At 36.0% G+C, this 288,358-nt stretch overlaps 1 protein-coding gene across 1 annotated transcript; it reads left to right on the top strand.

The window, feature by feature from the left end:
• The first annotated feature begins 63,571 nt into the window (after positions 1-63,571).
• On the top strand, positions 63,572-182,366 carry PARM1 (prostate androgen-regulated mucin-like protein 1). The gene is made up of 4 exons (XM_031943130.1): positions 63,572-63,815; positions 142,096-142,863; positions 168,045-168,123; positions 177,357-182,366. Exons 1-4 carry the CDS (start codon positions 63,773-63,775, stop codon positions 177,439-177,441), a joined length of 975 nt encoding a protein of 324 aa, XP_031798990.1. The 5' UTR covers positions 63,572-63,772; the 3' UTR covers positions 177,442-182,366.
• Positions 182,367-288,358: the final 105,992 nt, after the last annotated feature.

Raw genomic sequence — 288,358 nt, 5'->3', positions numbered from 1 at the left:
AGTAGGAAAGGGATTTTTCCAATGAGTGGATACTCAAAGACTCCTTGCTGTATCTGCTATTCTATAAGAACTAGTCCTGGAAACTAAGAGTCTGACAACTCTAGACAATGAAATATGGCAGATCAGTGGGGAAAACAGCACTTTCAGAAGTTCACAGTCAAGGAGTCTGAGCCACAAACAGGGCATCAGCTGCTAATGAACTTGGCATCAGCCTAGATATTGCAATTTGCTGATAGACTACAAAAAAAAAAGGACATTGTTTGCCTAGGCTTCGGATAACTGAGTGTAACTGCTTGGACATAGGTCATGACAAAAAAAAATCAGAGAAGAAAAAGGTCATGGAAACCAAGGGAGGAGATATTTCAAGGCTATGGCTGAGACTTTCAAATGTTATAGAGAGCACTCAAAGAAAATGAAGGTTGAGTCTGCTAGATCACCACTGAATTTCCCAGTACAAATATCATTGTGGACCTTTTAGACTGAATTGTAAGTACAACTAATGAACTAGAGGGCATGTTTGAAGAGGTTAAAGAAAAGTTAAATGCCAAAAAAAAAAAGGAAATGAGAAGAGCTTGTTCCTTGATATTGTTATATTATAGATTGATATGTTAACTGTCTTTTACCCTCAGCTATAAAAGAATTTTAGGGGTTTGGAAAATTATATAGGCTATATGTGTTTCCCTTAATATATTACATATATATAATATATGTTACTATATGCTATCACATATTAATATACCGTGTATTATATTAAAACATTACATGTTATACTATTCCTTTTATATGTATATATAATGTGTGTATTTTCTCTATATGTATTTATTTGTGTGTATTTATGTAATATGTATGTGTATTTTCTCTCTTTATGTATATATATGTACATATAGATGTACATATACATCTATATGTATATAATATGTGTGTATTTTCTCCCTTGTGACTACTCTTCATTATGGGAGAGCCTTTCTTGGTCTTCCCCTTATCTTCCTTTTCCTTCCTCCCACCACTGCTACTGCTTTCCTTGATAAGTTAGGGCTTGCCTCTCATTATCTCATATATATATATATATATAATATATATATATCAATATATCAATATTGATCAAATATCAATAGATATTTTGCATGTAAGTAGGATATATATCCTATTTACATACAAAATATCTATTGATTTTGAATAATATACAGGTAATCAAGCAAGCAAAGTTAGAGATAGACAGACAGACAGAAAGAAAGAAAGAAAGATAGAGACATGGGAGAAAAAACATACATACCTACATATATACATGCATACATACATATATACATAGGTTATATTGTTTGTTCTACTCAAATGAGAGTTCTCTGAAGTTAAGCACTATGTTTTTTTACCTTTCTTTGTCTCACAGTGCTCAGTATAGTGACTGTGATGTGTTAAATGTTCAATAAATACTTGATGATGATGGAATATAATGTTAACAATCTAGACAGTGGATGATTTGTGAAGCATTCTAAACCTGCAAGACATGATTAGCTACAAAATGTACAACCTACCCAATTGAGAATGTTTTCCTCTGATACTGATTTTTCTGAAGTATCGTTCCGATTCCTTCCAACAAGAGCAATGCTCTCCATGGTCTCAAGATATATAGGGCAAATTTTGAGAATGTGCTTCTTTATACAAATTTGCTCTTTTATATTCCCAAGGGTCATGAATTATGTTTATTTTTAAAATATCTAGTTGGAAAATTTTCAAATTAAGTGGATCTTAAGCACAGCATGGGAACCAAAGAAAATGCACTCCCTCGGGCTTAAGAACAGATCTATGATTTCATCAGTGACCAGGGCAAATGCACTCTGTCCATGGTATAATTGAAAAGCCCAGAGACTATGGAGAAAACCTTGTTTCTGTTAGGCCCAAAAGCAATTTCTATTAAATTTCTACATTCCAACACAGCATCAATGCCTACTTGTGTGAGGTACGTAGTTATTAAATGATTTGAACAAAGTCAAATTAATAAGAGGAAAAGCTCTTTCTAATTCCAGTCCTAGTATCTCTTTATTACCTCATATTGCCTCCAAATGCTCAGGGTTACTATTCATTAAATAAACCTTTTTTGTTCTGGCAGCAGCTCAAAGAAATAAATGAGGATACTGATAGGCTATGTGGTACCTGTGAGACATGAGGAATTGTACACTGAAGGATAAAGCTCTGATTCTTTGGCATGTCAAGGATCCCGAACAAAAAAATCTTAGAAGAGCAAAATTAGTTTGTCTGGTTCCTTTTGCTGAAACAACCAAGCACAGCCACTTCTGCAATGGAAAGTAGCAGCCAGCCAGCAATTGCTCAGGCATTCTCTCTTTGGTGGCTTAAACTGTCCCAAATGACAAACTCTCAGTGAAAAGAAAATTTCATCCTTTTCCATATAGTACACCACAGAATAGTCCAACATTTGTGTAGAAAATAACTTTTGTTATAGATCACAATACATAGTTTTTTTTCCTATAAAGTCATATTCTGATGATTTTTTCTGGAGTTAAAATTGGACTCTTGAAGCCTAGGTTAGAATGCTTATGCTTATCTATCTATCTATCTATCTATATCTACCTGTCTATCCATTTATCTGTGTCTGTAGGTTTATCTACCTATCTCCCATCTCTATCTGTCTTTCTATCTGTCTATCGATCCATTTTTTTCTATCTTTTTTTTTCCTGAGAAAATTGGGGTTAAGTGACTTGCCCAGGGTCACACAACTAAGAAGTGTTAAGTGTCGGAGGTCAGATGTGAAACTCAGGTCCTCCTGACTTCAGGGCTGGTGCTCTATCCACTGTGCCATGTAGCTGCCCCTACCTACCTAAATTTCTATCTATCCATCTGCTATCTGTTTATCTGTCTATTCACTTGTCTACCATCTCTATATATCTGTCTGTGTGTGTATCTATCTATCTACCATCTCTTATCTGTCAATTTATCTATCTATCTATCTATCTATCTATCTACTTACCATCTCTTATCTGTTTATCTACCTGCCTATCTAATGTGTGTCTATCTAGAATATCTATCTATATATCTAACCTATATGTATATCATCTTAGAACAAATCTGGAGAAGTTCAGGATCACCTATCAGCAAAGTCAGCAAGGTGATGAATCTATTTTGTTACATCAGTTCTTGTGAAGACTGTTCTACTAAGTTATAGAAAAGTCACACTCTTTTCTTCCCTGTCTACTAGCTACTTCCCAGTTGCCTAGAAATGTGTCCATGTCTCCACTATCCTCAAAAAACTCTTATTTAATCTATCATTCAGCATTAGTTATCTTCCCATATCTCTCTTCCCTTCCAAAGGAGTTGAATACAATAAAAGCTTTTATTTCTTTATCCCCCATTCTCTTCTTAATTCTGTACATTTTTAGATTCCAACTTCATCATTCAAGCAAACTTGTCACTCCATATGACCTCCTAATTGCCAAATCTATTGCCCTTTTCCCTCAGTCTTCATCCTTCTTGGCTTCTCTACAGACTTTGACAGTGTTATTCATTCACTTTTCTTTGATAAGTTCTTTCTAGGTCTCCATGGCACTGCACTCTCCTGGTTTTCCTATTCTGTCTGACACTGCTCAATGCCCTTTGCTGGCTGGATGAAGATCCAGTTCACCAACCCAGGACTGCACTGGGTTCTGTTCCCTTCTTATTCTATACTATTTCATTTGATGATCTCAACAGATCATCCCATGGAATCTATTATCATCTTTATGTAGATGATTCTCAGATGCATTTATGTAGCCTTGGTCTCCAGTTTCATATCACCTATTGCACATTTCAAAATGAATATCCTACAGATGGCTAAACGACAATACCTCCCCTTTCCTCAAACCCTCCCTTCTCCATATTATTCCCAATCACTCAAGCTCAAAATCTGGGGGTTATGCTAGTCTTCTTACTCTCATCCCCCCCATATTCAATCATTTGCCAAGATCTGTTGGTTCTACCTTTGTAAGATCTCTCAAATATTTTCCTATTTTCTCCTTTGACTCATCACCTCAACCAAGAACTATTGTAATAGCCTGCTAGTGGGTCTTTTTGCCTGAAATCTCTCTTGAATCTATCGTCTATTCAGCCATCAAAGTGATGTTCCTAAATTTCGGGTCTGACATGGAACTACTCATCAATGTTCATCATCAATACTACTCATCTCTACCTCAATCAATAAATTTTTGGCTTTTTCGCTTCCAGGAAGAAACATAAAATCTTCTGTTTTGTTTATAACCCCTTCACAACCTGGCCCTTTTCCCTCTTTCAGATCTTTTTACATCTGATTCCCCTCCACATACTCCACTGATCCACTGAGATCCACTGATACCAGTCTCCTGTGGTTCTTGCACAAGACACTCCATCTTCCAACTCTGGGCATTTTCACTGGCTGTCCCCCATGTCTGAATGCCATCCTTCTTTATCTCTGTCTCTTGACTTCTCTCAAGTCTTAGCTAAAAATTTCACTTTCTGTAAGCAACCCTTCCTGATCTCTCTTCCCTCTGTGTCTTCTCTTTGTTGATTTTTCCAGTTTATTCTTATTTGTATATACATGTTTGCATGTTTGTTTCCCCCATTAGAATGTGAGCTCCTTGAGAACAGAGACTGTCTTTTTCTTTGTACTCCCAGTGTCCAGCACACAGTAAGTACTTAATAAATATTGATTGTTATGGTCATTATTGTTCCTCCTGGAATAAACTGCTGCTTGAACACTAAAGCCTCACCTGTAAAAACCCAAGACATATTTTCAGAAGGAAATGATAGGGTACCTTTAGCCATTTTTTTGTTGTTCAGTTTTTTACCAACTGAGAATATATCATTATAGGGACAGCATCAGGACTATCATTTCATAGTTGCCTGGCAACTCAGCTCTGGTGATTGAATTCAATGACATGAGCTGATAAAGAAGTCAACATGCTTTTTTGTTGGTTTTGAGAGAAGGGAGCTGTCTGACTTGAGAATGAAATTGTCACTGAATGTGTAAAAAACATAAAGAGAGCAACATAGAAATTGGATTGTAAGTTGCTAGAGTTCAGGGGCCAAACCTTGTATTTCCTTTTATTATCTAGAACAGTAATATATCTTTCCTGAAGGAAAGATCTATTGAATGCAAGGTCACCTGTAGCATCAACACATTTTAGTGGCTTTCAACTCGATGGCAGGAGACAGGCATTTCAAAAAAAAATCTTTTTTTTTTTCAAAATTTATTATAGAATTCCTGCCAAAGGAACTCTCTAAAAGCTCATTTGCTATAAAGCATTGTGCTATCCTTTTGAGGACAACTTGACCACTATTTGTTCTGAGTCTTAAGACTTCAACTGACAGAGATAAGAACATCATGTTCTTGAAGTACTTAAGGTAGTGATGTCATCTCCACTTTTGTTCCAGAGCTCTGGGGGGGAGGGGAGGAGGAGACTTAAAAATGGCATTTTTTTCAAAATTTCCACATTCCATCATTAAGTATGCTGCCCATGAAGACTGTTTTTTATAAAATGCTGTCTTGTTGGTTACAAGTGAAATGAGAACAATTCATCTGTTTGTAATTAATGATGAATTTTCTCATATTTGTGAAGTGCTGCATTCACAACCACCCTATTTGTCAGGTATTATAAATATTTCCTCCCCTTTGTAATGAAGAAACTGAAGTTCCTAGTGGTAATTACCCACGGTCACACTAAACATCTTGAATTCAGTTCCTTTGGTTACTGTTCAAGTGCTTAAACCACTACAATAATTATTGTTTCCCATGAAGAACTGATGAAGTTAGTGATGAAAAAAATGCAGATATCTTTCTGTGATTCCCTTGATATATGTGGCATAAAGATTAGCATTTCATTTCAATTGTTCTAGAATGTGAAAAGAAATATTGAGAGATGACAAAACAGTAATTATAGGATCAGTCAAGAAGTATATGTTAAATACCCACTATGATGCTACTAGGTGAGACAACAGATAAAAGTCCTGGTCTTGGAGTGAGGAAGATTTAACTTTAAATTTGGACTCAGACACCTAATAGCTTTGTGACCCTCAGAAACGTCACTTCACTCCCTTGACCTTATTTTCCTCATCTTTAAAATGGGGATAATAGTATCATCAATATTATTGATTAATATATTAATACTTTATTATTAATTTGATAATTCTTGATTGAATTTTACTAATTTTTGATTGACTAGTATCATAAATGATTAATAATTGTTCATGTTAAAAAGACTAATAATATTGTGAATAATCTTCTGTTGAAGTTTTTGGGAGGATAAAATGAACTAGCATATGACTGTGTAAATATTTATTGTTATTATTATTATTTATTGGATTTATGATGATAATAATAATGATGATGATGATATTCCAGGGACTGTGCTATCATTATTCTAGAGCGCCAAGCTCAGGTCCTTTATTTTACAATTGAGGCAAGTGATTTGATGGAAGTCACACAGACAGCTATTAGAAAGGCTGATTCTCCAAATTTTGGTGTGGGCTGCCAAGGCGGGCACCATTTTCAGAGAGCTCTCTGTAGCTCTCTGAAATGTAGCTCTGAAGATGTAGCTCTCCATCCCACCTTCCTTTGGATATCAGTGACTCCATAAATTTTATCCAGCCCCAAAACTTGGGGATTGAGACTATGGAGAAAGACAGAAAGGAAGCCATCCTGATAATGGGTAACTAAAGGCGGGAGAGAAGGGAAAAGAAGACTGCCTGAAAGCCATCCCTCGGGACACTCAGAGTGGAGATAATAATTACTTTTCCTGGCTTGTAAATGCTCTTTTAGATGCCTGTGGCAAAGGAAGGGCAATGGTGCCCCCTAGTGTCAAAAATGAGGGGACCTAAACGCAGCTACAGATTTATTCCCAAGGGGTAAATACAGCTCCAAGGGATGGAGAAAGGACCTTTAGGAAGGGGCTCCGCCCACCCTCTGGTGGGAGGCGAAATAAGCAATTAGGTGGTCGCCCATCCTTCCTGCCCCCCACTCAGTGAACACCAGTGGCTCCTTATTAATTCTAGGATCCAACATCCTTCATAATCCAGACCCAACATTTCAGGTCTTCTTACAACTTACATCATCACTGCCCTAGTTCTCTGTGTGGGTCTCTACCTCCCTCCCTCCCTCTCTTCTCCATCTCTCCCTCTGTTTCCCTCTCTTTTTAACTCCTTCTTTCTGTCTCTGTCTCTGTGTCTCTGTCTCTGTGTCTGTCTGCGTCTCTGTCTCCCTCCCTCTCTTGTCTCCCTCTCTCCCTCTCCCTATGTCTCCCCCTTCTCTCCCTTCTTCCTCCCTCTCTCCCTGCCTCCTTCCCTCCCTCCTCCTTCTCCTTCTCCTTCTCCTTCTCCTCCTTCTCCTTCTCCTTCTCCTTCTCCTTCTCCTTCTCCTTCTCCTTCTCCTTCTCCTTCTCCTTCTCCTCCTCCTCCTCCTCCTCCTCCTCCTCCCTCCTCCTCCTCCTCCTCCTCCTCCCTCCTCCTCCTCCTCCTCCTCCCCTCCTTCTCCTCCTCCTCCTCCTCCTCCTCCTCCTCCTCCTTCTCCTCCTCCTCTCCTCCTCCTCCTCCTCCTTCTCCTTCCCCTTCCCCTTCCCCTTCCCCTTCCCCTTCTTCTTCTTCTTCTTCTTCTTCTTCTTCTTCTTCTTCTTCTTCTTCTTCTTCTTCTTCTTCTTCTTCTTCTTCTTCTTCTTCTTCTTCTTCTTCTTCTTCTTCTTCTTTTTCTCTTCTCCTCTCTCTCTCTCTCTCTCTCTCTCTCTCTCTCTCTCTCTCTCTCCCCTCTCCTCTGCTCTAGTTTGGGCTGCTATAGTTTGATTCCTCTGCAAAGATTATCTCTAGATTTCAGGCATTTTTTCTGGCTCTCCGGCTTCATCTCTGCCTCCTGACTTCCTGGTTTCCTTCAAGTCCCACATAAAATCTGGTCTTCTACAGAAAGACTTTCCTGATTCCTCCTAATTTACTCTGCCATCTTGGCTCTGCCTCCACTTTCTTTCAATTCCGGTGCCTTCCTTCTGGGATATTTCCTATTTAGCTTATGTGTAGCTTGTTTGCACATATTTATTTGCTTGTCATCTCCCCCATTAGGATTGTAAGTTTCTTGAGGGCAGGGACTAGCTTTTGCATTTTTTTATATGCAATGCTTAGAACAGTCCCTAGAATATAGTAGGTACTCAATAAATGCTTTTTGACTTATACCAATTGGAATAGAACAACAAAAGTTGGAAGGGCAGGGACTAGTTTTTGCATTTTGTTATATATATATATATATATATATATATATATATATATATATGCAATGCTTATAATAGTCCCTAGAACATAGTAGGCACTCAATAAATGCTTTTTGACCTACAACAACTGGAATAGTACAACAAAAGTTGAAAGACCTGAATTTAAATCCTACCTCAGCCAGCAAAGAGCTATACATCATTTATTGTCTCTGAATCTCTTCTTCATTTGCAAAACGGAGCTAATTATGGAAAGAAATTCTATACAATGTGTATCGTAGGATCCAACCTGCCAGGAACATTTTATAAAAATTAATCTAAATTTTTCTAACCTAAGTATTTCTAGATAGATTTTGGAAAAATAGAAAGCAATAGAGGTCCCATTATATCTTTGAAAATTGCTAACACAAGCTATTTTGTATTTACAACTTAAGACATTTCTAGATACTCAAAAAAGTTCTTCAGTCAAAATTGAACTAGGATTTACATTTAGATAGTAATTTATTTTTCATCATGTTTGTTTGTCCTATTGATTAGAATAACAGTCACTTAATTTCTGACATATCCTTAAAGAATTGTTGTCATTGAACTATTACAGACTTTAGTTTCTTTTCCAGCCAAAAGTGAATTCAAGAGATAAATTTAATTAACTAAAATAACTTACTTCTTTATCCCAGTCTTACCATTATCCTAATTCCATGAAGGCTTAGGAGTAATGGGGAAAAGGGTCTAGCTCTTAAATACATCATTTAAAGACCACTCACTTCTGTTGAGTTACCTTGTCACCACCCTATATTCTAGAGAGAACAGAGTTCCTGCCAAACTTTCACCCAAGGTGCCTCAAAGAAAGAGATTGAGCCTTTGGTGGAGAGAGGAAGGGTTAGTACCAGGAATAATGTCAGAACTGAGAGGTAAAGAAAGAATGATATAATTGATGGACATAGCCAGATGGGACCAAGGACTTTAGAGTAATTTGTTATTGTTATTGCTATTATGATCATTATGGTCATTGTCTTCATTCTCATTATTTGAATATCTCTCTCCTGTCTAGGCTGGACGATCAAGACTCACTCACATACCCCTCTCCCAAATCAGATGTCATTACTGATCAGTGAGGGAGCTTTGACTTGCTCCATTTCTAAATTCCAACTTAGAAATGGAGCAAGTCAAAGCTTCTGTCTTTAAGCAATCTAGTCCTCCCTCCAGGGATTCACAGTATTGATGTATTGATGTTGGACTTAGTATAAGTACCCACTAAATTGGCTTTAGTCCTGTGAAGTTCAAAATTCTCAGGCTCAAGAGAGCTGCCATCTTCTGCCTCCTGAGGAGCTCAGACTATAGGTAGGCAAGATCATACTTGGATATATTATTTTAAAATCTGGAGCTCAAAAAAGTGAGAAGGAGTGAGGAAGGAGCATGGTGCTCAAAATTCTTCCTCTTAATAATAGCACTCACCTAACAGGGTCCTGAAAGTCAAATAGAATGATATATATAAAGTGCTTTGAAAGTCTTTAAGTGCTTTCTTAATGTTAGTTGTTATTATGTGAAGATTTTATTTCACAGCTTTCTTTTTTACTTCATTCTCAGTTCTAAATAATAGTGTAGACAGGAAGATTATCATCTCAGCAGGAAAAACATCACAGACATCCTCTGTGGTCAATGGCAAAAAAATTCCTGTCCAGGATTTTATCTTTGTTGTTTGATCATTTTTCAGCCATGTCTGACTCTTAATGACGCAATTTGAGATTTTCTTGGCAAAGATACTGGAGCAATTTGCCATTTCCTTCTCCAAATAATTTTATAGCTGAGGAAACTAAGGCAAACAGGGTTAAAGGACTTGCTCAGGATCTGACACCAGATTTGAATTCAGGAAAATTACCTTCTCACTTCAGGTCCAGCACTCCATCCACTGTGCCACCTAATGTTCAGGATTTATCTGATGGAATAAATAATATCCATACAATGATATATCATATCCCACTTTTCTCCTACATGGATTAGATCAATTTGTTTTCAGAATTCAAAGATCTCATTAAAGAAGTTTTGTAGAATTCTGTAATTTGACATTATCAGTATAATATCACCCCATTTCCACTTGAATTCTATGTGAGCCACCCTCCAAATAATCAAAAATATGTCTGGTATGCACAGATGTATTCCTATCATGTGCCCTACTTGACAATAATCATCAAGGGATCATTGAACAAAAGCAAATAAGCTTCTAGGTGTGCACAAATGTGCATGGTCCTACACAAAAGTTAGATGAATAGATAGATGGATGGACATATTCATAAATGGGTTCCTTCATGGGAATGCCCAGATGGGTGATATCATGATGCCCTGAGGTACTGATTTTTTTAAATTGGCCACTTGAGATCATTTGTCCTGGCATTTCACCAATGCCAGGTGACTGGCAAGTTCACCAATGAGAAGGCAAGATGATTGCTTATATAAAAATTATGTAAAACCCTCATTCACTTTAAAATAAGATTACTTGTCTTTCCTTCAAACTAATTCTCCTTCAGGATAGCTGGATGGTGCTGCAGGAGATACAGTATCAGGTATAGAGTCAGTAGAATTCATCTTCCTGAGTTCAAATGTGACTACAGACACATTATTTTTATTATCTTATTATTATTTATTATTATTATTAATGTTATTATTGTTGTGTGACCTTGGGCAAGTTACATAACCCTTGCCTAACTCAATTTACTATTTGTAAAATGAACTGGAGAAGGAAAGGCAAACCACTCCAGTATCTTTGCCAAGAAAACCCCAAATAGGGTCACAGAGTTGGACATTACTGAAAAATAACTAAAAAACAACAAAGCCTCAGTCAAATATGCTCTCTCTTCCCACATGCTCCTCTCTACTGAAAAAAGGTCAAGTATACAATTATGCTGATAAAACTTAATTTCTATAGTATCTCAGTAAATATAATAGCTGGATAGCCCAGATTTATGCCAAGTTCAAATATATAAAACTATTATCCTTACATGTTTTACCATCAAGAGTCTACTTTAGTTTCACTGATCCATTATAAACAGCAACCTAATGCAGTATCATTTTCTCCAATCTCTTACTTAATTCTCTGTGTCAGCTCACTTCTCCCAATCAAAAAAAAAATCTCATTTCTCCAAGACAAAAATGAATGTTCGGTCATACTTCTAAAGTGTAATTGGATTCAGTTGTATTTTTTTTTCCTCAACTCTGGGACTTATAAGCAAAGACCTTCCTGCTCTCTCACTGAATTTTTTTATTCCTCTTTGTCAGTAATATGGCATTAAACAAAATAAGCCTATTACAAATCTCCAAGTCCTCTGCTCAACAGAGAGCATTTCAATTTAACAACCACTTTATTTACAGCCTTCCGAGATAATCCTCAGGACACATCATTGCACAGCTATCATATTTGTCATTGAGTTGTTTCAATCATGTCCAACACTCTGTGACCCCATTTGGGTTTTTTTTATTTTGAAAAAGATATTGGAGTGGTTCATCATTTCCTTATCTAGGTTAATTTACAGATGAGGAAACTGAGGCAAACAGAGTTAAATGACTTGCTCATGCTCATACAGCTAGTGTCTAAGACTGGATTTGAATTCAGGCCTTCCAGACTCCAGACCCAGTGTTTTATTCACTGTACCTTCTAGTTACTCATGCTAAAAGCAATTTTATTTCTAAACAAATATTTTTAAATAAAAAATTCTTTAAGAAAAAAGCAACTCATGTTGCAAAATTTAAAAAAAAAATGTTCAGAAGTTTACATAAAACCTCAGAAGAACCTCCAGAACTAATCTAATTTTTAAGCCTTACCCAGTGATTATCGCAAGTAAACAACTGTTTGAGTAATAAATAGTAGAAATATTTTCAAGGACCATCTGAGAAGGCCCACAGATACTGAATTCTAGGCAGGATGTCTCCATTTCAAAGATTAATCAGGCTATTTCATAAAAGGAAATGACTCTTCAGAGAAAATGTATATTGCTTTTTCATTTTAGTAGTTGAGTGAAAAGCTTAAAAATTGTTCTTGTAACTTTTTATGACTTCTGATCTATTTTTGCATACTAAATGTCATCATTTAACTCTTCACGAAATAGAAGAGTGCCAGAACAATGTCTCCTTTTTACTAACTTTTACCTTATTTCCATCTCTACCTAAAATTCTTTCTTAGATTCATAGGCTACATACAAAATTACATCTATTGCTACTGATCTCCCTCTGGGGATTACTTTTATATAGTTTGTATTTCAGAGGCAGTAAGATATGATGAATAGAGGTTCTAGCTTCAAATACGAGGAGAACTGGACTCAAATCTTGCTTCTGATGATTACTGGACAAATGACCTCAAGCACTAACTCTCTTAATTTCTCAATGTCCCAGGCAATTCTCTGGGGTTCTAAGTTGAAGAGCAAGTACCACTTGCATATCAGGATTGTTTTTTGCCAGTGATATCAGAGATCTAATCCTAAAATAATAGCATTTAACTTACTTTGCACACATTTTGTTTTGTTTCTTGAAATTCGTAGTTGGTTTTTTTGGTTTGGGGTTTTTAGCTTGAGGACCTATGATTTTATGTTGTTGTTTTTTATTTTTAAAGTTTCTTATTTTCAAAACATATGCATAGGTAGTTTTCAACATTCACCACTGCAAAATTTTGTGTTCCAGTTTTTTTCTCCTTCCCTTCCTCCCACCTCCTCCCCTAGATGGCAAGTAATCCAATATATGTTAAACATGTGCAATTCTTCTATATTTAATTCCACAATTATCATGTTGCACAAGAAAAATCAGATTAAAAAGGGAAAAAATGAAAAAGAAAAAGCAAGCAAACAATGACAAAGTTAAATACTATGCTGGAATCCACACTCAATCCCTACAGTTCTATATCTGCTTGCAGATGGCTCTCTCCATCACAAGATTATTGGGTTTATAGCCTCAATTACCTCGCTGTTTAAAAGAGCCACATCCATCAAAATTGATCATCATATAATCTTGTTGCCATGTACAATGATCTCCTGGTTCTTCTCAGTTCACTTAGCATCAGTTCATGTAAGCCTCTTTAGGGCTCTCTGAAATCATCCTGCTGGTCGTTTCTTACAGAACAATAGTATTCCATTACATTAATACCTTAACTTATTCAATTATTTTCCAACTGATGGATATCCACTCAGTTTCCCTTGATATTTAGAAAAAATATCAAGTTCTCATGGATAGACTGAGCAAATATAATAAAAATGACAACACTACTTAATATCATACCAATCAAACTCCCAAGAAATTATTTTACAGATCTAGAAAAAATAGTAACAAAGTTCATTTGGAAGAACAAAAGGTCAAGAATTTCAAGGGAATTAATGAAAGAGTTATTATTTAAAAATAAATTAAATGGACAATATTGTAAGACCAGAAGATTACACAGAAAAGATATAGAAACTCAGAAATACACAAAATATATGTATACTATTGTATAATATCAATATATTTTATCTTTGAATAACACAAGTATATACAATTTCTTCTGCTCTGGTACAAAGGGTCAAAAAATTTTACAGAGATCTCAGAAGTGTCATGTCTTTAACAACTTGGACATGGAAGAATAAATGTTTATTAGATTGGAATGCTTACTGAATCTGTCCATATTCTCTGGAATGTTTTTTCTTCAATGTATTAGCTTCGTTAGGTTCATCTCTTTCCAATAATTTCAAAGAGTTAAATTTTTTGTTAAGTTAATTTCATGCAATTCTCTGCTCAGATATTTTAACAAAATTGACCAGAGGACCAATGATGAAGGATATTTTCCTCCTCTAGGTAAAGATTTGATGATGAATTTTGTATAAACTGCTATAAGTTGCCATTTGGTTTTGCTTAACTTATGTTAATTGTTGATTAACATAAATTGTTAATTGTTGATTAATACAATCAAGAGTTGCTTCTTGGGTAAAGGACAGGTGTTGGCAAAAGTGATTGTGATATCAAAAAATATATACATTTTAATTATGATGAAACATTAAAGTGACTATGATGATATATATATATATATATATATATATATATATATATATATAATTAAGAATTAAGCATAGGAAAACACCTCCAAAAATGGTTTGTTCACCACAGAGGGATGTTCTTGATACCATCCAAATTAATTTATTTTAAACAAAGAAACAAGGCCTGGGATTTTATACACTGGCTCTAAAACAGCTAGAATATGATTTTTTAAAATTCTTTTAGGGCTGATTGTTCAGCAGATTATATTCAAATAGCAATTTCCTTTTCTGAGGTAAAAAAAAAAATTGGTTTCTTAAAAATTAGGCCATAGACAAAATCCAAAGATTCAAGGTTCTAAGTGGTTCAGGTAGGTCTGTGAGCAGCTTCACCAGCAGTTAAAGTAATTACTGTCTCTCTCCAATCAGTCACTAAGTTTTTTTCTATTCATCCTCCACAATACCACTCACATCCTTTGCCTCTTTTCCATTGACATTGCCACCACCCTAGGTCAGACCATTTGATTTACCTGCTTCCAATCTCTCCCCTCTCCCATTCATCCTTCACACCTCTGCCAAAAGAATTCTCTTAAGCTCAAATTTTACAAGATAACTCCCCTGCTAGACAAAAATTAATAAGCAAACAAAAACACTTCCAATAGTTCTCTTTAAGATAAAAAACAAACTCTTTAAATATATATATATATATATATATATATATATACATATATGTGTGTGTGTCCCTTTACAACACAGATATAACCTTTCTTTCTAGCCTATTTCTACATTTTCATACTTCACGTATTCCATATTCCAATGAAACTATATTTATTAACTGATTATTCCTTTACTGAATCCCTTCTCTTCTTTCAAGAGTCATTAATTCATCTTCTGCATTAAACTATTCCTGATCAACCCAATTGAAAACAAGTTTTGTTCTTGAATTTTCGCTCTTGAAAAGGGTACTTTTGTCTGGATTTCTCCTCTGTGCATCTCATTTTCTCCCTTATATCATAGCTATTTTATGTGCACATTATTCAACTGGAAAGTTGGCTATTTACAGGAACAGCTTTGTATTCCCATTGTACAACATAACATGATCCACCACATATCCACTTAATACATTTGTGTAGAGTTAAATTAAAGATTTATGAAATGAGGGCTTGAAAAACAGTCTCTTCTGTGTCAGAATTTAGTACTGTCCATCAAAATTCATTTCAATTCAACAAAAATTGATTCGTAAGATATGGAATAGAAAGAGAATGAAGGGGAATAATATAAAATACTAATATAAGGTAGGTGGGGAACAGATGGTGAAGTTATTTGAATGCCAGGCTGAGAATTTTGTATTTTATCCAAGAAGCAAAAGAGAGTCATAAAATGTTTTAATGGGGGGGGGGGAATGACATCATTCTTTGTTTTAAGAATATCAATTTGACAGATATGAGATGGGGGGGGGGAATAAATGGGAAAGAGGAGAGAATTGAGCCAAGAAAACCAATTAGGAGGTTATTATAATGCTTCAGGTAAATGATGATAGAAACTATGTTAACTAAAAGAAAGGGAACAGACTTAAGACATACAGTGAAGCTGGGATCCATAAAACTTGACAACTAATTGGACTCAGAAGTTAAAGGATAAAGTCGAGTCAAGGATGATTCTAAAGCAGTGAGTTTGGATTACTGGAAGAATAGTAGTTCCATCAATAGAAATTGGGGCATTTGGAGCATGTACTGAAACAAGAACAAGTGTTTTTCTTTGCTTATTAATTTTTCATTAGCAGGGGAGTGAATTGGCAAAAATCTGAACTTAAGAAAATTCTTTTGACAGATTGTGAAGAATGGCTTGGAGAAGGAAGAAAAAGAAAGTAAAGTCAAGTAATTTTTAAGAAAAATAGGAGTTTGATTTTAGACATGTGGAATTTGTGATCTAATAAACACAATCATTGTTTTGCTTCCATCCTCTATGGGAGAAAGTTGTAGAGAAAAAAATTAGAAAAGAAAAAAATAATATAAATAAGATTAAGTCCAGTGATCATATTTGAGAAGTAAAATTTTGAGAGAAATTAAGGAAAAATGGAAAAAGAATCTCCAAGTGCAGATACTACTTTTGGTTGAAAACCAGAAGAGGAGAGCACAGCAGAAGGAAGGAGAGGAGAAGAGAGGGAAAAAGTGAAGGGAGAGCAGAGGGATGATAATAGCACTTGCCTCCAGAGTTGTGCAAATAAAATGAGATTATGTGTGTTACACTTTTCAATCTTAAATTATGAATGTTACCTAATTAGAAATATAAACTATTTCAGTATTAGAAGAATTAAAACTAAAGCGTCCATCTCAATAAATATTTAAACTGAGCTCATGAAGTAGCTAGTACACTTTAATTTGATTGAGATAGGGAGACTAGTCTAAAAAAAACTATATAAAAAAGCAATATCCTACATTATGAGAAGTGAGAATTACTAAAAGATTTCCCCATCAATACAAGAGTAAAGAAGTCTATTTGCCTGACTCTTACTTGATATATTTCTTTTTTTTTTTTAATTAAAGCTTTTTATTTACAAAACATATGCATGGGTAATTTTTCAACATTGACCCTTGCAAATCCTTGTGTTCCAAATTTTCATCTCTTACCCACTATCCCCTCCCTTCGATGGTAGGTAATCCAATATATATTAAATATGTTCAAATGTATGTTAAATCCAATATATGTATACATATTTATACAGTGATCTTGCTGCACATTACTTGATATATTTCTAAAAGTACTAGCAATAACAATGACAAGAGAAAGAAGTTAAAAGTGCAAAAGGAAGCAAAGAAGAGAGAAAAATAAATTGGCAAAAAAAAAAAACTAAAAGATAGAAATAATTATTGTGAAAAGAGTTGTGGAATACAATGCACTATTAATAGAGTTTTCTTTGCACAATTTTAGAATGTTTTATTCATTGATTTTCCTGATTGTTTTTTCTCTTCCTCTTTTTCTTTCAAAAATTTTCTTTGTAATACTGTATAATTCTTTGGAATGGGGAGAAGGAAGGATGCACAGGAAAAATTAGGCAATGTAAAAGACATTTCAGGCAGCTAGGTGGCACAATAGATAGGATACTGAAACTGGAGTCAGAAAGACCAGAGCTCAAATCTGGCCTCAGACGCTTAGCTATGTGAACTTGGGCAAGTTACTTACTCCTGTTTGCCTCAGTTTTCTCATCTGTAAAAATGAGCTGGAGAAGGAAATGGCAAACCATTCCCTTGCCTTTGACAAGAAGGTCCCAAATGGGGTCACAAAGAGTTGGATATGACTGAAACATCTCAAGAAGAACAAATCATCACTATTATTGTGTGTTTTGGTAGGGAGAGAGTTAAAACATTTATCTGAAAAGTTCATGCCCTTAAACATTTATCCCTGATTTAACTAAGTAACTGGTATGAAAATGACTTAGAGGCTTACATTATCTCTTTCTGAGAATTTTAACAATCCATTTCAATCTATTGGTGCATTTTTGCATTTCAAATCTTGAATTTGACTTGATTTTGTAATGAAGTGGAGAGGAGTATAGAAGGAAGTTACTGATGGGTTGTTTTAAATCTGTTCATTCAAAAGATTCTTTTTTAAGCCAAGCAATTTTGTTTCTTTTTTCCCCCTTCAGATTATTGTAGAATGGGAGCTCTTCCTTGAGGAAGCAGTCTAGTAATAGTTTACATTTCATCTCAAGAAATAGGTCAGAATATTATAGAGCTAAAGCATTCTACAATTTAGAGAAGGTAAGAGTGCATGTGTAGACTCTACCACTGCTATGATCACAGAACCAAAGACTTAACTCTTCTTCCTTCACACACACAAAATTATATTGCAGCTTCAAAATCACCTGGGTTTCCTCTTTTCTGAAATATACCACATGTATGTAGAATGGTACTCTGACACATGCCCAGAGTATTTCACTTGACGTGTCCATGTGGAGGACACTAGGAAAAAGAGGGCATTTCTCCAGATGTAAGATGTTAGGGAACTGCTTCCTGGAGAATCATGATATGGAAGGGATGTATCTTGGAGAGAGAAACTATGGAACATACCTAGACAATCTGTAACTAATTCCAGGCAAGTAAACATGTGCTGAAGAGCAGGCTATGGATATATCAGTATGGATAAAGTAATTTTCAATAACGTCTTTATTTTTTTATTTAAAAAACTTTTTATTAAAGCTTTTTGTTTTCAAAATATATGTATGTCATAGTTTTTCAACATTGACCCTTGTGAAACTTTGTATTCCAAATTTCCCCCCATTTCTCCCACCCCTCCCCTAGATGGAAAATAATCCAATATATATTAGACATGTTAAGAAATATATGTTAAATCTAATATAGGCATGCATTTTTATACAATTATCTTGCTGCACAAGAAAAATTAAATCAAAAAGGAAAAAATGAGCAAGAAAACAAAATGCAAGCAAACAACAGAGCGAATGAGAATACTATATTGTGGTCCACACTCTGTTCCCATAATCCTCTCTCTGGGTGTAGATGGCTCTCTTCATCACTGAAGAATTGGAACTAGCCTGAGTCATCTCATTGTTGAAGAGAGCCACATCCATCAGAAATGATTTTCATATACTCTTGCTGTTGTCATGTACAATTATCTCCTAGTTCTGCTCATTTCACTTAGTATCACTTCATGTGAGTCTCTCCAGGTCTCTCTGAAATCATCCTCCTGATCGTTTCTTATACAACAATAATATTCCAAAACATTCATATAGCATAATTTATTCAGCCATTCTCCAACTGATGGGCATCCATTAGTTTTCAGTTTCTTGCCATTACTAAAAGGGCTGCCATAAACATTTTTGCACATACAGGTCCCTTTCCCTTGGGCATAGTCCCAAATTGCTCTCCAGAATGGCTGGATCAGTTCACAACGCCACCATCAATGTATTATTGTACCGGTTTTCCCACATCTCCTCCAACATTCATCATTATGTTTTCCTGTCTTCTTAGCCAATCTAAGAGGTATGTAGTGGTACCTCAGAGTTGTCTTAATTTGCATTTCTCTGATTAATAGTGATTTAGAGCACCTTTTTATATGACTAAAAATTGTTTCAATTTCTTCTTCTGAAAAGTGTCTGTTCACCATTTATCAGTTGGAGAATGGCTTGAATTCTTATAAATTTGAGTCAATTCTCTATATATTTTAGAAATGAGGCCTTTATGAGAACCCTTGAATGTAAAATTTTTTTCCAGTTTATTATTTTCCTTTTAATTTTATCTGCATTGGTTTTGTTTATACAAAAACTTTATAACTTAATATAATCAAAAGTATCTATTTTGTATTCAATAATGAACTTCCATTCTTCTTTGGCCACAAATTCCTTCCTTCTCCACAGATCTGAGAGGTAAACTATCCTTTGTTCCTCTAATTTACTCATAGTGTCACTCTTTCTGTCTAAATCATGAACCCATTTTATGGTGTTAGTTGTGGGTCAATACCTACTTTCTGCCATACCAATTTTTAATTTTCCCAGCAGTTTTTGCCAAATAGTGAATTTGTATCCCAAAAGCTGGGGTCTTTGGGTTTGTCAAACACTAGATTCCTATAGTCATTGACTATTATGTCCTGTGAATCTAATCTATTCCTTTAATTGACTACTCTATTTCTTAACCAGTACCAAATACTTTTGATGGCCACTATTTATAATACAGTTTTAGGTCTGGTACAGCTAGGCCACTTTCATTTGCATTTTTTTTCATTAATTCCTTTAGGATTCTTAACCCTTTATTCTTCCAGATGAACTTTGTTATTATTTTTTCTAGATCTATAAAATAATTTCTTGGGAGTTTGATTGGTATGGCTGTGAATAAGTAAACTAATTTAGGTAGTGTTGTCATTTTTATTATATTCATTCAGCCTACCCATGAGCACTTAATATTTTTCCAATTGATTACATCTAACTTTATTTGTGTGGAAAGTGTTTTGTAGTTGTGTTCATAAAGTTCCTAACTTTGCCTTGGCAGGTTGACTCCCAAATATTTTATATTATCAATAGTTATTTTAAATGGAATTTCTCTTTGTATCTCTTGCTGTTGGACTTTGTTGGTAATATATGAAAATGCTAATGATTTATGTGGATTTATTCTATATCTCACAACTTTGCTAAAGTTGTGAATTGTTTCTGATAGTTTTTTAGCTGATTTTCTAGAGTTCTCTAAGTATACCATCATCTGATATACAAAGAGCGATAATTCGGTTTCCTCATTACCTACTCTAATTCCTTTAATTTCTTTTTCTTCTTTTATTGCTAAAGCTAATATTTCTAATACAATATTGAATTTTAATACTGATAGTAGGCAACTTTGTTTCACCCCTGATCTTTTTGGGAATGGTTCTAGTTTGGTCCCCATTACCCATAATGCTTTCTTTTTCAAAAATGGAACTATTTAAGTAATTTATTTCCTCTTTTATTAATCTGGGCATTCCATATTTTTGTAAGTATTCATCCATTTCACTTAGATTATCAGATTTATTGGAATATAGTTGAGCAAAATAACTCTTAATTATTGCTCTAATTTCCTCTTCATTGATGGAAAGTTTTCCCTTTTCATTTTTAATACTAACAATTTGTTTTTCTTCTTTCCTTTTTCTAATCAAATTAATCTAAGGTTTGTCTATTTTGTTGGTTTTTTCATAAAACCAGCTCTTACTTTTATTAATTCAATACTTTTCTTAATTTCAGTTTTATTAATCTCCCCTTTTATTTTCAGAATTTCAAATTTGGCCTTTAATTGGGGTTTTTTTAATTTGTTCTTTTATAATTTGTGCTTTTTTAGTTGCAAGCCCAATTCATTGATCTTCTCTTTCTCTATTTTATGCAAGTAAGCATCTAGAGATATAAAATTTCCCCTAAGTTTTGCTTTGGCTGTATCCCATAAATTTTAGTATGTTGTCTCATTATTGTCATTCTCTTGGATGAAATTATCAATGTGTCTATGATTTGTTGTTTCACCTATACATTCTTTAGGATTAGATTATTTAGTTTCCAATTAATTTTTGGTCTATTTTCCATAGTCTTTTATTGCATGTAATTTTTCTTGCATCATGATATGAAAAAATGCATTTATGCATTTGATTTTCAGGTTTTGTGCCCTAATGAATCATCAGTTTTTGTATAGGTTCCATGTACTTCCAAGAAAAAAGTATATTCCTTTCTGTCTCCATTCAATTTTCCCCAAAGGTCTATCATATCTAACTTTTCTAGAATTCTATTTATGTCCTTAGCTTCTTTCTTATTTATTTTGTGGTTTGATTTATCTAGTTCTTAGAGAGCAAGGATGAGATCCCTCACTAGTATAGTTTTGCTGTCTAATTTTTCTTTCAGCTCTCTTAACTTCTCCTCTAGGAATAGGGATGTTATACAACTTGGTGCATATATGTTTAGTACCGATATTACTTCATTATCTATGGTACCTTTTAGTAGGACGTAGTTTCCTTCCTTGTACTTTTTAATTAGATCTATTTTTGATTTTGCTTGATCTGAGATCAGGATTAGTATCCCTGCTTTTCTTTTTTTTACCTCAGTTGAAATATCTGCTCCAGCCTTTTACCTTTACTCTGAATGTATTACTCTGCTTTAATTATGTTTCTTGTAAACAGCAAATTGTAGGATTTTGACTTTTAATCCAGACTGTTATCTGCTTCCATTTTATGGGAGAATTCATCCCATTAACATTCATAGTTAAAATAACTAATTCTATATTTCCTAACATCTTATTTTCCCTCAATTATGCTTTTCTTCCTCCCCAATATTTGCATCCCTCAAATCTTATTAATTCAAAGGTCCAGAGAGCTCCTTGGCATTTCAGCTAGCACAAAATCAATGTATGAAAGGTATGGAACTTTTTTCATTATTCCATTGTTCCAGAGTCTGGATTCTATAGCTAAAATATTGATGGCCAAGGAAAAAGGAAAGATCCTGGGGAATGACCTTCAATACTCCAACTAGGAAAAAGCTGAGACACAGACTCATGTCATGACATTTGGACAATGACTTAGTAGGACCAATAGAAACTTAACTGAATTGTAAGCCTAATCTCCCCCTCTCTCTCATTACTACTCTCAGACTCAGATAATATAAGACAGATTATGCCCCTGAGGTGTTGGAGAAAATGTATATTTTTTATTATATCTATGGAGCAAATATATATATTTTACATAATATTAGGTTAAATAAAACTTGAATGCTAGTTATAGGCCCCTAACAAATAGGAGGGACACAACCACTTTGGACTCAATTCCATGACAGTTGAAAAAAAGTCACTTATAAATCCTTTTGAGTACCTTGGAATCCTGAAGAGGATATTCCCAGCCTAGTTTTGAAAGAATGGGCTAATATACCCTCTCTTCGAATTTTAAAGATACTAGTATGATATCTAGTTTGGAATGTGTTATTGATTTATAAAAGAAATTGTGGTAAGAGACAATCTTAGTGCTAGGAAGACTTGATGTTTAAGTCTTACCTCTTATACCTACTGACTGTGTGATCCTGGATTAGTCACTTTTTAAAAAATTATTTTAATAGCATATTATTTTTCTAATTACATGTAAAGATTGTTTCTACTTTCATTTTTGTAAAACTTTGAGTTCCAATTTTTTCTCCCTCCTTCTCTTACTCATCCCTCCCCAACAATGCATTAGTGTGCTAATTTTCCCATATCCCCTCCAACATTTATCATTATCTTTTCCTGTCATCTTAATGAAACTGATATGAGATGGTACCTCAAAATTGTTTTAATTTGCATTTCTCTTTAGCAATTTAGAGAATTTTTTCATATGACTATAGATGGCTTTAATTTCATCTGAAAATTGCCTGTTCATATCTTTTAAACAGTTATCCATTGAGGAATAACTTGTATTCTTATAAATTTGACCCCCATTCTCTATATATTTTAAAAGTTAGGCCTTTATCAGAAATACTGTCTGTAAAAATTGTTTTCCAACATTCTGCTTTCCCTCTAATCTTGGCTACATTGGTTTTGATTGTGCTAAAAATATTAATTTAATGTATTCAAAATTATCTGTTTTCCATTTTATAATGTTCTCTAGTTCCTCTTTGACCATAAATTTCTCTCCCACAAATCTGACAAGTAGATTATCCCTTGCTCTACTAATTTGCTTATAGTATGACACTATGTCTAAATCATAAACCCACTTCAATCTTATCTTGGTATAGGGTGTGAGATACTAGTCAATGACTAGTTCTGCAACACTATTTTCCACTTTTCTAGTTTTATTTGTGCAAAAGCATTTTAATTTAATGTAATCAAAGTTAACTATTTTGAATTTCATAATGTTCCCTATTTCTTGTTTGGTCATAAGTTCCTCTCTTATGCAGAGATCTCATAAGTAAACTATCCCTTGTTCTACTAATTAGCTTATAGTATTACAGGGCAAGTCTCTTGACATTTAAGTGCCACACTTTCTCCCCTAAGAAATTTTTACACTACCTCTGGGATTTATAAAATAAATATACAAATCAAAAATCTACTGATAATAAATCATAATTTCAAAACCCCCACATATGAAGTTGTAACCCGTAGTTTAAGAAGTTTTGTTCTAGGCAATTTCTAAGCCATTAGAGAAGGTAGCAACTTGCATCAGTGGAAGGAATTTCTCCATTTAGGAGGTCCTTTTTCCCAATTAACTTATAAGTGTCTGTTATACAAATACAAAGAGTAATTGACTTCCCACTCCTCTCCCTTGCTATTAGAATTTGAGAGGTTGGAAACAAAAATTGTTCAAAGGAAAATTATCTGGAAAATGCTCAATGATAGAAAGAGAAGAACTCTGTACTTGGCAATTAGCCATTCTGACAGTTTCTGTATAAATGCAACTCACTAAAATTTGCAGGGAGCTATATTGAGAGGGAGAGTACTCTATCAACAATCAGAATATTCATTCTGAGTGTATTTTTAAGATTAAAAAAATACAATACAATACAAATACATACAAAATACATACAAATTGAGTAAGTGTGGAGACATACATAGGGATATAAATTCCTTCCCTCACCCCCACCCTGAAATTAAAAATTGCAGGCAGGAATTTAAGGAATAATTGAGATAATTGAGTTTCACCAAAACTCCTCTCCCTTCCTCTAGAACAGTAAACTAAAATGATAAACAAGGAATCCCTGGGTAACACAAAGAAATCAATCTCTGACAAGGGTCCATTTCTTTCTTAAGGATGAAAATATTACGTTAACCCAGAAACATCATCCCAAATAACTGGAATTTTTAAGAAATCAGGTATGATATCAACCCAGCCGTATATTAGTAACCTGGGGAAACAATGATGCAAGAGTCAGATGAAGTCTACCATATTGCTGTCAAGCAAAGTTCCATAATGCACTTATGTATTAGGAAAGGATAGGAGGATGAAAGAGAGAGGGAGAGAGATAGAAACAGAGATAGAGAGAAAGAGACAGAGAGATAGACAAAGAGAGAATACACTTATCTGAATAATATTTTCTCCTAGGTAGAAAATTCACTTAGGGCAGGGACAAGTTTATTTTTATATTCATTTCTCCAGTGCCTAGGGCAAAGCCTGACAAATGGTTGATTAATTGGCAATGCTATGTTAGAGTCAAGTTTAAGTGTGCCTGACTGTGGCAGCTCAAACCAAGCTTCTAAATTTGAAATCTTGTATTTCTTTTAAGCTACTCAATTCTGCTTTGCTCATAGAGTATAAACTTTCTCTGAGGAGGACACACCATGTTGGATGGTCCTGTGCCCGTGTCTTTTTCTGAGCACTTTCCTTGTGTGTTTTCCATAACATGGTCTTTGGCAAGCACATATTTGGCATTCAGACAATATGACCGATCCAATAAAGGTGCTCTCTCTGCAGTAGAGTTGGAATACTTGGCAATATAGTTCAAAAAAGAACCTAAGTGGCTGGTATATTATCCCATCATGTGATCTTCAGAATCTTCAACTTGTTCTGACATAACAGTAGGTTGTTGAATTGTATTAAATTGAAAATAATCAGCATCCACAAACTTACCTTTAATAGAATCTATGGCCCCAAAGTGGCTTTCAGCCTTCTGCTAAAATTCAGAGCTGACTGGGGACCCACATGTCAATCCTGACCAACTCTCCTTATGCAGAAGACATAGGAAAGCAGAGAGTGAACATGCTCTACAAACAATCAAAATGATGCAACTATAATACAGTAAGGTTAATATTTGCACAACATGAATCTTTTATCAGATTTTGAAGTCAACAAATGGATTAAATGATTTTTATAGATGTTTAGATCTCTTTCATCTACTCTCTTGCATGGTAAAGAATCAAAAACCTCTTCAACTTGATTTTGAGACAACATTTTGTTATACCCCTTTGCCTCTCCATTTGGCATGCATAAACCAACATAGAAAATTCCAAGTATAAAGACTCCCCTCCTCCTCTGGTTGTGAACCCTCAATGGACACCAGCTAGGCAACTTGTATTGTTTAGGCTTAAAAATACAAGAGAGGGAGATCTCTAAAAGAAACTCTTTCCTTGGCATAATATCTCTCACTCTCCTCCACCAGCAGCTTTATCCTCACTAGAACAATATAGTGTGTACTGAATAGATGCCTAATAATCATGGTTATTCAATGAATAAGTGAATGTATGAATGAATAAATGAGATAAGACTTCTGGGGAGTACCTTGTACCTCAAGGTCCTTAGTTCATTCTTGAACTATCTTTCCCAAGAGTAATCCCCAGCTACTTTCAATAATCATGTTAATGGAACAAGCTGAATATCTTGGCATTATTAATCGACTTTTGCTATGCATAAATGTTCAGTTCTCCTTGATGCTTTTCTCCCATGTCTTTTTTTATTAAAGCTTTTTTAATTTTCAAAAGATATCCATAAATTTTTCAACATTAACTCTTGTAAAACCTTATGTTCCAATTTCCCCCACATCCCCTCCCTTAGATAGCAAGTAATACAATATATGTTAAACATGATAAAAACATATATTAAATACAATAGATGCATACATATTAATACAATTATATTGCTGCAGAAGAAAAACCAAATCAAAAAGGAAAAAAAAAGTTTCTTCCATATCTTAAAGGCCATATCTCCTTTCTCCATTTTTTAAAAATCCTTAATTTTATTCAAAGCTCATCTCAGATGCCAATTTCTACATGAGGCTTACTTCCTATTGGTAACTTTTTTTACCTCCCCCCCCAAAAAAACTCAACTTATATTCATTTTTATGTGTCACGTGTTCTGGGCTAATTTTCCCAACCTGCATTTAAACTTAAAGTGATAAGTTGGGTCCCTAGATAGAGTTTATTACTTTTTCTTTTAGGATTCTAGAGAACCTTGAGAGGCTTAAAGATGTTTTTTTGGTAATGATACAGCTCATGAGCTCCCACCACTGTGTTCCTCTCATTGATTTTGGGTTGATATCAATTAGTCATTCAAACAATTAGCTTCTAGAAATAAGTATTTACTAAAATGATGTCATAAGAATACGCTACTACCTCAAAGTATACAGTACACACTCCTTCCCACAAGTATTTAACAGAGCAAGGGAGAACAGGACATTGGAGGCTCTATAGCAAAGTTCCTGGAAATCCCTTTGCTGGGCTCCTCACCATGTTCTTAGTGACAGTTGAAGCTTCAGACTGGGCTTTTTGTAGAGCTCTGAAGCTGGCTTTTTTGTTGTTGTTGTTTGTTTGTTTAATGTCCCTAATAAGTCTTAACTCTCAATGCAGCCACTGCTATGAGTCATAGCTACTCCAGGGGTTCTTTAAGCAAAGGAGATCTCAAAACATTCTGACCTTCCAAGTGGGCAAGACTCAGCCTTTGGTCAAAGAAGGGAGGACACAGAGGCTGTAATCCTACTCTCATCCCCACTATGTGGTGATGATGATGATGATAATGAGAATTAGTATTTATATAGTCCTTTAAAATTTGCAAAGCTTTATACATATGTTGGAGCAGTTTGCTGGGCAGTAAATAGAGTGCCAGGCTTGAAGTCAGGAAGATTCCTGATTAGCTGTGTGACCCTGGGCAAGTCACTTAACCCAATTGCCTCAGTCTCCTCCTCTGTCAAATGAGCTAGAGACAGAAATGGCAAATCACTCCCATATCTTTGTCAAAAAAAAATCCCAAATGGGGTCACTGAGAGTCAGACAGGACTTAAATAACTGAATAACAACTGAAATATGTTGCCCACATTTGAACTTTACAACAACCCTTTGAAGTAAATGCTATTATTATCCCCATTTTACAGATGAGGAAATAGCAGTTAAGTGACTTTGCCCAAGGTCACATAGCTATCAAATGTCTCAGGGAAGAATTTTAGCTTAAATTTTCTTGACTCCAAATCCTTTTTAATTATTGTACAAGCTAGCTGATTCTTAGGCGTATGAGTGGCCCTATTCTCTGCCAGACACTCACATGACAGGTTCCAAATTGATTTCCTGGTTTATAGACCAAAATGTAATAAAGCATAGGTTATTCAGTGTTATAAATTCAAAGAGATGATCTCACTTGATAAAAGAGGATCAGGGCATTTTGATTAACTGGCTCAGCAAAACCCCATCTTTACATAGATATACTTTTAAAATTTCTATTTATATTTGTATATATCGTCTCCCCTAGTAGAATGCAAGCTCCATTGTGTTAGGGGAGAAAACGTTTCATTTTTTGTTTGTATTTGCAAAGCTTAGCACAATTAGGAATTTAATGTGTTGTTATTAATTGACTTGTTGATGGATTATCAAGTGTCTATAAAACCATTGGAATTAAGATCATCTTTGCAGGTTCTTTCTTACTGAGAGAGTGGGAAAGGATAAAAGAGAAGAGATGATAAGTAGATTAAAAGAGAAAAGATAATAGGTAAAAGAAAGGCAATTTTATAAGTGACAATTAAGTATTTGTTTGGAGTTGGGAGGATCAGTATACAAATTAGTGATAACGTTAATACTTGAGCAAGAGAAACCATGTACTGTTTTAACCAATGGAAAAGACTCCCTGTTAAGAATAATTGTGGGATACTGTGCTATAAAAATTGATAAGCTAGTTAATTTTAGAAAAACTTGGAAAATAATGAAGAGTGAAATGTACAAAAACAAGAGAATGATTAATTAATCATCATAATAATATAGTATATTAATATAATAATAAAAAATAAAATTATTAAACAGTAATATTATTCTAAGAACAACTTTAAACAATAAGTTATTTTGACTGGCATAGACACACAGATTAACTACAAAGGACCTATGAAGGAAGATGCTATCTGCGTCTAGAAAAAGAACTGATGAAAAAAATGTACATCATTTTACATATATATGTATGTATATACACACATATATGTCTATTCATGTGTTTGTGTGTGTATATGTGTGCGTGCCTCTTGGTAGCCTTCTCTAAGATGAGGTAAAAATGAGGGAAAAAATTAAAAGTACACAACAGAGAAAGACAGAAGCAACAAAAAGCAAGGTAGCTTTGAAAACAATATGTAGTATTTATTGCATAGTTTTTCAAGGAAAGGAAACAGTATGAAATGGAAATTCATGGTTTTATAGTAATACTTTTTATGTTGTACTGAGTACATGAAAATGTTCTTTTTTGTCTTTTTGCATTCAAGTTCAAAATGAACTGATTTTTTAAAAATAAAAGTGAATAACTTGAAAAAGCACAAAGGAAGGGAACGTTTTCAGGAAGAAAATTCTCTTCATCTCTGTCAGTCGCTTGTGAATACTGTGTATGTGGTCAGTTCTGAACAGACTGTTTTTTCCTTTGTTTTAAGACTGAGCTCAACAACTTTTATGATGAATAAGAAGTCTTAGTTCATTTTATTGCCACTGAGTCAAAGAAAGGAAGGGAAAGGGAAAGGCACTGTTTGTAGGACCTAATCTCTTCATCCAATTACACTTGGATACATAGAATGGATCTGAACTCATAGAATCACAGATGTTTAGGATTAGAAATTGCCTCAGTCATCAGCCATCTAGTCCAACCTATGCAAAAGAAAATTCCACTGCAACATACACAACAAGGGGTTATGCAGTCATAGCATGAACACCTTCAAGGAAAGAGTTCTTACCATCTCTTGAGGCAGTTTCCTTTATTTTGGTTCAGTTCTAATCTTTAGGAAGTTCCCCTTTGATTTCTAGCCTAAATGGGCCTCTTTCCACTCATTGCTCCTGGGTATTCTCTCTGGGGCCAGACAAATCATATCTATTGTATCCTTCCTAGCACTTTCTATACTTGAAGACAGTTTATGTATGTCCTCCCTACTTCTTTTTTTTTTCAGGTGGAATAGCCCGTTGTGCTCATCTTTTTATAACTTTACTTCAGCAATGAGGGAAGCTAGCTCTTTTTCTTAATCATCTTATTTTTATTATACATATTATTATGTATATATACATAATGTATATATACATACATTATTATACATAAAAACAATGTTAACATGCTTTGTTAAAATGTCGAGTTCCAAATTCCCTTCTTCCTTCATTGAGAAGGAAACCAATTTGATATAGGTTTTACATGTGCAGTCATGCAAAATGTATTTTCATATTAGTCATTCTAAGAAAGAAAACAGAACAAAGAAAAAAAGAAAAATAAAGAAATCATTTAAAATTATGCTTCGATCTGCATTCAGATTCTTATCAGTTCTTTTTTTGTAGGTGGATAGCAGTTTTCACCATAAGTCAGAAATTAGTTTTTAGTCTAAATCTAGTTCCCTAATTAGCAAAAGTCATAATTTCACTAGCAATATTCCAGAATCTTATAAATTAATTTGTAAAGGAGTTCAGTTATGTTTGTAATTAAATGTATTTGCTAATGTTCATTCTATTCTTAGGAGATGTAGAGTCTTCAAAATCCTTCCCTCCCTTACTATAGGGAATCTCTATTTCCATGTGATCCTTGGTGGGACATCCAATTTCCTGAATGGTTCAGAGTGGATTTTATACTTCTAATCCAATCCCCACATTTTATAGAACATGAAACAAAGAGTTTAAGCAACTTGCTTGAAGTTACTCAGGTAGCAAGTAGGAAAGACAGGTTTTGCTCTCAGATTCTCTGACTAAATCCAGCCCTCTCTCCACTAAATTGCACAGCCTCTACTCAGAAGCCATGTTGTTATTTTACTTTATAACATATTTACTTCTTCTTTAATGAATTACATAATATTTAAACCTATAAGCATGGGCTTATCAGTATTGTAGTGCAGCTCCTAGGATGGATGGAGCAATAACCCTTACTCCTAGAGCCACCCAGCCTTTGGGAGGGCTGTAGTTCCACAAATAATACTGAATGTTAGATAACAATCTGTTGGTCAGTAATAACAAAGTTTCTGAGACAATCTGAGCCATAGAATTAAATACTAAAACTGTATTTTCTCTCCTCAATTCTGCCTCTGAGTTAAAAAATGATCATATCAGGAATATGAAGCACCTGATCTTTCTTTATTTTTCTTATAAATTTATCTTTGTTCTAGATTCTTTGCTAAATTCTTTTGGAATTTAGCCTGCTTCAATTGGTGTTACAATTATAATAAACTTTGTCCCTTGACTTGGAGATGGATCAGAGCTTGCAATTCTTTTGTCTGGACACCAGTCTGGAACCCCAACTTTTGGGGGTCTCCTTTGAACCCCAACATGATTACCACAGAGAATTGGTGAACAGAGGTGTTTATCAGTATTTTCCAAGACATTACCCAGAGCTACCCAAGTTCCTGTGTTGTTCTTGAATGAACTTCCAGGAAGAAGCAGAAGTGTCCATGCTGGAGAAACCAAAAGGTCCAGACAGCCTCAAAGGGATCCTCTGTTCTTGACTATATGACCAGGAGGTAAGGAAAGGCTATTACATCACCAGATAATGAATACAAGTAGAGAACATGGACCCAAACTAAATGTAGCCGAGAAAGTGGGAAGGCAGATGAGATTGAAGGGTATGATGGGTAAAGTGCTGGGCCTAAAGTCAAGAGATCTTCCTGAGTGCAAATCCGGCCTCAGACATTTCCTGGCTGGGTGACTCTGAGGTGGTCCCTTAACCCTCTTTGCCTCAGTTCTTCATCTATAAAATGTGCTAGAAAAGAAAATGACAAAGCACTGCAGGGTCTTAGCCAATACAGCCCCACTAAGGGTCACGAAGGAGCAGACATGGATGAACAAGATGAGATTGGACACACAAAAAAACAACAGGACTAACAGAGCAAGGAGGAGCTGTTGAGACTGTACACTGAGCTTTCAGAATTTTACTTTCCTACTTGAGTCCCCCTGAGAGAGTAAGCTATTTTTTTTCTTACCAGATCGAGTCTCATTGCTTCCTCATGACCTGTATGAGAAGAGAAAAGGAGAGAAAAGCCAGTCTTTGATCTCTTTTATAGCTCCATGGAGCCTACACAAATTATACCGATTGCTCATTTTTGTTATTTGTTATTTTTATTGGGACAAATCTTGCCTTTTTCACTTGTTATGTTATTTGAACTTGTTCAAACTATATGACCATCAACTTGAATATTCTGGACAAGAATGAAAAGGAATCTTTCTCTGTTTCTCTGTCTCTCTGTCCCTGTCTCTCTCTCTGTCTCTGTCTCTGCTTTTCTCTGTCTCAGTCTTTCTCTGTCTCTGTCTCTCTGGTTCTCTCTGTCTCTGTCTTTCTCTTCTCTGTGTGTGTGTCTCTCTGTGTGTGTTTGTGTGTATCTCTCTCTGTCTCTGTTTTTCTCTGTCTCTCTCTACGTGTCTCTCTGTATGTCTTTCTGTGTGTGTCTGTGTGTATCTCTCTGTCTCTGTCTTTCTGTCTCTCTCTGTATGTCTCTGTGTGTGTCTGTGTGTGTCTGTGTGTATCTCTCTCTGTCTCTTCTCCCTCTCTGTCCCCTCTCCTCTCCCTGTCTTTGTCTGTCTGTCTTTCTGTCTTCCTCCCTCCCTCCATCTCTCTCTCTTTCTTTCTCTCTGTCTCTCTCTGTTTCTCTCTTTCTCTCTCTCTCTCTCTTTCTTTCTCTCTGTGTGTCTCTCTATCTCTATCTCACTCTGTCTCTGTCTTTCTCTCTGTTTCTCTCTCTGTCTGTCTCCCTCCCTCCATCTCCCTCTCTCTGTTTCTTTCTCTCTCTCTCTCTCCCCTTCTCTCCAAATGGTTGGGGAAGTGGGGGGTTGAGGGGGATGGGAACCAAGTTGATAAAAGAATGTGTAGTGTTTTTATAACCTTCAACTGTGCAAGTCCCAATCATACTCCAGGACTTGAGAGAGAGCTATAAAAACAATGAGCTGGAAGTCCAAGCACACTAAGGGGAGGGGAGGAGAGGAAGAAGAGGGAAACTGCTGCTTATGTTGTCTGAAGTTACTTTGGGACCACTCTGTGACTGCTTTGTCTAATCACCTGGACTGTGGTCTGTTTGTTTTTGGAAGGGTTGGGGTGCACAAAAAGAGAGGAGTGGTCCCGCATGTGTCCTTTGGCCGGACGGGCTGATTTTGTCTGGTGTTAAAGGCATCCCTGAATCTTCTTGATCACTCCTCCAAGTTGCTAGAAATGTAATCATATCACATATACATAAATACATATTGAAGTAAATTTAATTTTGAAAACACTTTGAGAACTTCATGACACCACAGTAATAGATTATTTTTGTGTTTGTTTTTGTATATAAATTAGCCTTTTATAAATAATGAACATACAGAAACATTTCTTTTCCAAATGTAAGAGAAGTCGTTCCTAGAAAGCCTAAAGTTTCAGAAGAATGTGATTATAGGGCATATTTAGTAACACTGGGGCACTATAGAGACTGTTTGATGTAGTATAAAGAGATTTAGGTCCAGGATCAGAAAGACTCAGAAGCCCTACCTTTGACACATACTGGCTTATTGATACTGGATAGATTATACAACTTCCCAGTTCCCCTACTCTCTGTAATAGTTGTCTCCAAATTTTTCATGTCTCCAAATTTCATTGACAATTCAGTAAAAAAATAAAATGTAATCAACGAATGAATAGAGCTTGCATTTTAAATATGTCTATAAGTTAGATATGTGCTAAAAGTCTTTATATTATAAAACAAAATATAGAAAAAGATAAGATAAAGATGTTACAATATTTTGAAACTATTTCATTAAAATATATTTTTGCTTTAAGTTATTATTAAGGACAATAATAATTTAAATGAAAATAATGTGATACTCTGTTTTATTATTCTTTAAAATTTTAACTTAACACTATGTAGTGAACAATTTGATTGATTTCAACATGGCTAACATTACTGAAAAAAATTATCTCCCAAAGATACATAGATCCACCCAGAAGAAGAGCACCATTGGCTATATTTAATAAATCATGACACTTACTTTTCCACCACATACAACAATTTATAAAAGTTTTGTTGAAAATCAAATAGTAAATTTCCATCTTCCCTGATACAAATCCATTGTTTTAATTTTTATAAATTAATCAAACAATGTTGCATTTTTATTTTTGTGTTTTGATGAGCTTATTGTTGAGTCATTTCATTCGTGTCTGATTCTTTAGGGTTTTCTTAATAAAGATACTGTAATGGTTTGCCATTTCCTTCTCCAGCTCATTTTGCAGATGAGAAAACCAAAGCAGGTAAAAGGATTTTCCCAGACTCAAGCAGTTAGTAAGTATTTTAAGCCAAATTTGAACTCAATAAAATGAATCTTCCTGATTCCAGGAGCAGTAGTCCACTGAGTCACATAGCTAAAGTAGAATGAGTAAAACGTGCCGTACAGTTGTGTTGGAGCAAAGAGATTTGTGATGTGGCTAATTTTATTTCTCTCCAAATGGCTGATCATGCCTGCCTTGGGCTCATGCTTTGTCCCTCCATCCCCTTTTCCTTGGTCCTGATTTTGGAGACCATATCTCTAAGATAATAACTTACAGAGCAAGTGCCAGCCTGAAACAGATGAGAGGATGTCCAAAATCCTAGGTGAAATCAGAGGTACATTAATAAAATAGTGAGAGTATTGCTTTATTCTTCTTAGAAGAGTAGGATGAACGGAACAAGATGCGATTGGTCCAGGAAGGATTCATGAAGATGTAAGGTAGAGGTTTGTACAGTTTTAGTGGAAAGGGAAATAGAAAATATTCAAGAGGAAGAGAGTCAGTCACATGTTGGGAGGAGATATTTTCTTGATTAAAGCTAAAAATATGAGTCAGGAATTGATGATAAGTGGAAGAAGACATTTAAAGGAAACTCTCCTTGTTTTAGAGTCTAAAACTTATAGAACTGTATTTATGAATACAGAATCCACTGAATTGTCATATATTCATGGTCTATATAGCACAGGAGAGCCAAGAGATTGAAAATAATGTTTCTAACTCAGGATAAGGTTGCTGAAATGTTAAAGTGTTAAGAGTTACTAGGGCACATCATAATTTGTGAAAATTATGCCTAATAATTATGAACATGAAGAGAAAACACAATATAGAGCAAGTGACCATTATCATCATAATAACTGATAAATTATTTTATGAGAATATAGGAAAAACTAGGAGGAGAAATTGTGATTTGGGTTCTTGTTTGTTGAAAACAGAGGCATAATTTTAAATACTGAAAGATTTTTTTTTAAAGTCATAATATCCTCTAATTAAATTTGTGATTACATAAGTAGGCCATGCAATTTTAATGTCATAAGGTTCCCTAATGAAAGAGAATGATCTCTTTCGAGGTCATTCAGTTTTAATAAAAAAGTACTTTACCTCTCCTTGCATTTTCCAGTCTTTTGACTTTGTTCCAGTATTTGCTATTGTCATCTGGAATTATTGGATTCTATAGCTTGGTTGTGATTAATGGGAATTTGAATGTGAGATTCATTTGTATGTGAATTACAAAATGATATCACATCACTTTATATGTGAGCCAAAATTCAATTAATACATTGTGTGTGAGAGAAGGTTTTAGCACACTGCTTTATCATCAGTCTGCACTTGCCTAGTAATAAGCAGATAGCATGTCCTGCTCTGTATCTACAACTGTATTGTGTTGTTTTGTTTTGTTTTTTTAAAAAAGAGCCTTTAACAAAACAGACTGAAGAAAGGATATTTCAGATACAAAACCTGCCAGCACAAAAAAAAGGAGTGTGTTCAGAACAAAAATTTGGTGAAATTGAGTGGCATTGAAACATGGTCTTAATATTAAGGACAAATATTCAGAATGTCTGAACCTACAGTGGAAAATATTATCAAACACATATAGAAATTTTTTTAAGAAGCAAAATTTCATCAGCTTTCATGGTTTGCAAATAATTCAAGAAATAGAACTTTGTGTCTTTAAGCTGTATGGATTAAGGACTACAATCAATACATTTCTCTTAGAGCAGTCATTCAGATAAAAGCTTCAAGTTTATTTTAGGCCGTGAAAGAAAATGGAGGTGAAATGGATAGTGAAGAAATTTTAACTGAAAGCATAAGTTGAATCAATCATTTTAAAAATGAAATTCAGTTCCATAATGTTAAAAGTTATGGGAGAAGTGGATAGTCAGATGAAGACACAACTGCTAAATGTCCTTGTATTATGAAGAAAATAATGGGCAGATAAGTGATGCAGTAGAGTGCTAGCCCTGGAGTCAGGAGAAACTGAGTTCAAACCTAGTTTCAGATATTTAACTAGTTTTTTGCCTTAGTTCTTCATCTATAAAATGAGCTGGAAAAAATGAAAAATCACTTCAATATCTCCACCAAGAAAATTCCAAATGAGGCAACAAATGTTCAGACATTACTGAACAACAATGAAACAAAGCTGATGCATTAATCAACAAAATTTTAATGTGAATAAAAGGTTTATTTTGAAAAAAAAAGTCTTAAATAATTTAAATTTCTAAAAAGAAAAAACAATCTGAATTTAAAGTGTTTAAGGATCAAATAATAATAAAAATTAGGAGGTAATGGAGAAGGGGATAGTGAATTAAAATCAATGCTTTTTTTGTGGTTGTTCAGTAATATCCAGGCAAGATTAAATAACTTGAAAACAGGGTGAAGTGGAGGAAAGGATTAAGAACAGAAGAACCCTAATACTACTATAAGCCCATTGAATCCAAGTTAGGAGTAATAGAGCATATTCTTCCCATCTAAGAATACAAGAGAGAAGATGCCCTGGCTTTAATCCAAAATCCTAAACCAGGAACTGAGGTTACTAATATAAATAAATGGAAGACAGGGTCATACAACTAGTAGATATCTGAGGCTAGATTTGAATTCAAATTTTTCTGAACCTACTCGGAGCTCTATCCATTGCATCACTTCTTGTGTTCTGGAAGTACAACCATCAATCTTCCAGTATAGGGCAGTTTTAAAAGTTTAAAAATGACTGAACCTGCCTTAAAAGGCCAGATTTTTCAAGTTACTTTAGCCCAGCTGTCAAAAAAATATTACTAGGACAACAATATCTCATTTAAGGCATATTTAGATAATTCATTTAGATAATGACCCAAGTAATTTAACTACTTTTGGTTCCTTATTAGAGAATGTGAGCCCACTGATAAGTGGATAAAACTCTGCATATGAATGAAAGTTTAAAAACATAATACAGTTCAATATATGCTGCTAAAATATTTTAAATGGCAATAACAATATTTTTGTCATATTGCCAATATAGACATCTTAAAACACAATATTCAGTCATTTTCATTTTTAAATTTTACTTTCTGTTATTATTCTATTACCTGGCTTATAATGAACTTGTATGAGAAAAATATTTTCTCATCTTTTGCTGCTTAATATTTATATAGTAATAATATTTATAAACAAATATTTTAATATGAATAAAACTTTGCATGTTAATATTGGGTATTATCATATAATTTTAACTTCAAAGAGTGCAGATTCAAATAATACAACTATTTCATAGGATTCATTATTTGCTTTGTAGTGTGCTTTCTAGAGCCCCACGCGGGGGTGCCAAAATATGCCTTCTTAACTAGCTCTCTGGAGCATCTTGGGACCAGCCTGAGTCCTTGGTCTTAGTGGAGGAGTGAAGGAGGCAGGAGATCCATGAGGATGGTCAAAGATGGAGTGTCTTAAACATAAGTTTATAGCAAATGGGATCAAGAGAATTATTAGAAATTTCTATAAGTGATTACACATTAATAAAATTTAAATTAAAGTGATTGGTTGAATAACTATAAAAAATATGAAATACCCCAAATTGTGATTCTAAACAACATATTTTTAAAAGCAAGTTACAAAGGCATTGGGGGCAATTAGGTGGCTCAATGGATAGAGTACCAAGTCTGGAATCAAGAAGCCTCATCTTCCTGAGTTCAAATCAAATCAAATCAGACATTTATGAGCTATATAACCCTATAAACCTCATTTTCTGTAAAATGAGTTGGAGAAGGAAATGGCAAACCACTCCAGTATCTTTGCCAAAAAACAAAATAGGGTCAGGAAGGGTCTGACATGACTAAAATGACCAAACAACAGCAAAATATCCTTTCCAGCTAAAGATGCATGATACTATAAACCAATGAACATAGATGCCAAAATTTTCAATAAAATGTAAGAAAAGAGACAGCAATACTATGTCAAAAAAATTTATTTTGACCAAGTTGGATTAATATAGGAAAATAGGATTAATATTGAGGTTTTTCTTTATAGGAAAATAATTCCTATAATAAATCATAAAATCAACAAAAAAAGTTTATTTCAATTGAGTTAGAATAAAGCCTTTGATAAAATACAGGACTTATTTGTGTTAAAAACTCTAAACAGCATAGCCTTTGAAGGGCCCTTCTTTACTAGGAGCTACATAAAATAGTGGAAAAGGCAAGGACTGGTCCTGGAGTCAGGGAAATCCAAGTTCAAATTTGACCTCAGAAACTTTCCAAGTATATGATCTCACCTCTCTCAATTTCCTCCTCTATAAAATAGGGGAAATGAGAGGACCAATCTCCCAAAGTTATTTTAAGGATCAAATAAGAGGATATCTATAAAATGCTTAGTAAGTATTCCTTTTTACAAGTTGTTGTTCAGTCATATACAATTCTTTGTGACCCTATGGACCCCAGCATACCACTCTTCATTCTCCACCCAAAGTTTGTCCAAGGTAATACAGTATTAGGTGGTGAAATGGAACTAGAATTGGGTTCCTATAAATAGGGAAACACAAGCAGTGGAAGCCAATAGCAAAGGGAAGACTCCCCAACCTCCCAGCCTCCACAGGGTATGGGAGAACATCAGTGGTATTGTTATACATCCTTTGTTTTAAAAGACATTTGAAAGCATCACAGACATCACAGGTTCTGTCCTGAGTTGCACAAGAATTAGATTTAAGTGAAACAGAGCTGTGCAAATTTATCAGTCTCGTTGTCTCTTCCTGTGTCATCAAGTCCAGTGGTGGGACAAAGACGAGATAACTGGTCAGGATGCAGGTTCGATCTTGCCATCTTTGTCTGACTAAGTTCTAAGTACCTGCTTCAGCCACCTTCATGGCCATTGAGACAAATTGTTCTCATCCATCCAACACACCAGGGGAAGTCTTTACATGCTTGGAATAGACATCCCCTTAACTTATCAACAGGTTTCAAACCCATTACTTATCCTCAACCTGCTTCAGTCTGTCTACTAAAAATGATTTACTAGGGTCTCACCACTGTGCATGCTAGAGCTTTTTGAAGCCACAGGTGAGAGTTAGGTAAAAAGTGGACACCAAAGGTGGATGAGCAGCTCTTAAAAGAACTCAGTAGCCCTCACACCAGAGGCACTAGTCTTCCCTGAACACCCCACATACTCAGGCAATAGATCTCTACAAGAGCCAGTTTAAGAACCCTGGTAGAGGAGATGAAATGGGACAGAACTAGATTTTTAAAAGTGAGATTCAGAGAGTGGAAACAGAATCAACATGTTACATATACAATATCCAGTGGGTGGATAAACTATGAAGATGTATGAGAGATTTAACAAATATAACTATAAAACATTGCTTTTCTAAATAAAGAGAAGACCATATCATGTGCAAAGTGGTAAAGTAACTGCTTTCTGAAAATGCCTCTGCTCCCAAAAATCTCTACAAGATAAGAAGACATAAATACCACAAAGTTCCCCCAAAAAGTAAATAAATGAGCAAATAAATAGATAAGCAAAGGAAGGAAGGAAGGAAGGAAGGAAGGAAGGAAGGAAGGAAGGAAGGAAGGAAGGAAGGAAGGAAAGAAAGAAAGAAGGAAGGAAGGAAGGAAGAAGGAAGGAAAAGAGGGAAGAAGGAAGGGAGGCAAAGGGAGGAAAAGATAAATGAATAAATAAGCAAAATAAAACTATAAAATAATGTCAGAGGACATAAATAGTTAGAATTAACCCATCCTCCAAACCGTACAGTATGTGAGATACAGGTAGTGCATGTTAAACAAAAACGGATTCTTGAAAGAGGCAGAGCCAAGATGGAGAGCAAAGGAAGGGACTAGTCCAACCTGTCCTCTAAATCGCTCCAAATTCCTTTAAATAGTGACTTTAAATAAATCTTTGAGTGCCAGAACATCTAAAAAGATAGAGTAGAACATTTTTCAGCCGAAGGCAACTTAGAAGGCCAGGGGAAAAGGAGGGACACCAGTTTGGGAGCCCAGCGTGCAGCCCTGGCCTCAGCCCCAGCCCCATAGCACTAAAGCAGGAATGGTCCAGGGACCTCTGAATCAGCATCGGTACTGAGATCAGTCTTAGTTCACCGACACCAAACAGGGCTTGGCAGGCCAGCAGGAAAGGTCTGTGGCCACAGAGTGGGTGTCCAGTGTGAAATCCCCAGGCCACACCAGCCCAGACCCAGCTCAGCCCAGGCCCCAGCACCAGCAAAGCAGAACTCTGATGCTCTGGCACACTACGGCCACAGTGGAGCCGGGACACTCCTAAGAGCTCCAGGGCAGACAACAGGGCTGTGGTCAGGTCCCCAGAAGAACCTCTAAAAACAGAAGCTTGGGACAGGGTGCCCTCCACTCTAGATACAGAGCCCTTTAACAAAGACTTAAAAGCCAGTAATGGGCTAGGAAAACGAGCAGACTGCAAAAAAGTTTCTGGCCATAGAAAGTTACCATGGTAACAAGAAAGTCAAAACACACATTTGGAAGATTAAAAAAAAAAAGTCAAAACTCCTACATCCAAAGCCTCTTAGAAAAATAAGAATTGGGCTCAGGCCATGGAAGAGCTCAAAAAGAATTTTGAAAATCAGTAAGGGAGATAGAGGAAAAATTAGGTAAAGAATTGAGAGAGGCACAAAAAGAAATACAAAAAGCTAATGAGAAGAATACCTTAAAAAGCAAAATTGGCCAATTGGAAAAGGAGGTACATTGAGGAAAATAATTTCTTTTTTTTAAATATTTTTTTATTGACAGAACCCATGCCAGGGTAATTTTTTACAACATTATCCCTTGCACTCACTTCTGTTCCGACTTTTTCCCTCCCTCCCTTTACCCCCTCCCCAAGATGGCAAGCAGTCCTATACATGTTAAATAGGTCACGGTATATCCTAGATACAATATATGTGTGCAGAACCGAACAGTTCTCTTATTGCACAGGGAGAATTGGATTCAGAAGGTATAAATAACCTGGGAAGAAAAACAAAAATGCAAACAGTTTACATTCATTTCCTAATGTTCTTTCTTTGGGTGTAGCTGCTTCTGTTCATCATTGATCAATTGAAACTGAGTTAGATCTTCTCTTTGTCGAAGAAATCCATCGAGGAAAATAATTTCTTAAAGATTAGAAATGAGCAATTTGGGAACTAAAGATTTTATGAGAAATCAAGATGCAATAAAGTAAAACCAAAAAATGAATAAATAGGAAAATATGTGAAATATCTCATTGGAAAAACAATTGACCTGGAAAATAGATTCAGGAGAAATCATTTGAAAATTATTGGTCTGCCTGAAAGTCATGATCAAAAAAAGAGCTTGGACATCATCTTTCAAGAAATTATCAAAGAAAATTATCCTGATATTTTAGAAGCAGAAGGTAAAATAGAAATTGAAAGAATCTACTGATCCCCCTCCTGAAAGAGATCCCAAAATGAAAACTTTCAGGAATATTATAAACCAAATTCTGGAAGTCCCCGGGCAAGTAGAAAATATTGCAAGCATCCAGAAAGAAACAATTCAAGCATAGTGGAGCCACAGTCAAGATAGCACAAGATTTAGCCGTTTCAACATTAAAGGACTGGAGAGCTTGGAATATGATAGAGTTCAGATTACAACCAAGAATAACCCACTCAGCAAAATGGAATATAATTCTTCAAGAGAAAAGATGTATATTCAGTGAAATACAGTATTTTCAAGCATTCACAATGAAAAGATCAGAGCTTAATGGAAAATATGATTTTTCAAATTCAAGATTCTGGAGAAGCATAAGGATATAATTAAGAAAGTGATATCATAAGGGACTTAATAAGATTTATCTGTTTACATTCCTACATGAGAGGATGATATTTGCAACTAAGAACTTTCTTATTATTATAGCAATTTGAAGGAGTATTATAGAGACAGAGAGCACAAGTACGAATTGAATATGAAGGAATAATAACTTTAAAAAGATTACAAAATTAAGCAGTGAAACAGTACTCTACTAGGAGAAAGGGAAAGGGAGAAGTGGAATGGTGTTAATTATCTGTCATAAAAAGAAGCAGTAAAAAAATTTTATATTGGAGATGAAGAAGGGGAGGAGAGGGTGAATGAATGACCCTTACTCTCATAAGAATTGACTCAAAAAGGAAATAACATACACCCTCAATATGGATATAGAAATCTTTCTTATCCTGAATAAAAATAAGAGGGGAATGAAATACAGAAAAAGAGGAAGAATAATAAAAGAAAGAGCATATTGAGGGAGGAAGTAGTCAGTAGCAAAACACTTTTGAGGATCAACAGGGTGAACAGAGAAAGAAAGTAGAATGAATAGAGGGAAATACAATTAGCAACAGTAATTGTAAAAAAAAAAATTTGAAGTAAGTTTTTCTGATAAGGTCTTTTTTCTCAAAAATAGAGGGAACTTAGTCAAATTGATTAAATAAAAAAAAAGACCCATGACCCAATTGAGAAAAGATATGATCTATGCCCAAAGGGCTATAAATTTAACCTATCAATACCACCAACAGGCATGAATACTAAAAGCGATCTTTTTAAAAGGAAAAGGACCTATATGTACAAAAATATTTGAATTCTCTTCTCAGGACAAAAACTTGGAAAATGAAAGGTTACTCATCAATTAAGAAATGACTGAATAAATTGTGGTGTGTGATTATTGTATAATATTATTGTTCTGTGGGAAATGATGAGCAGGATGCTCTTAGAAAAAGCCTGGAAAGTCTTGCATGAACTCATGCAAAATTTTTTGCACTGTAACTGGGGGAAAATATTAAATAAATATTTAAAAGGCTTTTTTCTGGCTTAGATTTCAGGTTCTAAACATGATGGGTCCTAACTAGCCTACTCTTTTCCCATATCTGCCTGACTCTTCCCTTACTCCACAAGAAAGAGCCCTCTCCAGTCATTCTGATGCATATCTTGCCACTAGACCCATATGGTACTGGTGACTTTGCACAGCTCACTCTCAATGAAGTCCAACTCACTTGTATATCATGACATGACCTCTTCATGATCCTCTTCAAGAATAGAAGAAAAGAATGGATCCAACCACTTTGGAGAGCAGTTTGGAACTATGCCCAAAGGACAATCAAACTGTGCATACCCTTTGATCCAGCAGTGCTTCTATTAAGATCTATTAAGATCCCAAAGAGATCTAAAAGGAGGAAAGGGACCCACATGTGCAAAAATGTTTGTGGCAGCCCTTTTTGTGGTGACAAGGAACTGGAAAATGAGTGGATGACCATCATTTGGAAAATGGCTGAATAAATTGTGGTATATGAATGTTATGGAATATTATTGTTCTATAATAAATGACCAGCAGGATGATTTTAGAGAGACCTGCAGAGACTTACATGAACTGATGCTGAATGAAGGGAGAAGAACCAAGAGAACATCTTACACAGCAACAGTAATATTATACAATGATCAATTCTGATGGATGTGACTCTTCTCAACAATGAGAGGATTCAGGCCAGTTCCAACGATCTTGTGATGATGAGAGCCATCTACATCCAGAAAGAGAGCTGTGGGAACTGAGTGTGGAACACAATATAATATTTACACTTCTTTTGTTGTTATTTGGGTTGAATTTCATTTTCTTTCTCATTTTTCTTTTTTTATCAGATTTTTCTTGTGCAACAAGATAATTGGGTAATTATGTATGCCTATATTCAATATATATATATATATATATATATATATATATATATATATCGCCATGTTTAACATATATTGGATTACTTGTCATTTAGGGGAGGGAGTAGAGGGAAGGGGTAAAAATTGGAAAATAAGGTCTTGCAAGGGTGAATGTTAAAAAATTATCCTTGCACATGTTTTGAAAATAAAAAGCTTCAATAAAAAAGAATTGAAGACAAAAACAATAGCAACAAAAACTCCATAAGGAGCAATAGGTAGATGTATAAAAGGTGGGGAGGGGAAAAAAGGAGGAGTTACAGAAGATATAAGGAGTAGAGTCAATTAGAAGGGGAAAAACATTCTGACTCAGGGAAAGGGGAATAAAGTTCAGTTAGAATCAGTCTTCTACCTACAGAACTTACTCTGGATAAACATCTAGCTCAGACATCCATTCTCTCCAGACCAAGAAGTCAGAGAAAGCTTAATCTCAAGGGAACCTTTGCAACAATAAAAAAAGAAAGGGGGGGATAGACCAAAGACCAAAGAAGGAAACCTGAGATAATCCTCTGGGATTCAAGAAAAAGCAGATAATCCAAAAGTCCTGAGGAGAAAGCCTTAATATCAAACTAGCTCACAAGAAGATAATTGAACAGAAGGACCCATGAGGAAGAAAGAAAAAATGGATAAAACTCCAGTGGATCAAAACACATATATACATATTATATCACTGCAATGTTCGAGCCCAAACCATCCCAATTCATTTTAGCCCTGACAACTTCACTAGGTGAGAATGTGTCTCAATCAATCATCAAGACAAATCAATCTCAATCAATCAATCAAAAGACTTTGAATGAACAGTCCTTTAAGACTCTTTGAAGTGAAATGATAACCAACAAGATATCTGTTCTGATAAACTGTGGAATTTCCTTATGTCTTCTCAGACCCATATAAAAAGCATCCAGATTGATGGAACAGGAAGGTTTTTCAGAAATTAATACATTGCCTGGTAGATAGAAGAAAAAGATACAGGAAAGAGAGGTCTCACTTTCAACCTTAGGTCTCTTCCCTCACCCCCATCTCCTTAATGACTCAGCTTTGATGTTGGATTTCCCATTTTCCCATTAAGGTCCCAGCATCTTATCTTTTGGACAGCAGTAACTCCCATCCAATTATTGGTGTTCTAGAAGTATCCCAGTCAGGTTCCCTGATTTGTTAGCAGCAATTTGCATTTAATTATTCTTTCTGCCTCTGTGGGTTTCAATTTTCTAAGTTTAATTTCTGTAATTTAATTTTCATATCTGTAGAAACCAAATCCCATCCATTTCTCACACTACTTCTAACTGTTCTTTGTAACTGTTCTTATTTGTATTCTCCTTTCTAAAAGCTACATAAGACTAGCTGATTAAATTGATTCTCAACTGATAATTTTCTAGGAAAGTAGACCAGTGAGAGCTTGAGCTAGTACATTAGAAAATCATTCCTGACCTCTCAAGGGTGTTTATTCCCTTTATTGGGGAGAAGTAACCATGCTCTGGGACTTAAATCATCTGTGGAGTAGGAGTTGGGATAAGAATTCTTATAGTTTAAATGAGTTACATAATATATAAAAAAACAAATAAATCAAAATTTGTGATCTTTGGGGGCTCCTTAGAAACAATAGACTCACATAAAGAAAGTCCAGAATGGCTCAAAAATGAATGGGATGGATTGAGTGAAGACCTCTCATAAGACTGTGGCCTCAACTTTTCATAAGAATGTGAACTATAATTAGGGCCACATTATAATATGAAACTTTGCAATAACAAATTGTGTTATAGCCAAAAGCTTATCTTAGATAAATATACATTTTCCTTTCTTTCCCCCTTAACTTTTTGAAAAGAATGTGTCACTGACTAGTGTTCTCAGTCTTTGGATAGAATTTTAGCCTCTGGATAGATTTCCACTTTAGAATGTGAGCCTGGACTCCCCAGTCAATGGAAGGAAAGGGGATGGGGACTTTTTCATTAGGATTTATATAATCCCGTGTTTTGCAACTTTTGCTTTGCACTGCTCTACTGATAATATCTTATCTGTGAGGAGTTGCTCTTTCTTGTGAGATCATAATAAATCCTTCTTTTGCTTTTCTACCTTGAGAGTCTCTGATTTCAATTTGGGTAGAGGTCATCACTGTCTCACCCAAAAAAAGAAGTAATTTTTTTTTAAAAAAAGATAATAGGAAAGAAATTAGATCAGAAATTATAACATGCAGTGCAGAATTTAAAAAGGCAAACAATAAGGTACAAGATCAAAGAATTAAATGTGAAAGGGACAGAGGTACTTCAATCTAATATTCTTGTTTTATAAATGAAAATTTGAGTGATTTATCACAGGTCCAACAACTAATAAATGTCAGAAAGGACACAAGAAATCATGTTCTATGACTTCATATATAATGCATTTTCTCAACTTCGTAATTACAAGCAACTTCGTAATTTAGAGGATATGATGGAAACATCTCCAAATACTAGAAACTCTGAAAGAGAGAAAATGACAGATTCAGAAAACAAAAATACTAGAGTGGAAGAAAATTTTTTAGAAGATAAACAAAAGGCAATAATTTTTTTAAAAAAATGAATTCCATACAAGCCAAAGCAACTGGTTTTTTAAAAGATGCACAGAGAATACTTAAGAATCATAGATCTCCCAGAAGATCATAACCAAATCAAATCTAAATCTAAACGCCATAATGAAGGAAACAGTCTAGAGCTTTTGAATACAGACAATAAGCACTGATTAATCAAACCCACAAATAACAACCAAAGAAAAATCTTCATTGTAAAACTCCAAGGAATACAGCTTCCATAGAATGTTTAATTACCAGATTCCTGACTTCCAAATTACTCTCCTTCCCAATTTATATTGCCATTCATTCAGCATGTCTCACTCCAGTCTTAGAGTTCCCTACATTGGGCCCTCTAAAATTTCCATTCCATGATTAATGACTTTTTCCTCATTTTAGACTTCTTCCTTTCATACTCTACCCAATTTTGATACTCACAGAGACATTGTTTTCTTCAGAAGTCAGAATCCCAGATTATCCTTTCCAACATTGGCTGAACTTTTTTCTGATATCTTCAGTATTAGAAATCCTTGGAGAAGAAATCATAATATTCCTTGATTGTCCCTTGTAACTTCCAGAGTATCCCTTTGTGACCATCACACATCAACCTCTCCTCCATGTCATCCAGATTTATCAGCCAATCCATATCTTCATGGTAGTTAATCTACTTGACTCCAGGTTATTCTCCTTCTTTTTCAAGGAGATCAACAGTCAGCCTACAAAACCAGTCTCTGCACTGACTCCTCTCATTCTAGTATATTTAAAACTATATATTGATGTCCCCTCAAACATACTAACCTCCTATTTCCTCAGTCCTCTTAAATCCCATGAGCTATGATTTCTACTCCATTTCAATTATATATAAAGATGATCACACTCTTGATCTCAAGATTTCACCTAAGTACTTCATTCTCCTGACCAAATACTCCATAATCTCTGTATCAAACTAATTTCTTATCATTCCATCTTTCTCTTTGCTTTACTCTCCTAAACCTATTCTTTTTAAAATTGTTTTTATTGTGAATTCAAACTCCAAAAATAAAAGGAATTCCCATATACATAGACAGGAGGACACAAAAAGGATTCTATATAAAACTCTGGATTTCCATCGAATTCTGGTTACATTTTTAAAAAATACATAATAAATTCCACACATTGGTCTCAAAACTATTCTGCTTGTCTGTACTTCCCTCTGATCCTTTCTTATTTTCTATTCTTTACCTTCATCCTAAGCAATTATATCTCCTCTTCCCAGTGGTCTCCTAAAGCCATCACCCCCTTCTAACTTTTCCAGTTATCCTCTAGTGAACCAGTTCAACTTCTATTCTCAAGTCCCTTTCCCCTTCTCCTATTTTGGAAAATATTTCCACATTTTGGAAAATATCAACCTGCTATCCCTGTTACCATTTAACTCTCTCTTCCACTGCTTATTTGCTACTGAATGTAACTAAATGAAATCAAGTAATCTAAGCAAAAGGGCTCTCACTAGAGCAAGGCATTCTCCTTATTTCTCCAGAATTCTCTATTCTACTCTCTGCAGCATCTATTCCAATCCTTCTTTCCCCTTCTCAAGTCTCCAACACCATCCTTTCCCATTCCCTCTCACCTAAGTAGCTTGCCTCATACTTTATTGAAAAGATAGAAGCCATTATCCATGAGTTCCCTTTTCTGCTTTCTTCACATCTCTTTAATATTTTTCTCCTTTCCCCAATATCTGATGAAGAGATAATTCTTTTCCTCAACAAGACCAGCTCTTGTACTTTTGATGCCAGAGTGACCAACAATCAACCCCTTCTTTCTAATTTTCAATTTTCCCTTATCAGGGGAGGTTCCTTTCTCATTGCCTATAGGATGTTCTTGTGTTGTTTTGCATCCTTAAAAAATAAACCATTATTAGAATCTATCTTCCCCTCAACTTATTTTCCTGTGCCTCTCTTCCCTTTCAAAAACAATCTACACTCCTAATTTCCCATCTCCTTTCATCTACTTAAGTTTTTACAATATGACTTCCCATTTCATCACTCAATTGAAACTGTTCTATTCAATTTTATCAGTGATCTCTTAATTGCCAGATTGGATAACATCTTTTCAATCTTTACTCCTCTTAACCTTTTGACAGCATTTGACTCTGTTATGCATCTTCTTGATTCTCTCTCTCTTTTCTTTCCTCCTCCTCCTCCTTCTCCTCTTCCTCCTCTTCTTCCTCCTATTATTCCTTTTTTCTTCTTCTTCTTCTCCTCCTTTTCCTTGTTCTCCTTCTTTTCCTCCTCCTCTTCCTCTTCCTCCTCCTCCTTCTTTTCTTCCTCTTCCTCCTCCTTCTCCTTCCCTTCCTCTTCCTTCTCTTTCTCCTCCTCCTCCTACTTCTAAAACATCTCTACTACCCATCCCATTCTCTCTACTCACAAGGCACTGCTTTATTTCTGACACTTATCACATGTTTCCCGGACTTTTACAACAGCTTCAATATTAGTACTTCAAGTACTACTTGAAATTTCTCACATTTCACTCCAACTTATCTTCCATTTAGTTGCTAAGGACCTAATACCCAATCTCCCTAAACCTCAGAGGATTGAACTAGATGACTTCCTAGGTTTTTTTCCAGTTCCACACCTATTATTATATGAGCTTAAAGCATAGTTCTAACTATGTCACTCCCTGGACCAATTATTACCTTGAATAAAATGTGAACTTTTTTGTGGTCTCAAAGTCTTGGCCCTAACCTAACTTTGGCCTGATTATATATCAGTCTACAGCCCACAGTTAGGAGTCCACATAGCTTGCTGCTTCTTATCCATGATGCTCCATCTGTCTCATTTCTGGCCTTAGCCTTGACCGTCCCTTACCCCTAGAATGTGCTTCCATATCTTCTCTTTTCAGAACAGCTTCTTTCCTTCAAAGGAAAGGAAATTGTGAAAATTGTCCTTATTCTCATGGTTACAGGGGCCCTCATTCTCTGAACTATATTTTATTTATTTGTTATATACTATATATGAGCATGTTTTCTCCCCTAAGAGCATACCAACCCATTGAAATTTGGTGTATGGCTTTGTATTTCCAGTATCTAGAACAGCACCTGGCACACAGTAGGCACTCAATACATGCTTTCCATTGACCGGCTATGATTATCGTTTTTGGCCATTAATTAAGCACCGGTAGTAAAATCAAGTCTTTTATCTACAGATTTTTCTGGGTTCCTGAGAATGTTAACACATGTTTCTAACTATATCACTGTCCATGTAATGTTGAGTGCATCACTTAAAATCTCTAATTGCCTCATTTTCTTCATGCATACACTCCATGCTACCTAAGTATCAAGCACATCCAGTGGAAGGAAGAAGGTCAGTACACTTACTGATTGACAGATTGATTTAATGTAATACATGGAAAATATACTAGAGTAGAAATCGGAATACAAGGATTTCAAGCTTCATTATACTATAAGCTATCACTTCTTATTTCTGTTGTGCAGTTATATTTCAATCCTGTCCAATTCTTCATGACCAGATTTTGGGATTTTTGGGCAAAGATACTAGAAGGGTTTGCCATTTCCTTCTCCATCTAGTGTTAAAGATGAGGAAACTGAGGCAAACAGGGTTAAGTGACTTGCCCAGGGTCACACAGCTAGTAAGTAAGTACCTGAGGTCAGATTTGAACTCAAGAAGTTGAGTCTTCCTGACTCCAAGTCCAGAGATCTATTCACCTAGCTGCCTCCAAACATTTCTATAGCATATATAAAACCAGATAAATCTGAGGAGGTCAGAAATGAAAAATCATTCTTTCTTCTGAGCTCATCTAAGCTTGATTTTTTTCCCAAAATATCACAAGTTCACTGGACTTACTTCTACCTTTGAGATGTGCTAATCCTACAATAATATGGCAAGACACTTCAGTGTAGAATGATAGCAGTAAAAGAAAGTGACAAGAGACACTATTTTCAAAAATGTTTACACAGAATCAGCCAAGTTTTTCCAAGCAAATGATTTTCAATATGTGGACGGGGAGGGGGGAAGGGTGTGTGGGGGTGTGCACATGTGAGCTGTCAAAATTCTCCTACAAACATTTCTAGCAGCCAATATCCCAGGAGCTTCTGGCTAGTAAGAAAGCTCACAAGAGAGGATGAAGGAAGAAAGGAAGGACAGAAAAACCATGTGAGCATCTTCCTAGATCCACACGTCAACCAGTGCATTACAACTGTAATAAGCAAAATAATTATTCTGATTTTTCAAATTTATCATTATAATCAACACTTGACTTTAAAAAGGTCAAGTTAGTGTGTGAAGATAGTAAGGTCCAAGCCTGTTTACCCAAATTATCCTCTGCTTTGGAAGAATCATGTTACAGTGTAATCACACATCCTGAGAAAGGGCTAGTGGTCCCATCTATCTAAAATGGGATAAATAGTGATAATTATCTTGAGAAATCATATAGCCAAAGAAATTCAGAGGATTGAGCATTTATCTAACTAAAGAAGTATAATTGGCTACCCCACGCCAAAAAATCCCACATTGGGGTACAAATTATCCAATCTGGTCTTCTCCACTTCCTTCTTTTGCCAGCTAATTACCCAATTCTCTGCTTCCCTTTGGCTGTGAAAGCAGATGGTCTCATTTTGATTCACCTCATGTTTTGAATTATTAAGAAGTAAAGTCAGTAGCATTTTGAGACTTTTCTAAAAAAAATCTTTTCTAACTTCAATATATTATGATTTTTATAAAATGGCATATTTAAAAATCAGTGTGTTCATTGTAATGTGTCAACCTCTATTCCTCTCTCTCTACCCCCCCTCTTTCTATCTGTCTGTCTCTCTGTATATCTCTCTGTTTCTGTCTCTATCTCTCAGTCTCTGTCTCTCTCTGTCGCTATCTCTCTCTGTCTCTCTTTCTGTCTCTGTCTCTGTCTCTCTGTGTCTCTCTCTCACTGTCTCTCTGTTTCTCTGTGAATCTGTCTCTGTCTCTGTCTGTCTTTCTCTCACACACATACACTTCATTCAATCTGTTGCTAAGTCCTATTGATTTTATCTTTGTAGCCCTTCTCATATCTTTTTTTTCCTCTCTGGAGCAGCCATCTCCCTAGTACAGGTGCTCATCTCTTCAGACTATTACAATAGTCTTCTGGTTAATCTTCCTGTCTCGTCTCTCTCTGACCCTAACCCATCCTTTACTCATTTATCAAAATGATCTTTTCAAAGTGCAGATCACCACCATGTCACTCTCCCGTCCACTCCATTCAATAAACTCTAATGGCTTCCTGTTACCAGAAGGATCAAGTATAAGATGCCTTCTTAAGCATTTGAATCCCTTCATAACCTTTTTATATAATAAACACTTAAAAATAATAAATTCTTATTGACTGAGGTCTGGTGAAAATGGCCAGAACATTTGAAAAATAACACTTGCTGACAAATCTCCCATCTATATCATTTCCAAATTTAACCATCTTCATTGGCCAAACCTGGAACTTGAAGTAATCTATCCAGATGAATATCCAGAAATGGGTGGTGATTGTAGGATCAGAAATAGAAATACAAGGAACCTACTTCAGAGGTCATCTGGTCTACATTCTTCATTTTACTGTTGAAGAGGCCCATCAGGAATGGGAATTCCGTAAAATCACACAGGTAGAAAGCACCAGAGATAGTATTTAAACCCAAGTTCACATCTCTAAGCATAAATAATACAAATAACATAAGCTGTGGTTTTTCCAACCTTAATTTAATTTTTTTCCCTTTCCCTGTAAAATGAAGGCGAAGAAATTGTACCAGAGCCTCTAATTGATGTGAGTGAACACTTATGTCAGAAAGAAATTAGTGGTTTATTCTCGTTTGGCAGTTTTTCCAGGCAATAAAATATGACTCAAATGAGAGCAAGTTTGAACACACAAAGGTTAAGAAGAATAAACTGGTAGAATTTTTCTACATAAGGTTATGTTTTCATTAGATACCAGTATGGAAACAAGGAACTGATTCTTATTTCAATAGAGCCGTGCTGAAAGTCTTTGCAAGATAATATTCCTAAGGGACCACAATAAAATAAAATCTAAATGTTTGTCATCTAAGCAGATAGATGATGATCATATGACCCTGGACAATTATGACAATCTCAGATGCTCTGAGACATCAGTATAGATCAATTGCCATAGATATGTTAGAAAACTTATCAGTCACTAAGTCATGTCTAACTTATAATTAGGCTATTTCAGAGGCCAGATTGGCTTTGTGCTTTAGTCAATCACTGATGGACTGGCCCAAACATCCATGGACTATTAAGGTTTAGTTAGTAGAGACTCCTTATATTCTTAGCAATATTCACTGAACAATCACCTCCTAATGTGGGCTCCATGTGAGAAATCTCCCTTGTACTTCAAACCCAACATGTTTACTTCACCCCAAAATGTCACGTCTTTATGTCTTTGTTTCCATTTATAGCAGAGAAGCTAGGGAAACAAGGAAATGAAGATGAGAAAGGAGAGAATTCTGGGCATAAGGAAGCAGCAAAGGAATCTTTTTTATTAGAAACTCTCAAAATTCACTTCTCCAAAGCCACACTGGGATTAGTAGGTGAGATCACCAGAGGCAGGCTCCTTCTTCCCTCAGCATTGTGGGGATGTCCTTGTCTTGCTTATAGTCCCAATCCATTGGGTTCTTCCCCTATATTAATTTCCAGTTAATATTTCCCCAATATCAATCAATCAATTAATATCAATTAATTTTTACAAAATAATCTTTGTGAAAGGAAAAGGAAGAAGCATTTCAAAGCTATCAATTATGTTCCAGGCCCTGGGCTACACATTTTTACCAATATGATTTCATTTAATAATCCCTAACTCTTACTATTCCCATTTTATACTTAAGAAAACTGAGGTAGGCAGAAGTTAAGGTATAGCAAAAAGTAAAGTACAACAGCCTCCTAAACTGGCAACACATTCTTCTCAACACTTCTCAACATTGCCCAGGAAGATTGGACTCTTAAAATGGCAGGGCTATGCAGCCAGGGTAGAGGGATGGCCAAATGTGATTTAGTTACAGGGCTCAGGACTACCAATTCACTGAGCTGTTTTCCTTTGTTTTGCAGGTGGGAACCCAGAGGAAAGAATTCCCCTCTAGAATACCAGAGAAGACATTGAACATGCATTCATTTGGGAAATAAATTTTTAGACTTTCTAAATTTTTTAAATGATCTCTCTGCTGCTTCCCATACTTTCTTCTCTCATCTCTACTTCCTTGATTCCCTTAAGTTTTAGATAAAATCTGAAACATTTGCCATAATGTCTTCTCTACCCCATTTTATTCTTGTTTGTACAGGCTGTTCCTATAAATTCCTTGACAGAACTTACAGGTTTAGATTGTAAGCAAGTTGAAGGCAGGGAATGTCTTGGAGCTTAACACAGTGCCTGGCACATAGTAGGCACTTAATAAATGTTGATTGAGTGGGTGAGAAAGGGATGATTTTTCTTTTGTATTCTAGCACTTAATAGGATGTTTGGCACATAGTAGTGCCATTTATGAAACATTCATAAATGTTTATTGATTAATTGAGAGAGGGATTCTTTTTTTTTCTTTCTCTTTTTCCCTAGTACTTAGCACACTACCTGGCAAATAGCAGGTGCTTAATAAATACTACTTGATGGACTAACTCCACTCAAATGTATTTGCGGATAATATTATTGTCCACCTATGTATAATGCTTCATTGCAAGGTAAGGGTCAATCTCAATTATCTCAGAAAACACTTTTTTTTGGTCTTTTCTTCCTTTGGTTTCTCTTTTGGCTAGTACATTTAACATTCTCTCCAGGATGACAGTAAAATCTCAGCCGTCTCTCATATTCCTCGTTGAATGACAGTTAAAATCTCCCTCTAAGATCCCCTTGCCTTTAAAAGATATACTAACATCAGTCTCAGTGGGAAAAGCTGTTGAAGCTAGTGAGCAAAATAAACTGTTCCATTAAATTATAGTGGTACTGAGACATAACTGATAGTGAAGACAGGAGTCAGAAAGAGCTGGATTCCAATGCTGCTCTTGACATATATTAGCTATATAATGTGTCATTTATTCTTTCAGTTTCAGAGGCTGCTTTTTAAGATTCTAAATTGCTACGGAAGTTAGTCATTCAGACAAGCATTAAAGTGCCTATTATGTGCCATTTATTGCACCAAAAGTTGATTCCCATTAAATGAGATAATATCTACAGAGTTCCATCAAAATACATCACCTTTGCTTTTCAGAAAAATGGATTAATTCAATGATTTTTTTTTTCTCCCTGAAATTTTCTGAAGATTTTTCTTCTCTTGGTAAAAACAGTACCTTACAAACTTGTACCTTTAGGGACATATAAACATTTAGTTCCCAGAGGGACATGCCTTACAATGAAACATTTTTTAATTTTTCATATTTATTTAAGCATGATAAAATAAATGGTTCTCTCTAAAGCAAGCAAGACAGTGTTCAATAGCAGCTCGAGAGCTGGACTTGGAACCAGGACGATCTGAGTTCAAATCTCACTTCTGACTGATTTTGGGTGCTCCAGGCAACTCTCTAAAATATATAAGTTGCAGAGAAAATACCAACTTGCATTGATAGAGAGAATTCCATTTATCAGCAAAATCAGAAGTCCAATGTCTCAGCATTCAGACACACTGAGTGCATCTTCTGACAAGTGCATCTTTTAACCCCAGATATTGATAGCTTCAGCAGCTAATGGAAGGTGCTAAGTGCCCTGGGAGCCCATAATGCCCCTGTTTCCTGGATGGCAAAAGTCAGCATGAAGAGCTATTTTTTTTTTAATGTGGAGCAAGGAGAACTGCCTCCAACCAATGCTGCCTCCTTGTTGAATATCCTTTCCATAAGCCCTTGTGGTTGGATATTTTGTAGTCTATGAATATCCCATCCGGTTCCAATCCCAAACCTGAACAAGTGGGATGGTCTAAGTTGGACATGACCCAAAACAGCTGCATTTTCATTTATCTGTTGAAATGGATTGTACTTTATGGAAGCACAAGTCACTTAACCATCCCCTCTTCCTCCATATATTTAAGTTCTGACTTTTTTCTTCAATTCTATACATTCTGCTATTAAAAAATCTTTAAACATGTAATTCTTTTTAAAGTTATCACTACTGCCTTCTAGGTAAAGTTCTGATACTGAAATTATTGGGTGAGAATTGACTCATTTTGTAACATGATTCAGGTAATTTTCAATGCTCTTATGATAAAGAGACCATCTGCATCCAGAGAGAGGACTGGGGAAACTGAATGTGGATCATAACATAGCATTTTCACTCTTTTTGTTGTTGTTTGCTTGCATTTTGTTTTCTTACTCGTTTACTTTCCTTTTTGACCTGATCTTTCTTGTGCAGCAAGATAATTGTACAAATGTTTATATATATTGGATTTAACATATATTTTAACATGTATAACATATATTGGATTATTTGTCATCTAAAGGGGGGGAAGGAGAGGAGAATTTGGAACACAAGGTTTTTGCAAGGGTAAATGTTGAAAAATTATCTATCCATATGTTTTGAAAATAAAAAAAAACTTTAATAATAATAAAAATAGCAATAAAAAAGAGAAGTGAAGGTTTTTTTTGGTTTGAAGGTAAAAGAGAGTTGAATATAATTTATGTTTTTAGTTGTCTAGGGCACTCAGAGGTTAAATGATTTGACCAGAGTCACATAGCTAATATGTTAGAACCAGAACTTGAACTAATATCTTCCTGACAACCAAACTAGCCCTCTCTACACCAGCCATGTGGTTAGAGAATTGGCTTTAGCCTCAGGAAGACCCGGGTTCAAGTTTCCACTGATACATATTGTCCTAGTATCTGATTCTGGTCAAGTCACTAATTTCTCAAGCAATTCTAGAAGTAGCAAAGTAGTTGTTTATCATCTGCATTGGCAGGAGGTAAAGTTTCATAGACTAATGAAATCACACTTCCTTCAGCCCACACCCTCCCTGATTAAAAAAAAAATCTGAGATGATAGTTTTTTTTTATTTTTTTAATCATCATTTAGAGTAAAGGAATAGCTTTCAACTCAGCCTACAGGAAAAGCACTAAGTTCTTTTGGAATAGAAAAGTACAATGAGATCATCATGTTCATAAATATCCCCATATTGTGAAGACAGCACACTTAAACTGTCATTCTGAATCTAAAGATAAGTGGTGTTCTAATTACACTAGGCCAGTAAAAATATCTCTCACCTAATGCAGTTGTGACTGCCTTATGGGCACTTCAACACTGCCCTAAACCTAAAACAGGGGTTCTTAATCTTTTTAGGGTCATGGACCCCATTGAAAGTCTAGTCAAATCAATGGACGACCCCTTCTCAGAATAATGGTTTTAGATACATAAAACAAAAAATAAAGGATTACAAAGGAAACCAAAGATTTTCAAGTAGTTATCTAAATTTTTTTTTTTACAAAAAACAAATTTACAAATTCTTAACCCCCAGATTAAGAACTCCTGATAAGAGATAAAAAGAAAGTATGCTAGCCAATTCTAGGTAACACACAACTGGAAACTGGAAATTGTAAATACTTAATTGATAACAACAAATGAACCACAAATATTGTTTGGGAAACCCCTTGAGTCAAAACCAACCCCAAATCCTATACTTCAATTTAAAAAATTCTCCAAGAAATCAGGTACCAAAGTGCTTTTCAGATCCTTCATGATATAGACAAATCCATTTGAAATTGCCCCATATAAAGCTACATTGCATTAAAGAATTCCATAATTATCCCCTAAATATACAATCCCTAGCTCCATGACAACCAAAGCAGAGATGCTAAAACTCTCATTCACCATACTGATTGGACTAAAAATATAGGGACATGAGAGTCCAAGCATTTAGAGAGGGAAAAAACTTGATTAGCAAATTGAATTTACTGAGGCTTACCAAGAAGAAGCTGGAGGAATTACGACTTATGGATTGCAATGCTTTCCTCTACCAAAAGAAAATAAGAATTTCGTTAAAATAATAGAAGAAGAGCAATAAAATTTGTACAGATAACTTTCTCAGAATGGGAGAATAGCATCATAGAGTTTAGAGCTGGAAAGGACTTTAGAGAGATGGGAAAATAGCCATAAATATAGTAAATGACAAAGTAGATTGTAGATTGAAACCAGGACTTCTTATTCCCAAATTAATGTTTTTTTCTATTATAACACCCATCCTGCCTGAGTAAGGACAACAAAAAGAACTGAGTCCAATTTGATGATCATTCATTATTTACTAGGCATTGTTCAAAGTGCTATAGCTGCAAAGATGAAAAACAATCTTTCAAGGAGCTCATAATTTCATTTGGGAAAATATACATTATATAAACAACTCTGATACAAAATAGAGTAGGATAAAAGAAAAAGAAAGATAAGACATTTAATTACCCTAAGAAAATAAGGGAGAGGAGAAATCACTTTCCAATGGATCCAGTCATGGAAAATTTCATGGTCAACATATTAGCTGAACTTGAACATAAAGGAAACAAAAGATTTCAATTGACACAGAAGTGAAGGAAGCATATTTCAGTTATTAGAAGACAAAATTATAAACACAGAAGAATGAAGGGCAAGATGTGGTGAGATCTGGAACTTAGGAAAATTATTCTGGCAGCTATATTTTGGAGAAAAAAGAGACTGGAAGCAAATTGGAATTCCGGATAACAGGTGATCAGGGCTTGAGCGCAAAGGATGATTCTGTGAATGTAAAAGATACTGGGGAGGTAGAAGAAACTGAGCTTTAGAAGTTAGGGTGAAATGGAGGAAGGAAGATAATTATGAGATATCAAGTTGCCCATCAATAGAAACGGGAAGAGATGCCCCTGCATAGGGTAACTATTAAGTTGAAGAGCAAAAGGATATCCAAATATTTGCCTTATATTGAAAGAAATGATAGTATGACTCTGGAGCCTTTCCATTATGGCATAATCCTGCAGAAATATGTGTGATAACAGTCATTCAGGAATCTGATACCCAACCTCTTTTAGCCTTTTGATAACTTTAATGGGGATTCATCACCAGCAAAATTATAAATGACTGAAGAATCTCATAGCACATACATACTTGCCATATCAATCTTGGCAAAGTCTGGACTCTCGTGAACCATCATTTCATCACCATCCTTTGCTCCTGTAGATAATAATATAAAATGAATACATCATCAGAACAAGAGTCAAAAGATCTGTATTCTTGAGATACAAGGTACTTAACCACTTTTAGCATAGATTTCTTCTTTTGTAAAATAAAATATCTGCTCTACCTAAATTATGAAGTTGCTGTGAGAAACATATAAAATAATGTATTGTAATCTTCTTGAAAGGCATGTAAAATAATTAGAAAGTAAACAAACCAACCAAGTTAGTGTAATCATAAAAGAGGAAAAAAATCTGCTTTATAAGTGAGTTCATCCATTTATATTCAGTTATGATGACTTGTATGACTTCTTCTTTGACCCACTCATTATTAAGATTTCATTGTTGAGCTTCCATTTTGGTCTAAGTCTTTTGTCTATACTCCTGAACTGGTAATTATTTTTATTACATTTTGGTTTATATATAACATATGATTATTTCTGTCTTTTTATATGAGGAAAAACATTGATTCACATTTAGGCAAGCATCCCCATGGGTGGGCACCAGGCAGAGCTAAGAGCGTTTGCTCAAATCTCCCATTACAGTCCTAATACCCAGTGTCAGCCATACATGATTGAGATCAGTCTAATATTTTAAACTCAGTAGCAGAATGAAATGAAATACTAGCTAGCCATCTAACATTTAATAAACAAACAAAAAAGTCTGCTTTACTTTTTTGCATGCAAAAAATATCCAGAAACGATATATTACCCATTTAGTTGGGCACTACTCTGCTATGTCACAATAGGAAATCCAGTCAACAATATATGTCAAGCCTGGGGAGCCCTTAATTACTCCTGCATTGTAAAGCTATCAGGAAGGTTAAGTCAATGATTTATTTGAGCCTTAGTCCCCTGGACTAGATAAATCCTGAGAATGGCTTCATTGCCATTTAGTCTACAAACCAGAGACTTTGTTCCTACAAAACAAGGGAAGGATAAAACAAAGAGAAATAATGATTAATAAAACTAATTAATATTGATTCAAAATTATTTTTAAAATATTGGCCCAAAGACTTGGAGAAACATCCTAAAGGACACATTATCATAAAAATGAATTTATTAATACATATAATCAAGGATGGTTTGACATTATGGAAATAATATAATTAAACACTTAAAATCTTACAAGCCCACATAATTACATCAACAGATGCAAATAAAAATCTTAACAACAATTTATGCTTTAAAAAATTATAAAAATTTAAAACATGCAATGTTGTTTAATGACAAAGTATATTTCCAAATCCATAAGTTTGGATCAAATGAAAAGGGGAAACAAATTTTCCCAATAAATATAGGAGTTGCCTGTTGCTATTTAACATGGGTCTTGAGATGCCAGCAATGGTTTAAAAAATAAAAAATAAAGGTATATTTGTAGTCAAGAGAAGACAAAATTATCTCTATTCTTTGAAGATATCACAGTCAACAGAAAATTGTAAACAATCAGCAAAAAAACTAGACTGAAAAATTTTTCATCAATAGAATAGTAATAGGAAATGGAAGTCTCACTTGAAATATTTACAAAACACATCAATTATCTGGAAGTTCAACTACCAAGGCTCTCAAAAACTACAGTTAAAATTAAAACTCTCCTTAAAAAAATAATGATAGAAATAACTAGGGAGATATTCAATGTTAATGGCTAGAGAGCAACAGTATAACAAAATTATCCCTAAATTAATTTTCAGGTTTAATGCTATACCAATTAAACTACCAAAGAAATACTTAATAGAGTTAGACAAAATAATAAAATTCACGAATGAATAACAGATCCAGAAAGGGACTACTGCTTCCAAATCTCAAATTATATAAATAAGTAGTCCTCAAAACTCAATACTGGTTTATAAAACACAACTACACAAAAACAGATCAGTAAAACAGACTTGACAATGCTAATCTATAATTAATTGAACTTAGCACAATATTCAATAAACTCAAGAATACAAATCACTTAGAAATTAACTTACTAATTGACTAAAACTTTTAAAAATGGAAAAGTCTCATAGAAAACTAGATTCTATATCACAATAAATTAAGACTACTTTAAAAACACAAAACAAAATGTGTCCCCTGGCCAGGGGAGAATTCTCAACTAAAGACTATAAGACAAATAGTTTTGATTATATATATATAACTTCTTTTTCAAGAGTTCCCTTTGAAAATCATAAATTTCCATTTTTTACCAAAAGCTTTCCCCAACTCCTTTTAAATCTAATGTTTCCCTTATCTTAATTATTCCCTATATATTCTATACATAGCCTTCTTTGTATATATTTGTTTACTCATTTTCTCTCCCATTAGATTATAAACTCTTTGAGGGCTCGAACTAGTTTTTGTTTCCTTTTGAATTTCCTGTACTGACATATTGTCTGGCATATATAGTAGGTACATAAAAATGTTTACTAATTGATTGATTAATTGATCGAATGTAAAGGTTTGGAGCATTTGGCCTGTCTTTGTAGCAACTGAGAAGAGGAAAAACAATAGAAATGACACAGAAAAAGGGGTCAAAGAAAAAATTTCTTAGAATTGTCAACCATTCTTTGATAAAGAGATATTATAAAGAGAATTTTATAAAGATCAAGTCTATGGATAGACCTGAGATAGAGAGAAACTAGAGATCTTTTTTCTTGTCCTGTATGAAGAGAAGCTAGAGAAGACAGAGAAAATGTAAGAATAGTCTTTATAAAACTATTATAGCCTTTATTTTTAGAAGAGATTGAAGAGAAGTCTTGTAATGAGATTTTTCTTTGGTAAGCCAAATAAGAAAACACTGTTGGACTATTTCCAGAAGTGAAGCGAATACATCTGCAGCAATAGTAATAGTTTGTATTGACATCTTTCTCATGGCTAAAATATTGCAATTCTTTGTTATTCATTTCATTGTTAATTAAATGCATATTTAATCACAAAGTAATCAGTTTAATTAATTAATTTGTGTCTATTTAATCTTGAGTCAAAATTTTAAAATATATAGATATAGATATAGGAGTTACTATTTACTGAAAAGAAGTTTTCTCCAGATTACTAAATACTTAAAATCTGATGATTTAAATTTGGTCTCTGAGCTTCTTTTATTACTTGTATAAAGAAGTGGAAATTGTATTAATTAATGAACAAATATCAGAGCATGCCCTTGAATTATTATATAACTCAAGATAATAGGATTAAATATGAGAATGAATCAAGTAACAAGCCCAAAGGTGACTGAAAAGTGAAACTGATGGTGCATACAGTTGTTCCTAAGGATCAACCCCTAATCCCCTATCAAAAATAAAATTTTAAAAAGTTTTGCAAGAACAAAAATCAATATATCTAAAGATAAGCATGGAAGTAATAGATTTGGTTTGCATCATATTATTTTTTTATGAAAGTCAGCTAATTAAAATATACAGGTAACTGATAAAAGACTTCTAAAAGCTCATTCTGTATCAGATAAGAGAACAAAGAATATGAAGTTTTCAAAAACTACTAAAAACTATATAAAAGAGGGCTCCAAGTCACTAACAACTTTGAGGACTCAACTCATACCTAGCAAATTGTCAAAGTTAACAAGAAAAAAATAAGATTAGGTATTGGAGGGGCTGCACAGAGAAAGGAACACTAACTGATATATTGTGTAGCGCTCTGAATGGGTGCAATCACTCTGGAAAGCAATTTATGCTAAGAAAACACTCATAAACTTTAACCTAGAGATTTCACAGTGAAGCCATAATATACCCCATGTAATGGAAAAGCATATATTAAGTGCTAAGCTCTGGGAATACTCATAGAAAAAAAAGGAGATAACTCATCCTCTAAGGGAGTTCACATTATAATTAGGGGAAACAACTCAAAGAGCAGAGTTCAGAGTTCAGAGCACCTGGAAAGGTCATGTGGTCCTTAAGATGTAGTAACCGATGACAAGGTCCAGGAGTCCTTTGAACATGACCATGGGAGATCTAATATAAAAAGCCCCAGATGTCCTGCAGTAACAGAAGCAAGAAACAAAGTAGACGTCCTTTGATTGGTGAATCAAACCTAGCACATAAAAATGATGTAAGAGTTAATAAATATGAAAATGCATAGGGAGACGTATGAACTGATGCAAGGTGAAGTAAGCAGAACCAGAAAAACAGGTAAATAGAAAGAGGCAATTAAAAAGCCAGAGTGGAACGTTACGTAATGTTAATAAATAAGTTTGAGTCAAAGAAGAAAAATGAAAATGTACGTTTCTATTTTCATTACAGAGGAGAGACTATGGAGACCATGACTGAAGCCAATGGGCTTAATTGACGATCTGAGTGGTTTTTATTGATTATTTAGGGGTCGTTCACACCTTTTTTCTTTTAGTTTATAAAGGATGACTGAATTGGGGAAGGGCTGGATGTTTTGGGGAATGGAGGTAACATTAAAGGCACAGCTATACTTATTATAAGTCAGAGATCGTGCTGCTCGCTGGAGATACAAATATAAGGGGGAAAGCCCTACTCTTCTCTGGGGACCTCGCATGAATGACAGCGCCCACAAAAAGGAGCTTGAGGGGGGCGGCGAGATGGGGATGTAGGGGGAGCCCTTCAGAAGAGAAGATGCTCGAGTTGAAAAGTCGGAAGAGGGAAAGGAAGAGTAACTAAGCTAGGGCAGCCATAAAAGGAAGCTCCCCGAGCCCCCCCTCACCAGCGGGTGAATGGGGCCAGAGATTCAGAGGGGGATCCTAGGGTGAGGAGGCCACAAGCACTGGAGCAGCCAGGGAAAAGAAATATGGCGGGCAAAGAAGGGCGGCCAGCTTGGGACCCTCCTCAGAATGCAGTTACAAGGAATCAGCCAGGCTCCACGCAGAACTCCATTGCCAAAGCGTCTGCAACCTGCGGGGATGAGTCCGCTGGGGGGTCATCCCTCTCCAGGGCGCTTCCCCACGCCCGGGGCTTTGGGGCGCGAGACTTTCCTTCCCCACGCTCTCCTTCGCGCCCGGGCGGGAGGCCGCCTGGCACGGGGAAGCCCCCGACACGGCGCAGTTGCCTTTTGCTCGGGACGGTGATCCGCTCCCTTCTCCAGAAGGAAGGTCCCTTAAAAGGCAGAGACTGCAGCGCGTCCGGCTGCCCGGCAGGGGGGCGCAGCAGGTGGATGCTGTGCCCCCAGGACACCGCACCTGGCCCGCGGGAACGCCAGGCGGGCGTCCCGAGGCACGCGAATGCGAAAGCCCGGGACGCCCTGAGGGGGCAAGGGCGCCGGGGAGAGGTGCTGCGCGGAAGGCGGGGCCAGGTCTGCGCCTAGCGGCTCACGTGCCCCTGAGGGAGGCCCCCAGGAGCCCCAGCCGGACTCGCTCCCGCGCCGGACTCGCTCCCACGCCGGCCAGCAGGGGCCGCCCTGGCCCGGAGCTCCCGCGCCCGCGCGTCAGCGGGCAGGGCCAGGAGCGGGGATCGCGCTGACTTTGCCATCCGGCTCCAGGCCCGCAGGAGGGACTGCCGAGTGGGAGGGGCCTCGCTGCAGCAGAGCCGCGCTGGGATGGGGCAGAGGCTCGCCGGGCGCCGGAGGGCAGACAGCTGAGCGCGCGCTCCCCGGAGCCGAGCCCGCCGGGCCGGAGAAGGACTCGCAGCAGCCTCTCGCCGGGGCCCTCTCCGCGCGGGCGGGGAGCCGGAACTTCGAGGGGAGCCCGGCCGGAGCCCAGCGGCACCATGGTGTGCCGCGCTCTCTTCGCCCTGCTCGTCCTCGCGACAGGTACTTCGGCCGACTTCTGCCTGGGGGGCGCCCGGGGTCGGGGCTTCCGGGTGGGGAAGAGGACTTCGCCGGGTGGACGCGCTGGCGCGCCTCGGGTCTCGGGGGGCGTGCGCCCAGAAGCGCGGCTCTCCGCGCTCGGACCTGGGAGGGGGGCGGGGGGCCGTCTGTCCCCGCGTCCGGTGCGACGCGGACAGGAGGGATGCCGAGGGGCAGGCTCCCGCCGGGGGGAGAACAGGTGGGCGCGCTGCCGCGCGGCCGGCGTTCGCAGAGCCCGGGTCTGGGGCCCCCCGGAGACTGCGCGCCGGAGCGCCGGCGCGGAGACGGAAAGGGGCTGCCGCCCCGCGGAGTGAAGGGGCCGGGCGCGAGACGCCCCCCCCCCCCAGGCGGCGGCCCCGGCGGGGTGCTGCCGTGATGCGGCGCCCGCGGCCGGGACAGGAGGATCGGGACTGCGGCTGCCGCTCCGAGAGGGGGAGACCTCCCGCACCCTGCCTACCCGCCTCCGAGCTCTGAAATGAGCCCTCCACATCGGCGGGGAGCGGCTTTCCTGAAGCACAGGGAGATAAAAGCTCCCGGAGAGCCGCCCGAGCCGCGCCTCTCCGAGAAACAGCCCACAAGGCCGGTCTCCCACCTTCAGACCGTGAGAAATCTGGACCCAAGACCGTGACCAGAAAGTTAGGGGCTGCGCCGGCGGAGAGGCAGCGCTGAGGCGGGAGCCAGAGGACCAGCTCTGGAGCTGCTGCCCAGCCCCTTAGGGCCCTGAGCGACCTGTGGCGAGCTCCTCCACCGGCCTCTGCCCGAGTTGGAGAGTGCCCGGAGTAAATGATCTCCCAGGTCCCGGCCACGGATGTGATCAATTGTTAACAGTCCAGATAATGTTTAAGCTTCTGGTAGTCTCTTGGACCAGCCTTTTATGATCTACTGAATGCTTTAGGATTTGCAGATATTTCATTTCATCCTTATAACAACTCTGGAAAGGAGGTGCTGAATACCCCTATTTTGCAGATGAGGAAACTGAGGCAGGAAGAGGTTAAAATGACCGTTCAGAGACACACATCTAGTCTGGGGTCTGATTTGGCTTCCTAACTCCGAGCCTTCTATTAAATTGCCAAGTAGATTTTCAGGCACAGTTTTTAAATGGGAGATTTTTCAGAGGTTGCTAAAATAAGAAGGGATCTTAAAGATTGTTAAAATAAGAAGGGATCTTAAAGATTGTTAAAATAAGAAGGGATCTTGAAGATTGTTAAAATAAGAAGGGATCTTAAAGATTGTTAAAATAAGAAGGGATCTTGAAGATTGTTAAAATAAGAAGGGATCTTGAAGATTGTTAAAATAAGAAGGGATCTTGAAGATTGTTAAAATAAGAAGGGATCTTGAAGATGATTGTTAAAATAAGAAGGGATCTTGAAGATTGTTAAAATAAGAAGGGATCTTGAATATTATTAAAATAAGAAGGGATCTTGAAGATGATTGTTAAAATAAGAAGGGATCTTAAAGATTGTTAAAATAAGAAGGGATCTTAAAGATTGTTAAAATAAGAAGGGATCTTAAAGATTGTTAAAATAAGAAGGGATCTTAAAAATTGTTAAAATAAGAAGGGATCTTGAAGATTGTTAAAATAAGAAGGGATCTTAAAGATTGTTAAAATAAGAAGGGATCTTAAAAATTGTTAAAATAAGAAGGGATCTTAAAGATTGTTAAAATAAGAAGGGATCTTGAAGATTGTTAGAGTAAGAAGGGATCTTAGAAAACAGCAGTCCAAAGCTTTCTTTTTACTGAGGAAGAAATTGAGGCTGAGAAATAACTGACTTGCACAAAGTCATAGAACTCTAGTACTGAGCAGATCTGGGGCAGAAAGAATAGTGGTCCCCTAATTCCTATTTCACCGAGGACAAAGATGGTCGTTTGAAGGTGACTTCGGACCATAAAACCCTGTGCCTTTTGCACTCAGCAAAATGCAGTTTTCAATAGATATTTGTTTGTTTTTGTTTTGCTTAGTTGTATCTATAAAACTTTAATTAGGTGGTGTGTGTGTGTGTGTGTGTGTGTACACAGGGCCACTCTGTTATCCATTTGCAACAAAGCAGAAGGAACCAGGCATGGGTTTCTCCGAATATGGGAGAGGTTCCATCCTAAGGAAGTGTTAGTAGCAAAGATAGTGAGAGTCATATGATTCTTTAATTTTTTTATTAGCAACTAGAAAATCATTAACAAAATAAACACATAAAAAGAATCCCAAATCATGAAAGAATATAAGAAATCAATTACATAACTGTATATATGTAATATGTATATAGATATATTTTCAGAATTACAATACCAATGCCTTGCATATTATCTGTTTCCTCTTCCAAACTGCTTTCTGCTCTCTAATGTGCATTTTAAAAATATTTAATGTTTTCTTTGCATAATGATCACTACCCCCAAATTCTTTTCAAGCCAGCTCCCCCCCCCCCATAAAATCTTGCTTTATAGCTATTAAGTATTGTCAAGAAAAACACATTTGTGTCGTATTTATAATGTCTGGAAATATTTCTTAGTCTGTACTTACAGTCCATTACCCTTCCACTAAGAAGTGAAAGACATTTTATCAGCAGAATTCTGAAAATATAATTGGTCGTTCCATTGATGAGTTTTAAAGTCTTTCAAAGTTCTTTTCATTTACAATATTTGGTCCTTGTATAAATGATTCCTCTGGTTTTGCTGACGTTCAAGATCAACTCATGCCTTCTGACTCCCAGGTTCCTCTAAATGAGTTCCTTTTCTTCATTTGTTGTGGTTAAATAGTATTTTATTACATTCATATACAACAATTTGCTCATTTGCCAATTCTTTGCTTCAAGAAAATGTGATTCTGTAAGTACTTTTGTGCATAGGAATACTTCCCTCTGACTTTGATCTCTTTGAATCAAAGGATCACAGATCATACACAATTTTGTCATTTTACAGGACATAACTCCAAATTGCTTTCCAGAATGGCCAGGCCGATATGAAGTTCTACCAAAGGAATATTAATTTAATTGTCTTACCACAGTTCCTCTGACAATGCTAATTTCTTCTTTTGTTAACTTTGCCATATGCTAGACATGAGGCAGAATACCACAAGGAGTTTACTTAGTATTTCTCTAATTATTAGTGATTTGAAGTTTTTTTTTTCATGTAGTTACTGACAACTTGAATTTCTTCCCTCAAGAATTACCTGTTCATTTCCTTGACCATTTATTATATAATTGTATCTATTCCTTATATATGTTAAAAATCAAACCTTTATCAGAAAAATTTTCACATTAACTCTTTCCCTTCCATAACTGCATTGATTTTGTTTATGTAAAAACTTCAGTTTTATACCATGAAAATTGTCCATTTTGTCTCCTTTGATCATGTCTGTCCCTTGTTATATCAAGGACTCTTCCCCTATCCATAAATGAGAAAGGTACCTGTTTGCATTTTCCTCCTTTAAGGAAAGATATGGACTCTTATAATTATGTCATAAATCTATTTGGAGCTTATTATGTATAGTATGAATTATAGTATGTTGATCTAAGCCTAATCTTTCTCAGATTGTTTGCCAACTTTCCCAGCAGTTTCTGTTGAATATTGATTCTTAATCCTAGTCATTTATATCCTTGATTATTATGCTAAAATGTTCAGTTGACTCTGGATCTTGTTAACCTAATCTGTTCCATTCATCAACTTTTCTATTTTTATAGTAATAAATAATAATAATTATAATTATAGCATTAGCCTGTATTGCAAAGCCTTTATATGTCCTATTCCTTTTATAGAAACAATAATGCTGGGAGGTAAATACTATTTTTATCCTCATTTTATCAAAAAGGAAGCTGAGAAAAGAAAAATGAAGCAACTTGCCTAGGATCACATAGCAGAATTCAAAATCAAGTCTTCCTGACTGAAAGTTCAGTACTCTATCCATGGCACCACCCCATATGCTTCAAATTAGTGTCAAGATTGCTACTGTGTGTTATTTATACTTTGAGATCTCTTTCTCTTTACATTTTTTCACTATATCTCTAAGCAGCTCGTCCTTTTATTCTTCCAGATGAATTTTTTTTCATGTTTGTCTGGTTGTAGAAACTAACCCCTTTATTAATTTAGTTGGTATGGTACTGTCTGTAAATTAATTTAAGATTATGCATTTTAGCACAACCCAACCATGCGCAATTCATACCTTTCCAATTATTTTCTTTTATTTTTATAAAGAGTAGCTTATAATTTTATTCGTGTAACACCTGTATGTATTGATAAATGGAATCCCAATGATTCTTAAAATTCTCGTTCTCTTTGCACAGTTCTCAGATGGGAGTTGGTTTCAACTCCCTCTGTTAACCCTGACAAGCCCTTAGGATGTTAGGGATCACACTGGTATCAGGTCTCCTGCATAGCCTCCAGGTGCTAAGTTCACTTTGTGTCCTATTATGTTTTCAGGGCTTTAAGGAGTGTCTAGGTGGCACCTGTAAGGGTGTACTGGTAAATGTTTAACAACTGGCCCTCCAAGGGGGAAGATGTATATTCCATGCACTTCTAAATTAAATCTGAACTATTAACATTTGATCCATTACTTTCTTAAAACTAGACAATTTGTTAAATAAATAAATAAACCAAGCCTTAATCTGTAGCTTTAGCTGATATCCAAGATCTAAATGTTCCATAATGAAAGTTTAACAACAGATCAAAGATTATAAGAACTGGCTCAGCACATCCCTGCCTATATTTCTATAGAATGATTTATCAGGATTGTTTCTGTCCTCCATTCTGTTCTGAAAGACCAAAGCGGGGATCCATCTTTTGCTTTTGAGAGGTAATGTGGTGTAGTAAGAAAAGAATATTGGATCTGGAGTTAGAGATCAAAGTTACAATTCCTGATTCAACATTTATTAGCTATGGGACCTGAACAAGTCACTAAAACTCTTGAAGCCTCAGTTCCCTCATCTCTCAATTGTAAATAATTACACTTACAATCCCTTTTTCACAAGGGTTATTAGGAAATTATACTGTAAATCTTAAAGTGCCATATACAGATTAAATTTTTAATTGTTCTCTCACCTCATTTGTGCAAACATAGGTAAGAGTCTAGTAGAATCAGTGAAAATAACAGTGAGAATCAGTCAGGAAGACTTGATTTTGAATTCTGCTATGTGATCCTAGGCAAGTTGCTTCATTTTTCTTTTCTCAGCTTCCTTTCTGATAAAATGAGGATAAAAATAGTATTTACCTCCCAGCATTATTGTGACTATAAAAGGAATAGGACATATAAAGGCTTTGCAATACAGGCTAATGCTATAATTATAATTATTATTATTTATTACTATAAAAATAGAAAAGTTGATGAATGGAACAGATTAGGTTAACAAGATCCAGAGTCAACTGAACATTTTAGCATAATATTCAAGGACTTTTTTGTTCATTTTTTTTTTTAAGTCTGAGTTTGTGCTTTGGCAGTGGTTATAAGTGTTATTATCTGGAATTGAAGTCTATTGCTCCTGGAAAAAAAAAGTTTAAGTTAATCCAATTATGTCCCAAGATTGTTTTCAACCAAAAGGAATGCCCATTAGAATCAAAAGTATCTTGGGTGATTATTTTTATCAGAAAAATACTGAATCATAAAATGTTTATGCTTACATTGGAGAGAAGGATTTGGAGAGAATTGTAAAGAAATGAAAAGGGAATTATTTTGTCAACATTATTTTTTTTGGTCCCTGAAGTTCTGCCATCTCTCCCCATTCCCCCCCCCCTTTTTTTTGTTTATTTTAAGAAATTTTCAAGAAATCAACTGTTAAAAACAAACCAAAAACAAAAAACCTGAGATTGAATATTTAAATGCTATGAAAAAGGGAAGGGGTAGAATGAGGCTTTTCTTACTGGGAACTAATCCTAACTAATATCTAGAGCATTTCCCCTTCATTTCTTCCTTCTGACATTTTTATACACACTTAAAATAGATGTCTATTTTCAACAATGTCAGAAATGGGCCTTTATATTTCTTTTTCACTTTAAAAAAAGAAACAAAACTTGTGTGGTTTCTACACCAAAAAAAATAAAATAAAATAAAAACCACAAAGTATATTTTGTTTGTAAAAGATGCTTGATAATTGAATTCAACTCTCCATTGGACTGTATAGAGCCAAAAAATATGAGAGTACTTCCATTCTCATTTATTTTTCAATTGTCCTAAGAAATTAGGATTTTTTTTTTTTTTTACAATCCTACTGCAAGTTTTCTCAATCATTTATTATGGAAAAAGATGGTTTACAGAGGTCAGGAAGAGACTTGAGATAAGGAAATCAATTAAAAAACAATAGTCCAGATGAAAGATGATGAGAGTCTGAACTAAGATGATGACTTTAGGAGGGAAAAGATGGGCTTATGTGCTGGAGATATTGGGAGGGTAGAATGGCCTAAACTTAGCAGCTAATTAGTTAATTAGGAAGAAGGAAGAATCAAGGACAATTCTGATGTGGTAAAACTGGGTGAATGGAAGATGTTGGTACTCTAGTACCAAATAAATTACATCTATATCTATGAAGAAAAGGAAGTCTGTTTTTTTCTTTCTATAAACTTTTTTCTTTTTCTCTATAAATTTTTGTTCTTTCTTTTTTTGAAGTCTGATACTTTCCAGAGCATGAAAATGTGAACATCCTACATGTTAGGGTCAGCTCTAAAACTCCATTAATACTCTGGATGATTGATGCCAGAAAACAAGTTTTGAAATCCTGTAAAATTTTGGTTTGCCTTTAATAGGGAGTAAATTCTCTGTCTTCTCCCAGCTTCAGCTTCTCTCTAGATTTGACCTAGTATTTTCACAAGAAAACATTTTCAAAATATTTATACTGCTTTGGCAGGGCTGTGTTAAGCACTTTACAAATATTATTATCCCTTCTGATCCACCCAACAACCTTGAGAGGTAGGTGCAATTACTATCATCCCCATTTTATAATTGAGGAAATTGAGTGTAACAGAGATTAAATGTAAGATAAGAGGTTGGGTCCAGAGTCATAGTTAGTAAGTGTCTGAAGTTAAATTTGAACTCAGGTGTCCCTGACTCTAGCTCAGTGCCCTGTGCCTATTTTTTGGATATAATCAAAGCAGTTTTTTTTCTGAACTGGGCCCTGTCTAAGGACAGTCTCCTGGTATTTGGGTTAGATTCTGTAACAAACAGATTTATTAAGTCAGAGCAGGTGAAAAATAATCAGCAAGGATAGGTAATCAGTTGCTACAACTGATTTAAATATCCTTGCTTAAGTTCCTTATCATGGTCTACTAAACATGAGAAAGAATTTGGAGCTCATCATGGACATTTTATATAAAAGCTCATCCCAGCACACTTTAGACCACTAAGCCAGTTAAATATGGACAATGGTTTCAGTACTTTTTAAAGGAAAAAACTCACCTAACTACCACATAGTCCTTAGTCCTTAGGAGAAAATGTTATCTCTGAACACTTTCATTAACAAAAGAAAAAAACAAATCAAGGAATTGTGCAAACAACTGGGAAAATGGTAAAGTAAACAACAAATAATACAAGAATAGAAATTCTGAAAATCAAAAAAGAGTTAAAATTGAAAGCAACCAACACTCTTTAATACCTCATTTTTTAAAAAAGAAAATTGTTGATCAAAAGGTATCAACTTTATCTAATACTTAGGATTTACATCAAGCAGATGCCTTCTAGACCTCAACTGCCAATTGGTAAAATAAAATAAAAATGTTGAAGAATCGTTTTGATTCACTTTATTACATTCATTTTAATGCTGAGATTTTAAAATTCTTCATCAATGTTAAATAAGAATGATTTATATGAGATAGTTCAATATTCAACTGTCACCACTTAAGAATTGCAGCTGTTCAGCAACCTGAAACCTTTTAACAATGTGAAAGAGTATCATATAAGAAGGACTATTACATTCATTCCTACAGTCTGGGCAGTGGGCAAGGAAGACTTTGAATATAGGAAAGAAGGAAGGAGGGAGGGAAGAAGGGAAAGAAGGAGGGAAGAAAGAAAGGAAAGGAAGGAAGGAGGGAAGGAAAGAAAGGAAGGAGGGAGGGAGGGAAGGAAAGAAAGGAAGGAGGGAGGAAGGGAAGGAAGGAAAGTGGGAGAAAGGCAAGGAAAGAAGGAGGGAAGGAAGGAAAGAAGGAGAAGAAAAAGAATCCCTACACTCCATGAGATTATGTTGTCATGAAATATATGTTTAAAGTAAAACTCATAATTAAATAAATTTAGATCTTCCTCTCAGTTAAGATGCTAAATTAAACACCTAGAGAAATATTTAAAGAGGGCAATAAAAATCCAGTGGAAAGAATGAAGGTTTGGGAGTATGAAAATTTGAGTTGGAATTCTACTCCTGTTTACTACCTATGTAACCTTAGTCAAGTCATTAATCTCTCTGAGCCTCAATTTCCCCTAACTGTAAAATGTGAGAGTTAGACTAAATGATCTCTAAGGTCCCTCCCAATTTGCATTTTCACTAAATACAGCTGATGAATGTATTTTCTCTAAAGGAGCAAATCTGAATCTTTCTGATTCCCACAATGAGATAACTGGAGCCCAAACAGGGTCAGCTGTTGGAGAAAGCACAAAAGACTTCTTTTAAAGTCATCATTTCTTGGCCCTGGGGCAATCGACAGAGCCTCAATTTGTTCATTTGGAAAAGGGAGAAGATAATAACTGATCCAACCAATTCTGCATCTGGAATAGGTTTCCCTCCACTTTGACATTCTTACTTTTTTTCAAGGGCACCTTTACTGGATACCTCCTTTATGCATTCTTCTAGGTGCCTTTCAGGCCCCAAAATCTTTCCCTTCCTGAATCTGCTGTACTACTCTGTACTTTTCTTTTGTAATTTTGCAATTTTCTGCATACCTCTTTTATATCTCCTCCTGGAGTGTCAGTCCCTATGTGGACAAGAACGAAGTCTTTTATCACATATCCCCCACTACAATCATAGAGCCTGAAATGTAGCAGTCTCTTAATAAATGTTGAATTAAATCAATCAGAATAGATAATACATGAAATAATATGTGAAAATACCATATAAACACAAGATATTTGTAAGAATTTTGGCTTGATCTCTAATTTCATTGGTTTGGGAATTTCCAATCTAAAAAAACTCACTCTTTTAGTGCAGGCTAACGTTTATTCTACAACTTAAGATCTTGAAGAGCTTACTAGGGTGCTGAGATTTTTCGTGACTAATTATGTCAATGTGACTTATTAGTATCAGCAATAGAAGCAGCAGGAGTAGTAGTAATGGTGGCAGTGGTGCCAATGAGAGCAGAATACTAAGATGTAATGGGTTTCAGAATGGGTTACTGAAGAAAGTACCTGCATCGATGAAATTTAATTCAATAACAAACACAGTGTTTCCTAGTCCCTGGGAATACATAGACAAAAATGAAACAGTCTTTGCCTTCAAATAGCATATAGTCTTTTGAGAGAAAATAGCTTTTTTATGGAAAGTAAATTCAGAATATATGCACTTGGAACCCAGGCTTCCATTCCCCTATCCCCACCAGTACTATTAGCACAAAGAGTGCAGATTCAATTATGGGTCTTGACTCTTTCAAAGTCATTTTCTGTTTAGCTCTTAACTACAACCCAAAACTCAAAGACATAGCTCCAAAGCCTATGTATAATTGATCATAATTTTCCCCAAATGTAGGTAACAGAATCCCCAACTCTTGCCTAAGCACCAAAACATAGGATTGGGCATAAAGGACAGCTTTTATTTCACCCACCACAAAAATTAGTAAAACACAAAGAAGCATGAAATCATGAACAAATTCAGAAGTATAAATCAATCTAATAGCCTAATAGACCCCCTCCAGAACATTACAGGAAGCATGAGGGTGACTGCTTAAAGGGCATCATTATCATCATCATCATCAAAATAATAACATATGAAAGTGTAATGGGAAGGGAAAGGAGTCAAAGTCCCCAGAAAAAGCTGTTTATTTTTCTTTTTCCTTCATTGCCCTCAGACTACCCACTGCTTATAAGACAGATATTTTTTACATGTTGTTATGTAAATTCTGAATATGAAACAATGCCATTATCTCAGGCTCATGCCTTCAAAATTATAGCTCCATTTCTGATAACAGTGGTCACCTACCATTGTATCCCTGATGCTCTGCTACTAATTCTATCCATTGCCTTTAAAAATAGATTGGGTGACAAGAGAATCCCATTGGGTTGCCCTTTTTTGAATTATCCTGTCACAAGATTTTGGCTATATACTGGATGTTGTGTTCTTTAATAAAAACAGAAATATGAAAAAACAAGAATAACAAGCATATTATTCTTTGCTTTATTTTATACATACAATACTTTATTTTGTACATTTTTCATAAATACTTGTATTGTGTTAGTTGTCTCTTTCAGTAAAATATAAACTCCTTGAGAGTAATAACTGTTCTAGTTTTGGTTTTGGTTTTTGTATCCCTGGCTCTATACTTGACATAATAGAGGGTATTTAATAAATTTTTATCAGTTAATTAATTAAAGTTTCCTATGTATGGACTACATTGTACTATGTATGGTCTCTCTACTGCTATTTGTTAAATATCAGATTCCAAGTTCTTTTTCCTTGAAAAGTTGCAATGATTCTTTCATTTAATTGACTTATTTCTGCATGCTGCTCTAGGTCACACATCAGTCTTTCCAGCCACAAGATTCACACAATTCCTGGCAGTAAGCTATTTTCACATACAAAAGAGAACATGCCCAAAGGACCTACTAACTTATAAATTACATCTCCTCCATCAAATGAATTTTAAGCCTTTGAGTGGGGCAGAGAACGTAGCAAAATTATTTGCAATCCCAAATCAGAGTATGTTGAGTTATCAATATGGTGTGAGGGAAAAGATGCTGAATTTGGAAACAGAGGTTCAAATCCTGGTCTCTCTACTTTCTATTCTGGGAAACATGGAGAAGTCATTTTCCCTTTTGGGGGGTCTCAGTTTCTTTATCTGTATCCTTCTTTTGTTGTCTAGAATTCCTTTTTTTAAAAATTTCCTATATGCTGTTAATTAGCTTTGTATAGTTCTGGGGTGAAAGAAAACATATTTTATAATTTATCATTGGATTTCATGATCATTATTCAGTCAGTGCTATTATTAGGTTTTTGCTAAAATACGTGTGTGGGAACTGAGTGGTCTGCCTCTGTTCATACTTCCCATTTGGCTGGAAGTTAAACTAAAGAATTTAATGAGAAAGTGTGAAGGCTAGCGTCTGTGTTGTGGGTCTACATGTGTGTTGAAGTACCACATGGTTTCCTGGTCCTGTCTAATTATGGATTTATGACTGTGTACAATGTTATATCCTGTGGTGGAGAACTTAGTTATCATCCTTGGATATGTGCTGACAACATGAACATGGCCAATGTCAACATCAACATCTTTGGCTTCTTCCCAGGCTTCTGTCATTCAAAAAACACTCATGTTAACCTTCATCTTGTTTAATAAAGGGCAGGTTTAATTACTGAGTGGCTGCCAACAGGAACCTGGGCTGGAAAATATATAATTAACCAGCATCCTTAAGACAGTAGTGACCATGAGAAAATCTTGGGTTATCAATTTGACTGGAACTAGTTTTCTACAACTTGGACAAACCATTCCTATTAATATCAGAAAAAAAGAAATGGATTAATCCTTTGCAATCAAAAATGTACAGTTTGACACCCATCTGGGGGATTATTAGGTTGGGATGTGTGCAGTGCCATAGGCTGGGCTGCAAAGGACATAGCTAGTGTTCTCCCTCTCGGGAACCACAATGAGGGAAGGGCTAGCTTTTGTGAGACCCCCCTGTTGGGATTGCTGTAGAGAGGTATAAATTATTATCTGTTCTTCTCTAAATCTCTTGGGATTCCATATTCCCTTTCTGACTCCAGGTTTAGCATTCTGTCCATCTATTCCATCCATCCAATATTTGGATGATGGAGTTTTTTTTGCCCAAGTAAGGTATAGTTAAACCTTGTAAGCTAAGTGGGACTGCACAATAGGTCACTGCAATTAAAGATGATGAGATTTCTGTGTAGATATTGATTAGTGTATGAGTGTATTAATCATGTAATAATAAATGTAAAAGTGTAGTAGTGTATGAATAAAGCATTTTGCAAATCCAAAATTCTCCATAGATTGTTGATCAAAGTAATAATCTGGAAGTCCTCTAAGTTATCTCATTAGTGTTTAAAGCATTTTTGAAGGGTTTTCTCTTGGACTTGCATCATCACATCTGAGAATTTTCTACAGACTTTTTGACTATACAAGTTTCTCTGAAATGACGTTGGGTTAAAAGCACTATATACAAATAGTTATTTTTCTAACCATGACAATATGGTTTTTTAAATTTTCAAAACATATGCATGGATAATTTTCAACATTGACCCTTGCAAAACTTTGTGTTCCAAATTTTCCCCACCTTTCTCCCCCATCCCTTCTCCTAGATGACGACAAGTAATCCAATATGTGTTAACTTGTTTTAAAATATGTTAAATCCTATATATCTATACACATTTATACAGTTACCATTCTGCACAAGAACAATCAGATCAAAAAGGGAAAAAATGAGAAAGAAAATAAAATGCAAGCAAACAACAACAAAAGTGAAAATGTTATATTGTGATCCTCTCTCTCTCTCTCTGGGTATAGATGGCTCTCCTCATCATAAAACCATTGGAACTGGTTTGAATCATCTCATTGTTGAAAAGAGCCATATCCATCAGAATTGATCGGCTTATAGGTTATAAGCTTGTTGTTGCAGTGCATAATATGATCTCTTTGGGATAAAAGCCCAGTAAAGACATGTATAGTTTGATAGCCCTTTAAGCATAGTTCCAAATTGCTCTCCAGAATGGTTGGATCAGTTCACCAGTAATGTCTTAGTACCCAAGTTTTCCCACATCCCCTCCAAAATTCGTCATTATCTTTTTCTGATGATAATGTTTTAATAGTACCAGGCTATGATTACTTATCAGTGTGGTCAAAGGGCAGGAGCAGGTGAGAACAAGACCAATTAAGCAAGTAGAGCAGTCTCTCTGGACAGCAGAAATGAGTAGCCCCACCTATCCTAATGGACTGATTTCACATTATTTGCCCTTATATTCCAGTCAAACTGACCTACTTACTGCTCCCTGATATTCCCTGATATTCCATCTTCTTACTTTATGCTTTTGCACTCATTATCTCCTTGACTAAAATATACCATTCATTCCCTACCCCTCCACCTTCCCCTAACACATAACACTTCAATCTCTTGGGATCCATAATTGTCATTAAGGCTCAGCTCAAATGCCACCATCTTCCTCAGGCTAGATGTGAGTACTCCTTCTCTGCTCCACTTCCCCTCCATAATATTATGAATTTACACTGTGTATACTTTGTGTTTATTCATCTATTTGCATGTTATTTCCTCCCTTTAAAATGTAAACTCTTTAAGGAATGGTCCTTTTTTGTCTTCCTCTACCTCGTAACTGACATTGTCACTTAGTAGGGGCTTAATACATGTTTATTGAATAAAATAATATAAAATTATCTTTTCTCATTATAAAATAAAATAATTTTGTAAATAAACTTTGCAAACATTCAAACCTATATAAATGCTAAATATTTTGTTACAAATAATAATATTATTATTCCCTCCCCCCATCTCCATATCACCTTTCTCCTAGATGGGTGTTCATATTTATATTGTTTCAAAAAAATTAAGCTCTGCACATTAACCAAATGCTAGGACAAGGGTCATTGCAAAGGGGTACAAACCCCATGTTGGTGAAAAATGGAGATTATTCTCATCCTATTCTATTATGTTTTACTACATAGATTTCCATGGAGGTAGTAGAACTGTGGTTTTAGGGGTAGGAATGAAGGTTAATCCACTGAGAAACCTAGAGCTAACACCTTAAAGTCCATTGGGTCCAATCTCCTCATTTTACAGATGAGGAAACTGAGGTCCAGAGAAGGTAAATATCTTGATCAAGATCACATAATTAATGTCTGAGGAAGATCTTCTTGAGTCCAAGTCCATCCTTCAATCCACTCCATTATGATGACTGACAATGAACATTTATTTCTTCATCAATATGGACAGTTTTTCTCATTTTAACATCTTCAATCATAGTTTAACCTTTGAAATTCATTGTCAGTATATAGCATTTACTAGCCCAATGAACATGGCTTCCTGCTAACAAACTTTGCATATAAAAATTAATTACAGTCTCCAAACAGCAAGCTCTGGTTCTTTTCTCTCCCTTTACCTCAAGCAATTTTTTTAGAAGCAGAAAAGGTCAGGCAAGAATGGTTCCAATAAGGTTGGTGTACTTTTGAATCAAAATGAACCAAAAAATGAATTAAAATAAGATCTGCTCTCATGGTATGGGAGAGAGGAGGTTTTCCCTTCAACTTTCTCCCATCTTCTAAGTTGTAAAATGTTTCCTGCCAGGCGTGGTAGCCCATACCTATAATCTTAGCTGTCGGAGAGTCTGACATTGACATCTCTAGAGCTTGGGACCTTTGAGCTGCAAAGCACTAAATCAATATGATATCTGGACTAAGTTCAGAGATAAAATGGTGAGCCTCTGGGAGTTTGGGCATATCGAATTCCACCTAATTCCCTAAAGAGAGACTATCTGGCCCAGATCCAAAACAGTAGATCAAACCTCCCTCACCTATCAGAGTACCTGAACTTCCCATCCAGGGAAATTAGAGAAACTGAAGCTTTTCAAAAATATATGAACATATTTTGTTTTTAAAAATAATATTTTCCCAATTACAACCCTCTCTTCCCAGATAATTACTACTTGTGATCCCAGAAAAATTTAAAATTATTAACATTAATGATTTTAAAATCATCTTTTCTTAATATATCCCCTTCTTTTCCCTTGCTCAGAGTTACTTGTGACCCCTAGGGGAAAATTATAAAGAAAAAAGTAGTTTAACAAACCCAGTATGCAAAATTCCATATTCATAGACTTCCACTTCTCCAATGAAAGGAGGGAGATAAATTTTTTCATTTATCTTTTAGAGATAACCAGTCATTTTTATTAAACAGCTTTTCTTTTTTATTTTGTTTTGTTGACTCTTTCCATTTAAACTGCTGTAATCATTCTGCACACTGTTTTCTTGTTTTATTCTGAGTTTGTTGATTCATAAGTTTTCCCATACATCTCCTCCCATATTTTCTTTGCTACTGATAGTAAATATAGCCAATAAGACCATATGTTACAAATCTTGTTTTTCTCAAACTGAAAAAGACTGTCATTCTTGAACCAAGTCATTGACCAAATCTAGGACAAACAGAAACACATTGATTTGGGGTTTTTTTCTTATAAATCATATTATAAATGGACAACAATTAGCAACATGACCATAAGATCTTAAATTTATAATGGAAAGAGACCTTGGGAGCCATCAAATCCAGCTCCTTTATTTTACAGATGAGAAAATCAATTTGCCCTGGATTCTAAAGTGCCCCAGGCTCTCTGATTCCAAAGTCATTGTTCTTTCCACTGTCCCATGATGTTTCTAGACTATTGATCATCAATATGGTGCAGATAAATAACCCACAAAATATATATATACAGTCATGAGAGCAGCAAGGAATCAAGGAATCTTCAAGAATCTTGGGGAATGCGGCACTAGAACTGAGCATTATAGGTAGCTGTGGTTCCAGGATATACGAAGGAAGAGCATGTTGCTTGCATGCCCGCAGTATTAACTCCAGAGCCCAATACACATTAGACATTTGGGGACCATAGTTTTCTATAGGGTTTATGGTACTAGAAAAAGCAATACCAAAGTTGGTTTAGGTGGTATTATAATTTATTGGGAACAAATTTGTTACAATAATGTTATAAATAATATAAATATAAATTTATAAAGATATATATATATATATATATATATATATATATATATATATATATATATAATAATGATCATATACTGAAGTCTAAAGCTATCTCAATTGTCTCAGTGTTATCCTTGGGCTATCAAGTTCTATAAACATTCTGTAAAGGTTTCTGCTGATTTTTTCCATTAATTCTTCCCTGTCATTCCAATCCCTTGGCTGGCCACACATGTGTAATGCTAGGAACTTAGGACCTAGATCTCACATAATGGAGAGATGGGAAGCCTTAGTTCATCCCGGGGAAAACAAGACTATCCTAGCCTTATAATTTTTTAGCCTTAATATATAAGGTAGCTTCAGAATGGAGATATACAGCTCTATTAATATTCTTCCATCTGGAAAAGACACTAAGGCTGGCTCCTACCTGGAATATGTCCATGTACATTAAAGGGACGTTCCTCTCCAATATGGTCACCACATAAAATGGGCAACTCTCAGTCCTAGAGATGTTAGTCCTAGAAATAATGAGAAAATGTTTTTCAAACATGTCTGACTCCTTGTGAAGCCATTTGGGGTTTTCTTGGCAAAGATATTGAAGTAGTTTGCCATTTTCTCCTCCAGTTCATTTTACAGTTGGGGAAACTGAGGTGGATAGAATTAAGTGACTTGCCCAGAGTCTCACAGCTAGTAAATGTCGAAGGTTGCATTTGAACTCAGGAAAATGAGTCTTCCTGGCTCTAAGTGCCACTTAGCTGCCCCAGGGGTATCAAATTCAAATACAAATAAGGCTAGCACATTTTGACTTGGAAAACCGCATGATTAATATCATTTTTGTTCTGCTATATTTTTATTTATTTTGCTAAATATTTTCCAATTACATGTTAATCTAATTCTGGAAGTACTCCTGTGATACCTCCAACATAGAGAATAACTATGACATACACTTTCTCTCTCCTGTAGAGATCCAGAGTCCTCCTCCCTCTGACTCCTGCTTCTTTTCTTTCTCTTTAAGAGAAAAACTTCTCCCAAGTGTTATATCAAGCCACTGTTCACTAAATCAAACCATCTGAAATTTTTTCCCCCTTAACATAAAGAATAATATCTTCTGAAAAGGTGAACTTTCAAGGCAACCAAATTGTAAGTATTGGCTACCTTTGGCTGGTAGCCCAGGATGGACAAGTCACTTGTTCCTCCCTCCCTCATGGGGAGAAAAGGGACCAGGCATCAATCATCTCGTGGTTCCTCTGCCAACTGGGGATTCTGAGCTACACCTGTTTAGTGGGCAGAAGCAAAAGCAAAAACCCCAGGTGGCTGGCTCCCAGCAGTGTAATCTTACCAGTATGCCTGTCAATTCCCGGTAATCTCTGGCCCATTCCCTTACCTCCCACCCTCTAGTGTTGTTATAGGCACCTGCCAAATAATTCCCTGTATTTTGGGGGGATGTTGAGGCTGTCCAAAGCAGAAGGTATCATTCTGATACTGCCCCTTGCACTTCCCATTTGGGGAAGTTAGAGGGCCTCCATCTTTCTTTTAAAAAATTAATATAGTTTGTTTTTTAAATTATCTTTTCCCAATATATTTCTCTCCCCTCTCCTTCCTAGAGAACCATCACTTGTAACCCCCAGGATTTTTTAGTCCTGTATGTCATGTATACATATAGATAGATATAAATAAATATGTATATATGTATATTTGTATGCATTTTTACATCTATATATATTTGAAAATATCTTTTCTCAATATATTTTCTCCTCCTCCTTCCCAGAGCACAATCATTTGTAACCCCCAGAATTTTAAAAAATCATATATATATGTGTGTGTGTGTGTGTGTGTGTGTGTGTGTGTACACATACATATATATCTATAGAGATCCATATCTCTGTAAATTTATATATACATATATGTATACAGCCATGTATATGTATATATTCATATCTCTATAAATTTATATATACACATATATCCAAACACACACACACACACACACACACATATATATATAGATGAAAATCATCTTTTTCCCAATATATTTCTCTCCTCTTTCCTGCCTAGAGAGCTCAGATCTTCAACAAGGTAGAAGAAATTTCTCTCCTCTCACTCTAGTCCATCTTCCGCTTAGCTATTAAATCAATCTACCTAAAGAACATGTCTACTCATGTCACAAACACCCCATTTAATAAACTATAGTGATCCCTATTCTTCCAGGACAAAAAATAAAACCCTTTGTTTGTTTTTCAAAGTTCTTCATAACCTGCTCCCTTTCTGCCTTTCCAATCTTCCTGCCCCTTCTTTTCTTTCGAGTCCCCCTTATTTCAGTGACACTGGCAAATGAGATCCTCCATCTTCTATTTTCACTGGTTGTCCCCATACCTGGAGCTCTCTCCTTCCTCATCTCTAGCTGGTAGCTTCCTTTCAGTCTCAGGCAGAATCTCACCTTTGACAAGAAAGAAGCCTTTACTGGAGACCCTTAATCTTTATGCCTTCCCTCTGCAGATAATTTCTGATTTTCCCATTTGTATCTTGTTTTCATATAGCTGTTTGCATATTGTCTTTCCAGTTAGACTGAGAATTGAATAAAAGACTGGTGTTCTCTCCCTGCCGCCTCCTCCTCCTCCTCCTTTTTCTTTTTCTTCTTCTTCTCCTCTTCCTCCTTTTCTTCTTTTTCTTCTCCTCCTTCTCCTGCTTCTCCTTCTCTTCCTCCTTCTCCTCCTTTCCCTCCTCCTCCTCCTCCCTCTCCTCCTTTTCTTCTCCTTCACTTTCATCCCCAGTTATTAGCACATTTCCTGGCACATTTATTGTTGTTGTTCAGTCATTCCGCTATATCTGACCCTTCATGGACCACAGCACACCCCTGGGGTTTTCTCAGCAGAGACACTGGAGTGGTTTTCCATTCCCCTCTCCAGTGGATTCATGCACATGGAAGTTAAGTGACTCACCCAGGATCACACAGCTAGAAAGTACCTGAGGCCTTCAAGTGCCTTGGACTCAGCCTGTCCCTCTGTCCTTTGAACTGTCTAGCTGCCAAACCTGGCACGTCGCTGGGCCTGTTTGTTGGCTTGTAACTATCGCTGTGGCTTCTTTATTCTCCTTCTCCTTTAAGATCAAAGTCAAGGTAAATCTTGAAATTATTTGCATTACCTGTGGGCTTTCCTAAGTCTTTGCCATACTGACCATGTTACCGGACCTGCTCAGTAACTCTCTGTCACCTGCCTCACTGCCCACTCAAGAGTCAAGGGCAGGGCCCTTGGGCAAGAGTCTAAGTGGTGTTTCAGGATCCTGTGCCAGGACAGAACACCTGCCATTGTCGGGGCTTGCCTGAGCCCTTATGCCTGGCTAGCTCTGGAGATCAGAGAGTCCAAGTGGACCCAGGTCAGTCCACCAAAGTTAGTGAGATCAAGAACTGCTACTGGGGAGAACTCAGGCAACTTTGAGGGATTTTAGCTCATCGTGCTAGGTTTTGTGTTCTTCTTCCTGTCAGTGGTCATCCTCTCCAATGCAGGAAACCCCTTCTGCTGTCCCCAAGAGACCCAGGAGTTCCTAACATCTTATCACCCAGGGTCTAGTATGTTAAGCTCAAAGACAAGAAACAGAGTTAGTACTAAATGCATATATAGAAACAGAAGGGAAAGAAGGAGAGAAAGGAGGGGTGAGACAGGGAGACAGAGAGAGAGAGAAGCAGAGAAAGAGAGACAGAGATGGAGATGGAGAGACAGAGAAGAAAGGAGAAAAGAGAAAGAGACAGAGATAAAGAGAGAACCAGAGAGAGACAGAGATAGAAAGAGAGAGAAAGAAGAGAGGAGAAGAGAGACAGAGATAGAGAGAGAGCCAGAGAAGGAGAGAGAGAGACAGAGAGAGAGACAGAGAAGAGAGAAAGAGATAGACAGGGAGAGAGACAGAAACAGAGAGAGAGCAAAAGAAGAGAGACAGAGATAGAGAGCCAGAGAAAGAGAGACAGGCAGATAGACAGATAGAGACAGAGAAGAGAGAAAAGAGAAAGAGAGAGAAACAAAGAAAGAAAGACGGAGAGACAGAGAAGAAAGGGAGAGACAGAGACAGAGCAAGAGAGACAAGACAGAGAATGAGACAGAAAGAGAGACACAGAGAGAGAGCAAGAGATGAGAAGAGAAGAAAGAGAGAGGGAGGAAGGGAGGCAGGGAGAGGGAGAGAGGAAGGAGGGGAAAAAAGAAGGGAGAAAGGAAGGAAGAAGGATGGAAGGAAAGGGGAGACAAAAGAAAAAAGGAAGGAGAGAGACAGAAGGGAAATAGAAAAAGAAAGGGAGCAAGGGAAAGGGAGAAAGGAGGAGAGGGAAGAGAAGAGAAACAGACAAGAGACGGAAAGAGAGAGAGAGAGAGAGAGAGAGAGAGAGAGAGAGAGAGAGAGAGAGAGAGAGAGAGAGAGAGAGAGAGAGAGAGAGAGGAGTTCCATCAATTGATATTATATAAGTACCTACTATGTGCCAAACACTGTTCTAAGCTCTGGAAGCACAAAAAGGGGCAAAAGATAGGCCCTGCCCTCAAAGAGCTTACAATCTAAAAGAGACAGAATGACAAACAGATATAGAACTAGAGAAAGGGACAGAGACACAGAGGAAACAGAAAATTATGGTTCACAATTTGTAATTCAGAAGTGAAAGAGGAAGATCTCTCTTTTTAAACTTGTGCTGCACATCCCTGTCCTCAGCAAACCACCTGGAGCACGTTTGCCATATTTGTCCCTATCTCAGATTCCAGCAAAGTCTCTGGGCTGCTGGGGAGAATTAGGCAATTTTATCTCAACAAAATCATCATGGAATCTTGCCCAATAGAAAGGATGGAATGCCCATCCCTTCAGCATGATTTTTTTTTTTCACATTATCCCAAAATTTTGGTCTAGAGCATAGGAATGGTGGTTCTAGGCCTAAGCTGCTAGCTTTCGGGCCTGGAGGCCACTACCACCTCTAATACAAGAAATTAAACAGATTTGACCAGCAGTAGTTTGCTCAGGGAATGGTTGTTATTAAGGACACAAAAGACATTTACATTCTTATCTCCCTGTTAAATGGCCACAGATATTCTCTAATCTCCTAGGGGTGAGATCACCTTAGAGTAAGCAACAGTTATTTCCAGAGGCATCTCTAGAAACATAAAAACTAACCTTCTCTGTCCCCCTTCCTCCATCTTCCTGTCTCTCTGTCTCTGCTTGTCTCTCTCTGTATTTCTCTCTTCCTCCCTTCTCCTCCTTCCCTTCCCCCCCCCCCCCCCTCTCTCTCTCTCTCTGTCTATGTCTCTGTCTCTCTGTCTCTTTCTCTGTCTCTCTCTCTGTATGTGTCTCTATCTATGTCTCTTTCTCTTTTTCTCCTTTCTCTATTTCTTTTTGTTGTCTCTCTCTTTCCCTCTCTCTCCCCTCTCTGTCTCTCTTTCTAGACCTATGTGTGTATGTGTATGTTTTTATAGATAAATAGATGGATGGAATATATAATATATCTGTGTAAGGAAAATAGAGAATTCAATAGGGGAGAGCTACATGCTGGCCAAGCAAGGGAAAAGCATTGACTTTGAAGGTGTCAGGCCCAGCTGCTATCCATCAAGGAAGGGACTCCACCTCCACTAGTGGCTTTGGATGAGGATCTAACTCAATTGCAAGTAGATGAGAATGATTTCCAGTGAGGGATGCACTCCCTGTTACAAATGCCAAGCCATTCACATGTAAAGTGGGGCTAAATTCTCCTCTGGGACTTGTTATTTGCTTATAGACCTGAAAGCTCAAGGTACATACAGCCCCAGGACTGACCCTCTAAAAATCCTTTGTTGGGTGGCATTTCTCAAGGAAGACTGGTAGAACCAGAACCAGGGAAAAGACGTATATAAAATTAAAGAAAACACAGAATTTTACCCACAGCCTACCATTTCAGCTTTATATCATATCAGTCATCTTCACACATTGTAATTGTTTGCCATATAATTTATCTGCCACATATGCTTGGAACAAATTCTAATGAGTGGCAGAAATTGAGCCTTATCTATCTTTGTCTCACCCTTAGGCCTTTACATATGGTATCAATAAATTACTGATGATTAATTAACATTTTTTATGCTCAAATCTGACAGACAATATTTTTGGCCAGTTTGCACTATATTTTTCTTTTTTAGTAGTATTTATTTTTTCCAAATACATACTAAGATAGTTTTCAACCTTCATTTTTGCAAAACCTTGTATTTCAGATTTTTCTTTTTCTCTTCCCCTTCCCCAAGATAGCAAACAATCTGATATAGGTTGAACATGTGCAATTCTTACAAATTTGTCATGTTGCACAAGAAAAATCAAATCAAAAGGGAAAAGCACAACAACAACAAAAAAAGAAAACCAAGTAAACAAACAATAACAATAAAAAAGAAGAAAATATTGTGCTTTGAAAAATACACATTTAGACTCTATATTTCTCTCTCTCAAATCCAATGGCTTTTTCCATCACAAGTCTATTGAAATTGTCTTGAATTTCCTCATTGTTGAAAAAGTCAAGTTGATCACAGTTGATCATCACATTGATTTTATTACTGTGTTATACTACATTTTATGAAGCTCTTTTATAGCCAGAGGTTTTAATACTAATCATTTGTAAACAGTGACTGACTTCTAGCCACCAATCAAAATGCTCATTCTTTGCAATTTCATGGAGGACAATTAGTAAATCTGAGTTTGCTGGAGAATCTATAATTCTACTTAGTGCTTATCATTTCATGCATGGCACTCTTTACTAGGTTAAAAAGAAATTAATTAAAACTACATCTTCTGCATTGGGATTTAGGTTGGTCTTAGAAATGGAAAAAAAAAAATACAATAGACTCCAAATGCCCAGTTGCAAAGTGAATTGATAAGCCTTGTGATTAAAATTTATGTTTTTAACCTGAATTTTCATTACTTTTTCAAGATTTTATTAAAAAATAACTTTCTCACCTTTATATTAAAGTCAAACTTTTAAAATGAGGATGATGGAGGGGAAATTCTGCAAATTCAGAAACTCTTATTTAAAAATCAAAACACAGTGAAGAATTTAGACTTGAGCCTTGGTGCATAAGATTTCCATTCATAATGGCTATGCCTCATGATTTTGAATGAAAATTTAATTGTCTGGGACCTAATTCCCTTGGTGAATGTAGCCTTCTGATAAGGGTATAGAAATGCCAAAGATTGCTCATATAAAAATATCTTGAATATATTTATCTTTAAGGGACTTGGGCATTGGGTCTCGGTTTCCTAATCTGCTAAATCAAGGAATTACATAATTTTAGGGTCCTTTTCAGCCCTGACATTCTAAGCTTAATATTTAGGTGGTCATGGTTGGGTCCTGATTGAGTCAGAGTGAATGTAGCAATCATTTCTGGATTGATCACCTGCCTTAAAAGACTTGTTAAAAACCTGAACTTAAAAGGCTAAGGTATCCTACAGCATCTCCTCCTACATTCATCTCCCTCTGCATCCAGGGCCATCTCCAGTGGTCCTGATCTGTATCTGGCCTTGGATCTGGATGGCTTTAGAGGAAAGGCAATCAGGGCACGGCCCTCCTTCACTTAAATCCAATTCACTTGCATGTTATGACATCACCTTCAAGAACAAAGAACATCAATTCTGATGGACTCCAGGCCAGAAAAAAGAGAGATTTCATAGGAATCAAGATGAGGCTCAATAAAGTTTCAACCTTCAGGAGTGAAGATATGGCTTCAGTGAGCACTCTTTTAGGCCCCATCTCTCATGTATTAACTTGAGAATGTTCCTGTATGGGACTTGCACCCCACCCCACATCCCAGATTTGATAGAATTTGGGAAACGTGTGTGTGTGTGTGTATGCATGCAAGAAGAATCTAAGGGAAAGGTCCAAAATTCTATTACTGTGATCAAGGTTTAAAAAGATATTTTCTTAAGTCCAGAGTCTTTCTCCACACCATGAGAGGGTTGTAAAAATCTACTTTAACTCTCTATGTCCATCAAAAACAGTTATTGCAACAGATTTCCTGAATTCAATAGACTTGCAGGTGTTTTTCTCAGAATAAAATATAATGTCATTCAGAGAAGGGAACTGTAGTGGTTCTCACTAGAGGCACTGGTGAGATTTGAAGCAAAAGACATTAATATTTCTTTCTTTATTTATTTCTTTCCTGCAAGTAGAAATTCAACAGATACCAGAAAACAACAATTATTCTATAATCTTTTGCCAATTTTAATTCTGTCCCTTAAGTAGCTTTGTTACATTAAGGAATGGGTAAAGATTTTTAAAAATAAATTTTATTTTATTAAATATTTTCCAATTATATGTAAAAAAATTTTAAACAGTTTTTTTTTTAATTTTGAGTTTATAAATAAGTACATGAGGTTAGAGTTGATTAAAATGTAAACCAGGATTAGAAAAGGAAGAATCAGAAAGAGTTGAACCCAATAACTCAATTTTGCTTTGATAAACCTGAATTACATATATTAGCCAAGAAAGAACTACTTATTTAAAAACATCTTGAAGAAGTAGATAGAGCATTGGTCCTCAAACCAGGAAGTTCTGAGTTCAGCACTTACTGTTTTGACTCTGAGTAAGATACTTAATTTATCTGTCTCAGTTTCCTTAATATAAAACTGGTTAGCTACCTCTGAGAACTGATAAAAGTCAAATGAGATAATATTTATAGTCTTCTGCAAAATTTAAAGTGCCATATAAATATAAGTTGTTATTATTGTCAGGAGACAAGGATTCCTTAGGAAACCAAAAAATAGTTTGGCAGAAATATACCTTAGCATAACATCTTAAAATATATGACACAGTAAACTCTAAGTGGATACCATGGTCTGAATATTAAAGACCATTCTGTAAAAATATTTAAAGAGCATTAGATCAGATAATATTCACAGTTATATAAATTCATAACCAAATAAAATTTACAAAATATTTTGTTACATGAAATTGAAAAGCAACTAGAATAAGGATGAAAGCAGATGATTATCAAATATCTGTGAATCTAACATCCAAGCTAAAAAGTTAAAAAACAGAAGTAGATGACCATTCCATATCAAAGGATATGGACAAGCAATTTTCAATATGAAGATAGTACTGGAAATATCCTGCTAAGACGAGCACACTATTAAATTGTTAATGTAAACTGGTTACTAATTGTTATTGTAAATTGGTCCACCCATTCTGGAAAACTAGTTGGGATTACATGAAGAAAATGACTAAAACAGCCATATTTTTTGACTCTGAAGATTTCATTGCAAGGTGTAAACCTCAGGAAGATCAAAGACAAAAAGAAAGATCTCATCCACACTAAAAGTAGCAGTATGATTTTTTTTTAAGTATCAGGAAACTCTAACTAAAATAGATGCCTGTTGCTTAATAGTTAAATTAAACTAAGTTAATGAAATTCAATAGAACTGTGGTATGATAAAAAAAAAGAAAAGAAAAGCTTATGAAGATTTTTGTAAATTGTTGCAAAGAAATAAACAGACTCGAGAACACTCTATACTCTATGATCATCACAACATAAATGGAAATAAAAGCAAAGCAATAAAAATTAAATGCTACAGTTATTTTAAAAGAAAAAAAAAAAGCAGTGGCAGCTAGGTAGAACAGTGGATAAAGCACCAGCCCTGAAATTAGGAGGACCTGAGTTCAAATCTGGTCTCAGATGCTTAACGCTTCCTAGCTGTGTGACCCTAGGCAAGTCACTTAACCCCAATTGCCTCCAAATAAATAAATAAAGTGGGTCAGGGGGAACCAAACTAGGGCCCAAAGAAGATATGTGAGAAAGCAACTCTATCCAGCTCTGTGTCGGAGGTGGGAAATTATAGTTAACATATAATACTGCATATATTAGCCATGTGGTTTTTTAAAAATATATATATTGATGAGGTTGCTAAGATATTTCTGTCTTCTTTATTCTTTTTTATAACAGATGATTCTCTGATAGAGGAAATGGGAAGGAAATGTAGATGCTATAATTTGAAAAAGATATTAATAAAATGATTTTCAAAGAAAATATATTCATTTTTGAAGAAGACCAATGACTTCATGGGTGATTTCTTGACTTGCTTAAGTGAGATATAGTTTACACAAAGTTGTCAGTCTCACTCTCTCAGAGTTTTCAACATCTATTTAGGAATATATGACAAAAGATGTCAATAATGATTTTTTTAAAAAGAAAATGTATAGGGAAATGAATGTTTGCTAATTCTAACTAGACCAGGTGCCTAAATATTTTGTGCCTTATTGTATATTATTCCCATATTCCCTGTGTTTTTAGATCTGCAGCTCTTGCCTTGCAGATAAATATGGGCATAAAGTATGTGGACCCTGTCCTGCTCATCTGGGCCACAGGAGCTGGGAGATCTTAATGGAGAATTCCCAGCTACATTTAGTTTAGAATCAACCTGGCTAAGCACCAGAGCTCACTTCCCCTTTCTTGACAAAATGCCATCTATTCTTTTATGTATCTTTGGCCAGATGTATATCTTTTAGCCGTCAGAATCAAATAAATAAATCATGCATCTCTCAGTGCATTTTAGTCGGTACAGAGATTTGCTGATTAATGAAGGCCTTGGTTTGCAATCTGAAATTTTCCTCAGCTGAGAAAAGATGAGCCTGCAGAGGAGTTGATTATCTAAAGACTTGAATTAGGAGTTGTAGCAGAGGGAGGGAGTTCCACACAGCATGCTTCTTGATATGTTTGGGCAACATCGGCCTAAGTCTCCTAGGATGCTTCAGGAGCCCCATGTGCTTGTATAATATTGATGACAGCAGTTCATCTTGTATGGCAGATAGAGTGATAAACTGAATTCTTGCAATAAATGACTGTCCCTTTGTTAAGTGAAAGTCAAAAACTGCATGCCTTAGAAACATATATTACAGAGTTTACATCCCCACTGCTGGAAAGCTTCCCACTAATAATGAATGGCTTAAAAAACAACAACAACAACAATAGAAAACATCAAGATATTTTGAAAAGAGAAAATAACTTTTGCTAGAATTTAGTGATTAATGAGAGACATTTTTTTAAAAAGGTCATATCTACATGTTTCCAATACAGAATGTCCCAAAAGTCTTAATTCAGGTTTAAGCTTATTAAACCTTAAAACTTTAGGTTATCATGTATAATTAAATGAGAAATTAAATTTAAAGACCTAATTTTGTGGCTTTTTGTATATGAATGAATAAAAAGATATATATTAAATATTTCTTATGTGCAAGGCACTATGCTGAGTGATGGGCTTACAAACACAGACCATGAGAGACTCTTTTCCTTAAAAAAAAAATAGCTTACATTCTATTGATTTTTTTTTTTTTTTTTTTGCTGATGCAATTGGGGTTAAGTGACTTGCCCAGGGTCACATGGCTAAGAAGTATTAAGTGTGAGAAACCATATTTGAACTCTGGTCCTCCTGACTTCAGGGCTGGTGCTCTATCCACTGCACCACCTAGCTGACCCAAAAGCTTACTTTCTAATAGGGAAAAGCAATTTGTAGAGAGAAGTGGTCACCTGGGAAGGGAAATTTGGTCTGGAGGATCCCTGGGATGGAAGCTGAGTGGTCAGAGGGCAATTGAATGACAGGCCTTCAACTGATGCGATTTCTCTTGTCAGAAAGAAAGATGGAACAAGAGGGAGAGCAGGATGATGTACAATTGTAGCAACATAGCAGGAAGGTGGCCAGGATGCAGCAGGTGGGTCTGGGACCAGTTAGAGATGCTTAACTGGCTCTGAAGTCTGGCTCTACACTGTAAACCTGAGCCATTCCATTTACACGGGCCATGGTTTCCTCGTTGTGAAATGAGATCAGAGACAACCTGAGTTCTGTCTCTAGGATCCTATGATCTAGGATTAGGTCAGCTTGGACCCAAAAAGGAATCTTGAAGTCCTGGTAGGAAATGATCAAGAAATGGAGGGTACAGTAGCAAGATGGCAGAAGTCCAGGATGGTACAGGTAGGGCTGGAGAGAGATAGTGAACTCTTCCCAGTCAGGAGAAAATGGCCATGGGATGGAAGTGGGAAGATCCAGTTAAAGGTACAAAGTTATGTAGCAGCAGAGAAGAAACCTTTCTATTTTTTCTAATGTACAGCAAACCTATTTTTCATCTGTAGTGTCCATTCCCTTCTGACCTTGAAAAAAGAATAAACCCCTAGGCCCCAGAGCACTCAGGCAGACTGATCCATTTACAAGGTATGGGTACCCATTAAGGAAGTGGGTTAGTGGTTTTCTAAGTTTCAAGATTTTAAGTGTTATAGAGTCCCAGGCTTACATATTATTGGCATTATGTCTCAAGTCTAAAATTAAACATAAAAAATCATGTGTAATAAGGAATCAAGTGTTGTAGTAATATGTGTAAAAATAAGATAGTGAAGGCAAGTGATAGAGAGCCAGACTCAGAATCAGTCTGAGTCTGATTAATACCCAAATTGCTGCATGACTAAGAAATTAAATTAATAAAAGCATAGATATTTTCTAGATTTATCATTCTGGGAGATTATCACATCCAGTTCCCTCATTTTATGGTGAGAAAAATCACAGGGTTATTTTTCTAGTATTTATTATTGTTCATTTTCTTTTTTTAATTAAAGCTTTTTTATTTTCAAAAACATATGCATGAATAATTTTATAATATTGACCATTGCAAAACCTTGTGTTCCAAATTCCATCCCTTTCCCCCACTCCCTCCCCTACATGGCAAGTAATCCAATATATGTTAAGCATGTTAAAATAAATGTTAAATCCAAAATAATGTGAACTATTTGCCATCCAGGGAAGGGAGTGTGGGAATTGGAACACAAAGTTTTGCAAGGCTCAATGTTGAAAAATTATCCATGCATATGTTTTGAAAATAAAAAGCTTTAATAAAAAAATTAAATCCAATATGTGTATACATATTTATACAATTATTGCTGCACAGGAAAAATCAGATCAAAAAGAAAAAAGTAGAAAAGAAAACAAAAAAAAAGTGCTAATGCTATGTTGTGTTCCACACTCAGTTCCTACAGTCCTCTCTCTGGACGTGGATGGGTCTCATCGTCACAAGATGAAACTGGCCTGAATCATCTTGTTGTTGAGGAGAGCCACATTCATCAGAATTGATCATCATATAGTCTTGTTGTTGCCTTGTATAATGTCTGGGCTAGCTCCCTGGAGGGCTTCGGGATCAGCCAGAGTCAGGATAAATCAAAGTCCTTGCAGGCAAGCTGCCCTGTGCCAAAGATGTATCCTGGAGTCTGGAGTCTGGAGTCTCCAGCCTTTCTCCTCCTTGTCCTGCTGCCAAGAGACTCTGACTTGCTCCCTCAGCCCTCCAATCCTTGCCTACAATTAGCTCAACACCAAACATTCAGCAAGCACCAATGGTGAGGAGAGCCATCACATCACCATCTCATCTAAATATGTAGATAGAGCCATTGTCTCATATCAATAGGTAATTAGCCTTAAGTGCTTTGCTGTCTGATTCAAGCATAGCTTTTTGGAGTTTCAGCCCTCTACACTGAGTATAATGATCTCCTGGTCCTGCATCAGTTCATGTAAGTCTTTCCAGGCCTTTCTGAAATCATCCTGTTGGTCATTTTTTATAGAACAATAATATTCCATAGCATTCATATACCACAATTGACCCAACCATTCTCCAATTGAGGGGCATCCACTCAGTTTCCAGTTTCTGGCCACTACAAAAGGGCTGCTACAAACATTCGTGCACATACAGGTCCCTTTCCCTTCTTTATGATCTCTTTGGGATATAAGCCCAGTAGAAACACTGCTGGGTCAAAGGATATGCACAGTTTGATAATTTTTTTGAGCATAGTTCCAAACTGCTCTCCAGAATGGTTGGATTCATTCACAACTCCACCAATGATGTATCAGTGTCCCAGTTAGTCTTAATTTGGATTTCTCTGATCAATAGTAATTTCAAACACCTTTTCATAAGGCTAGAAATGGTTTAATTTCTTCATCTGAAAACTGTCTATTCTTATCCTTTGACCATTTATCAATTAGAGAATGGCTTGAATTCTGATAAATTTGAATCAATTCTCTATATATATTTTAGAAATTAATCCTTTATCAGAATGCTTACATGTAAAAAATTTTTCCCAGTTTATTGCTTCCTTTCTAATCTTGTTCACATTGGTTTTATTTGTACAAAAACCTTTTAACTTCATATAATCAAAATTATCTATTTTGTATTCAATAATGTTGTTCAGTCATTCAATATGTTTCAGTCATATCCAGCTCTTTATGAACATTTTTGGGATTTTCTTGGCAAAGATACTGCAATGGTTTGCTCTTTTCTTCTCCAGCTCATTTTTACAGGTGAAGAAGCTGAGGAAAAACAGGGTTAAGTGACTTATCCAGGGTCACACAGCTACTACGGGTCTGAGGTTAGATTTGAACTCAGAAAAATGATTCTTTCTGACTTCAGGCCTAGCACCTAGCTACCCTTTTCATTATCTAGAGGACACTAATTATGATTTTGCTTAACCTACTCCTCAGTTCCTGCTGACTTTTCTGAATCCTTGTTTGTAGCCAGAGGGGATAGTTAAATGAGTAACTGACAAATATCTCATCCACTAATTTTGAGGAACCTAAGAAGAGCATCAAACACAGTGTTCTAAATACCCCCTATCAGGAGCTGCAAGGTTAGAGACCATTCTCCCACCTATTCACCACTCCCCTTTAATCTAGGTGTGGATGGCAGGGCTATCCACTGCAATATATTAATCAGTTACCCTGCCAAATCCCCACCCCTCCACCTGCTGTTTGACTTGGTACCTTATCCATTTCCTCCCATCAGATTCAAAAACAATTAGAAAGTATAAGAATTCTTGTGGGGTACCCCAGAAGTCTTAGTGAAATTTTAAGTTATTAAAGTATAATACTGCAGTAAGACATTTGGGACACCTTATATTCCTTCATAAATGAATAGAAGTTCATCATCTGCCTCATTAATAAATTTGCTCTAAACTCCCAAACCAGTATATTAGCCTAACCAAAATAATCACTTTTCCCATAAGTTTTCGCTCATCTTGGGTCAAACTAGATGTCATCATGAGTAGAACACTAGACTTAGATTTAGTACTTTTTAGTGGGGCATCTAGGTAGCACAATGGATAGGGTACTAGACCTAGAGTCAGGGGTTCCAACTTGGTCTCAAATATTTTTTAGTTGGATAACTCTAGGCAAGTCACTTCATTTTTTGTCTCAGTTTCTACATCTGTAAAATGAGTTGGAGAAAAAAATGACAAATCACTCCAGTATCTTTGTAAAGGAAATCTCAAATGGGGTCACAGAGAATCAGAAATGACTGAACAGCAAAATTTTAATTTTTGGTTTTCCTGTAAGACTTTAACTTCTTTTCTATGTTGCCTAGTCTAAGCATTGTGGAAGGGAAATTATGCAAAGTAAGACAATTATTCTGTGAACCTGATGAAGGCAGACAGCCAATCTAGCTAAATCAGGCATTAATGTTGTTCTCTTTCATCCCTCTCACCTTTTTTAGGTGCCCCCAATATTAGAATTTTAGGGATATGATCTTTCTGTTTAATTGTCTCGGTTCTCCAATTCATTTGGCATTAGTGGATTACTACCCTGAGATCAGTTCCATTACTTTATACTATGAGAAGCAAATTTTTTAATAAATCTATTTTTTTTATTTTGAACAACCTGCAAAATAATCAGGTTTCAACCTTGAAACCAAACCAGCAGCTCTCTGTAAGCCTGGGACACCAGGGGGTGGGGCTGTGGCCAGGCCTCCTGTCCCACAGTGCACACATCCTTCACTCAAATGTAGCCTAGTTTCGATTTGAGTGGCTCCTACAAAACCAAAATTAGCTAGGTATTTGGGCAGCCCTCCAGACTAGCTGGTGACATGCACACTTCCCAGTAGCCTGAGTATGCCATTTGTGGAGGGATGACAGAATCTGAGTGTTTCAGATGGCTTTTGCCTCTTCTGACCTGAAAACAGCCGAATCCTGTGGCCAAATGCTTCCTGAGAACGAGCTGCACCTTAGCTATGCAGGGAGGTGACATCATCTGAAATCCAGTCCAAGTGTTAAACAAGCAAATTGCCTCACAAAGAGATTGGAATATGAGTCCCCAAGTATTGAACCTTTTCATTTGAATTAATAAGTTCTGCTAGAAGAGGCAGTGGTATAGTATTGGTAAAGTAATGAAATAGCTCCAGAAATACATATTCCCCCAATTAATAAGCATTTATTTTCTCTTCCTTTCTTGAAATGAATAATAATGCCAAATAAAAGATAGAAATTTACAATATTTTTAAACACATAAAAATGTTTACAGTTATACAAAACAAATTCCCACTTTGGCCACACCCACAAATATATTTTGTTTTTTCTGTTTTAAGTCAGTCATCTTTCTGGCTAAAGAACAGTAATTCTTTTCAGCTTAGTCCTCTAGAAACCTACTTAGTGATTTCACCAAAGTTCTATAGTCTTTCAAAGTTGTTTTCTCAGTAATGTTGTCATTATAGACATTGTTCTAGTTCTGCTCATTTACTCTATATGGCTTCATAATGACCTCTTCAGTTTCCTCAGAAATTGTCCAGTTTTTTCAATTCTTTTGGCACAATAACATTCCATTGCATTCACATATCATGATTTGCTTAGCTTAACTATTAGAAGTTGGAACATTTCTTCAATTTCTTCCTTCCTTCCTTTCTTTCTTCCTTTTTTCCTTTCTTTCTTCCTTTCTTTCTAACTTCTTTCTTTTCTCTTCCATTCTTCCTTTTTCTTTCCTCCTTTCTTCCTCTTTTCCTTCTTTCTTTCTTTCTTCCTTCCTTTCTTTTTTCTTTCTTTCTTCCTAACTTCTTTCTTTTCTCTTCCATTCTTCCTTTTTTTCTTTCTTCCTTCCTTCCTCTTTTTTCTTTCTTTCTTCCTTCCTTCCTTTCTTTTTTCTTTCTTTCTTCCTTTCTAACTTCCTTCTTTTTTTCTCTTCCATTCTTCCTTTTTCTTTCTTCCTCTTTTTTCTTTTTCTTTCTTCCTTCCTTCCTCTCTCCCTTCCATTCTTTTTAACTTTCTTCTTTTCTCTCTTCCGTTCTTCCTTTTTCTTTCTTCCTTCCTTCCTTTTTTTCCTCACTCCCTTCCTTTTTTTCTTTATTCCTTTTTCTTCCTTCTTTCTTTTTTCTTCTTTCATTCTTCATTCTTCCTTCCTTCCTTCTTTCCTCTTTCTTCCCTCTCTCTCCCCTTCATTTTTTGATATTAAGAAAAGAATTGCACATAAATGTTTCTCCTTATATAGGCCCCTTTCCTTTTTCTTCAGTATTTTTGAGATATAGGCCTAATAATAGCATGACTGGGTCAACGGGCTAGCGCAGCTTACTGATCTTTTGGAACATAGTTCAGAATGGCTAGACTAGATCACAGCTCTACCAACAATACATGTATATGCTTGCAGATATAAACATATTTAAAGATTATAATCTCTCAGAATTGGAAGGCTTCATCTACTCCAAGTCTATCTACTCTGCTTGAGACTGCTTTCTACCACCTCCCTGATAAGTGATCCTACAGACCTTTTCTTGAAACAGAACACTGGATTTGTAGTCAGGAAGATCTGATTCAAATGTGGTTTCAGACACTTATTGGCTATATGACCTTGAACAAGTCACTTAATATCTGTCTGCCTCAGTTTCCTCAGTTATAAAGTGAGTAGTAATAATAGCACTTACCTCCTATTGTTATTGTGAGGGTTAAATGAGATAATTATTTACAAAGTATTTAGCGCATCTGTCACATGCTCAGTTATTTCAGTCATATCCAAAGAGTTGGACTCCATTTGAGGTTTTGTTGGGAAAGATACTAGAGTAGTTGGCTATTTCCTTCTCCAATTCATTTTACAGACAAAGAAATTGAGGCAAACTGGATAAAATGATTTGCCTAAGGTCACACAACTAGTAAGTATCTGATGCTACTCAGGAAAAGGAGTCTTCTGATTCCAAGCCCAGTACTCTTTCCACTGCACTATAAAAGTAGGTGCTTAATAAATGCTTGTTCCTTTCCCCTTCCCTTCTGAGCTAGCCTTTTCTATCCTGCTTTTGGACAGCTATAATTATTGTAATCAACTGAACTCTAAGTTTTCCCCTAAACAAAACAACAAGCAAACAAAAAACCTATTCTAATACAGCATCTGGATTTTGATGCAGACATTAGTTAATATGAACAATTATTTTGAGATTCTCTTGGGAATGATTGAATGGAGAAAAGTTACACAGGGTTTGGACTGACATAGGTAGGCAAGACCCAGCTTGACTCAAACAGAGACAAAGGGTCAGTCCATCACTTCCACATCAGAGGATAGAAGAACACTAGAACAGTGAGAAGATTGCAGCAAATGTAGAGTATGATTTTCTTGAAATGTTGGAAGGAATAGCAGAAAGGTATCACACTCAGCGGTTTTTTTAAACTTCTTGTTTTTATGATATTTCTTAGCCAAATCCTGAAATAAAGCAAACATATGTCTAGTATTTCTCTAATTTTTAGTAGTTTACAATCTTTTTAGTATTCTTTTTAGTTCTCACCTCCCATATGCCATCTGTTGCAAAGTCCTATCAATTCTGCTTTGGTAATATTTCTCATATATATCCATTCTCCCCTCTGAAACTTCCACCACTCTGGTGCAGACCCCCATCACCTCCCCACCTCCCATCCCCATGCATTGCCTTTCTGGTTGCTCTTGCCTGGACTCTCCCCACTCTAGTCCCATTCTCCATTCAGTTCCCTAAAGTACACAGATCTGACAAAGTGCAGATACTTGTTATTGTGGTTATTCAATTGTTTCTCACTCCTCATGACCCCTTTTGGCATTCATAGTGGAATAATTTGCCATTTCCTTCTCCAGTTCATTTTATAGATGAGAAAAATGAGAAAAATAGGTTAAGTGATTTGTCCAGGGTCCCAGTGATAGTAAATGTCTGAGGCCAGATTTGAATCCATGAATGATGTGGTTGTAGTACCAAATGATGAAATTTAGAACATCAGATGTTGAGATTGATACCAAATGCTGGGGTTAGATCACGTGAAGAATTCCCAGTGACCATTCTCTTTGACAAAAATTTAGGAAAAAAGGTTAAAGACAAAATGAAAAGATATAATAAATACCAGGAATGGCAACAACAAAATAGAGTTGAAAGGACATATAGTTAGTAAGGAAAGAAGTTTTAATAATTAATGATGGAAAAGACAAGTTCCCTAGTGGAACTTACAATTAACCAGGAGAAAGGAAACATCCCATGGGGTCAGAATATGTCCTTAGCTGGTAGTACTCGAAAAGAGTTAGCTATAAGAAGAAGAAAGATATCATTAGGTTTGTTGGGGATTGAGAGGAGAAATACCACATGATCTGGTAGGGAGATGAGAGGAGAGACATTATGTGGCTTAGTGGGGGAGAGACATTATGTGGCCTAGTGGGAGGGTGAGAGGAGAGACATTGTGTGGCCTAGTGGGGGGGACGAGAGGAGATACAAATGCGAAATGGGGGAGGGATGAAGGGGAAAACACCATGAGGCAGAGTGCAGCTAAAAGCCGGAAAGGGATTCAGCAAAGATCACATGAGCCATGGACAAATTTATAGGGGAAATTTGACCTCAGGAGTTTGACATAATTTGGATTTCTTGGCTGGACATAGCAAGGTAGGGCTATAACACTGATCCTCCTAAGTGCCCTTTCCTGCCTCAGGGCACAATTCTGATGAGGTTGGAGCAGCAATACCTAGTTCTAAATAAATATGTGACAAATTCACAATGGCCCTTCTCTTGGCTACTGGTTACTGGTTACTGACAAAGGAAGAGGTAAAATGGCACCAGGAGTGGCAAATATGAAAAAGTTGGGAGAACAATAAGGTTACAAAGGAAAGGAATTTGGAAGAATCCATTGAGGAATATACCATAAGGCCTAAGCATGCCATTGACAGGCAGATTCAATCCAATCAAGAATTTAGCAGACTAACCAGAGATTTGCTATAGTAAGGAGAAAGAGGCCATTAAAGGCACTATGAAGGGAAAAGAGTTGCTCATAGTGAACTTCATTATAAGCAGATCTTTAAGCTTGGGGAGTTTCTTAGAGAATTAAAGATGGGAACTCAGAGGGAGAGAATCAAGATGCTCTTTGGAATGCATTTGCCTGACCAGGTCCCAGACCTGCCTAAATATATGCTAATCAGTATCTCAAAAGGTTGTTTAAAGATACAACTAGGTTTGAGGGACAGACAAAAGAGTTCCATCCTGGGGCACTCTTTACAAAAGGGTTAATCTGGGAATTGGTTATATCTGATAATAGCCAGATGGACTTCTTCCTAACTGGGAAGAGAGTAAATTCACATCAATATTTTATTTTTTCTTTGCCAGTTGTACCCAGTTATTCAGGACCTCATCAATGAAGATGAGTCTTCTTGATTTCAGGGTGGAAATTTTATCCACTGCACCACTCAGCTACCCCATTCACGACTATACCAACCATAATAACATTTATAGACTTTAATTCCACTTCTATTTTTGTATTTTGTCTCCTGCAAAAGAAAAGACAAACTGCTCTAAATATAGCAAAGAAGTTAGTCATAAATCTCTAATTAGTCACCCAAACTCCAAAAATAAAATATATCTTCTAACTTAGCAAGAAATATTTCAAAGGGTAGGATATTTAAGTTCCACACCCCTCCCCCCAAGTGTGATTACTACAACATAAGATTTTACAAATCAAAATTCTACAAGCAATTTTTTACAGATCTGGACATAAAAAAATCAGTTTATTTTCATTATATAAGAATCCATTCATTATATGGATAGTAATTAAATTAAGTCTCAACTTTTGCATCTTTTTTCTGAGAATTAGCTTGGCATTTTGAAAAGGCCATTAGATTTTTGAGTCAGAGAGCTTGAGTTCAGATTCCATTTTCACTAACTGTGTGACCTTAGGTGAAAAACTTTTAATGCCTCCATGTTTTCTCACTTATAAAATGAGAAGGGTGGACTTCATGATCCTTAAGGTCTATTTCAACTTTTATAGCCTATGGTCCTAAAAAGAAATTTAAGCCCGGTTAACTTTTCATTTAGTAATTTAGTGCAGCTGATAGATTGAACGCTGGCATTCAAGTCAGGATGACCTGACTGAATCCTGCCTCAGGCCTTCACTTGCTTGGTTACTCTGAGCAAATCACTTAAATCTCTCTAAACCTCATTTTTAAAATAGGGTTCATTAAAATCCCACCTTCTCCAGGGGCTATTGTGAAGACTGAATGAGATAATCTGGAAAATGCTTTGAAAACCTAAAAGTACTATATGAATGCCTTTTTTTTAATATCCTTAGGGTCAAGAGATCTGTGTTTCTCTCCCAGCTATTTGTCCTTGGCAAGGCGGAAACCTTTGGTCTATTTATTAACTCCTATAGGAAATGCTGATCATAATCTCTGTGCTGCTAACCTCCCTGAATAGGGAAGAGAGAGAGAAACCATCAAATGAAATATAAATGCACATTATCCTCATTTTTATTCTCATTCTCTTTGTTACTTGGAGAGGAGAAAAATAATGGCCAGCACTAATATTGGCTTGTTTGTTCAATCATTTCACTCTTGTCCGACTCTTAAGACCCCTTTTTATGGTTCTCTTGACACAGATAGTGGAGTAATTTGCCATTTTCTTCTCTAGCTCATTTACAGATGAACAAGTGCCTTAACCATCACACAGCCTGGACGTGACTGAGGCTCTATTTGAACTCGGGAAGATCTGACTCCAGGCCCAGGGGTCTGTGCACTCTGCTACCCCCTAGCTTCAAGTGTTGGTAGCTCGACAGAAATTACAGCAGTACCTGGGCTTCTAAATGATGACCTTGTTTTTCCCCAAACTAAGTTATTTTGCAAAGCCTGTCTCCAAGGGCAGAGAGGAAATCCATTTCCTCCCCGTCGTGTTCTGTGGTTTCTTCTGCAACATTTTTGAAGATTGCTTTTGGGACAGACAGCAGAGTTTCTGTCTTAAATGACCTTTCTTTTGCTTTGCCTTTAATAAAAGTGTACAGATGGTGCTGCGTCCTGGGTAAAGCTATTACAGAAAACCAACATTTTAACATGCAAGCGTGATGTCAAGCTACATTTTTGTTATCTGGTTCTAAGTGATGCAATAGTAATACAGTAATACCAGTGATATAACTCTTACTAAAAACACTAAGTATGGTTTTATCTGTCAAAGTTGCTGAGCTTCATAGACAGAAATAATCTTTCCTGAGACAGAACCAGTGTGGTCTAAATATAGGCACATAGCAAAACAGTAATATTTTTTCTGTAAACTGTGGGCCAGTTCTTAGGATTCTGAGTTCACAAAGACTTGGCTTGAGCCAAATAGGGTCTTTCTTTCCTTAATCTCCATCCTAGAGTATTGGGGGTGGGTTTTATTTTGGAAGGCGGTTTCTTTTTTTAATTTTTTCATTAAAGCTTTTTATTTTCAAAACATATCCATGGATAATTTTTCAACATTGACCTTTGCAAAACCTTGCATTCCAATTTTCCCTTCCCTCCCCTCACACCTTTCCTGAGTAGCAAGTAATCCAATGTATCTTAAACGTGGTAAAAATATATGTTAAATGTATACATATATTTATACAATTATCTTGCTGCACAAGAAAAATCAGATCAAAAAGGAAAAATGAGAAAGAAAATAAATTGCAAACAAACAACAAGAAAAAGAATGAAAATGCTATGTTGTGACCCACACTCAGTTCCCACAGGCCTCTCTCTGGGTATAGATGACTCTCATCATAAGACCAATGAAATAGGCCTGAATCATCTCATTGTTGAAAAAAGCCACGTCCATCAGAGTTGATCATTGTATAATCTTGCTATTGCCATGTACAGTGATCTCCTAGTTCTCCTCATTTCACTCAGCATCAGTTCATATAAGTTTCTCCAGGAAATCATTCTGAAATCATTCTGCTGGTTGTTTCTTACAGAACAATAATATCCCATAACATTCATTTACCACAATTTATTCAGCCATTCTCGAACTGATGGGCATCCACTCAGTTTCCAGTTTCTTGCCACTAAAAAAAAAGGGCTGCCACAAACATTTTTGCACATGTGGGTGCTTTTTTCAGGGGGGAGGGAGGCAGTATTCAAAATAAAGACCACATAAGGCTCATGTCTAGGTTCCCCCAAATATGTATGACAGGGTTTCTAACTCCCAAACAGATACCCAATATGGGTTTTGGTCATCATGCAATATTTATTTTACTGCCATTCTGTGAATGTATGAGATGTAAAGGACCCTCAGGAGCCTATAAATAAATGGAGAAATAAAGCATTCTAATTACCCATTAGACATCCTTTGGAAGGTAAAGACACTTTCATGGCTGCTGAAAAAGCACTCCCACAATCTCTGACCTGAATTTTCATCTGAGCAACTCTTAGCAATGACAGAAGGGAGGAAATGATTCAGCCTTTCTCCCAACTCCCCATAAGGGCGAGGGTCTAGCTCTCCAGGCAGTAGAACCACAGAAAGGTTTCTCTTCCTTCTTGAGAAGATAGAGAGTTGACATTTTTCTCCAGGAAGTCAATGAATAAACTTTATAACTGTGGATTATTCACAAGGAAACTCCCCAACCTGGGAAGTTCCTCTCTTAGACTCTTCTTCATCTGTGGCTCTGTCCACATATGCTACCACCAGCACATGTCTCTGCAGAAACTTTGTCAGTGCCCCCAAAGTCTGAAATATCCTGGGCATGGAAAGTACATTTTCAAGAACTAATCTTAGAAAAAAAGGAAACAATTTATTATGTGTATTTCTGATGAGTTATACTTTTTTTCTTTTTTAAAAAAATTTTAATAATAGCTTTTTATGGTGTTCCAAATCACTATTGAACAGAGAAATGCAAATTAAGATAACTCTGAGGTGCCACTACACACCTGTCAGATTGGCTAAGATGACAGGAAAAGATAATGATGAATGTTGGAATGAATGTGGGAAAATGGACACTGATATATTGTTGGTGGAACTGTGGACGGATATAGCCATTTTGAAGAGCAATTTGGAACTATGCTCAAAAAAGTTATCAAACTGTGCATACCCTGTGATCCAGCAGTGTTTCTACTGGGCTTATATCCCAAAGAGATCTTAAAGGAGGGAAAGGGATCCATATGTGCAAAAATGTTTGTGGCAGCCCTCTTTGTAGTGGCAAGAAACTGGAAAATGAGTGGATGCCCATCAGTTGGAGAATTGTTGAATAAATTATGGTATATGAATATAATAGAATATTACTGTTCTGTAAGAAACAATCAGGAAGATGATTTCAGAGAGGCCTGGGACGGCAACAGCAAGATTATATGATGATCCACTCTGATGGATATGGCTCTCTTCAACAATGAGATGATTCAAACCAGTTCAAATTGTTCAGTAATGAAGAGAACACCCAGAGAAAGGACTGTGGGAACTGACTGTGGATCACAACATAGTATTTTCACTCTTTGTTTGCTTGAATTTTATTTTTCTCATTTTTTTTCCTTTTTGATCTGATTTTTCTTGTGCAGCCATGATAATTATGGAAATATGTATAGAAGAATTATACATGTTTAACCTATATTGGATTATTTGCCATCTAGGGGAAGGAGTAGGGAGAAAGTAGGGAAAAAATTTAGAACACAAGGTTTTACAAGGGTGAATGTTGAAAATGATCCATGTATACATTTTGAAAATAGAAAGCTTGAATAAAAAATAGCTTTTTATTTTCAAAATACTTGCAAAAATAGTTTTCAATATTCATTGCTGCAAAACTTTGTATTCCACTTTTCTCTACTCCCATCTCTTAGATAGCAAGCAATTCAGTATAGGCTAAACATATGCAGTTCTTCCAAACATTTCCACATTTATCATGTTGTACCAGAAAAAAATTAAGCAAACAACAACAAAAAGGTATAAATACTATGTTGTGAGTCATACTTTTCTATCCTAATGGTGCATGAAAAAAAGAAAAGATGTCTCAGAGAGACAGCGATCAGGAGACAGTAACAGAGAAAGAGACAGACAGACCATGACAGACAGAGACAGAAAGAAACAAAAACAGAGAGAGAGAGAGAGAGAACACAGACATTTTTATAAGGCACAAAGTAGATGTATCTTTTCTAAATATGACCATTTCTTCTGATTCCTAATTATCAGTGATGATCTTCAATTATGAAGAATCAGTCAGAGAATTTCTCTGAGCCCTCTCCACAATCACAAGGGTATATATATGCTGGCCTCCAAGAGAGGGACCTTTTGACAAAAGGTATTAATTTCATCAAGGTAATTGGGGAGTTCATCTAATTAATCAGATAGTCCTCCTGATCAATGAACCCTTTTTATATTTTGTTCTTGTCTTATCATCTGAAATAATGAAGACTTTTTTGGTCTTTTTTTTCTGAGTGAATTCTATAAACAAGGGCTAATAATGATAGGAAAATGTAGGGTTGGATGGGATAGCCAACTCCTCCTGCTTAAACATGTGTTTTTGTCTAAGGAGATATGTGAACTCAGTGAGCTAGGGTCTTCCTGTCCCCTGAGAGCCTTTCCTTTCTGTAGGTTAGATACTTCAAGAGCATTTTTACTATAATTCATTTCCCTAAGCATCTGACCTATTAGCAGGAAGTACCTTAAATACTAGGACAAATAATATGGCTCCCAGGATAGCATCTGCTGAAAACTGCACCCAAGCAGGCTTCAAGTTATACTGTCTACCTGACCCAATTAAATAAAAAACCAAGGCAACCTATGTTTCTGCCAGTGCTAACATAATGGGCAGCTTCTCATATTTGCCTAGTGGTCATTTGGTGTTGAACAAGAGTTGGCAAATGGCCAAAACTTTGTCTTTTTTTTTTTTTTTTTTTTTTTTACTTTTGGAAAGCACAAATTTTTATTTATTTTTATTTTTCTATTATAGCTTTTTATTTACATAACATATGCATGGGTAATTTTTCAACACTGACTCTGGCAAAACCTTCTGTTCCAACTTTTCCCTTCCTTCCCCTAACCCTCCCCATACAAGTTGTACAATACATGTTAAATATGTTAAATCCAATATATGTATACATATCCATACAGTTATCTTGCTGCACAAAAAACATCGGATCTAGAAAGGAAAAAAAACCTGAGAAGGAAAACAAAAATGTAAGCAAACAATAACAGAAAGAGGGAAAAGGCTATGTGTGGTCCACACTCATTTCCCATAGTTCTCTCTCTGGATTTAGATGGCTCTCTTAATCACTGAACAAGTGGAATTGGTTTGAATCCTCTCATTGTTGGAAAGAGCCATGTCCGTCAGAGTTGATCATCATACAGTATTGTTTTGATATGTATAATGATCTCCTGGTTCTGTTCATTTCACTCAACATCAGTTCATGTAAGTCTCGCCAAGTCTGGTCATTTCTTACAGAAAATAATATTCCATAACATTCAATTTATTCAGCCATTCTCCAATTGATGGGCATCCACTTAGTTTCTAGTTTCTGGCCACTACTAACTATAAGGGCTACCACAAACATTTTGGCACATACAGGTCTCTTTCCCTCCTTTAAGATCTCTTTGGGATATAAGCCCAGTAGTAACACTGCTGGGTCAAAGGGTATGCACAGTTTGATAGTCCTTTGAGCATAGTTCCAAATCACTCTCCAGAATGGTTGAATCACTTCACAATTCCACCAACAATGCATCAGTGTCAGTGTCCCAGTTTTCCCACATCCCTCCAACATTCATCATTCATTTCCTGTCATTTTAGTCAATCTGAGAGGTGTGTAGGGGAACCTCAGAATTGTCTTAATTTGCCTTTCTCTGATCAATAGTGATTTGGAGCACCTCTTCATATGACTAGAAATAGTTTCAATTTCTTCATCTAAAAATTCATCTGAAAAATCTGTTCATATCCTTTAACCATTTATCAATTGGAGAATGGCTTGAACTATTATAAGTTTGAGTCAATTCTCTATATATTTTGGAAATGAGGTCTTTATCAGAACCTTTACATGTAAAAATGTTTTCCCAGTTTATTGCTTCCCTTCTAATCTTTTCTGCATTAGTTTTGTTTGTTCAAAAACTTTTCAACTTACTATAATCAAAATTATCTATTTTATGATCAATAATGATCTCTAGTTCTTCTTTGGTCACAAATTCCTTTTTCCTCCACAGATCTGAGAGGTAATCTATCTTATATTCTTCTAATTTATTTATAATCTCCCTTCTTTATGTCTAGATCATGAACCCATTTCAACCTTATCTTGGTGTAGGGTGTCAAGTGTGGATCAGTGCCTAGTGTCTGCCATACTAGTTTACAATTTTCCCAGAAGTTTTTCTCAAATAATGAATTTTTATCCCATAAGCTGGAGTCTTTGGGTTTGTCAAACACTAGATTGCTATAGTTATTGACTATTTTGTCCAGTGAACCTAATCTATTTCTTAGTCAATACCAAATGGTTTTGGTGACTGCTGCTTTATAATATAGTTTTAAATCAGGTACAGCTAGGCTGCCTTCATTTGATTTTTTTTTTTCATTAGTTCCCTTGAAATTCTTGATTTTTTGTTCTTCCAGATGAATTTTGTTATTTTTTTGTAGGTCAGTAAGATAGTTTCTTGGGAGTTTGATTGGTATAGCACTAAATAAATAGATTAGTTTAGATGGTATTGTCATCTTTATTATATTCACTCAACCTAATCAAGAACATTTGATATTTCTCCAATTGCTTAGATCTGACTTTATTTGTATGGAAAGTGTTTTGTAGTTTTGCTCATATCGTTCCTGACTTTCCCTTGTCAGATAGACTCCCAAATATTTTATACTATCGACAGTTATTTTAAATGAATTTCTCTTTGTATCTCTTGCTGTTGGATTTTGTTAGTGATGTATAAAAATGCTGATGATTTATGTGGATTTATTTTGTATTCTGCAACATCGCTAAAGTTGTGGATTATTTCTAATGGCTTTTTAGTAGCTTCTCTAGGGTTCTCTAAGTATACTGTCATATCATCTGCAAAGAGTGATAATTTGATTTCCTCATTACCTACTCTAACTCCTTTAATATCTTTTTCATCTCTTATTGCCAAAGCTAGCATTTCTAATACAATACTGAATAGTAATGATGATATTGGGCAACCTTGTTTCACCCTTAATCTTACTGGGAATGGTTCTAGTTTATCCCCATTACATATGATGCTTACTGATAGTTTTAAATAGATGCTGTTGACTATTTTAAGGAAAAGTCCATTTATTCCTATACTCTCTAGTGCAAAACTTAATCTTAAAAGTAAAAACTTCCATCCAGTTTTTCTTGTGGAATAGTTTGTTCCATAAGAGAATAATCTGCTTCTTAAGCAGACTCTCTAAAGCCACTTTCTTTAAGATTAAAAGAAGTTTGATGCTCTTTATTGATGTATCATTGACACTTGTCAAAGACTCCCCTCCATCCCGTGCACACAGGCTAATCACACGCATATAATGCCTCCAACTTGTGGCTTGATCTCTCTCAATCTCATTTTCTTTGGAGGGGAGAGCAAGGTAGGAGAATGGGAAGGGGAAGGGGATAAAAAATATATTTATTAAGCTCCAACTATGTGCCAGGTATTGTGCTAAGTGCTTTACAAATATCTCATTTGAGCCTTACAACTACTCTGGAATTTGCTAACACTTGAACAAATCAGTGATGACCTAGAAACCAAGGAAAGCTTTGGTGAGATCCCTGGTCAGTGTCTGAGAAGTATTGGGGAAAATTTGCTATTATTTGTCTTTCATTTTCGAAAAGGACCAAGACATACAATTGAATTGGACTGTAGTGAGGGAGAGCTGTGCAAAGTCATCAGTCTCATACTCTCCTCTGGAGGCATCTGCGTCCAGTTATAGATCAGTAAGACTGGAAATGTCCCTAGATAAAATAAGAAATTGGGGAAGGAGAGAAGGGAAGCTCCATTTTGTGAATCCTGTCCGGAGAAGATCCAATATGGATAGGAGTATTTTATAAATCAATTCAGTTTAATTTAGCAAATATCTTGAGCACCTACTATATATAGAATACTATACTAGATGCTTGGCGTGATAATTCAATTCAACAAATATTTGTTAGATATCTATAAAGTAGAGTCTTCCTGAGGATTATAGTCTGGTAGAGAGATTTCTTTCCTTCCTCTTACACTTTCTCTCTTTGACTTACTTCCTCAAAGTCCTAATTCATAATATAATTTTGATAATTTCATAAAAGAAATAGGTAATCACACCAATATCTAATAAGTGCATTGTAAATACAACAAAATGCTTTGTGAGATTGATATGAAACAGGAAAGGATACAGTGAAAGACATTATTAATCAAAGGATCCCAGGAAAGACTTCATGGAGGAAGTGGTATTTTAATTGGTCTTTACAAAAAGGGTAAAATTCTATCTGGCAGGGACTGAAGAGATGAGGGACATTCCAGACAAAGAAAGCAACGATATTAGCAAAAGCACAAAAGTAGGGACAAGGGGACAGCAAGCAGCAAAGTCTGACTGGGCAAGATGTTTTAGAAGGAATTTAGCCTAACATGGGACTGAAAAAAACAGTTATAGAGAACCTGGAATGCCAGACTAAGGAGTGTGTTAGTTATTTAACAAGCATTTACTAAGCACCAGGCCCTGTGCTAAACACTGAGCATAATGGACTTCAATCTGAGGGACTAGGAAAATAATGGTGCCGTTGATAGTATTAACTCGTGAGCTGGGAGTGGGGGGGAAGGTTTGAAGGGAAGGAATTCAAGTAGGTTAACACTATTCCTAGAGATTTGTCTGGTTTCAAGGTGAAGTGCTCTCAGCATCCTTTTTCATTCTATTCTGGACTTTATTTGAAAGACTAAGTTAAACTAAGCATTGTGAAATTGTACATGAATATGCAAAGACTGCAGTTTTTTCTGTAGGAGGAATTCCAGTGTGAGAACTTTCTTCACCAATTCCGATTGCAGTCCATTACCTTTTAGAACAAAGAATCTGTTTGTGAATTTCTTTTTCCCTCCAATATTCTGAAAACTATATTTCAATAATTGTCGTTCAGTTTTGTCTGACTCTTTGTGACTCCATTTGAGGGTTTTTTTTGGCAAAGAACTGGAGTGGTTTGCCTCCTTTTCCAGCTTATTTTACAGATGAAGAAGCTGGGCAAACATAATTAAGTGACTTGCCCAGGCTCAAGTAACTAGGAAGGGTCTGAGACCAGGTTTGAAGTAAAGCCTTCCTGATTCCAGCCCCAATATTTTATTTACTATGCCACCTAAGTGCCTCCTATATATATATATATATATATATATATATATATATATATATATATATATATATATATATATATGTGGTTTCCTTTGTGATTCTATTTTATACATTTAAAAACATTTTTTTGAATAGAAAGATCCATAGGTTCACCAGTTTGCCAAATTTGTTCTGGGACTTATGGAGGCCTATAAGATACACATACAAAAAGCACACACACATACAAATTTAAAATCTCTTGTGTAATGCAAAATGCACACAAATAGCCAATTTGCCATTACATTTGATAAGCAGTACAACAGAAACAATAATTAGTCATACATTTCTCAATATTTTAAATCAAACTTTATTCATCAAAACTTAAAACAACACCCTCTTATCACCAACCTGCTCTCTTAAAAAGTTCCAATGAGTTTCTTTCATAGCAGATACATGACAAGGTTCCCTTTCTGCCCAGCAAGAAGCCATGTGTCTCCTCTAAGGTGGGTATCTGGCAAGTCTCTGTCAATCAGCACTGCCCTCAATTGAACAGGTCAGCTGGAGACTCAAGTGTGGGGAATGCAGGGGCCAGCACTTGGGAACAGGCTGATAACTGGGCCTGCAATGGGTTTTTTATAGTTCTAGCTATTCCTAAGTTGTTTACCACATAATTTGATTGGTAGTTTGCTATATAAACTACAATAAAGTTGTTTATATTATTTTTTCATTTGTAGGCTGTCTTGTCAGAAAGTTTGCATATGTTTATCAGTTAAGAACACACATATGTTATTTACAATATCATATCACACAAGAACTTATCAAGTTGTGGGGGGAAATCATTTAATTTATTTTGTCCCAGTTTCCTCAGTTATAAAATGGGGATAACAATAGCTCCTATCTCATTAGTTATTTATAAAACACTTAACAAAATTCCTGACACATATTAGGCCCCTAAGTGCTTGTTTTCTCACCCCTTGTTCAATGAGTCTTGATCCCAACTTTTGTTTAGGGAAGTAGAGTAACAAAAATAAAAGCTACATCATCTCCTTATCAGAAATGCAGAATACTTGAGCTGGATAGAAGTGGCTTTAGAGATTATGTGTTCCTAACTTCCCTCCCCATTACAGTATGATATATTAAATTATCATTCAGTACTTTGTCATTTGACAATTGTATTAAACTATGTTGTCATCTATGTTGTTGAGGTAGCTAGATGCCTGAGTGGATGGAGCAGTGGGCCTGAAGTCAGGAAAATATGAGTTCAAATCCAAGCTCAGGCACTTATTAGCTATGTGACACTGGGAAAATGATTTAACTTCTGGTTGCTTTAATTAATTGGAGAAAGAAATGGCAAACAACTCCAATATCTTTGCTAAGAAAATCCCATTGGTGGTATGTTATGGTCCACGAGATAACAAAGAATCAGACAAGACTGATCAATTCAAAAACAACAATGTTGTCATTTTCCTTTTACACATTTTAAATCCTGATCAGCATTATAATATTAAGTTGAAAGTGGGAGAAAGGAAAAAAAATGCACATAAACACACATACACGCGCGTGCACACACACACACACACACACACACACACACGCACAAATCTCCCTTGATTGAGAGAATTCCCTCTCCTTGAGGTTAGGGACTGTATCATTTCTGTTTTTGTATATCCAGCACCTAGGACAGTGTCTGGCATGGTGCCTAATACGTGCTTGTTAATTAGTTGATTGATTAAAAATGGAAAACCAGAGTTTGAAATTTGGAATTATCAGTTTTCACATTACTTTTTACAAGCTTCAGTCTGTAAAAGCCCATGTTTTTCATCGTGTGAAATGCCATGATGAAATGGAAACTGAAATTAAGAGTTATTGAAACCTACAATGGAAAAGAATACCAGTGAACAAGTGTAGTGAAGGGGGTGCTTTGTCAATCAAGCTTATTATAATGCTAAATTTTTTAGAAAAACCCAAGCAAGAGCCTCTGAGCTAGATGGTTGAACTATTCCTGGATGGGAGACAAACCATTATCATCCTCACCTCATGGCAGGCTGGACAGAGGGATCAGTCCTGTCCATTTCCTAGATCTGTATCAGAGTGAAAAACAGTGCTACCTTCTGCACATATTAATCGAACACACATTTACATGCCCATATTTCACTTTCATCAGCCACATCTGCAAGAATGTGCATTCTGAAGCCTATCTCTTCCATTTCCTTGTAGCTGCCTCTTCCTCTTCCCCTGGGGGAGAAGAGAACCATACCCCCTGGGTTTATATAGCCATTCCATGCTCCTATAAAATACAAAACGTTCCTGAGCCAAGCAACATCTCCATCTCTGGGTCTTAAGATCCTTGAGAATATCCCAGGAATAAGGTATTCTCTATGATGCATACTTTAAGAGAAAAGCATACCTCAAACTTCTATCTAAAGGCTTTATGCCTTCGTACTAGATGCTGGTTATCCAGAAATAAGAAAAATTATATATATATATATATATATATATATATATATATATATATACACACACACACACACACACACACACACACACACACATATCAGAACATATCAGAGAATGATTTATCTCAGGGAGAGAGTCAGGAGACGACAGACAAAAAGGCAGAAAGAGAGACAAAGAAAAAAAGACAAAAAAAAAGATTCAGAGAAAGAAAAAAGACAAAGACAGACAGACAGAGAGAGGAGAGGAGAGGAGAGGAAAGAGAAGGAAGGGAGGAAGAGCCGCAATCTCACCCCAAGGAGAACTCCCCAAAGTCAACAGGGAAGCCAGCAGAAAATCAGAGATGTGCTGGGAGGGCAGCTTTCTTCTGTGTCTGCCTTTTGAAATCTATTCTCCCTCCACCCCTCTCTCTCCTTTTTTCCTTTCTCTCTTTCTCCCTCCCTGCTTCCCTCCCTCTTTTTTCCCTTCCTCTCTCCCTCTCTCTCCCTTTTTCTCTCCCTTTCTTCCTCCCTCCCTCTCTTTTTCTCTCCCTCCCTCCTTTCTTCCCTCTCTCCCTCCTTGCAGTATCTCTCCAAGTATGTCCAAGTTCATATTCATTGTTTCCATAATACTAGCCATCTATCCCATTCTCTGTTGTCCCCTTTTCCTTTTGCCTTCAATCTTTCCCAACATCAGGGGCTTTTCCAATGAATCCCACCTTGTCATATGATCAGAGTATTTAAATTTCTGCTTCAGTATTTGACCTTCTAGTGAACAGCCTGAATTAATTTCTTTAAGTACTGACCATTTTGATGTCCTTGCTTTCCAAGGGACTCCCAAAAGTATTCTCCAACATCACAATTCAAAAGTGTCAATTCTGAAGTGCTCAGCTTTCCTTATAATCCATCTCTCATAGCCATATATTTCTACTGGAAGCCAGTGAGTTGGGTAGTGTAAAATACTAACAATAGTCCAGCTTTGGTATCCCAGTTTTTAAAAGTTATGAGCCTTTTTTCTATATAGTAAACTCAGTCATCCATATTCTATCAACCAGAAATTTCTCTTAATAGGTATTAGCATACTTTACCATAGTAACTCATGTTCATAATGATGTCTCTTGGGCATTATGAGATCCAGAGGCAAGTTTTGAATCATCCAAGAAAGATTAAGTTATATTGCTTGGTATATTTTTAGTGTTATATATATTCTAGCTCTTTGAAAATGTGTGATTCATGTAAGATGATTATAGAAGGAGTACCCAGAAGGAACCTGATAAATCCTTCCTGAATCCTTCTCTTACTTCCTTAAAAAGGTGTTATTTTCTTGACAAAGTAAACTCTTTGATAAGGTGCTGACCTCATCTGACTGGGTAATTCCATTGTCTTGTATACAGAATGATTAATGGATTGATTAATTGATGTCCAACTCATAGACCCTTGGACTTGGCCTTAAAAAGAGAAATCCTAAGTGCTCAAATGGAAAGTGAGGGTCCTTTTCCTTTTTTGGAGGGGAGGGGAAGATCTAGCATGAGCCAAACTCCCATAAATCCTGGGTAAGAGGCTGAGACAAAGAGGTATTATTTTAAAGTCAAATCTACAAAATTGATCTTGCTCTGTGCAAATTTACTTCTCTGATGCAAATCATTCTGGGTCATATATAAACTGTTTATTATCTATATTTGATTAACCATGGCATCATCATAGCTCAACTATAAGATTATTGTCTATTTAGTTAGGGAGGATGATAAGGTGGTTTTTGGAAAGACAAGTGACTGAGGGCCTAGAAGAAATACTCCTTTTATGGATCTCTTTTCATTTCATCAATTTCTCATATATATAAAACCAACTGGAAAAGCTTGAGAAACAAACATTGATGTAGAACTATATTTAGATTTTAACTATATTAATAATGTGAAAGTCACTAAGTAGGCAGGGTGTTAAGAAAACTGAATTCAAATCCAATCTCAGACACTTACTAATGGGGTGATCTTAACCACTATTTACCTCTGTTTTCTCCTCTGTGAAATGAAGAACAGTACCTACTTTCCAAGATTGTTGTGAGAATCAAATGAGATAATATTTGTAAAGCCCTTAGTACAGTGCTTAGCACACAATAAACACTCTACAAATACCTGCTATTATTATTATTAATGAATAAGAATAGGAGAGAAATAAGTATACAGAGAGTTCATCAAGTTCTCTAGCCTTGGTTTGTTTATTTGTTTATTTTATTTTTATTTTTGTTATTCCCCTTCCTCTTTTAAGCCAGTATTTTATTTCTGTGTTGAATTTTGTTTAATTTACAATGATACTATTCTATTCCTACAGGTTCTTTCCTTTTTTTGACCTCCCTAGTGTTTGTCAATTCTTTCCCTGGTTTTAGAATTTTATATAATTTATGAGATTTTTCTGTTTTATTTAGCAATTCATCAAAAAATAGTTCTTCTTGCTTATTTTTATGTGTTCCTGCCACCTCATCAGTTGAGTGTATGGTGGCACACTCATTTTTTTGTTTCATTTTTTCAAAATCCCCTCTTACCCCTCAGTTCTTATAAGTTGTTATTTGTTAGGGTTTTTCAAATCTTTCTGTACATTTTTCTTTTTTATTAAAACTTTTTATTTTTAAAACATATTCAAGGATAATTTCTCAACATTAACTTTTGAAAAATCTTGTGTCCCAATGTCCCTTCCTTCCCCCATCCCCTCACCTAGATGGCAAGCCAATATATGTTAAACATGGTAGAAATATATGTTAAATTCATTATACGCATATATAGTTATACAATTATCTTGCTGCACAAGAAAAATCAAATCAAACAGGAAAAAATGATAAAATAAAATTCAAGCAAACAACAGCAAAAAGAGTGAAAATGCTATCTTGTGGTCCACATTCTGTTCCCATGGTTCTCTCTCTGGGGGTAGATGGTTCTCTTCATCACTGAACAATCAGAACTGGTTTGAATCATCTCATTGTTGAAGAGAGGCATGTCCATCAGAAGTGATCATTGCATAATCTTGTTGTTGCTGTGTATAATGATCTCCTGGTTCTGTTCATTTCACTTAGCATCAGTTCATGTAAGTCTTTCCAAGCCTCTCTGAAATCGGCATCTTTTTGTAAGAATAATCCCTTTCCCCTGTTCTCTTCATCAGTATCTATCTCTTTCTGTCTTTTCTGAGCATGTATTCCTTGATTCATGATCTATAACTTATAATATTTTAATCTCTTTGTGTTCTTCAGGGAATGAAATCTTCCAAAACACCAAATTTTAGCTCCCTATAATTAGTTTCTCCATTGTCTTTAAAAAAAAATCATACCCTATCACCCCATTTTTTTCTGTTCTGCATCACTTCTAGAAGTATCAACTCTTGAGGGAAGTAATGAGAATAGTAGACATTGTCCACTGGCAGAAATTTGTTCATGTCTCTAGTCATGCAGTCCAATTTGACCTCCTGCCATCCCCATGATTTTTCCTCCTTTTTGTCATGCATTTGCATTTCTGGATAATTTCTCCTGGTGACTCTGATTTCCATTCTTCTAAGGCAGGTTAATAGTCATAAGAATACACTGGGGAGTGGAAAGCAGTATAAAATTTTATTTTTTTATTTTAAAATTTTATTTATTTAAAACAAATAAAAAAACAAAAAATAAAATAAAAATAAAACAAATAGAAACCAGAAAAAAAATCATTGCCTTATACATAGCAGAATGTGAGATGATTCAAAATCTGAAACAATAATTTCCATTTCAAGAAAGCCTATATACTAAATAATGACATTGTGTTCAGAGTTGTCCATCTTTGCTCCCTTGTAGGTTTTCTTTTGTGCTCTGCTGTGTATTTTTTACTTTATTCTTTTTTTTCACCTTTTCTCCACCTATCTCCTTCAAGAAGACTAAAATTAAGCATGGGGATACACATGCACGCGCGCACGCACACACACACACATATGCTTATATACATACACCATATACATATATATATATATATATATATATATACATAGACATCTATAATCATACACATATATACATTCATATACATCTATGAAAGGCTGTACTATGCACAGCTTTATGGCCTTTGGTCATAGTTCTAAAGAAAGATTGGACTAGTCCACAACTCCACCAGCATTGCAATTTTTCCACATCTTTCCAACATTTGCCATTTTCCTTTTTTGTCACAGTAGACAATATGACAAGTGTGGGGGGTAATAATTCATAATTGTGATTTAGTTTCTCTTATCAATAGTGATTTAGATCATTTTTTTATATGACTATAGGTAACTTTGATAACTTCATCTGAAAACTTCCTGTTTATATCCATTGACCATTTATCAGTTGGAGTATGACTCTTATTTTTATAAATTTGACTCCATTTTCTATATTGAGAAATGAGGCCTTTATCAGAGAAACTTGCTGTAATTTTTTTTTACTGTTATGGTTACTATTTACCTCCATCTTATTTTCCTCATTTTATCTTATTCTCTCTGCCCTCTCACTGTGTCCATTCTCTATAAAGTGTTTTGCTTAACTACAGGGTTATCTTTTAAATAGCTAAATCTATCTATCACATGCCTTCCTCTCCTAATCTTTTCTTCTCCAGGCTAAATACCTCCAATTCTTTCGATCAGGACTGAAGATGCTTGATCATCCTAGTGCTTTCCTTTGAACACTCTCCAATCCTTAAACCATGGCAGTGGAACTAAACATAATACTCCAGGTGATGTCTAATAAGGATAGAGTACAGTGGGTCTATCACCTACTTATTCCTAGAAGGTATCTCTCATTTAATGTAGCCTGGGATTTCATTAACTTACTTGGCTACCACATCCATCACTCTTCTGACCCATATTAAGCTTTCAAGCCCTTAGCCAACACCATACTCTTTCCTCTGCCCAAGTTTTCTTTCAAAACATTTGCCTCCTGCAACTTATACTTGAAAAGTATGATTGATTTTTTGTACCCAAGTATAAATATTTACATTTATTCCTGTTAAATTTCATGTTAGTAGATTAGGCCCAGTATCCTAGACTAATAAGATCCTTTGGGGTTGTGTTAACCAGTATGTTAGCTATCCATCTCAACTTTGTATCATGTGCAAATTTAATGATCATGATACCTTTCCCTTTATCCAGACAATCAAGAAAAAATTTCAAACTGTACAAGGCCAAGCACAGGTCCCCAAGGGGCAGACTTTTTGGGAGGAACAAAATGTTCTATTGTGAAACAATTAAAGAACATTTCAAAGAAATGTTCAATAATAGTTGTGTTAGTGAAAAGATGTTCAGAGAGGGGAAAGATAAATATGCAATACAATAATCAGGGAAGAGTTACGAAAGAAAGGGAGTGTAAGTTAAATTTTAAAGCCTAAAATGGCAAGTTATTGCCTGAGGGCCAAATCCAGTTCTTTATCTATTTTTATATAGTCCACAAGCTAAGAATGAGTTTTATTTTTTATCAAAATTTAAATAATTTTAATAAAATAATACATTTTAGTAAAACTGTAAAAAACAATTCTTAACTCATGAGCCTAAAAAAAAGAGGCAATAAATTTCTAATTCTTTGTCCCAACAAAAAGAACTGCTACAAACATTTTTGCACATGTGGGTTCTTTCCTCTCTTTTATGATCTCTTTGTAATGCAGATTTATTAGAGACACTGCTGGATCAAAGGACATACACAGTAGTATCATTACTGAGTCTGTAGCAGCAATTTTTGTGATGTCAAGGAATTAGAAACTGAGTGGGTACCCATCAGTTGGGGAATAGTTGTAAAAGTTATGGTATAAGAATGTAATGGAATGTTATTGTTCTATAAGAAATGATGAGCAGATTAATTTCAGAAAAGCACACAAACTGATGCTGAGTGGAGCGAGCAGAACCAGGAGAACATTGTACACAGTTACAGCAAAATTATATGATGATCAACTATGATAGACAGCCCTTCTCAGCAATACAGTGATCCAAGATAAATCCAATAGACTCTGGATGGAAATGTCATCCACAGTTAGAGAGAAAAGTATGAAGACTGAATGTGGATCAAATCATACTGTTTACCTTGTTGTTTGTTTTTTTTTCTTTTGTTCTGATTTTGCTTTCACAACATGACTAATACAAAAAAATGTAAAATGATTGTATGTATATAACCTATATCAGATTTCATCTTGTCTTGAAAAGGGGGAGGGAAAGAAAGTAGGGAGAAAAAACTTACAAAAATCAATGTTGAAAACTATCTTTATATGTAACTGAGAAACTAAAATACTATTGAAAATTTTTAAAAAGAGGCAATGAGTTAGATTTAGCTCTTAAGCTATAATTTGCTAATCACTGCTTTAAAGGATAGAGAGGATTTTTAAAGTGATAACTAGTGGTTTTTATATGGCTCTAAATTCTGCAGAGCATTTTATACAGTCTATATTCATATTTCAAAAAATACCTGAGATTGGTACTACAGGTATTAGTCCCAATTTGCATATAACAAATAAGGCACCCTACTTCTGTATATGAAGTCACAAAATGACTACTTTGACTCCAGAATACTTTGTGTATCCTCATTATTCAAAATTATATTTCATGAGCTCCCATCACCCTCTTTATATTTTCTCTCACCAAGCAGAGTGTATAATTAGTTCAACGGAAAGACATTTAATGAACCAAAATCCTAAGAAAAGTCACAATAAAACATTCCTACCATGAATCCAGGGACACCTTTTCCATAAATATATGTCATCAATGGGGGGAATGGGCATCTTAGGAATTAAACATGTGTCACACATTTAGGGAACACAGGAAGCACCTGTGTGTGTGTATGTGTGTGAGTGTGTGTGTATATAAATATTATATATATATATATATATATATATATAAAGGGTCAACTTAAGTCTCCAATGCACAAAGTCATTGTTGACTTCTGATGATACTATCACAGTCCTAACAGTTATTGGATGTGCTTCTTACTGAATATATCATGTTGCCCTGCCAATTACTATCAAGGAGCCATTGCTCCACTAATACTGTAGTGGCTACTAAGTTGCAAAACTATTTCTCTGCTGGTCTCAGGTGATCTTGCAGGGACTACTGGACATTGTCTCTATTGGGCTGCTTTCTTTGTTGCCACCTTTTGAACTTCATTTCTTGATTTCAACTCTATTTTGTCAATAGACAAAAATGGCTAGAACTTCTCCCTGATGAGGACAGTCCGACAATTCTTTAGTCATAGTCACCACACCAAACTAGGTTACACACACACACACTCTCTCTCTCTCTCTCTCTCTCTCTCTTTCTTTCTCTCTCTCTCTCTCCCCCTCTGTCTAAGGAATCACAATTCTTCATTCTAGTTTACTATCTTACTTAGAGTTAGTTAGCTGTTCCCAAGACCATCTCTGCCTTAAAATGCAAATGAATTTGAGACAGGAAAAAAGGTAAACATCAGGCAAGTTTCTATATTCATCTGTTTTACATTTTTCTCTTTATTACCTATATCTGTCAGCCACAAAATCCCTTTGCTTTGTTGCTTTATTTTGAACATCAAAGAACTTCATAGTTTCTCTGACTACTAACATGGAAATTCACTTCATAGAGATTAAGAGATATGTCCACAGTCACTCAGCTAATTAGTACCATTGGCAGTAGTTGAATCTAGATCTGACTCATTCCATTCAACTCTCTGGGAAAAAGGCAACTTAACTTAAGCTTAACTACCAGGTACCACTCATTATCACTCTCTGGAGATTCCCATACTCTGGCAGCTTGTGCATGTCCCAGTGCTAAGTGCTAAGTATGAAGTCCTCCAAGGTTGCCAGAGAGCCAGTGACATTTTATCCTTTAACTCTACTTCTCTTATGGAGTTTCACCATTTGTTGTCTGGAGGGGTTTGGAGTTTCAGAAGCATTCAGTCCAAATTAGCTCAGTGGCTCTCATCCTTTGCTAATGTCACACATTTGACTGCATTATTTCAATAACTTTGTCATAATAAAATTGATTTTCTCTAAATGCTGCTATAAATTCTAGAATGCTGGGTTTAGCATTTTTTTTACTCTTAGCATGGAATCAATAAGGAAATAAATTCTACTTAATAATCAAAGAACAGAATATATAAATAAATGTATGTGCATGTACACACACACACACACACACACACACAGGAAGACCTGAATTCAAATCCAGCCTCAGATACTTATTAGCTGTGTCTGTTTGCCTCATTTGTAAAATGAGAATAACAATAACATCTGTCTGTTAGGGTTATTGTGACTATTAAATGAGATAGTAATTGTAAAATCCTTAGCACAGCACCTGGCACATAGTAAGTACTATATAAATGTCAGTTTTTATGTTATGCTTAGATGGACGGACATATATACACCTATGTGTGTGTATACACATGCATTTATATCTAATATGCATACTTATATGTTTGTATATATGTATATGCATATACATAACAATATTTTGTGTTAATTTATATTGCAATGTGTAAAGTTGGTTGAAGATCAAAGGGCAGATTGGAGGCAAAGAAATACTACTTAGAGATTTTGATGAATTTGGAATTTCAAATATATATACATACATATATGTATGCATATTATATATAAATACATGTGTGAATGTGTATATATACACACAACTACTTGTATAGATATAAACAGTTATATGTAAACTTCATATAGAAAACTCATGCATGGGCATATTTATGCATGCACATATACATGCATGTATATACATGTGTATGTGTATAGGTGCATGTGTTCAGTAGTGTACCACTACTGAAAGGTCCTGTATACCCATGGCATATGGTCAGTTACACCCCAGGAATTCTAGAATATATTTAATCTGAATATTTCTCTGATCAGCAAATGATAAGAGTTCAGAACCTTCGGGATGTTAATTCATAGTTCCTAAAGGAATGGTCATCTTCACATGATTTCAAAATTCATTGTTTTGCCTCTCAGTACAGGATCTGGAACTGCTTCCATTGAGTTTATAGTTTTTTTAATATTGAAACAGACTTGCATTTCTGATATAAATTTTTCCTGGTCTTAATATAAAATCTATTTAATATAAAAATATAAAATATACAACTGTATATTGTAGAGTCTTTGCTTAATAACTTATGGGCTATTTTTGTTTTCTTTGAGAATTCGTTTATCACATTCATTTTCTTTTTCTGAGACTGGATTATTTAAATTCATGATTTTGAGGAATTTTATCTTTTTGTGGACATTCATCCATTTCATTTAAATTATCTGTATTGTTGGGATGTAACTTGGCAAAATAGTTTCTAATGATTTCTTTTATTTCTTCTTAGTTGTAATTTCTTTGTCATTCTTTATGCTGGCTGTTCTTTTTGTTAAATAAGACTAGTTAATGGGATTTTTTTTCCCAAATATATAGCTTCTCATTTTATTTTACAATCTCTTCACTTTAATAATTTTGTTTGGTGCTTAGTAGGAGTCATAAAATGTATTGGTTTTCTCAGTTTTTTAGTTGAATGTTTAATTTAGAGATCTGTTTTTTCCTCTTTTCTGTTAGCGAATGTATATTTTTGTTGTTGAGATTTTCAGTCATGCCTGCCTCTTGGTAATCTTGGGATTTTCTTGGCCAAGATACTGGAGTAGTTTGCTATTTCTTTCTCCGGCTCAATTTACAGATGAGGAAACTGAGGCAAACAGGATTAAGTGACTTATCCAGAGTCACACAGCTGGTATGATTATATAGGATTGTAGGATCCTATATGTAAGTGCTAGAAGGGCCTCGGGGATCATTTATTCCAAATCCTTCATTTTGCAGAAAAACAAACTAAGGCCCAAAGAGGTGAGGTAGTTTGTCCATGGTCAGATAAGTTATAAACATATGAATTGGCTAAACCCTGGTCCCTGGACTTGAAATCCAACTCTGTTTCCACTGACCCATCCAGTCTTGGTTCAAGTAAAGACATTTTCAATAATGGCAGTTAATTAAACATTTAATCAGGGAGGTGAATAAAAAAGTCCAAATTCATTTCTACCCTTTTTCCTCACCATAATCCTATTGATGTCATCTTTGGCCCAGCTCCTAGTCTCAGCTCGTGACCCAACATGGTGCAGGAGGGAGCCCTGGCCCTTCCCACTTCCCCTCCTTAGCTGTGCACTCATTCTTGCATACACACATAAATACTCATATTCACTCACACACTCCTGCATGCACACACCCACTTGCATGATTGTCCATAGAAATCTAAATTTTCCTCTTGGGCTGTATCCCAGAAATTTCAGTACACTTTCTCAACACTGTCATTTTCCTTCATGAAATTTTCTGTTGTTTTTTCTTTAGGATTTAGTCTCCAGTGATTAATCTTTTCTTCAAGGTCCTTTCTTGAACATGGTATTTATTGACTTGTGATCAGGAAAGTCAGCAAAATAATGAGATTTTAAATGCAAAATCCAATTCCTATAAAATTAGAGTAATTACTAACTGACTTCAATTTAGAGAAATGCTCAATTTGTCAACTCACAAATTTTTGTTGAGCTCTACTACATATGAGATGAAATACAAATTGTCTTGATGAATGGACTACTGGACTTTGAGTCAAGTAGAGCTAGATTCAAATTCTGCCTCTGACATTAACCATGTGAAATGGGGACTGGAGCTATGATTTTATGGCTGTAGGGAACTCAGAAGAGGAAAGTCTTTCTATCAATTCAGTTTAACACCTTCTCATCAATGAAAGTCTTAGAGAGTTTCTCAGAACATAGAGACAGGATTTAATCCAGTTATGCATGTTCTTGAGGCTGGCTCTCTATGCATAATTTGCCTTTCATTCTACCTGCAAGATGAGAGGGAAATTACTTAATCTCCCTGAGCCTCAATCAGCTATTTGCATAGTCTTAGTGGGGAGAAAAAAAATTATACAGGATTTCTCATGCCAATAAAATCATAGAACCTTGACATATTGACATAGGATGAGTACGGTATTGGTTGGAGTAAGGTGTAAAGGAGAATGGCAAAAAAGATATATTAGATGTAGTTCCTACTCCTTTCCTATTACATTAAAGAAATATTAGTCAGAAATCACATTTATATTTAGAGGAACAGCACATATGCACAAAAGATAATTCATGCAAAGAAGAGAATTCAGTAGAAAAGATTGTGAATTAAACTAGTCAGATAAGATGAAGGGGAAGAGGGGAAACTTGTAGGCTTGATTGAATGCAGAGAAGGTAGAGGGAACTATTTGCAGGATATGGAGGCAAGAATGTTCAAAGAATTGAGGGAAGACATTGGACAGGCCATTGCTGTGGGTATTTGTGGAGGACATTGGATAAGGAAGATTGTGACCATATCCCAGAGTACCTTGTATATATGTCTAAAATAGTTGGCTTTTTTCCCTTAAGGGATTTTTTTTCCGATCAATAGGAACATTGTTGAAACTACTTTGTGTTAATTAATTTATATTGCAATGTGTAAAATTGGTTAAAAATCAAAGGGCAGATTGGAGGCAAAGAAATACTACTTAAGAGATTTATAAATTTGGAATTTCAAAATCACTGCAGGTTTGAAGAGGGCCTAGCCCTGAGCATAGTGCTAGTTAGGAGTCAGCAGGTTTTCTTCACTTTTCTCTTTTTCTTGTCATAACTGAGCAGAGCCAACATCTGCCACTTTTTTATGGAGCAGGAGATATGGAGGTATTCTTGAAAAGACCCTGAAACCCTGGGGTATTGGACTCTGTCCAATCTTTCACATTTGTTTATGTTCTGGACTGGAAAATATAAGTTGACCGGGGAGTAGCACTAAATATATTTTATATCAGAGTTTTCCAGTGTTCACAAAATATTTCACCTTGCCAGAGATCCCACCTTTTTTTTCTGGATTTAACTATAATTACCCTGTTTCTGGACACATAATTCTTTAAAGTGGAGCTGAGGAAGGAAATTTTTAAATTGTTTGGAAAAGAGAAGATGACCAGTCTGCCATAGTGCTGGTGACATGGCCTAAACGTCCATAATAAGTGCTTAATAAATATTTAATTGAACTGAATTGAATCTTGGTCCACTTTAGCATTTTAACCTCTTTTTTGTTTTATGAATACATACATTCACAATTATATTCTCATAATGAACCTCAGGACTCCTGTCTTATTCAAACAACTAGTGCTCTTAGGTTAGGTGGGAAGATTGCTTCATGGACCCAGGCAGCATTCTGTCTCCAGTCCATCCCTTCCCCCTATTAGTCAACCAAAGTGGATTCTTTTCATCCTTTTCCCCTAGAATGCCCATGTCACAGGTCCTACAAATCTAGAGGGAAATATACTCAGTTGTCATAAGTTACTTCTCATGAGAAGTACTTTCTCAAGAGAAAACCCAAATTTTATGTATATATACATAGAGGACAATGATGGTGAATCCAGAAAATGTACACAATATTGTAAAGGTTATTTCACTAAAGTACTAAAAGCCAACTTTTGCAGACTTTTAATATGGTGGGAAATGGGGACAAAGGAAAACTTGTTTGTTTACAATAAGATGTGTTAGAAGGAGAACTGACTTGGGCATCATGAGGCTGGGTTCTAGCCCCACATCAGCATCAGCTAACTATGTGATTCACTTTTGTCTGAGTCTCTTGGTTTCTTCATCTATCAACCAAAAGAAATGAGCCAGGTGATACCCAAGGTCTTTTCTACTCTGGCGTGGTACAATCTTATGACCTCATTTGACAAAATACTTTCTCTTCCTTACAAAGAGGAAGAAATACATGGGTCAGCAACTTTCTTTCAAAGTGTGTATATGTATGTAGTGAACATGTCCTGGGCTACGCAGAAGGCCCATGAAATGTAAAATTCAAGATTTCTAAATAACTCATCCCATAAGTGTCTTATACGTAGAGCTAAAGCAAATACAAGCCAAAGAGAATCTCAGTTTATTTGCTTTCTATAGAAGCAGTCTTCTGCTGGCCCGATGTTTAGAAGCCAGAACAGTAATGGGTTGCTATTTTAGTGAATTTGTGAATAGCCCTCATAAGCACAAACCAGGGTCAGGCTCAGCTCAACTAAAAACAATGACCCTGATTGTCGATTTGTTTTTCCTTGGCTTGCCTGAACCTACTTAAGCCACTAAGTCCTCAGGCATTTGTCACATTTCAAAACTAATAGAAAACAACCCCAGAGTTTCCATAACTTTAGAGAGATGGATAGATAGATAGATAAATAGACAGACAGACAGATGAGTGGGTGGGTAGGTAGGTAGGTAGATAGATAATGGAATATATAGATGATGGATAGGTAGAAAGATTGATCGATGGATAGACAGATAATAATTAAATAGATAGATGGATGACAGATGGGTAGATAGATGGATACGTGGATGGATGGATACGTAGATAGTAGATAGGTGGATATAGCAATAGATACATAGATAATAGAATAGATAGATGATGAATGGGTAGACAGAAAGAAAGATAGACACACACATACACACACATCAGTGTGTAAGAAAATCAGTAGATTTTCTTAATGAGTTTTGTAAGGATGGCAGAGGACTCCGCATTTGCTCATATACATTTAGAGGTAGTATGGCCTCCCTAGACCTAAGTTCAAATCTCATTTTTGCTATTTACTGCCTGTGCCAACCTGGAGAATTCCTAAGTGCTTTGTCCCACCCCCTTTTCTATCTAGAGAATGAAAGAGCTGAACCACGTGTCCTGTGAGGTCCTCTCTGTGGCTAGATCTGTGATCTTATGTTTTGAGGATAAGCAGATCCATCCGGATGGGATTGGGGGGCTGTTTTTTGATCATGGGTTCCCTCAGGAAAGTATTTAATAATAAACCTGCACTCTATTGCCATATATTGAAGACTGGAATCTTTTGCCCAGTCCTAATGAAGATATGCTTGCCTACAGATCTAGAAAAGCCCTCTCTGGCCATCCACATACATAAGGCAGACAAAGCAGGAGGATCTTTGAAGTGAAGCAAGTGTTTTGGCTGTTGGAGGTTCCTGGATTCCCATAGTTGCCTGCTGTTGTGCTTTCCAACGACACTGGGTTAGATTTGTTTTTGCACCAATGTAGTGTTGTCAGCCCATAGGCTGGCTTGACCTTTGCTTGTTTGTTAATCCTACACCAGCAGTATCCCTTCTATCATCTTTCTTCTACTTGGGCTTAAGGCCAAAAATGACTCCCAGAGAATGAGAACTTGTGACCCAGAGGAATCTGCCAAGAGATAGCCTTGCCTAAGGGGCAGTTAGAATCAACTGGGGTGGGCCCAAATCATTGTATCAAAAGGCACATCATTCTAATGAAACCCCTAAGGATAATGTATGAGGAGGAGCCAGTAGAGATTTACTCCATGACATCCCTGAATTAATTCCAGGAAGAAGCAATAACAAAGGATCTCCCAGGCAAGGACTCCAGAGACCCTTCATCCCACCTCTTCCTATCCAACAAGGTCTCCTTGCCACACTCTCAGTTCAGTCCTATGCTCACATGAACACGCTGATTAAGGAAAACGTTCTCTGGTTATATCTGGCCACTGGACCCAGACGGTCTGGAGGGGAAAGTGAGGCAGGTGACCTTGTTCAGCCCTCACTCACTCAAATCCAACTCACTTGAATGTCACGGCATGACCTTCCGAATGTCATGCCTCTTGTAAAATGAGGGAAAACAATAATCTTTCCTGTAAAGTCCTCTCCCTCCCTCCCTCCCTCCCTCCTCCTCCTTCTTCTTCTTTTCTCTCTCTCTCTCTCTCTCTCTTTCTCTTTCTCTCTCCCCATCTCCCTCTTTTCCTTCCTCTCTCCATCTATCCATTTCTCTTTTTCCCTCTTTCTTTACATTTTTTCCTCTCTCCTTCTTATTCCTTTCTTTCTTTCCCTCTCTCCCCTTTCCTCTCCTTTTCTTCCTTTCTCTCTATTTCTTGTCTTTCCCTACTGCAACCCTCATGAACCTGTAGATAGCTAAATACCACTTCTAGATTAGATGCTTATCCGTACTAATGAATGCAATCTCTTGACTGACCAACAGCAGTTGCTAAGCTCACAAGAACTGAATTCTGCAGTCATATCTGATGGAAAGAAGTGAAAGATTGTTGTTGTGCTCATTTTCTGAGAGTTCATAGAGGCTACTCTCAAAATTCACAAAACCCTAGAGAGATAACATGGTTCCAACTTACTTGCTGTATGTTCCTGAGGCATTGGCTAGGTGGAATTTTGTTTTTTAGTTGGAAGGCATCTTAGGAATCACTTCAATCAACACATATCCCTCCATCTGTTTTACAGATAAAGAAACTGACCAAGAGAAATTACATGGCTTGTCTAAGGTCCCACAGGCAGGAAATATGAGTCTAAATTTGAACCCGAATTCTTAAAATTTGCTGCTATGCTATCATTAAGGATATAAGTTCATAGTGTCATAAATGTGGACCTATAAGTCCACTGAGTATAACCTCTTCATCTTTCAGATGAGGGTAAATGACTTGTCCAAAGTTAACTCAGCTAATAAGTGTATAAGGCAGGATTATAACGCAGGTCTTTCCAACTCTAAGTCCTGATCGCTATGAAAATAAAAGTTTTATTTTCCTCTGCAGGTCGTGATAGAATTTTCATTTTGACAAAATGAAATATTCTCCAAGGCTAGGTTGAAAAGACATCGTAATAGATAGAATTCTGTACTTGACCTGAGTTCAAGTCTTCCTTAGATACTTGCTAGTTATGTGACCCTAGACAAATCACTTAATTACTCCATGCCTCAGTTTCCCCACCTGTAAAATGGGGAAACTACCTCACAGATCTGTCTGATAAGAAAATATTTGTAAAACACAGTGCATGGAACATGTATGTGTGCTCTATATAAATGCTAACAATCAACTTTCATTCTTCTTAGAGGGAAACCAGAAAGCACTCTGAAAAACCTAAATATGCCATATAAATATTAGATTTTTTTAAACATAGGCAGATAGCTTTAGTTCTTATAAGTTTGCACAGGCTCTGTATGATGATTTTCAGATACTGCCTGTCCTGGCTGCTGGCCAGGTAGTGATTTGAAATGTCTTTTTGACTGCTTTGGTCTCGGAAAAGTCAGAATTCCTTATCCAAGATCTTTTCCCAGGCAGCCCCAAACTAAAGGAATCGCTGGGATCTATAACATATAATAGGTGTAAGGATGACCTAGAATGAGGTTAGCAGACAGAAACAGCATCAGAAGCCATTTTAGTGTGCCAAATATTTACTAGATTTGAATCTCACTGAAAGTAGCTTGGAAAGAAATCCTCTCTCGTGATCATCCCTGTTGTCTTAAACACACAGTGAACTCAAAGTCCCTTTGAGGGACGCTGGGGTCCTTGGGCTTGATTCTTGGCCACTCTGGGGATGTTGTGATTTTGTAGTATGGTTGAGCAGAGGAGGGAATAACCAGATATGCTTAAAGACTATGGAAAAATGGAAATACTCAAGTCAGCCAAGCCTGCATGCAACCTGACCAAAAGGAATGGGTCTCTTTGGTAAACTGTGGACACACAAATCATCTTATTGGGAATTATGGCAATGAAACTTTGTGCCTCTGATAGTTTGTGTGCTGTTTTCTCAAAATGTCCAACAAGCAGGTACAGAACTCCCTACTAGCTAAAAAAAAACCTAAAAAGTCGCTCCAGTTCACAGACCTATAAATATAGTAGCAATTTTATCCCAAGTGGGTATAGTATGAAATATAAAGATGAAAGGCAATTATCAGTGGCAAGTTTTCGGAAAGAAAAAAAATTACCTGTTTATTTCATTTTTACCAAATTAAAAAAAAACTTTAAAAATCTGATAATTTGGTCTTTATGGTTATATATAGACATACACTTTGTTGGATGGGTGTCAGAGTGCATAGAGTACTGGGCTTAGTATCAGGAAGACCAGAGTTCAAATGTGACCTCAGATACTTCCTAATTGAGTGTGACAAAGTGATTTGATTTTGCTTGCCTCAGTTTTCTCATCTGTAAAATGAGCTGGAGAAGGAAATAGCAAATTATTCCAATACCTTTGCCAAGAAAAACCCAATGGGGTCATAAAGAATCAGACCCAAGTGAACAATAACAAAGCATTTGTTGTAGAGGGTTAGTATGTTTTTCAGAAACCTTCTGCAATAGCCACTGGGCTAAATTCTTATCTGTAATTATTTTTGTTCATATCTTAGAAAATCTCAAAGAGAAACAAATTCCTCCCCTGTTACCTCTACTGATACTTGACTGTTTGGGGGCCCTGAAGGAATGATAGATAAAACCAAAGAAGGCGGTTCCCCAACATAGACAGCCATCCTGACAGAGAGGCTTCAGCTCAGGCTAAAGCCATTTCTCATTGAATGTAATAAAAGATAGCCAAACTCAGGAGACTCATTGTTTATAGGCAAACCAGTTTTGCAGAGTCAAGGCTAGTCTAGGAAGCCAAGAAACTTCCTGGTGCCAAGAAAATAATCAGGATTCTGCCTGGCTGTCCCACCCTGCCATATAATCCTCACAGCACTAAAAAGAACTTATCTCCCAAAACAGAGGTGACAATGAAGCTGTAACCCACATATCCCTTCTACTCCTTATGTAAGGAAGCAGGTCAGCCAGACAGGTATATCATCTTTCACATACTAATATGATATCAATGAAATCACAGACTTAGAACTAAAAGAAACCCTTAAAATCACTTAGTACAACTCTCACATTTTATAAGTGAAAAAATCCTAGCCAAAAAGATAGAGTCGCTTGAAAGTTAAAAAGATTCTAAGAAAATGTAAGATTTGAAGAAGAAAGAAAGAAAGAAAATGGAAGATTTGAACACAGATCTTCTGATCTTAATTATACTTGATGTCTTTAAGGACTTGATGCCTCTAAAATATCCCCACTTCCTTTAAAGGAAAAACAAAACTAAACAAAACAGTGCAATAGACTTGGAAAAGGATTGTCTTGTTTTCCATCTGAAAATTGTTTTGGTTTGGTTTTTTATGTTTTCTTAAATCAAATGGATTATGTTTCTGTAACTTGGTCTCTGGGACTGTGATCCCACAGTCAGACTCAGATTAGTAGGTCAGGTTCCGAGAGTGTACAATAGATAGTTCCCTTTCTATTTCAGGTTTCTAGGGGTAAGCCTGAGGGGCTATTTCTCAATCCTCCATAGCATTGTCACTAATGAGCCCCGATCTGGTATGTCTCCCAAATATCAATCAGCCAGTTGATATTCCCACAGTATCAATTCAACAATTAACATAAACTAGCTTTATACAAAGGAATAATTACTGAGAAAATATAACAAGGAAAAAAGTACAGTTCTAAGGGGCAATATTTAATTTAATAAATATTTAAGTACCTGCTGCCTGCTAGATACAGTGTTAAGCAATGGATTATTCACTGATCAATCTGTTCTATATTTATGGAACTATCAAGGCCACTGGAAGAACATTAAAAGTGTCCCATGATAGCATTGCTTTGGGAGCACATTCTACTTGAATTTATAAATTATTGTGTCAAACCATTGAAGGGGGAGAAGTCTGCTCCCAGTTATCCCAGATGATCTTATTTATTTCTCTGGGATGTAAAATAGATAAAGTGGTAGAGACATGATGGATAGAGCTTTGTAGCCAGAGTCAGGACAAACCTGAATTCAAATTCCGCCTCAGACACTTACTAGCTATATGAGTAGATAAGTCACAACCTCTCCTGGACAGTTATAGCACATGTTTCACAGGACTGCTCTAAGGATTAAATGATGTAATAATTGTGAAGTGCTTTGCAAGCCTTAAAGAGCTATATCTATATATCTCTATATATTGTATATAAATATATATGATATTTATACAAGCTACTATCATCATCATCATCATCACTGCATACTATGCCTTGCTAACTCTTTAAAGAGTAGCCTAAAATGTAAAATTGTGCATATAAAAAAGCCCATTTTCACGCAAGCTCTAACACAATATCAAGTATTTTTGGTTTTAGGAAAATTGGATTTAATTACAGGATAGCCTCTACTGCTTAAGTAAATAACCCATGAATTAATTATTGTGGCAAACAAAAAAACATCTGCCAATTTTACTGAATTCAGCATCCAAATAAATAAAATGATGTATAAAAGATAGGGTTGACAATCAATTAATCATGTCAGCTAAGAGTTGCCATTGTCAGGCATGGGATCATATTTTGAAAGGTAAAGGAGAAAACATTTTTAAAAATAATTAAAAAACAAAAAGAAAATAATAATAAATTTTTAAAGGAAAACAAAATAAAGTGAAAGAAAACCTTAGAAGTCTCCAAATCCGACTCCTTCATTTTAGAGAGAAGGAGACTGAGGCCCATGATCACACAGCTCTGAAGTGAGGCCTTAGTTGGACCCAGTTTTTCCTCACTCTAAAGCACATATTCTTTCCATTACATCATGCTGCTTAAGGCCCTGCTTGATATAGCCTAAAGGAAATTCTCTAAGACTAAAATTTGCAGGTGGGTACTGGTCTTCATTGGTAGGGAGAATTTTCTCCCCAGGAGTTCCCTATATCAAAGGTCTGATCAAAAAAATAAATAAATAAAAGATAATGGCTACAAAGCAATTATCTATGGCTATCTCAGACAACAAAAATGATTTCATTATTTAACAGTGTGCATAGTGAATAGAGGGCAGAATCTTGAGCTCAGGAGAGTTAGGTGGAATTAAATTCCATTTCTGATACTTAAAAACTGTGTGACCATAAGCCAAGTCACTAGATCTCTATAAATACCCACCAGCTCAGGGGAAAGAGCTCCCATACCATATGAAATCCTTTAGTACCATAGTGATACATACACTCAGCCTCTCCAACAGGAACTATCTTTTAGCCTAATTCAAGGATTCTCCCATACACTGGATCCACACTGCTGTCCCTGGACCCATTTGTCCTCTAGAATCCTGACCCCAGGTGATTCTGAATAAGCCCTAGGCACCCCAGTTACCTGCTTCAACCACCAGCATGTCCCTTGGAACAGGGGGGGGGTGGGAATGACAATAATTGGCTCACTCTGTCAGGGGAAGCTTTCCCATTCTGGGGGAAAACATCCCCCTAATTTACCAACAGATTTGAGGCTATCAGTTACTCTCGCCTTGGTGTAATCTATCTGCCAAGACAGTTAACCAGGTGTGGCTGGTTCAGATAAGACTTAATTGTATTACAGCCCATCAGAATAAAAAGGCTGTTTCACTTACCGAAATAAATCTCTTGTGGAGGAAGTAGGTTCTCATTATGAGTCAGTTCTTACTGTATAATAAACATACACATACATACACATTTATATAGATAAATAAATATTTCTATATACACATACACACATATATGCACCAGGAGTCAGTTCTTAATATATATGTGTGCATGTAATGTATGTATACATATATGTATAAGTGTCTGCATTAAGATATCTTAAAAGTCTTAGAGAAGCATCAAGCTTTAATGGGTTAGATATTAAAAACAGAAAGACAGATGGATGACAGACATTAGAAAATTGAGATGAGAAATTAAAGAGTTATATTATTTCTAAGTACAAAAATTCTATCCAAAGAAACTAAAGGAATAGAATTGTATTTTTCAGATACATGTTTTTGTAATAACTTATAATATTTGTCACTATATATATAATAATTGTCACTATATTAAGAGAAACATTGACAAGAATAAGACCATATTCTGAAAAGCCTCGTATCTACACTGTGAGGAGGTAAACCAGAGGTGGGACTTAGCCAGTTTAAACTGGTTCCTGAGAATCAATTGTTAAATTTCCAAGAAGCCGACATACTTGAGGAAGTGTTAATAATGGAGGTTAAACTTGAAAGTGATTGTACCTCCCCTAGGGTTGTTAAACATTGACTAGCAAACTCCAGAAATAAGCCCAAATAAGGGGCTCATCTTTCTCTGAAACGAACAAGTTTAAATATGAATCTGCTCTCTCAGGACACCATACTCTCTTGCAAGCTTTCCATAGTTTCCAGCCCCATGAATGCAGACTCGGAGCCTGAGGAAATTGGAGCACAAGTTAGAGAAAGAAATTGGATGGCGTCACTAGCAAGGGAGAGTAAAGCTCTCTAGTCAAGTACCTGGAGACCTGAAAGATGAAGAAAAGATAGAACATTGGCTATATAGGAAATAAGACTTGGATGAGGTTACAGGCTAAGAAAGGGATATCTCTTAAGTTAAGAGATTAAGTTTAGAAGTACCAAGGAACAGCATCTTCAGTTGCCATGTAGTTAAAGAACATTGATTGTTAATGTTTGTTCATTTCAGTCATGTCTAACTCTTCCTGATCCTGATTTGGGGTTTTCTTGGCAGAAATTATATATATATATATAGGAGCAGTTTGTTATTTCCTTCTCCAGCTCATTTTACAGATGAGGAAACTGAGGCACAGAGGATTAAGTGACTTGCCCAGGGTCATACAGTTAGTAAATAAGTATCTGAGGCCAGATTTGAACTCAGGAAGATTACGCTTCCCAAAGGTCCCAAACTGTGTAGAGACAGGCCGATATGTCTGTGTTTTTTTTTTTTTTTAAATCTTTTCCCCTTTTATCTGTTTCCCCATAAGATATGAGGAATAGGAGGCAGAGATATCTAGATCAAATGTCTATGTCTGATGACCCTGACAGTGGATAGTGAGATCAATGGTAAGCAGGGTCTGAGACAGCTCTTCCAGTGAATCTGAAGCATGTTTTTCTCCTTAATGGGCCTTTATGTAGACCAAGTCTCTCAGACTTAAATTATAATCCAGGGTAATAGTCAATTGGAGAAAAACTTCTGATACTTGTCTTATGAACAGATATATTTCATTATCACTTGAATATAGTTAATTATAATTTCATCTGTTACTTGGAGATCTACTTAGTATGGACCAGAGGTCCATCTGACATTCACATGGGACCTACCCTAAACATCTCATGTGATATTAAGCCATATTTTCTTTTCATTTGAGAATGATGTGGAAAATATCAAGTCATTTGGCTCACTTCTCATTACAAATCTTAACTAGCTTTGTCATTGTACTGTTGCTACATACTCATCATGATGTGAGTACTGAGAATGCTTTTAAATCTATAAATCCTTGAAAGGTACTCTTTCAATCACTTCTATATAATCAGTGCAGAGGTACTAAAAAACTAGGAATCTATTATTTTTTAAGTCTTTTAGCATCAAATTACTTGCTTCTTCAGTGGGGGGAGGACAGGAAGGAGGGAGAGAGAGAAATTGGAACTCAAAATTTTTAAAACACAAATGTTAAAATTGTTTTTACATGTAATTGGAAAAAAAAATTTTTAAAAATAAAAGTTTTTCAGTATCAAAAGACATCAGAACTCTAACCAATGGAGTATTCAACCTTGGTTCTAGAGGACTAATAGTGAAATATAACTTCCTACCTTGGCATAGAAATGGTGGTTTACAAAAAAAAGAAACAAGTAATGTACTATCAGAGTTGATTAAAGTATAAACATGTCTGACTAAGCTGTACTTTTTTGTTACAAAGGAGGGTTAGAGGTGGTGGTGGTGAGGAGCAGAAGAGAGGAGGTGTGTCATTGGAAAGTGATAATTATGGAAAAGAATCATTGATAAAAAAAAAACATTGCTATTTTCAGGAGCTGCTTTCTAAACCCTACTACTTTGACCTTTAAAAAATTGCTTGACTTCTGTGAGACTCAGTTTCCTCACCTATAAATGGACTAAGAGAAACAGTCCTCTTCTATACATTCTCCATGTGTTGGCTACAGAGCCCTTGAAATTGAAGGGACTAATTTCATTAGATGACTCAGTAATGCAAATAATTAAACATGCCCCCTGTAAATTAAATAAAAAATATCACAGACAGAGATTTATTGGTATTTTTCAGTGTATGTATATGCTGCTGACATGAATAAAACATATTCAACTAAAATCATTATACATTATAACTTTCTGCCATTCCATATTTTCTCAATGAAGAGTAATAATACAGTTACTATCATTTGAAAAAAAATAAGGTTTTTAGTAATTATAATAGAATTTTTATCATTAGACTGAGCTCTTTGAAAGAAGGTTTTTCCTTGTCTCTTCAGAACCACTGTGCTATGGTACATAGCAAGTATTTAATAAATGTATATTTACTAACTCTGAAATTACCATTATCCCAAATAAGAGAAATTTCTGCTTATGTGCTTCCCAATATCTTATATTCAAGAGATAAAACTTTGAAAAATACTGCTGAGGTGCTAAAAAGGCAATTTGAATCTATTGGTGTCCTCTATTACTTCAGTCATAAACACACACACACACACACACACACACACACACACACACACTATGACTTTGCTTATAATTCACATGAATAAATGAAGTAGGATTCCCAAGGGAGGATGATATAAAGTGTCCTGTAATCAGTAGAGACACTAATCATCCTCCAAATTAGTTCATGAATGAAGGCTCATCTGCTATTTCCATTCATGGATTCCATACCCTTTAATAGCACAACTCTGTGGGCATAAGGGTTGCTGAAACCTTAGTAAACATAAAAATTAGAAAAATGACTACCTTTATAAGGATTTTTCCTTGATCCTAAATTCTCATCCCTGTGGTTCCAAAGATGCCAGAATAACATTGGAATTTGTCCTAAACTCATATAAAGGGTTTTCTATAAAAGAGAAATTTACTGGAGAAGGAAATGGAAAATTATTATAACACTAGACCATTTAGTCAGTGTTGGGTTAAAAAAATTACAAACTGACCTTTCGTAGGTATGTAGGGACAAGCTGTTTTAACTCTGTTTGAACCTCAGAAAAAGTCAAAAGTCTTCTGGAAATAGCCAACTTAAAATTTCACATTGTTCAAGAGGCATAATAAAGGATATTTTCCTAATCAAAAGAGAAAATCAAAACAATAAGGTCCTCTTTTCTCCAGCCTCTGAGAATCAGAACAATAAGGGAAGTCAATGAGGTGGGGAAATCTCACTACTGCTTTTGAAGGGATGTTTCTGTAAACTGCACCAAAATCTACGTATACCCAGAACATAGGATCATATAGGATCAAACTAACATTATAAATAAGTCAAATTCGATCAATTCTCCTGGATGTGGCTCTCTTCAACAATGAGAGGCTTCAAACCAGTTCCATCACTCAGTGATGAAGAGAACCATCTACACCCAGTGAAAGACCTGTGGGAACTGAGTGTGGACCACAACATAGCATTTTTACTCTCTGTTATTGTTTGCTTGCATTTTGTTTTCTTTCTCAGTTTTTTTTTTCCTTCTTGATCTGATTTTTCTTGTGCAGCAAGATAACTATATAAATATGTATACATATATTGAATTTAACATATACTTTAACATATCTAACATGTATTGAACCTGACAGCTAAGGGAGAAGTGGGGGGAAGGAAAGGAAAATTTGGAACAAAAGGTTTTGCAAGAGTCAGTGTTGGAAAAATTACCCATGCATATGTTTTGTAAATTAAAAAATAATTTAATTAATTAATTAAGTCAAATTGAAATCCCAAAATATTCCAGCTGACAATAAGAAATCCCACGATTTAGTAAGGCACAGCAATTGTTACCAAGTTAATATTAATTCTAGCTGCTATTGAGATAGCCATGTTGTATAATTCATAAAATGCTGGACTTATAGACATATGAAGTTAGACATTGACTAGCAATATAACCTTGGGTATATTGATCTCTGCATTCAGTTTGCCCACTTATAAAAAGACAATAATAATCACACCTGCATCACGGGTTGTAAATGTCAAATAAGATAATATTTGTAATATGCTTTTTGCAAAACTTTAAAAGAAATATAAATTTTTTTAAAAAAGGAAAAAGCCACAAAAGGCTATGCAACTATTTACTTTACTATTATTACTGGAAATGATTTATAGTTGTAGCATAATGCATGCTATCCCTTAAAACTATCCATCTTTTATATTCATTTGGCTCATGTCAGGCTTTTCAAAAATTTTCAGCTCATTTTTCCTTATCTTTCTAAGCTTCCAATTTTCACATTTATATATACAAGACCCATAGATTTATCATATCATATTGTAAAATAAGCACCATTTGTTAAAATAAACCATCACAAAACAAAACACTGATATTTGAGGATTTTACATAGCAAATTATGGGAAATTAGTTTTTGAAGCAGGCTGCAGCATAAGTATATACCACAAATTTATCATAATTACCTTGTCAGATGATAGTGCAGATAATATACTGGCAGAGTTGTATGTAATGGACAGTCAGGGATGCTGATAAAAGAATCCCAAGGCTTTCCACTACTGTATACTTACACTTTTACTTATTAAACAAAGCAGTTAGTTCTGTTCATTTCTTCATTTCACTTAAATCTTTCCACATTTTTCCAAAATTCACCAGCTCATCATTTCTTACAGCACAGTAGTATTACATCACAATCATATTCCACAACTTATTCAGTTAATTTATGGGCATCTCTGCAATTTCCATTTCTTTGCCACCACAAAGCAAGTTGTTTTAAATATTTTAGAACATTTAGGTTCTTTTCATTTTCCTCTGATTACATTCTATATGGCATTCTTTTGAGTACAGTTTAAAACAAAAGTAAAATTTTCAGACTTCAATTATATTTTGGCTCCTAGCGAGAAATGTTAGCTCAAAGAGGTATATAAAAATCATTATTCAGAAAAGCCTGAACAAATTCCAGCAACTTAGCAGTGTCACCTTAAATGCACTTGCCTTATAGAATAATACTAAAAGACTTTCACTTCTGAAGCTCATCAAAAGGCTTTGTTGTATATATTGCATTCTTATTCCTTGATTTAACAACATAATAAATCCAGGGAAAAATTCATTTTTGTACCCAATAAAATTTATATATTCAGATGATCATTTCTAATTTTTTGTGGTCATAAATTTAATTTCTTTTGTTGTCAATGCAATAAATTATGAGAGAGAAAAAGAAGTTTTCTTTGTTTACCATTATCTTTTCTTTTTCTATATGAGCCAGATCAGAAGGAAGAATAACCTAAATAACTACTTAAAATTGGCTAACAGGGAAGATAATTCTGAAATTTAACAACTTCTTACTAGAATGCTTTCACTCTTTTTGATGCAGGCTCCAACTTAATTGAAGGCTGTTTGTCCTCCACATGCTCATATATTCAATGGACTACCACAATACATAGCAAAACTCCCCAGTCAAAATGCAAGAGCTCTTTTGAAGCTACTATGTGCCCATCAAAGAGAGATTTCCTTTCTCTTCCTTTCTCTTTCTTTCTCTTTCATCTATTTTAATTTAGCACTTTAGGCTTCAAGTATCTTTCCCTCTCCCCCTACCCCCCTTTCTAAAGTTATTTACTTTATTGAATATTGAATATGAATATTACTTCATGCACATATTGGAATTCACTCAGGGGTAAATTCAGGGTTTCTGTTTCTCTTTGCCTCACCTGCTGTCAGCATCAGCCAGGAGAGACTTGGTTCATGAGATTGGCAACCAAGGTGAAACTCGGTCCACTGAAAAAAATAAGCTGGGGTAGAGATCAGAGTTCTGACAGATGGAGTCCCAAAACCAGGCACAAAAGGGAGAAGAAGAGAGATAGATATAGATGGTGAATCTGCAACAGGCACATCACCTGAGCCTTAACCACTGGCCAGTTGTCTTTCATGAAGGGCAGCCTAAATGGCTGGATGGTTAAGTATGGCTGATTGGGGGTGGGGGAAAGAAATTAGGGAAGCCAGTTGGGACTTTTTGAGCTATTTGAAGATTTTTTTCATATATCCTCAGAGACAAATAATTCAACAGATTTTATCCACAATAACTAAGGAGTGGTGATTAAACAAAATCTCTTACAGGAATCCACATCTATAATCTGGCCATCCCAAAATAACTGAAACCAGAATCTCTCTTTGGAGTTGGTTGGAATCAAATAGAACAGAACTAGGTTCTATCTCTGGGAACTAGCTGGACCATAACAAAAACAGAATTAAGCAGGATCAGATTAAAGGTTCTTAGTGATGTATTAAAAAAAAAAGGGGGGGTGGGGGTAGGGATGCAAAAGATTCTGAGAAGTGGAGATTTTGACTTCTCACTAAATCCTGTTTTAGATTTCTGATCAATGGGCCAAATCTCTCAAAAAAAAAAAACATAATGCAGATCACATTGGTAGAGTATAATTCCATAAACTTTATTGTTGTTATAAGTAATGATCTTTATCCAGGGAAAGACCACATTATTCAAAAAGATATCTTTATGAGGTGAATTGCCTCTTATTATAAACTATTTCTTACATTATACACTTCAAAATGGAGGCAGAAAAAGAAATAGATTTAGGCTGAATTTTCAACTGTTTCTAAGTACAAGAAAAGAATATTCTGAGAGAGAGAGAGAGAGAGAGAGAGAGAGAGAGAGAGAGAGATACATTCAAGCAAATAAGATAGTCCTTGTCTTCAGGAAGCTTATGTTGTAATAAGGAAGATAAGCAGGAGGCAATAAAAGAAGGGTATTTCTATGGGAACAAGGTAGGTGATGAAAAGATGGAGAAGTTCAGAGAATGACTGAAATGGAGATCTAGGCAAAGGATTCACCAGTCAAGAGAGTATATATCCTCAGGTGAGGGAGAAAGTTTCTTTACTGTGGGAAGGTGGATAAAAACATGAGAAGACAGGAGTTTAAACCATAGTTTTTCCTTCTTCTGGTAGTTGCTGAGGCATTTGGGGTTAAGTGACTTGCCCGGGGTCACACAGCCAGGAAATAATAAGTGTCTGAGATTGGATTTGAACTCTGGTCTTCCCAACTTCAGGGCTTCTGGTATCTTTTTTTTTTTTTTTTTAAATTGGGGTGGATATGTTGCGTAGAAAATGAAATCATAAATAAATTCAAAGAATCAAGAGCACCTGCATAATGTTGCATGGGACAAAGAAGACTTTGTGAAGATTTCTCAAAAAGTCTATGAGATGGAGTGAGTCAGATCTTAGGCCTAAGTCATGTGGTCCCTATTCCCAGAGGTCTGCAGGGTAGGAAGGTCAAGCCTTAGGGCCAAGTTGTAGGAAGTCATATGACCTCTAGGCCTAGAGTTCTGTAGAGCAGAAAGGTCAGACCCTAGGTAGGTCTAAACTTCAGGAAGTGACATGACCCACAGGAATCAGACAATATTGCTGACCACTGGTCAATAAGGGTTACTTTCTTTTTAGTCCATCCAACCAAAAGACTTGGATCTTTTGCTGTTTAACCAGATTCACTATTTCTGGCTCACTAGACCAGGCACGTGCTGGGAGATGGGAGCTGAGGGACTCTATGTCTGCTCAGGTGTGCTTGGGCCCCTCCTTGCAAGGACCAAATATAAACTCTTCCTGTTTGTATCTGAAGATACCTCTGAGTAGTGAATTTGGGTAAGGGGATGTGGCACCTGAACCACACAATGTCATAGGAATAGGTTTTCCAAGACTCTATACAAATAGAATAGGAGCCTTTGAACCTGTGGCTTAATCTTACTCTGCCACTAATAATAATAATAATAATAATAATACTGTTTGCTTTTGTATAAAGCACTAAAACATGATTTATTTTCACCTCTATTTGATGTTTGTGAGGTTGGGGTGGTTCAAATACTATGTTATCCACTCACAGACAGAGATTCTGAGGCTTGATGAGTTTTAGTGACATGCCCAAAGTCATGCATTAATAGCAAGCCCGAACCTTGATACAAACAAGTAGTGACATGATGTTAAACGAGTCACTCATTGTCTGGGTGGGATAAATCCATTTAAATATCCCTCTCATGGTCCCAGATTCTGCTCTTAAGTGTTTCTAATTCTCAGCATCATGGGAGATAAGTTGACTAATATTTAAATAAATGTTCATTCGATGCAGATTTCGCTTCATATATTATGATTGTGAAATTAAATGGCACTTCAGTTTGCACAATATTCAATGAAATGAGTTCAAGAGGAAAAACCAGAATGATCTCCCCATACCTTGAAGAGTCAAATTCTTAGTTCTCCTTCGAAAAGCACAGAGCACCTTCTTAGAACTCACTAACTTTAACTAGAAATGCCATTCAACTTGCTTTCCTCATCGGAACCGAATAAGGCTCTTGCCAAACAAATGCCATGCAACAAGAATTCCTGAAGATAAGGTTACATATTAGTTTCTCACATCAATTTTCCATGATCCAGGCTTAGGGAAAACTCAGGGCTACAAGAAAACAGCATGTAAATGGTTATTCATCTACTTCAGTGTATTATTGTCTGACCAGTTGTCTCTGGTCTACTCCCAAACCTTCAGAGAACTATCTCTTGACAGTTAGATGAAATGAGGCAAATGAATTGGGGAAAAATAAATATTTCCTTGGCAAAACTGAAGAGAGAATAACATGAAATTCCCTTCAAAACTAAGAGGAGATAACTATAACTATATACAGGCAGGGAATATGCAGGAGCCAGTCAAATTGGCTCAGAAGAGCTAATTGTTAAATTTTCAATATGCACACTTATACTGTAGAAATCAACAAATTTCTGCTTTTTCCATTCTTTCCATTCTTCCATTCTCCAAATGACTGCTTGATGGATTGTCTAGACTTAAAATGATAGAGAAAATGTTAATAAAGTAACCTAAACTTTAAAGTGTCTGTCTCATAGGTACAGTTTTGTTATTTTTTTCTTTTTTCCCTTCTGAAAGCCAGTTGTTAAATATTTCCCAGCAAAGTGACAGAGAAACTTTAATGTATCTCATAGGTACAGTTTTGTTACTTTTTTCTTTTTTTCCCCCTGAAAGCCAGTTGTTAAATATTTGCCAGCATACCACTGACTGAATTAGGATAATATTTTCTTAATATTAACAACCTGTCATTAATTCTTCCACAGGTTTAAAAGTACAGAGTCTGCCTACATCAACCACCTTTCCTGTTTCTCTTCCGGCAAAATTTACTACATTATCTTCAATCTGGACCAGTCCTCCACAAAATACTGTTGATGTTACCACCTCCTCCAGCAATAACACACAGAATAACTCATTGCTGACAGTGACATTATCAGCTGAGACAACTCCACTTCCTGGAAATATATCAGTAATACCAGGAAACCCGGAGAGCACCAGCAAAGCCCCCATACAAGAATCAGCAGTTACTGCAGTGGGTCAGGAGCAAGAAGGAACAGCCCAAACCCAGTCCTCAGTCAGAACATGGCCAACAAGTAGCCAAGATGAGATTAAGTCCACCCTTGCAGGACTTGGCTCCACAACACCAAAAACCAGGAATGAGACAGAAGCTGTAACTACAGCTTCTCCTTCTCCGTCAGACACAGAAGCAGTCACCTCCTCCCAGGCTTCATCTTCCTTGCCATCTTGGTTACCCCCGAAGATATCCCCCACCAGTGTAATCACAAACTCCATCACAGCTAAAAGCACGACCCACAAAGAGAGCAGTGAAGAATTCTTGGGAACTCCCACAGCTACCCCCCACGGAGCTGACCTCCATCCTAATGGGACACCGACTTTTCCTGCTTCATCTGGGCCCAAGATGGAAGAGACAACTTCTCAAGTGACCCTGCCCAACTATGAGGTGGAAGGGACTGATGGTAATACGGTGTCTCCTCGGATAATCATGGAAGAAGTTGAACACGCATTAAGTTCAGGTGAGTTGAATGGATCTAGACTAGTAGAACTTAATAATGCTTAGATACAAATTAGTTTTAAAGGTAATGGGCAAGTGGAAGCAACTCATCTGCCAGATAAAAACCAAATTATAAGTGCTGAGTTTGGAGTGACACATCTTGGGCAAGCATGGATGAATATGGATGTAAACATTCTACTTTTAGTCATAGAAACACATAATTCTGTTTCTGCAAATATCCTATGGATGCTTATAAATCATATCTCTTGATTGCCTCATTATGGCTTAAATTTATTTTCAGCAATGTAGTCCAGGGGTGATACAACATTGCTCATTGCTTTAAAAAATTTATACATAATATGCATATTGGATTTAGCATATATGTTCAGCACATATTGGATTACATTCCATTTAGGGGAGGGGAAAAGAGAAGGGAAGGGAAAATTGGAACACAAGGTTTTGTAAAGGTTAATGTTGAAAAATTATCCATGATATGTTTTGAAACTAAAAAGTTTTAATTTTAAAAAATTATACATAATAGAGGAATTGCATGTGTTTAACATATATTTGGATCGCTTACCAACTAGGGGAAGGGAGGGAAAAATTAGAACCAGGGTTTTATAGGGATGAATGTCAAAAATTATCCATGCACATATTTTGAAAATAAAAGTCTATAATTTTAAGAAAGGTTAAAATAATAATTTTAACAAAAAATATATATAATTTTGAATTGAGTGAAAGTACTTTTCAATGTTCATGTGATGTTTGATGTTCAAAGTCTTTAAAGATTTAACAGCAATGAGAAAAATACTTTTTTAAAAAGAAAGGCCTAAGAAAATGAGAAAAATTATCTTAAAAAATATAATGTTCTGAGGCAGTTAGGTGGAACAGTGAATAGAGCACTATCTCTGGGTCAGGAGGAGCTGAGTTTAAAGCCAGACTCAGTAGCTGTGTGATCTTGGGAAAGCCATTTAACCTTGCTTGCCACCAAAGAAAAAAGAAACAAAAAATAATGTTTTTTGGTCTTTTTCGAGTCTTTAAGAAAGCTTCAAGTATTTGTTTTCCATGGTGCTAATGCTGATGCTGTTGATGGTAATAATTATTATATACATATATCCTATATATTTATATACATATATGTTTGTGTATGTGTGTCTTGTGTATAATTATTGCCCTCTCTTCTGCCTTTTGTGGCTAAACTTGAACTATAGAGGTCCCTCCCCACAATTCATCTTCCAACCTTTTCATTCCACTAAAATTAATTGTTCTCTCTAAAGTTGTCAGTGATCTCTGGTGGCCAGATCTAATGGCTTTTTCTTAATTCCCATTCTCCTTGATCTCTCTGCAGCTTTTGTTGCTGCTGGTCACTCTTGTCTGTAACACTCATCTCACCCATCTGACTATTCCTTTTCTTTCTCCTTTGCTGGGAGATCACACATCCAGATCACGCCCCTAGTTATAAGTGTCCCTAAGGGTTCTGTTCTAGGACCCATTTTCTTCTCCCGATATATTATTCCATTAGTAATCTCATCAACTGTCATGAATTTAATTACCATCTTTCTGTTAATGATTTCCCCTACTTATCCTGCCTCAGTCTTTCTGCTGACATCCAAATTCTTAAACTCAACTTCTGCAAAATGATAATGACCTTTCCTCCTAACCCTACCCCCACCACCCTTACTTGCCCTAGCAGGCAAAAGCATCTTCCTAGTCCCTCATGCACAGAACCTGTGAGGTAACCTGGCTTCCTCTCTTATCTCTCACCCCCCAAATGCAATCTGTTACTAAGGCTTGTCGATTTTTCCATTGCATCATCTTTTGAATACATCCCCTTCTCTTCTCTAAGGCTGCCCAGACTTAGTGGGCCCACATGCCTCTTACCTGGATTTAGTCTCCTGCTGGGGAGGTCTGCCTGCTGCAAGCATCTCCGTTCTATTCTGCATTCAGCCACTAAAGGATTTTCTGAAAGCACTGGTCACCTTGTATTCAACAAACTCCAGTAGCTCCCTATCACATCCTGAATCAAACACAAAATTCTCTGCTTGGCCTTCAAAGCCCTTCCTGACCCATCATCCCTCCTACCTTCCAACTGTACTCTCTGACACGTTCTCTTCAGTCCAGTGTCACTGGCCTCCTGGCTGTTCCACAAACAAGACACAGAATTTCTTGATTCCAAACTTTTTCTCTGGCCTCCTCTCCTGGGCCTCCTGGCTTCCTGACTTCCTTCAAGTTCCAATTACAACCCCATCTTTTATAGCAAGCTTCTCCCAATCCCACTTAATTAAGTGCCTACTGTGTGTTGGGATTGTTCGAGGGGGGAAAAAGTGAGACTGGTGACCTTGCTCAGGCTTAAATCTAACCCAATTTATATGTCCTCTTCAAGAACAAAAGACAAAACAACAACAGTCCCAACAGTCTATTTATCCTGCATATAACTTGTTCGCATATATTTATTTATGATCTTTATAGGGTCCCTGTTGGGTTCAAAGCTGTAACAAGGATATAGTAACCAGATGCAAACTATAGCAAGACATAACCAAGACACAGTGGCCAGAACATAACCTTCATTCACTGTGTCCACTGCATGACCTTGGGTGTTAGGTGCTGGTGTGATACCTGAACCCTGGGACCCAGGCTCAAAATTAGAACTGCTTGCTAAGCATAATGCAAATCTCCAGTGGTTTATATAATGATGTCTCTCAACTCCTCCTCCCTTTGTTTGATTTCTGTGATTACCATGAGATTTATTGGGAGAGGGGGGGTTGCAAGGATTTGGATCCATTAAATTATCTGACAGCTGCTCCAGGCTATGCCCCTGTGTAAATAACCCTTATGATTAAACAGATTGTATAATCACACTAGAGCTCTGACCTCTTTTTTCAGTATCAGTAATCTACTCATACTGAGGGGTGCCCCTTTTTAGGTTGACCCTACAGTATCACCCATTAGATTAAAGGGAAGGACCATCTTTTGCCTTTTTTTGTATGTCTAGTGCTTGGCACAATGTTTAACTTATGATATACACCTAAAATGTTGATGAATTGATGATTCCTTTTTGTCTTGAAAGCTCTTCTCAATTTTCATATTAAGTTGATTATTTCACCAAGATATAAACTTATTCTCCAGGTCTCACATCTCCCTAAGAATGACCACAGGTCCAACATCTCTTTTAGCAAAAAGAATATTCCTCCTCATGCACTAAAATTCAGATCTTACTTTCCCTTAATTTTCCATTCTCAAATCCTGGTGTGATTTAATGTCTGGGACATCTGTAGAGCTGATTAATAAATATGGCAGGACCAAAGTGATTAATTTCATAGCCAGCAGGCTAAATTCAACCAATGGTTTTATCAAGATTCTCGAATCTTTGGACTGTGCTAATTATTATACCTGTTCATCATCTGCTCTGCAGCTTTGGGGCAAGTGACTCTGGAGCACTATTCTTTGCTCTCCTCCTGTGTTGTGTGATGAAAATGATAGATTGGCATTGTGTTTGACAATCAGAGGGTCAGTATCCTGCCTGAGGCTCAGAGCATTTTCCTTTTTTCTCACTTATTTGCATTTTATGTTGTCTTTGAACATAGAAAATGTCAACCAGGAAGGTCACTCTTGAAAAAACAGGTATACCTTAGAGTAGGGGTTCTTACTCAGGTGTTAATGGATTCCTAAAGAATCATGAAGAGATTTCAAGGGACCCATTACCTTGGATAGGAAAAATACACAATTATTTTGATATCATTGGTTATCTTTGCAATCATATGTATTTTATTTTATGCATTTAAAACATTATTCTAAGAATGATTTCTTATCCATGGATCCATAAGACTTCCAAAAGATCCATGACCTAAAAAAAGGCTAAGACCCACCTGACTTAAGAGGAATACTAAGTTTCATCTGGCTGTTTGAAAAATGTTCATCAAGCACAGATTGGTAAGTAGCAGAGGGAGATAAGAAGAGGGAATAAATATTTGTGTAGCACATACTATGTGCCAGGCACTCTGCTAAGTTCTATCATAAATATTATCTCATTTGGTGGTCCAACTTGGGATTTTGAAACTTTTCTGGGGATACCTAAGTCTTCGGGATCCCAGGAGGGATATTCCCTTTGACAAGTTGTTTTGGTTTTGTGTCCCTTCTAGTAGGAATTTCCCCAATGTTGTGGTTTTGGGGTTCAGGTTGAAAATGTGAAAATCAAATGAGAAGCAGAAATATCCTACTTAAAGAAAGGATGGCCACTTCAAGATAAATTCTCTCTCTTTTCAAATAGAGAGAGGAAGCATTTCAGCACATCCATTCATGATCTGGTTTTTCCAAAATAGTTTGTCTATAATGAGTTGATAAATTTGGTGCCGTGGGAAAAGAATGTGAGATTGGGTCTTAAAAAGGTTGGATTCCTGGATCCACTAAGTATTACCTATGCTACTTCAAATTACTAATGATAGTGCCTTCCCTCTGAAATTATCTCCAATTTATCCTGGCTACATCATGTCTGCACATAAATTTTCGCATCTTGCCTCCTCTATTGGAAGGTGAGGCATTTGAAGTCAGGAACTGCCTTTTTACTTTTTGCCATTCTTTGTATCCCAGTGCTTTACTATGGATGCTTGTTAAAGGCTTTTCCTTGATATGTTACGAAAGAGGTCTGGGATAGGAGGGAAGGCAGAGAAGAAGAGTTGCACTTCAGAGATCTCAAAAATGTTTTCCCAGACCCAGAAGAGTTGGAAAGGCTTCCATGACTTCCAAAGAATTCCTCTCTTCCATCCTCAGAAATTTTCATTTTGTCTTGAACACACTGAATCCCAGAATGTGAGGAACAAGATAAATTGAAGAACTGAGGGGGTCTTCTATTTGTTTAGCTGCTTGCCCTAAATCATGAATCCCTGAGACCAGGGATCACTGCTTTCTCCCCTGTTCTTGAGGAAGGTCAAATTTCAATCACCTTTCTAAAAGACAAAGAATGCTAGTTTCCTCCTCTCTAAAATGAATGTGGACTATTTGGTCCCTGGGTTCTCTCCCAGGTCTGGCATCCAACTGTTTGCTCTCAGAGATACTGCTTCAATTGCACCCCACCAATGATCAGATTTGCTGGATGCATGTGAAGAAACAACTGTGACTGATAACAAGATGTTGAGAAGCATCATGATATAATACCTGGAACACCAACCTCAGAACCAGGAAAACCGGGATTCACATCCTGCCCCTGACATAGGACTCTGGACAAGCTACTTAAATCTTTCTTTGTTCTAGACATATTGGTAAGACTATACCTTCCAACTTTATGACCAAAGCAGAACTAGAGATCATTACTGATCACAAAATAGAAAATTTCGATTATACCAAACTGAAAAGTTTTTGTACAAACAAAACTAATGCAGACAAGATTAGAAGGGAAGCAATAAACTGGGAAAATATTTTTACAGTCAAAGGTTCTGATAAAGGCCTCATTTCCAAAATATATAGACAATTAACTCTAATTTATAAAAAATCAAGCCATTCTCCAATTGAAAAATGGTCAAAGGATATGAACAGACAATTCTCAGATGAAGAAATTGAAACTATTTCTAGTCATATGAAAAGATGCTCCAAGTCATTATTAATCAGAGAAATGCAAATTAAGACAACTCTAAGATACCACTACACACCTGTCAGATTGGCTAAGATGACAGGAAAAAATAATGATGATTGTTGGAGGGGATGCAGGAAAACTGGGACATTGATGCATTGTTGGTGGAGTTGTGAATGAATCCAACCATTCTGGAGAGTAGTTTGGAACTATGCTCAAAAAGTTATCAAACTGTGCATACCCTTTGATCCAGCAGTGTTACTACTGGGCTTATATCCCAAAGAGATTATAAAGAAGGGAGAGGGACCAGTATGTGCACGAATGTTTGTGGCAGCCCTCTTTGTAGTGGCTAGAAACTGGAAACTGAGTGGATGCCCATCAGTTGGAGAATGGCTGAATAAATTGTGGTATATGAAAATTATGGAATATTACTGTTCTGTAAGAAATGACCAACATGATGATTTCAGAAAGGCCTGGAGAGACTTAAACGAACTGATGCTGAGTGAAATGAGCCAGGGCCAGGAGATCATTATATACTTCAACAACAATAGTATATGATGACCAGTTCTGATGGACCTGGCCATCCTCAGCAATGAGATCAACCAAATCATCTCCAATGGAGCAGTAATGAACTGAACTAGCTACGCCCAGAGAAAGAACTCTGGGAGATGACTAAAACCATTACATTGAATTCCCAATCCCTATATTTATGCCCACCTGCATTTTTGATTTCCTTTACAAGCTAATTGTACAATATTTTAGAGTCTGATTCTTTTTGTACAGCAAAATAATGGTTTGGTCATGTATACTTATTGTGTATCTAATTTATATTTTAATATATTTAACACCTATTGGTCATCCTGCCATCTGGGGGAGGGGGTGGAGGGTAAGAGGTGAAAAATTGGAACAAGAGGTTTGGCAATTGTTAATGCTGTAAAGTTACCCATGCATATAACCTGTAAATAAAAAAAATATTAAATTATTAAATTAAGCTATTAAATAAAAAAAAAAAGACTATACCTTCCAGAGAAGGGGTTAACTAACCGTGCTGTAGCAAGAATCTCAATCAGAGATTCAGCCCCTAACAATCAATTAAGAAGCATTTTTAAAAGCACTTACTGTGTGCCATGTACTGTTCCAAATGTTGGTCACACAATGAACAAAAGAATCTTTACTCACAACAAACTTTAGATTCTAATGGGAGAGGCAACAAGGATTTATGTAAATATATGTAGGATCAATACATGAAAGAAAATAAATACAAAATTATTTGAAAAGGAGGACATGTGTGGTGGGACCTAGGAAAGAGGTACAGCAAAACATCCTTCAGAAGCATCTTAAGGGAAGAAAGGGTTTTATGAGGGGAAGAAAGGAAGGGAAGACATGCATTCCAGGCTGTTGTTATTCAGTCATTTTCAATCCCATCCAACTTTTTTGTGACCCCACTTGGGCTTTTCTTGGCAAAGATATGGAAGTGCTTTGCCATTTCTTTCTTTAGCTCATTTTACAGATGAGGAAACAGAGGCAAAGAGAATTAAGTGACTTGTCCAGGGTCACACAACTAATAAGTGCCTGAAGCTAGATTTAAATTCAGGATTTTCTGACTCCAGAACTAAGATTTTATTCAGTGTATCAACTAGCTGCCCTAAGATCCCAGCATGAAGAACATCCAATACAAAGACACTGAGAAAAGAGGTGGAATATCATATGTGAGGAACAGAGACTGCTAGTTTGGCTGGATTTCTGAATGTAAGAGGGAAAGTAATGTGCACTGAGCCTGGAAAGAGTAATTAGGCATAGATTAAAAAGGCTATTTAAAAGACAAACAGAAGAGTTTCTATTTCTAAATAAATGATAAATATACAATGATAAATAATAAATAAAATAAAACCAATAATAAATAAATGTAAAATAAAATCAACTCCCCAGTCTGTCTGCTTCTACCCCTAGTTTCCAGAATGAACACTCTCTCCCCAAAAGTAAAGCAACCTAGTGTTCATTTTTCACATATAGTAATCTCCTTGATAAACATATTAAGTTCACCTCAAATGCTGAAATGATGAAGTATTTATTTTTTTCTTCTATGTTGGCTACTGGCCAGGCTATTTTTATGCCCTTCAGCCTTAGGATTATGTAGTTGACAGTTGGGGAGCTCTTTGAGGAAAGGAAGCAGATTTGCTTTTTGGGTAACAGAAGACCTGCTGGGGGATTTTCCCTTTTTATTGCCAACTCAAAGTATATTTCTCTATTGCTTCTTTCTAGGTTTCCTCCTCATTTTCCCATTCTCTGCCTCTGCCATCTTCACCCTCTCCCAAAAGCCCAGTATCAATTTTCTCTATATAGGGACCTAGCAGTAACTCTCCTACATCTTGGCCAGTTGGCACACTTAGATACCTTGAACATTTTCTACCTATATCCCACAATTCTTTCTCAACTCATAACCATAGTACTTCAGCCTCTAATTCTTTTGATTTCTCTGAGGTGGGTTTTTTTTTTTTAGCTTTATCTCTTTCCAGTCTTTCAGTTTATAAGAACATACATTGAGGACATCGAAATTGGTTCAGTTGAGTTAAGTTGCCCTGCCTCTGAGGTGGCCATGGGGGTCTGCCATTAGAGTCCTAGCACTGCATTAGAGATCACACTCCCTTTAAGCTGTAATTTTCTGGGCAAAAGCATAACCATATGAATCTTTCTCATAAGATAAGGATAGCAGGGAAAGAGCTGAAGTTAAGGCATTAGTCTGCAGTAGGCTTAATTAGGAAATGAATCTACTTCATAGATCCCATTTACTGCATATTCCAACAGTACAAGTTCATAAGAAACTACAGATTCACAATTAGTGCCCTTGATAAGCTGAAATTTACTCCTCCATGGAGGAAACAAGCATTTATTAAGCTCCTACTATGTGCCAAGCTCTATTCCAAGCACTTGACAGATATTATCTCATTCGATCTTCACTAAAGAAGTGGATGCTACCATAACTCCATTTTACAGATAAAGAAACTGAGAATTTAAACTCTAGTCTTCCTGACTCCTAGTCTAGTATTCTATTCGTTGTGCTTTATTACCTTGTCTTTAGGAGAAAATATTCCTCTCATCACATGATGTATTAGAAAAGCATATGGTCTACCACAGACCTAATTGTAGAAGGGGTGGACCTCCCTGATCCCTACATATTTCCTATAGGTTTAGAATCTCCCTTGAATTCACATCTCCCTCAAACCCCTTACAGAGATTTATTCGAAAGTAACCACAGCCCAGACCATGGGGGAATTCTCCATTCTGTGCTGACAACTACCAGACTGAGAAAAAGCCTGGAGGCTAGAAAGGATGATATTTTCAGCATGAAGAGTCAGGCTGCATTTAGCAGTAAGGGAAATTTGTGCGCCCAAACAGCTGCTATCAGGAAGAGGGACAAAGGAAACTTTTCGCTATAATTAGAAAATCAGCGCAGGGGACAGTATGGATGTTGCAGAAGTTCTGAAATGAAAGCCAGTGAACTCTGGTGGATGGTGGGCTAGAAGTGGGGTTGTGGGACGGCGGCAAAGAGCTGGAAGTGAAGTCAGAGGCCTCTGGTATTGGTGTTTGGTTATTTTTCATTCAAATCCAACCTTTTGTGATCCCTTTGTGGGTTTTCTTGGCAAAGATGCTGGAGAGATTTGCCATTTCTTTCTCTGCCTTGTTTTACTGAGGCAAGCAGAGTTAAGTGACTTGCTCAGAGTCACACAACTACAAGTATCTGGGCCAGATTTGAACACAACCATTCCTGACTCCAGGCCCAGTGCTCTATGCAGTATAGCACTTCCCAGTTTGCTTTTATCTAAGCAATTATATTAGTATTATATTATTATTATATATAATATTATTAGTAATATATTAGTATTAGTATACTAATTATATTAGTATAATCCCTTCATTTTATAAATAAGAAAACTGGGACCCAGTTCAGTAAAGTGACCATCCTCAAATTATACAGGTATAGATCCTTGAATTGAAAAATCAACTAAAATAAAAAACTAGAAAAGCAGCAAATCCAAAAAACATACACACACATACACAATCACAATGAAACATTAAAGTAGAAACCAGAAAATTAAAGAAGAGATTCACAAAAATAGAAAGTAAAAAAAAAATAATGTGAATAGAAGTAAGAGATGTTTTTAAAAATTAAGAAAACAGATCTAAGGCAGCTAGATGGTGCAGTAGATAGAGTGCCAGCCCTGAAGTCAAGAGGACTTCAGGAGGAGTTAAAATTTGACCTCAGACACTTAATACTTCCTAGCTATGTAACCCTGGGCAAGTCACTTAACCCCAATTCTCTAAGCAAATAAACACACAAACAAATAAATAAAAAGAAAGAAAGAAAAATAGATCAACATAGAAAACAATAATAACAAAGAAAGAAAGTAGACCTAATTCTTAAAAAGAAAAACAAATTGTATTAGAAATGAAAAAGAATTCATCACAAATGAAGATGAACAGAAGGAAATCAGTTCAAATGACTACCATTAGCAAGAATCCTTTCCCAGGAACCTTTCTTTCCTCCTTACTGTTAGTTTCCTTTCTTTGGAAAATATTTTCCATTTATACTTTATAGATTTTGAATGTATATAGTTATTTTCAGATTGTCCCCTATTAAATATAAGCTCTCTGAGGGCAGGGATTGTTTTTTCCTTTCTTTGTAGATGCTTATCCCCAAGCCTAATAAATGCTTGTTGACTAGCAAATAAGGCACATGCAAAAATCTGAATTAAAGAAAAATTACAAATACAAAAATATAAAATATCCAGATGAATAGAACAAGAAATACTTAATTAACCCCAATCACACTATTAATGAACCTTTGGGCCTCAGTTTCCACATCAGTGTAATAGGCATAATAATTGCATAGAAAACTTATGTAAATATTAATTCACTATAATTAAGGTTAAAATAAAATGCATAAGTATGTCTTGAGAAAGAAAATTTTCATTCTCTTGGTAGATTATAATTGTAAATCAATGTAGCAGCTTTAGAACCATGGTAACCAAAAACCACAGAGGATTGTTCAAAATAGTTTCTATTAGTTTAAAATCTGTCCTCTTTGCTTCAGTGTAGCAAGGCTGATATCTGCATGAGAAAGAGAAGTGGGGGAAGGAAAAAGGAAGTAAAGAAAGAAAGCATTTTCATCTTCTTCCTTAGAAGGAAATGAGTTACCTATTTTGTTGTCCAGTCACATCAATCGTACCTGACTTGTTTTGATCCCATTTGGGATTTTCTTGGCAAAGACAGTGGAGCAGTTTGACAATTCATTTTCCAGCTCCTTTTACAGATGAGAAAGTTGAGGCAAAAAGGGTTAAATCTGGACTTGGTCTTCCTGACTCAAGGCTTGGTATTCCATCCACTATGCCACCTAGCTGCCCCAAATAGAGGTGAATGTCACCTCTATCAATATCTATTTTTTTAAAAATCTATTTAATTCTATTTTTTAAATCATTTCCTATTGTGGCTTGAATTCAGTTAACAATAACAGTATTTCAGGAGAAATATTGAAAAGAATAAATTATCAAGAATTTCAGCAGCATTCCTTAAAGACAGTGTGCTCTTACATAGAAGTCATTTTTCTTTCTTCTTTCCGTTCCTTTTTTCTTTTTTTTCTTTTTGGAAGGGGTGCTGACAATAGGTGTTAAATGATGTGCCCAGGATCACAGAGCTAGTAAGTATCTGAGACCAGATGTCAACTCAGGTTCTCCTAACTCCTGGGCAGGTGCTCCATTTACTCCACCACCAAGTTGCTTCTGCACAGAATTCATTTTCTTATCCTGTCCATAGAGAGAACCACTGGCCCATTGCCTGGCACCTAGTAAGCACTTAATAAATGCTTGTTGATTGATTGGAAATTAACTTTTCCCACCATGGCAACCCATGAAACAAAAATAAGTACAAAATGGCCCTCAACCAAGAGCGATTCCCTCCTATTTTGCAGTGATGGTTGAAACACCATAAAAGGACTCAGAAATGCTAAGAGTCACTGGGTTTTAGACTGATTTTAAACATAAACTTTAACTAGGTTATGAGTATGCTAAATATGACATCCTTGTCCAATGGCAGTGGGTGGATTATATTGATGAAGGAGCTGAAGCATATCAATCTTTACATTATTTCTATAAAGAAAAGCAAAAGAAAAGGAATTTATAGCTAAATAGAAGGATGTCTTTACAGGTACTATTGGGAAAAGCAAAAACAAAAGAAAACTAAAAAGGGAGATTAATAAAGTGTGTATTATTGTGCACTCAAAAGAAAAGACAATCATTTTTCATAGGATATTTGGTCATCACGCATTACAATACTAATGATGAGTATTTAGTAAAAAAAAAAAAAAACAAAATCAGTTGCTAACAATGGATAGGCAGAGGCATTCTAGGAAGAACTTGAGAAGATCCTCAAATCAATTCTGATTCTGGGTGACATTCCATATAAAGGAGGGGAAAAGTTGTTGTTGCTCCTTGGTTGACCCATGACAACATGGATGAGAAATGTCATCACTTACACACGAACTGGATTTGAGTGAGGGAGAGCTGCACAAAGCTGTCAGCCTCCCTCACATCCAGAGTCATCAAGGTCCAATGGCAGGAAAAGCACCAGGTAAGCCGCCACAGCCCAGGATTCAGTGATGTCTTCAGGGTCTGGCCAGTGCTCGCTCCACATGCCTTCATGGCTATTGGAACAAATGTTCTCATCTGCCCACTCCACATGCAGGGGTATACAGCCCTCCGGCTCACCAGCCGGCTTGTGGCTTAGCTCTCCTGCCGAGACACTTCTCCTCGGGTGTGGACACCAGGCACGGCTTCTCGGAGCCGCGGGTGAGAGCCGGGTGAAGGTGGACACCAAGGCTGGAGGAGCTTGGCAGGTCCCCACTCCATATAGCCCTCGGGGTTCTCAAAGAAGGAACAGAGAGGTCAAAGGCTATTGCCTCACTTGATCCACAACAACCTGACTGATAAGTGTTGTCATTATCCCTATTTTGCCAGGCAGGAAAAACATTCAGAGAATGAGTGATTGGGCCAGCACACGGAGCTAGTATCGGAACTGGAGAGCTTCCTGCCTCTAGCCTCAACACTCCTCACTGCCTTGTGGCCTAATGTCTATATCAGAAAAATGCTCTTTGACAAAATAATAAGGTGCTGGCATGGTGAGCACCAAATAACATGACATGCAAAAAATGAAATAGGTAGATTTTAACAGACTGGAAAGAGCTCGTTATTCACTTGGGAATTTTCCATGAATCAACTTCTCTCCAATGACACTGACCTCTTTCTGTTTCTCAAACAGGACATCTCTCCGCTTCAAGCATTTCCTTTGCCTGTTCCCCACACCTGGAATTCTCTCCTTTCTCCTCTCCGCCTCCCAACTTCTCTGGCTTCCTTCAGCTCCCAGCTTAAACCTCACCTTCTATAGGAAGCCTTGCCTATTCTCTCTCCTTTCTCCTGTTTCCTCCTCTTCCTTACTATTGTGGGTGCATAGTATTGTGAGTTGTCTTCCCCATAAGATTGTGAGCTCCTTGAGAGAAAAAACTAGTACTTAGTAATCAGTTGATATTGTCCATATGCAGCCAGACTATTTGCTTTCCTTATCTAACATAAGAATTAGTAAAAAGCAAGAAGAAAAAAACAAAAACAGATATGGCAATAAATTCAAATAAATGAATCCTAATTTATTTAAGCAGGAAATTGATAATCAAAAATAGAACATGGACAAATATGGGGAGAGAGAGACAGAGAGAGACAGAGAGAGATGGAAAGAGAGACAGAGAGAAGGGAGGGAGAGAGAGAAAGGAAGAGAGGGAAGGAGGGGGAGAGAAGGAGAGATACTTTTTCCCCTTTTCAAGGACACTGGAATCACTGTACTTGACTCTGACAACACAACCCCAAATGTGCTTTTAGGAGAAGTAGATATAGTACTAAGGGGACAAAGACAAGAAAAGTAAACAGATTGTGTCATTTATGGATGGATGTATATGTGTGTTATACATACATATCTAAGAATATTTCATTTTTTTTCAAATTATATGCATTTATTTTCTCTCTTTTTCTACCTCCCCATCCCCAGTTGGAAAAAGAAGAAAAAATTTCTTGTATCAAATATTCATAGTCAAGAAAAATAATTTTTCACATTGGCTATGTTGAAAATGCTTGTCTCAGTCTGCCTCTGTTTGATGAAGATGAGGAGAAAGTGCATTCCAGGGATGGGTTACAGTCATGCAGATGTAGAGAAAAAAGAATGTAATGTGTAAGGAGCAAAAAGAGAATGAGTTGTTTGAATGAATGTATTTTAGAGTGCAGCTGGAAGATTGATATAAACTGAAGCTGAAAATATAAATAGGAATATGTGAAGAGCTTTAAAAGTCAAACAGAGAAGTTTGTATTTGATTCTAGTGGCAATGGGAGGCCATTGTAGTTTACTGAGTAGGGCAGTCAGATCTATGTTTGTGGAAAAATCCCTTTCAGCTATTCAAAGAATTGACTAGAATGGGGAAAAGATTTGAAGCAGAGAAACCAGTTAGGATACTGATGTAATAAATCTATGAATGGAAAAAATTTAACAGATGCAGTGGAACTAGAAATGGCAAGATTTGGCAACTGATTGGGTATGTGTAGCAAGGAAAAGTGAGAAGATAAAGATAACTTCAAGGTTGTGATCCCAGTAGATTGGAAGAATTGAGGTACCTTCCACAGATGTGAGAAGTTTAAAAGAGGAACAAAGATAATGTTCTTTTTTAGACATGCTGAATTTGATATGTCTCTAGGATACAAAGTTTTAAATATCATCAGGCAGAATTATCATTCTGGGGAGAGAACCATGCTAGACATATACATCCCCTAGTTATTGACATAATTCAATTTGTATGAGCTGATGAGATTACAAAGAAAGAGGGAGAAGAGAGGAAAAAGAGAGGGAGAGGAAGAGCAGAAAAAGAATATCAGGTGAACAAGGACAAAACTTTGTATTTTGTATACAATTAGGCTGTGTGATCTGTACAAGCATCAGGAAAGGAGATTAAAGAGAGGGTTAGGCAAGTAGTAGGACCAGGATAAAGTAATGTCCAAAAGAAAAAAAAAGAGGGAATATCTAAGAGGAGAATGTAGTCAGTGATTTAAAAGGCATCAGAGAGATTGAGAAGGGTGAGACTGAAAAAAAAAAAAAAAGATAATCAGATTTGGTCCTTAGATCTTTGGTCTACCACTTACCTCTTAGATTAGCTAACAGGATAGAAAAAGAAAATGACCAACATTGGAGGAAATGTGGGGAAAATAAGACATTTATGCATTGTTGGAGTTGTGAACTGATCCAACCATTCTGAAGAACAATTTGGAACTATGTCCAAAAGACTATAAAACCATCTATATCCTTTGATCTAACAATACTACTACTAGGTCTATTTTCCAAAATAGATTTTTAAAAAGGGAAAGGACCTATATGTTTTTATGGTAGCTCTTTTCTAGGGGCAAAGAATTGGAAATTGAGAGCATGCCCATTGTGTCTAATATTGAAATGCTTGCATTTTTAGTGAGGGGGTAGAAAAGGAGGAAGAAAGGGAAAGAATCTGGAACTCAGAATTTTAAAAACAATATTTAAAATTGGTTTTACATATAACCGGGAAAAATGAAATAGTGAATTAAAGAGTAACATTGAGTAACAATCACAGAAAAGTCTCCTTTTCTCCAGTCTGCTCTTTCAAGCAGCAGTGCTTTTCCTCCAATCAGATCAGTTCCTCAGTATAACTGCTGAGCCTGCTTGTCTTGTTTTAAATAATATTTTCTCCAATGACATGTTAAAAAAAATTAAATTTTGAGTTCCAAATTCCTTTCTTACTTCCCCTCTCCATTTCCTGAGATCACAAGCAATTGAGCTTGTTTGTCTTTAATAAATTGGGCTCAGTTTGAAATTATCTTCCTTTTTTTCCCCCTCCATTGTGCTTCTCAGTTCCTCTGGATTCTGTGTTTTAGCTTCTGAATTGTAATATTTTGGCTTCTAATCTAGCTTTTAATGTCTCAAATCAGAATCTTTTCATATGTAGTTTCCCACCTCCATTATTGATTGAGAATTTCCAATTCCTTATTTCTTTCAGATAAGATATAACAAGGCAACACATAATTATCTGAATGTACTCCATCTATCTTATCATCAATTGATACTTTGACGTTCAAGGCGTTGCTTTCTCTTAGGTTCTCTCAGAACTATATGTGTCTCACCTCAAGCACTATTATCTACCTAGTTAATTATCCTCGGGTTCTCTCAGCACTGTCTGTTTTTTCTCTCAAGCAGTTTCTCTGTGTTTCTCATTCTTATGTCATTTTTTGCCCTTTTCAATAAGTAAAATGGTCATATAAGAAAAAGACAATTCCTTGCACAAATAACTATTTTTTGGAAGGAGAGAAAGGGCTTAAACCTGTGATTTTATCCATAGAGAGAATTCTCAATGACTTAAAAAATATTGGCAATTCTTCTGTAATTTGTAGCTTCAAAAAGATGCTGAGGAGTACTGAGAGATTATGAGACTTGTCTGTGTATCAGAGGCAAGACTTGAGTCCAAAGTTTCCTGACACCAATGTTGGTCGTGTATTCACTACATCCCAATGTTACTCACACTAATAACCATAATAAAAAATAATTCATGAAAAGCATATGAAATATACAAGTCAAGTGTGTTGTACATACCTTCAACTTTGCTTAATTCCACAGAATTCAGAAGTGGAGGTGGGAAGGATGGGGTGGAGAGGCAGGGAATGGATATTTAGTGAAATAAAGCCTTTTCATGTTTTGGAATGAATCTTGCTGCAGATATTAACTGTGTGACTTCAGGAAAGTTCCTTTGCCTCCCAGAGACTCTGTTCTCTTATCAGCAAAAGAAAGGGTTCTATTTAAAGACCTGTCTCTTTCAGCTGTAAATCTTTAATACAATTTTTTTAAATTACAAAACAGAAAAAAGAAAACAAACTATTAATCTGATGGGGACACTTTACCCTTTTGGTAAAGTGTGGAAAGAATAGAAGTAGGGGCTTACTAGGCATCAAAATTTATAAGTGATATAGAAAAATCTCAATTCTTACTCAATTTTAGTTGGATTTACTGCATGAGTCACAGTCTAGTTTACAATAGTGGTGAAGTCAAATAGAAATGGCGATCATACCACCATACATAAGGATCCCTGCAGGCTGCATTTTAACATAGAAAACTGTTTTTGGTGGTTTTGTTTTTATTTATTTTCAATACTATTTTATTTTTCCAAATACAAGAAAGGGGGAAAAAAGTGAAAATGCTATGCTTTGATCCATATTCAGTCTCCATAGTTCTCTCTCTCTCTCTAGGTGATGCATTTTCCATCCCAAATCTGTTGGAATTGCCTCGAATCACCTCATTGTTGAGAAGAGCCATGTCCATCATAGTTGCTCATCACATAAATTTGTTAGTGTGTACAATGTTCTCTTGGTTGTACTGTTTTTCACTCAGCATCAGTTCATGTAAGTCTCTCCAGGCCTCTCTGAAATCATCCCACTGATCCTTTCTTATAGAAAAATAATATTGCATCACATTCATATAACACAACTTATTCAGCCATTCTCAACTAATGGACATCCACTCAGTTTTCAGTTCTTTGCCACTACAAAAAAAGCTGCCACAAACATTTTTGCACATGTGGGTCCTTTTCCCTCTTTTATGATCTGTTTGTGATACAGATCCAGTAGGGAGACTGCTAGATCAAAGGGTATGCACAATAGAAAACCACATGTTAACATTGTCTATTGTTTATTTTAATTTAATCTGTTAAACATTTCCCAATTATATTTTGGGTTTGAACAGCATTCAGGAGTGTGGGCTGCATGGGCCTTCTGTTTGACACCCTTAGTGTATAATATACAGATTTCCAGGAGCATCTAAAATGGCTAGCTGAAAAATTAAGCTATTTCATGAAAATATAGTCAGATGGCATCTTCTTTTCCTTGTTGTTAGACTAAGACTCCTTTTCTCCTGCTTCTTTGATTCCTCTCTTCTTTTTAGCTCCACCCACTTTCACCTTTTAAAAATAAAAGCAAGAAGGGGGGACTTTCCGTTTTATTTTAAACAAAGCTTGAGGAGAAATTACTTTCGTTTTGATTTTTATACAAAATTGCTTCTGCTCCTGCACAAAGGTGTGTTTCTGTTGGCTCCACAGCACTCAGTACATGTTGTCAGAGGGCCTAAGGAAAGGTTTTGATCCTTATTGGCAGAAAGCCCATTCCTAGAGAAAGTATCTCCTAAGAGATTATCCCTTGAAAGGAAGAAATACAGGGTATAGAAATGCCTCAAGGCTCCCTTTAGTTACTCACCTGATGAGTGACTCTACCTTCAGACACCCCAAAGATTAACTTACTTTCTTCTTCTCATACTTGGTAAAAAGAGGAAAGAGAGGGGTAAATTATAAAGCAAATTCCACTTAAATATCTAACCTACATAATGAAGATTTCCGAAGATTAGCTATTGGTGAGAAAGAATTGTTGTAAGAATGATTTTTTTCTCAGAACCTTTACCTGGAGGTTTAAGATAGGTGTTCTCCTGTTTTCTAAGGCCAACTTCAACCTTTCATTGCCTTATGTAATATCTATCTGGATCAGTTCTCCTTTCAAAAAAAAATGTCCATTCCAAAAGTTTTTCCTACCATCTTGCTAGTGAGATATATCTGCTAATTTGAACCTTAATTATGAATATTGTAATCTCATTATCTATTTGATCATACACTCTTCCCAAACACATCCAAACTCTCCCCCCTTACACACACACACACACACACACACACACACACACACACACACACACATAAACTAGGGGAAGTCCAGGTTGTATTTTTTTAAAGTTCCCCTTAAGTTTTTTTTTTATTTTTTTCTTGTTAATCCCTTGGTGGCCCCTCTTACTTCTTTTATCCCATAAATCAATCTTTCTCTTAAACAGTGGTTTATAAACCCAAGCTAATTTGTTTCATTCTTAGTCAGTTCTTCTTACTTTATACTTATTTACCTTTCTCCTGCCTTTATTTAAAGTATTTCTGAATCAAATAATCTACCCACCTCTCTGTTATTTCCGGGAAGGGCGGGGGGAGTGAGATGTAAAGGTTACTTGTTTTTTTTTTCTTCTTTTTTGCATTAAAACCTCAAATATTTCTCTGAATGTTCATGTTCTTTCATTTTTCCTTAAAATTTACATGTTATGTCACTGTGGGCTAGGTTATAGCTTGAGCTCTTACTTTATAGAACTATATATTTCATTCCTTCTCTAATGTTTTTTAAGTATAAAATGCAATGTAATTTCAGGTCTCATTTCTTCATGTTTAAAAATCTTTATCTTGATTATCTGCAAAAATTGTTCAATTTAACCACTATGCCTTGGAATTTGGTGAACAGGTGTTCTTGGTCCTAGAAGCCATCCATGGATGCGCTTGATTGATGCTTTTTTGTCTGTGTTCAGAAGTTCTTATATTTTTTTTCCTGAGTTATGACATGCAAGTTTTTCAATTTGTTATGTTCTTTTGAGATACTTATGGTTCTTAAGATATTCTGTCTTTAAGGCAAGTTTCATTGGCATATAGAATTCATATGCTCTTTTAACGTATTTGCCTTTTGCTTCTCTGCTGCCAAATTTTCCTTCTCTCCAGTAATTTCATGTTCCATTTATATTACAATTTTTCTCAGCTTCTATTAATTTGAAAGTAGATTCTCCATCATTCACTTTTTCTTAACTCAATAAACATTTATTAAGTGCCTGCTATTTGCCACACACTATTCTAAATGCTAGGGATAGAAAAAAGAAACAAAATATAGTCCCTGCCCTCAAGAAATTTACAATCAAATGGGTAAGGCAACATGCAAACATATGTATGTTTATATATATATATGGAGATAATTAACATTAATTATTAAGAGGCCTTATTAAGGCACTGGAATTAAAAAGGATTGGAGAAGGCTTTCTATAGAAGATTAAGATTTTGGTTGAAATTTAAAAGAAGCCAACGAGGTCAGTGATCCAAGTAAAAGAGAGAAAGCATTCCAAGCATGGGGACAGGCAAAAAAACTGCCCAGAGAGGACAGCTAGTTGGTGCAGGGGATAGCGCACCAGCCGTGAAATCAGGAGGACCTGAGTTCAAATCCAGTCTCAGACACTTAACACTTCCTAACTGTGTGACCCTGGACAAGACACTTAACCCCAAATGCCTCAGGGGAATAGAAAGAAAGAAAATGCCCAGAGCCCAGAGATACACAGCCAGGAGGCCAGTGTCAACAGAATCAAAGAGTTTGTATTAAGGAGGAAGGTTTAAGAAGACTAGAAATGTAGGAGGGAACTGGATTAGGAAGGATTCTGAATGCCCTACAGAGCATTTTGTATTTGCTTCAAAAGGCAATACAAAACTACTGGGGTTTATTGAGAGGGAGGTGGAGATGGAGACATGATCTGATTTAAGTTTTAGGGAAAATCACTTTAGTGGGTAAATGGAGAATGCTTTGGAGTGGGAAAACTTCAGGCAGGCAGACCCACCAGCAAGCTAATGCAATCGTTCTAGCTTGAGGTAATGAGATAACATAACCAGAGAGCTAGCAGTGCCATAGGAAAAAAGGGGACATATTTAAGAGATATTGCAAAGATAAAATTGGCAGGTCCTGGACTTGAGAGTTCTTAGATGTAGGGGGTGAGAAATAATGAGGAATCCACAAGACTCCAGGATGCAGGTCTGGGGAACTAGGGGAGTAGTGTAGCCTTCTACAGGAAGAAAGTTGATCAGTTCTGTTGGGGCATATTATATTTAAGATGTCTACTGGTCATCCAGTTCAAGATATTGGAAAGGCAGATGGAGATGCCAGATTGGGGTCAGCAGAGAGATTGGGGCCAAAAAGGTAGATTTAAGAATCATCAGCAGAGATATAGTCATTAAATCCATGGGAGCTTGAGATCATCAAGTGAATTAATATAGAGGGAGAAGAGAAGAGGATCCAGAATAAAGCTGCAAAAAGGACACCTGGGCTAAGAAGGTGTGATCTGCAGGAGGATCCAGCAAAGGAGAAAAGGAGAAATATATGTTGAATGCCAATTCCTGACATAATTTCATTCTTACTTTCTTCTTTAATTTTTTTTCCATTTCTTTTTTGAACCATCCTGGAATTTCATGCTGACATTCCATGATCTCTGGTCCATTCACAGGATTCTGTCTTTCACCAGGCTATATTATTCACTTTCCTTAAAATGATATTTCTTCAATGTGACTTGGTTTCTCTTTGAGCTTTTACTCATTTTTCTTTCTGTTTTTAGACTCTTCTCTGTTTTTTAATTATTTACATAGTAAACTTTTATTCTTTTTTTTTTCTTTTGGTCTTTTTGGTTTCCTTTTATGGTCTCGTCCACTCACACTCCTTTCCTGAGACACAGACACCCCTTGCTAGCCTGCTGAGTGAACTTAGCTTGGCTTCCTCCCTTTACACAATATGGAAATCAGTAGAGTTTTCCAGTCTCCTTTCCAGTCAGGCCTGTTGTAATGTTGCCATATCCTATGATCTTTTTTAGCCCTTATTCACTTATATGGAATTACAAAATCAGTGATTGTTGCTTTTTGGTGGAGTCAAAAGGATAAGGACATCTATAAATGATCACTACAGCCAACCCCCAACTCACAACCCTGTGAGTTTGACTGTACTCATGGCAATGGACACTTGGGAGTTGGGAAGAGACCCTGAGTGAGAGTTCTAAATTCTCCACTTAACTGATGAGGATGTATTCTGTTCTTCCTTGTAAGTCCAGATGTGATGACCATATATCTGGTACCTTAATTCCCTTCTTTTGAAGTTTCAAAGTTGGACAAGTGTGTAGTAGAAAATTACAATTTTGACACCTTGGTGGTCAAGACAAAAATTTTCCCAAAGAAAGCAAAAACTATGAATATCCCTGAAGCAAATAAAAGCAAATTTAAGAAATTTGGAAAGGAGACAAAGAGTTTATGTAATTTCTCTTTAAAGTCTCCATAAAAAGGATAATTAAACAGAAAGAGGAGCAAGGGGTTAGTTTTCAAAATTCTATTACTAAGTGGCAATCATTGAACCTCCTTCCCTTCCCTCTAGGTTACAAGCACTCTTTTTCTAACCTTGTAAAAATTCCAGGGCATTTGAAAAGAATCACCAGGAAGTATTAAGTATCTAGGAAATTGACTGAGTCTTTATTTGATGAACTCTCCATTGGTCTCTCAATCCATTTTGGAGACCTCTCCCCTTTCCCCCAAAGCAGAAAGTAGCCCTTCAAAACTGAGCCAGATATTTAATACGTGGGAGAGTTGATTCTCAGTCCTTTGGGGCTAAAGAAATAATCATCTCTGTGTTGAGTCGGCAGGAACATTTCTGATCATTTCATTTTATAATTATACTTAACCAGAAGTCAGACAGAGCTGCATCTATCTATGTGTGAACCCCTAGAAATAAAATGTTTGTGAATTTAAAAATAACTGTTAAAGCATCCTACTACATTCCTGCCACTACCACTTAATTTTGTCATTCTCTAGCTTTCTCCTGCAGCCAGGTAGGTCAGTGGATAAAATTCAGGGCCTGGCGTCAGGAAAACCTGAGTTCAAAAGCAGCCCTATACACTTACTAACTGGGAAGATTAAGAGAAGATTTTAGTTGGAACTTGAAGGAAGCCATGCTGCTTCTTCCTTTCTCAAAAATCTTCAGTGGCTCCTGTAAGATCAAATATAAATACCTTAGTCTTTTCATAGTCTTAAAGACTCTGCAGTTTGGCCCCAACTTTATCTTTCCAGATACTTCATAATACTGTTCTGCCTGTACCCAGTATTGTAGCCAAACTGGACTGCTCATTCTTCCCTAACTCATCCTATCTTTTCTCACCTTCATCATCATCATAGCTAACATTTATGTAATTCTTTAAGATTTACAAAGTGTTTTTGTATATTTTATCTCATTTACTGTTCACATCAATTCTGTGGGATAGATACTATTATCATCCCCATTTTGTAGATGTGGAAACTGAGGCTGACAAAGGTTAAATTTCTTCCCCAGAAATTTCCCACAATTAGTAAGCATCTAAGCCTGGTCTTCGTGACTTCAAATCTCATGCTCTATCCACTGAACCACCTACTTCTGCTAAGTGAATTTTTGCTTTTATTTGCCAGGGCCCAGGCTTCTATGCCATTTCCCAGTCTTTTCATAATCTCCCCTCTGCCTTTCTGTCTTTCTTATATCTCTCTATGTGGTCCTCCAAATGCCCTGACCCTTGAAATCAGAATGTCTTGTTTACTTGCATTTGTATTTCTAACATTTAGCATAGTTTCTAACACATATCAAAGTATTGAATAAATGTTTTCATCTATCTATATATTCTTTAAAGAAGATCTCATTCATCTAGATGGAAGAGTTCTGATTTCTTTACATTTTTAAAAGAAATAGTTATATTATTTTGGTCACATATTATATTACTAATCAATCAAAAGGCATTCATTAAACCCCTACTATGCCCCCAATCATTTTTAGTAGGCACTAGGCTGCTTCTCTTCCACTGGGCTTATTTTATATATGTCATAGTACAAATCAAGGTCTATGAAGATAATGAGGCATCTAGAGATTTTTTTTAACATTTTTTCTGGTTATACATGTATATAACTTTTTTAATACATATTTTTATGAATCATGTTGAGAGAGAAAAATCAGAACCCCAGAGTTTTTTTAAATTCAAAATAAGTTTTAATATATCATGTTATAAAAGTAAACAGTGTTTACTCATTTTTACAAATTATGTACTGACAGAACCATGTTGTATATCATTTTAAAAAATGCAACTTTGAAAAACTGTTGAAACAGGAATGTTTTTCTAAATATTCTTTTTTAAAATATTTATTTATTTTATTTTTAATTTATGGAATAAAACAAACATTTCCATACCATATTATAATAAAAATGGTTGCACATGAAACTGTAAATCTGTTATGCATAATTTGTTGTCCTATTTAAATATATAATAAAGTTATCTTGTAAATTTTTTCCCCTTTTTTTCCTTCCTTTCCCCCCTGCCACTCCCAAGGAATGACTCATATATTTGGCAAAGTTTTTTATATATTTGAAATCTGAGACCTTTATCTGAGAAACTATCTATACAAGTATTGTTCCCAATTTTATGCTTTCCTTCTGATCTTGGCTATATTTCTTTTACTTGTAAATTTTTTTTAATTTAATGTAATCAAAATGGACCATTTTACACCTAAGTTTGCTCTCTATTTTTTAAAATCATAAATTGTTCAGCTATCCATACGGATAAGTAACATATTTCCTGTTCTAATTTTCTTGTAATATCTCTTTTTATATCTAAGTCATGTATCTATTTTGACCTTATCTTGGTAAATGGTGTAAGACATTGGTCTCTGCATAGTTTTTGCCATACTGATTCCCAGAGATTTTAAATCTCTGGGAAATACAATTTAATTCATGAGGGAAAATAAAGCAAATGTTACCTGATTTTCAGATAGGGAATTGCATGGACAATGTTACAGTTAGAACTGATCTCAAATATCTCAGATCCCATGGCCAGACTGTACATACATAACTTTATTTCATCATTAATTAATGGTCAGAAAAGACAATCATCATCAGTCAACAAGTATGCATTATGTGCCTGTGTATTTTGTGCCAAGGCCATCTTAGGAGCTCTGGATACATAGAAGACAGTCCCTGCCCTTGAGGAGCTTCACAGTTCAATAAACATGCAAACAACTATGTGGCATTTAAAAATTTGACAGTTTCTGGGTAATTTAATCATTTTATTAATAAGGTCCAATAACATGTATTAATAAAAAAGGTCAGTAGCACTCTTTAGTACCAAAGACCATCATGGCAACAGGCTCACTGGTTATAAGCCCTTGGGAAACCTGGGTATTCCAGAGGATAGCAATCAACTCTGACTGATTAACAATTAATGAAAAAATGTATCTTACCATGAGGAGCTAGATCTATTCTAATAAACTTTGATTATGCTATTTACTTCTAAATTCAAAGAATTTATCCCCACCCAAACCCATGTAGAGAAGTTTGAGTGGAGTCCCACCAGGATTGAGGAAAAAGTTAATTCAACCTTCAAAGACTAAACTTTTGAAATAGGTACTTTAGAAAAAGAGAGGAACTCTGAATCTCCCCAAATCACTGGTTATCAACAAGCATTTCTCTCTACTATATACAAACAAGATAAAGACAAGTCGGAGATCATCCACAGAGGAAAGGCACTGAAATTAAGAGGGACTGATAAAGTAAGCTTTGAGCCAGGACTTGAAAGAAATCAAGAGACGGAGATGAGAAGGCAGAGCATTCCAGAAATAGGGGATCAGCCAGTGAATTGTGATTATTATGCACATGATCTACATACAGCCTCTTACTGAACTTACAGAAGAGCCTGGTTAATGGAAGCAAGACCTTGCACCTCACTCTGATCCTGTACTTCATGCATTAGAAAGCATGGTAGGCATGAGCAGGTTGCCTTCAGCTTTCTCCAGAGAGAATAATGGGGTTAGGCAGGGAAATGAGTCATGTACTTTCCCAAGGCAATTAATTCTTTGCATTTTTCTCCCTTTCCATCTTTTTCTTTCTTTGCAGGAAGCATTGTAGCCATTACTGTGACAGTGATTGCAGTGGTGTTGCTGGTGTTTGGAGTAGCCGCCTATCTGAAAATCAGGTAACATTTGCTTTATTTTCCCTCATGAATTAAATTGTATTTCCTAACTCTGAACTGTTGACTGGTAATAAGCAATCAAAAATAATTTATTAAGTACCTAGCATGTGCCAAGCACAATTGAATACAAAGAAAGTTTAAAAAAAAAAAGTTCCTATCCTAAAAGGGTTTATATTCCAAGATCTGGATGGCTACATGCAAACAAAATATAGCCAGAATAAATCAGAGATCCTCTTAAGGGGAAGGCACTAATATTTGCTAAATTTCTTCAGAGTCTCTTAATTTCCCAGATTTCTCAGTCTCTTTATACTCTCTATTTCCTCTCAACAATTTAGTATTCAGGATATGTTTCATTCAAGAGCAACTAGGTGGCTGAGTGATTAGAGTACAGGGCCTGTAGTCAGGAAGACTCACCTTCTTGAATTCAAATCTGGCCTTAGACACTCCCTAGCTCTGTGACCCGGGGCAAGTCACTTAATCCTGATTGCCTCAGTTTCTTCATCTGTAAAATGAACTGAAAGTGGCAAATCACTCTAGTATCTTTGACAAGTCAGAAACAACTGAAAAACAACATATGTTTCACTCAGTGATGTTCATATCAGAAAATTCATTCTCATAATACATCTGTATCATCCTTATCCTCCTTTTTTCTTGCCTGACTCAGAAAATGTGCAACATATATCGGATCTTGGATTAGAAAATCTAGGTTCAAATCACATCTTTTCCAGTTAAGACCCATGTGACCTTGGGCAAGATTCAAGGTCACTTAGGTCTTAGGTAGCAGACTTTTTGTTTTCTCATGGGTAAAATAAGAAGTTTGAACTAGGCAGGAGTGTGCTGGTAAATTTATAACAACCAACTCTCAAAAAAAAAAATGGTGTTCTTGATAAACTTTTAAGTTTAATCTATGGGGCAGCTAGATTGAGTAGTGGATAGAGAACCAGCCCTGGAGGCATTCTACAAGGACTCTTAATTTTTTTGTGTTGGGCACCCCACTGGAAGCTAGATGAAATCTTTGAATCTTTTCAGAATAATATTTTTAAGTAGATAAAATAAAATTAATAGGATTGCAAAAGAAACTAATTGTTATGAAATATAGAAACCAAAATATTTTTTTAAAGTTCATAGAAAACATAAATCTGGTCCAGAAGGAAAAAAAAATATCTCTTTCAAAGTATCTATAGGCCTAATCACAGTGGCACATAGCTGTAATTTCTGTTGTGAAAGAAACTGAAACTGGTGGATAGATTGAGTTCAGCAGTTCTGGAGATGCATTTGGACTCAAACTAATGAGGCAGGGGTGAGGGGGCGTGTTGCACCATGTAAATGCAGAATGCTTATGGAGGTGGGAGTGTATACCATACTTCTAGCCTGGGCAAAATAGGGGAGATCTAAAAGCAAAAATAAATATTAAAATATCATCTTCAACATCTTTCTCCTCCTCCAATGTTAATAAAACCTGCTTTTCCCCAACTATTTACCATTCAGGTAAATAATAATAAATAATAAAATAAATATTCATGTCCATGTCATATTCAGTTGTGTCATTTTTATACTTATTAATATTGTAATAGTATTGTTGCTGATATTTTTCATTAAAAATGTATTTCAGTATCTAAATGGATCAAATCACATTCTAGCAAATATCCCATGAGCCAAAGTATTATTTATAATAGCTTCTCTAAGAAACTATCTTTCAAGTTTCAAACATCTGACTTAGAAAAAAACTTTTAATATATAGTCCATTTGTTAGTTGGGAATTTCCTCAACCTAAATAGCATAATGGATGGAACACTAGACATAGGGTCCATATTATTCCCCAGACACTTTTGACATTGGACAAGTCACTGAAACTAAATGAGCTTTAGCTTCCAATTCTGCAAAAATAACTTTCCTCAAAGATCCCTTTCAATTATGAATCTGTGAGCATTACAGATTTCCTAAAGAAATTTCCCATGCCTGGAAGGTTTACAGCAAGAATGATACCTCAAAGAGAGAGAGAAAGAGAGAGAGAGAGAGAGAAACACAGAGATAGAGACAGAAAGAGAGAGAGACAGAGAGAAACACAAAGATAGAGACAGAGCGAGAGTGGGAGCCAGCCCCATTCCACCAAGGATGTAAATCAGGACTTCTTAAATTGGTATCTATGATTTTTTTTCTCCATATTTATATAAATGTGTTTTCATATAATTGGTTTCCTATGTTATCTTACATATTTTGTTTAATCCACTTGAAGATATTATTCTGAAAATGGGTCTATAGTCTTTCACCAGAATGCTAAAAGCATAAAAACACACAAAAAATGTTAAGAATTCCTGATGTAGAATCTCTGGTATTGGTCTAACCCAGAGGAGACATTCTACCAACTACTATAGCCAAGAGAAAGAGAAAGACAATCCATCTTGAATCAGTACCTAGGGTTATAGGACTGATATGCTATAAGAAACCAGAACAACAATTGCTTCTGTGTTGATCCCCCAACAAGAAGACTATAAAATAAAATCTACAAGTTTCATTAACAGGCCATTTAAAATTATTGTAGCTCTTATTGATGTCTGATTAAATTTTTATAAAATTTCCAGGAGAATATAATAGTTTGGGTTTTTTTGAGCCAAATTTATCCCAGATGGGAAAGGTCAATGAAATATCAAATTGAAATGGGTCTTGGTTGCCTCCCTTGAACAATCCCTCCCCCTCAAATGCTGACAGTTCTCATGGAGATGGAAATGGAGTATCATTATTGATCTCTGACACTGACAACTTAAATGAACAGATCTCTCATACAGAAATCCCCTAAGGAAAAACCCTTTCTGCTGCTCTGTTAGAATTTGGGCAAAAGAAGCAATGGATTAATGGCCCTCACAGATCTTAAGCTCACAATAAAAATCCCATCAAGCATTGTTATAACAGTCTCTTGGATTTCCCCTATTCCTCCCCTCCCCATCACCAAACAACAATTAGTTACTCATCTATATAGGCTCTTATCCAATGCTTGGAAAATTATTAGTAATTCAAAGGCATTTTTCCCTGAAGTTAGATCTTGCCCTAACTAGAAATCCAACCCCCTTTTACATTTTCTCCAAATGTACAAAAAAACTACATCATAGTAGATATTTTATTTTCGGAGGCTTCTTAGTTTATGGCAACTGATGTCCTATACCAAAAATCAATGAAGGTGACTTTTTTAATAACCAAATGAAAATATCACTGGCCAAGGCTGGGAGGGGGAACTGTTAAATTCTACTAATGCTTGCTAGCTCTCTCTCTTGGTCAAATCTCTTACATACCCTGAGCCTCAGTTTTTTTCATCTGCAAAAATGGATTGTAATTACATTCACATCATTATACCATAAGAGTTATAAGGATCAAATGAAATGTGCATAAAGCATTCCACAAATGCTAATATTCTTTAAACCTATATATGTGATTTCACTGATGTGAGGAACTCACAGTGTAGAAATTCTTTATTTTAATACAGAGTAGCATTTAGTCCATAAACTAGAGATTTAGAAAAGTGCTTAGGTTAAGTGATCATGCAGGGGTATTATAGCTAGTATGTATCAGAAGCAGAGATTGTGTATCAAAGGACCAATTCTCTATCCACTACACCATATTACTTCTCCAGCAAGACTGAATAACAAGTAAACACTGGACTTGTAGTCAAAGGATCTGGTTTCAAATTTTGATTCTCTAATTTTCTATTTGTGAGAGAGAGAAAAGGAGGGAGGGAGGGAGACACAGAGAGAAAGAGAGATAGAGAAGATATAGAGAGAAAGAGAGAGAGAAAGGAAGAAAGGAAGGGAGACATGGAGACAGAGAAAAAGAGAGAGAAACAGAGAGAAAAAGGGAGGAAGACACAGACAGAGAGAGAGAGAGACAAGCAGACAGAGACAGAAAGAGAGAAAGGAAGAAAGGGAAGGAGACATGGAGACAGAGAAAGGGAGGGAGACAGAGAAAGAAACAGAGACAGAGAGAGAAAGGGAGGGAGATATGGAGACAGAGAAAAAGAGAGAGAGAAAGGGAGGGAGACAGAAACAGAAAGGGGAAGAAGGAGGGAAGAGAGAGAGAGAGAGAGAGACTCCTTCAAATAACTTAACCTCCAACTTCTTCAATTCACTCATTTCTCATGACCTCTTCTGCTATACTTCAGCCATGCACAAAGATAATCATACCTTGACTACCATCCACAAGCACTCCACTTCCGTGTTCATGAACTCTGAATTACTCTATCTAATCATAATCTATGATTATTCCACTTTTCCTTCTGCCTGCAGTGTCTAACATGGTCTTCATTTTCACCTTTATTTCCAATCCTTCCGCCCCTCTGCTCTTTCCCAGAAAATCAACCTTGCACTGACTATACTTTCCTTGGTGTCCCAATTCATTTTTGGATGCTCCTCTTATTCTGTTGTTTTTCATGTCCTGCCAATCTCCAGCTGTGGATTACTACCACTATATATTGTCTTCATGCCTATTCTTGGGCAACTGAATAGAGCTGGAGAAAATAACAAAATGTACCAATTTATGTTACATGATCTTAACAGTACCTTCCCTGTGGCAAGGCAATCCTTTTATACCTCCCCTGATTGATTCATTATCTTTATTCACTGTAATGACTTTACTAAATCTTTTCATCCTTCTCAAACCTCACGTTGTTCCCCATTCCCGTACCTCATCAGCTGACAGATTTGCTTCATATTTCACTGAAAAAAGTTGAGACCATTCTCTAAGAGCTCCCTGTTCTCTCTTCCTCCTCATCTTATGTCACTTAAATGCCACTCCTGTCCTAAGTGAGGACTCCTTACCAAGGCTAAGTCCTCTACCTGCTCAAGCCATCTTATCTCATCCCCTCTCCTCCAATAAATTTCCTTTTCTATTATCCATCCTCTCTCTAATCTTGAATGTCTCCCTATCTACACACTGCTTTCTAACCTACAAACATACCTTTATCTCCTTCATCTTCAAAAATAAAAACCCTTCACTTGATCAATCCATCACTGTTATCTTTTGCCCCATATCTTTCTTCCCTTTCATAACTAAATTCTTTGAGAAAACCATCTATAATTGGGGTTGCCCCTCTTTTTCTCAACTTTCTGCACTCTGGCTTTTGTCTTCATCATTCCACTGAAACAGGTCTCTCTAAAGCTCCAGGTGGTTACTTAATTGGCTAATCTAATGAATTTTCTCAATTCTTAAACTTTTTCATCTCCCTATAACCTTGAACATTGTCAATAACCATTTTCCCTTAATAGGAAGAAGGTGCCTCCTTCTTTCTAGGTTTTCATGATTCTGTTCTTTCTTGTTTCTCCTACTTATCTGACCTCTCCTCTTCAGGTTCCCTTGCATGATCTTCACCCAGGTTATGTGCACTAAGCTTAGGGGTCCCACAGGATGCTCTCCTGGTCCTTTTTCTGTTGCTCCTGGGCAGTATTTCATTTGGTGGTCTTATTAGCTTATATGGACTCAGTTATCACTTTGAAAATGATTCTCGATCCCAACATTTATCATGACTTCCAGTCTTGCATTCTACTCAATGGACATATAAATTAGGTGTCCCATGGACATCCTAAACTCACTATGTCCCAGTGAACTGGGTGAATAAGTGATAACTCATTAGCTTTTCCCCAAAACTCTTTCTTCTTCCTATGACTATTGAAGGTACCACCATCTTCCCAGTCCTCCAGGCAGGCAATGTAGTTATAATCTTTGAGTCCTCATTCTCCAACCTATTACTGTCCATTTCACCTTTGCAGAATCTGTGGAATATGGCCCCATTTCCCTTCTGACACTGCCACTCCCTTGGTACAGATTCATAGCATGTCTCTTGGAGTATTACAGCAGCCTGCAGATTGGCCATTCTCAGGGTTATGATAGAGCCATTTTGAACCAGCAAACAAAAACTGATTGTTAAACTTCCACTGTGAACATTTTAGCAGATGTTACAGATCAGGATTTGATTTATTATTATGCTGATTGTCTAGACTTCAAATAATAGAAAAATGTTAATAATGCAAATTAACCTTAAAGGCAAAATCATTAAAAAGTTTGAATGAGAGCTGGTTGTTAAACATTTATCAGTACACTCTTGGTTTTCTTGCTTCAAGTCTCTCCCTACTCCAATTCAATTGCCACTCAATTATCAAACTGATCTTCCTAGCACAAGTCTAACCATATTACCCCTTCCTTTTCTTTTCAATAAAATCCAGTAGAAGTTTATCAGCTCCAGAATCAAATATAAAATCCTCTGTTTGGCATTCAAAATCCTTCATAACCTAGTCTTCCTTTTGAATATTCTTGCATTTTATTCCCCAATACATGCTCTAATAACACTGCCTCCTTGCTTGCACATGATACTACATCTCTTAACTCCAGCTCTTTCACTGGCTCTCCTGCATCCCTCAAATTCTCTCCTTTCTTTCCATCTTCTAGTTCTCCTGACTTACTTCAGGTCCTCATCTCCCTTTCTTGCTTCCCCTTGATATTAATGCTTCTCTCTGTCATTACTAGCTTCCATTTATCCTATATCTTGCTTATGAGCTATTCGCATACATATACTTGTTTTATATGCTGTATCCCCCATTAATTTGTGAGTTCCTTGAGAATAGCCACCATTTTCACTCTTTTTGTATCCCTCTTGACAAGTATAAGTGATTCCATTCCATCTCATCTTCTCTAGCCCAGGACCTGGCACCTAATAGTACAAGCTTGATAAATGGTTGTTGACTTGTCTTGGATTAACATTTCTTCCCAAATAGCAACTTCCTCTTGAGATACTTGCAAAATTATTAGACATTTCTTGTTATCCATTCATATTCCCATCTCCTACATCTTGCCCTCCATTTTTATCAGCGTTTATTTCTAAATTAAGAAACAAATTCAAACTGAAATCTGAGCTGCATTGGTTGAAGCTCACAGAAAATAACAGGCTCGATCTTCACCTACTGCTAGATCCCATAGAGCATCTCAGTGTTTGAGAAAAGCAGCACAGAGGGGAGCAAGAATTACAGTGTGAGAAGAGAAAGAAGAGGGAGAGGAGGAGGAGAAGGAAGAAGGGGGGAGGAGGAAGAAAAAAATGGAATAATAAGAGTTAATATTCCTGACAGACCGATGCTTGGGCAGTTTGCTCTGTTTGATTCGGGTTGTACAAGTTTCACAATTTGGGGAGTTTCCATTGCCTTGCTCCTTACTGCCAAAGAAGCAACCTCCACCTTGGATGGTCATTAACAGTCATTATCATTGTTTTTCTACATAAAGATCTGTTTTCAATTTAAGAAGAAACTTTTATCCCTCCTTGTAGAGAGCACCTTAATTGACACTGATTGAAGACAAAGGTCATGGATACTCTTCTTTAAGTTAGTTACACTAACTTACACAAATGTACATAAAAGTACATTTGCTACCATCAGTGATGTAAATAGGTATAATCATAACCCAAATAGATACATTTACCCAATTTCTTTCTTTTAAATTTTTTTCTTTCCTCTTGTTATAAATTTGAAAGTCATGAATATGAACATTCCCTTGTATAAAATAAACAGGGAGAGAAAGGACATCTAATATCTATTATATATAGTTTGGTTCATTTAACGTAAAGGCTGTTACAATGTGCAGTAGATTATGTGCTGGACTTGGAATCAAGAAAGCTTGCGTTCAAACCCCGCCTCAGATACTTATTAGTGGTGTCACCCTGAGAAAGTCACTTACATGAACTGGTGCAAACTAAAGTGAGTAAAACCAGGAGAACACAGGAAGAGCAATATTATATGATGAAGAACTGTGAATGACTTAGCTATTCTCAGTAATACAGTGATACAAGATATTTCCAAAGGACTAATGGAGTGTACTACCTGCCTCCAGAGAAAGAACTGATATTGTCTGAATACAGATTGAAGCATGCTATTTTTCTCTTTTCTTTCTTTCTCTTTTTCTCTCTTTTCTTTTTTTCCTTTCTCTCTTTCTTTCTTTGTTCAAGTCTTCTTGTACAAAATGACTAACATGGAAATGTTTTACATAATTGCATATATATCACCTGTATTGGATTGCTTATCATGTCAAGAAAGAGGAATAGGAGGGAGAGAAGGAAAGAATTTATAATTCGACATTTTCTAAAAATGTTTAAATTGTTTAACATGTAATTAGGGAAAATAAAATATTATTTTACATAATAGCAGTTATCATTTATGTAACAATTAAGTTTAGCAAAACACTTTATATAATATATACATGTGTATATGTATGATCTCATTTGATTCTCATATCAATCCTTGGAGGTAGATGATATTATTATTCACATTTAATAGATGAGGAAACTAGGGAAGTCAGTGGTTAAGTATCTTGTCCAGAGCCAAGCAGCTAGGGAATGTCTTAGGCAGACTTTGGACTCAAGTATTTTTGATTCCAAGTCCAGCACTGTTATCAACTGAACCATCTATCTATTCCATACTTCAAAGGAGATCAGAAGACATCAGATCAAAGACATTGTTACTACATTAATTTTCTCACATTTTTATAATACAAGAAAAGCCTTATTGCTAATGCTTCCACATTTTTGTGATTAATTCTATCTAATGACTTAAAAAAATTATTGGATCTCATTTTCTATTAGAATATATCAATTTTGCTCCCAATCAGAGAACAGCCAGTGAAGGAAATGGAGGTTAGAAGTGGGGAAGGCATGAGGGGAAGGAAGGTGAAAAGAATTGGCTAAGAAGCTTATTATACTTTCTAACTTTCAGATTCATAGAGAAGTAGCATGAGAGGCATTTATAAATGGAAAAGAAAAAAGATGTTAAGTAGCAAGGGCAATGAATAAGAGATGGGCAATCTCATCAGCCACAGAACCTTTAAAGTGTTAAAAGGCCCAGAAGAAAGAGGTAATGGGTAGACTCTATACCCAGAATAACAGAGGGTGTATTTCTTGAGGGCAATATAGGGAGAGTGATGTTACCAAGATCTTGATAATACTTTTACCACAAAGGAACAGCTAGATAGCATAATAGATATCACACCAGCCCTGAAGTCAAGAGGATCTGGATTCAAATGTGACCTCAGACATTTATCAGTTACTAGCTGTGTGACCCTGGGCAAGCCATTTAACCCCAATAGCCTTGCAATAATAATAATAATAATAATAATAATTTCACCACAGCAGAGAATAGATACAGATAAGATAAGAATTTGGGGTTGCTCCAACTCCACTCCAAGTAACCAACTCTCTCATTTCCCTTTTCTTCCAGGCATTCTTCCTATGGAAGGCTGCTGGATGATCATGACTACGGATCCTGGGGCAATTATAACAACCCACTTTATGATGATTCCTAACAGAGGAACACGGAATGAGACAAGACATATATGTTCTTTAATTTAAAAGTGCTTATCCAGTAGCATTAATGCTAATTACCTGATATGCATTCAATGACAATCCTGTGGCCTGTTTTGTTGGTTTTATTGTTTGTTTGTTTTTTAATTTTTATTTTTCTTCTCTTCTGGTTTCTGCTTCCCTTCTCTTTAGGGGGGAAAAAAGAGCTATCATTTTTAGGTGAATCCAAACTAAATCTCAATTGAATGAGACAACATGGAAGATCAGACCACCCTGGCTGCTCTGGAGAAAGGATATACTTTTAGGGGAGCAAGGATGGCATTTATGTGGGAAATCATATTAAATCTCCATAAAAGAAAGCCAGAGAAAATGATCACTAGAGGGGTTTTCATCTGCAGAAGCTCATGTTTCTCCAATTCCTTTTTAATCTCTGTTTATCTTGTCCTGGATCCCAGCTGCAACTCTGCAGAAATGGTTGCAGGCTCTTTCTTCTCCTAATTAAGGAATGATCAAAATAGAGAGCGCATGAAAGGAGGGAGCCTGCCGAGGGGCAGAATTAACAAGTGAGTTTCAGATCCCGACATGTTCTTTCATTCTCTGCTTCACAAGGTGTCTCGGATTAAAGATGCCAAAGGCATCCAGCTTCCTTGGAAACCATGTGCTTGCAAGCCTTTTGATGGACCCAACGAGGGTCCTTTAAGGTAAACTTAAAAAGTCTGAGATGGAGGGGGAGGCAAGGAAGAGCCCCAGCCCCTCTGGAGTTGAGAGAGTATTTGGGTATCAGGGCATATGTTGGGGCAGGATGCTGAAAAGGCTATCAGAGAGACCTCTGGGTATGCTGTGGGCTACAATTTATCTGAAGGAATCCACAGCATCCTCTCCACAAGCTCCTGAGGTTGCTGGCCATGGCCTTATTCCCTTTCAGTAATCCAAGGTCAGCCACAGATGAATTCTGAAGGCATTTCTTCAATTTCTCACCTACATATTCCTGTAGATAGGGAATTTACAGTGTGATCAATTCATTTCTTGTCCCCTAGTTCCTGCACTCACTAACTCTACTCTTATTCACTGTATAGACAAGTCAGGGCATGTATTTATTTCCTGCATAAAGAAACTTGATTAAATACCAGCACCTTTTTAGGGAAAAGGAACCATTATAGGACAATGCTTACTTGGATAAAATGAGGCCCACACAAATAAACAGTGTTGTTTTAACAGCAATTATTTCCCCTCTGTAGCTTTAATCACCATATTGACTTTTGCAAGGTCCATATCCTGGTGAAATTCAAATATACTTTGTACTTGTTTTCAAACATGTCATCACCCTCTCTTCTGTGCTAAGTGCATTCTAAATTATAGAGAGACTGTGAAATCTGGTCAGGTATTATTCCAGTCAATCCACAAGCATTTATTAAAGCACTTACCTCCTGCCAGACATTGTACTAAACTCTGGATATATGAAGAAAGGCAAAATTAATCATAAAAATAATAAATCCCTGCTCTCAAGGAGCTTACAATCTAACCCTTGCTGTTGATAGATAACATGTTTGGCGTACAAGAACTCTATGGTTTTCCTGTATCTCTCTGGTCTTCTGCAAATGATGTATTATACCCCTAAGCAATAACAAGGGTTAATTACCCAGTACACATCCTTTCTTCCATCACTGTCCAGAAGTAGAATTGTTTCCCAAGCTTTCAGGTGCCAAAATTGACGCTTTACCACCGTAATCCTTCACTACAAGAATTTAATAGGGATAAAGATTACAGAAGCTATTTATTAAAGAATAGAGATTATTTTTTAAAAAGACAGAGGAAACAAAGAACCTCTCTTTAGCTAGCTATCCTTCATCTATCTAGTAATTTTAAAAAACCACAAATCTTTTTTTCCTATTTTATCTTCTCATATTTTCAGGAATAGGAGTAGTTTTCACATTACTTGTTAGTCATGGAGCTTCTTGCATGTTCCTATTAGGATCTTTAAAGAAAAAGGAAGAAAGGGCTAATCCCTAATCTCACTTCTTCCGCTCATTCTTCCCCCATTCAACACCACCAATTGGTCTAAATTTAACATGTATGTTCCTCTAAAGCAGGGCCTGTTTCATGTTTCTTTTTATGTTCCCAACATCCAACACTGTGCCTGCCATTGACAGGTAGCTGATATATTCATTGACTCCCAAGAGTTTGGGCCCTTTGAAGAGCAAGGAAGGAATACCAGAACCCCACTCTGAGAAACAAAAGAGGTGTAAATTAACTTTAGGATGCCCTTGCAGCATTTAAGCTAAGAGGTGTCAATTCCTCTAGATGTTGGAGTCTGGCCCTGAAGTTTTAAATAGTCCTGAGAGAGTTCGGACTCTGCCTCATGAATCAATAACAAACATTTATTAAGCTCTTACTATATGCTAAGCCCCGAGGACACCTATAAAAAGTGAAAAATATCTGGCCTGCAGGAATTTTCATGCTAATGAAACAGTATATACACAGATAAATCCAGAGATGGAAAGTAGTTTTAAATTATATAGCAGTAGCAGTTAATAGAACAAGTTAAAAAAAACTCCTTTAGGAAGAAGCACTTAAGTCACATCTTAAAAGAAAACTAGGGATTCTGAGAGTTGGAAGTTAGGAAGGAGCAAATTCCAGTACAGGTACAAAGGCTGAAAAAAGGATAGGAGGTGGAATGTATGTGGCCAATATAACTGAATCACAGAGTCCATGGAGGGGAGCAACAGTCAGAGAACTGGAAAGATAGGAAGGGGCCATATTGGGAAGACGTTTAAGTGTCCAAAAGAAAACCACATCTGATGCTAGACAGGCAAGAGCCATTTTGAAATGGCCTTACAACTTTAAGAATATCCTTTTGGCAGCTTTTATGGATGATGGATTGAAGCTGGAAGAGACCTGAAGGTGGGAAACTAATTACAAAGCTCTAGTCCAGATGAGAGATAATAAGGATAGATAATTAGTTTGGAGGCTACATGAGTGAGGAAAAGGGAATATATGTGACAGATGGAGAGAAAGAAATGACTAGATTTGGCAATTCATTATATATGAGGGAAGAGTCAAAGATGATACTAAGATTGAGGACCCAGATGACTGGAAGAATAATGTTGTCCTTCACAACAATAGAGAAATTCCTAAGATGGGTAGGTTCAGAGGGAAGATAATAAATTCTGTTTTAAACATGTGGAGCTTGAGGTGTACATTTGAGTTCATAGGAGTAACAATTCATGTCAATAGGATTCAAGAAGCAACTTTTTTCACTGGAATATCCAATTGTCTTTCATATTGGTTTATTAGTCTACAGTCATTTATTAAGCACCTATTAAGTGCTAGACAATGGGGATAAAAGGAAAGGGAAAAGTCAGTCCTTATTTTCAAGAAGCTCACAGACTAATTGGTGAGAAAACATGTAACTGATATATACATATATCCCATATGTATGTGTATATATAAACATATATACATATATGTACTGTGTATATACCTATATGTCCACGTGTGTATATGTTATAAATTGGTGACAATCAGCAGAGGGAAGGCACCAACACTGAAGGGAATTGGGAAAGACTTCTTGCAAGAGGTGGTATTTTAGCTGGTATCTGAAGGAATCCAGCTCAGAATGAAGCAATGGTTGCTCAAACTGAACCATCCTGATCCCAAGGGAAGATATTACATCATTGGACCTGGGAGCCAGAGATATAGATCACACACTGAATGACCGCCTCTCCAAAAAGCCCTAATAATAATTTTCCCTTTTGTGATTATGTGAAAGAATCGATTTGATCATAAATAATTCTATCACTGTTAGTGTGTTTTAAGCCATCTTGACAAAGAAATGAAACCAGTCCATCTGTAATATGCTGATAAATTATATAACTGGCTTAGAAAGACAGACTTAAGTTCTCTTCATACTAAGGAAAACATTATCAGTATAACTGTTTATTAAGTAGGCAGACAGGCTGGTCTGCCTGGATCATCAAGACATAGGAGAAAGGGGTATGATTTTTGGCCCATTCTATGTAACCCTGCTTAAGGTGCCCACTCCCTGTGTATTTTTGCTTATTCATCTATAAAATGGAGTTGATGTTCATCTCTAGTCCCCCCTCCACTACCTGCCTCACAGGTAAATTATGAGAATGAATGAGACCATGTATGCATTGTGTTTTCAGCCTCTGGAGAAAATCACTGTAAATATTAAGAATTATGTAGGCATATAAGTATTTAAGTTTCTCATTTGCTGATACATGAATCTCTTGTTCCTACTTCCAAATGCAAAAGCATATTTGTATCCTAGCATTATCTGAGTGTCATGATGGCTATGTTCTCCCCTTGATTGCTGGACATTACCAGCCTAGAACTTTGAATTCCAGTCTCTGACTTCAAATAGAAAGGGGGGTTCATGGAGCATGATCAGCATGAGTTGTCAGGTCACCTCAGGGGCCAGAGATAGCAGGATGGTATATTAAGGAGCCCTAAGCCCCAAGGACAGCCGAGCTGTAGAACATCCTGTCTGCTTCCTGATCCCTGGAGGGATTTCTTTGGATTCCATGTCACCTGTTGGTCCTTCATCATTCTTGCACAGATGCATGACTTAATCCTTTTCCTCTCAGAAGAGAGGACAGATCATAGCTGCACCAGATGCGAATTTGTACAATAATTCACCTTCTTTGCCTTTAACCTTCTTTGTCAAATGAATGTATCACTCACACCTTGCTTTTAAAAGTAGTGGTTGTAAGGGATGATGGAGAAAACCAAATGAAGAGAAAAGAAACTGGTTTACTTTTCTTGGGGATGGGAAAAACTGTTCTTAAAAGCTAAGAACACAAGTGGGCAAGTTGTTTGGATATTTGATGTCATTGTAACCACATCTGTCCTAAGACATCCCAGTACCAATTATTATCATACCCATTAAAGTTGTTTTAAATGCGTGTCTGATTAGTGTGATTTCTCTTTCTTTATTTTATATTTCTCATCAGACTTAGAATCTTGGGTGAAGATCATCCTAGCTCATTAGGCCCACAGTATAGTTTGAACTGGGCATTTTGCTGTTTGAACTTGGATTTGGAGTCAGAAGTCCCAAGTTCTATTTAGCAATGCCCGATTACTTCCAGTGTTACCTGAGGGCTAGTCATTTTGTCTCTCAAAGCCCCATTTCAAAAACGGGGAAGTTGCTCTAATCTACATAATTTCTAAGATCCTTCCAGCTTGAAGACTATTAGTCTCTGATCCACACACTAATTAGGTTGCTGTTCAAATGGAATTTTAGATACAGAAGTAAAGCTTAGGAGAGTCAGAGGTCCTGTATATGTAGCCTTGCACTTCTTGCAGATGAAGTTTGGTGAAAAGTCTGGAGGAATTAAATTTGAAGTTGATCCCTAAGAGTCCTTCTTGATCAATCTCAATGTGTCCATGAAGATGGGATCGGTGAGTAAGAAGGAATCAGGAGACCAAGCAAAAAGGTTTTTTGTTTTTTTAAAAAATTCAGCTAGCTGGGTAGATACTACAGGAATAAAATCAATGTATTCTTTTTATACACCGCTTTTAAACATCATTCTGCAGCATTAGCAAGAAAAGCTTAAACCAATCACAGTAAAGGTCAATTTTGAGATCAGCTGGATATCAGGAAGGGGTGGACACAGCTTTTCTCTGTGAACGTTTCCAGATTACCTGTCCCTAGATGGGAGCATTTTCAACTTATGGAATGTAGAATAACAAGTGTTATCTCCACAGCTGCTGTGTACAATTCTGTATTTTTCCATAACTACAAACCATAAAATATTTTTAAAGGAACAGTTTCATTACTTTGTGATACTATGCTATATATTCAAAGGTGTGGAGATTCAAATGAGATAATGGGTGGAAAGAATTTAGCAAATCCTAAAGTATTATATAAATTCCATAAATTAAACTGCTGTTTTTATTTCTATTATTACTATCATCATCATCATTATCCTCTAGTCACCAGGGCTCTAATCTGGCAGTGGGTGACTTCATTCACTAAGTTTCTGCTGTGGCTCAAGCAATATTTATTGTTCTTTAGTAGTTTGAATAAATGCCTGTCTGCACCCCATTTGGGTGCCCTTAATTGTTTTCCTTATCTGTCAAATGAACTGGAGAAGGAAATGTACTCCAGGACAATTCCTTCTCCAGTTCATTTGATAGATAAGGAAAACAATTAAGTGTTTTATCCAGGGTCACACAACTAGTAAGTGTCTGAGATTTGAACTCGGGTCTTTTTAATTCCAGACAAGCAACATTCACAGAGCAACATGGGGGTGATGCCTTTATGAAGTGATGGAAATAAGACAATCCCCTGATGTCAAAGTTTCAGTGCTTCCAATTCCATTGAATCCTCTTGGTCATTTTAAAGGGATAACTGCTTCTGATATATCTCGACAGCAACCGGCTTAGCTTTTTAGAGTTCTACAAGCGTATGGACAATATTTAGCCAGCCAACAATCACCTTCCCTTCCAGTTTCTACGGGGCAATTTTTTCCTACTTTGGAAAGGGCTAATGAAGTGTCAACTCATCTTTACACATCTAACACATTAACACCTTGTCTTTCACTTAGCTCCTTATATTCTGGTATTGCAGAGGGATATTCTGGAGGGGAAAAAATCAACACATACAAGCACATAAACTACAAAGAAATATGAAAATTAAAACAGCTCTGATGTTTTACTTCATATCCAGGAAATTCTCAGAACTTGGAAATTATCAATAAGGGGTTACAGGAACACAAACACACTAAAACATTACTGTAGAGCTATGAATCAATATAATCATTTTGGAAAGTAAGTGGGAATTATGCTGTAATGGGAGCAATATTCTATCCTAATAAATTATGTGAGTTTCTCCTTAAAAGGTTCCTGAGACTATCCCAGAGGCTTGGTTGGCTCAGAGGACCAAAGGTTCAAGTTGTTGACCCCAGTCTTGGGAGCCTAGGTAAAAAAGTTGATATAATGAAGTCCCAGGAGTTCTCTCTGATGCTTGGCTAAAGAAAAACAATTGATAACTCAGTCAAGATATTATCACTTAACTGAAACAACTCCAGATTTCCTCAAGGCATATCTTTGTTAAATAATCCTCCTGCCATGGTTTTTTGTTAACTATATTGTTAACTATTGCAATCCCTTTTTGTTAACTATAAAATTGTTTATACAAATGCTTCATTTCATTCCGATATTGAACCTAAGCTACCAAGGGACTGGCCCAGAATATATATACTTCTAAAAAGTATATGAAATGTCCACATTTGTGTACCCCTCTTTTAGCATGTATCTCAAAGAAGGCAAAGACAAAATAGAAGATCCCATATATACCACAATATCCATAGGAACAAGGAACTGGAAAAGATGTGGGTACTACTGATTAAAGAAGACTTAGTATGATGAAGTAAAAAATTACCACTCGACTTTAATGGAATGTTATTGCTCTGTACATAACCACAATATAAACAATTCATAGAAGCATGGGAAAATTTAAAATAACTGATGCGTAGTAAAGTAAATATATCCAATAACTACAGAAGAAAAATGTAATTAGAAATAGCAATGAAAAGGAACTGAACAATGTACAACTCTGATGATCAAAGTTGGTCTGAGAGAAGAGTAAAAAGTACTCTCTTTTATTGCATAGATGGGTTAGGAGAGAAGAGGAATTCTGTGGCGATGGAAGGTTGCATTTGCTTGTAGAGTCAATGTGTTAGTTAGTTTTATAATGCTGCTTTTTCCCCTCTTTCTTTTTTAATCTTTGTTAAAAAGATGGTTCTTTGTATATGGGATGAGGCAGGGACATATTTTGAAATGATAATTATATATAAACCAAAAATATCAATAAATAGGATAAAATTAATTATGTGCACATATGCATATACATATGTACATATCTTACATTACATACATGTTCCATATGTGGACGTCTGTGTTTTATAGTTGGTGTGTATGGGGTGTTCCAGCAGGATTAGCACCTCTGCATGAAGGCTTGCTGAGCCCTTTTCAGGGCCACTCATTCACCTTTATAGTCCACATTCATCCAACTCTCACCTGTGGCTCTAATAAACAACATAAAGGTAAACATAGGGACATGTAGATGTTTGGTTGGTTGTTGCTTGCTGTCCTTCGTTTGCAAAGAAGACCAAAATGATAACATTTTGTTGGAGTTAAGTTACAATGTGTCCAACCGTGTCTGAGCAGACTGACACAAGCTTGAAATGTTCTGCCACAGGTCAGGCACAAAAGATCCCCATGAACATTTGGGATGGATTCTCTAAATTTGTGCAACATGAAACTGGGTAGATAGATTGACAAATAGATAGATAGACAGATAGGTAGGTAGGTAGAAAGACAGATAGATATACAGAAAGATGGAAAAACAGACAGGTAGATAGAAAGACAGATAGACAGACAGGTAGATAGATAGACAGACAGACAGACAGATAGATAGATAGATAGATAGATAGATAGATAGATAGATACAGATAGAAAGACAGAGAGATAGACAGATAGATGGACAGAAAGACAGAGATAGATAGAAAGATGGAAGAACAGACAGACAGGTAGATAGAAAGACAGACAAGTAGACAGAAAGACAAACAGACGGACAGAAAGGCAGACAGGTAGAGGGACAGATAGACAGACAGATAGATGGACAGACAGACAGATAGATAGATGGAAAGACAAACAGAGAGACAGATAGATGGACAAAGACAGACAGATAGGTAAATAGAAAGACAGACAGGTAAACAGATAGAAAGAGAAACAGACAAATGGACAAACAGATAGAAAGAAAGATAGAAAAACAAACAGATGGACAGAAAGATAGTCAGACAGATAGAGAGAGAGAGAGACAGATATAGCTAAATAGACTGATAGAAAGACACAGATAGATGATAGACAGATATTTTTAAAAGAAGAAAAGAAGCCAAAGAGAAGATTCTTGAAAGATCTTAAGAGAAACACTATAACGTTGAAATTTTATATATAACATATATATACAAACACACACACATATATAAAATGTTGAAAATAAATTAACCCCCTCTCCTCCAAAAAAAAAAGTCTGGAGCTATAATTAGGGATAAATATCTATTAATTTTAATTAACTGAAGGAAGTGTGGTATAACACACTGGTGAGAATGCAGAGAGGCAAGAAAGAGCCCAGCCTGAAGTCCAGAGAGACTTAGGTACAAAGTCTCTGAAATTAAGTAGTTGAGTAACCAGGGCCACGTCACCAAATCTCCCAGAGCCTCATTTGTTGCTATTTATCCTTCATTCTCAGGGAGTACCAATGCCATCAGGAGGGGGATAGCTTGAGTTTCAAGTGAAGTGGATTTAAGTGAGGCAGGAGTGTGCAAAGTCATCAGCTTCTCTCTCTCTATCCATCAGTCATCAGAACTTAGTCACAAAACAGAACAAGACCACTGGCAATGATCCTGGATGCAGTGGGAGACCCTGGCCATTTTCAGCTAAGGTCTTTCCCAGGGCTCAGTTTGTCTGAGGCAAAATCTGGCCTCGTTTGACTTCCTTAAAGAATCAGTCTGAGTGGGGCAGACCCTCAGTTTCTACCCAGAACAGAAACAATTGTTATTTATTTTTTAATAAATAAATAACCTTGAATATCAACCAGGCAGCTGTATAGAAGATAAATAAAAGTAATGGGTAAGATTATCTGTACTCTGCTCTTATTAATGACCTCAGATTACTCATGAGAAAATCACATAGAGACCTTATAAACAACTTTCAAATCTTTATTGGTCATTTTTACTTAAAAAAAAACATTTTTAACATGGTCCTATTCCTATACATACTGGATTCCATGAATGATATGAATATTTCCTCCTTACAGACAATTCAGATGCTATGCGTATTCTGAAAATGCAAATTTGTTGTACATGATTGATATATTAGAGAACAATTGGAGATCAAAACAAATTTCATGGTTGTTTATGTGAAGCTTTATCCCAAGAAATAGTGAGAACACAGAAAACTGCACAACTTTATAATAATTCACAAGTGGAAATCACCCTTCCAATGCCCATTCCTACAAGCAAACTCCAGGTCTTCTCAAGGTAAATTTACCTTATTTATTTTAAATTAACTTAAATATTTACCATATTTATCCTGTATCTTCTAGTGCAGTAGTAGCTGTGGGCAGAGGATGGCTAGGACATAATCAAGAATTCCAGCACTCCCACTTTCTGCCAGTGCCCCTAACTTTCCACATCCCTGAGTTACAGCCGGCTGAGATCAACTTTTTGCCTGTAGCCCCTTGCAAACATTGATAGCATGATTCTATGGCTAACCCATGCCTTGCTATAAGTCCTCTAGACCAGGACTTCTTAAACTTTTTTCATTTTTCATCTGAGAAATTTTTACATGACCCTGGGAATATAAAATAGGCATACAAATTAAAAATTGCTCCTAATAAATCATAATTTCTCAACCCCTACATTCAGTTACAGGATACCATAGGAGATCGCAACCCATAGTTTAAGAAGCTGAACTCTAGACCACAGCAGGTACAAGGTCTGTCTTTCAGATTTCCCATCTGTATCTATCACATTTATTTATTCAACAAGCACTTATTAAGCGCCTTCCATGTACCAAACACTCTATTAGTCCCAAGTTGGTGTTTGTCATTCTCTTGCATGCTGTACAAGTGAATTGGATTTAAGTGAGGGGAGATTGTGCAAGATCAGCTGCCTCCCTTTCCCTCCTTGTCCAGTGGCCAAATATAAATCAAGACTACTGGATAGAGAGACAAATGAAGCTTACATATCCACTGGGAGGAGAATAAGAAGACAAGTCAATCCAAAATATATAAAAAGTGAATACTTATTATGTATTCATAACAATTTCCTAGAGGAGAGGTACTAGTGACTGAAATTATTTGAAAGGACCTTTTATAAGCTTTTAATACTTTTATAAGTATTGCAGTTAATGCCTGAAGGAAGCTGCAAAATTGAAGTAAGAAGGGACTGATTCTGCCAAAGTCCTGATATGGGAGATGGAATATTATGGATGGGGAATAGCAAGTGGGCCAGTTGAACTGGAATGAAGAATGCATAAAGAAGAATCATATGTAATATGCCTGGAAAAGTAATCTGATGGTAAAGAGCTTTAAAATGCTAAACAAAGGAGTGTGTAATTTATCTTTGAGACAAGAGGGAGCTTCTTGAGTGGGGAAATGGTGTGGTCTGAGCTGTGCTTTAGGAAAATCAAATTGACAGCAAAGTGGATGATGAACTGCAAAGAGACAGAGCCTCAGTTAAACAACTTATAAAATATAGCTATAGTATATACCTCACAGTGCTTTTTTAAAATCCAAACATGCATATAAATGTTTAATCCTTAATAAATATGTGTTGATTTGACTTAATTTGCAAGCTATGGCAGCTAATGTTATTTTAGCACAGGACAATAATTGATATTCATAATGATGATCCTGAGTCATCAAGAAAAAGTTAAATTATGTTTTCATGTTCATATTTATCTAAAAAAATTTCATATTCAAATTTCATGTTTATTTTTAAAAAGACTTTAGCCATTTCTTGGTGACAAATGATAATAATGATTATATCAATTGTCCAAGGACTAGCCTTCCTAAGATCGGAGACATTGATCACCATCTTAGCCCCAGGATGATTAATTTTGTGATGATAATAGCACTTGAAGACTATCTACCAATTCACAGAAGGTTTCTGATCTGTGTTAGTAAAGAGAATGACCTCAGTGATAAGAGTTATACATTTTTGAAGTAAGTATTAAAGTGAATTCAAAATCACAGGTGACACAAAATGTGCCTGAGGGGCACATAATGGTTTTAAGTACTTTTAAACACTGCAGTTTTACCAGTGATGATTTGCAAATGGTAAATTGGAAGAATGTAAGACGTGGCATATATTTTTAAGGACACATTTGGTCAAAAAATGGCCATACAATGACCATGAGCTCTCTGCTTAAATGGTAAGATAGATTTATGGGTTTAATTTTTGGTTAGGCAGAACTCCAGATGAGAAATTTAAAATCTCCAGTACATTTTTCTTAAGGACAGTCAGATAAAAGGTATGTTTTATGTAATTTAGAATTCATTATAGTAGCTTTCATTTGATATGACTATCTAGGAGAACTCGAGTTTCAAGGCCCTGTACAGTGTAATTAAAACTTAGGGCATTTTTACTGAGTATGATATGATATCCTCTGTATCTGTTTTGTATTTTATAATAGAGGCAGATTGACTCAAATTGCTGTGATTATCATCAAAATTAAGTTTACTTGTATACAAAATAATGAAAGACTATTTGAATCTGATAGCTGTGACCTCCTTAGACCTTTAGTTTAAATATGGTGTTTTATTTTATAGAGTACCTTTAGAGAAGATAAAACCCACCAGAAGTTAAAAAGAAAAAAATATACTATGGAAGAATGGAATTTCTAATGAGAAGTCCCAGAGCTGCGTAATTTTAACTAAAGGGTCCAAGAATAAAAAGAAAGCTAGAGGGCAGGGTCCCTCGTTTTTAATGGCCATTGAGTAATCAGTTCTTCCTGCTCAGTGGTCAAAAAGTAGATTACATTATCATCTCAAAACCTAAGTTCTTTATTGTTGAATCACACTCGTCCTTCAAGTTCTCAAAAAGTTTCTGGGTATGTTTGGAACACACTACTTGGAATGTTCCCACCCATATTTCTTGGGGTGCAACACAAATCTTCTTATATTTCTTTAAATTTCTTTTAGAAATCTCCATTATTTCCTACAGTACAATGATATTATATTCATGACACGATTTAAAAATATTTTCTAATCAATGAATACTTATGTCTAATTCTTTATCATCACAAAAAATGTAATTATAAAGAATTTGGTATATATGAGACTATCTTTCTGCATTTTACCTCCTTGGGTTTTATATCCAGCAATGGAATTTCTTGATCAAAGCGTACAGACATTTTAGTCACCTTTTTGTGAATTATTCCAAACTGTTTTCCAGAATGCTTGATCAGATTCGAAGATGACTGTCTTCCTATCCCCCCTCAATTAGTGTTATTTTTATTTTTGATCATCTTTAACAATGTATTGGATATGACTTGTTTTAATACGTTTTTTTAGGATTAGCACTTTAGAGCAAACTCTCATATGGTTAATAATTTGCAATTTTTTTTGAATTTTGTACATGTTCTTTTATTATTCATTTATTGGGAGGGTGAACTTACATATTTGTTAATTCTTTGTATATCTTGAATATCAAGCTTTTTATCAAAGGTGATGCTTAGTTTTTCTTCAGTTAATGACTTCTTTTCCTATTTTAATTATATTGATTTTGTTTAAGCAAACCTTTGCACTTCTGTCTAATCAAAATTGCCTATTTTATCTTTTGTAATATCTCTTACCTTTTGTTTAGTTAAGAATTCTTTCCCTAGCTATAATTATGAAAATTATCTCTATTCACATTCCTCTATTTTTAAAAATGAGATGTTGCATATCCATTGGGAATTTATCATAGGATATGGTATGAAATGCCAGTCTAAAGCCATCTTTATGTCAAACTGCTTTCTGGTTTTCTCAGAAATTCTTGTTGAATGTACACAACATTTAAAAAGTACATCCCACTCCCAAAGAACAAGAGATTTCAGTGCTTGGCAAGCATCACATTAATTGCTTTGACTTGTTCCCAGGATACAATTCCCTATAAAGAGTACATGATAAAGTGAAAAGCAGAGTCAGCTTCCCCAAATGGAATGACATCTCCTGGAGCTAGAAAACCAGGTGTCAATTCCAATTCGTATAATTATTAGAACTTTCTAGTTGTATGACCATGCACAAATGACTTTAATCTTTCATAGTTCTATTTTCCCTGTCTGTAAAATTAGAAAATTTTATACTACCTATTTCAGAGTTGTTTGGAAGAAAGCATTTGCAAATGTGGCTCCCCCAGGTCCTTTCTCAATGTAACCCCTTCTCAGTTATCCTCCAGGTCCCTGAGATTTTATTTCAGTGCTCACAAACTCTACGATTGTCTCATTTACTAAATCAAAATGGATAACTCCAAATTCAAAGCAATTTCATTTAAGGCAACAGAAAAAAGAGGCAATACTATGGAATTAAATCAACTATTGAACTCTCTCAGCTTTTATCCCTAAATTTATGCTGTCATATCTCCACAAATGTCTCTGGAGGAAGCCCCAGTCTCACTCCCAATAAACTTTATTCTCCAAAAGGAATGTAATATATCAGACAACAGGCTTTTCATAGCTCTTAATCCCTTATTCGCTTGCCTGTTTCTCTTTTCTTTGTCTCTCTCTGTGTCTCTCTTCTTTGTTTCTGTCTGTCTGTATCTCTGTCTTTGTCTCTTTCTCTCTCTGTCTCTGTGTCTCTTTGTCTGTCTCTCTGTGTCTATGTCTCTGTCTCTTTCTGTCTCTGTCTTTCTCTCTGTCACTATATCTGTTTCTCTCTCTTTCTCTGACTCTCTCTTCCTGTCTCTGTGCTCTCTGTGTGTCTCTATCTCTGTCTGACTTTCTCTCTCTGTCTCTCTATGAGTGTCTCTTTCTCACTGACGTACTATTGCTTTTGCTCTTGTTTCAAGTTCCTGGGAACTCCTCAACTGGTCAGTAGTTTCCAGCTTCTCACCTGGTCTTTGCTCACTCCTCTCCATGACTGGTGCTCACTCCAAACCGTGTCTCTCCCACAGTTACCATCTTGTGGCTACTCTACCATGACAAATAGATTTTTTTTTTTGCAGAGGCAATTGGGGTTAAGTGACTTGCCCAGGGTCACACAGCTAGGAAGTGTTAAGTGTTTGAGATCAGATTTGAACTCAGGTCCTTCTGACTTTTAGGAATGGTTATCCATTGTGCCACCTAGCTGCCCCAAATAATAGATTTTTAATCATTTTTTTGAACTGGCATTCAGACAACTGCTAGCTCACAATGGATCTAAGGTTGGTATAGTTCCCCAAAATGAACATGATTCTCATCCCTTGAAACCACTTCCTGACAAAACCCTTAATACTATGTAAATGTCAATTAGTAGTAGCAGTATTACAAAAAAAACAAAAAGATCTTGATAGTGCCTTCAAAGTGTTCTAATATATCCCACTAATGGCACTAGGATAAAAGTAAAAAAAAAAAAAAAAAAGCACAAAAAAACTAAAACTTTCCTATAATTCAGAGTCAGCTTAGCGTCAGGACAGTAAAATATTTACTTCTTCTTTGTCACCAGAGCCAAAGATAAATGTCTGAAAATGGCAACACAGATAACTGTTACTCACCCTTTTCACCGTAGTCCTTCTGGCACTCAGACACTGATTTGATCTGTTAATCAACCAGCATTTATTAGGGACCAACTGTGTGCTAGGGACTACACTAAGTGCTAAGGATATAAAGACAAAAACAGTCCTTACTCTCAAGGAGTTCATATTTTAATGGAGGAGATGACATATTTGTGTAGAGGTATATAAATATAGAAAAGAGAGAGACAGAGACATCGAAACAAAGGGAGAGACACAGAGAGAGACAGAGAGACAGAGACAGCAAGAGAGAGAGAGAGAGACAAAGACAGAGAGACAGAGTCAGAGAAAGAGAAAGAAACAGAGAGAGAGAAAGAGAGAGGAAAAACAGAGATAGGGAGAGATAAATAGAGAGAAACAGAGAAGAGAGAGAGAGGAAAGGAGGGAAGGAGGAAGATAATGAAAGGGAAAGGGAGGGAGGGAGAGAAAGAGAGAGAGAGAAAGACTGAGACAGAGACAGAGATAGAGAGAGACAGAGTCAGAGTGGGGGGAGGGAGAGACAGAGAGAGAAGATACATATATAGTAAGTGGACAATGAACTTAAAAGCAACATGGCAGTATATGTGGTCCAATGGAAAGAGAGTGGAACCTGGAGTCAAGAAGACATGAGGTCAAATCCAGTCTCAAACAGGTAAAAACGGCATGATCCTGAGCAAGTCATGTAATCTCCATGTGTTTCAGATGTGGTTAAATGGAACTGGGGTAGAGGAACATAGGATAGTTTACCTCTCAGACCTGTGGAAGAGGAAGGAATTTATGACCAAAGAAGAACTAGAGATCACTATTGACTACAAAATAGAAAATTTTGATTATATCAAATTGAAAAGTTCTTGTACAAACAAAACTAATGCAGGCAAGATTTGAAGGGAAACAATAAACAGGGAAAACATTTTTACAGTCAAAGGTTCTGATAAAGGCCTCATTTCCAAAATATATAGAGAATTGACTCCAATTTATAAGAAATCAAGCCATTCTCCGATTGATAAATGGTCAAAGGATATGAACAGACAATTCTCAGATGAAGAAATTGAAACTATTTCTAGCCATATGAAAAGATGCTCCAAGTCATTATTAATCGGAGAAATGCAAATTAAGACAACTCTGAGATACCACTACACACCTGTCAGACTGGCTACAATGACAGGGAAAGATAATGCGGAATGTTTAGAGATGTGGGAAACTGGGACACTGATACATTGTTGGTGAAATTGTGAATACACCCAACCATTCTGGAGAGCATTTTGGATCTATGCTCAAAAAGTTATCAAACTGTGCACACCCTTTGATCCAGCAGTGTTGGGCTTATACCCCAAAGAGATCTTAAAAAAGGGAAAGGGACCTGGATGTGCAAGAATGTTTGTGGCAGCCCTCTTTGTAGTGGCCAGAAACTGGAAACTGAGTGGATGCCCATCAATTGGAGAATGGTCGGGTAAATTGTGGTACATGAATTTATGGAATATTATTGTTCTGTAAGAAATGATCAGCAGGATGATTTCAGAGAGGCCTGGAGAGACTTACATGAACTGATGCTGAGTGAAATGAGCAGGACCAGGAGATCATTATATACTTCAACATTACTATATGATGATCACTTCTGATGGGCCTGGCCATCTTCAGCAACGAGATGAACTAAATCAGTTCCAATGTAGCAGTAATGAACTGAACCAGCTACTCCCAGCGAAAGAACTCTGGGAGATGACCAAGAACCATTACATTGAATTCCCAATCCCTAATTTTTGCCCACCTGCATTTTTTATTTCCTTCACAGGCTAATTGTACAATATTTCAGAGTCTGATTCTTTTTGTACAGCAAAATAACAGTTTGGACATGTATACTTACTTTGTATTTAATTTATACTTTAACATATTTAACATGTATTGATCACCTGTCATCTAGGGGAGGGGATGGGAGGAAGGAGCGGAAAAATTGGAACAAAAGGTTTGGCAATTGTCAATGCTGTAAAATTATCCATGCATATACTTGTAAATAAAAATATATTAAAAATAATAATAATAAATAAAATAAAAACACAAAAAAATAAATGTAATTGGGGTGCTAGTTACTGTGTTTTAAATATGGGGAAATATGCAAATTGGGTGTAGTAATAAAGCTAATGGTAATAAAGAAAGAGACACTCCAAAACTACTGGAATACCATACAAACCTGACGGGCAGGTGCATCAACTTGGCTCTTAGAAAGAGGACTAGAACATATATGATACACAAGAAGCTGAAATACCAAAGTAGGGAGGAGAAAATCTCAACAAAAAAGCCCAACACATAAGCATCATACAAGGCAAAGCAGGGGTGGGGAGTAGGGGAAAGGGGGAAGGGGAAGAAGGAGAAGAAGGAGGATAAAGGGAAAAGGGAAGAAGGAATAGGACAATGAATATCTATCAAGAGCCATATGAGAAAATATTCCTAGTCATTAGTAGTAAGAGAACCCTGAGATTTTATCTCACATCCATCTTGGTTTTACTTACCTTGGAAAGCTAACCTTATTCAAGGACTTCCTACACTTCAAGCATCCTGTGTCCCTGAAGTCTCTCCCTCAGATTCACTTTTCCTCCAAGAAACTCTATTTTAAGGTAATGACCAAACTAACCATGTCTTCATTCCCTTCTAGGCTCTACTTCTGATTCTCCTTCATCTCTTTCTTCTTTTCCCACTTCTTTTTTCCTTTCCTTTTTTTGTTCTATGTTTTCCTCATTATAATGTAAACTCCCTGAGGGCAGGACTGCCATTTTTCTGTCCATTTGTGTTCACTATATTTAGATGAGTGCCTGATAGAAAGTACACACTTAACAAATGTTCACTGACTTGACCTGATTTGAGAATGATGATGGAAGAGGAAATGTGCCCCCCCCCAAAAAAAAAAAAAAAGCAAAACCCAAATATAGAAACACAGAGTTTGGTGTGAAATATATGCTACTCAACAGAGAAACAGGAGGGATTGGGTAAAGGGAGGAAAAGGAGAATAACAGAAGGGTATATGTTGTCATGGATCAGTTATAAACAAAATAAACTAACCATGAAGGGTACATCATGAAGAGGACTAAGGAAAAAAAAAAAGTAAGATAATTTTTTTCTTTTTTCTTTTTTTTTTCTCCCAATGAGGTGATGGGAGAGAAAGAAAAAAAGAGCTTATCAATATTTTAAAAAACAAATTTTATATATAAATAAAAATTTAGAAGAAAAAGAAATTAGAAACAAAATTAGAAAAAACAAATTAAAAACAAAAAATGATAAAAATTAAAATCTGGGTTTTTGAAAAGATTAGTAAAAATTATAAAACTAGGTAATTTAAAAACTTTTAACAATAAAATTCAAGATGAATTTTTATCTTGATAAATAAATAAATTAAATAAATAAAAAATGATCAGAATCTACTTTACATAATTATATGCCAGAATAACTAACAATTTGAAGGAGTATAGGTGACTATCTATAAATATAAAAAAATAAATTAATAGAACACCATGAAGAGAATGTGAACAATCCAATTTCCAAAAGAAAGAAATTGAACTATAAATAAACTACCATGAGTGAAAAATTTGATCTAGAATAATTTGCATAATTGTGTCTGCAATTTAAAGAATAATAAATAAGGAAGTTATTCTCAAAAATTTGAAAGAGAAAACATTCTCTGAAATTCCTTTTAGGAGACATAGACAGATAAATATATATATATATATATATATATATATATATATAATACGTCAGGCAAAGATAAAGTACATCAAGGGAACTATAGATCAATATCATTAATGATAAATTCAAAGAATAAATAATGAATTCAAAGATTTAGAATAAATTCCAGGCAGAAAACTGAAGAGCATATTCAAGTTGAATTCATATAAGGAAAAGAAAATAATGAATATTATTAAGTTGCATTACAACATCCTAAATTACATTATTGTATCAATAGGTACAGAAAAAGTTATTTACAAAATAAATTTATTTATGAAAAAAAAAGACTATCATAAAGAAGCATAGAGGGAACATTTTTGTGAATGTAAGAAAGTTATGTTTAATATATAAAGTTAATATAATTGGGCATATCTAGAAACTTTCCCAAAAAATACAGTAGTAAAGTGAGTATGTCCTCTTTCCCTACTGTTATTTGACATGGCTCTAGAAATGTTAATAATTTCAGTTGCATAGGATAAATGAATTGAAAGCATAAACAGAGATAAGAAAGAAAACTAGTCCTATTTTTTATGTTATGGCACATACACATAATGTGGAGATTTTGTCTCATTTCCTCTAGCCTCTTCTACAGCTCATATTCAAATATTTATAGGTTGGATTCCTAAAGGGTGGCTGCTACCTTTGATTCTAGAGGTAAACTTGTAGATCTTAATTCTACTCACAAATACCTTATGATTATATCCTGGACCGTCTGTGGTAATATCAATTAAAATAATGAGGGTAACTCTCTTTGTTATGATTTTTTTTAATGTGTTGGTTAGTTTTGCTGTACTTTTTTTTTCATTTACTATTCTTTGAAGAGGAAGTTTCTTCTCCAAGAGTGTACCCTATACCAATGAAATTATTGATCCAAGTTCTAACTCTAGCCTGTTTCTTTTTTTTGAATTTCAGGGTGCATATCATCCACATAAATTATGTGTCTATATGGATCCATCTAAATGTGACACACAGAGAGGTATAAATAGACATCTCTAATGACTCTTCAACTATCTTCTCCTAGGGAGATGTAAGGAATCCTTGTGAGTAAGGAATCTTAAGTGAGCCTCCGCCATGTCTTTTGTGTAACTTTTTGCTGAGAATGTAAGAATGTGCTTGTAGTTATCTGATGGAGTATCAGGAAAGCACAAAGAAGTTAGAAGGCCATCTTTTCTTATACATTAATCAGTAAGTATCCTTTATTGCAGACCTATGTTTTCTTCAGAATCTTGCCAGTTCCTTGAGTAAACACAGTCCTCCTAAAGGAATGAATAAATATTCTCCTTGGTGGGCCGCCCTTTTGTGATGAAGTATTCTGTACCTGGGAAGCCGCAATGTCTCAAGAGTCACCTATTAAATGAAAAAACTTAGTATAGTGACTTCTTTGTTTTCAGCCTGTAAAAATCCCTTAGTAGAAAGGGACTTTGAAGATACAGACTAGGAAGTTTTGTACAGCTTTCTTAGCAATGGCTCCTAGCAACAGTTGTGATCATGAGTTCTCCCAGCCAAGAAATTCAGATGTTGGTGCTTCCTCAGAGTGGTGATGATGTTTGTTGTATGTTGTTTGTTTGTTATAGTGGCCACTGTGTTTTTTAATTGTGTATTACTTTTGTGCTATGAGTTTCTTCTTCCCTTATGTCTCATTTAAATCAAGGTCTGAGGAGTAATAAATTTGTACCCACCCTCTTTAAGACTATACATGTTGAAAGGCAAATTCCAAACCTAGATTAATTTTACCAGAGACTTTTATTCCTATGAGAAAAGGAGCAGGAGATTGGGGCTATAAGAGGAGGGAACATTGATCTGGAATTTTATGTCTCCACATACCACTTAAATATAATTAGTTTGAGATAAATAATTGTTGGCTTCAAGCTACTCTGCTGCTTGCTATTTCTGATGCAGAAGGGGAACTCCAAGTTTTGTATCCAAAAGTTGACTCCTTTATCACCAAATGCCAGTTTCTGTAGATCATCACATATTCCAGATAGCAAATAAATCCATTTATTCAAGCTGACAGCTGACAGAAATTAGAGAAGCCATACAGGATGAGAGTATACCAGACAATACACAGAAAAAATGATTTCTCCCAGTAGGAAAGAAATATTTCATCTAAACTGTAAGAATAAGAGAGTTCCGGGTCTTACCCCACAGAATCTCATACCTCTAGTGTGATCAACTTGGGAAACAGGTATAATCAGTGTGCTGGTTCTTCTACATATTGGCTTTTTCTAGAAGTCTTTTCCTACCTTCTGATATCTTTCTTCTGAAAAAAAATTGGAACCTTTCTCAAAACTAGAAGCCGTAAGATGAAGGATATTTCTTCTCCCAAAGTCTCTCTGACTCTACCTATCACATAGGCTTAGAACATGGAAGTACAGTGATCCCTTCCACATCACAACTTTCCCCACTCTAGTTTTGTTATATTGTGGGTAAACAAAAGAAATTAAGTGGAATTTTGGAGAAGTTGTGTGGAAGCTGCAGATGATAAGCAAAAGCAAATGGACAATACAGAAAAAAGTTCTTTTTCATGCAGTATTTTTACTTAATATTGGCCTACATCTAATCTCTGACCAAATATTTAACCCAAATTTTACAACAAGGTGCTGTAAATATCCCATAAAATAAAAAGAAAAAAAATCACACTTCTCCTTTGCTACTAGGAGAGAGTCAAAAAATTTTACACAAATTTTCCAGATCACAGAGGCACTTTGATATGGAAAGGATTACTGAAATTATTCTCCCCATCATTGAGGAAAGTTTTATGAAAATGTACTTGAATCCTGTTTACAGAAGATACTTCTCTGGAAAGGGTCAAGGGAAGAATAACTTAGATAATTTAAAAACAAAACATTTTAAAAGTAAAATGATAAGGATAATGACTATTTGTTGTGGTTTTGTCTTTGCTTTTTTAAAAATTTAACTCATTTCATTTTTAATAGTATTTTATTTTTCAAAATACTCATAAAGATAGTTTCCAACATTCATTTTTGTAAGATTTTGAGTTCTAAAATTTTCTCCCTCCTTTTCTTACCTTCCCCTTCCCTAAGACAACAATCTGACATGGGTTGAACGTGCACAATCTTTTAAAACGTATTTCCATTTTTGTCATGTTGTACAAGAAAAATCAGTCCACAAAGGAAAATATCATGAGAAAGAAAAGCAAATAAACAAAAAAAGTGAAAATATCTTTAACACAAAATCTTCCCTAACTGATCTCTCTGGTGTTCTAGAGTTGGAAACATTGGTAAGCAAGAGGCTTTCAAGTTGAACTTGGTGCAAAAGTTTGGACAAACAAAAACTAGCTCTACATAGGCATAGGGCAGCTACTTGGTACTTGGTAATGTGCAACTTGCTATAATATTAAGTCTGGAATCAAGAAAATTCAGTGTATGTGTGAGTATATATTTTATTTTTTTAATATATATTTATTTAGGTTCTATATGTACATTTATTTTTTACATATTTCCATTTGAGTCATGCTGGTAGAAAAAAATCAGAACAAAAGGGAAAATCCATGAGAAAGAAAAAAAACAGAAGGGAAAAAAGGTGAAATCAATATGCCTAGATCTGCATTCAGTCTTCATAATTCTCTCTGAATGTGGATGGAATTAACAAGATTCATCTTTCTTAGTTCAAATCTGACTTCTGACACTTCTTAGCTCTGTGACTCTGGACAAGTCACTTAACTCTGTTTGCCTCAGTTTCCTCACCTGTAAAATGAGAAGGCAATGATGAACCACTCCAGTATCTTTACCAAAAAAAAAAAAAAAAAAAAAAATGAGGTTACAAAAAGTCAGATATGACTGAAAACAACTCAGTGACAATATTTGGATATGAACTCATTCTTTATCATAAGAACTTTTCCCACATTGCTGCCCACTCTTCTTTGTTTTTATTCCCAGCTTGTGACAACATATGTATATTCCCTTTGAGAAAAAATGTTGAACCTCCTGAGAAATTATGATAGTTGAAATGTCTATAGGCTATACTGTTTAAGCACTTTGTAAATATTATTTCATTTACCCTCAGGATTACCTGTGACATAAGTCTTGTTTAGACTAGGATTCAGATAAGTTTTAGGTGATCTACACAAGTTCACAAGCTAGTAGGAGCCACACATGGGATTTGAACCTCAGGCATTTTCTGCCTCTACTAAGTTCAGGATTCTCCAACACACACACACAATACTCCACTCTCTCAAAGACTCAAGAAAACTTTTAAGACTCATCGACTTATTTCAGTCCAATGAGTTGGTGCTTCTATATAGACCGACAGAAGAGAGTAGATGGTCTGACCCCTGCGAAGCTGCTGGATGTTCTTCTCTGCTTCATCCTGCTGTTTCCTAATGACAAAGATTCAGGCTGGATTTCTATCAGAGAGAACTTCTGGTACCTGCCTGACTCTCCAAGAGATTGTGTAGTTGTGCTATTGTTAAGGGATTCTCTTGGCTGCTGACATTACTTCTTCTGAGTCTTTAGGGAGAACAGGCAAAGCCTTCTGGCTATTTTGTTACAGGTTGTCACGCTGGACACGTTCAATCACAGCACAGCCAGGAGTTCACTTTGACATCTTGGTACTTGGAAAGCCAACAAAAAAACCCAATCCAAAATAGCTTATATAGCTCCAGTCCAAAGTAGTTTACATAGCATTTTAAGGTTTGCAAAGCACATTATAAATATTTTAAAACTTAGGAAAGGAGTGAGTGATAGTTTGTGATGAAATAGTCATAACTGCTTCTTCAGGGAAGCAAGACTTATGCATGAAGAAGGACATAAGTCATAGACTCAGAAGATCTGGATTTCAGTCCTGATTTGGCATATATTAAATGGGTGATCTTGGAAAAGTTATTCTCTTTTTGTGCCTTGGGTTTTGTCTCTGAAAAATAATATTTAATTCAGCATAATATAATGGATTGAATATTAGAGTTCAGCCCCAAAGTCCTGCTTTCAGATCTCAATTTGAACATCTAGCTGTGTAACTATGGGTACACATTCTTAGAGCTCCATGTAATGATCTAAGAATATAACTATGGGTTTTGTCAATAAAGGGAGTTCTCACACTAAAAAAAAATAGGTTATTGATATGACACATTGATGAATTACTCATTTCTCAAGATTATTGTGAGTCAAACAATTAAAACTGACTGAATCTTTCATTTTTATTTTCCTGCTCTATTGATGTTACAAGGGCAGGGGAGAGTCTTGATCAATTCAATAACAATAAGACAATACAATTCAAGAGGACATTTGACTTTTTTTTTCCAGGAAGAACACCTCCCATGGAAGGAGACAACTCCTAGCTCTGTGTTGAGAGAATTGTAGAAACTCCAGTGATTGGTCCCTGCTGACTAGGAATATCTTCTAATAATGAGTTACCTGAAGCTTAAGTGGAAAACAGCTATTGTAGGATCAATCCTTTGTGGTCTATATGAGTAAATTATGAAGCAGCCTAATTCCTTGATCTCTCTCTTTTTTTTTTTTTTTTTTTTTTTTTTTTGCAATCTCTGTCCCCACCTTGAACTTCCATACTTGCATACTGCAAGGAGATGGAAGGAATTACTTTTCCATGCAACATCACCACTTCCCTGTATCTGATTCAGGAACATAAAATAGCAACTTGCAGTAAAGCACTGGGAGAATACCTTATTTAATCTTCTATAATTGAAACTAAGAGGCAAGTTTCTGGACAATTGATTGTTCTCAACTAAAATTTTATAGTTCTTTATACTTATTTACATATATATATGTATATATATATATGTATTATATATCTTTATATTTTATACTTCTTTATACTTCTGAAATAGGTAAGAGATTAAGCATCCTTAGAATGGTTTCAAGGCTTTGGGATTCCTTAGTAGGTAATCCTGTGTTTGAGCCAGGCATTGGCCCCCAGAGGAAGAATTCTTCAAAGTTTGCTGCTTGGAGGAAGAAGACCATTAGGGTAATCCTACATCTGGAAAACTAAAACCATGCCATAAGGAACCAATGTCCAAAATTGGACCTTGCCAACCCTCCATGATATTGCAAGGAGTTTCTAAGACAATATAAGTGTGAGGGGATCATCAGCAGGCATCTTGACTTATGTCTTGCCACTGGGCTATAAAAACTCTAGAGGAGAGAATAAGGCTGATGATTTTGCACAGCCCTGCCTCACTTGTATACAATTCACTGACAATTTAAGACTTCACTCTCCTAACATCTCTTCCAGAAGAAAGGATGAACAACAACAACGTGTGAGGTGCGAGATAAATGAGAAATATTTATGCAGCAGTTTCCCCCCCCCCCCCGCCCCGAGAGTCTTTACCTTCCCAGGGGAGATAAATGAGTCTAATGAACTCTTTGAATATTTAATATTTCTGTGTTTGACCATGAACTCTTTATGTCATGTGTTTAATTATGAGGGAAGAAATAAAGACTGGTATCTGATACCCATATTGTACAGTTAGAATTTTGTGGGGAAGGGACTCTGTTGTCCACATTTGAGAAATCTAGTCAATATTCAAATCTCCCCAAAGTAAATCTGGGAAGATGAGCCAAAAAAGAGATACCAAGCTTTAGAGTTAGGAGGGAGGTCCAAGAATGAAGTCCATAAGAATTAGATTTGGGACTATGTGAAACAATAATGTGGAGGGGAGGGGAGAGGAGAGTGGACTAGAAGAGAGAAGACATCAATAATATCAACATAGGAGAAGCCTAATTTATAAAGATATCTAGTTTCTAACATTATGTTTGAGAGTTTGAAGAGCTTTGATAAATAAAAACATGCTCTGCTTAATGATGTTAATTAGACATCAGGCAAAATAAAATACCAAGGGGCACTTTAGCTCACAAGAATAATGCTATGAATGGAAGAGATTCTTGAATTACCAAATTCCAGCTATAAAAGTTTGCTGTTTCTCTCCCACATTTCTCAGCTCCCTGTCTTTTCACTCCCTGTTTCCCCACCCAGCCACCCCTATTCCTAGAATTCTTTTTCTGTTTTTCTGTTTTCCTTATAATCTCAGCTCAAACCCCACCTTCTTCAAGAAGTAGAAATCATAGCTCTGGTTTTTCCAGATTGAACTAATCAGGATCAAATCTCATCTGTTCAAAGTATTAAGTAGAGTATTGCAAGCAGCAAACAGGAGTTCACTCTATGGCTGTCTTGACAACTCAAACCTTTTCTAGATATATATCTCTAATGGCAGTACCTTTTTAATAAGTTCAATGTTAAGATAAAATGAGGTACTCACAAGTCGCTGAACATTTAACAAAAGCTTACTTTGCCATAACATTGAAAGAATACACAAGAAGGATATACAGGAGAGATAGCCAGATGATGCAGTGGATGGAACACCAGCCCTGAAGTCAGGAGGACCTGAGTTCAAATTTGATCTCAGACACTTAACACTTCCTGGCTGTGTGACCCTGGATAAGTCACTAAACCCTAATTGCCTTGGGGGGAAAAAAGATATATTGGAACTTAGCTTCTCTGGACACTAACCCCTTAATTTCCATTTGGGAATCAGTCTGGTCAGTAAATCATTAGTAGTTTGTTAGGTGACATCAGTCTTGGGCAGCTACCAAATCTGAGAGCCTCAGATTTTATATAATTGGAACTTTTTATGTTCTCAGATAATCAGGAAGCCTCATCAGGAAAGTCAAGACCAATCAGGTCCATGGAACAATTTTGACCTGGGCTTCCTTCGTGTTAACTGGAGAAAGGAATGAAAATGGAAATGAAGCAGGAAGCTGCATCTGAAAAAGTGAGGTAAACCATACCCTAGAAGAGCTTTGTCCCCCCATAGCCTCCCTGCTTACATAACCTGAGCTTGAAACAATTTAGGTTTTCTCTGAATTTTCTTTTCCTTACATGATTCTCATTCTGAAGATACCAAAGGAACAAAAACTCATCAAGAGATTGGGTCAGCGTAGTCTTGGAGTGGAGATGACAGAAATCTGTTCAATCTCTTATTATGTTCATAGTTTAAATCAGAGAGATTTCAAAAATGTGACAATGGAGATGAAAGAATACAAATATCGAACCAGAAGAGCCAAGATGGCAGAGTCAAGGCAGGAACGTGGCTGACCTCTCTCCCAAACAGCTCCATAATTCTTTAAATAACGAATTTAAACAATTTTTTCTTATTATTAAAACTTTTATTTTCAAAACATATGCATGGATAATTTTTTTAACATTGACACCTGCATAGCCTTGTGTTCCAAATTTTCCCCTCCTTCCCTCCACCCCTTCCAATATATGTTATACATGTTAAAATATATGGAATTTAAACATTTTAGAGCATCAGAACAAAAAAGACAGAGTAGAACATTTTCCAGTGGAAAAGATCTGTAATACCAGGGTGGGAGTCCAGCGTGCAGTCCATACCAGCACAGTCCTGACCCCAACCCTAGCCCTGTCCCTGATCCCATCCCAACAAACCAAGAGTGGGTGACTTTTCAGGTCACAAGAGGTCTCTTTCAGCCATAAGCAAACCAAAAAATAGTAGCAGCCTAATTGGAAAGGAGGCAGGCTGAGGAGGGCCTTTAGCCAAATCCCTTTGCTCACTGTTTAGGTTTTGATGCCTCAGAGTGAGTGTAAATAAACACTATTTCTGTTCTGGTCAGAAACTTTCAGGGTCTTCCAATCCCAGACTGATTCTTTTATGAAAGCAAACTAGACCATATTTTGCTTCAATTCTTTTTTTTTAATTGAAGCTTTTTTATTTTCAAAACATAAGCAAGAACAATTTTTCAACAATTCAACAATTGCAAAAACTTGTGTTCCAATTCCCCCCGCCCCTCCCCTAGATGGCAAATATTCTAATATATGTTAAACATAGTAAAAATATATGTAAATCCAATATATTGCCTCAGTCCTTAACCCGGCCTTTAATCATCGAATGGGTATTGACTCAGACAAACTGAGCCCTGGGAAAGACCTTTGCTGAAAATAGCCGGGATCTCCCTCTGCATCCAGGGCCATTGCCAGTGGTCTTGTCCTGTCTTGCTACTAGATTCTGACGATTCTTACAGAGAATAAGACTGATGACTTTGCACAGTCTTGCCTCACTTAAATCCAATCCACTTGCAAGTCAAGACATCCTCCTTTTGATGTCTTTGGTCTTCTTTGAGAATGAAGAACGAACCAGTCTTTTCAGATTTGAGCAAGATAAGTCTTGCTGTTTCCTCTCTTTATAGCTATCTATTTATCGGCATGATAATATAATCTGGAAGTAAATTTTTTTGTCTCAAGCATAAAGGGGCTAGAGATTAAAAAGACATAGTTTAAACATAAATTGAGGCAGAGATCCCCATCTTTTTGCCTTTGTTAGACAAGGACGAAGTTGCTCACAGATGTTCATCTTTCCACATCTGTAAAAGGAATGGATGGTGTCAGATGACCTCCAAGGTTTCCTTCAGTTCAAAAGTTCTAACACTTACCTCTGGCCAAATTCATATTAACTGCTCTTATTTTATAAGATGCTAAGTCTCTATAATAGTTGACTTATGTGTTAGATAATTAGATGTCAAGGAGACAAAAAAACCCTTTGTCTGAGATGACTCTTGAGCTGCCAGTAGCATTTGAGACTACAATAAAGAGCCTCTGGCATTTGAGAGGGTCTCCAGGTGTCCTTAAAACACTTTAAATCCTTGCTAATATGATTCACTTCAAGAGTTTTCATTCCCCTTAGCTCTCACAGGGAAGCCCTTTAAAATGTCATGGATATCACTGAAATTGAATGCACATTCAAGAAAACAACCTGCCTCTGCCAAGCACAGCATCATGCTTAATAAATTTATGAAACTGAATCAGATCCATCATATTTTTGGTCTTCCACAGGAAAATCTATAATAAATGCATATGTACCCAACATACTGGGCACTTTTTCCCATCCCTTTGCCTGGCTACTTCTACTCCCAGAATGCTGTTTGTAACTTGGAACGGCAACAAAATATATCTAATATCTGGCAAGGAATGGGTCCAAAATCTTTACCATGTTCCCAAGTGAACTAAGTAGAAGTAGAGATGATACTAAGGTAAGGTAAAAAGGGAAGTCAAGGATCATTGTGGTAATTAAGTTTTCTGAGACTGAGGATGGGGAAAGAGCAAGATAGTGCTGATTATGATGGGTCACTATGGGAAAATCCTCATGACAATAAATAATTGCCCTTAAGAACTACTTACACACACACACACACATATACATACATTAATGCACACACCTCTGAGTCTAGGATACATCACTTAATGAGGCTCCCCCTTCACCTACTTGCCCCATTCTCTCACTCTCAATTCTCTTTATTCATTGACTCCTTTCCTATTACCTACAAGATATCTCCATATAACCTCGCCATCCCCTCAAATGTTCCTTCTTTAACTCTTCCCCTTTTCATAGTCATACTCCTAGAAAGGACCATGTTGGAATTATTCTATTTTGTTCTTCATATCTTCAGCACCTAGCACAGTGTATGCTACTTAGAAGGTATTTCTTCTTGCTTCTTTTGTGTCATTGATTGGAGCACACAAATTTCAAAAATCTGAGAGATTTCAAAAGTGTCAAGGTATAATAATGGTTAGAACATCTAATAAGAAGTGGGAGCATGAGGGTTAAAGCTTTACCTTGTCAACATGGATCTGTAGCTGGTAACACCTCACATTTATCTAGTTCTTTAAAATTTCCAAAGTATTTTTCAAGCATTATCTCAGCTGATGCTCACAACAACCCCACAACGTGATAATGACAACTATTATTACCTCTGCTGTATAGATGAGAAAACTGAGGAAAAGGATAAGTCACTTGCCTTTCTGTACCCAAGTCCAGAGTCTTTCCTTACATCATGTTTTTTTTTTATAATTAGTATATATATACCTTTTCTGATTTCTATTTTGTTACTTATTTAGATAACTGGATTTATTTGCTATTTTCTACATGTACTCACTGTGGAAGTAGTGTTTGGTGGGAAGGGAGTCAAGTATTGGATATATAGCTTGGGGCACTCCTCCTTCTTTATGAAATTAGTGATCCAGAGTACAACTGGAACCTAAAAATGATTACTCCTAAAAACATATGTAAGAAAATAGATAAACTTAATTTTATCCTAATACCCTCTCTTTCTCCTGGAAATACTCTGTTTCCCAACCTCCTGCTTCCCATTCTGCCAGGAATCAAAATTTCCTTTGGAGAAGAAGAGTAGAAGAACAAATTCTACATGGTCAAAACATATACATAGCACACACACAATTATATTTATACTAGTACTTTGGTCAAAATGATAACAGGAAGATTCAAATTACTCTTTTCTACAAAAAGTGCTATTTGATACGACCTTCATATACATAAAGAATATACAATTCAATGCCAGTTTGATTTTTTTTCTTCTAGTTTTTTCAATGAATTAAAATTCCCTTTCTTCACCCCAACTTTCTAATGTATATGGTCATGCAAAACATAATCTCAGATTAGCCATGCCCCAAAAAAACATTTCTTATCCACATCTTGAGTCCATTATCACTTTCTTAGGAGATGGGTCCATGTTCCATCATTAGTACTCTGGAATCATGGTAGCTTTTTGAACTGAACACAGTTTTTATGTTGTATGTTTCATTTCCAAAAGACAGAGATGATCCACTTTTTAAGTAATGATTTATTTTGAATGAATTTTGCAGATCAATCAGGACACTAAATGAGTTCATGATTTTATTTATTTGAAAATTTTAATTGAACCAGATTCTTATGAAGTTATTGAGAAATGAGTCATCTCAATTTCACAAGTCAATCATGGATTACACATCTTATGATGATACCTCACAATGACACAGAGATGTACCCGGCTTACAATATTGTGATAAATTTCTTGTATTTAATAACTAATTATTGTATTAGGAGCAAGGTTTTTTCCCTTTTCTACTTTCTCATATGGAAACCAACTAGTATAGAAAATCTCTTTTGAAGATCCAGGGCAAGATTTAATTAGACAATAAAAGAAATTCTAACTTTGGGCTAATGGGTACATTCCTACTCTTTACAGGTCTTGGGAAGTGTTAATTCTCCCTTTATGTCAGAGAAGTGATAAAGAAATTGATAAGTCTCTTTGACCAAGATTTAGGTGATATATATATCACTATACCAAGACCCTCAATATAATATACCCCATCCTTTCATTGTAACATTTATTTATTCATTGTTAGTTATTTATTCATTTATTCAAAGAAGCAAGAACTAGTTCAATAATTCAAAATTGATTGCTTCCTCCTCCTTCTTCCCTCTTCCTCCTCCTCCTTCTTCTTTTCTTCTTCTTCTCTTCTTTTCTTCTTCTTCTTTCTTCTTCCTCTTTCTTCTTCTGTCAGACTATTACTGAGGCATTTTGTACAAGGTTATATTTATTTTATACAAAGCCTTTTCATTGTTACATAATTGATGTCTATTTTGTCTTTTATAATATTTATTTTATTAGACAGCATATTTGTCTATACAAAAGGTATCTAACTCACAGTCCTGTGTTCATTATATGTTATTTTTTAAATAAATACTACCCATTCATTCCCAATAAAGAACATATCAATTACTGTCCTACCTCATTAAGGCAGTGCATTGAAATATTTTTCTTTTCAGTAGCCAGATGATGAAGTTTATTTTCACCACCACTCTTCTTTGAAACTTGGATGACTGCCTAAGTTCTAATTCAAAGCAACACCACTCAAGAGCAATAAAATATGTTGAAAAAAATACATATAATAGCATAAATATACTTGGATTTTTAAAAAATTAATTGGTTCCTCTCACTCCCTCCTCATCCAATGAGCAAATTTAAAAAATATGAATAAACTCTCAATATGTGTCTACATAGTCCAGCAAAAAAATTCTAAAATTGATCTTGTTTGAAAATGTATGATTCTTTCTTCATTTTAAGTTCATAATTTTTCTGTCAAAAAAATCAGTCAAATAAGCAGTTGGAAAAATCTTCCTAGAAAAAGTGGAATTTTATTTGGGACTTGAGGCAAGCCAAGAAACAAAGGAGCTAAAGATGAGGAAAGAGAGCACACTGGGGATGGGAAACAATTAGAGAAAATTCCTGGAGCCCAGAGATGGTGATGGGGTAAAGGGGTGCAGAGGCACTTAAGACCCCCAAATATATTGGGATCACACTCTCCCCATACAGTCTATCAAATGATGGTGTTGAGGGATGAGACAACCTAACAGCAATTGGGGGTCCCCAGGTCAGTGGCGCAGGTTTTGTGAAAGAATTTGCAGTCCCAGTCTTCAAGTTAAGCTGGCAAAAAAGAGGGTTTATTTTGAAACTAAGAATTCTAGCAGAGAACTGAGAGACAGAATACAGCTTTATCCCATTTTCTATCCCCTAAGGCTAAGGAGTACTTGTTGATTCCATTAGGCTAAGGAAGAACCTCCAGAAGAATCAAGAGCAGTAGGCTAGAGAGTAATCGTCACATGAATTAATAATGGAGGATAGTGGACTGAAGAATAATCTCCAGATGAATTAAAGGGTGGATGGTGGTGGACCAAAACCAGAAGATTCAGGGTTTCCTGACCCAGCTGCCCCCTAAAGATCAGGGGACCAAAGAGTCGTATTACATCAATGGAATATGGAGGTATTGGACCCCAAAAGTATAATGAGGTTTCAGGCCAGTATTGCAAAATGTCTCAAAAGAATTGGGGGGCTTAGACAATCTCCAAATCAAAAGACAAAGATTTTATTACACTGCTTGCAACAGACTTAATTCCAAAAGGGAGTTTTAGCCATTAACAAGGAGGAAAACTTCAACTAAGTTTCCTGCCATAAAATGGGCAATTCCTAATGAACCCATTCAGAAATAGGGTATAGGTAGGTATTTTTATAGGGGGAAAAAAATAACCTCAGGTATTGACATCATAACTTGGCTTTCTGATTGGATATAGTAACTGTGGGGTCATGATTGATGATTTTGTCAATTCAAGGAATTCAACCTGGGACCTCAACATGTAAACTTCAATAAAAATCCACTTTAGGATACCAAAAGGCCTAATTAAGATCAAAAGGTCCACTTATAATCCTATCAGTGTTTCTCCCAGCTTGCCTCAGGGAATAGCACAGACAGAAAAATTCAGGCCCTCTTCTATTACAGTTCCTCCTTATGACACATGAATCTGCCTTGGACTTGGGATCTTTTTGTTGGGGTCTTATTCACTCCATCAATGAGACATTTTATTCATAAATAATAAGAAAGTCAACGTCATTGGACTGAAGAGTTTATGACAGGGATGTGGTTTAAAGTGTCACCAAGTACAGAGAAAAAAGAAGGGAGTCTAGGAGAGAACTCTAAGTCAGTGGGGGCAGATCAAGAAAAGCAAACTGAGAAAGTGCTTTCTGATAGGTAAGAGGAGAAAACAGGAGAGACTATGTTCCAACTACTTGGAGAGAAGAGAATATTAAAGAAGAAAAGATCAACAATGTCCAAAGTTTCAGAGAAATCAAGGAGAATGAAAATTGAGACAAGAACATTAGTTTTGGCAACTAAGAGATCATTGACAACTTTCAATAGAGTAGTTTTAGTGAAATAATAAGGTCAGGAATCAGAGTATAGGGATTTAAGAAGGGATGGAGAAGAGAGAAAGAGGAGGTATTTCTGCCCCTTATGGAAGAACTTCTCAAGGAATGTGGCCACAAAGGGCAGAGAGATACAGAGCAATAGTTAGGAGGGATGGAAGGATCAAGGGGGATTATAGAGACATGGACACAGTTGTGAGGAGTAAGGAAGATAAATGAGAGAATGGAGATGACAGCAAAAGATCTACTGGAGGAAACTGGAGGGAATGGGATCACTCATGCAAGCCGAAGAGTTTGCCTTGGAAAGCAGGGGTGGGGGTCACCTCTTCCTCGTGAGACTGGGGGTGGGGAAGGAGAAAATAGGGTCAAAAGGGACCTGAGTGATATGGAATATGGAAGTGGGCAGGAAAGGTAACTCATGACTAATAACCTCAAGTTTTTCTCTGTGAGACAAAGTTCTCAAGTGAGAGGATATTTGAGGAGGGATGAAAAGGTTCGGAAGTGCTCTGTGGAGAATTATTATCGTTCCTTCTTCATGCTCGTAGAAGAGCAATGAGATCACCAGAGTGATGTCTTGACTTGTGCATGAGGGATAGTGTGTCAATAAGGCAAAGATAGAAGGATTTCCTACTATCAGTAAGGGCCAAATTGGGGTTGTGTAATATAAATTTGCAGTGGACCCAATCACAACAATTGCATGATTTTTTTCCCACTTTCATTAGGCAATCCATACAAAAGAGTGACGCAACAGATAGTGAGAGAAGTAAGAATTTCTGTCTATATGCTTTTAGACTTATCATTTTGTGGATTAGTGCCCTAAAATCTTTCAAGTTATTTTTCTCTATGATGTCATTATCATTATCTGCATTGTTCTGGGCATACTCACTTCATTCTTTATCTGCTATTTCTACTTTTCTCTAAAACCGTCCATTTCATCATTTCTTGTGGCACAATAGTATTCTATCATATTCATATACTATAATATTTTTAGTCATTCCCCAGGAGGAAAACACACCCTTATTTTCTAGTGTTTGACTATCACAAAAAGAGCTGCTGTAAATATTTTTGTACATATTGCTCTTTTTTATATATATAATATTATCATGTAACAGCTGGTGACTACCTCCCATCTACTGTTAATGTTCAGTCATTTTTCAGTCACATCCAACTCTTTGTGACCCATTTGAAGTTTTCTTGGCAATGATACTGGAATGATTTGCCATTTCCTTCTCCAGCTCCTTTTGCAGATGAGAAATTGAAGCAAAAAGATTTAAGTGACTTGCCCAGGATCACACAGTAAATGTCCAAGACCAGATTTAAACTCATGAAAACGAGTTTTCCTAAATCAAGATTCTACCCTCAATCAGTTCTATCCATTGCACTACCTTACTTTGCCTCCAACTCCATCTGTAGATGTGATAAATGTAACTTTACATTCTCTAATCTTTAATGCCGCTTAAAAAATTTTAGACTGCTTGTCCTTTTGGAATTTATTAGCACATGGTCTAAATGATGGTCTAAACTTATTTTCCACCAAATCTCTGCAGTTTTCTTAGAAGTTTCTGTTAAAGATTTCTTCCCTAGAACTTTGCATTCTTGTGTCTACTGAAGACTAAACTGTTCTGTGACTTTTCTGCTAATTCTAGCTTATGTAATCTATTTCACTTGTCAATTTTTATTTTCTTTTTTATCTAATAACAAATTGTTTAACATTTACTGTTTGATTAGATAGAATAAAATCTAACTCTCTGTGTATGCATGTGGATGTGCATATGTACATGTGTGTGTATGAATTGGGACAAAATATGTCAGCGTCTACAGTCCTATAGTATTTCTAAATTTTCTCCATTTTCTTCATTTTCTTTTCTTTTTACTTTGAACTTGACAGATAACAAAATCATTTCCACATCCAAAGGGGAACAGAAGGTGATTGTACATGATATTGTTATATAGAGAATTTTTTTCTCTTTAAATATAGAATTAAAGAACAAAAATATGTAATAAATTCATCATGTAACTTTCAACGTTCAAATTTTCCTGCCCGTCTTTATTTCTTTCTACTGTTTAAGTATTTTTTCCTGGCTTTCTTCTATTCTCTCCTCTTTATTTTTTAGTATTCTTTCCCTAACCTTTCTTTTCTCCCATCTCCCACCACAGTTGGAAAACAAAAATCTACATAACAAATATAGACTTTTGAGCAAAACAAATTATCACCTCGAGCATGTTCAAAATCGTATCTCATTCTGAATCCTGAATTTATCAAGAGGAATGTAATCTGGTATCCATTCTCTGCATTGATCACAGCTGAGTTGTTCAGCATTAGTTCTTACTGTTGTTCAAATTTTCCATGCATTTACTCATTTAATTCTTCTATATATCTTTCCAGATTTCTTTGAAAACATCCTTTTCATTATTTTTATAGCACAGTAGTATTCTATTTCATTCATATTACTCAGACATTTTCTAATTAAAACACTTTTTTTGTTTCCAGTTCTTTACCATTGCTTTCAGTATTTTTGAACATAGAGCCCCTTTTCCATTTTCTTTGATCACTTGGGCCTATAGACTTAATAGTGCTACAGACAGGTTAACTTAGTGTCTTTTGGAGCATAGTTCCATAGTTACTTTCCAGAACACTACATCAGTATACCTGTTTTCTCACAGCCCCTCCAACATTTATCATTTTCCTTTTTTTGTTATTTTTGTCAATCTGCTGGTGGTGAAGTAAAACAGTTCTTGTTTTCAGAAGAAAGCACCTTTTTGAGATGAATTCAGTGCTTTTTAATGACTTGCCTTAATATTCCTGAGCCTCAGTTTTAGAGAGATTGAATTAACTAATCTCTTCTAACTTTAAATATTTAAACATGTTTACCTATATTTAGCATAAAGTATATACTTGTTTATAAACATTTATGGAAAGCTTGTGGTATGTATTGATGGAGAGAACATTTGACCAAAGAAATCTCAGTTGGGAGTTTTATCTGGATTAAAAGGAGGGGGGTTGTTCCATGACCCTAGCTCTATTCTCAAGGCATGGTCCTGTGCCTTTTCTCCTCTGCAGGAATACTAATGCATAGAAACCTAGCAGAGAAACCTTGATATTAGAGTATCCTAACAATACCCTAATGGGTGACATCCAACCACCTGGCAGGCAAATCCCAAAACATTTTGCAGATGATTTAAGAGCAATCAAATCAATGTTCTTAGAGATAGAAAGCCTCTTTTTCCCCTAGCAGTGCTGCTTTAAGAGCATTATATTGGGGAGAAGGGGGGGCTCCTAGCAGCCTATAAGTAGCAATAGACACAGTTGTATTCTAAATAGGCGCTACTGCCCAGAGTTCATTAAGAAATATTGAAAAGCACAGCTGCCTTTCTTCAGGTTGTTAGCAACATGAGCAGTAGTAATTGAGCCAGAGGAGACAGCTGCACAACAAAAGGGATTTAGCCTTGGACAAAATAACAGTTGTGCTTTGGTGGGGTTGAGCTCAAGGGCCTTGTTCTAATCCCAGCTCCCAGGATGCCTGCTAGAGATGAGGGTCAAAGCTGTGCTGGGGAGCATGACTCTGAAGCTGTTCTGGAGCTTAGAGCCAGGGAAGCCGGGCTCCAGCTGTTCCTATCCCTGTGGCCCAGCCAGCAAGGTCAGATGTCACATCTGGAAGATGTGTCTGGCTGGAAGACTCCAGACCCGAAGGTCCAGCCTCTCAGAAACCTCAGGACTGAGCCCCAAAATACCTTCTGCGCTTCCGTGACTCCTGACTAGCTCACCTCTGAAAACTGGGTGAAGGATTTGAAAGCATAATGACTAATACAAAATATGACCCAAATGTAGGATTTATTTATTCAAGAAGCATTTAAAAAGCATCTATTTTTTGTGAATTAAAATGGACAATCCTTGCCCTCAAGGAAGTTACATTCTGTGGATGGAAATAATATGGATTATACAGTTATCCTTTCCACATGAAGTGGGGAGTAGTTGGAGTCTCAGCACTTCTCTTCTAACCCCATTTAGAAAATCCACATAAAAAAAATTTTGGACCGCCTTTCATAACAGAGAAGTCTGATTTTTTAAATTTTTTTAAATGGGGTGTTTACAGTACCTTTTTTCCCCTGAGGCAATTGGGATTAAGTGACTTGCCCAGGGTCACACAGCCAGGAGTGTTAAGTGTCTGAGGCTAGATTTGAACTCAGGTCCTCCTGACTTCAGGGCCAGAGCTCTATCCACTGCACGACCTAGATGCCCCTTACAATACTTTATTTAAAATTTGGGTTAAGTATTTGGTCATAAGTTTTGTGTCAACTGCTAGTCTTTGTGTGTTTTCTACAACTCCCATAAAACTCCCTCAAAATTCCCATTTCTTATGCTGACCTGAGATATGCAAAAGCCATCATGGGGAAAGTTGTTATGCGGAAATTATAAATTTCCTACAAATAATAACTGCATTAATAATTGCTAGCATATACTTTTTATATTTTTATATTTTACATATATTATGTCATTTAAGACTCCCAACAACCATGTTAGGCTGAAGTGTTACCTGTGTTACCTGTACCTACATGTTAGGTAAGTGCTATTATTATCCCCATTTTATGGATGTGGAAACTAAGGCTGAGAGTTGGATGACTGGTCACAATTGGGAAGTGTCCAAGATAAGATTTGTACTCTGGTCTTCCTGTCTCCAAGTACCCGAACTCTACACAGTACTGCCTTTTAAGGCATCTAGGGGACACAGTGGATAAAGTACTGGACCTAAAATCAGAAAGATCTGAATTCAAATCCAGCCTCAGTCACTTCTTAAATCTGTGACCCTGAGGAAGTCACTTCATCTGTTTGCCTCAATTCCAATAATAAAATTGATAATAATTGTACCTCCCTCTCAGCAGAAACTTTAACAAGTGAGTATATTAGGACAGGTTCATGTAGCAGATGGCACGTAGATTGAGCTTTTAGGGAAATGAGGACTTGTATAATATCAAACAAAACATATAAGAAAACATATGCAAAATAAAACATAGAGAAGACCAAAACCCATTCTCCAATATAAAAGTGGCCAAAGAATATGAACAAATGATTCTCAAAAGAAGAAGTACAACTATTAACAACCACATGAAAGAAGACTACAAATTACTAATGGTAAGAGAAATAGATATCAAAGTAACCCTGAAGTCTCACTTCACCCTCTACAAATTGGGAAAAATGAAAAAAAAAAAAAAAAGTAATAGTTCATGTTGGAAAATCATTGGTGGAGCTGTGAATCATTATGACAAATTTGGAAAGCAATCTGGAAATAAACAAATAAAGCAACTAAAATTTTCATTTCTTTTGCCCCAGAGATTTCATTATTAGACATATAATCCCCAAGAAGCCATTATTAAAAAAAAATAAAATCTCCTTATAGACCAAAATATTTATAGAAGAATTTTTTAAAAAGCAAAGGATTGAGAACAAAAAGGATGTCCTTTATTTGGGAAATAGCAAAAGAAATTACTGAAAGATCATGCAATATTACTGTGCTTTAAGAAATGATAAAATTGAGGAGAATTCTGAGAAGATAGAAGAGAATGTCAGAATATCCCAAGCTCTCCAGATTTCCCCCATAAACAAAACAAAATTGCATCTCATAGCAAATACAGACCAGTGAAAAACAAATAAGACTGGGGCAAAGCAGGGGTCTTCCTTAAACAACTAAGAATATCTGAGGGAAGACCCCAAGACCAGGATTAACCAGTGTGAAGTGTAAGCTCTATGCTAGTTCCACAGAAACATCCAGCAAAGAGCCCTGGGGCAAGCTGGGTTCCAAGGTAGACTTAGCCCAAACCACAGGAACTTTCACCTCCCAGAAAGGTCTGAGTCAGGAGAGATTGAGGGAAACTCAGCTGATGAGGATGCCAGGCCCAGCTGTGCTGCTGAGACATGGCCCAGGTTGAGAAGGAACCAGCACACCTGGAGTACAGAGGCAGTGGGGCAGGGATGCTGCTGGCTGTGGGCACTTTCAGGAGTTCTGGGTTCCAGATCCAGGCCAAAGGGGAGAACTGAATCCCTCTCATCCTAGGACTAGAAATGGCTACACTCATAAATTCTCACTTTAAAAAAAAAAAGAGCAGGAAAAGGAAACTTACTATGAGAACAGGGAAGACAGGTGTTCATCTTCAGAGAAAAACATCAAAATAAAAAAGGCTCTACTACTCCAAAGAGTAATGAGAAATGGCTACCTGCCAGGAAAGAATTCATAGAACTCAAAAAAGACTTTAAAAACCAAACAAGAGAGATTGAAGAAAAATTTAATAAATAAGGATCATCCAAGAAAAATGAGATTATGAAAAGAAAGTCAACTAACTAGAAAAAAAAAGATTCAGAGTCTTAAAGAAGAAAATAATTATTTGAAAATTAGAATTGGATAAGAGGAAGCCAGTGGAGCCATAAAAGATCAAAAAATAACAAAACAAAATATAAAGAATGAAAAAATAGAAGAGAATGTGAAATATTAAAAAAAACAGATCTGGAGAATAGATCAAGATGAGAAAACATAAGGTTAATTGGACTATCTGAAAGCTACAACAACAACAACAACAAAAAAGAACTGTGACATAATCAGAAATAATAATTGAAAATTATCCTGAACAAGAGGGGAAAGTAGAAATAGAAAAAAATTTATCCCTCATCACCTCAAAGAAGTCCTCCAAGAAAAGCACATAGGAACATTATTACTTAATTTCAAAACCCTCAGACCAAAGAGAAAATTTTACAGGAAACAAACAAACAACAACAAAAATTCAAATATACAATCATAAGCATTGTATAGGATCTATTATTAGCAGCTACAATAAAAAACTATAGGTCCTGGAATTGATAATCAAAAGAACTAGGCCTGTGGCCAAAAATATTACATCCAGCAAAATTAAGCATAATAAATGAACAAGAAGGGAAAAATGGATATTCAGTGAATTCAAAGATTTTAAGAATTTTGTCTTAACTGAACCTGAACTCAATAGAAAATCTAATATATAAGAGCCAACATCAAAGACTAATTTCAAGGGACTCAATAATGACAAATTGTTTATGTTTTACATATGGAAATATAAATCATATGTCTAAGACTGACATTAATAATTGGGGAGTCCAAAAGAAAAATTGGGGCAGAGCTGAATGTAAGCTGATTCTAAAAAACAAAATAGTCTAGGAAAAAGGCAAAAACAGTAATTATAGAGGCAGCTAGGTAGCTCAGTGGATAGAGCACTAGCCCTGAAGTCAGGATGACCTAAGTTCAAATCTGGCCTCAGACACTTAATTCTTCCTACCTGTGCGACTCTGGGCAGATCACTTAACCCCAATTGCCTCATAAAAAAAACAAAACAAATTAGTAATTATGCTGTTTGAATGAGGTGCAGAAGATAAACAACATAGAGGCATTAGATGGGTAAGGAGAGGTGGTAGTTCTGAAAACTTACATGGGAAATGAATTAAATAGAGAATAATATATAAATACATACATGTATATGTATATATATATATATATATAATATATATGTGCATGTATACATATGTGTGTGTGTATATACTATGAAGGGTGTAGCATCCTCCAAAATTTATAAAGAAATAAGAAGTGAAAGAATGGGATAACATGGGTTATAAAAAGGTGTGCAGATTTGCAGCAGTAGGGCATTTATATATTAGTGGAAAAGGAATAAAGAGGGAGGAATAGGGTGGTATGGAATAAGGTGGGATGTAGCAGAGTGTTTAGATTAACAGCAGTGGGATAAAGTGTATAGATTAATGGGAATGGGATAAAGAAAGAGAGAAAAGGTTGAAGGGAAACATTTAGGAAGAAATCCATGGAATGGGGGGGCTGTTAAGTAGACAAATTAAGGAGTAGAACTAAAGTAAAAAAGTTAACAGGGATAGGAAATAAGAAACACAGAAACACAATAACAAGGATCAGGAATGGAATTTTTTAAGAAAAAAATAGTAGGGCTCATAATGATTGATTGATAAAGTCACACTCAAAGATTTAATCAAGAGAAAAATCTACCTTATATGTCAGACATATTAATATTGTTTTCGATGTATGTCTTTGCATGCATAAATGCATATTAAATATGTATATGTGAGTATATATGGGTGTGTATGCATGTATATATGTATATAAATATATATGTGTGTATTTACACATGTATATGCATGTAGGTGTAAGTATGCATATAAATATATGTGTATAAATATATATAACCTATATGTGGGTATATGTTGAAGAGGAGTATGTCTTTGTGTATGTATATAAACATATATACATACACAAATATATATATGTATACATAAATATATCCTTGCTTTGTTAGGGATATGGAGGAAGATGAAAGGGCAAAAAAAAATAATAAAGTAAAACAATATATAACAGAGAACAAGAGAAAGCCTACATGGAAACAAAGAAAAGATGGATAGTCATAAATATAGTATCTTTTATTATTACATATGCTTTCCTAAAATGGAAATTTACTCTTACATATTTTGAATTCTCCCTGATGTCCTTCTGGCCACATGACAATGTTTTGTTTTTTTCTTTGTTTTCCTTTTTCTGTCTTTCTTTTTTGTTTAGTTTTCCTTATTTGGTATTTAGTTATAAATATTTTTTATAAAGAAATGATAAAGTTCTATATCCTTTGACCCAGTAATACAATTACTCAGTCTATTTCCAAAGATGATTAGGAGAAAGGAACAAAAACTATATGTTGTAAAACATTTATGGCAGCTTTCTTTGCAGTGGTAAAGAACTAGAAAATGTAAGGATGCCCATTAATTGAGGAATTGCTGCATAAGTTTTAGCATATGGGTTATGATGGAATACTACAGTGCTGAAAGAAATAATGAGCTAAATGATTTTAGAAATACACGAAAAAACTTGCACAAAATTAGGAAGAATGAAATGAGAACATCATGTACAGTAATAGCAGTATTGTTTTCAGAATGATTTTGAGTAAGTTATTTTGTCTATTATAAATACTCATTAACTGTAAAGGATCCCGAAAAGAACTAATAAAAAGAAGTATGTATAGAATAATTTTACACAAATACACATCTATCTATAGTATTGTACTATGTTATGGACATGCTTGCTTTATTCCATAAATTGAAAAGAAAAGAAATAAAAGAAATGGTAAATGTGATGAATACAGAGAAATATGGAAAGATCTACATGAATTGATGCAGAGTAAAGTAAGCAGAGCCAGTTAAACTACATAAATATATATATATATATATATATAATAATTAAAGCAATGTAAATGGAAAGGACAATCACACAAATAAAAATCAAAACTGAATGTTGAAAAATTATAAAGAATGTGCATATAATATGAAATATGAGAAAACTCTTTGTGAGGTAGGAGAACAATAAGTGTTGGGCATTGTACATATTTTTGTATGTATTTTCAATGTTTTGATTCAAAGTATTATATTCAATGTATTGATCAGTTATGCTGATTTTTTCCCCTTTTTTTGACCTTAAGGAAATAAATTTTGTTTTCATTTTCTGCAAGGAGAAGTAGTATTGAGACATACTATGGTAACGTTTCCTCAAAAAAAAATCAATATAATTTAAAAAAATAATAATCAGCAAACTTGGTAATTGATTCAATATGTAGGATCAAGGATAATACGACTGCTAGGCTGTGTATGTGGGTGCCCGGGGAAATAGTGTTATCCTTGGGAGAAATAGAGAAGTTAAGACAAAGAGTGGGTTGGGAAAAAATAATCAGTTCAGTTTGAAACAAGTTTTGCTTTAGAGGCCTACAGAACATCCAGGTGGAGAAAATATATTGTAGGCAGTTGGCAATATGGAACTGGAGCTCAGGAGGAAAAATAGGGCTAGTTATACTGTATAGATCTGGGAGTCATCTGCATGGAAATGATAGCTAAATTCAGAGAGGTGTTATTTTGGGATAAGGCACTATTCCCAGAAGTCCTTATTAAAATGCAAATGTGTTGTCTGGAGGAGGTGACATAATTTACATGTTAGTTGACTGGCAAGCATTCAATTCAACAAATGTATATTAAGTGCCTACAAGTGCAAAGCATTGTGCTAGGTTCTGAGATTACAATGACCAAAAAAAGAAAAAATATACTAATTCCTGCCCTCAAGGAGCTCATATCCTACTGGGCTGTGCAACATGTAAAATAAATAAGTAAATATAAAATGTAAATGGAGAAAGAGAATAATAGAGGGAATGACAGAGAGAGTGCTCAGGGTGGGTACCATCCATGCAATTATCAAGTAGAGAGCAGGGTCCCAGAGGAATAGAAGCAAAGAATAGGCACATTTTGATAAAAATTGAATGGGATTGAATGGAATGGATTGGAAAAGCATTTATTAACATGCTTCAGCAATTGCTATTTGCCAAGTACTGAGCTAAGTGATAGAGATAGAAATTAAAAAGTGAGACTCAAGGAACTCACATTTTAATTGGGTGAGATAAAAATAAAGGGGACTCCTTTTCACGGCAGATGGAAAGACAAAGGTGTACTTGGGGGTCTGGCAAAAAAAAAAAAAAAAAAAAAAAAAAAAACACCAAAGCAGATGGCAAGGCATTAGGGCAGATGGTCCATGATGAATAACTGTTGGGAAGAAGATAGTGGATACAAAGGTTGGAGTGAAGTAGGACTCTTGGTTACTTCCAAAAAAGATGGGGATGGGGTCTTAGCACTCAGACAAGAGTGGATCATAAGAACAGGCAATAGGGCTTGGGTTAAGGAAGATGGAGGTCCTTTTTCTCCAAGTAATCTGCTGCTGCTGCTGGTCCATCAACCATCCACTGAGTAGGTTGATATGGATATTACTTTAGATAATCTGCACAAATAAAAAATTACATTTCTCTCCTGGTAAGATAGAAAAGAATATGAAGGATTTTCAAGAACCCAAATGTGGGAGTGCCAGAAAAGCTAGTACTTCACAATTTTGCTCTGGCTCTGCTTTCACTCAATTTCACTCTTTCTCTTATCTCTCTTTCTTCCTTTTATTGCTTAAAATAGACCTTAAAGAGCCTTGCTTCTGCCACACTCCAAACCCACCATGGATTTTAAGAGATTTGATAAAATGCTATCATGAGAAAATGCTTTAAGCTCTTAAAATCAAAAGGTCCATTTTGCTTGTGTTATTTTCTTCAAGAAAAGAGAAAGCTCTCAAAGAAAGTTTCTAAGGATGAAAGAATAGCCAGAGTCAATTAACATTAGATCCCTACTCAACAAATAAGAAAACAATCAATTTGCACACATTGTGGTTATAGTTGAGATTTTTTTTAATATCTAGGTTAGAAAGTTCTGTAAAATAGTCATATTTTAGTAGAGATATATCAGATCATCCAATGGTAATTAATAATAATAAACAATTAACATTCATATAGTGCTTTAAATTTTTCATGTTTTGTGTTACTGATTTTATTTGATCCTTGTAAAATTGGATGGAGTCTGACCAAGATTGAAGAGAGTTAATGCAATCTCATCTTCAGTAATGTCCTTTCAAAAAAAAATTAACTTTTTTAAATGAAGAATTTAGAAAAAATAGGAGAGTTTCTGAATTTTCCCAAGATATTGGTTATTAATATAATTATTTCTCACAGGCCCCTGTCATTCTAAGATACATGTAAGGTGTTTTAGAATCAAGAAAGAATCTTAAAGAATCAAGGAAGCTTTCTAAATAAAGGAGAAGAAAAATCAGGAAAAGAAAAAAAAGGAGAAAGTAACAAAAAACTTCTAGAAATGTGAGAGAGGAACACAGAAAGGAGAAAGATGAAAGGAAAGTGGTGAAAGGTGAAGATTGGAGAAAAGATAAGAGAGTGGAGGAAAAACATAAAGGTTGCATGCTACAGGAAGGAGAGCCATTAGCAATTATCCATGATAAATATCCATGAGAATATCCAATAGCCATGAGAATCTTAAATTTCAAAAAGACCTCAGGATTATCTAAGGCAGCCTTTTTAGCAGATGCAGAAATCCCTTCTACAACATGCATATTATGTGACTCCATTCTTAATATAGCTGACTTTAGGAATTTTTTTGGTGACATGAAAGCCAGGAGCTGCCCAAGCTATCTGACCTCTCCTAAATTTGATAGTCCCTCAAAGAAACAGTTTTCAAAAATAAAACAAAAACACAGGGAATTAAACTCCAGATTTAAACAATGAATAAGTTCTTAGTGGAGTAGATAGATTCCAGGATAGATTTGCTTTTAATGACAATCAATAGATCTGCTTTTTTTTTTTCAACTTCTTGGTAAAAGATAATTTTTGTCTGTCACAGTACCCAGCATAGCAAAGCTGTCATTGCTTGATAGTGAGATAGAGAGACAGGGAGGCCAAAAGGGGACCCATGGAGCAAAAAGGAAGAAGAAGAGATAAAGAGAAGGAAAAAAGAGAGGAAAAGAGAGATAGTAACAGAGTTGGACTAGCTATCTGCTACCTTTTTCAGAATTAAAGATTGTACAATTATGTGATTAAGAGAAACAAAGACAAGCAAACAAAAAATTGGAGGGATGCAGGGGAGAAGAGGAAAGGGGAAGGAAGGAAGGAAAGGAAATAGAAGGGAAAGAAAGGGAAGAGAAAGGAAGGGGAAAGAAGGAAAAGAGGAAGAGAAGAAAAAGGGAGGGAGGGAAGAACAAAGAGAAATGCATATATTTACATATATATAAAATCTTTAAATTTACCAAATCAAGTTCACAGATAGACAATGATCAAAGGAAGGTCTGCTATTGGTTAATTTGTGAACTAAGCTTTGGAAAATCTGGTGGCAATGAAGGTCATTTTAATCTTAACTCCCAACTGTAGCTTCAGTTTTTAACTCTTTTTTTTTTCCTTTAGCTAATTATTTAATAGTATTTATTCTGGAGCAATGGTCTCCAAACTGGAGGATATAGGAGTATAAGTCTATCAATAGAGCTGTAGGCCCCCTGCTCCCTCTGTCATCAGTCCAGTAGAGGCAACAAGGGGCTAGGCTGCTGATTTGCCTCTTCTTCCCCACCTCCTTCATGGCTGGCAAGGGGCAGAAGGGACTTATACAAACCGAGCAAGGGTTGAGGACAGGTGTCAATGAGCTACCTGTTGTTGGGAAATAGATGTAGACTGAACAAGAGTTTCAGAGATGTCATTAAGCATTTTCAGTGAGAGACAGTGATACATAGGGTTCCCTGGGGATGCATTTAAATGCTCCAGGGTTTAAACTAAGAACTACAAAGAGTAAGAGACTTTATGACATTAGCCTAGGGTTGATGGCCTTCAGATAAATGTATATTCTCTATTGTATTATTGTAGGGAATTCATTGAAACAGATTATTAAATCTTAAACATTTAGATAAAGATGTAGATCTCAGAACTGTTTAAATTCTTAATATTTAAACTAACCACAGGCATCCTCCATTTGCATTTTCTACAAAATTAAAAACACAAACACTTCCAAAGCAGCCAAGATTGATCTTATCTTTAGCTGGAGATTGGATTGGTCTGGACCTTTGCTAAAGGGGAGGAATTTCCCTCTACTTACATATGATGGCACCTATTCTGAAATCCCTAGCCCTGCTTAGAGACAGCCAGCTCTAAAGCACTATTGGAAACAGCAAATAAAAGGGTTTAAATATTGGTGCTATCAGATTGAAAGGTATCAGTGAGAGAGAAAAGCTACTTTGTCAGTCAGCCAAATTCTCAAGTAGGATAACGTTCACCAGCATCTGGAAAAGTCTCACACTCTCATCACTGATGTACCATCTGTCCCCGACAAATGTCATTCCAAGTCTCAATGTAACCCAGAGGTGCTAACTTCTCATTCTGCTCCAGCTGTTTACCCATCCATTCTTATTTCGGTTTTATCTTTCTTCCAAAACTTAAAAAAAAAAATAAACCTCAAATTCTAACGCCTTGGGCTTCTAGTCATTCCAGCTTAGCCCTTACTCCTGCAGGGGAGATGCTTTGGAGTTTATGGATTAGAACTATGCCTTAAACCCAGATCACTCTGATTGGCCAAGTCCAACCTGGCCCTGAATGTAAACAGCAATTATTTCGGTTTGGACCAAAAACTTTGAGACTCCTACTCTCCCAAATTGATTTTTTTTCTTTTGACTTGCCAAAAAGAACCATTCTTTCCCTCATTTCTTTCTTACCTAAACTTGTCGTCTCAGTCAAACTGAGACCTGTTTAAAAAAAAAAAAAAAACTTAAGTTTTTTGAAATAGTATACAATTAGCCTGTGAAGGAAATCAAAAATGCAGGTGGACAAAAATAGAGGGATTGGGAATTCTATGTAGTAGTTCATAGTCATCTCCCAGAGTTCTTTTGCTAGGAAAAACCTTAACTTTAAAAAAAAAAAAAAAGATCAAAGTCTCACAATGCATCCAGGACCATCTCCAGTTTTCCTGATCTATATCTGGTTCCAGAAGAGAAAGTGAGGTTGGTTATTTTGCACAGCCCTGCATCATTTAAACCCAATTCACTTGCATATCATAGCATCACCTCCCTGTAGTGTTCAACAGGAAAAGATAAACAACTCATTTTTCTTCCAAAATTAAAAAAAAAGACTCAAATTCTAAGTCCTTGAACTGTAGCTTTCCTAGCTCAGCCCTTCCTCCTGGAGTTCCAATGGTCCATTTTCCTGATCACATCCCAAACGATTTCATTCTATCAGAAGACTTCAACTCCCATCTTGCATTTTTTTTATATCACAGAGGCATTTGGGCTGCATAAGCAAACCCCAGAACAGTGTTCCACTAGGGTTATTATAATGTGTTCACATTTATATTTCAGTCAATAAGTCAATAAGCATCAAGTGAATATTCTGTGCCAGCCACTGTGCCAAACATTAAAGATACAAATTAAATTAAAATGACACTATCTTCCTTCAAGGAGATCATGAACTAAGGGGGAGTTAACATGCAAACAAGTATATATAGACATACTATCTACAGGATAAAGAGAAAATAATTGTCAGAGAGAAGGAATTACCATTAAGAAGGATCAGAGAAAGCTTCCCATAGAACGTGGGATTTAAGATAACAGTTGACTTAATAAATGAAGGAGTCTCATTGAAAATTACCTGTCTTTCTAGACTAGAATTCTAATAACCTGACTTTTTTAAGCAAATGGAATGATGTCTCTCACACACTCTGTGCTCCATCTGTCAATGGGAATATCCAGGTTCTGATGAGTTCCCAGTATTTGTTTACAGCAAATCAACTGCTGCTGATTAACAGGATGTGACAAGAGCAAGCTATGACTGATGCATCTGGGAAATATATAAATTTATACATGCTGCTTTAAAATTTTAAAAATTGTTTCAAATAAAAAATTAAGGACAAAATCCACTGTGCTAATGTGCAGTATATGGATTGGTACTGGCACTCTCCTCACTCAGCCATGAAGGCACTTGCAGTAGTTAAAATGTCCTGAAGAAATAGTGGAAGTTCTCCAGTGCACAAAGGCCCTTCTGTTCAACTTCAGCAGAGTGTAATGTATTACTGTAGAACCAAATGATAAATCACCATTTTCTCAAATCTTGAAGCATTGTTAATAATAAGAGAATAAAAGTTTTTTGAACCATTAATAGGCAGAATTTTAAATTACTTTAAAATTTTTTATGTTATCTTTTTCATCTTTTAAAATGTCTATTTTATGATTTATAATGCAGCTAGACAGTGCAGTAGATAGAATACTGGGTCTGGAGTCAGGAAAATAAGTCTTCCTGAGTTCAAATCTGGTTTCAGACACTTACTAGCTATGTGCCTCTGAGCAAGTCACTTACTTAACCTTCTTTACCTGAGTTTTCTCATTTGTAAAATGAGCTGGAGAGGAAAATGGCAAAACACTTCAGTATCTTTGCCAAGAAAACTCCAAATGGGTTCATAAAGAATTAGACACAACTGAAAAGGCCTGAATAAAAACAGTGCACATAATATATTAATAGTGTGTGTATTTATACATCTAGACATACCCACATATATTTATTCACATATACATGTATATAAAACATATATACAAATGCATTTATTAAGTTATATATTAAATTTTGGGCTACTAATAAACAATGTTGAGATAAAACAATGTTTTCTATTTCTATGTAAGTTTTCTATTTTATATAAGTTTTCCAATATATATTATGTAAGTAGTACATATGTGTGTTTATGTTTGTACATTGGTAATTAAATAATATTTTTAAAATACTGTTTAGATCATCACATCTTTTTTATTTTTATTTTATGAGTGTTTGATACAATGTACTAGTAATACATCTAAATTGTGAGGTGGAGGGCAGCTAAGTGGCCCTGTAGATAGAGTGCTGGGCTAGACTCAAGAATTCTTTGTAAATTCAAATCTGGTTGTGTGAACCTGGGCAAATCATTTAACCTGGTTTTCCATGATTTCTACAAAATAAGCTGGCAAATCTTTGTTAAGTATCTCTGTTAAGAAAACCCCCCAATGGGATCATGACGAATTGAACATGACTGAAAAATGACTGAACTGAATGTGTGTATATGTGTATGTGTGTTTACACACGAGCATACTTAACTGATGAAAAAAGTTTGAGGGCCATCGCTCTAGAAAAAGTTGGAGGCAAGTATAAAATTAGAGACCCTCTTGTAGGCAAGTGAGGGTAGTTTTCTGAGCCTAACAGATCGAAACTCTTTTGGTGAACTACAAAGCTCCTTCATTTATATAGTTGTTTCTTTTGCTGCTTCCCTTTACAAAAAATAATGAGCCACTATATATATAATTAAAGTCTCCCTGATAAATAAAAGCCAGATTGACAACAATCGCAAGTCAGCAGGAATTAACTTCAAGACCAAGTCCACAAAACTTAATGTTAAGTTCATCTGCACCAGATCCCAAGAGCAGGAAGGTCCTTCCTTTGATTTCCCTCTGAGGTCAGACATCCTCTCTATCTGTTTGTCTGTCTGTCTCTGTCTGTCTCTGTCTCTGTCTCTGTCTTTCTTTCTCTGTCTCTCTGTCTCTGTCTCTCTCTGTCTCTGTGTCTCTCTCTATGCTTCTCTTTGTTTCAGTCTCTGTCTCTGCTTCTCTGTCTTTGTCTCTGTCTCTCTCTGTGTGTCTCTGTCTCTCTGTCCCTCTGTCTCTATCTCTTTGTCTCTCTTTCTGTCTCTGCCTCTCTTGTCTCTGTCTGTCTCTCTGTCTTTCTCTCTCTTCTTTCTCTATATCCCTTAGTCTTATGTATAGATGTAGCTCCCTTTGGCAATGCTTCTGTTAATATTTAGACAATTTGCAGCAAATATCCCACAAAACAGTTTCTTTGAGTTTGGTGAGATGCTCGTCTTTAGCCTTTATACACCGTACATTTCCAATTTGTCAAAAAGTGTGATCCCACAGGGCAGAGGCACCTAATTTCATGTTGCCTCTTTATCCTGAGTCTGACTGATCCAGTCCATCAACACCGAGCTTCTGGAAACTCAAAAAAGCAAGTGAAAAGAACAGTATAGAAGCCCACTGGCCACTCTGCTTTGGATAAGAGACTCTCAAGGCTAATTGAAAAATGCTAAATGTTAGCAGAGAGGTGTGAGCTCTGCAGGTAAACTCTGGACACAAAACTCAACCTCCCTCAATCCGCCATACTTTTTAAGGAAGCACTAGAGTAGTATAGCCAGCAGTAGTGGCCAGCAGAGCCAGTCAAGCCCTCTATAAGCATCCACTATGTACCAGGACTATTCAAAGGACTTGGGGTACAAAGAAAGGCAAAAGACAGCCCTTGCCTTTGAGAAGTCTAAAGGGAGAGATGGCAAGCAAACACACATCTACAAACAAGCTGTGTGCAATATAAACAGGAAATAATTAAAGGAAGGAAGGCACTATAATTAAGAATTTAAGAAAGGTTTCCTGTAGAAGATGGAATTTTAATTGGGACTTAAAGGAGGCCATGAATCAAAAATGAGGAGGTAGATCATTGCAGGTATAGGGAACAACCAGAATAAACACCCAGAGCTGAGAGGTGGAGTGTCAGATTCATGGAACAAAGAAGCCGATGTTACTGGGTTGAAGAGCACATGGTAGGTGGGTGGAGGGAAAGGGGTATAAAGCATACATACACTAGAGATGGGAATGGGGACTAGGTTAGGAAGGGCTTTGAATACCAAATGGAGAATTTTACATATGGTCCTAGAGGCTATCGGAGCTAAAAGAACTTATTGAATGGGGGATGATAGTTGTGTTTAGAAATTACTTTGGTAACTGAATGGAGGATGAACTGAAATAGGGAGATACCTGGAACCGGCAGACTTTACAATAGCCCAGGAGTGAAGTGAGGGGACCCTGAAAGGGGTGAGAGGAACAGTGTCAGAGGAGAGAGACAGTGTCAAAGGAGAGAGGTCAAAAGGGTAAAATCAACAGATCAGATATGGAAGGTGAGGGGAATGAGGAGTCAGGGTTATTATATCTAAGTCACAAGCCTGGGGAGTGAGGATTTAGGAGAAAGATGAGTTCCATGTTGGACATGTAGGTGATATTTAAGTTTTCTACCAGACATCCAGTTTGAGATGTCTGAAAAGCAGTTGGATATGAGAGAGTGAAGGTCAGCAGAGAGCTTGAGGTTTTCAGGTAGGATGGCAAAGAGATCCATTCGTGCCTGGAGGTGATCTCAAATATTTTCTGTCTGTCAATTGATGCTTGCAGTTTATTCAGCTCAGGTCACATCTTCTACATAAAGCCCTTTCTCATATGCCCAAATGCCATTGCCTTCCCTCCTAAACTACTTCTTATTTATTTGTAGTTTTCCACTAAATCCATTCTTCACATATTTATGTATGTATATACATTTACATATATATAACATCATATATAAAATATATTTGTTATCTTCCCCTCCTTCCTATTTAAATAAAAACTTCTAAAAAGTAGGGATTATTTTAGTTTCTATGCTTATAGTCTTAAGGCCTAGCATGGTGCCTAGAATATTTTGGATGCTTAATAAATGTTCATTGATTGATTGTTGATTTGTTGACAAGGATCATTTCCTGATATGCCCAATATCAGTGCCTTCCCTCCTAAACTACTTCTTATTTATTTGTATTTTCCCAATAAATCTATTCTTCACATATTTATGTATGTATGTATATATATATATATATATATATATATTTCTTATCTTCCCTCCTTCCCATTTAAATAAAAGCTTCTTAAAAGTAGGGATCATTTTAGCTTCTGTGCTTATATTTTAATGCTTAGCATGGTACCTAGAATACTTTGGATGCTTATTAAGCATTTAGAAATGTTCATTGATTGATTGTTGATTGGTTAATTGATTATAGAATTGAGATGTGGTTCTGTGGACTATCCAACTATTGGAATTCAAAGGGAATCCCAAAAAAGTTGGAGTTTCAGACTGGTGACATCTCAAAAGAATTTGCAGGCTCAGACCCATCTCCAAGTCAAGGAGCAAAGTTTGTTACAATTGTAATGACAATGAAAGTGGACTGAATTTTTTAAAAAGTTAGCAAAGAACCAGGAGCAGAAAAGTAAATTTATAGGGAAAAGATAGAGAGACCTGGTGCTTCACGTCAGTGATATGCTAATTTTATGGCTCAGAGGTGGAGCTGAGGAGTGGTCTGGCTCTGACTTTGTGGGCAGCTGCAGGGACACATAGTTCTCTGGGCAGAACTCATGGGGAACCTTCCTGAGATGTGCTTTGGCATTAAGTTAAGTGATGAGCACCCAATTTTGTTCTGTGTCTGCATTAACTTTAGGTGCTTCATTACTGTTGCTCATTAGTTTCAGAAATTCCATTATCACTAACAGACTGTTATCTGACAGGCGGCAATATTTGTGGGCTCAGCATCCTGATCATGTAAATTGGGGCAGGATAGCCTAAGGGAAGAAAGACAACATTTCTAACTATATTACTCCCAAGTGGCCTTAGGGCTACTGCTACATCATTCTTAAGGGCTGGAACATTATCACAACTTGGCTATACAAAGCCTAGGGACTGAGTGATGTTCAACATTATGTGCCTCAGTTGTCTAACCTACACCTAATAATACTGGTATTAGAATTGCTCATTGTGAGCAAATAAACCAAAAAATCCATTATTCTGTGTTGTACAGTTAATGATCACATAGTTTCAGCAATGGCTTGATGGACTCCTATTAAGATCTGATTCCAGTGATTATAATATTGTCTCTGGTGGAGACAGTCCAAAAAATGTTGTTGCCCTTTAGTCATCCCTGTCTCCAGTTTCAGGCTAACAGGAGATTAAGATGTAGACTTCTAGTCTCCTTCTTATTTGTCATCGTGTACAGAAAGTCACCATTTCTGCTTAGCTTTGCATTCAGATGGAATCAAGGTTTATTTTAGCAGAAATCTATATAAGCACATGCCACCTGACATACATTAATATTGCTCCGAAAATATAACAGGCAAGAGAACATTACTGGGAGCATCTGTCCTATTGAGATGGGAAAGGAGAGAAGGAGATGGGAGAGTTGGGGGATGAAAGATGTATGGATGGGGTTCAGTCGTTTTTCAGTCATGTCTGACTCTTCATGAATCCATTTGAGGTTTTCTTGGCAATGATACTAGAGTGGTTTGCCATTTCCTTCTCCAGTTCATTTTGCAGATGAGGAAACTGAAGTAAACAGAATTAAGTGATTTGCCTAAAGTCAAGCAGTTAATAAGAGTCTGAGGCCAGATTTGAACTTTGGAAATAAGTCCTGAGGAAAAAGGAAACCTGAATTTAAATTTGAACCTCAATTTCCTCTTGTATAAAATGAGAATGTTGGACTAGATGACATTTAATGTTTCTTCCAGCTCAGAATCTATGATCCAATGACTTAGAAATTCAGATTGATAAGTTTATTGTGAATGATTGTGGCAAGAAATTGAGATTCATCAAAGGTGAAAGCAGGGTATTAACACAGTGAAAGGGGGATTTAGTTAATGTTTAGGTGAAAGCAGAGAATAGATTGAAAAGAATCTGTCATCTGGGGAAACCAGTGAGGAGACTGGTATAAGCATCCAGGTTGAAGGTCAGAAGTGCTTTTATTAGAAAAAGGGCAATGGGAATCAATGAGGAAAGGAAGAAAGCCATTTTGAAGGGAAAATGAGCAGGATTCAGTATCTGACAGGGTATAAGGAATGAATGAAAGATGCAAGAAGAAAATGACTTCAGGATTATGAGCCTTTGAAATCTGGTGGGTTGAAGTATAATTATTCATAAAGAAAATGGCAAGTGATGGAATCCTGTTGTGCTATCAGAAATGAAGAAATAGGCAGTTTCAAGAAGATATGGAAAAATTTCTATGAAATGATTCAGAGTGAAGTGAGCAAATTCAAAAGAATAATTGCCACTATCCACATTAGAAAAATGAACGATTCTGAAGATTTTTTTTAAACCAAAGAAGAAAGAAATGAGCAAAATAAGAAGAATAATTTATACAGCAATGTAAGTATTATTAAAATGAACTATTTTGAAGACTTTTTTTCTAAACTGGAGAAGAATGAAATGAACAGAATCAGGAAAACAATTTATACTATAACACTGTAAAGACAACACTATTAAATTGCTTTGAGAGTTAAATAACTCTTGAGTTGTTAAATAACAACACTGTTAAATTACTTTGAGAGCTGTAAGAACTAAGATCAATATAATGACTATTCATGATTCCAGAGGAGCAATGATGAAACATGCTATCTATGATAGAGAGGTGATGGATTTAGAGTACAGAATGAGACATAAATATTTTTATGCAGTCTTTGAGGGAATTTGTTTTGCTTCACTATGAATATTCATTGAAAAGATTTTTTTTTCATTTTTTAACCAAAATGGAATGGGGAAGAAAGAGGGCAAGAAAGAAAATAAATTTCTATAGATTTTTTTTTTTAAATAGCAAGAAGTGGAGTATTACAGATGTGGAATGTTATAGGAACTTTCAGATGAGCTCACTGTATTATTAATTTTATTTAATTGTTTTGCTTTATTACAGAGACATCTCATAGAATAGAGAGGTAAGGAAAGGCCTCCTGGATAAAGTGAGACATGAGCTATCTAGCCTCACATAGCCTCAGTTTTCCTAATCTGTAAAACAGATAAAATACACCAGTCCTGCCTTTTCTATTGTATGTGGTTATGAAAATCACAGGAGGAAATATGAATGAGAAGTGTGGGAAAGTACTTATTAAAAATTATTATTATATTACTAATTGATTATTATTTAATAGAGATTCATAGACAAAAATGAAACAATCCCTGTGGAATCTTAGGAACTCACATCTTTTGGGGAGAAAAACATGCATTTAAATAAATATATGCCAAACATGGTTAAAAACACAGGGGAGTTTGGGAGGACCCTAGCAGTTGGGGGTGATCAGTAGGATCTTCATGTGGAAGGTAGAGAGCTTGAGCTGATTGTTGAAGGAAAGAAAGTATTTTATAAAATATAGACAAAGAGAGAAAATAACCCAGGAATGGAAGATAGCCAAGGCAAAGGTATAGAAAAGAGAAATAAAGTACTTTGTGTTAGGTATAAGAAGATTCCTTGGGTTAAATTAGAGAAGAGAACCTGGAAAGGTAGGTTAAAATAAAGTTGTATAGGACTTTTAATACCTAAAAGAAGTTTGTTTTCTAACCTAAGGATAATAGGGAATCACTGGGGTTTATCAAGTAAGGGAGAGAAAAAAATAAATCTGATCCTTAAGGAAAAGTGTTTTAGCAGCTAGGAGGGTAGACTAGAAAGGCAAAACCTTGTGACAAGGACATTAATTAGGAGTTTATTACAATAGTCCAGTTGAGAGGTGATGAGGAAGGCCTAAAGTAAGACAATGATCATGTGAGTACTGGTAATAATAGCTAGAATTTATATAGCGCCATAAGGTTTGGAAAGTACAAAGTATTTTTATAAATATTACCTTATTTGAGTATCATAATAACTCTTTTTTCTCAATAATATTATTTTTCCAATTACATGAAAAACATTCATTTTAGTAAGATTTTGAGTTCTAAATTTTTTCTCCCTTTCTTCCCCTTCCCCAGAAAAGCAAGCAATCTGATATATACACAATCATGTTAAACATATTTCCACATTAATCATGTTGTGAAAGAAAAGTCAGCACAAAAAGGAAAAAACACAAGAAAGAAAATACAAACAACAACAAAAAAAGATAAAAATCGTTTACCTAAATCTTCATTAAGTTTCCATAGTTCTCTCTCTGGATGCAAGTGACATTTACCATCCCAAATCTATTGGAATTCTCCTGGATCATCACCTTGCTGAGAAGAGCTAAGTATATCCTAATTGTGTCGTACCCCTTTTACAATTGAGGAAATTGAGATAAATAAAGGTTAATGCTATCACACCTGAAGCTGGATTTGAACTTCCTGACTCTGTGCTCTATCCACTGAACCACCTAGAGAAAATGAGAAGAACATGAGAGATGGCGTAAAGGGGGAAAAGTTAACATGACAACTGCCTGGCTATGTGGGGCAAAGAGGAAGAAATTAAGGTTAATTCCAAGCTTGTTTGCTTCAGGGACTTTACATGCCATCTAATCCAATTTACTCATCTTATATGGCAATAAGTGACTTATCCAAGATACTATGGACTATCAGGAGGCAGGGGTGAAATTTGAACACAGGTCCTCTGACTCTAAACTCTCCACCCTTTCCACTTGTACAATACTATCTCTCTCTTACCAAAAGATAATTTTCAGGGACTCCCATCTACCATTAATTTCAATCAATACGCATTTATTAAAGACTTACAAATCACTATGCTGGAATGAAATAGTCTCTGCTCTGGAAGACCTTGAATTCTATTCAAGGGGAATAACAGGTCCACCCATTAGTATGAATAGGATTAGTAAGTGTATGGACAAAGTAAATCTCAGGTCATTTGAGGAGGGGGGGGTTGGAGTGAGAAGAGAAAAGACCTTGTACTGGAGGAAACAATTAAGTTAAAGCTTTTTATTTTTCAAAATATATGCATGGATAATTTTCTAACATTAACCCTTACAAAACTCTGTGTTCCAAATGACTCCCTCTTCCCCTCCCCTCTCTTCTAGATGTCAAGTAGTCCAATATATGTTAAACATGGTAGAAATATAGGTTAAATCCAATATATGCATACATATTTCTACACTTATCTTGTTGAGCTAAACATTGAAGGAAGCTAAGGCTTTAAGAAAACTGGGAAACAAGACAGTATGCTAGAGGCATTAATGATTTATGGAGAGCCAGTAGGAAAGAAAATTGGATTTCTTTGATTAACTCAATAATATGGACTGAAGGGAAAATGCACACAAGTATAAATTTGGGGGCACATGATGTCATAGGCTGATGGAGATAAGTCCTCTAGTACAGTACGGTACATACAAGACTATATAGAGTCTTGGTTCTCAACTCTCCACCAGTTTTGTAACCAAGTTTGGGCATTATCCAGATTCCATTAATTAAAACTATCATATATAATAGTGCTTTGTTCTTCTCCTTTTAATCTCTCCAGCCTTGAAGTTTTTACAATATGATTATTTTGTTCTTTCCCACTATAAGGGCTGTGCTCTGTACTCTAATCCAGAGTTATCTTCTCAGAGTTGTAGAATGCATTAAAAAACTTGTGGGGTGTCTCTTACTACCACCAACTCAAGCCCCCACAGACTGTTTCCCCCATCTCAATCACATTTGGTACCCAGGTTCCATTTAACTAATTAATAATGGGCAGCTTTTCCAGAGGAATATTTACTTTGATGATTTAATAAGAGCAAAGGATAAACATTCTCCCTAATACCTCAAAGGCATAATTTCCTCTCAAGGACATACTCTCCTCTGGGAGTGTAAGCAGGGCTTAGCCCAGTTCCTCCAAAGCATCAGTCCTACCAAATTCACATCCAAAGCCTGGTTTGATTAATTCCTGGAAGAATTCAATATAAATGGAAGTTTGAAAACTTTAAAAAAAAAAAAAAAAAGAAAAGAAAAGCAGAACTGGAAAATGAGTCCCTAGGAATACTCCTTGCTCCTCAAAGCAACACTGCTGTGCTGATAGCAAACTCGAACTCTGGACTGCCTGAATATTTTCCAGACCTTTCGAGTTCACAAAGTAAGGTCTTAGCCCCACACCTTTCACCTGTCACCCTGAGACATGGAGTTCTCCAAGAGCATTGAGCCAAGGAGGAAGGAACTAAAGAAAGCAGGAGTTTTCAAATGTCTCTGTAGCCAGAGAGCCTCCTGTTCACCACATGTTTAGCTGACTGGAGCCTGTTAGAAAAGGCTCACACGTGCTTTATAATAAGACACTTGGGCTGGGCCATTGCCAGTCATCTTGACTTATAGCTAGTTACTGGACTCTAATGAGTCTGGAGGAGAGAGTGAGACTGATGGCTTTGCACAGCCCTAACTCACTTAAATCCAATTCACTTGCAAGTCAAGACATCACCCTCCCCATGTCATTGGTCCTTTTCAAGAACCAGACATTTGGATCCCACATCATCACAACTCTTTTGGAAACAGGAAGCAGATTCCTCATCCTCTCCACAGAAGGAAATGTCATGAATGGTACTCTGTCACACACCCAGTATATTACCTTTTTATTCCATAGGATCATGATTGTGTTGGTAAATGTTTAACAACTGGCTCTTTTTGGGGGGAGATATATGATGTACTTTAAGTTGAATCTTGTATAATTAATATTTTCTCTATCACTTTCTTAAATCTACAAATCAAAAATAAACAATAAATTAATACCTGCTTTGCAGTATTTTCCATTTCCAGGATGTAAATACTCACAAATTTAACAAAAGGCTTTTGTAAATATGTTGGAGCTGGCTCCATCCCAGCCCTGCCTAGGATCTATTATCACACAGTACAGATGAATATTGGTCTTTTGAAACCGTTTTTAAGCATTTCATTACTCTGCTACAATTAAAACTCATTATCACTCCACATTTGTTACTAATTTATTATGGGCAAAGTGTTGGAAATGCAGAGAGGCAGGCTGCCTAAAAATCAGAATCTCAGAGTTAGAAAAGGCCTCAGAGACCATTAATCCAAACCATACCTGAACAAGAATCCTCTCTCCAGCATACCCCATAAGTAATTACCATGTTTCTTCTTGAACACCTATAACAACCTGGTGAGTTAGTATTTTCTACTTTCCAACAACTCCAATTATTGGGAAGTTTTTCCTTGGATCCTATTTAAAATTTCTTCTCTGCAACTTCCACCTGGTTTTGCCTTCCAGGGCCAAGTAGAACATCCTTCTTTCCTTCAAATCCTTGGAGATTATTATTATCTTTCCCATTCTGAGTCCCCAACTCTGCCTTAGGCTAAAAATCTGTTACTTTAATTGATTTTTGTATGGAACAGTTTCCAGTCCCCTCACCATCTTCATCATCATCCCTTGGCTATATTTCAACTTCTCAATGCTTCTCCTAAAATGTGGCAGATAGAACAAAACATTTCATAGTCACAAAATGAAAGTGATCTTAGATATTGCCCAGCCCAACCTTCCCATTTTGTTAATACCAAGACAAAAATGACTGACTAATAAGGCAGGACTAGAATTAGTCTCTTCCCCTTGGATCAAAGACTGCTACAACATCATGACCGCATCCAAAATGCTGCTCAAAACATCATCCTGTTAATATTTCACTATGATTTAAGGAGACAATAGGAGGACAAAGAAAATAGTGACCTCCAGTTAATGCTGGAAATAAGTCCTGAGACTCATATTCATTCAATTAGCCTGTAAGCAGTTCTATTTCCCTCCCATCTTCTTCAAGGTTAAGCAGGATAACTATCCTATCTTCAAGACAGTTTTCACTGTCCCTTCCAAAAGTTCCTGTTTTGCAGACTCTTTTTCTGAATGCCTTGTTTTTCACCCAGCTGATGAACATTGGACTTTATCCTTTACTTTTTATCCTATTCATTACAAAGAAATGTCTTTTTCCATTTGAAGTTTCTGGAGATTGAGCAGGGCTTCAATATATATATGGAAATTGTTATTTATTGATGTGCTCTATGATGTGGGATTTGCACCAAATGATGGCAGGCACCAAAAGTTGGGATTCAGTCATGTGAAGAATCCACAATGGCCATTCTCTTTGGCAAAAGGTAGATTTTTTTTTTTTTAGGGGAATAGGTTCCAGACAAAATGAAAGGATAGAATAGACACTGGGAATGATAAATATGAAATAGAGTGGGAAAGCATATGAAAGACAAGTTCCTCAGTGGAACTCACAATTACCCAGTAGAAAGGGAGCACCCCATGAAGTTGGGCACTCCTTAACTAGCAGGTTAAATCTTTTTTTGATAGTTTCAGTGAAAGTTTTTATTGACAAAAAAAAATAATATTAATAATAATAAAACCTTGAAAATAACTAGTAGTTTTTGCCATACTCTTAAAATACTGTAATAAAAATTAAAATAATCCCACATTCCTAAGGTAGTAGTAGTTTTCCAAAATGTTTTCTATGAACCAATACTTTTTTTATTAAAGCTTTTTATTTTCAAAACATGTACATGGATAATTCTTTGACATTAACCCTTACAAAACCTTGTGTTTCAATTTTCCCCTCTTCTTTCATCCCCTCCTCTAGATGACAAGTAGTCTAATATACGTTAAACATGATAGAAATATATGTTAAATCCAATATATACAGACATATTTATACAATTATCTTGCTGGCAGGCTAAATCCTGAAGAGATTTGGTACCCTAAAAGAGTTATTTAGCTGTAAAGAGAAGAAGTGGGGTTGAGAAGCCTAGTGGATTTAAGGAGGCATGGGTGGGTGAGTAAAAAGAGAAAGACATCGTGAGGCAGATTGCCGTGGTGGGCCGACCCAAAGGAAGATAGCAGCAAAGCCACAGGCCATAAGTTATTTTATAAGGAAAATTTAGCCTGAGGGACATGATTGGGATTCCTGACAGGGCATGGCAAGGTGAGACTAATGGAGACTTCTACAAAGGGTGGGTCTCAGGAGTTCTACATAACTTGGATTTCAGATTGGGAAATCCCCCCTTTCCCCTGCCAATGAATGGAACCATGGAGCTAAACTGTTCTCTATCAGAATCTCAGGGATCAATTCTTTAGTTTCTCTTGGTCCAAAACAATATTCAGGATCTCATCAGTTATAAACCAGTGTCCTGAACACAGATGAAACTACATAAATATTAAATAATCATCAGGGTGGCTTTCAGTCAGTATCAGTCTAAATGAGAGGCGGATCTATGAATGGGAAGCAAAGGGTACCATCATTCATCATTACTCTCCCAAATGGCTTGAGTCCATTCATGTTTACCTTTCTCTATTATATATCCTTTAGTACTTTCCAAGTCTCCATCAAATTTGCAGTGAAAGTTTAGAATAATGCCTTGGAGAATACAACTGTGTACTTATTGTTACCCTAACTAAAGATATAGTATTTAGAAAAAAATGAGTGAATTAGGTTTTTTAAAAAAATTTATTTACTAAAGTGCCTACTATGTGCATATACTGGAGTAAGCTTTAAGAATATAAATGTTAAAAGTAATGCAGTCCTTATATAGGATAAACTGAGTGAAGACTCTTATAAGGATGTGGATGCCTTTAAAATAAGAGAGACAGGATCTTCCTCACATGGGCCCTTACCACTGCTATGCATACAAGGTAAGTGTCTACAAATTAGTTAAGATATAGTTTAGGAAAATCATTTGACCTTTCTGGACTTTTATTTTCTAAGGTACCAAATGGATGAGTCATTTTGCATGGTATAGTTCTAGTCTTTGAACCAAGAGAGCTAAACTAATCCTCGTCCTGCTTCGCATTTAAGAACTTGTGGGACCTTAGGCAGTCCATTTTTTCCTTTTTATCTCAATTTTCTTATCTACAAAATGGGAGGGTTGAGCTGGGCAATATCTAAAAGAAACCCCCATCATGTTATAGGGCCTTTAAGCTGCCATAAATATATAGAATAAATTAATTAATTAATTCTTATTGCAAATGATTTTGTCTCTTCCCTAAATATCTCTCTATGATCCCTCTTTACTCCATTTGGAAGAAGTGACCACAGTAGTCCCAAAGAGGTGAAATTCCATAGGGCAGCCTGATTTATGTCCAATAACACAATGCATCTTATAAGCCCTTAGAGTCCCTAAAAAAGGGAGCATAATGGATTATAGCCAATGAATAAAGAAAATTGTTACTTATTTACCTTCGAATTTCTACTTTTCCTCTATCTCCTTAACCTCCAAATTCTCAGCTTCCCTCCTAGACTTGAATCTCTAGGCTGCAACTTGTCTTTGTTCCCAGTGTGGCTCCTCCCACTCAACACTCTCAGAGTATTGCCATGGAAACTTGAGATATAGGAAGTTACTCTCGCTGCTCTGCAGCATTCCCAAATATACCTGTTATTGAACTTGGTAAAAGATAACATTGCATAAGGAATAACTCATTACCCTTGAAGCCAGGAAGAAATAGGTTCACCTGAACTTATTGACTGCATGATCCTAGGCAAGACACTTAACATCTCAAAATTCTAATGGAAACTAATCCCTGTGGGCTGCATATTGACTTAGACAACTACAAATAAACATCTGTGTTGCACTGTATTTTTATTTATTTTGTTAAATAAAATGCATTGCAGACCCTAAAGAACTATCAAATTCTAGATATTATAATTATTATTATTATTACTGAGTCTAGCCATCCAATTAGTTCTGAATAATGATGATGGCAACATTAAATAACTTAAACACTTATATAAGTATACTATATATTATATAATATAATATGTAAGTATATAAATACTATATAAACATAGTTTTGCAAAGTCCTTTTCATATATTATTTCATTTGATTCTCATAGCAATCCTGAAAGATAAATGTTATTATTATCCTCATTTTACAGATGAGGAAACTGAGGAAAACAGAGGTAAAGGGGCTGAGGATCACACAATTAGGAAAAGTCTGATACAGTATTTGAACTCAAGTCTACCTAATTCCAACACTCAACGCACTATAGCTGCCATCTGATTGCATTTAATCGTTTAATTTACATTTCTTCATTTTTTCTCATGATTATAATAAGATGCTTCAAGAAAATGATTCCCCTTACCTACCAGTTTATTTACACTTCAAAAAGGGAAATGATGTTAGTCTGACATGATCTGTTCTTAATGAGACTTGCTGGCACTTTGTAAATGTCCCTTTGCTAGCTAGATATTCCCCAACCATATCTTTAATGATATGTTATATACTTTTCCCAGGAATCAAAGACAAGAGTATACTGGCATTTATTGGAGCTCCCAGTCTGCTTAATACAGAGTACCCAAAAACTTTCCTGCTTTCCTCACTTTTTCAAACTTGGGGCACTTGCCCTTCTTCAATATTCTAGCACCTTTCCCATTTTCCACCATCATTCAGAGATTACTGACAATGCTCAGCAGTCCCATTAGCCAATTTTTTCAGTAAGCCTGAGGATAGAGTTCATCTGAGTCTGGTTACTTGAATTCATCAAGAGCATCTCTCCTTCTATTTTTGCCTTGGGTATCTATTTCTTACTAGTCATTTTTATTGTTTTCTCTAGTTTAAAGGTCATTATTCTTTGTAGAGAAAACATAAGCAAATTAAGAATTGAACAGCCCAACTTTCTCAATTGTTATCATTCTATCCTTCCAAGTAGAGATCCTGACATTATTTTTACAGGATTGTGATATTGTCATTCAATTTTCTATACATTTTTTTTCTTTTAAACCTAAGTTAGTTGGTTAGTTCTCTGTGCATCCACATTATTTTCTTCAGACAAATCCCACTTTCCCCTTCTCTCTGTAATTGTTTCCTTTTTGTCAGAATTTTACTTTGTGATTTGTGCTTATCTTTTTTTCTGAATCCTTTGAAATCTGCTTTTCCCGAATCTAGGATGCCTGTCAGTCTATGCCAGAATTTCCTGTCATCTATCACAAATTTTAGGGTGGAATGATTGCTTTCCCCAAGATTCTCTTTATTTCCACCTAAACAACTAATTCCACAATATTATAAAGAATTAGTTTCAGAATAAAATTTTCCCTTTGTTTGGTTTCTTTCCCTTTTTTGCCCCTGAGGCAATTGGGTTAAGTGACTTGCCCAGGGTCACACAGCTAGGAAGTGTTAAGTATTTGAGGCCAAATTTGAACTCAGATGCTCCTGTCTTCAGGGCTTGTGCTCTATCCACTACAGTACCTAGCTGCCTCTTTCTTTCCCTTTTTAAAGGGTCAAATTAACTCTAAGGCAAATCAAGAAGTTTTTGGGTACTCTGTATTTAGCACACTGGGAGCTCTAATAAATGCCTGCATAAATGAAGTTCTCAATCATTATTCTCCTTGCTTCTTTGTCAGAATCTTGATCTGTTAACCAAATTACTCATCCACGTCCTCGGCTAGAGTACAAATTCAATAATATCATTTTTTTTTATCCCTCCTTTGATCTTCACCCAGATATTCTACATCATTCTTTGCCCCTCTTGTTTGTGGACTTCTTTGAATAAGCATACCTTCTTACAATAAAATTTAATCTCCCCTTCCTTTTGCCTACTCTATTTATTTTGAATAATGCATATTTATCCTGAGCTTTGTCTACCCATGGGTTTCATTCCACCAAATTCAGTGGAGATGGTGGTTGAGATGGTGTGTTCCAGTCCTGTAGGAGTGACTTCCCTGGATGATTTCAACGTGCTGAGATGAAAGAGAGCTGTTGATAAGAGGTGCTATTATTCTGAGGGCTCTTGGCCATTGTATCCTAGGCTCCCCTCGCTAGTATCTGAATGGAGGTAGTAGTTGAGATATTAGTACTGATGTGTTCAGACTGAGATATGATATCTCCCTTCTCTTCCTTAAGGAGCATTGCTAGGCTATATGACTAGGTGATAGGAGGAAAAAAAATTTCTTACAATAGGGGACTGAAGAATCTCAGATTTGCCTTTACTTGTGGGCTAGAGAATGTTTGTACAGATGGTTCTTCTTGTTTCAAATCAATCAAGCAGAATCTCAAGTAGAACCTATTTCTAGCCATGTACAAGAGCTGGCACTGGATATATGAGACAGAGAGTCTCTTAATTGTCTGCTGAGCTAAAATTCAGTCGATGTACAAAAGAGCCATACACACGGACTCTTTTTTTTCTGTCTATGAAGATTAAGGACAACTTAGAGGTAGTCTAGAAAGTTGGGTAGGAAAGGAGGAAGATGCTTTGTTTCCCACTTAGTCTTTATGAACATATGGCCAGTTCTATCTGCCTTTATGTTTGTTATTTTGTTATTTGTGTTTGTTTTTGTTATTCCCTGATTCAACCAGGACTGGCAGGGATTTGATGAGTTCTAAAATATCACAAGGTCCTTAGAGACACGTGCAGTGTCCCTGGAGGATCAAGGACTGATAACAGGGGAAGGAGACAGAGGGAAGGCAAATAAGACAGGGGGTGATAGTCACTTGACAAAAAGAGAGCTTCAGGAGTCATGAGTTCTTGCTTAGAAAGAAGTCTCCATAGAGAAAAGTACTTAAAAATTAAAAATACTATGTTAGAAAAAATACATCCACAGGATAACTCCTAGAACCCGAGAGTAGTCAAATCAAATCAACTTAAGAAGTCATTAAGTAAGTACTAAATAGCAGCCAGGTAAGTGCTAATCACCACAACCTAGGTACTTTTCATCATCTCCTGTTGCCAGCTTCTGAATCACCAGCTCTTCTAGCTCAGCAGTCAATTAGGGGGCTCTTCATCATCACAGTGAAACGCCTCCACATAGGTATAATTAGGCATCCACATAACCCCAAGCTTCCCCAAGCCTGAAAGAAGACAGAGAATATTTTCACATGCACTAAATAACCCCTGGGAAGAAGAAATCCAAGACTGTCCCATATCTTTTTTATAATCTACCAATAGAAAGGTAGGATGGAAGGGGATGATTATCAAAGTATTTCTGATCCTTTAAGTTGTCCCTAGCCTACTTGACAAAGTTACAAAATGTATAAGGTGAGTAAGAGAGAAAATGAGGTCCTGAGGTAATAATAGCTAGTATTTATATAGTGTTTAAAGATTTGCAGAGCGCTTTACAAATACTATCTCATTTTATGTTCATAATGCCACTGGGAGATGGGTGCTATTGTTGTACTAATTTTACAATGGAAGAAAGTGAGGTAGTTATTACTTAAATTAATTGGTAGTTATTAATTAGAGTGAGGTAGATATTAGCTATTATATTAAGTGACTAGCTCAGACTTCTACAATGATCCTAGAAATATCTGATGCAGAATTTGAACTTAGGTTTTTCTAACTCCAGGTTCATTTCTCTATCCACTGTAACACCTAGATATGTCTAAAAGTATTCCTTGAGGAACTGTGAAGAAATTCTTCCATTAACTTTTTTATTTAATTATAAAGCGGCTAGTCCTTGAATGGCCAAAGGAAAAGTTATCCATCTAATGATGCCTGATATAAAAAGCCAGGCAAAATAGCAAACTCTTAGGAGTTGCTTCCTAGTGGCAAGTAGGAAAGAGAATTTCTTTGTTTTCCCCACCCCCCTAATATTGTAGTGCTGTTTCTGGCACCATACTCACACACACACACACACACACACACACCTCTCACACGTGTGATTTGGACCTAACATTCAAGGTACTCTGTAGGTTTGTACTCCTAAAATCATATAGCCCCTAGAGAGGTGATCACCTTTGGTACTCTGCTAAAGGACAATTAGTTGGGGAGGGGGAGGTATTTCTTGAAATGAAACATTGAGTAACTCTCTATAAGATACCATTGATGATGTTGGAGGGAAAAGAGAAATTCCTATTCCATACCACCCCAACCATCTTCATTGTAAAAGCTGTCACTCTTTAGAGCTGCCCTTTGGTGGGATCTCCTCCACTAGATACTGCAAGGGTGAAGGGGGAGGGGGACTGGAGAGAGAAGTGGAAAAATAAGAAGGAAAAAAAATCTCCTTCCTCATTTTCTGAACTCTTTCAGAAACCCTTCTAAGAACTAGCCATCTCAACTGATTCCTTAGAGATTATGTTGCTTTGAAAAGGCCATCAAGGGCAGGGCTAATCTTTCAACTGACCAATGGCTATCTGCCCTATAACTCCATCCCAAATTAATTAAAGAACTTCATCAGAGTTCCTAAAGAAGTAATGAAGTATAAAACATCCATTTATACTTCCTTAAAGATGATAACACCTCATTGTCCCTATCGCTTGCCCCTTACATCCCCTTGGGCTGGGATGGGGGGGCCTCAATTAATCAGGGATCCCCTGATCAGGCGCCTTACTACCCTTATATATGCAGATACATATAGCAACTACAGCTGCTCCTTTTTTTCTTCCAAATTTGATGACCAGATGGCAGATTTCCTTTGGGAACAGAAAGATTTCAGGTTGCCTTAAAGGCAGAAAATACATACAAAAAAAAGAAATGCTAGAGAGTGAAAAATATTTTAACAGCAAAATTTAAGACTGAAGTTGGGAGAATCTGAATTATATAAGACTAACATCCACATCACTATGGTTACTATTTATTTCTAATATATATGTTTATGAATTATCACAGTTTATATCTGAAACATAGGCAGGTGGTAGCTGTGATCTCTTCATGCATGACAGCTGCTGATTATGTTGCTTAGGAAATCTGTCATGTGGGCTGAACTCCAATTTCAGCTGTGGTCTGGAGCTAAGCAGAAGCATCTCCAGGCTCCTCTAATGACTTTCTACAAGCTAAATTCAATTCAATTCATGAGGTTCTGGTGACCAGAAAAATGGGGGATTAGTGGATCTCTCAAAACCCCTTCAACACACTGACTCTAAACAAAGGAATTATGCACCAGATATAGAATAACAAAAGATAAATTCTCAAGATAGGAATATATAATATTCCCAGGTAAGGTAGGAATCTTATGAATCACCCCAGAGAACTTTGATATATAAACAATTCATTCAGTACTCTTCTCACATCAATCTCAAATATTTGTGTGGCCTGGACCTACCTTATGGTCTCTCCCTCATCCCCTATTGCTTCAATGACTACCCCCACAAGAAGCAGCAGTTGCTGTCTTCCCAGAATTTCAAAGAAAAGGAAGTAAATAAAAGGAAATAGCATTTGAAAAAGTTCCAAACTAGTAACTGTTTCAAAACTGAGAGTAAACTCAACTGGTACCAGACCTCCACACCAAAGTTTACTCAAAGTAAAGGTCCAAAAACATCCTAGAATTCTTCATGGTGAGGAGACCAGTCTTGGATGGTCGGTTGGAATAGTAAAGAAGATAGCACCAAAAAGTGACTGGCCAGAAAAATTTAAAAAGGCAGCAACACCAAAGATATCAAGAGAAAAAAATCTTCAGGAGAACTTGGATGCAAAAAAGAAAAAAGAAAAATCAAGAGAAGATCCTAAAAATTGAGAAAGAGAAATGAACAAAACTACAGTAAAATCAAAATGCCATTAGTAAATATAGTAATATGAAGGCATCTTATCTTCTCTATAATCATAACTTATTAAATTCAGAATCCTATGGAACCTCAGAGATTATGAAAGAAGAAGAAACTTCAGAATGGCTCAAAAGAGAAATAAAAATTACAAAAGAAGATGTTTGGAATGAATACATTTCAGAAAATTAATATTCTCAATGCAGAAAATACAGAATTACAAAACACAAATAGCAGATTAGAAAAAAAATCTGAATCCATAATGGGATGCAGAATTTTAAAAAACGAGACAAATATGGAGGACAAATATAGTGAAGCAGAAGAAAATGTCATGAAATAAAACAAAAGGTAATTTGTCACACATGAATTCTCCACAAGCCAAAAAGTTGAAAACAAAATAAGCAAAGAAAACTTAAAGGTCTCATGTCTCTCAGAAGATCTACTATAACAACTCCTCCAAAAAATATCTAGAAAACTGTTTAGAATTTCTGAATACAGACAGCAAAGCATTGATTGAAAGAATCCATAGATACTTGCCAAATTGTTATCCTTTAAACTTCAGTTGAATCCCACAAAATATGTTTTTTTCTAAATCCAGCAAATAATAGGATTTTTTCTAAATTCAAAGAAGTTAGCTGGGCACTCAAAGAGTGTTATAATAGGGAAGTCTAAAAAGTAAGAGGGGGCATAAAAGCACACTTCCAACAATTACAGAAAATTCTTCATAAGATTTTACAGTAACTATCAATCCTCAAAATTTAGTGGAACAGAAAAGGTAAAGGAACTAAAGAAATGCCTCTTTGATCTCCAAATTATCAAAGAGAATAAAGCAATCCTTTTTTATGAAAGAACTTTAAGATAGAAATAAAGAAAAAAAAAAGAATCTGAAGAGACAGAGAAGAATCCTTTCCTGTTTCAAGAGGCATGGGAAATGTGTTATCAAGGAGAAAGGGAAGATGAAGGAGTAAACACTTGGAACTGGGTGGTCTATGGTCTATATAATTTATAAGGTCACAGTTATGGAACTAGAAGGAAATTCAGAAGCTATCTAGAACAATTCTCTCATTTTACAGAGGAAGAAACCAAGATCCAAGATCACATAGGTTGTAAGCACCAAAGGATGGAATGTGAACCCAGTTATCAGGACTACAGAATTAGAACTATCTTCATCTCTCTAACAGGGTGGGAAAGCCCATAGAAGAATTCTAGGTCATTGCTCTTATTTCTCTCTCTTTTTAAAATAGTAGCTTTTTATTTTCAAAATATATGCAAAGATAGTTTTCAACATTCACCCTTGGAAAACCTTGTGTTCCAAATTTTTCTCCCTCTCTTCCTCCCCATCCACTTTCTTCCCTAGACATCAAGGAATCCAATATGTTAAACATGTGCAATTCTTCTATACATATTTCCACATTTATCATGGTGCATAAGAAAATCATATCAAAAAGGAAAAAATGAGAAAGAAAATAAAAAACAAGCAAGCAACAACAAAAAAAGTGAGAATGTTATGTTATAGTCCACACTCAGTTCTCACAGTCTCTCTTTGGCATTCTTTATCACAAGACCATTGGAACTGGCTTGAATCATCTCATTGTTGAAAAGAGCCACATCCATCAGAATTGATCATCATATAATCTTGCTGTTGCCATGTACAATGATCTCCTGATTCTGCTCATTTCACTCAGCATCAATTCATGTAAGTCTCCCCAGGTCTCTCTGAAATCATCCTGTTGGTCATTTCTTACAAAACAATAATATTCCATGACATTCTTATACCATAATTTATTCAGCCATTCCCCAATTGATGGGCATTCACTCAGTTTCCAGTTCCTTGCCACTACAAAAAGGGCTGCCACAAGCACATTTGGGCATGTGGGTCCCTTCTCCTTTTTTTTTTTTTTTAATCTTTTCAGGATACAGACCTAGTAAAGATATTGCTGGAACAAAGGGTATGCACAGTTTGATAGTTATTTGGACATAGTTCCAAATTGCAATCCAGATTGGTTGGATCAGTTCACAACTCCACCAACAATGCATTAGTGTCCTGGTTTCCCACATCCCCTCCAACATTTATTGTTATCTTTTCCGGTCATTTTAGCCAATCTGAGTGGTATATAGTGGTACCTCCGAGTTGTCTTAATTTGCAGTTTTCTGATCAATAGTGATTTAGAGCATTTTTTCATATGACTAGAAATGATTTTCATTTCTTTGTGTGAAAATTTTATCCTTTCACCACTTATCAATTGAAGAATGGCTTGTATTCTTATAAATTTGAGTTAATTTTCTACATATTTTTAAAAATGAGACCTTTATCATAACCCTTGGATATAAAACTTTTTTCTTTGTTTTCTGCTTCTCTTCTAACTTTGTCTGCATTGGTTTTGTTTGTATAAAAATGTTTTAATTAAATATAATCAAAATTATCCATTTTGCATTTCATAATGTACTCTACTTCTTCTTTAGCTATAAATTCTTTACTTCTCCACAGATCTGAGAGGTAGATTACCCTTGTTCTCTCAATTTGCTTATAGTATCACTCTTTATGTCTAAAGCATGAACCCATTTCAACCTTATTTTGGTGTTGGTTGGTCAATGCCTAGTTTCTACCATACTATTTTCCAATTTTCCCAAAAGTTTTTGTCAAATAGTGAATTCTTATCCCAGATGCTGGTGTCTTTGGGTCTATCAAATGCTAGATTACTATAATCATTGACTATTCTGTCTTGTGAACCTAACCTATTTCACTGATCAACTACTCTATTTCTTAGTCAATACCAAATGGTTTTGATGACCACTGCTTTATAATATAGTTTTAGGTCTGGTACAGCTAGGCTACCTTAATTTGCATTTTTTTCATTAATTCCCTAGAAAATCTTTTGATCTTATATATGAATTTGTTATTTTTTTCCCTAGTTGTGTAAAATAATTCTTTAGAAGTTTGATTGGTATGGCACTGAATAAGTAGACTAATTTAGATAGAATTGTCATTTTTATAATATTAGCTCAGTCTACCTATGAACACTTGATATTCTTCCAATTGTTTAGATGTCATTTACCCTTATTTCTCAAGGAGACTAGCTTCTTAATCTTAATCTTCCTCTCCAAACTAATCCTTGCCTCCATATTTAAAGATTTCAATATACATTTTGAGATGTAGGTGTAGATTTGGACATAGACATAAACATAAATCTCAAACACCCTGATTGCCCAGCTCTATCAAATTTCCCCAACTGCTATGATCTGCACTTTCAATCCATCTCTACCACAAATAATGATGAGTATAGTTTTAATCTTAACATCACCTCCTAAGATTCTAATTCCATAATCAAGGACACTGATATTCCTCTCTCTAATAATTATCTCCTATCCTTCCATCTCTCCCTGCCTCATTCCTCCTAAACTTATGCTTTGTCTCTTTCATTTACTCTCCATATGCATTAAGTTATTGAATACTGTCATTTCTTTCTCTACAGAAATCTTTGCACATGCCCCATTTTTTCTACTCCCAGTTACACTCTTATTCAAGCCTTCATTACCTCACACTTGGATTATTTCAATAGGTTTCTTTTTGTTAAATAAATTTTTACAGATAGCTTTTATTTTCACATCAACTACATTTTTCTGTGCCCCAATACATGCCTGCCAGAGAGCCATCCCATACAACAAATAATTTTTAAAAGAAAAGTTAAAAAAAAAAAGGAAAAGAAAAATAAACAAGTATTCTCTAATTGGTTTCTGTGTCTTGATTCTCTTCCCTCTCTAATTGATCCTCCACACCTCTGTCAGAATGATTTTGCTAAAGCTGAGACCTAACCATGTCACTTCCTACTCAATAAACTACATTGGCTTCCTATTATCTCCCGGATCAAATATGGACTCTTCTGTTTGACATTTAAAGTGCTTCACAACCTAGGCTGTTCCTACTTTTCCAATTACTTTTGCAGAGCTCTGTCTTACATTTCTATTTGCTAATTAGACATCACAAACTGGAAGTCCCATAGACTCAACAAATCTGAAACAACTCTAAATCTTTCCCCACAAACCATTGCTCCTTTCAAAATTTTTCATTTCTATTTACCCAAGATTACAACCTAAATGTCATTTTCACCTTCTCCTACTACTACTCCTTCTCCTTCTTCCTTCCTTCCTTCTTTCTCTTTTTCTTCCTTCCTTCCTTCCTTCTTTTCTTTTTTCTTTCTTTTTTTGTTTCTTTATTCTTTCTTTCTTCACTTTTTCTCTCTTTCTCCTCATCTTCCTCATCCTTCTCTTCCTCCTCCTACTCCTCCTCCTCACAACTCCACCAACAATGTATTAGTGTCCCAGTTTTCCCACATCCCCTTCAACATTCATCATTATTTTTTCCTGTCATCTTAGCCAGTCTGACAGGTGTGTAGTGGTATCTCTGAGTTGTCTTAATTTGCTTTTCTCTGATTAATAATGACTTAGAGCATCTTTTCATATGGTTAGAAATAGTTTCAATTTCTTCATCTGAGAATTGTCTGTTCATATCCTTTGACCATTTTTCAATTGGAGAATGGCTTGATTTCTTATAAATTAAAGTCAATTCTCTATATATTTTGGAAATGAGGCCTTTATCAGAACCTTTTACTGTGAAAATGTTTTCCCAGTTTATTGCTTCCCTTCTAATCTTGTCTGCATTAATTTTGTTTGTACAAAGACTTCTTAATATGATATAATCAAAATTTTCTATTTTGTGGTCAATAATGATCTCTAGTTCTTCTTTGGTCATAAATTCCTTCCTCCTCTGCAGATCTGAGAGGTAAATTATCCCATATTCTTCTAATTTATTTATAATCTCATTCTTTATGCCTAGGTCATGAACCCATTTTGACCTTATCTTGGTGTATGAAGTTAAGTGTGGGTCAATGCCTAGTTTATGCCATACTAATTTCCAATTTTCCCGCAGTTTGTGTCAAACAGTGAATTCTTATCACAAAAGCTGGGGTCTTGTGTTTGTCAAACACTAGATTATTAAAGTTATTGACTAGTTTGTCCTGTGAACCTAGCCTATTCCACTGATCAACTATTCTATTTCTTAGCCAATACCAAATGGTTTTGGTGACTGCTGCTTTCTAATATAATTTTAGATTTGGTACAGCTAGGCCACCTTCATTTGATTTTTTTTTCATTAGTTCCCTTGAAATTCTTGACCTTTTGTTTTTCCATATGAACTTTGTTGTTATTTTTTCTAGGTCATTAAAATAGTTTTTTGGGAGTCTGATTGGTATAGCGCTAAATAAATAGATTAGTTTAGGTAGTATTGTTATCTTTATTATATTTGCTTGCCCTATCCAAGAGCATTTAATATTTTTCCAGTTGGTTAGATCTCACTTTATTTCTGTGGAAAGTGTTTTGTAGTTTTGCTCATATAATTCCTGATTTTCTCTTGGCAGATAGATTCCCAAATATTTTATACTATCGGTAATTACTTTAAATGGAATTTCTCTTTGTAACTCTAACTGTTGAATTTTGTTAGTGACATATAAGAATGCTAATGACTTATGTGGGTTTATTTTGTATCCTACAACTTTGCTAAAGGTGTGGATTATTTCTAATAACTTTTTAGTAGAATCTCTGGGGTTCTCTAAGTATACCACCATATCATCAGCAAAGAGTGATAATTTGGTTTCCACATTACCTACTCTAATTCCTTTAATCTCTTTCTCAACTCTTATTGCCAAAGCTAGCATTTCTAATACAATATTGAATAGTAACGGTGATAGTGGGCAACCTTGTTCTACTTCTGATCTTATTGGGAATGGTTCCAGTTTATCCCCATTACATATGATGCTTACTGATGGTTTTAAATAGATGCTACTGATTATTTTAAGGAAAAGTCCATTTATTCCTATACTCTCAAATGTTTTTATTAGTAATGGATGTTGGATTTTATCAAATGCTTTTTTCTGCATCTATTGAGATGATTATATGGTTTTTCTTAATTTGATTATTGATATAGACAATTATATTAATAGTTTTCCTAATATTGAACCGGCCCTGCATTCCTGGTATAAACCCTATTTGGTCATAGTGTATTGTCCTGGGGGTGATTTTATGTAGTCTTTTTGCTAATATTTTATTTAAGATTTTAGCATCAATATTCATTAGGGAGATTGGATCTGTGGTATTCTCTTCTTTGCACCATAATGCAATGGTTCTCTCTGGGAGCAGGTTTCTTGGGGAGGTTTTCTGGAGGCAACTTTAGTTTCAGTTCAGAGTAATAATCACTTCAAATGCAGCCAGCTGATAAATTCCAAATGTTTATTTTCTCCTTCCAAGTATTATCTCTTTCCTTGGGCCCGGTTAGCTTTCCCGACTCCTGGCAGCTCAACTCCGACTTGTGGCTTCTTCTGAACTGACTCTGTTTGACTGACTGACTGAAGCTCTTTTTATGCTCAGTGTAAAAGGTTGACTCCTCCTCGGAGAGTGGGATTATGAGAGGTGTGAATTCACAAAGTTACCAAGTTAACTTTGTGTATTTCCTGTACTTGTGAACTCCAATGTGTGAGCTCTAATGTGTAAACTCTTAAAGATGCAAACCCAAGCACACAAGCATTGCTTCCATCAATTTCACTTAGTACCCTGTTTCAAGTTCTGGCCCATAAGATCTGCTTGTAGGATTAGATCAATCATACTGAACCATGCTAAATTAGATAATTATTGTCTCTATCAATTCTAATGACAACACTTTGTAAAAATTCCAACAGGATCCTTCTCTGTTTTCAGCCTACCTGGTTTAGGTATCAGTACCATGTCAGTATCATAAAAGGAATTTGGTAGGATTCCTTCATTCCCTATTTTTTCAAATAGTTTATATAACATTGGCGTTAATTATTCTTTAAATGTTTGGTAGCATTCACATGTTAGGGAGTTGATTAATAGCTTGTTCTATTTCTTTTTCTGAAATGGGACTAGTTAAGCAATTTACTTCCTCCTCCGTTAATCTGGGACAAGAGAGATTTTTCAAAAGTGCAGGTAAGATCATGTCACCCCCTACTCAATAAACTCCAGTGGTTTCCTATCACCTATAAAATCAAATTTAAAATCATCTGGTGTTCAAAGCCCCAATCCCTCTACACACACTTTTCAATCTTCTTTCACCTTATATATTCCTCAACCCTGTGACATAAGCCTCCTATTTCTCTCTTTATCATCAAGACAAGACTCTATCTTAAGTAGTAAAACTTCTAGCAAGAGAAATAGTAAAAACTAAGATTTATATAATACTTTAAAATTTGCATATTGTTTCACAAATATTATCTCATTTTATCTTCATGACAATCCTAGTAGTTTGGTGCTATTATTATCTCATTCTACAGAGAGGGAAAATGAGGTAGACAGTAGTTAACTGACTTTCACAGAATTAAATAATGTCTGCCTTTGAATTTAGTCAATTTTTCTTGACTCCAGATGTAATACTCTGTCCAATGAAACACCTAGAGAAATATACATTTTCTCTCTTTATCTTACAGAGGAAATTCTGTCTTATAGTTACCATAACTATTGGATTGGATTAAAAACTATTTTCTCTTCATTATGTCTTCATTAGAGATAACTCCCTCTCATCTAGCTATAATAGGGCTAATGAATACATTCACAACTGGAGCCCTACCAAGAAGCAGAAAACTAATAAAAGTAAATGTCCTTCTATTTTGTTAACCTTAGAAGATCTCAAACTTCCTATCCTGTGGTTTACCCATATGAGAAAATTCAGATTAATTATTTATCATATTTATTGTCCTTCTTTACATGAGATTCTGCAAAAGAAGAGTTCCTGCTATAATAACTTAACGCTGATTAATTATAGACAGCCTCACACCATATTTACTTAGTAAATACTGTTAACAGAGACAGTTGAGAAATGTGTGTGTTTTTATAGAGATAGATAGATAAACAGAACAATAATGTGTATGGATAGATGGATATAGAGATATCTATCCACAATCTCTTTCTTTATTTCTTCTTTCAAGTAGAGATTCTGTGATCATCCAAAGCCAAATAATCATTTCTCACACCTTTGGTTATTTTGGGAGAACTGGTCAGCATTTAGACCTGTGATTTCCTTTATATGACTCCCAGTGAAAAGTCTCTTTCCACCAATGTAGATTGGAGCCTGTTCTACAACTTACAGTCTTAGAGAATTGCCTGGATCAAAGTTCTATCTTTTTTTCCATTCAATTTTGGAAGAGTTTGAATACTCTAGTATAATAGAAGATCCAGAAGATCATCCACTTGAAAGTGTATCCACCGGCTCCGTGACAAAATAAAAAGGGGCAAGTTAAATGACTTGCTCGGATCATATAGCTAGTACAAATCAAAGGGAAGACTTGAATCTACACCCCTGACATTAATCTACTACATTTCATCTTTATCTAGCAGAAGCTACAGCCTATCACTTCATGTTCTGCATGTGAATTAATTCATTTCTCTTTTTTTAAGGTTATTAACCTCCACCCCTTTAGGTTTCTCTTTTCTCTTATTTTAGATTTTTGAAGGCTGTACTGAGAGAACACAAGTTCTGATGGATTTAACCAAATTGCAAGAACCAGGCTAGCTAAACTTGGAGAAACAATCAATTGGATTGTTGGCTGGATTTTTCATCCTGTAAAATTCCTGCAGACAATCTGCCAAGTCAGAGAGAGGTTATCTGCAATAGTAAAAGTAATGTCCACATTGATGAAATTGCATTTGAAAAATATAAATTTTGGTTAATCAAACTCATAGTGATCTTGGGTAAAGAAATCAAAAGTGAAAATTGTGACTGGTTTACTCTCCCAACAATCAATGTAATTATCTGATTATGCAAAATAATCTCCATATGAAAAGTCAGAAGCACATTGTGAAATACCTGGGTATAAAATCTGAGAAGTCTATAGGAATTACAGGATAAATTAAATTCTGAGAAAGCACACAGAAAAAAAAAGAAAGAAAGAAAATTATGGAAGATGTGGGGAAAAATTCAAAATACAGCTGGCTGGTGTATATGTGCTATTTGCAAATAAATCTCTTGAAAAGAACAGAAGGTCTGTTCTAGCCAAGCAATAACTATCAGTAGTAATCAAGGTTAATAAAGAAAACTGGAAAGGAATGTGGAAAACATCAATTACCTAGGAAAAATACAAAGTTAAAAGGGTGATTTTGATGGCAAAATCAGCAAAGTATATTTAAATGAGAAAAGAATTGAACAAAGAAACAAAACAAAATAAAATCCTACTTTTGAGAGCAGGACTCCATAGGTTTCACATTAACTATGAGTTTAGAAATAGGCTGAGCACCTTGCTTCTTGGTCAAAATTGGAGGCCACTTTCATGTGGAAGCTCCCTTCTTCTCTCCCTTCTTCTCTACCCAGTCTTTCATCCTCAAAACCACTGCTTTAAAATTGAAAGGGGTTTTTAGTCACAAATTAGAATGTCAAATGTTACCTAAATAAAACTCCCTTCTACAACTTTCTTGATGCAAGGTTATCCAGTCTTCACTTGAAGATCTCAAGTGAGAGACAATTCACTCATTTCTTCCAAAGATAATCCATTCCACTTCCAGATAACCTTAATTGTTAGGAAGGTTTGTTTTGTTTTGTTCCCTTAAATCTGCCAATCCATGAATGCACTCATTCCTTCTAGTTCTAGACTCTATAAATCTAATCCTTCTTCTATATGTCTGTAAGTCTAATCAAATTTGAAATAGTTGAAAGATAGCTATCACATCCTTCAATAGACTTCTCTTCTATAAATTAGAAATTCATAACCCATTCAACTTATTATTCTATAGCATGATATCAAGTTCCCAAATCAATTTGTTTGTGTTTCTCTGAATACAAATTATCTATCTTAAACAAAGTTTTCCCTGTCATATTCTAGGTCATGAAATCAAAAACTCCAGTTGTTATCTGATTAAATTAGAGTGCAAACAAATCATTTCTTCCCATGCTATTGATTTATGTTTGTCTTTCTTTTTTAATTAATTTATTTATTTTTAATATACATTGCTTTATGAATCAAGTTAGGAAAGAAAAATCAGAACAAAAAAGAAAAACATGGGAGAGGAAAAAAAAAAAACAGAAAAAAGAAGTGACCATAGCATGTAGTGATTTGCATTCAGTCTCCAAAGTTTGTTTTCTGGATGCAGATGGCATTTTCTGTCCAAAGAATATTGGATTGCTTTGGATCACTGAACCACTAAACCAAGTCTTCCATAGTTGACCATCACACATTCTTTTTTGTTTGTTTGTTTGTTTTTTTATGGTTTTTTTTTTTGGCTGAAGCAATTGGGGTTAAGTGACTTGTCCAGGGTCACACAACTAGGAAGTGTTATGTGTCTGAGGCCAATTTTGAATTCAGATCCTCCTGACTTTAGGGCTGGTGCTCTATCCACTGCACCACTTAGCCGCCCTATGTTCATCACACATTCTTGCTGTTATTATGTAAAATATATTCCTGGTTCTGCTTGTTTTGCTCAAAGTTCATGTAAATCTTCCCAGACATTTCTAAAATCAGCTTGTTCATCTTTTTATAGAGCAATAATATCCCATTATCTTAATATAACACAGCCTATTCAACCATTCTCCACTTGATGGGTGTCCATTCATTTTCCAATTCTTTGTTACCACAAAAAGAGCTGCTACAAACACTTTGGCACATGTGGGTCCTTTACCCTCCTTTATGATTTCCTTGGGATATAAACCCAATAGTGACACTGCTGGATCAGAGGGTATGCACAGTTTGATAGCACTTTGGGCAAAGTTCCAGATTGTTCTCCAGAATGGTTGGATCACTTCACAACTCCACCAACAGTGTATTAGTGTTCCTGTTTTCCCACATCCCCTCCAACATTTGTCATTATCTTTTCCTGTCATCTTACCAATATGAAAGGTGTGAGATGGTAACTCAGAGTTGTTTTAATTTGTATTTCCCTAATCAATGGCGATTTAGGGCACTTTTCATATGACTATAGGCGACTTTAATTTCCTCATCTGAAAATTGTCTGTTTATATTCTTTGACTTTTTATCAGTTAGGGAATGACTTGTGTTCTTATAGATTTGTCACAGTTCCTTCTATATATTAGAAATGAGACCTTTATCAGAAACACTGGCTGTAAAGATATTTTCCCAGCTTTGTACTTCCCTTTTAATCTTGTTTCTGTTGGTTTTGTTTGTAAAACCTTTTTAACTTAATGTAATCAAAGTGGTCCATTTTGACTTTCATAATGTGCTCTAGTTCTTCTTTGGTCATAAATTCTTCCCTTCTCCAAAGATCTGATAGGCAAATTATCTCTTGCTCTCCAAATTTGTTTATGATATTACCCTTTATGCCCAAATCATGCATCCATTTGGCCTTTATTTTGGTATAGAGTATGAGAAATAGGTCTATGCTGAGTTTTTGACATATTATTTTCCAGTTTTTCCAGCACTTTTGTCATGAGTTATTATTCCAGAAGCTGGAGTTTGGAAGTTTATCAAATACTAGATAACTATAGGCTTTGATTATTGTGTCATGTGTATCTAATTTATTCCACTGGTCTACCATTCTATTTCTTAGCCAATACCAAATGCTCTTGATGACTACTGCTTTATAATATAGTTTTAGGTTTGATACACTAAGCCACCATTCTTTGTAATTTTTTTTCATTAATTCCGTTGATATTCTTGATCTTTTGTTCTCCAAGGTGAATTTTGTTATTATTTTTTCTAGCTGTATAAATAAATGTTTGGCAGTTTGATTAGTATGGCAGTGAACAAGTAGACCAATTTAAGCAGAATGGCCATTTTTATTTTATTAGCTTGGCCTACCCATGAGCTACTGATATTTTTCCAGTTGTTTAGATTTGACTTTATTTGTGTGAGAAGTGTTTTGTAATTGTGTTCATATCATTCTTGGGTTTGTCTTGACAGATAGATACACAAATATTATATTTTGTCTATAGTTATTTTACATGGAATTTCTCTTTCTATCTCTTGCTGATGGGATTTGTCAGTAATATATACAAATGCTGATGATTTGTGTGGGTTTATTTTATACCTTACAACTTTGCTACAGCTGTGAATTTTTTCCAGTAAATTTTTGGATGATTTTTCTAGGATTCTCTAAGTATATCATCATATCATCTGCAAAAATTGATAGTTTTATTTTCTCATTGCCTACTCTAATACCTTTAATTTGTTTTTCCTTTGCTATTGCTGAAGTCAGCATTTCTAGATTATTGATGAAACTATGGATTGTTTCTTTCATTTATTGTTTAACCTACTCATTTTTTAGAATTAGAGTATTTAATTTCTATTGGTTTTTAGTCTCTTTCCCTGGCCCTTTATTCAATATAATTTTTAGTGCATTATGGTCTGAAAATGAAGCATTTACTCTTTCTACCTTTCTGCATTTGATTGTGAGATTTTTATGCCCAAATACATAGTCAATTTTTGTGTAGGTGCCACATACTGCCGAGAAAAAGATATATTCCTTTCTGTCTCTATTCAATTTTCTCCAGAGGTCTCTCATATCTAGATTTTCTAGCATCTTATCAATATCCCTAGTTTCTTTCTTGTTTATTTTATAGTTAGATTTGTCTGATTCTGGGAGGAGAAGGTTGAGACCAATTCATATCATTCTTTGAGATTGACCTGTAGAGACATATAAACTGATGCTAAGTGAAATGAGCAGAAATAGGAGATCATTATACACGGCAATAACAAGATTATATGATGATCAATTCTGATGGACATGGTTCTCATCAACAATGAGATGATTCAAACCAGTTCCAATGGTCTTGTGATAAAGAGAGTCATCAGCACTCAGAGAGAGGACAGTGGGAACTGAGTGTGCATCAGAACATAATATTTTCACTCTTTTTGTTGTTGTTTGCTTATATTTTGTTTTCTTTCTCACTTTGTTTCCCTTTTTGAGCTGATTTTTCCTCTGCAGCATGATAATTGTAGAAATATGTATAGAAGAATTGCACATGTTTAATATGTATTAGATCACTTGCTGTCTAGGGGAGGGGATAGGAGGAAGGGAGGGAAAAAATTAGAACACAAGGTTTTGTAAGGGTGAATGTTGAAAATTATTCACGTATCTATTTTGAAAATAAAAAGCTTTAATTTAAAAAAGAGAGAGAGAGATTTCCTCTGTAAACATTTTGTCCTCATCTGAGTTGGTGTTTGGGTCTTCCCTTGTTATCGTAGTTTTCTATAGTTAAGGTTTTTTTCTATTAGTTGCTCATTTTCTTTCCTTTTCTTTTGGTATTTCCTCTTTTTTTTTTTTCTTTCTTTTTCTTTTTTACTTTTATGGCCAAGTTCTGTTCCTAGAGCAAGGGGGATGCTATCCCAAACTTCATGTACAGCTCTAAGCCTTGGCTTTGAGCACAGGGGACCATTGTGTTTGTGGGGTTGTGGGGGGAGAGAGGAAGGGAGCTTTGCCTGATCTTTTCAGGTTTCCCAGAGTTTGCCTTCTGCGCTGTGGCTGGAGGGTGCCCCACTGATCTGCTCTTCTAAAGAGCCAGGACCAAGGGTCTCAGTTGCTGGTTTGCTGTGATTAAGACTCTCTCACCAGATTTCCCAGAGTCTATCTGAACCGGCTGATCACTTTTTTCACCCCAATGAGACGGACGATTCTTGAAGTTTTTCCAATCTATCCTGAACTGGAGAGGGGTTTCATTCTGTCAGACTCTGTTCAGAGGCTTGTTTTCATGTGTTTTTTGGATTTATGTCTCTCTTAATTAAGTATAAGATTGATTTGGGTGCAATAGCTATTTCTCACCATTGACTTATATTTGAGCTTGCAATCCAGCAAAAATGTACAGACTGGGTTGTTTGCTTGTTTGTTTGTTTGTTTGTTTGTTTTCATATAAACTGGCATTTAGCTCTGCTGCCACCATTTTGTATTTGTAAAAATGATTTTAAAATTCTTTGTGTGAAACTTTACATTTCTCCCTGTTAAAATTTCTTCAACTTGGATTCAATCTATTGTTCTAACTCATCATGATTTTTATAAATGCTGTTATCTATTATGTTAGCTGTCCTTGGACTTGGCTCTGCTCAGCCAGTCTCTTATTATATTCAATAAGGAAACTCATGAGTCATTCAACAGTTAACCAAAGGAGATTTAATTAATCATAGCAGAAAGTTAATTACTGAAAATATGCATTGATGATGCCCTGGGTTGATTTAACCAACTGAAGCTCCCTTAAATTGATTTGCCCATCGTAGTTCAACAGCAAAGTATCAGAGAGCATTTAAAGGTTCATTTGGTTATTTCCTATTAAGACAGCCTGGTAGTGGTGTCCAACCTAAGGTTTTAATCCCCCAAATCAATCAAGTCTCTAGAATGGCTTCAATACCTTCTAAAAAGCTAACTAATTTTCATGGAGGCAGAGGTTAGGATATTGCTCCCATCATATTCCTTCATCAGAGTTATTTTGTTGTTGTTCCCCATTGAAGGGGAGAGTTCTTGGCAAAGATACTGGACCACTTTGCCCTTTCCTTCCTCAGCTCATTTTACAGATGAGAAACTGAGGCAAACAGAGTTAAATGATTTGCCCAGGGTCACATAGCTAGTAAGTGTCTGAAGCCAGACTTGAATTTAGGGGTTAGAGTTAGGGTTAGATCTTCCTGACTCCAGATCTGGTATTCTATCCATTGTGTCACTCGGTAGTCCTACAAATTGTTAAATAGTGCCAGACCAATAACAGATACTTGAGCCACTTTCCTAAACACCATCCTCCAAGTTAATATTGAATCATAATTTTTTCTTTAGTTCCAACCACTCAACCTGTCCAGAACCTGTTACCATTACCATCCCTAACCCTAACAGACATCTCTCCATTTTGTTCACATAGATAGCTTGACCAACTTTACCAGTGCTGTGCTAAATTCTAAATAAACTGTATCTACAACATTATTCTTATCTACAAATTTAATAGGGGCAGTTAGTCTGCACAGTGGATGCAGTGCTGGGTAGTCAGGAACACTCAAATTTGAGGTCAAATTTGACTTCAAACTTACTAGCTGTGCGACCCTGGGCAAGTTACTTAAGCCTATTTGTCTCAGTTTCCTCACCTGTAAAATAAGCTGGAGAAATAAATGGTAAATAAATTCAGTATCTTTGCCAAGAAAATCCTAAATAGGGTTATGAAGAGTGACATGACTAAAGCAACTTAATAATAACAAAAAAAGTTAAATAGCATTGTCAAAAAGAAAATTAATTTGAAAGCTTAAAGAAGTCAAGCAGCTTTCAGTCATCATCACTGCCTTTTCGAAAAGCTTGCAAACCACATCTTGCAGAGTCATCCTGGAAATTTTCCCAGAATCTAAGTTAAGTTTCCTGGCCTGTGTTTTCAGGGTCCAATTTTTTTCCTTTATAGAAAATTGAGACAACATTTACCTTTTACTAGCATTTCAGAATCTCTCCTCTTCTTCTACATCTTTAAGAGATTACTGACAGTGGCTCAATAATCACATTTTCCAGTTCTTTCAGTCCTCTGTGAAATAGTTTTCTAAATCTCATGAGTAGCTCATTGAGTGAAGGTGGATGTTGTCTTATTATCTTCTTGATTATAATGGATTTCAATTGCCTATTGACCTTTTTGGTTTTTTTCCATTCTAGTCAATAGATCATTCTCATTGAAAGAAAAAACAGAAGAAAAATGAAAGTTTAGTACTTTTGCCTTTTTCTACTATTATCATCATCCAATTCCTGATTAGCTATGGTTCTATTCTTTCTTTGATTTTCCTATATATTTTTTTCAATATACCCCCATCAATCCTTTTTGTTGTCCTAAGAATCATTCTCCATCAGCAATTCATTCTAAGCTTGAGCCCTTCTGACATAATTCTCATAAGACCATGCAGGTTTTTTATTCTTTGTCAATTATTTACTCTTCTATGAATGCCGTTGATTCTGTGTGCTTGCATATTATACTCATTAGGCAGCTTGACTCTCTTTTCTTTAAAAATTGTTTCTGTTTACAGCTTCAGAATTTCAATTCTGCAATTTTCCAATCCATCTTGGGCTGCTTTTTTAAGACTTAGTATCCTAGTTATACTCTCTTGGAACATTTTGAAATCTTATCTGCCACAGTCTAAGGACAAGGACTTGGACAAAATTCATGTTTTGCATGAATTTTAAGCTATAAGCATTATTTCTTTCTAATTCACCCCAATTGTACCCCTTTTCACAACTTAGAAAGGATGCAAACAAAAGTTGTCTATTAGCAGGCTAGTAGAAAGCTGACTGGCTATTATATCACTATTCACTATTTCTATCTTTTTTTGCCTAAGGAAAGAGGACTCTTAAGACTATATTGCTATCAACATGTATATTTATTTTAAATTCTTTAGAGACTGGACTTTTTGTTTCTTTGTTTGTTTCGCTTTGTTTTGTTTTATTTAGTTTTTGAGAGGCAATTGGATTTAATTGACTTGCCCAGGCTGCTCGGCTAGTAACAATAGTTACTGAGTGTCTGAGGCCAGATTTCACTCCAGGGTTGATGCTCTATCCACTGTTGTTATGCACATGTAGTCTGGTCATCAGATGTCAAAAATAAAAAATTAAGATAAAAAGACAAGTTGGAAATATTAAATATTCTATGGCTATTTCTGAAAATATTGAATGATTAACTGAAAAAAATTGAAAAATAAAGATATTTGAAAATAAGTCATATTGATTTTATAAGGAAAAGAAGTCAATGATAATATGAGTGATGTGTGTATATTGCTTAGTACAGCTAGGTGGCACAGTGTATAAAATGCCAAGCTTGGAATCAGGAAGGCCTGAGTTCAAATCCTGCTTTTGGTACTTGCTAGCTGTGTGACCCTGGGCAAATCACTTAAATCTGTTTGCTTCAGTTTCCCTATCCGTAAAATGATTTGAAGAAGGAAATAGCCAATCAGTCCAGTATATTTTCCAAGACAACCCTAAATGGGTTCATGAAGAGTTGAACATGACTAAAACAGGATTAAACAACAATATGTACTGCTTCGCTAAGATCATTACATTGTCTCACTTGATTCTCACAACAATCAATGAAAATATTATTATCCCCTTTTCACAGATTAGGAAACTGAGGTTCAAAGTGGTTAATTGACTTCTATCATCACACAATTTAATGACAGAATGAAGGCTCGTATCAAATTGAACAATCTTTCCATTATATCAACATCACCATTAAAAAGCAGCAGATGAAAAAATATACTCATCAGGACCAGGAGATCATTATATACTTCAACAACAATACTAGATGATGACCAGTTCTGATGGATCAGGCCATCCTCAGCAACGTGATCAACCAAATCATTTCTAATGGAGCAGTAATGAACTGAACTAGCTATGCCCAGAAAAAGAACTCTGGGAGATGACTAAAAACCATTACATTGAATTCCCAATCCCTATATTTATGCACACCTGCATTTTTGATTTCCTTCACAAGCTAATTGTACAATAATTCAGAGCCTGATTCTTTTTGTACAGCAAAATAATGTTTTGGTCATGTATACTTATTGTGTATCTAAGTTATATTTTAATATATTTAACATCTACTGGTCATCCTGCCATCTAGGGGAGGGGGTGGGGGGGGGTAAGAGGTGAAAAATTGGAACAAGAGGTTTGGCAATTGTTAATGCTGTAAAGTTACCCATGTATATATCCTGTAAATAAAAGGCTATTAAATAAAAAAAAATAAAAAAATAATAAAAAAAAATACTCATAAAAGAGATCACAGATACAGTGAAGTATTAAAAACTCTCTGAAGTAAATTGCCCCTTATAGTAGTTTCCCTTAAAACACACTTTACCAGAGCCAATGAAGAAATTTGATTAGTGAGATATGCTTATATAAGTTTGAATGTCTTTCCCACTCAATGGAATATAATAATACCTATAGAAACTTTTTCCTTTTCCTTTTTCCTTTAGCCTCTCCAAGTTGGTAAATAAGGACCAAGTATAAAAATGAGTGAATGTAGTTTCTTGTATTTCTAGATGAAGTTTGCAGTAAATTTGGCTATTTATAATAGTCAAAATGCCTTACTCAGAGTTGTTCTTAAAAAATAATGCTGTTATTGTATATAATGTTCTCTTGGTTCTGCTCACTTTGTTTTTCATTATTTCTTGTAATTTTATCCAGGTTTTTCTAAAATCATTGAGCTCATTGTTTCTTACAGCACAGCAGTATTCCATCACAATCATATACCACAACTTGATTAGCCTTTCCACAATTCCCAATTCTTTGCCACCACAAAGAGAGCTGCTAATATTTTAGATCATATAGGTTCGTTTTCTTTTTTTTCTAATTATTTTTGGAAGCCTAGAGAAAGACAGGATTCTTGGCTCAGTAAAAAGGCAAATGAATTTCAATTCTACACTGATAGTAACAATCCAAAGTGCTTTTATACTGCCTTGAAGGCTATTTAAGGGCCAGAGATCTATGGTGCATCTCATAATTGATGATGATGGAACCACATTGATTAGTGATAAGGACACGATCTGAAGGAGATTGACTGAACACTTCCATTTGTTCTCAACAGACTATTATCAATCAATGCCCTAGCCATTGACCATATACCTCAGATTGAAATCAACTCCTCTCTAGGCAAATTTCCAACTGAAGAAGGGATATTGAATGTCATCAGGCTCCTTTCATATGGCAAAGTGCCTGCTGTTAATTCCATCTGAGCAGAGATCTACAGACAGGAGGTCCACTACTCATAAAGATGTTAACTGAAATCCTTTAGGTTATATAGCAAGAGGAAGTTATCCCCCCCCAGGAGATCAAGAATGCATCCATTGTCCATACCTATAAGGGAAAAGGAAACAGATTGTCCTGTGACACTCACCCTCTTAGTCATTGCCAGCAAAACTCTTGCTATAATCTTTCTTAATTGACTGGTCCTTCCCTTTGAAAGCCAATGTGGCTTCAGAAAGTCAACAATGGTTGACTTGGTGTTTAACAACTTCAGGAGAAATGTAAGGAACAGAACAAATTCATCAATCTGACCAAGGTCTTTGATACTGTCAGCTATGATGATGGTTTGTGGAAGATTAAGGCAAAATTTAATTGCCTAAAGAAGTTCATCAATATTGTATACCAATACACAATTACACAGGTCCAGGATAAAGGAAGATGCTCTCCTACTTTCTCAATTGCCAATGGGGTAAAATAGATCTGTAAGCTTACCCCCATGCTTTTTACCATAATGTTTTCCACGATGTTGTCAGGTACCTTCTATGAAGATGAAAAATGCATCAGAATCAACTATCACAATGATGGTAAACTGTTTAACTTGAAAAGATTACATGTCTAGAAGTGAAGGGAGAATGGGACATGACTTTTTGTTCATGATTTTGTTTTAATGACTATGCACTTAACAAAACCTCTGAGGCTGAGATGCAACAGAAAATTAATTAATTCTCTGGCACTAAAGCTAATTTTGACCAGACAACAAAGGTTCTCTTCCATCTAGCACCAAACTATTCATATTCATTGGTTACAGCAAATGAAGAAATTTTTAATACTGTGAATAAAGTCATTACCCTTGACAGCATACTGTGCAGGGATATCCATATAGAGGATAAGGTTGATGTACCTTTTAATTTCAGTATTATTTCAGCATTTGGAAAGCTCTGAGAGACAGTGTGTAAGAGCAAAGGTACTGGACTACCTAACAAACTGAAGCTCTACCCAGCTGTTGTACAGCTCATTGTTGTATGTCTGTGAAACACGGACCATAATAGCACCCTGCTGGAAAGTTGAATCACTTCCATTTGAATTGTCTTAGGAAGATTCTGAAGATTACATAGCAAGACCCTAAGATCCTTTATTAAGCTGAACTTCAAAGAGTGCAACTCAGATGGCTGGCCACATAGCCCAAATATCTATTTATTTATTTACCTAAAATATTATTTTACAGAGAATTCACACAAGGCAGACACTCACATGGTCAGAAGAAGCAGTACAAAGGCAGTTTTCTCTGAAGAACTTGAGTATTGATTGTGAGAAATGGAAGACACTGGCACAAGACCACCCACTAGGATGTGCCCACATCAAAGAAGGATGTGTGCTCTATGAACAAAATAGGATTGCGGTAGCACAAAGGAAATGTGAGATAAGCAGCTCCAGGAACATTTCCATCCCAAATGTTCAAATGGTTTATTTGTGCCCAACATGTGGAAGAGCCTTGGGAGCTCATATGAGACTGATCAGTCACAGTAAACACACTGTACTTTGACTCCAACATCATGATGTCATTGGTCTCTTTGAATTTGCAGGATAAATAATATATATTAGCTAGATACTCTACAGAGGATTTTTGAGAAAATATGGATAAGAATGTTACAAGATGAGAAGAAAGCAATGAATTATAAACTGCACCAATGGGAAAATATACCCATAAGGAAGGTCACAGCTATGCTAAAGTATTGGAAATCCTTTAGGGCTATCCTCTCTACAATGTTGTTTCCCCAAAGCACACTTTCTCTAAGCCAGTGAAAAATGGTAAATGAGTGTTACTTAGGGGAAGTCAAATGTCCTTCCCACTGATTGGTAGGAAAATAAAGTCACCAATAGACACCTTTACTTGGAAATATTTCTCCAAGTTGGTAAGGAAGAACAAATATAAAAATGACTGAATGGACTTTCTTGAACAGTACTGGAAATTATCAAAATTGATCATCAAGAAAAAAAGGTCCTGTTGTCCTCCCAGTGGTGTGAGGATCTTTGAAAGAGACTCTTTCACATACACAAGGCCATCTGTTGCATTGGTTATAAAATGTCATATAATCAAGTTTTGTCTTTTAGTGGTTTAGTATAAAAAGTTATTGCTTGGAGAAATGTAATCCCAGCCTGTCACTATTTTTTTAAAAAAGACTTTAGAAAGATTAAAATGGTGAACAGATCACAAACAATAGATTCCATCATATTCTTAAATTCATCTTAGTGTAGTCAAGAGGCTGAAGCACTAGATATTTGCTAACTCAGAGAATCTAACCCATCTTCTTATTCTCTGGTTCAATGTAAATTTTCAGAGTATTTAGCCCAAGTACAAGTAAAACTTTATTCAGGGCTAGGTGATCTAGCCAATTGCCACTCTAACTTAATTTACTGTACCTGGGTAAAATGTTATTAATTTCTATTTTCCTTTGATTGAAGTATGATATAAAAGTATGAGCCATCTTCTAGAAGGATGAATTGGTGAAGATGGACTCAGTTGTTCCCTTTGACCTATGGGCTTTCCATGAATTTCAGAAAAGATTTACTTTAGGTGTTTAATGTCCTTTCCCAAACCTGACCAGACCAGTGAATATTCTGACCTACCATCAGCCAATGAACCAGATCCAGGCCCCAATATGAAGTCATTGTTTATATTCAGATAAATGCAGGTGACTTCTTCAGGTGTGGCTCTATATACCTCTATTCCCTCTACTCCTTATGACATGTAGTTTTTCTCTCCCCCTTCAATACCCCAAAGTACTGCAGGAGTAACAGCAGTTTTAGGTATTTCCCTCCCAGAGTCAGGGATTGAGCCACTAAATGACATCATGCCATCAAGGAAACCTTCCCCAAAATTTCCATTGTACTCCAGAGAGTAACACTCAAGTGACTGATGTGGCGGCAATCCTGGTTTTTCAAGAAAATTCCAATTCAACATAAGATCTGGAAGGTCCTACCATATTAAAGTGGCTTAAGTGATCTTATCAACCAACTCTAGCCACTCTCCAAGGGCCAGTGGAGCTTAGCATGGAGAGGTTCACCACCTGCAAGCTGGCACCCAATGATGGGTTGTCCAGCCACGAAACAAACCAGCCCACCAAAATGGCCATCCCTTTTTTTTTGCTTTTGCAATAGCAAGTGCGGAATGACATTACTGGAAATCACAGTTTTTAAACTGCCTACAAATTTTAACTTATCATTTCAGATGGGAAATGAGAGATCCTTGTCAAATTTTCAACAAGGGGTATATTACTGGAGCATTTGAACTATCTCCACACTGACATCCTCTCTTTCAATGAAATATGGAATTGTAATTAAGTGAAAGGTTCTTAACCTGGGTTCTGTGAACTTTTCTGTGTGTATGTAAAAATATATGTACACACATATATATACAGAGACATATAAATAAACATACCTACATATACATGTGTTTATATACATACATATAGAGAGAGATATATAGTATTAGTTTCCTGTGTAATTCTATGTGTTTTATTTTGTTTTAGATACATTCTCTTTAGAATAGGGTCCACAAGTTTTACCAGATTCTCCAAGGGATCAATGACGCAAAAAAAGGTTAAGAATCTCTCAGTTAAGAGGACAGTTTTGAGTGTGAAGGCAAATAAAAGATTTGAAGGAATTGGCTTTGCCATGCATACAAAAACAGCAAGAAACATCATTTCAAGAGATATCTAGCATTGTCATGTCCATGAGAAGCATTTTCAAAAAGACTCCCATAAAGACACTGAAAACTTATTTACCAATACCTATTATAGAGTACAAGGAAGTAGACAAAATCTACAAAAACTACAATAACAACTCTGTGAATTCCTTTAAATTAAATCAGTAGGTACCAGCTAAATGATACAGTGGATAGAATACTGGACCTGGAGTCAGGACAACCTGATTTCAAATCTGACACATACTAAGTATGTGAACCTAAACAACTCACTCAGTTTCCTCATCTTTACAACAAGAATAATAGCTCTCATTTCTCAGCTTTGATGTGAGAAAAAAATGAGACATTTATAAAGTACTTCATAAATCTTAAAGAACCATCTAGATGCTAGCTATCATTAACATTAATAATGTATAATTCAAATACAATAGGAGATAACAACAAAAATATGTTGGGAAATGAAGTTTGGGACTAAGAAATAAGAGACATAAATGGCTTTGAAGTTAGGAAATTGGGGAATTGAGAGGATCGTGATTCCCTGAATAGAAAGAAGGAAGTTGGAAGGGTAAGAGTTCTATGTCTTTTTTCTGTGCATCCCCAGGGCCTAGAAGATAGAAGACTTTTTACAAAATGGCACTTAATGTGTGTAAAGTGAATTCAGTTGAAAGCAATCAAGGGCAAAGTAGAGAGAAGAAATCAGAAACAGAACCTGGCATTCTTTGTCCTCAAATGTCATTAAGCATTTACGCCCCCCCTTCCAAATCTGAGCCAGGGCAGGCAAATAAAAACCCCTCTAAGGAACTGTCAATCCCTGAGGTCAATTAATTCAGTGTCAATACAGAGAAATCTATTATTTCAACTCAGCTCTCTCAGAAGTTCTTCCTCTCTTTTTAGTCTTTTCCTCAATTCCCTCTAAAGGACAGAGATTCATTTGAGTCTTTTTTTTAGGTAGCTGGGTAGTGCCATGTTGCACAGAATATTGTGCCTACATTCATAAACTGAGTTCCAATCCAGATTTAAGTACGTATTAACTGTCGGATGTTGGACAAGTCACTTAACCTGTGCCTGTTTTAGTTTTCTCATCTGTAAAATGGAATAATAATCTCATATGCCTCTCAGATTTCTGAGTATCAAATCTCAGCCTCAATTTCCTCATCTCTAAAATGAAGATAATGACATTTGCATTTGTTATGAAGGTCAAATGAAATAGTCTATGTAAAGTACTTTGCAAATCTAAAGGCCTTATATAAGTGCTGATTTGTTATTAATAATAATATTGATATTATTAAATGTTGATTAAATTGATATTAAATATTGATTACATAATAATATGGATATTAACTAAATATTAGATATAAATAATTTAAAATTATTAATAATAATTGATATTATAACCTATAAACTTCTTTCTCAAGTAAACCAAACTGAACTTTTACTATCAGCAAAAAAGAAAGAAACAAACAAAAAACAAGAACAAAAATACAAAATTAGAAACAAAGCAGGTACCCAATGAAAATGGGTAGGGAGTGGGGGGCAGGGGGAGGAGGGAGACTAGAGTATTTGAATGTAATGGAATATTATTGTGCAATAAGAAATGAACATAAAAATTCAGAGAATTATGCAGCTGGATGAGGAGGCAGCAGAGCTGAGGACCACCTGTTCAAGGGGAGATTTCAGACCTGGTTTTGAGGTAATTCAATATAATGGAAGGAATTTTGAACCTGGAATCAGAAACCCAAATTGGAATGCAAGCTTTGCCATTTTCTAGTTTTGTAGCTCTAGAGGTGCAAAAGTAAACTATTTAAACTTAGTTTCCTCATCTTTAAAATACAAAATATGTTTTTAAAATTCATGGATGGGCTGTGAAGTCAAATGAAATAAATTGTACAATAGGTTTTGTAATTGAAAGTCACTATTGATGAATAGATGATTTATATATATATATATATATATATATATATAATGATAGCCACATGATAGATCAATCTATATCTAAATGTAGAGAGATATCTATATCTATATCTGAGCAGCTAGGTGGTACAGCAAATAGAACATGAGGCCTAGAGTCAGAAGATCTGAGTTCAAACCTGGGCTCAGACACACATTTGCTGTGCGACCCTGAACAAGTCACTTAGCCCTGTTTGACTCATCTGTAAAATGAGAAGGAAATGGAACAGCACTCTTGTATTTTTGCCAAGAAAATCCCAAATAGGGTCATGAAGAGTAAGACTTAAATTAAAATGACTGAACAACAAAAATATCTCTATATTTTGTTTGTACACAATTATTTTCCTGTTGCCTCCTCAATTAATGCATGAGCTCCTGGAGCATAGAGGACTGGTTTTTGCCTTTTATCCCCTGAGTTTAGCAGAGTACCTGGAACATAGTTGGTGCTTATTAATACTAGTTGCTTGGCTGACAATAAAATAAGGCATATCTGTAGTATAAACATCATCAAATGTAAATAGATATTGATATAAATATATATATATATATATATATATATTTGGATCACTTCATACTAGTTTTCCTAAATTTCTATGACTTTTTCATGTTCAGACTACATAATAATATTCAATTATATATATATAGTAATAAAAATGGTAATAAATCTCTATATTGACAGGTATCTATATAGATTACCTATATAATAATAAGATTTCTTTATTGATAGATAATCTATATAGCTAGCTAGCTAACTATATGTAATGCTGTCCATAACCCAGATATGCCTTATTTTACAGTTAATAGTCAATAACCATCTATTAAGCACCTATTATGTGTCAGACCCTGTAGATATAAAGAAAAGCAAAATTTGTCCCTCCACTTAGGGAATTTATAATCTAATGGGAGAAACAACCCAAACAATTATGTACAAACAAGATATAGGATATGTATATACAAAAGACATGTTACTGAACATTTAACAGAATTTTATTAAATGGATCACATTTTCCCACTGACTAGACTAATAATATCTTTTCCTTTCTTTTATTGTCTAAGTGGTCTTCAGCTGGCAGTGTCTACTGATGTTTTTACCTTTAAGTCTCTCTGACAATTAAAATCTATGAATAAAGACACAAATGTAGTGAAAGGGCCACAAGCTTGTAAAAAAAAAAAGACCCCTTAATTTATTTTCCAAGCTCAGAAAGAAGCAGGGGGCACAGGTGAAACAGAGCTGGGTTGCTGAATTTGAGTCCTACTACATTGCCCAGTTCCTAGTGACCTAGAGCTTGCATTGTTGCCTTTCTCATCCTTTTTCTCTTCAATTATATAACAAAGGGTTTAGACAAGAGATTGTTTAAAGCCCCTCATAGCAGAATTAGTTTATGAGAATTCCACTAAAGAGAACTGTATCTTCCAGGAGCCATATCTATCATCTTTGCAGAATATCAACTAGCTTAAGAAAGGAAATACATCTTCAATCTTGTGGCAGGTTGTAATTCTGACAAGTGTGTTTTTAGGACTTAACACAAGAGCTAAATCCTGATAATTCTTGGTCATTACAAAACCTCCAGCACATTCTGTTCACAGGCAGGTGTTGGATTGGATTGACTGGCCCCCATCCATATTTAGTAATTACATTCTGGCAGCTCCAAATCCCCTTCCCCCTCCCTGCTCTCTAATAAATGGATGGTATTTGGAAACGTTTTGCTGGACCTGATAGCTGTAATGTTGCTCCCTGAAGGTGGCTCCAATGCAAGTTGCCTGGCAGATTTCCTTTCCATAGCAGGCCATTTGATAAATGTGATTGTTAATCATAGAGCTTCACAAATCTTAAAACTGGACTAATTTTGAAAGAACATGGCTTTGTAGGCAGAGGATCTGGGTGAAAATTCTACTTCTATCATTTACTTATGATAGGTAAGTCATCAACAATAGAATAATATTGTGTAGTGGTTCATAAAGTGTGGTCAGGATACCCTTTAGGAGCCGCCCGAGACCCTTTCAGGGGTCCTAGAGATCAAAATTATTTTCATATTGCTGATATTTTAATTTTATAACATAGCAACTTTGATAGACAAACTCACATAAAATCAACTTGGGGTCCTCCTTAATTTTGAATAGTAAAAAGGGGTCCTGTGTCTGCAAAGATAAAGCACATGACAGGAGTGAGGGAAATCCGGGTTTCAAATCTTCTCTTCGATAGGGTTCTTTTTTTTCCTTCTTTCTTTCCTTTTTTCTTCTTTCTCTTTCCTTATCTCTTTTCTCTTTTTCTTTCTTTTCTCTTTTACTTTCTTGCTTCTCTTTTTCCTTCCTTCCTTTACTCTTTCTCTCTTCTCTTTCTTTCTTCCATTTGTATTCCCATTTTAATACAGTGTCTGGTCCATAATAAGTGCTTAATAAATGCTTATTGACTTGATTTAATCTCTCTGGGCTTTAGTGGCCTCATCTGTAACATGAAACATTTGGACTCAATAATCTCCAAGATCTCTTACAAGTCTAAATCTACAATTTTAGGCTGAATCTTCTTCATAGGGTGATTATAATAATTCAAGAAACAAGTATATTTAAAATTCTTTGTGAACCAGAATGTTCTATATAAATGTGAAATAACACCACTTAGAAACCATTTAGGAAGATCAGAATCCAAAGGTGTGGTTCCTTCATTCAGTCACGTACAGTTCTGTGTCACCCTATGGACAAAAGTCCAGGGGTTTTCTTGATAACAATATTGGAGTAGTTTGCCATTTCCTTTTTCAGTGTGTTTCCATTTTACAGATGAGGAACAAAGGTAAATAGAGATTAAGCGATTTGTCCAGGATCACATAGCTAGTAAGTGTCTAAGGCTAGATTTGAACTTAGATTTTCCTGACTCCAGGGCTGTGCTGTACCACCTAACTACCCCTAAATCCCAAACTTCTTGTATGATTCAGCTTTTCCAACTGCCAGACTTGGATAGTCTAATCTGGCCTCATAATTTTGCTCCCTACTCCTGAATATGGAATAGATGAAACTTCATTTTCCTTTTTTGTGAAAGGAAGGGATTGGATTAGATAAACAATAATTAAGGAGGACCCGTGTTAGAATTTGGCAATTGTCTGTGTTTCTAGTGATGATCTGTGATTAACAGTAACCTTCAATAAGTGTCTAAGAGCATGAGACATGATAGAAAGCCTGGCTACTACTGAAGGACTTGAGGGGCGTGAAAATGTATATTTAAATGTCATTAAGAAAAAAAAAGAGGGAAAAGGAAAAAAAAAGAAAAAAGGGATATTACTTTTGTTAAACAAAACGTAAATATAAACAAGGAAGAAACAAATATGGAAAGAAAAAACATTGAAATAATCTCTCCTCCCTATAGTATTAGTGAATTATGAAAAAAATTCATAGCAAAAAGTTATAGTCAGTCAGTTAGCATTTATTAAGTTCCTACTATGTATCAGACATTGTACTAAATGCTGTGTATGCAAAGAGGGGGAAAACAGGCCCTGTTGCTCAGGAGCTCACAGTCTAATGGGAAAGAAACCATGGAAATTACTATGTACAAGATGTGTATAGAATAAATTGGCACTAATCTCAGGGAACGAACTAAGATTTAGAAGAACAAGGAAGGGCTTTTTTCTGACCGTGGGGCTTAATCAGAGACATAATCTTTGTTGTTATTTGGTTAGAAAATCCTTTCACTCTGATTCTTCACATAAAATTTGTTCTGATTTCTATCTCAGAAAAGCATTCCTGTAGAGTATAATGAAATTTAGGGTTCAACTCTCACCTCATTCTTGTGAGCTATGTGATCCTGTAAACAACTTTCTAAACCTGTGACTTTATATTTAAAATGGGGGTTAATTAAGATGACAGGAAAAAATAATGATGAATGTTGGAAGGGATGTGGGAAAACTGGGACACTGATGCATTGTTGGTGGAGTTGTGAATGAATCCAACCATTCTGGAGAGCAATTTGGAATTATGCTCAAAAAGTTATCAAACTGTGCATACCCTTTGATCCAGCAGTGCTACGACTGGGCTTATACCCCAAAGAAATACTAAAGAAGGGAAAGGGCCCTGTATGTGCCAAAATGTTTGTGGCAGCCCTATTTGTAATGGCCAGAAACTGGAAATTGAAGAGATGACCATCAATTGGAGAATGGCTGAGTAGAATGTAGTATATGAATGTTATGGAATATTATTGTTCTGTAAGAAATAACCAACAGGATGATTTCAGAAAGGCCTGGAGATTCTTATGTGAACTGATGCTGAGTGAAATGAGCAGGACCAGGAGATCATTATACACTTCAACAACTCTACTGTATGAGGATTCATTCTGATGGAAGTGGATTTCTTTGACAAAGAGAAGATCTAACTTAGTTTCAATTGATCAAGGATGGACAGAAGCAGCTACACCCAAAGAAAGAACACTGGGAAATGAGTGTAAACTGTTTGCATTTTTGTTTTTCTTCCAGGGTTATTTTTACCTTCTGAATCCAATTCTTCCTGTGCAACAAGAGAATTGTTCAGTTCTGCACACATATATTGTATCTAGGATATACTATAACATATTTAACATGTATAGAACTGCTTGACATCTGGGAGAGGGAGTGGAGGGAGGGAGGGGAAAAGTTGGAACAGAAGTAAGTGCAAGGGATAATGTTGTAAAAAATTACCCAGGCAGGGGTTCTGTCAATAAAAAGTTATCATTATTAAAAAAAAATTTTTAAATAAAAAAAAATTTAAATGGGGGTTATAGTCCTTTATCTGATTAAGTGTGTATGAGGTATCTGGGAGGATAAGTATCTCCAGTGCTTTTCAGAGCTGCTCATCCACCTTTGGTGTCCACTTTCACCCAACTCTAACCTGTGATTCCAAAAAGCTACAGCATTGCATTAATCTCACCCTGGTAACAACCATCTTGGCAAACAAGCTAGATTAGGCTGAGTATAACCACCAGACCTCAAACCCACTGGTGAATTGGGAAGATGTCTATGCAAACCATGTGAAGATTCCTCCCCAGGGTGATGGTAGAGGAAAACAATTTGTTCCAATGGCCATGAAGGCAGTTGAAGCAAGCATTGTGAAGCCCTTAGAGTTTGATTAGACTTCAGAGACTCCAAGGGCATCTTCTGCATCTCAGATCATCCCCAGCTATCCTGACTTTTGCCTTGCCCCTGGACTTGATTGATAATTTTGAATAATTCTGCCTCACTTAAATCCACTTTAAGGGCAAGCCAAGACATTATCCCATTGTCATTGGTCCTAAAAAAAAAAAAAACTTATAGGCTTATCCTGAAGATCAAATGAGATCATAAACCTTAAGCTCTTTGCAAACTTTAAAACTTTGTATAATGTCAGATATAGTAGACTACCTCTGAACCTCATCATGCATAGAAGCATCTCTTTAGTAATTTTTTTCAGTTACTTGAAGCACTGAGAAGTAAATGATTGTCCAGGCTTTCACAACTCAAAAGCAGTATTTGTACCCAAATATTCTTGCTCCAAGACTGATCCTTTGAGATTTTGAACTCAAAAATATGGAAGTTCAAGAAAATTTGGCAAAAGAAAAGTAAAAGAATAATTTTGAAAGAACGTGAAAATTCAATAAAAGGGGATACAAATAATTAATACTCTCCATGAAAGGTGAGAAAAGAATGTTGTTCATTTTTCATTTTTTGATATACTACGCTGTTTCTGGATGACTATTATTATTGTTTACTCTTACCCTTTTCCCCCCGGAGTTCCTCAGTTTACCAAAATAAAGTTTGTCCTAAAGCCCTTTGTCTCTTAGAATTCCCCAGCTTCTTTCAATGCTTAATTTAAAGACCACTTTCTACATGAGGCTTTTCCCAGATACAGTGACTTCCCCAAATCCCTGAATCAATCAAGAAGCATTGTGCTAAGCTATGGGGTTTATAAAAAGTATAAAAGAATACCCATTCTATTTCCTCCAAAAGTTCACATTGTATTTACTTTATATTTATTTGCATATATTTATATGTGAATGTTATTTCTTCCCAAAGGAGGTAATCTCCTAGAGATCAAGGACTATTTAATTTTTGTCTCTGGGTCCCCTAGTATTTAGTACCTGGAACATAGGAGTGACTTAAAGAATGTGTGTTCATTGATGGAGCTGAGTAAGGTAACATTTTAATCTCAATTTTTTTCCTGGATCCAGTTTCTTTCTCTGAATGGAACTGTCATTGGTGTGGTAGGTATGTTTCAGCCTTCTCAGCTCAGAATCTGAGTGGATTATGAGCACTGGACTTAACCATCAGACCACCATCATTCAAATCTCTTTGTTTACTCTAATTCAGTTCTATCTTTCTTTGTCATTCAACCAAAATTATCCTACTAACAAATACTTACTTCATGCCTATTATGTATTTGGATTGGTTTGAATTTTTTCCCATGAAATATGTTTATCAAGTCTTGTCAAGGAATAGCTTTAATTGTTTCAAGACCCATTAATCATCCAAAAAAAATCTTTAAAAAATTTCTTTTTCACTGAAAAATGTTTCTGGACTCAGTTACAATTCACTGTGATTTCCTTAACAGTATATTTTTTTTAAAAAGAACTCCAGTAACAAGTAGTAACAGAATTAAATGCTAAACAGTTTGACAAAGCTGCATCGTTGGCCCATTATTTTTCATCGGATATAGCTAGCCTTCTAATGTCATGCTGAACTCTAAAACAGGAAACAAGTCATCCTTTAGAAAATGCACATGGCTCAGTCAATTGCATTTACTTATATAATTATCCAGAGTTTTTTCAAAGATCATCGGGCCAAAGATGGGGACAATCATCTGTCTGCCAAGGACATCAGAGGTTTTCGCTGAAAAACACATATCAAATATTACATCACAGTTCCTATTTCAATATAAGTAAAAATAAGACTTTACTTAACAGTGTAACTCAATAGTGTTAGAGAAATGATTAAGGAAGAGACTCTAAGTAGATGTCTTCTACTCTCCAAAGGAACCTAGCCTAGGCCACCCTATAGTGTTTATAACTCCCCTCTTAGCTTTATTCAGATTTAGCAGGCAACTTTAGGGGAATAACTCCCAACCTTGGCCCAAATCAAGGGCCTTGGCTTGAAGTTACACCCAATGTGTGATTTAAGCATACCAGAAACACATTGATCCAAAGAGGAAAGACATTAGGTTTGATTCAATCAATGTGATGAAATCTATCAAAAGAATTGTCAATAGACAGAATCATTTTCTCTTTAGACTTTGTAGAAGACATCCATCCTCCATGGCATTCCTGAACTCTTCTAATGTTTATAAATGAAAGCATATGAAAGGAAAATATAAAGCTTATAATTAAAACATGTAAAGGCACAAACACCAAAAAAATGAACAAGGAAGAAAAGCATTCTCATCATCCTTATACAATAGGGAAAAAAATCTCTTTCACCTCATAGAGAATACTAACCTAATTTGCCCTCAGTCCCTCTAATTTTCCAGCATAGTGGGAAGGCAGAGTTATTTTGTTCTCACAAGCCAGAGGGTGGATGTTTGGTATGTACTGGGATCAACATTTTGGAATTCTTTCCCATGGGGGAACAAATGACAGCTCAAAGTTTTCTGGGAAGTTATCCCCGTATTATGCAGGGTGTTCTACAAATCTTTGGGTAGTTTTAAGCTTTGATCATTTTAAGCTGTTAAAACTTAAAGGTGCTCTAAGACTGTGGAACACCTGTATATTGAACATTAATAATAACAAATTAATATTTATATAGCACTTGCCATAGTTATATACCAATATTTATATAGCACTTAGCATATTCTAGGCCCTAGTGCTAAGCACTTCATAATTATTACCTCATTTGATCTTTGTAACAACTCTGGAAAGGTAGGAGCTTTTATTATACCCATTCTACAGTTGAAGAAACATGCTCAGGGTCACACAGCTAGTAAGCATCTGAGAGTGGATTTGGACTCAGGTCTTCCTGACTCCAGCACTCTGTCTACTGCCCACTGGCTATCTCAAGATGAAAACTTCAAGACACTTTACCAGCTTTGTTCTTTCCTCTCTAGCTAGAACTACTGCTTCTTCTTACCCTGGTCCCTTATAAATCTTCCACATCATAAAAACTTCTTGCCCTATCAAGTCTACACCCTCTCTGATGGGAAGAGTAACTCAGAAAATATCCACAATATGAGAAAGAATCATCACTACCCTGCAACCCAATTTCTAAGTTGTTTACAATACAAATAGCAACAATCACACAGATCAGAAGAAATATAAACAGGCAAAACAGCAGCATAGACCATGGGGGAAAACATTCAACAATTCCATAGTTTCTTTACTATAAGCAAGCAGGCAACAGAACTATATCTGGAGGAAGCTTTGACTTTCTGACTGGCTAACAGAACCAGAACCGTGGCTAGTACCAAGAAATAAGTCCCTAATAACACTGCCCGGACTTCAATATTTCCGTAGGGAGGGAAAATTCCCTTCAAAGTAAATATAAAGTAAATTAAGTACTAGCAATGAATTAACTAAGATCACAATAGAGATCCTGAGGTGGGATATGATTATCTATAATGGAAGGTGCTAGTGTAACCCAGATCAGGTACCAAAACTCCAAAGCAGCTTAAACTAAGGAGTTCCTTTAACACCAGGAAAAGTCAAATACCAAATCAAGGACATCCCCGCTTAGAAACATGTGCCCCCCAAACTCTGTGATCTGGTCCTTCCATGAGAAGTCAAAGTGGGCCATACCTGTTGGGGTTCAGCCTTCCACCACAGCTCTTGTTAGAGATTTGTCACCTAGAATGTGCCCAGAGATGAATCAGGGAAGACTCCCCCAGGCCGGTACACTAGGGTTAATGAAAAAATAAGAATGGCACCTGGGTCCTAACATCAGAAATGTCAAAGAGATTATCAAAATTCTGCCAAGAGCCTGACCAAAGCATATCTACTTTTGTACATAAGGGTAAGGTTGAAACCATCATGTCTTAATGAAATAAGAACATGTCTCAGTCAATTAATCAAAATAACTTAGGCTGTGTGAAGTCTTTGAAAACCACTAAAGGAAGTAAAATATTGCCAGAAACAACTACTGAACACCTAAAAAAGAAAGACCTAGCTACCAAAGTGCTTGGCTCTGTCGAATGATTCAACATCAGAAACTAGGATTTTAACAGTGGAAACGATATTTATGTATATGTTCTGTTGTTTCATGACCCAACTGATTTTTGTCTCAAGTACAAAGAGGCCAAGGGTTAGCTAAATATAGATATAAATAAAGTTAGTAAGAAAGCCCAATCTCTGCCTAAATGTTAGGAATTTTCCTAGCTTGTGGGCCCAAGACAATTGTGACTTCATTCCTAATTGTCTGAAATAAACTTCCTTAATCCAAAAGGAAAGGATCTACTAAGGGGCCATTATATTTTCCCAAAGGCTTAAAACAAACTATTTGTTACATAGTAAAGAAACATTGCAGTCTCTAATTCTGATCTAGGCAACAAGATTCTCCTTAAGTATAGCAAAACATTAAAACTAAAACTAGCAACCGATCTTTGATTAGATGAACAAAATTAATCAACTATTATCTGGCCTGGTCAAAAATGAGAGAGGAAAAACAAAATACCAAAATAAAAACAGAATTTTCCAACAACAAAAAAAAATTATGAGAATCTACTATGAATAGTTACATGCTATCAAAACCAAGAACTTAAAAAGTAATTAATAACTTAAAAAAAATCTCAAATTAACAAAGTGAGAACTGAAGCTCTATGTGTCCCAATCCCAGAAAAATTTAATTGAATGAGCCATAAAGGAATGATCAATACAAACCTATTGATCACAGTTCCCTTTTATTGTTCTGCCTCAGTTATCCTAATTGTCCTGCCTCAGTTTCCCTAAATTGTTCTGCCTCAGTTCTTTGAATTGTTCTGCTTCAATCCCCTTGGTTGCAACTCCCTTTTCTGCTCATTAGAACTGAGATAATTAGGGCTATGGAGATCTGACATTTCAGAAGATAAAATTCCAGATGTCCTATCTCAGACACCTAATTGGTATCTCTAAGTCCAGACTTCCTGGCTGTAGTTGGACACTTCCTAAGTCCTCCCAATTTGTAAGAATTTATGGTCCTACCCCCCAAGCTGTCAAAACCGGATTGATGGTTCCTGCCCAGAGATTCCTGCTCACTAGAGTTTGGACTCCATCCCCCTGCTTTTGTGTATCTACCCAAGCTTAGAGCCATATATATGTCATTGAGAACTTACATTCGCTGGATGCGTTGGACATCAGCCCTGGAGGCAACATGCCCCCAGCACAATCTCTCCCTCTCAGAAATCCAAATAAAATATTAAAAACTCTCTAATCTCCATCTTGCCTCAGTTTCTCCAGCATTACAAAACCAAAAGAAACTGGATACTGATTTAGGGACATTTACAAATGAAATATTTTAAATATTTTAAATCTATGCTATGAAGATTATTTTCTATAACTAAGAAATAAAATATCTTACCAAATTCCTTTTATAATATCAATATAGTCTTAATGCCTAAACTATAAAGGGATAAAGCAAAGGTAAAAATAATAACAAGAAACCTAAAAGTCAATGACTAAGAGACTATTACAAAAATGTGAAATTAATGAAAAAAGCATTTACTTTGCTTTATAAAAACAAAGATAACTCCATTCTTAAAAAGAATTTATAGGAAATCAGCTTACATAAGATAATGATGGCCAAGAAGGGAGAAGTACTCTATCTAGAGTTACCCGGATAATATAATAAAACATAGAAAAGTTAGATTGACAAAGCTCTTCATGAAGGAATGACAGAGTTTTAATGACAAAATTTGATTATGACTACAGACCTACATGGGAAGGAGAGAGTTAAGGGCATATAAATAACAGCAAGTCAGTGCCAAGAGGAGCGCTAGGGTATAAGAAGTAAATTATAACTGGGACCTGTCTGAAACAGCGGGCCAAATGAGACATTCCCCAGCCAGGAGAGTGAGACCTCAGGCCACAGTTTCCAATGATAGAAAAGGTTAATGCCTCCAGTTATTATTTCTGGTGGCAAGGAGACTGGTGCAAAGACAACTGGAAGCTAGAAGTAAAGTGAATCATAGTCCAAAATTGCTCAAAAGAGCAGTCTAGATGAAATAATCACAAATTAGAGCAAGGTCCCTAAAAGGTCTAAATAAAATAGGAAAACAGATTACAATGATACATCCAAAAATCTATTGGCCATAATTAATGCCAAGAGTGAAAAAAAGCAAGACTGTCCCTGTACTCAAAGAGCTTACATTATAATATAAGAAGCAGAGTAAACTAATTGTCACAAAGGAAGAGAAAGAAAGGAAGATCTTTGAGAGAACTAAGAAGAAACTAACTGATATCATGGAAAGACTGAATTTTTATTCAACATTGAGGAGTTGTCAACAATGGAGATACATGATTCTAGCTATCACCTTTTTCATACTTACTATACTATTAGAAGAGAGAGAGACATATATAGATATGCATAATAATGCATTATCTATTACTATTAACAAATTACTTAACCAGTAGCCTTGAGGTTAGGATTACAATAAGACAGAAAGAGAGAAAACCTTATGGGAAATATGTCTCCCATTTTTAAGCTTAGATGGCAGCTCAGAGAGTATCTGATTGTTGAAAATGTACACATCTATAAGCCTGTGAGGAAATATTAGAAATATCCCTTTGACTGTCTTTACACCCAGATAAGAAAATTAGCCAATGGCATGTAGAAAGCAGAAAAGATTGATGTGGTTGTCAGTACATGATACAGATTATTACATATCATTCTATATATAAAAAGTCTTATTCTGAAGTCTGTAACAGAATTATTCTAAATATTTTAAAATTTCCCTTATTCCCACTACCACTCACCCCTCACTGGATTATAAACTCCTTAAGGACAGAAGCAGTATGCTATTTTATCTTTGATTTAACAAAGCCTGTGCAGCATATATTAGGTGATTCAGAAAAATCAAATTGAATTGAATTCTGAAAAGGTAACTTGACATTCTTAATATCTTACTTCATCAGTCAATTGATAAATTTTTTTTCCTGAAATGGCTGATTGTTTTCCCAAATGACCATCTCTTAGACATAGCTTAGTATTTCTTTTCTACACAATAAGAAATAAAGATTTAAAATAGGTAAAATAGCATGTTTTACTAGAGAGTTTTGAATAAATAACCTATTTAATCTTTCTAAAAAATAAATAATGGTCTAAATTTACAATAATAACTTACGAATTGTCTGAGTGAATAGACATCCGTGCCAGATACAAAAAAGGGCAAGACAGCCACATGTTTTTCAACTACAATTATGAAGTAGATGAAGTTTGTATCTGACACCTATTCCTTTGATTTAATGTGATTCCTTTCTTTACAAGATATTTGAATTTTAAGGCACTCTTAAAATGTAAAACTCTCACCTGAAGAAATAACTCTTAGCTTATCAGAAAGCAAAGATGAAAAGGAATTTGACTGAAAGTGACATTTAGAATTTTGTAAGAGTTCTTAACCTGTGTTTGTAGACATAGTAGATACCTATCAATGTTATTTCTTTTACCATAGGAATGGCAAAGGATCAAGTTTTACATGCATTATCATTTCCAAGTATCATTATGTGAACTGTGTAAGTAATAAATACTTCTTTTCACTTGATTTACTCAAATTCTGATCATTCCATTTACCACCTAAAGATTCTCTTTATTTAGAAAGAAGATTAATTTGCTGACCCTTTCAAATTTTCCCATAAATGGCAGAGTGTGTCATTTTGTTTTATTTTTAGACTTTATATTAGGCATAAATATGAGTTCTGCTCTGTGGGGAAAAAATGGCATGACTGAGCCATGATCTGAACTCTGTCATCCTGTCTCCATGGTTACCATTGACTCTTCTGAACTTGCATACTTTGGAATTCAAAAGAACAAAAACAAAACAAAACCTATCATACAAACTGAGAAGTGGACAGGGGGAGAAACCAAAAACTCTTCTTGCTTATTCAGTGTGGTCTGAACCATACTTGGACGAAAAAAAAATCAAACTGCCTATAAGCCAGAAGAGCCAAAAGACCTATTCTATTGGAAATTAGAGAATTCTGACTAGTTATTATAATTCTTAAATGATGTTTTATTTATTACTTATTTTGGGGTTTTAATTTTATTTTATTAAATATATTATTAAATTTTATTATTTAAAGAAAGATAAGCCTCTTGGAGTCAAGAAATCTAGGTTTTAAATCCTGCCTCTGACACTTAATTGTTTTGCAACTATCAACACATCACTTAACCTCTCCAAGTATTCATTTACTCATGTCTAAAATGAGAATAATAATGGCTACATCACAGGTTTGCTATGAGTCCCAAGTAAGATCATGTATAAGGAGGAAGAGAACAAGCTTTGTATATATAAGAAGGAGGGGGAGGAAAGAAAGGAAAGAGGGGGGAGAGAGAGAAAAAGAGAGAGAGAGAGAGAGAGAGAGAGAGAGAGAGAGAGATGTTTTTTTGTTTTGTTTTGCAAGAGGGATTTCCCTGCCTTCTTTTGGATTTGCCATCACTTTCACAGATTTTTCTAAATTTTAAAACCTGGGGAACATTTATGAATATTGAGAGTGCCAGGAATACTACCATAACTTTATATCAGAAGAAATCTGCTTTGGAGCCAGTTCCACACTTTTCGCTTTGATGAAAAGATGGCCATTTGAGCTGGTTAATCATGGACTGGACTTGGAAGCTTAGTGACTCCTGATCTGCTCCTGGAAGTACCATCTCTTTCTGTTTTTGTTGATGGAATGAGACCTGCTCTTTCCAGAACACGTCTGCAGCTCCTTGAGCAGAATTGCCAAGAACTTCTCTAGCACCAGCAGCTCCAAGATCTGTTCTTTTGTGTGCATTTCAGGTATCAGCCACGGATGGCAAAATTGCTGAAGTTGACTCAGGGCCTCATGGGACCTGCTAGCCAAATTGTCTGAAATGTTGCCCAAACGTGTTTGGGCTATAGCAATTGTGCCAGTGGAAACTGGTTTCCTATTCACAGGTATGAATTTCCTCCTCTTTCACCTTCATTTTATGGATTTAAACCATCTCCAAAAATTGGATCAAAACACAGTGGACACTTATTTGGGAGCTACCTATAAAGAGAAATTAATTTCTGCGAAGATTAAATCCCACCAAATCTTGTCAACAACTCTCCTAAATCAGACTGTCCACAAAACTAAGGGAGACTCTGATGATGGTTTCACAAATGACAGATGAACAAGATAGAATTCTAATAGTGAAGGTGAAAGGTGTGTGTATATGAGTGTGTATGATGAATGTGGTAAAAATTACAATCAAAGCCCAGCCCTTATTCTTCTCTGGAGAATCCACAATGGAAGGAAACACAAATGAATGTGATGACTGTGCAAAAGCTTTCAGTAGAAGCTCTTTTCTCATTCAACATCGGAGAATCCACATTGGGGAGAAATCTCATACATGTCATGAATGTGGGAAAGCATTTGGAGTTCTAATCTTTTTAGATATAAGTGAAGGCACAATAAAACAAATCCTAAGAGTGTCATGAGTATCTGAAAGCAATCAAAATCTTTTGATCAGAAGAGAAGACTCAATAGACAAAAGATCTTTTTGATGAAATCAATGTAGTTTTAGTGGACATAAATTCCCTATCAAAGATAAGAAAAGCCACTGTGGAGAATGTAATCACTATTTCCTCCATATATGATATAGTACAGTGCCATACCTGCTAGACATTTGAGAATCCTAGCTCTATTTCAAGTAGTCACTCTTAAGTTCCATTTGTTAGAAATGAACTATTAATTTATTTTATTTCCATTGCCATGTCAACCAGATGATTGTTTGCCCCTCCTCAAAAAATATCCCTCTTAGATAATTTTCCCTGTTTAAAATGAATGTAAGAGTTTTTTTTTAATGTAATTCATTGAAAAGATGGGCACTTTTTATTTTTAAAACAATATAAGCATCCTAACAACAACTTTAAAGATATTCTTTTCACCTCTTCTATTAGCTGTTGATTTTGGCCTGGATATGTGATTTCATTGACATAGGGAATGTTTTCCACATCCACAATTCAAACTATGGTCACACAGCTTGTATATATGAGAGACAGGACTTGAACTCAGATCTGCCAGATTTCAACGGAACCCACTCAACAACACCATTTAGTCTCTCTTGTTACTACACTTTAATGTAAAGATTCAGGGCTCCTAGGAAGAGTAGCCAGAGAAGTAGTCCAAGAATAGATGGTCACCATTATCTAGGAGAAGAGATCATTGAGAACAAGAAAAGTCAAGATTAGAAAATATACTATGATTGAAACTAGAAAGAATATAAATTGTATGTAGTTCAAAGACAGCTCATCAACAATCATGAAATGCTTCCCTATGTTACTAGACAGCCTCTAACTTTAAAAAGTGCATTTGAAATGTTTGTGGCAGCCCTTTGTGTAGTGGCAAGAAACTGGAAACTGAGTGGATGCCCATAAATTGGAGAATGGCTAAATAAGTTATAGTATATGAATGTTATGGAATATTATTGTTCTGTAAGAAACAATCAGTAGGATGATTTTAGAGAGGTCTGGAGAGACTTACATGAACTAATGCTGAGTGAAGTGAGTAGAACCAGGAGATCATGGTACACGGCAACCATAAGATTATGTGATCAATTCTGGACATGGCTCTTTTCACCAAGGAGATTATTCAAACCAGTTCCAATGATCTTGTGATGGAGAGAGCCATCGAGACCCAGAGAGAGGCTGTGGGGACTGAGTGTGGGTCACAACATAGCATTTTCACTATTTTTATTGTTGTTTGCTTGCATTTTTTAAGCTTTCTTGTCTTGACCTTGATCTGATTTTTCTTGTGCAGCATGATAATTATGGAAATATGTATAGAAGAATTGCACATGTTTAATCTATATTGGATTACTTGCCATCTTGGGAAAGGGGTGGGGGGAAGAGAGGAAAAAATTTGGAACAAGATTTTGCAAAGGTGAATGTTGAAAATTATCTATGCATGTAGTTTAAAAATAAAAACCTTACTAATAAAATTTTTCAATTAAAAAATAAAAAAATGTATTTGTAAAACAAACAACTGCCAAATCAAATTATCACATGATATGAAAATATATTTTAACAAGCTAATGGTATATTAAGTAGTCATAGCACCATCATCCTCTTCTAGGAAATGAAAAGTTATAGCGTTTGCAGCATTGTTTAAGAGGATCCCCTTCCTAGCTGATTTGTGTATCTAATTATATTGGCAAGCCTATCTTTATAATGAAGAAGTCTGATTGATTGATAATTTCTATCTTATTCTATCACTTACAATTAAGACAAAGGGAACTTCAGAAAATTTTGTCACCGAATTGAAGAAGTCTCAGTACCTTAGAAGCTATTCAGTCTAATGCATAACTGAACAATGAACTCATAACTTAACAGTATTCACCAGATAGTTCTATTCTAGGTAAAAGTAATTAGCCAATACAACAATGTAATTGTAGTTAATATTTATATTTCCCCAACATAAATTAAAAATTAATTTGATATTACAAATTAATCTTGGAGGTCATATCAATGTTGGCAAACTTAATCACTGTTTATAAACACAGAATTGGGATTTGAGTCTAAATATATGATAATACCACAAAAAGAAATTGGTAATATCAGATTTAAAGAACTTGCCAAAGTCTTTTCTATATTTTCTTCAAAACTAAATTTAAAAACATTTCCACTATAGTTTATAAGTTTTAAAAATTTTATATTTTTCAGCAAATCAACAATATGTATTTGGCAAATATAGTAGCACAAAATTATAACTACATGCTTAATGGAAACAAATGTACTATTTAAAAATAAAGTAATTGGCTTTTTTATTTAAATTACTTTGACAGAAACTGATAAACTATTTTTCCATTCTGAAGGATTCATTATACATATTATAATAATATGCATTTTGCTAGTGATGATGGTTATGTAACATACTCCATTTGCTATATTCTCCTGTTAAATTTCTATTATACCACTGGATAGAAAACCATCAGATATAAATATGACATGAGAAGGAAGAAGGAAAAGAAGGTACCAGTAATTGGCTCTTTGGTCTAAATGTAACTGTCACAAAGTATAATCATTTCACATTTCTCCCAGGATTATTCACATATTTAGTGCATTGGATGATTCTAAAAGATTGGAATTAGTGTGGGCCCTAACAATATATGTGATAAATACATAGCAACAAATCATCTTAAAAAAATCAATAGAGAGAAGTGAATGCAAAATAGAGTGTGTTTATAAATATGCTAATAATGTTTGTGTCATGTGGACTATAGAATTAAGTATGATTATGTATTACGAGTATTATGAGTATGTATTGATATGATGTTATTTTATGTTAGAAAAAATGTAAGGGTTTTATTTGGGACTCATTCTCCTTATAGCTCAAGAGAACAAATCAATCACCAATAAAGCAATGAATTCCCAATTTTAAAAAAAGAATTATTTTATAGAGCTATAAAAATAACAAAATGGATCTGGAAGAAATGAATTAATAAATAAAACTGTCAAGAAAGGTGGCCTATTAGTACCAGAATTCAAACTGCATTTCAAAGTAATAATCATCAAAACATGGTACTTCTAGTGGCTAAGAAATAGAGTGGTGGGTCAGTATAATAGATTAGGTGTACAATGCACAGTGGGAAATAACCAGAGTAATCTGAT

The sequence above is a fragment of the Sarcophilus harrisii genome, chromosome 6, assembly GCF_902635505.1.
Source record: "Sarcophilus harrisii chromosome 6, mSarHar1.11, whole genome shotgun sequence".
Lineage (NCBI taxonomy): Eukaryota > Metazoa > Chordata > Mammalia > Dasyuromorphia > Dasyuridae > Sarcophilus > Sarcophilus harrisii.
This window is presented reverse-complemented; position numbering and strand designations above follow the sequence as displayed.

Excerpts from the sequence above, each read along its gene's own strand:
- PARM1 (XM_031943130.1), top strand. The coding sequence starts at position 63,773 with ATGGTGTGCCGCGCTCTCTTCGCCCTGCTCGTCCTCGCGACAG. Across the intron at positions 63,816-142,095 it reads CCTGCTCGTCCTCGCGACAG|GTTTAAAAGTACAGAGTCTG; the intron begins GTACTTCGGCCG and ends ATTCTTCCACAG. Across the intron at positions 142,864-168,044 it reads TGAACACGCATTAAGTTCAG|GAAGCATTGTAGCCATTACT; the intron begins GTGAGTTGAATG and ends CTTTCTTTGCAG.